Source organism: Eumetopias jubatus, unplaced genomic scaffold, assembly GCF_037043125.1.
Source record: "Eumetopias jubatus isolate StellerSeaLion01/CBP00866 unplaced genomic scaffold, mEumJub1_p1.0 scaffold_1, whole genome shotgun sequence".
Classification (NCBI taxonomy): domain Eukaryota; kingdom Metazoa; phylum Chordata; class Mammalia; order Carnivora; family Otariidae; genus Eumetopias; species Eumetopias jubatus.
In genome coordinates this window covers 158,412,381-158,647,103 of record NW_028274807.1, presented here as the reverse complement: position 1 = coordinate 158,647,103, position 234,723 = coordinate 158,412,381, and the positions used below count along the sequence as shown (strand labels likewise).

The 234,723-nt window shown below is 49.0% G+C and overlaps 1 protein-coding gene and 1 pseudogene across 5 annotated transcripts; both read left to right on the top strand.

The window, feature by feature from the left end:
* The first annotated feature begins 31,142 nt into the window (after positions 1-31,142).
* LOC114207760 (solute carrier family 41 member 3) lies at positions 31,143-125,077 on the top strand. 5 transcript variants are annotated; one of them, XM_028101779.2, is made up of 11 exons: positions 31,143-31,212; positions 41,936-42,222; positions 62,956-63,063; positions 96,166-96,237; positions 101,120-101,264; positions 104,408-104,554; positions 107,197-107,341; positions 108,496-108,575; positions 118,405-118,539; positions 122,842-122,990; positions 124,184-125,077. In XM_028101779.2, the coding sequence occupies exons 2-11, from the start codon at positions 41,968-41,970 to the stop codon at positions 124,391-124,393; spliced, it is 1,446 nt and encodes a 481-aa protein (XP_027957580.2). In that variant the 5' UTR covers positions 31,143-31,212; positions 41,936-41,967; the 3' UTR covers positions 124,394-125,077. The 5 variants fall into 5 exon arrangements, with proteins under 5 accessions (XP_027957580.2, XP_087883004.1, XP_087883005.1 ...); XM_088026877.1 differs by lacking the exon at positions 31,143-31,212 and adding an exon at positions 31,461-31,532; XM_088026878.1 differs by lacking the exon at positions 96,166-96,237.
* An 8,409-nt stretch (positions 125,078-133,486) lies between these two features.
* On the top strand, positions 133,487-134,524 carry LOC114207774 (transcription initiation factor TFIID subunit 12 pseudogene; annotated as a pseudogene).
* Positions 134,525-234,723: the final 100,199 nt, after the last annotated feature.

Here is a 234,723-nt window from a genome sequence, read left to right as displayed (position 1 = left end):
TAGGGCTGTGTATAGATGGGAGGGTGCAGACTAAGGACATGCCCTGGGGCATTGCAGTGTTTTGAGATTGGGGAGATAGGGAGGAACCAGCAAAGGTGAATGAGAAGGATGGCCAGTGAGGTAGGAAGAGAACCAAGTGAGTGATGTCCTGGACTCCAAGCTCGGAAAGGGCATTTAAGGAGGAGGGAGCCATTAATCAATGGTGTCAAATGCTGTATAGGATGAGAACTGAAGACTGACTCCTGGATTTGTCAACAAGGAGGTTATTGGTAACCTTGAGGTGCACCGTTTTGGAGGAGGACTCAGGGCAAAAGCCCAGGGAGAATGAGAGGAGATTCTGGGCAAGCAGGTACATACAGCCCTTTCAGAGTGTTTATAAGAAAGGGCTGACTCTGGAAAACAAATCTGGAAGCTCCTCAAGAAGTTAAAAATAGACCTACCCTATGACCCAGCAATTGCACTACTAGGTATTTATCCAAAGGATAGAAACGTAGTCATATGAGGGGCACCTGCACCCCAATGTTCATAGCAGCCATGTCCACATTAGCCAAACTGTGGAAGAAGTGGAGATGTCCTTCAACAGATGAATGGATAAAGAAGACGTGGTTCATATATACAATGGGATATTACTCAGCCATCAGAAATGATAATTACCATTTACATTGACGTGGATGGAACTGGAGGGTATTATGCTAAGTGAAATAAGTCAATCAGAGAAAGACAATTATCATATGGTTTCACTCATATGTGGAATATAAGAGGATCATAGGGGAAGGGAGGGAAACCTGAATGGGAAGAAATCAGAGAGGGAGAAAAACCATGAGAGACTCTGGACTCTGGGAAACAAACTGAAGGTTGTGGAAAGTGAGGGGGGTAGGGGGATGGGGTAACTGGGTGATGGGCATTAAGGAGAGCACATGATGTGATGAGCACTGGGTGTTATATGCAACCTCTGAATCACTGAACACTACATCTGAAACTAATGATGTACTATATGGTGGGTAATTGAGTTTAAATAAAAGAAAAAGAAAAAAGGAAAGGGCTGGGAAAAGTGGAGTGCAACATGCGGTGCATCTATGGGAACATTCCACTGTAGAGAGAAAGATGTTATCTTGCAGGGGAGAGAGGGGGTGATCATCACAGCGATGCCTGACTAAGTTAAAGAGTATGAAGCTCAGTGCATAAGAGAAAGCCATCCCCTGCTCATTGTTAAGGCTGAATCAGTAGATATATTCTCATTCAAATGAGGAACATCATTGCTTGATATCACCACTGTTTCTTAATTGCATAAAATGTTTTGGGCAATGCACTATAGCAAAGAATAAGTACAAATATTACAAAGGCAAGGAACCTTTTATTCGAATCAATAATCCCATTTCTGAAAATGTATCATAAGGAATTAATTAAGAGTGACTAAGGGGAGGCATCATCACTCTTTGCCCAAATCCAGTTCTCCTTGCCTTTCAGACACATGAGAAACTGCACTTCCTGGCCCTCTTTTGAGGGGATGGAGCCATGTGACTAATTCTGTCCAATGAGGTGTGAAGGGATGTAAGTGTGTCACTTCTGGGCCACATCAATTAGCATCTGGACTGAGACCCTTTCTCCAGTCTGAGGTGGTGACTAGCAACATATGAGAGGGTGCTGTTCTGCCTGCTCAGAGTCCCAAGTGACTTCAGTGGATCTGTGGCAGGAGCAAGAAAGTGGCCTTTGTTGTCATAAACTGCAGGGTTGTTTGTTGACACAGTTTATTCTGACTGCTGCAGTGATAGATGGGTGTTCCTCTGGCCATAATTCTTAATAAAACTCTATTATATCTATTTTAGAGCAACCAAAATATCAAAAGGTAAGGGAAGAGTTAAATCAATGATTCTCAACCCTGCTTGTTCCAATATCTTTATTTTCTATAACAAATATTTTATATCACCCTTTTTATATCCCCAAAGGTTGATAGATCATATTTCCTTTTTTTAGGGGCTTAAACAACAGAAATTTATTTTCTCACAATTCTGGGGGCTAGACTCTGAGATCAAGGTGTTGGCAGTCGTTTTCTTCTGAGGTCTCTTTCCTTCACTTGTAGATGTATGTCTTCTCCTTGTGTCTGATAGATCATATTTCCAATCTATACCTGTAACCTCAATAAAATTACTATATTGCCCTCACTTTAATTCACCTGAGAAATAAAGAAAAGGAATTTTAAGTAAATTACAAGTTCTTCACTGTATAGGTGTTGGGAGAGCTGGGGTTCCACCCACTCTGGAACACTAACCTGAATTCAGATTTTTCTCACAGGAATTGCAGACCAGGATCTGACCTGGGGGGCCCCTTGTGCCTTTGGCCTTGGCCATTCACAGAAGGGTCCAAGCATAGGCTTCTTTTTTTTAAGACTTTATTTATTTGACAGAGAGAGACACAGTGAGAGAGGGAACACAAGCAGGGGGAGTGGGAGAGGGAGAAGCAAGCTTCCTGTGGAGAAGGGAGTCTGATGCGGGGCTTGATCCCAGAACCCTGGGATCATGACCTGAGCCAAAGGCAGACACTTAACGACTGAGCCACCCAGGCGCCCCGAAGCATAGATTTTTAAAAATGTTGTGCTAAGATACACATAACATAAAATTTATCATCTCAACCAATCCCTTTATAAAGATTTATTTATGAGAGAAAGAGAGAGAGAACAGAGGGAAGGGGCAGAGGGAGAGGAAAGAGTGTTTTAAGCAGATTCTGCATTGAGCATGGAGCCCAATGTGGCGCTCAATCTCATGACACTGAGATCAGGACCTGAGCCAAAACCGAGAGTGAAATGGTTTACTGACTGTGCCACCCAGGCACCCCAGCATCTCAACCAATTTGAAGCATCCAGTTCAGTGGCATTAAGTACACTTATATTGTTGTACAACGTTCACCACTATCCAACTCCAGAACTTACTCATCTTCCCAAACTGACTCTCCAAAACATAGACTTTTTATTTTTTAAAGATGTTTATTTATTTGTGATAGAGAGTGAAAGAGAGAGATCATAAGCAGGGGGAAGGGCAGAGGGAGAGGGAGAAGCAGGCTCCCCACTGAGCAGGGAGCCCCAAGCAGGGCTTGATTCCAGGACCCCGAGATCATGACCTGAACTGAAGGCAGACGCTTGACCGGCTGAGCCACCCAGACACCCCTACATAGACTTTTTAATGATCATGGCGAATGAGAGGGCTCAGAGAGCTGAGATATCACTTACAGCCAGAAGAAAATGCACATTATAAAGCTTACATCCATGCCTTTTCACTACATACTATACAATTTAGAATTTTTAATAAATCCTACAGTGACTTAATCCTAGCTCAATTATGTTACATTTTTAAACAGTAATGTGTTCCATGATAATATTTAAAATGCACCACAGGGCAAGATGGCGGCAAAGTAGGGGACCTCATCTCATCTGGTCCCTCTAATTTAGCTGGATATCTATCAAACCATTCTGAATACACACAAATTCAACCTGAGATGTAAGAAGATTGATCTGGATCTCTACAAGCAGAAAAATGACTACTTTACGCAAGGTAGGAGGTGTAGAACCTTGAATCTTCAGGGGAAATATCAGAAGATAAATGGAGGGGATGAGGGAACCTCCATAAGCCAGCCACTGGAAAGTGATATAACACCGGAGCAAAAAATTGGGACCTTTGGAAATCTGCTCTAGTGAGAGACACCCCTTTCTGAAAAGGGCACAGGGGATGAATAGGGCAGAATTATAGGTGGATTATTGTGGGCTCAGGATTCCAGGAGACTCAGAAAAAATGGGGGAGCCTGAACTGATAGAGTGCCCAAGCAGTGGAATGGGGAGACTGGTTATGGTCAGCGAGCCCAGAAGGGACTCTCAGCCCTGGTCACCATAAACCACAAGCAGAGCTGGTTGGGAGACCACTCTCTGCCTGAACAGCCTGAAAAGGACTAGAAAGTGTGGGCTGTTCAACATCCCAGGGGAGCTATAAAACAGCTTGTGCCATGACATGGCAATAGCTCTCAGGGCAGTGTGGCCAACAAAAGGACACTGAGGTGGCACCCAGAGTGACCTGGGAGCTGCGGAAGAGGGTTTATGTGTGAGCCCATCATCGCTAGCAATTGCAAAGTCACAAAGCTCAGAGAGGCTCGCGGGTCCCTGGAACTCCCCCAGGAGAGTTGCAGCGGGCACAAATAGCGCGAGTCTGTGAAGTTTTGACACACACTAGTGGAGATGGTTTGACCTGGAGGGTTTATTGAAGAAAGGGGACCTTGAACTGGCAGCTCTGGGCCGGAGATTCCCACACAGTCATGTTTGCTCTGACTCTCTAAAGAGAAGTGAAAAGCTGCCAGGGAACAAAAGCCACACAGCCCACCAGCTCACATTAAGCCTATTCCCCTGAAAAGGGGTGGAGCAACTCCACCCAGGCAAAGACCCATGAGAAGCCCAGCAGCAGGGCCCTCCCCAGAAGACAGACTGGAAGAACAGGTGAATGATAAGCTTATTTCCCACAGGATTGTAAAACTCCAGCACCAGGGGAAAATAATATAGGGAACTCCAGGTGTTCCCTCACAACTTGTTTATACTTCAGGCTAAAATTTTACATTTCTTTTCTCTTTCTTTCTTTCTTTCTTTCTTTCTTTCTTTCTTTCTTTCTTTCTTTCTTCTTCTTTCTCTTTCTTCTTTCTTCCTCTTTCTCTTTCTTTCTTTCTTTTATTTTTTACCCTGTTCCCATTTCAAATAGATTCTTATTCCCCAATTTATGTTTTTAAGTTGCTTTTTAATTTTTTTTCACATCTACGTTTTATAGATATATGCCCCATACTAGCATGTTTTTCAATCTATTCAATTTTATCTTGATATATATATTCTGATTTCTTTGCAATTTTGGGATATAGTGTCTTCTAACACAGTGACCAAAAATCAATCAGGAACATGCAGATCACCCTGCTCTGTCTACCCTGAGAGATTATAATCTCTATTCCTGCCTCTTTTGTTCTTTCTTTCTTTTTTATTGTTTTGAATCATCTTGATTTTTGTTGCATGTCTGTGATAGCTTTCAACCACTTCGGATTTTTTCTAGGGTGCATTTCACTTGGGTCAAGGTTGATATTTTGGAATCTGTTCATTGGCTCAACAATCACTTGACAGAATGTCTAGGAAGAGGAACTCTCAACAAAGAAAAGAACTTGAGACAATGTCCTCTGCCACAGAACTAATGGATATGGATATAAGCAAGATGTCAGAGATAGAATTCAGGATAGCAATCGTGAAGTCAATAGCTAGGCTTGAAAAAAGCATTAGTGACAATATAGAATCTCTAAGGGCAGAAATGAGATCTAATCGGGCTGAATTTAAAAATTCAATGAATGAGATGGAGTTTAAACTGGATACCCTAACGGCCAGAGTAAATGAGACAGAAGAGTGAATTAGAGATCTAGAAAATAAGCTGATGGAAAGGAAGGAAGCTGAGGAAGATAGGGATAGGTAGCTAGTAGCCTATGAATATAGACTTAGAGAGATCAATGCCTCCATGAAATGTTCCACTGTCAGAATTCTTGGGATCCCTGAGGGGGTGGAGAGAGAGAGGACTAGAAGGTATATTTGAGCAAATCATAGCTGAGCTCTTCCCTAATCTGGGGAAAGAAACAAGCCTTTGTGTCCAAGAGGCAGAGAGGACCCCTCCCAAATAAAATCAATAAAAATAGATCAACACCCCGACATATAATAGTGAAGTTTGCAAATTTTAGAGCCAAGGAAGCTATCCTGAGAGCAGCCAGGGGGAAGATTTTTCTTACGTATGGAGGGAGGAACATCAGAATAACATCAGACCTATACAGAGACCTGGCAAGCCAGAAAAGCTGGCAAGACATATTCAGGGTACTAAGTGAAAAGAACATGAAGTCAAGAATACTTCACCCAGCATGACTGTCATTTAGAATGGGTAGAGAGATAAAGAGCTTCCTGAAAGAAATATTAAGAGGAATTCTATAAACAAAGATCCCAAAAGTAATATAGACCAGAAATTTACAGAGACAATCTATAGAAATGGGGACATTACAGGCAATACAATGGCACTATTTTCATACCTTTCAATAGTTACTCTCAATGTGAATGGGCTGAATACTCCCATCAAAAGAAACAGGGTTGCAGATTGGATAAAAAAGCAGGACCCATCCATATGCTGTCTACAGAGACTCATTTTGAACCTAAAGTCACCTCCAGATTGAAAGTGAGGGGATGGAGAACCATCTACCACTCCAGTGGACTGCAAAAGAAAGCTGGGGTAGCAATTCTCATATTAGATTTTAAACCAAGGACCATAATAAGAGATGTAGAGGGACACTATATCATACTTAAAGGTTTTATCCAACAAGAAGATCTAACAATTGTAATATCTATGTCCCAACATGGGAGCAGCCAAGTCTATAACCAATTAATAACCAAAATAAAGAAACATATTGATAATAATACATTAATAGTAGGAGACTTCCTAACTCACAGCATGAGACAGATCATCTAAGCAAAAGATCAACAAAGAAACAAGAGCTTTGAAAGACACATTGGACCAGATGCATTTTGTAGATATATACAGAACATTCCATGCTAAAACAACAGAATACTCATTCTTCTCAAGTGCACATGGAACTTTCTCCAGAATAGATCACATCCTGGGTCACAAATCAGTTCTCAACTGATACTAAAAGATTGAGATTATTCCCTGCATATTTTCAGGCCACAGTGCCTTGAAACTGGAACTCAGCCACAAGAAGAAATTTAAAAGGAACTGACACACTTGGAGGTTAAAGAGCACGCTGCTCAAGAATTAATAGTTCAACCAGGAAATTAAGGAAGAACTTAAACAATTCATGCAAACCAATGAAAATGGAAATATTGGTCCAAAACCTATGGGATACTGCAAAGGCAGTCCTTAGAGGGAAGTACAGAGCCATCTAAACCTCTCTCAAAAATAAGGAAAATTCCAAATGCACAAGCTAACCTTACACCTAAAGGAACTGGGGAAAGAACAGCAAATAAATCCTAAGCCAAGCAGGAGAAGAGAAATAATAAAGATAAGAACAGAAATCAATGAAATAGAAACTAGAAGAAAAGTAGAACAGACCAATGAAACTAGAAGTTGGTTCTTTGAAAGAATTAAGATCAATAAACCTCTGACCAGACTTATCCAAAAGAAAAGAGAAAGGACCCAAATTAATGAAATCATGAATGAAAGGGGAGAAATTATGACTGAAACCAAGGAAATAGAGACAATTATTAGAATTTATTACCAGCAGCTATATGCCAACAAACTAAGCAATCTGGAAGAAATGGATGCAATCCTGGAAACTTATAAACTACCAAGACTAAAATAGGAAGAAATAGACCATCTGAACAGACCTGTAAAACCAGCAAGAAAATCGAAACAGTAATCAAAAACCTCCCAAAAAACAAGAATCCAGGGCCAGATGGCTTCCCTGGGGAATTCTACCAAACAATCAAAGAAGAAATTATAACTGTTCTATTGAAGCTGTTCCAAAAAATTGAAATGGAAGGAAAACTTCCAAACTTATCCTATGAGACCAGCATTATCCTGATCCCAAAACCAGACAAGGACCTTATCAAAAATAAGAAGTACAGACAAATATCCCTGATGAACATGGATGCCAAAATATTCAACAAGATCCTAGCCAATAGGATCCAATAGTATATTAAAAGGATTATTCACCAGAACCAGGTGGGATTTATTCCTGGGCTGCAAGGGTGGTTCAACATTTGCAAATCAATCAACGTGATAGATCACATTAACAAAAGAAGAGACAAGAACCATATGATCTTCTCAATTGATGCAGCGAAGGATTTGACAAAATACAGCATCCTTCCCTGATTAAAACTCTTCAAAGTGTAGGGATAAAGGGAAGATAGTTCAATATTGTAAAAGTCATCTATGAAAAGCCCACAGTGAATATCATTCTCAATGGGGAAAAACTGAGAACTTTTCTCTTAAGGTCAGGAACACGACAAGGATGCCCACTGTCACCATTACTGTTCAATATAATACTAGAAGTCCTAGCATCAGCAATCAGACAACAAAAGGGAATAAAAGGCATTCAAATTGGCAAAGAAGTCAAACTCTCACTCTTCAAAGATGACATGATACTTCATGTGGAAAACCGAAAGACTCCACCACCACGTTATTAGAACTCATACAGAAAATGAGCAACATGGCAAGATATAAAATCAATGCACAGAAATCAGTTGCATTTCCATACATTAAGAATGTAACTGAAGAAAGAGAAATTAAGGAATTGATTCCATTCACAATAGCATCAAAAACCATAAGATACCTAGGAATAAACCTCACCAAAGAGGTAAAGGATCTGTTCTCTAGAAACTACAGAACACTTATGAAAGAAATTGAGGAAGACACAAAGAGATGGAAAAAAATATCACCCTCATGGTTTGGAAGAATAAACATTGTTAAAATGTCTATGCTTCCTAGAGCAATCTACACTTTCAATGTGATCTATATGAAAATACCATTGGTATTTTTCACAGAGCTGGAACAAACAATCCTAAAATGTGTATGGAACCAGAAAAGACCCTGAATCACCAGGCGAATGTCGAAAAAGAAAACCAAAGCTGGGGGCATCACAATGCCGGACCTCAAACTGTATTACAAAATGTAACCATCAAGACAGCATGTTATTGACACAAAAACAGACACATAGATCAATGGAACAGAATAGAGACCCCAGAAATGGACCCTCAACTCTATGGTCAACTAATCTTCAACATATCAGAAAAAAATATCCAGTGGATAAAAGACAGTCTCTTCAGTAAATGGTGCTGGGAAAATTGGACAGCCACATGCAGAAGAATGAAACAGGACCATTCTCTTACACCATACACAAAAATAGACTGAAAATGGATGAAAGACCTCAATGTGTGAAAGGAATCCATCAAAATCCTAGAGAACTTGGCAGTAACCTCTTCAACATTGGCCACAGAGACTTCTTTCAAGACACATCTCTAAAGCAAGGGAAACAAGAGCAAAAATGAACTTTTGGGACTTCATCAGGATAAAAATCTTCTGCACAGCAAAGGAAACAGTCATCAAAACCAAGAGGCAGATATTTGAAATGAATGGGAGAAGATATTTGCAAATGACATTACAGATAAAGCGCTGGTATCCAAGATAAAGTGCTGGTATCCAACATCTCTAAAGAACTTCTCAAACTCAACACCCAAAACACAAATAATCCAGTCAAGAAATGGGCAGAAAGCATGGACAGACACTTCCCCATAGAAGACATACAAATGGCTAACAGACACATGAAAAAATGTTCAACATCGCTAGCCATCAGGGAAATACAAATCAAAACCACAATGAGGAGGGGGAGGAGCAAGATGGCGGAGGAGTAGGAGACCTAAATTTTGTCTGGTCCCAGGAATTCAGCTAGATAGGGATTAAACCATTCTGAACACCTAGGAACTCAACAAGAGATCGAAGAAAAGAATAACAACAACTCTCTGAACAGACCACTTTCTGGGGTAGGACATGCGGAGAAGTGAATCTGAGGCGATATTCAGGAAGATAGATGGCAAGGGAGGGGGCCTCCGTCAGCCGCTACCAACAAGTGACAGAGCAGCAGAGCACAAAATTGGAACTTTTAGAAGTCGGCTCTGCTGAGGGATGTCGCTCCAGTGGCTAAGCGGGGGGTGGAACCCTCACTGGGACAGTGTGCTCTCAGGACCCTCGGGGTCACAGGAAGACGAGGGGTGCCTGAGTGTGGCAGAACACCCAGGTATTGGAGCGAGGAAGCTGGCTGCAGAGACGGAGCTGAGGTGCGGGGTCTCAGCTCGGAGTTGCCATAAACTGTGATCCACGGCACAGTTGGGCCGCTGCTCCTCCAGCAGGGACCCAACAAGCAGCAGATCCAGGGAGACTCCCCTTCCTCCCCTGGGAGGTGAGGCATGGGAGCGCACCACAGGGATCTGCTGGGTTTGGAGACTCCACACGGGGTTGGGTGCCAGAGATAGAAACACCTGGCCACAAGCTGGGTGAGCACGGAGTGCGGCCAGAGACTGGGGAGATGAGAGTGACTGACTTCTTTTCTTTGGGGGCTCACAGAGGAGTGGAGCCCTGAGTTCTTGGCTCCAGGGCAGAGATTGGGAAGCTGCCATTTTCACTCTCATCCTCCAAAGCTGTACGGAAAGCTTGCAGGGAACAAAAGCTCCCGAGAGCAAACACGAGCAGATTACTTAGCTGGGATCCAGCAAGGGCGGGGCAAATCTGCCTCCGGCAAAGACATTTGGGAACCTCGGCAACAGCCCCCCTACCCCAGAAAATCAGAAAAAACAGCCAGCCAAGACCAAGTTTACCGATCAATGAGAATGGCAGAACTCCAGTGCTAGGGGAATGCAGCACATAGAACTCATGGCTTTTTCCCCATGATGCTTTAGTCTTTCAAAGTTAATTTCTCTTTAACTTTCTTTTTCTTTTTTTTTAATTTTTCTTTTTCCCTTTTTCAACCATCTTGTCAATCCATCTTTTAAAAAAAATTTTTTTTTCATTTTTAGAGTCATATTCTATTGATTCATAGTAGTTAACCTTATTTTTGGTACATATATATAAGTTGTTTTCTCATTAAAATTTTGGGATACACTTTCTTCTAACAGACTAAAATATACCCTAAATCTCTAGTGTATAGCTTTGTTCTAGTTCCCTGCCTGATCACATTCTCTCCCTTTTTCTTTTTCTTTTTCTTTTTTTTTAAATTTGATTTCATATGGATTTTTTTTTAGATTTTATTTATTTATTCATGAGAGACAGAGAGAGAGAGAGAGAGAGAGAGAGGCAGAGGGAGAAGTAGGCTCCCAAGGAGCAGGGAGCCTGATGTGGGACTCAATCCCAAGACCCTGGGATCATGACCTGAGCCGAAGGCAGACGCTTAATCATCTGAGCCACCCAGGTGCCCCTCTCTCCCTTTTTCTACAAAAAAGTCTCTTCATTCTTTTTTCAACCAACTTCTTATCTTATCAATGACTTTTATAAAATCTTTTATAATTTTCATCTTTACACTCATCTTCCATCCTTTCATTGTATTTACCCTTATTTTTGTACATATATGTTTTTTTCTTTAAAATTTTGGGAGGCACTTTCTTCTAAGAGACCAAAATACGCCCAAAATCTAGTGTGTGGCACTGATCTATGCACCTGCCTGATCATATTTGATCATATTCTGTTTTTTGTTTGTTTGTTTTTATCTTTTTCTTTTTTCTTTCTTTCCCATTTTTTCCCCCCAGTTTCAGGTATATTCTGATTTGTTTAGTGTATATTTTTCTGGGGTTGTAGTTACCCTGTTAGCATTTTGCTCTCTCATTCATCTATTCTCCTCTGGACAAAATGACAAGATGGAAAAAATCACCTCAAAAAAAGAACAAGAGGCAGTACCGACTGCCAGGGACCTAATCAATATGAACATTAGTAAAATGTCAGAACTAGACTTCAGAATGACGATTTTAAAGATACTAACTGGGGTTGAAAAAAGCATGGAAGATATTAGAGAAGCCGTTTCTGGAGAAATAAATGAACTAAAATCTAACCAAGTCGAAATCAAAAAGGCTATTGATGAGGTGCAATCAAAAATGGAGGCTCCAACTGCTAGGATAAATGAGGCAAAGAGAGAATTAGTGATATAGAAGACCAAATGATGGAAAATAAAGAAACTGAGAAAAAGAGAGATAAACAACTACTGGATCATGAGGGCAGAATTCTAGAGATAAGCGATACCATAAGATGAAACAATCTCTTTATCAACATAAATTGGGATCCCAGAAGAAGAGGAGAGAGGGGGGCAGAAGGTATATTGGAGCAAATTACAGGAGAGAACTATCTTTAATTTGGGAAAGGAAACAGGCATCAAAATCCAGGAGGCAGAGAGAACCCCCCTCAAAATCAATAAAAATAGGTCAACACCCTGATATCTAATAGGAAAACTTACATGTCTCAGAGACAAAGTGAAAATCCTGAAAGCAGCTCGGGACAAAAGATCTGTAATCTACAATGGTAGAAACATTAGATTGACAAAAGACCTATCCACAGAGACCTGGCAGGCCAGAAAGGACTGGCATGATATATTCAGAGCCCTAAATGAGAAAAATATACAGCCAAGAATACTGTATCCAGCTAGGGTATCATTGAAAATAGAAGGACAGATAAAAAGCTTCCAGGACAAACAAAAACTAAAGGATTTACAGACACCAAACCAGCCCTACAAGAAATATTGAAAGGGGTCCTCTAAGCAAAGGAGAGCCTAGAAGTAACATAGAGAAGAAAGGAACACAGACAATATACAGTGACAGTCACCTTACAGGCAATACAATGGCACTAAATTCATATCTTTCAATAGTTACCCTGAATGTAAATGGGCTACATGCCCCAATCAAAACACAGTGTATCAGAGTGTATTAATAAAGAAGATCCACTGATATGCTCTCTGCAAGAGACTCATTTTAGACCCAAAGACACCTCTAGGGTTTTTTTTAAAGATTTTATTTATGTATTTGAGAGAGAGAGAATGAGAGAGAGAGAGGATGAGAGGGAAGAGGGTCAGAGGGAGAAGCAGACTCCCCGCTGAGCAGGGAGCCTGATGTGGGACTCAATCCCGGGACTCCAGGATCATGACCTGAGCCGAAGGCAGTCGCTCAACCAACTGAGCCACCCAGGCGCCCAAAACACCTCTAGGTTTAAAGTGAGGGGGTGGAAAACCATTTACCATGCTAATGGACACCAAAAGAAAGCTGGGGTGGCAATCCTTATATCAGACAAATTAGATTTTAAACCAAAGACTATAATAAGAGATGAGGAAGGACACTATATCCTACTTAAAGAGTCTATCCAAAAAGAAGATCAAACAATTGTAAAATATTTGCCCCTAACATGGGAGCAGCCAATTATATAACCCAATTAATAACAAAATCAAAGAAACACATTGACAAAAATACAATAATAGTGGGGGACTTTTACATCCCCCTCACTGAAATGGACAGATCATCTAAGCAAAAGATCAACAAGGAAATAAAGACTTTAAATGACACACTGGACCAAATGGACTTCACGGATATATTCAGAACATTCCATCCCAAAGCAATGGAGTACACATTCTTCTCTAGTGCCCACGTAACATTCTCCAGAATAGATCACATCCTAGGTCACAAATCAAGTTTCAACCAGTACCAAAAGATTGGCATTATTCCCTGCATATTTTCAGACCACAGTGCTTTGAAACTAGAACTCAATCACAAGAGGAAAGTCAGAAAGAACTCAAATACATGGAGGCTAAAGAGCATCCTACTACAGAATGTATCGGTCAACCGGGAAATTAAAGAATTAAAAAAATTCATGGAAACCAATGAAAATGAAAACACAACTGTTTAAAATCTTTGGGATGCAGCAAAGGCAGTCCTAAGAGGAAAGTATATAGCAATAAAAGACTTTCTCAAGAAACAAGAAAGGTCTCAAATACACAACCTAACCGAACACCTAAAGGAACTGGAAAAAGAACAGCAAATAAAGTCTAAACCCAGCAGGAGAGGAGAAATAATAAAGATCAGAGCAGAAATCGAAACCATAAGAACAGTAGAACAGGTCAACGAACCTAGGAGATGGTTCTTTGAAAGAATTAACAAGATTGATAAACCCCTGGCCAGACTTATCAAAAAGAAAAGAGAAATGACCCAAATCAATAAAATCATGAATGAAAGAGGAGAGATCACAACCAACACCAGAGAAATACAAGCAATTATAAGAACATATTATGAGCAACTCTATGCCAGCAAATTCGATAATATGGAAGAAATGGATGTATTCCTAGAGATGTATCAACTACCAAAACCGAACCAGGAAGGAATAGAAAACCTGAACAGACCAATAACCCCTAAGGAAATAGAAGCAATCATCGAAAATCTCCCAACAAACAAAAGCCCAGGGTCAGGTGACTTCCCAGGGAAATTCTACCAAACATTTACAGAAGAATTAATACCTATTCTTCCTAAACTGTTCCCAAAAATAGAAATGAAAGGAAAACTTCCAAATTCATTTTATGAGGCCAGCATTACCTTGATCCCAAAACCAGACAAAGACCCCATCAAAAAGGAGAATTACAGACCAATATCTTGATGAACATGGATGCAAAAATTCTCGCCAAAATACTAGCCAACAGGATCCAACAGTATATTAAAAGAATTATTCCCCAAGACCAAGTGGGATTTATCCCTGTGCTGCAAGGTTGGTTCAACATCCACAAATCAATGGGATGCAATACATTAACAAAAGAAAAAATCTTCTCAATTGATGCAGAAAAAGCATTTGACAAAGTACAGCAACCTTTCTTGATCAAAACTCTTCAGAGTATAGGGATAGAGGGTACATACCTCAGTATCATAAAAGCCATCTATGAAAAACCCACAGCGAATATCATTCTCAATGGGGAAAAGGTACCTAGGAATAAATCTAACCAAAGAGGCAAAGAATCTGTACTCAGTATATTATAAATTACTCTTGAAGGAAATTGAGGAAGACAAAAACAAATGTAGAAACGTTCCATGCTCATGGATTGGAAGAACAAATATTGTGAAGATGTCAATGCTACCTGGAGCAATCTACACATTCAATGCAATCCCTATCAAAATACCATCCACTTTTTTCAAAGAAATAGAACAAATAATTCTAAAATTTTTATGGAACCAGAAAAGACCCCAAATAGCCAGAGGAATGTTGGAAAAAAGAAAAGCAAACCTGGTGGCATCACAATTCCAGACTTCTAGCTCTATTACAAAGCTGTCATCATCAAGACAGTACGGTACTGGCACAAAAACAGACACATAGATCAATGGAACCGAAGACAGAACCCAGAAACGGACCCTCAACTCTATGGTCAACTAATCTTCGACAAAGCAGAAAAAAATGTTCATTGGAAAAAAGACAGTCTGTTCAACAAATGGTGTTGGGAAAATTGGACAGCCACATGAAGAAGAATGAAACTGGACCATTTACTTATATCACACACAAAAATAGAGTCAAAATGGTTGAAAGACTTCAATGTGAGACAGGAATCCATCAAAATCCTAAAGGAGAACACAGGCAGCAACCTCTTCGACCTCTGCCACAGCAAACTCTTCGACCTCAGCCACAGCAACTTCTCCTGGAAACATCGCCAAAAGCAAGGGAAGCAAAGGCAAAAATGAACTATTGGGACTTCATCAAGACAAAAAGATTTTGCATAGCAAAAGAAACAGTCAACAAAACCAAAAGACAACCAACAGAATGGGAGAAGATATTTGCAAATGACATATCAGATAAAGGGCTAGTATCCAAAATCTATAAAGAACTTATCAAACTCAACACCCAAAAAACAAATGATCCAATCAAGAAATGGGCAGAAGACATGAACAGACATTTTCCAAAGAAGACATCCAAATGGCCAACAGACACATGAAAAAATGCCCAACATCGCTCAGCATCAGGGAAATCCAAATCAAAACCTCAATGAGATACCACCTCACACCCGTCAGAATGGCTAAAATTAACAAGCCAGGAAACGACAGATGTTGGGGGGGGATGAAGAGAAAGGGGAACCCTCCTACACTGTTGGTGGGAATGGAAGCTGGTGCAGCCACTCTGGAAAACAGTATGGAGGTTCCTCAAAAATTTGAAAACAGAACTACCATATGACACAGCAATTGCAGTACTGGGTATTTACTGCAAAGATACAAATGTAGGGATACGAAGGGGTATGTGCACCCCAATGTTTAGAGCAGCAATGTCCACAATAGTCAAACTATGGAAAGAGCCAAGATGTCCATCGACAGATGAATGGATAAAGATGTGGTATATATATATATAATGGAATATTATGCAGCCATCAAAAGGAATGAAATCTTGCCGTTTGCAATGACGTGCATGGAACCGGACGGTATTATGCTGAGCAAAATAAGTCAATCAGAGAAAGACATATATCATATGACCTCACTGATATGAGGAATTCTTAATCTCAGGAAGCAAACTGAGGGTTACTGGAGTGGTGGGGGATGGGAGAAAAAGGGTGGCTGGGTATAGACATTGGGGAGGGTAGGTGCTATGGTGAGTGCTCTGAATTGTGTAAGACTGTTGAGTCATAGACCTTTACCTCTGAAACAAATCATACATTATATGTTAAAAAAAAGAAGATAGTAGGAAGGGAAAAATGAAGGGGAGGAAATTGGAGGGGGTGAGGAATCATGAGAGACCATGGACACTGAGAACAAAACTGAGGGTTCTAGAGGGGAGGGCGGTGGTGGGATGGGTTAGCCTTGTGATGGGTATTAAAGAGGGCATGTAGTGAATGGAGCACTGTGTGTTAATCACAAACAATGAATCATGGAACCCTACATCAAAAATTAATGAGGTGGTTGGAGCAAGATGGCGGAGGAGTAGGAGACGTAGATTTCGTCTGGTCTCAGGAATTCAGCTGAATAGGGATCAAACCATTCTGAACACCTACAAATTCAACAGGAGATCGAAGAGGAGAGGAGCAACAACTCTCTGAACAGAGAAGCGACCACTTACTGGAAGGTAGGACATGCGGAGAAGTGAATCCGCAGCAATATTCAGGAGGATAGACGATGGGGGAGGGGGCCTCCGTCGGCCGCTTCTGGCAAGTGATAGAGCCGCGGAGCACAAAATCGGACCTTTCAGAAGTTGGCTCAGCTGAGGGACGTCGCTGCAGTGGCTAAGCGGGGGGTGGAATCCTCCCGGGACAGTGTGGTCGCAGGACCCTTGGGGTCACAAAAAGACCAGGGGTGCCTGAGTGCGGCAGAGCTCCCAGGTATCGGAGCGGGGAAGCCGGCTGCAGAGATGGAGCCGAGGCGCGGGCTCTCAGCTTGGGGTTGCCATAAACTGTGATCCATGGCCCAGTTGGGCTACTGCTCCTCCAGCAGGGACCCAACAAGCGGCAGAGCCAGGGAGACTCCCCTTTCTCCCCTGGGAGGAGCGGCGCGGGAACTCACCGCAGGGATCTGCTGGGTTTGGAGACTTCACACGGGGTCGGGTGCCAGAGATACAAATGCTCGGTCACAGGCCGGGTGAGCACGGAGTGCGGCCAGAGACCAGGGAGACGGGAGTGACTGCTTTTCTCTAGGGGCGCACTAAGGAGCGGGGCCCCGAGTTCTCAGCTCCTCTGGGTGGAGATTGGGAGGCCACCATTATTGCCCTCGTCCTCCAAAGCTGTACCAAGAGCTTGCAGGGAACAAAAGCTCCTGAGAGCAAACCCGAGCAGCTTGCTTAGCCCAGACCGACAAGGGCGGGGCAATTCAGCCTCCAGCAAAGATATTTGGAAACCACGGCAACAGACCCCTCCCCCAGAAGATCAGCACGAACAGCTAGCAAGCCAAGACCAAGTTTACCGATCAAGGAAAACAGGAGAACTCCAGCGCGAGGGGAATACTGCACATAGAATTCATGGCTTTTTTTTACCATGATTCATTAGTTCATCAAAGTTAATTTTTTAACGTTTTTTTTTTTTAATTTTTCTTTTTCCCTTTTTCAATCAACATCTTATCAATCCCTTTTTTTAAAAAAACATTTTTTATTTTTCATTTTTAGAGTCATATTTTATCCCTTCATAGTAGTTATCCTTATTTTTGGCATATATATACAAGTTGTTCTCTCTTTAAAATTTTGAGATACAGTTTCTTCTAACAGATCAAAATATACCCTAAATCACTAGTGTATGGCTTTGTTCTAGTCTACTGCCTGATCACATTCTCTCCCTTTTTTCTTTTTTTTTTCTTAAATCTTCTTCTTTCTTTTTTCAAACAACTTATCTTATCAATTCCTTTTATAAAATCTTTTATAATTTTCACCTTTACGGTCATCTTCCAACCCTTCATTGTATCAACCCTTATTTTGTACATATATGTCTTTCTTCCTTTAAAATTTTAGGAGGCACTTTTTTCTAACAGACCAAAATATGCCCAAAATCTAGTGTGTGACACTGATCTATGCACAGGCCTGATCATATTTGATCATATTCTGCTTTTTGTGTATTGTTCTGTTTTTGTTTTTATCCTTTTTTTTTCTCTTTTTTCTTTCTTTCCCTTTCTTTTCCCCTGGTTTCAGGTCTTTTCTGATTTGTATACAATATATTTGTGGGGACGTTGTTAACCTGTTAGCATTATGTTCTCTCATTCATCTATTCTCCAATGGACAAAATGACAAGATGAAAAAAATCACCTCAGCAAAACGAACAAGAGGTAGTACCGTCAGCCAGGGACCTACTCAATACGGACATTAGTACGATGTCGGACCTAGAGTTCAGAATCGTGACTTTAAAGATACTAGCTGGGCTTGAAAAAAGTGTGGAAGTTATTAGAGAAACCTTTCTGGAGAAATAAAAGAACTAAAATCTAACCAAGTCGAAATCAAAAAGGCTATTGATGAGGTGCAATCAAAAATGGGGGCACTAACTGCTAGGATAATTGAGGCAGAAGAGAGAATCAGTGATATAGAAGACCAAATGATGGAACATAAAGAGGCTGAGAAAAAGAGAGAGAAACAACTACAGGATCACGAGAGCAGAATTCGAGAGATAAGCGATACCATAAGACAAAACAACATTAGAATAATTGGGATCCCAGAAGAAGAAGAAAGAGAGAGAGGGGCAGAAGGTATATTGGACCAAATTATAGCAGAGAACTTCCCTAATGTGAGGTAGGAAACAGGCATAAAAATCCAGGAGGCACAGAGAACCCCTCTCAAAATCAATAATAATAGGTCAACACCCCAACATCTAATAGTAAAACTTACGAGTCTCAGAGAAAAAGAGAAAACCCTGAAAGCACCTCGGGAGAAGAGATATATAACCTACAATGGTAGAAACATTAGATTGGCAACAGACTTATCCACAGAGAACTGGCAGGCCAGAAAGGACTGGCAGGATATCTTCAGAGCACTAAACAAGAAAAATATGCAGCCAAGAATACTATATCCAGCTAGGCTGTCATTGAAAATAGAAGGAGAGATCAAAAGCTTCCAGGACAAACAAAAACTAACGGAATTTGCAAACACGAAACCAGCCCTACAAGAAATATTGAAAGGGGTCCTCTAAGCAAAGAGAGAGCCTAAAAGCAGCATAGATCAGAAAGGAACACAGACAATATACAGTAACAGTCACCTTACAGGCAATACAATGGCACTAAATTCATACCTTTCAATAGTTACCTTGAATGTAAATGGGCTAAATGCCCAATCAAAAGACACAGGCTATCAGATTGGATTAAAAAACAAGACTCATCAATATGCTGTCTGCAAGAGACTCATTTTAGACCCAAAGACACTCCCAGATTGAAAGTGAGGGGGTGGAAAACCATTTACCATGCTAATGGACACCCAAAGAAAGCTGGGGTGGCAATCCTTATATCAGACAAATTAGATTTTAAAACAAAGACTGTAATAAGAGATGAGTAAGGACACTATATCCTACTTAAAGGGTCTATCCCAGAAGAAGATCTAACAAGTGTAAATATCTATGCCCCTAACATGGGAGCAGCCAATTATATAAAGCAATTAAGAACAAAAGCAAAGAAACACATTGATAGCAATACAACAATAATGGGGGACTTTAACACCCCTCTGACTGAAATGGACAGATCATCTAAGCAAAAGATCAACAAGGAAATAAAGACTTTAAATGACACACTGGACCAAATGGACTTCACAAACATATTCAAAACATTCCAACCCAAAGCAACGGAATACACATTTTTCTCTACCGCCCATGGAACATTCTCCAGAATTGATCACATCCTAGCTCACAAATCAGGTCTCAACCGGTACCAAAAGATTGGGATTATTCCTTGCATATTTTCAGACCACAATGCTTTGAAACTAGAACTCAATCACAAGAGGAAAGTCAGAAAGAACTCAAATACATGGAGGCTAAAGAGCATCCTACTAAAGAATGAATGTGTCAACCAGGAAATTAAAGAAGAATTAAACAAATTCATGGAAACCAATGAAAATGAAAACACAACTGTTCAAAATCTTTGGTTTACAGCAAAGGCAGTGCTGAGAGTAAAGTATATAGCAATACAAGCCTTTCTCAAGAAACAAGAAAGGTCTCGGGCGCCTGGGTGGCTCAGTCGTTAAGCGTCTGCCTTCAGCTCAGGTCATGATCCCAGGGTCCCGGGATCGAGTCCCACATCGGGCTCCCTGCTCAGTGGGAAGCCTGCTTCTCCCTTTCCCACTCCCCCTGCTTGTGTTCCCTCTCTCACTGTGTCTCTATCTGTCAAATAAATAAATAAAATCTTTAAAAAAAAAAAAAGAAACAAGAAAGGTCTCAAATACACAACCTAACCCTACACCTAAAGGAGTTGGAGAAAGAACAGCAAATAAAGCCTAAACCCAGCAGGAGAAGAGAAATAATAAAGATCAGAGCAGAAATCAATGAACTAGAAACCAAAAGAACAGTAAAACAGATCAACGAAACTAGGAGATGGTTCTTTGAAAGAATTAACAAATTGATAAACCCCTGGCCAGAATTATCAAACAGAAAAGAGAAATGACCCAAATCAACAAAATCATGAATGAAAGAGGAGAGATCACAACCAACACCAAAAATACAAGCAATTATAAGAACATATTATGAGCAACTCTATGCCAGCAAATTAGATAACCTTGAAGAAATGGGTGCATTCCTAGAGATGTATCAACTACCAAAATTGAACCAGGAAGAAATAGAAAACCTGAACAGACCTATAAGCCACTAAGGAAATTGAAGCAGTTATCAAAAATGTCCCAAGAAACAAAAGCCCAGGGCCAGATGGCTTCCCAGGGGAATTCTACCAAACCTTTAAAGAAGAATTAATACCTATTCTCCTGAAACTGTTCCAAAAAGTAGAAATGGAAGGAAAACTTCCAAACTCATTTTATGAGGCCAGCATTACCTTGATCCCAAAACCAGACAAAGACCCCATCAAAAAGGAGAATTACAGACCAATATCCTTGATGAACATGGATGCAAAAATTCTCACCAAAATACTAGCCAATAGGTTCCAACAGTACATTAAAAGGATTATTCACCACGACCAAGTGGGATTTATCCCTGGGCTGCAAGGTTGGTTCAACATCCACAAATCAGTCAACGTGATACAATACATTAACAAAAGAAAGAACAAGAATCATGTGATCCTCTCAATAGATGCAGAAAAAGCATTTGACAAAGTACAGCATCCTTTCCTGATCAAAACTCTTCAGAGTATAGGGATAGACGGTACATACCTCAATATCATAAAAGCCATCTATGAAAAACTTACAGCGAATATCATTCTCAATGGGGAAAAGCTGAGAGCTTTTCCCTAAGGTCAGGAACGCGGCAGGGATGTCCACTCTCACCACTGCTATTCAACATAGTATTAGAAGTCCTAGCCACAGCAATCAGACAACAAAAAGAAATCAAAGGCATCCAAATTGGCAAAGAGGAAGTCAAACTCTCACTCTTTGCAGATGATATGATACTGTATGTGGAAAACCCAAAAGACTCCACCCCAAAACTGTGAGAACTCATACAGGAATTCAGTAAAGTAGCAGGATATAAAATCAGTGCACAGAAATCAGTGGCATTGCTATACACCAACAAGACAGAAGAGAAACAAATCAAGGAGTCTATCCCATTTACAATTGCACCCTAAACCATAAGATGCCTAGGAATAAATTTAACCAAAGAGGCAAAGGATCTGTACTCAGAAAACTATAAAATACTCATGAAAGTAATTGAAGAAGACACAAAGAATTGGGAAACGTTCCATACTCATGGACTGGGAGAACCAACATTGTGAAGATGTCAATGCTACCTAGAGCAATCTACACATTCAATGCAATCCCCATCAAAATACTATCCACTTTTTTCAAAGAAATGGAACAAATAATCCTAAAATTTGTATGGAACCAGAAGAGACCCCGAAGAGCCAGAGGAATCTTGAAAAAGAAAAACAAAGCTGGCGACATCACAATTCCGGACTTCCAGCTCTATTACAAAGCTGTCCTCATCAAGACAGTATGGTACTGGCACAAAATCAGACACATAGATGAATGGAAAATAATCGAGAGCCCAGAAATGGACCCTCAACTCTATGGTCAACTCATCTTTGACAAAGCAGGAAAGAATGTCCAATGGCAAAAAGACAGTCTCTTCAACAAATGGTGTTGGGAAAATTGGACAGCCACATGCAGAAGAATGAAACTGGACCATTTCCTTACACCACACACAAAAACAGACTCCAAACGGTTGAAAGACCTAAACGTGAGACAGGAGTCCATCGAAATCCTAAAGGAGAACACAGGGAGCAACCTCTTCTACCTCAGCCGCAACAACTTCTTCCTAGAAACATCGCCAAAGACAAGGGAAGCAAGGGCAAAAATGAACTATTGGGATTGCATCAAGATAAAAATCTTTTGCACAGCAAAGGAAACAGTCCACAAAACCAAAAGACAACCGACAGATTGGGAGAAGATATTTGCAAATGACATATCAGATAAAGGGCTAGTATCGAAAATCTATAAAGAACTTATCAAACTCAACACCCAAAGAACAAATAATCCAATCAAGAAATGGGCAGAAGACATGAACAGACATTTTTCCAAAGAAGACATCCAAATGGACAACAGACAGATGAAAAAGTGCTCAACATCCCTCTGCATCAGCGAAATCCAATTCAAAACCTCAATGAGATACCACCTCACACCAGTCAGAATGGCTAAAATTAACAAGTCAGGAAACGTCAGATGTTGGCGGGGATGTGGAGAAAGGGGAACCCTCCTACACTCTTGGTGGGATGCAAGCTGGTGCAGCCATTCTGGAAAACAGTATGGAGGTTCCTCAAACAGTTGAAATTAGAGCTACCACCCGATCAAGCAATTGTACTACTGGGTATTTACCACAAAGATACAAATGTAGGGATCTGATGGGGTACGTGCACCCCAATGTTTATAGCAGCAATGTCCACAGCAGCCAAACTGTGGAAAGAGCCAAGATGTCCATCGACAAATGAATGGATAAAGAAGAGGTGGTATATATACAGAATGGAATATTATGCAGCCATCAAAAAGAATGAGATCTTGCCATTTGCAACGATGTGGATGGAACTGGAGGGTGTTATGCTGAGTGAAATAAGTGATCAGAGAACGATATGTATCATATGACCTCACTGATATGAGGAATTCTTAATCTCAGGAAACAAACTGAGTGTTGCTGGAGTGGTCGGGGTGGGAGGGATGGGGTGGCTGGGTGATAGACATTGGTTAGGATATGTGCTATGGTGAGCGCTGTGAATTGTGCAAGACTGTTGAATCACAGATCTGTACTTCTTTTTTTTTATATATATATTTTACTTTTATTTTTATTTAAATTTAATTAGCGAAGGTATAGTACATCATTGGTTTTTGATATACTGTTCAATGATTCATCAGTTCAATATAATACCAGTGCTCATCACATCATGTGCCCTCCTTAAAAATTTTAAATAAAAAAACAAAAAAAACCTAAATGTTCATGTTAATTTTTAGAATGGTCACTGAAAGAATATTTAACATAAATTTAATAGCGAGCAGAAGGAGAAATAGGAAATAAAACAATTCAAATAAGAAAAGAATAAACCCAAGCATATCAGTATTTCTTTGGATACTGCAATTATAAGGCCAGCTTGCTAGCCTGGAAAAAAACTAACACAACTATACACTGTTTAAAAAAAAATTTTTTTTTAAATATGAAGGCCCAGAAAGTCTAAATGCAAAAAGATGAAAAAACATTTACCAAGGAAAGAGTATTCAAAGTACCTATGCTATTTCTAGAAAGAGCATATTTTAAGGCTAGAAGCATCATTAGGGATAAAAGGGAGAAACAACATTGTGATAAAGGGGTCAATCCATCAGAAAAATACAATTATAAATACATATGCACCAAAGAATATATAAACTGTAGGTATAAAGCAAACTATATGAAGCAAAATTTCAAACTATATAAAAATTTCACAGAAAAGAAAACAAATAGGCAACATATCAGTAACAACAGAGATGAGTAGCTCTAAACAAAACTGAGTCTATGACAGATCTGTACTTCTTAAACAAATAATGCAACATATGTTAAGAAAAAAGAGAAAGAAGAAGATAGCAGGAGGGGAAGAATGAAGGGGATTAAGTCAGAGGGGGAGACGAACCATGATAGATGATGGACTCTGAACAACAAACTGAGGGTACTAGAGGGGAGGGGGTGGGGGGATGGGTTAGCCTGGTGCTGGGTATTAAAGAGGGCACATTCTGCATGGAGCACTGGGTGTTATGCACAAACAATGAATCATGGAACACTACATCAAAAACTAATGATGTAATCTATGGTGATTAACATAACAATAAAAAATTTTAAAAAATTAATGATGTAATGTATGGTGATTATCATAACATAAAAAAAATGCCTATTAAAAAAAAACCACAATGAGATACCACCTTACCCTAGTTAGAATGGCTAAAATTAACAAAATAGGGAACAACAAATTTTGGTGAGGTTGTGGAGAAAGGGGATCCCTCCTACATATTGGGTGAGTATGCAAGATGGTACAGTCACTCTGGGAAACAGTGTGGAGTTTCCTCAAAAAATTAAAAACAGAGCTACCCTATGGCCCAGCAATTGCACTGCTGGGTATTTGCCCCAAAGATACAGATGTAGTGAAAAGAAGGGGCATATGTACTCCAAAGTTCATAGCAGTGATGTCCACAATAACCAAACTGTGGAAGGAGTGGAGATATCCTTCAACAGATGAATGGATAAAGAAGATGTGGTTCCTATATACAATGGAATATCACTCAATCATCAGAACAGATTAGTACCCACCATTTGCATCGACATGGTTGGAACTGGAGGGGATTATGCTAAGTGAAAATAGTCAAGCAGAGAAAGACAATTATCATAGGCTTTCACTCATATGTGGAACATAAGGAATAGCACTAAGGACCACAGGGGAAGGCTGGGAATACTGAATGGGAAGAAATCAGAGAGGGAGGCAAACCATGAGAAACTCTGGACTCTGGGAAACAAACTGAAGCTTACATAAGGGAGGGGAGTGGGAATGGGGTAACCGGATGATGGGTATTAAGGAGGGCAGGTGTGCTGATGAACACTGGGTGTTATATGCAACTAATGAATTGTTGAACAGTACCTCAAAAACTAATGATGTTGGCCTATTGAACATAATAATAAGAAAAATGCAGCACAAGTTTTTTAAGCCTGTTTTAACATTCCTTCATTTTTTAATATACTGTTATCCTCCAGGCATGGAAGGGGCCCAGGCCTCTTGGGCCTTTCGGAGGAAATGGTCTGCATCTTATAGGCAAGGAGGTAGGCTTTCCTCAGGCTCTCATGTCTGGTGAGTGGCCGGTCCCTTTGCCAGCTGCTCTTCAAAGTGAAGTCAGCAGAACTTGTGGGACTATTTTTAGTAACCAGCTCAGTAACCTTAGGCCCTCCTTCTGAGGTCTGGGGCCTTGAGGTGTCTTCCCAGCAGCCTGGGTGTTGTTTCTAAGGGTCCTGGGTGTTGTTTCTAAGGGTCCTGTAAGCCCTGAGGTGTCAGCTTCTGAATGTGCTATCCTCCTTTGTGGGGCTGTTCCTTCCTCCATCCCGAGGCTGGCAAGATCCTGGATGTGGGCCTAGTTGCTACCAACATTTCCACCTGGAGATTGAATCAGCAGCTTCACTGAGGTCAACCCTGAGTCCATGCCCCTACCCGGGTGCTGTAAGTCTCCCTGCATGAATCTAACAAAGACAAGAAGTCCGTCCCTGGATGTTAAGTAATTTGGGGGGTGGAGAAGACTCCTAGGTCTGCTGTGGGGATGTTTTCTAACAGAGGCATGATCATCCCTTACATCGTAAAGCCAGCACCGCCAGACACACCCTGGTGGGCAAGCCTCAGTTTCCTCACTGGAAAGTGGGAACGGTAATGCATGTTCTGCCTGCCCTCCAGGTCTGTCACGATGATTCTGTGATATCACAGATGTAAGCATGTGTTGGAAAGTCCCAGTGAAGTGCAAGGTACTCTTTCCATTACAACATGAACAGTTTTGTTCACGGTTACGCTCTTGCAGATTGCAGGAGGGGTCCACGTAGTGGCACTGTCTTCCTTCCTAGCAGCTCTCGGTGCAAGGGCAGTGGTCTGGGCCCAGCGCATAGGGAACTGCTGCATTCTTGTCCCACCTCGAGGCCCATGTTGTTCTTCCTGCTGTGGCTGAGTCTCTATCAGTTCCCTGCAGAGCTCTGGGATGGGGCCACTGATTTGGCAGGACAAACAATAGCAATGGCCCACTTCTCCCCATGTGAGTGAAGCACAGGAATGGCCTTTGGGTGTGGGTGGACCTGCTGGGGTAGTGGGCACCACACCAGCCCTGGATTATTCAGCATGCGAAGTGGGAAACAGAGAGCGGCAGGCCCTGAGTGATTGATCTTGAAATATCTTCATCATCATCACAGACCAAATGTCATTCCTTGGAATTTTACTGTTTCCTGTGTAAATATGACATCATAAATTTAATATCGAAGAGCAGCTAATTCATGGAGCAGTCATCTTTGAACCGGGACACTAGGTGAATCAGAGCATCTCCCTTATAAAGCACTCATTTGTTCATTCATTCATTCACTTGTTCACTTGGTTTGAGAGACGGAATCTGGTTGATGGAATGGAAGGGTCATCTTTAAATTCCTTTGGAACAGAGTTTGAATCCCAGCTCTCTCTCTCAGGGCTGTGACCTTGAGCAAGTGGAGTAACTCTCTGGGAGCCCAGTTTGCTCATCCATAAAGAAGGCAGGTGACATTCCCCTCCCTGGTTTACTCTGAGGGTTAGCACTGATGTGCGGACAGCAATCTGCACCCAGAGTAAGTGGACAAGAATCAGACTTCTGCTCTCCAGCACTGCACCTTTTCATTTATTCTGCAATCAGCAAGTGTCTTTCCAGTGCTGCAGATGTCCCTGCTTCTGCCCTCCCTCAGGTTCCCCCTCCAGTCCCGGGCACACCTGCCTGACTTCTTAATGTTGGCCAGCAGTAGTGCCCAGGAAGGCTTTCTTTGCCTGTGGGCGCCACTTGGCCCACCTTGTCTGACAGTTCATCAGGCCTGAAGGACCAGCACACTATTGTGCCCTGGAAGTAGCCCTCATGTAAAGATTGGGGGGAATTAGGATTTGCACATCCTTCAAGATATGTCTGAGGTTCCCAGAGGTCCAGGCAGGACTGAGCTCCAGATGCTGCAGTGGTAACTTGCTTGGTAATGAAATTTTCTTGGCTGCCCTCCATTCCCTGCCTCATCTCCCCCCTTCTCCCACCAATGTTTTCTGGGATCATCTCCCAGATAAACTCTTGCACTTGAATCCTCATCTCAAGGTCACTTCTGAGCGCTGAGAGGGGGCAATTTAAAGCAAGCGTCTAATAGTACTAGTGGATATGTTCAGAGATGAACAAAGCCTCCTCCCTTGGGGAATTCACAGTCTAAGAAGCAAAAATATCCAACCTGATATAGCACAATGACATAAGTTAAGAGGTGTTGGGGAGTTGGGAGAAAAGAGGTTGAGGGGTGTGTACTTGAATTTCCCAGGGGAGGACAAGCCTGAGCAGAGGCTAAGGGAGCCATCACAGAGGGCAGCCTCTATAGGGACAGGACTGGGCAGGAGGCCGACCCCGCTGCAAGGTGTGGTCTCTGAAGGGAAGACCACGTGGCAGCACAGGGGCAGGTGGGCTTGTTGTGGGAAGAGGGTGAGGGCCCTAAACTCCAAAGTCATTTTGTGGGGTCAGTCTGCATGGCGGGACCACACCCCTCCACTCTGGGCAGAGGGGCAGTCAGGGCTTGGCCAGCCCATCACATGGGCCTCTGAGACTGTGGGGGGCTAGGCAGACCTTGAAATGGGGCTGCTGCCACCAAGATGAAGGCCATTTGGGGAAGACAAGGACTGGCTGGGAACAATGGATGGATGCTGTAGTGGCAGAATGACAGCAGGAAGCTGGGACAGACATGAGGAAAGCTGTGGGTAGGGTAAAGCCCAACTTGTGCCCCAAACCTCCTCCAGTGATCCATCCACATGCCTGGAATCAGCCCCCTTCTTGGGATTTGTCCTGTCAGAACTTCAATAGTAACAATAAACATAGTAGCAGGAAACATGGGTTGAGCCCTCACTATCTGAGGGCTGAGGGCTTTACATGGATGACTTCCTGTCAACCTCAACCCTTTGAGGTAGGCACTAATATTAATATCACTTTGCAGATAAGAAAACTGAGGTTCATATCTTTCCTAAACTCAGGTTGGGCTTCCACAACACAGTACTACAGACCAAGTGGCGTGAAAAACAGAAATTTATTTCTCAGAGGTCTGGGGCTTGAAGTCCAAGCTGAAGATGCCAACAGGATTGGTTTCTGGTGAGACTTCTCTTCCTGGGTTGTAGATGGCCACAGTCTTGCTGGGTCTTCACATGGCTTCTTCTCTGTGGGCATGGAGAGATAGGAAGAGAGAGAGAGAAAGACAGAGATGAGAGATGAAAGACAGAGAGAGAGGAAAAGAGAGATGCGAGATGAAAGACAAACACACACACACACACAGAGATGAGAGATGAAAGACAGACACACACACACACACAGGGTGGGGGAGCTCTTGATTCTCTTCCCCCAGTTGTTGGGACACCAGTCCTATCTGCTCAGGGTCCCACCCATAAGCCCTCATTTAACCTTTATTGCATCCCTATAGGCCCTATCTCCAAGTACAGTCACACTGGGGATTAGGGCTTTAATATACATATTTGTTTTTTGGGGGGGAGACATAATTTAGTCCATAATATCCCCTAACACTATATAAAACTTTATCATTTACAAATGTCATTTTGTAAATGGTGAGGTCTATATATCTTAAATTTCCATCCCAAGACTACAGTTTGGCATAGTAGCTCTTTGCAAAAGCAAAGACAAGCTTAAAATTCAGACAGGCCTGTGGACTCCCAAGGCAGCATTCTGGGTGGGCACTTACAAATGCCGTAAGTGAGGGGAAGAGAATGGGGCATGAGCCAGGACCTAGTGCACACCACCTGCCACTTACCAAGACCCTTAAGAATGGGTCATGTGTCTTAGCATGGCTATTGTCCTTTGGAGCTTAGCTGGGGCTGCCCCCTTCACGAGAGTACTATATTCTCCCCATGGTTTCTTTACTAGAGGTCAGCTGTTAGTTGACATTTATCATTACACTTTTGTTGGTTTATTTTTCTTGCAGTGGAGTTAAGTAGGAAATAAAATGTTTCTTGTACCCATATTGAAACAAGATAAGCCCACTTAAAAAGTTAAAGAACCCACGGCAAGATTACAAGTGGGGGCCTACAAACCGTATGTTTAAGTACATATGCAAATAAAACATGGCTGGGGTGCCTGGGTGGCTCCGTCAGTCAGTTAAGCATCTGCTTTGGCCTCGGGTCATGATCTCAGGGTCCTGGGATTGAGCCCCACATTAGACTCTGCTCACTGGGGAGTCAGCTCCCTCTCCCTCTCCCTCTGCGCGCACTCTCTTTCTCTCTCTCTCTCAAACAAATAAATAAAATCTTAAAACAAAAACAACACACATGGCTGTAAAATAGAGTTCATTCCATTTTCTGGCCTTGACAAATGTACCTCCATAGCAACTTGGGAGGCCGGGTTCAAATGTAGAATTCTTGGACTCCTATGTAAAGATACAGGGCATGCCCCCCAACCTGTTCATTCTCTGGGACACTAATCCAGGTATACATCCTAGAAGTGGGCTTAGGGTCATTCAGAATTCCCAGGTCCTGGGGAGTTGGAGCATGGTCTAGAAAGTTTAGGGCAGGATTACTGGCTACCAGTGGATATAACCCCTCTTTCTGTCGGGAAGGCAGGAGGTGCCAGAGGATGGTTAGTCTCCTGAAGCCTAGGTGCATAAGGAGGTGTGCAGGCAGTACGCAAATGCGGAAGGCTGCACATTTGCTGAAAAACAGGGTGTGCATGTGGGTGTCTGTAAACTTATAGAATATTTTTGTGTTTAATATGCAGAGTTGTCTTTTGCTGAAATAATATCATGTAGTACTAAATCTTGTTAAATATCTAGCTTTCACTTGCCCTTGCATTTCCACCGCTGTTTTGGACTTTCTTCTGGTTGGACTCATGTTGAGCTTTGCCTGAAGCTCTCTCCCTCCAAAATCTCATCCCTCTTTAGATCTTGGTTAGAAGAGGCCGACCATCAAGACATTTTTGAGTCAATCAGGGAAAACAGAACCAGACTGGTTATTGCTAACTTTGTTAGGTGTGTTACTGGTATTATGGGAATGCTTGAAAAAACAAACATTTATAGATTAGATAAGATACTCAAGTATTTAAAGGTGAAATATGTCTGCTGGAATGCTTTAAAATTGCTCCAGGAAAAAAAAAAACAACAGATGTGTGTGTCGGGGGAGGGATATAGATGGGGGGAAAAAAAGGCAAGGTGCAGACCATGATGGAAGCTGGTCTATGGATGTGTGGGACAATTCCACTGTTCTACTTTTGCATGTGTGCACATTTCTACAATAAAGAAGTTAACCACAAGAACAAAACGCTCTTCCTGGAGACTTGACGGAGCACTGGCTGCCAGCGAAGCATCTGTGCGTTAGGAATGGCTCGTCTTCACACCCTCTTTAAAGATGGGATCCTCAAGCCCCCTCTCCTCCCTGGAGGTTTTAGAGCCTGAGATTCGGTTTCCTTTGTAAACCAGGCCTCAGATAGTTCACTACAACACAGGAGGAGGGGAACTTGGAGCGCTCAGGCAACGCTCGGTTTACACAGTCATAGCCTGGTTGAACGCGGCCTGGAGAGGGCTTCTGGCCCCAGGAATCCTCATCACGAACCCCACGCTCCCCGGTCCCGAGGGCGGGGTCTGCGCCGCCCTGCCTTCCTGCGCGCGCTGGGCAGGGCAACGCGCTGGTCAGTCTGGGGCCGCCCCTCCCCGCCTTCGCCCCGCCTCCAGGGCCGGCCCTCGACCCCGGCCCCGCCCCCGCGCGCAGTCTCCGGGTCCCGCCGCGGCCGGGAGGGGTGGCTAGAGGAGCTTGACTTCCCCGTTTCCTCCGTGAGCCCTACCCGCGGCCCGCCCACCTCCTGCCCGCTTGTTGTGTGCCGCCGCCCGGGAGGGTATCCGGTAAGCGCGGCCCTGTGCCCCACGCGGGCTGGGGCGGGGGTGCGCGAAGTCTGGGGTAAACCGGGGGTGGGGTCCCAGGGAGGGCGTTCCGAGGGAGGGTCTGGATGTGTGGGGGTGTCACACTGGAGAGGCCCGGCCCAGGGGAAGCGCCGGGGGGGGGGACCAGGGCGGGGGATGCGTAGAAGAGGGAGTAAACCCAGGGCTGTTCGAGGGTATCTCGGGGCTGGGTGGGGCACACCTGGGAAGCCCAGGGCTTGGGGAACGCGGAAGACGAGGTAAACCGAGAGCCGGGGTGTCCGATGGGAGGCCGGGGCCAGGAGGTACGCGAATGTAAGGTAAAACGGGGGAAGGGAAGGAAAAGTGGTTCCAGGGGGACCTAGGGCGGAGGTGGCGCCTGGGGAGGTAGCCAGGTTAGGAGCCAGGGCAGGGGCAGCTCTGGATGAGGGACCTGGGGTGGAGAGAGACAAACCAGGGCTGGTGCAGTGCCCTTGCGGGTGGGAGGTGGAGAATCCAGACCTTGAGGGGTGGGCAAGTCTTGTTCCTCAGGTATCTCTGAGGCTCCCTCCTCTCCCACACATCCAGTGTCTGGGTTTAACTGGCCTCCTCTACCACACCTACTGATCAGAAACTACCCAGGTGGGTACTCCAGGTGATTTTGATGCAGCTATAGTTTAAGAACCACTGGTCTAAAACATCAGAACTTTGAGGGTTTTGAAGTAGGGGTGGGGACTGTCCAGGTGTCTTGTGACATAAATGTGTTATTACATTTAATCTTCACAACTCTGAAGTCGGTGCTATTGTCCCCATTTAACAGATGAGGCACTGGAAGCACAGAAATTGAACTTTTCCAAGGACCCGCATCTAGGAAGGGGAAGAGCTGGGATTCAGACCCTTTGGGCTGGCTCCAGGGTGCTCCCACTGAACCCCGTCCTCTATGAAGCCCAGAGGCACTTTGACTCACAGCCAGGTAGTGGGCAGCTGAGTGGAGCCGATTGGTTCCAGCATTTCGGCTACCCAGTGAGTGGTTAGGAATGGCCATCCCTCCTGCCTTGGGGTGAGCACTAGTTTGTATGAGGTGCTAGCGACCAGGTCTCAGACCTGATGTGCACTGGGGCTCCCAAAAGGTCTTGGATTCAAGGCCAGCTTCTCCCTGACTCACTGGGAGGCGTCTGGATGATCAGTGACCTTACAGACTCATGTGACTGGCAGCCAGTGTTCGTCTGGGCCCTGGTCCCCTTGCCCAGCCCCTCTCATAGCCTGCGCCAGAGGAAGGGGCTCCCAGCACTCCAGCCCTGCAGGACTCTCGCTCCACACTCTGACGCCTTGGCTGGGTAGTTCTTTGTTGTGGGGGGCTGTCCTGGAGCACTCCCTCCATCTTGTGTCCTCTGGGGGAAAGGCTGGGTGGGCACCGCTGCCCTGGAGTCCGTGACATCTCCCCCCAGGTTTGCCCCTCTCTGTGGCCTACAGGAGAGGGTTTACTGTGTCCACAGCCCACTCTCCCGACAGGAGCCTCCCTTACCAGCAGGCCCGTCCTTCAGGACCTGGCGTGTTCATTCATCCATGCTCATTTCTGTTGATCCAAATGACCCTGGAACCCATTCTCCTGAAACACCCCTGCGTTCTCCAGGAAACAGAGTGCCTCTGACCACCATCCATGGGGATGTGAGGTCCCTGCTGGTGGTCACGGTGTCCCCACACCGTAAGGGGCACAGAGCAGGTGGGAATGCCTGCTGGGTGCTGACCACACTGGGCCTCTGACCCATTTTAGATGATTTTAGAGGACATTCCTCAGTGTGCTTCCCTCACGCAAGTTTCTCTTGGAGCTGTTCCCTGGGGTCCCCCTAGCTCTGCCTTGCCCCTTGAGACGTGGCCTCTTTCTCAGCAGTTGGGGAACCCTTCGGTTTAGCTTGGCTGCTGGCACTTGCCTCCTGATGCCAACCTGGTTTCTCGGCATATTTGGAAACTCATTTGTGTTCTACCTGAATCTCACCACAATGAGTGGGTCATCCAAAGGGTTTTACTCCTTTTGGGAGGAGAGAACAAATCTTCAAGGTTCATGTTTCTCTAATTATCTAGTTTTTGTAAACATTCTTTGGGCCTCTTTTCAGTTGGTTACCTTGTCTGAACATCTGTGCCCTTCAGCTTGTGCACCTTCCTGCTGCCTGGTTATCTTGTGACCACGGGTGCTGGGTGGTTTCTCCTGCTCATCCCAGCATGGTCTGCCTTGTCCACTCCTTCCTGCTCACATGCATGGGTCACGGATGTGTCTTCTCTTCATGAGGTGATGCAGTGGTGATCAAATTGACAAAGGGCCCAGCTTATTAAAAGCAACAAAGGAAGGATTCTCTAATAGGCTGTATTTCATCCTTTCTTGACTTTTTTTGTCTGCAGTTTTATTTTATTCTTTATGGGTTTTATACATTTTGTATTAATTTAACTTTTCTGTTTTGATCTCCTAATGAACTTGTGGCCCTTTGCGGGTTCAGCTTGTGAAGTGGTAATTATACCGTGTTTATTATTATTATTAGATGCTGAAGTTGTCACTGATTGACAGTGGTAGTCTGTTTACATTTTGTTCCTTTGTCATTTTAGTCCCTCCTCAGACACTTCTGAAAGCATCTTATTTTCTAGCAACAACAGAATGTTCCAGAGCTATCTTGATTTTTCTCCTGCCTCAAGTTATGGGATTCATTGTCCTCTAAGAGTCCTGGTTCTGAGTGTTAGAGGTGAATATCTGAGTGTAAGATGTGCGTGGGGGTACCCCCCCAGACTAAGGGAAAGTCCTGTTGCTTTGGACTACTTTAGAAGTGTCAGAGCCAGAAAGTACATCCTTTTAAAGGTTGGTGTTCACATTGACTTTGAGCGTTTTGATGCCATGTACCCAGCTATCTTTGCAGTACACCATGGCTGTTAAGATTTGTCTCCCACACTGGAAGTCCTCAACTCAGCTCTCAACTCTCTCGCCCCCAGAGGAGGGCAGGTGAAGTCACAGAGCCCGAACATGCATAACAAAGCACAGGAAAACCGAGGGACTTAAAGCCAACAGTGATTTATCCTTTCTCAATGTTCTGTACATTGCTGGGGTGTAACTTTGGCTTCACGGGGGTCATCTGGGGTCACTCATGGGCCCTGATTCCTTTTAGTGGGGGAAGCAACAGAGTTGTCTTTTGAAAACAGAAAATCAGTCTGTGGAAGAAACATGAACTCCTTGCTCTGCCTTTAAGGTCCTACAGGACCGGCTGCCCTGCCATCCATCCTCTTGCATCCAGGTACCGCAGACTTGTCGGCCTCTTTGCCGTTTCTTCCTTGGAGGCACCGAGTTTGCCCTACCCCAGTGCCTTTCTACTTGCTGCTGTCTCTGCTTGCAGGGCTCTTTCCCTAGACCTTCACACAGCTGGCATTTAAAAAAAAAGTTTTATTATTTATTTTTTAGTAGTCGCTACACCCAATGTAGCTTGAACTCACAAGAGTCGCATGGTTTTCTGACTGAGCCAACCAGGCGCCCCTGTGCAGTTGGTATTTTTTTTTTTTAATGAATTAGAGCTAAGTAAAATGTCACCCTCTTTTCTAGGGCCTTCCTTGATCCTCCATCTGTACCCTACCCTGCACTTTCCCGGCATGGCCCCTGTCAGTTCACTGTATTTAATTTCTCTTGTTCATTTATTTCTTCTCTTGTTTATTTCTGTCTCTGCCTCTAGAATACAAATTTCCTGAGAGCAGGACCTTTATCTGTCTTGCTTTTCACGTATTCTTGGTGCCTAGAAAATCCCTAGCATAAAAGGAAGGAACAAAATGTTCTTTGTTGAATGGATGATGAATCATTCATGCACTGAGGGGGCGAGAGGGATGAATAGGTGGAGCACAGAGGATTTTTACGGCAGTGAAATTACTCTGTATGATATCATTATGGTGGACACATGTCATTAAACATTTGTCCAGACCCACTGAGTGTACAATGTAGGAGCGAACCCTAATATAAACTGGACTCGGGGTGATTATGATGTGTCAGTGTAGGTTCAGTGTAACATTCTCCTCTCATGCAGGATGTTGGGGGAACTCTCTGTACCTTCCTCTCAATTTTTCTATGAACCTAAGACTGCTCTAAAAAAGAAAAGTGTTTTTTTCCTAATAGTGCACGCCCATTGGGAAGAAGTCTGAACAGTATAGACGTGTATAAAATCCAAAGGATTATATCCACGCCTCCTGAACCCTAGCTCCTTCTGTTTACACCCACGCCTCCTGTGTTGACTGGTTGGGTGGCTGGGGTGCCTTTCATGGGAAGGATGAGATTGAGAGGCAGAGTGGGGCCCTCGAGAGCTCTGTGTTAGACCTAGTGTGCCTGAGACGCTTCTCAGACCACTGAGTAGGAGGTGGGCTCTCTGTGTGTGGATCCTGGCTGAGCTGGAGACCTCTGTCCAGGGGGCAGCGCAGCACATCGTTGTTACTTCACGCACGGGCCTGCGGGAGGTCCGGGCACGGGCTGTGGACAGAAGAGAGGTGAGGAGAGTCTGGTGTGTCAGCGCTGGAGGTCGGGGGGAGAAGCCACAGCAGGAGGAGAGGCAGTAGGACACCAGTGGAGTAGGACCAAGTGAGGCACGCATGGAAACCTGGGAAGGGCCGCCGGGAGAGACGGAGACTTTCACATAAGCAGTGAATCACTTTTCAGCGTAAGTGTGTCCCATTTGATCTGCTGCATCTGGCAGCCCAGAGCTGGGAGGAGAAGGCTGTGATGTCCGTCTAGCCTTTCCACCGCGGTGCTGTAAAGGCCAGGGAAGCCTGTGGGCCTGTACGACTTGTGATGAGCCCCCAGCCAGTTCCCCAGCTGGAACTGCTGTTGAGGCCGGACCAGCCCTTGTGGTTCTTACTATCACAGGAAGTGCCTCAGCAAAAACCATCAGAGAACTTTGAAGAACAAGCTTTCTTACAGGTCCCAGAGGGGACACGGCACGCCTCAGGGCCACACAGCCACACAGTGCAGTCTCAGGTTGGGGAGGGGGCGAGGACATGGTGCTCGGCCTTTCCTGGGGTGAGATAACTAGGGTTTCATGGGTTCACTGTTTATCAGATGATTTAAAACCTAAGAGCAAGAATTAGGATGAGGGAAGGGAGAAGCGGGGTCACTTAGGCAGTCAGTGATCTAGATTACCTAGGATTTGCTAAAGGGGGAGCTCTGTGGGTGCAGTGACCTGGCTCTTGGGTTGGTTTGCCAGTAGCTGTGTCATATAGCTGGGTTCGCAGATGTCTCTGATATGGATGCCTTGGCAATCAAAGGCTTCATGTCAGGCACACACTACAAAGGAGGCTCAAGGAGCCTCAGGAGAAACAAAGTCAGCTCCAGCACCCTTAACGTAGTCTTTATTCTAGAGTGCTGAACACTGGAAGGCTTCCAGAGAGCATTCTGACTTGGGGAAGGAGGGTGGAATGTTTTATGGACTTTAGCAGGAAGGTATTGGTTAGAATTCCCCTAGACTTAGCAGGAAGGGGGCAGCCCCTGTCCAGCCAGTTTCAGAAATGAGAGCAGGGCATTGTTCTTGAGGGTCAGCAGCTCTTTCAGGCAGTTGACTGTATCGGGAGGGATGAAAGGAGCAAGAGCTAAAGGCACGTGCAGGAGGGGTGGGGGCACACTGCGGGGGCAAGGACGTCGGGAGGCCATGGTGCACAGGTCTCGAGTCCTTGAGAGTGTCTCATGCCACGCTGAGGTTTGGGGGAATTGTTGGGCATCGTGCAGGTGACCTCTGGCCTTGGCAAGGGCCACTTGTGCAGAGAGGAGCCAGCTGGGTGTTGAGCACAGAGGCAAGGACACCGGGACAGTGGGGATGTGTCCCTTTCATTGTGTTCTGAAGGGGAGCAAAGAAATGGGGTGCAAGCTAGAGGGTGGCTTGAGGTCAAGGGAGCTTGTTGGAGAGGGAGATTCTAGAACAAGGTCCTGTTGTCATTAGATGATCCTGCAGAGGTAGAGGGAAGAAACTGAAAAGGCAGGAGAGAGGAGACCCTTGTGAACGCTGGTCCTTGAGAGGGCTGAGGTGGATTCTGGGGCACAGGCGAGAGGCTGGCACCCCTCACCCCCTTTACCCTGTGTTCCCTCTGCTCTGTAATAGACCTTCTTGGGACGTGTGAGGCTAAGGGATATGAAGGACCGCTGCATGGGTCATGGGTAGCTGTGTCTATTATTATTATTTTTAAGAAATTATGGATCTGGTACTGCAGGGATGCTGGGATCCCCCCAGCCCTGTTCTACTAATTGTCCTTCCTCCCCATGTGTTCCAAGGGAGCCACATAGAATAGCAGAATGGGGACCTGAGACCCTGTTGACAATTTTGTATGTGGCTCGCAGTGATGGTCGGACTGGGACTCTTCTCTCCATTGTTACCTGCTTCCCTACTATGGCCAGGCCTCCCTTGTGAGCCTGACTCACTTTACCAGCACTGCTGCCCTGAATGGGATGAATTTAAAGAGAATGTTTGGTTTACCTCAAGGGTTCAGGCTTAGAGGGTTTAGAGCAAGAAAGCCACTGGGAAGGTAGAACAAGGGTCTTAGTCCTAACGAATGACCTGGGCCTGGACCAGCCAAGTGAGGGTGGCTCCTGTGGGGGGCAGGACCAGGGCAGGGGGCCAGGGTGGGCCCCTTTGGGCCTGCTGTGGCAAGAGGAACAGACATTTCCTGTCCCACTGCTGGGCTGCTACAAAGCCTTTAGGAGTCATGCAGGAATAAGTAATTCCTATTGTTTGTCCGTTGTGGTTTATTGCCTTTCTGAGCTGAGCAAAGCCTGCCTTGGCCCAAGTTCTGTAGGCTTGTGTGTGCGGACTGTTCCTACCTTCAGAAGTATCCCTGAAGACGTGAGGCCTCCTCTGTGCCCTGTTTACTCATTGCTCACTCAGGCTGTCCTCACAGGCCCAGTGTCTCTGTTGACTTCCATAAACCTGATGCGCACAGTGCAGGGCCCCTGGCCCTCTGCCAGTGGGGAGGTGGGGCTGGTGGCCTTGGGCAGCTTGTGGCTACAAGTTAAAACATGTATCGACTGACTTGTCCCTGCTGAGTTCTTCCCTCTGCTCTTCCTGTCTATAAATCCTGTGGAAAAGAAGGTTTTACCAACACCTGGGTGGACTATCAAGGATGGCATGAGATGCTAAAAACAGAGGTGGACAGGTATATACAAAACAACCCAGGATCTAAAACATTGATTTAAAAAAAAAAATAGCATACATGAGTGTGTCTGTGTGTGTACGTTGGAAGGATATATACTAGATTTAGTGTTATTTGGGGGCAGTAAATTGTTGATGATTTAAACTTCCATATTTACACCTTTTTTGTGTTTTCTAAATTGTATTTCTTATGAACACATTACTTTTATATTAAAAAACAATCGAGTGATTTTTATTTTGGAAAGGATGGTCCCTTGGGAGTAGAATAGGTGGATCATGGCAGGTCATTTGGTTGCATTCGACACAGCAGTAAAATGAGATGGTCCCACAGCGTGGCTGAATGTGAGAAACCTAATGTTGGCCGAAGAGACCAGACAGGAATAGATGGGAGTATGACTTACTGATCTAACCTGCAAAGAAAGCAGACACTATTGTTTAGGACTGCTCTCATAGTTGGTAACACTAAGGAAGGAATGAAACAGCAGCTGAGGAGTGGTTCTTCCCAGAGTGCGGACTGTGGTCCCCTGTGGTAAGGAGTAGGGGCTGTTATTAGACAGGGGCTCAGAGAGTTTAGGAAGCTGGTAGTCTTCTGCTTCTTCCCCTTATTCCATAAATAATTCATGAATATTTTTTATTGACACACAAATCACATACCATAAAATTCACCCCTTCAAAATGTATAATTCAGGAGAACAGAAAATACATGTTCAGACAGAGACTTGCGTACATATGTTCATAGCGGGGTATTATTTGTAATAGCCAAAAAGTCAGAAAAGTTCAAATGTCCGTCACCGAATGAATTGATAAACAAAATGTGGTCTATTCATACAGTGGACTATTCCACTAGTCTATGAAACTTTGTTCCTATGTATAGCTCTATACTCTCCTACTTTGTGCTCCTACTGTCATACAAATTGCATATTTAGTTACTGTGTACCCATATATAGTGATTTGTAATCACCAAATTATGCAGTTGTCTTTGAATTGGATGAGAGAAAGAAGAGTTATTAACAAAAATGCAGTTACACTGTTTTTATACTTTCCTGTGTAGTTACCGTCACTCGCGCTCTTTCTTTCTTTACATGGATGCAAACTACTATCTGGGTCCTTTTGTTTCAGCCTGAAGGACTTTCTTTGGTGTTTCCTATAGGGCAGGTGTGCTAGTGGCAAGTTCTCTTGGTTTTTGTTCATCTGGGAATCTCTTAATTTGTCCTTCATTTTCGAAGGATACCTTTGCTCCTTACAGAACTCTTGGCTGGCAGTCTTATTCTTTAAGCTCTTTTGAATATGTCATCCTGCTGCCTCTGGCCTCCATGATTTCTGATGAGAAATAAGCTGTTAATCTTGAGGAGCTCTGGTCCGTGAAGAGTGACTTCTCCCTGCTTTTAAGATTCTCTGTCTTTGACTGTTTGATAATGGTGTGTCTTGGTGTGGATCTCTAAATTTATTCTGCTTGGAATTTGTTGAGGTTCTTGAATATGGGAATTTTTCTGATCATATTTGGAAAGGTTTTGCCCATTCTGTCTTCAGATATTCTTTTGTACCCCTTTACTCTCTCATTCCTTTCTGAGACTCCTGTTATGCAAATGCTGGCTTGCTTAATGGTGTCCCCCAGACCTCTGAGGGCTTGTTCATTTTTCTTCATCCTGTTCTGTTCTTCAGATAGGATAATCTGTTGATTTATCTTTCAGTTCAGTGGTTCCTTATTCTCCCTGCTCAGGTCAGCTGTTGCAGTCCTCGAGGGAATTTTACACTTTGGCTATTATATTTTACAACTCCAAAATTTCTACTTGGTTCTTTTAAAAGGTTTTTATCTCTTTATTGATATTCTCTGTTTGGTTAGGCTTCATTTTCATACTTTCTTTGGTTCTTCAGGCATGGTTCCTTAAGTTCTTTGAACATATTTAAAATAGCTGATTTAAAGTTTTTGTCTATTAAATCCAGTGTCTGGGCTGCCTCAGGATATTTTTTATTAATTGCTTTCTTCCCTGTGCATAGGTCATAGTATCATGTTTTCTTGCATGTCTCATATTTTTTGTTGAAAACTGGACATTTTAAAATTCTACAACGTGGGGCACCTGGGTGGCTCAGTTGGTTAAGCGTTCCAGCTCTTGGTTTTGGCTCAAGATCATGGTCCCAGGGTCCTGGGATCGAGCCCCGCATCGGGCTCTCTGCTCAGCGGGGAGCCTGCTTCTCCTTCTCCCTCTACCTGCCGCTCTCCCTGCTTGTTTTTTCTCTCTCTCGCTGTCAAATAAATAAAATCTTTTTAAAAATTTTGTAATGTGACAACTCTGGAAATTAGATTCTCCCCTCTTCTCAAGGTTTCTTGTTATTGCTGCTTGCTGGAGTTGTTGTGTCTTTGGTGACTTTTCTGAGTGACCTCTTTAGTTTGTATTCTGTGTTGTATGCGGCCACTGAAGTCTCTGCTCGTGGTCAGGTAACGCTTGGCTAGAGATCTCCTTGAAGGCCCCGTGTGGAACTGCGTGGAACTGCTGAACCATCCCTGTCTGTGCCTGGGGGCTCTGTGTGCGCATTGGGGCACGCCTTCAGCGTAGTCTGGTGGCGGACAGCTCTGCCTCGCCCTCACTTTCTGCTTGTGCAGAGCCTCCAGAGGAGCTGGAGGGTAGAGCTTCGGGCCTTCTCAGCTATTTCGTGAGCAGATGCCCAGCCCAGTATGAGTGGCCTTCTTGATTCCCAGGAATTTTTAGGAACTCTGCAAAATTTGCACATCTCATTCCCCTTTTCCTTTTAGGCTTTTTGGTTAGTGTATTATTTACCCCAGCTATTACCCACTGCCTCAGGCAGCTGTGAAGTGCCTTTAATTGTTTCCAACAAATGTCCCTCAGGGAAAGGCTTTTGTACACTGAGTGAATTAGGAGTCAGGTGAAATACAGATAGTTTGTAAGTGGCAGTTTCCAGTGAACCACCTACTAGGTCAAAGAATGACAAATTTTTTGAAAATGAGGCTTTGAAAGAGCTTGAGCCCATTCTGTTCTCTCTGGGCTCTCTCTCTTTTTTAGGCTGCTGCAGAACCAGAGAGCAGGGGGTAGGACTAAGGCACAGTTAAAATATCAATCACCTATGTTGCTGTTCTTGCTAAAGATTCAGCATTTTTTTCTTGAATAAATACTCTTTGCATTACTGCAAGCCTTTGATTAATTCCCAGAGTTCTGAAAAAGTGGATTCTGACAGTTTTTGCTAGCTTTCTTGTTCTTTTATGGAGAGAATTTTCAGTTCCCTATACCACCAGTTTTGCTAACTCCAATTCCTAAATATTTAGTGCTCTCTTCTATAATGTGTTTTTTCCCCCTCAAATATGTGCATATTAAATAAAAAACTATTTTTTTTTTAATTTTTTTATTGTTATGTTAATCACCATATATTACATCATTAGTTTTTGGTGCAGTGTTCCATGATTCATTGTTTGTTCATAACACCCAGTGCTCCATGCTAAAAAACTATTTAAATTGGGGTTGCAGGAGACCATGTGGAGGCAGTCACTGTGTGAGGGCTTACATGGCATCAGCCCCAGAGGGGTCAGGAACTCTACTGAACAGCCCCTGTTGCTTTGTGTCTCCCAGGTTAAGGCTGCCAGGGGCTCAGCTCTGCTTACATGGATGGGACGGAGACCCGACAGCGGCGGCCAGAGGAACTGGTTCTGCCACACACACTCAGTCCTGGAAGACTCTCTGCAGCCTCAGAAGATGGACCTCTGAGTGAATCTGAGAGCCAAAGGGCGGTCCCTAAACCACTGGGGACTGAACTCAGCAGGGAGACTGCCTTGTCCATTGGCCTTCAGGTGGTAGTGCCCTTCATGTTTGCAGGACTGGGACTCTCCGGGGCTGGTGTACTTTTGAACTATTTCCAGGTAAGAGGGAACTAAATGGTAATAGTGCTGTTGGTAGCATTGTTGAATGTCATCCCTGAAGAGTAGGCAGCTGCACGTTGAGTCCAGCTTGAGGGAAAAGGGACAAGGCCTTCTCTTTCAAATACCATTTTTCTACAAATTGGGCAAGATTCTTTTAGTTACTGGTGATGGAGACTAAATTTAACCCAGGTTAAGCTTAAAAAAGACAATTTATTAACTCATATAATTGAAATATCTAAGGGGTTGGATTTCAGGCATGGCATGATCCAAGTGCTTAAATGATATCATGGTGCTGGCTTTTTCTCTGTCACTCAGCTATGTTTTATTTTCAGGCAGAATTCTGTGCCTAGAGGGGAGGATGGCCCTTGGCAGTTAATCCTTAGTACATGTGTTCTTAGAAAAAAAAGAGACCTCTTTATCAATGTCCACATCAATCTCTAAAAATTGATCCTGATGTCAGGCATCCACTCCTGTTTCCAGTCACTGTTCCCTGAAGGAGGACATTCTCTGCTTGGCTAGCTGACTCACGTTGTTAATCGCTCTTTGAAGGGAGGCAGGGCCTGTTGATTTGCAGCCCTCCTGTAATGCCACATAGTGAGGAACTGGGAGTTACCCATCAGACAAAAATACTACCGATGAACCATGCCTTTCCTGTTCTTCTACTGGCAGAGCCCCGTTCCTTTCATCAGTGTGACCTTCAGAAGTCCTCCCTGGAAAGGCATAATACCTAAGGATATTCTAAGTCATGACTGGCCAGATCTCTCCTATCAGCAACCAGCAGAGAACAAAGATTGTCTAGAGTGGGGCAGGCTGGGAGAAGCAGGGCTGACACATCTGACAGCTCCCAGCCTGTGCCTCACACAGTGCTCTAGGGGCTCTGCACTGGGGGTGGGGGTGGTGGTGGGCTCTCTGTGCCTGGGAACTTGGGCCCTGCCCCTCACTCATTTGAGTCCCAGTTCTGCCATGTAGCTGTAAGGGTGGTAGTTTAAAATTTTTTTTAAACCAACACTAAAATCAGATTTCATGTAAAAGTCTGAATTTCTGTTTTCTCTTGAAAACCTGGCAACTGTTACAACGTTGGACCCACATTCTCTCAGGGCCACAGTCAATGGTTGCTGCCCTCTCTAGGTGGCCATGTTCTCTAGTTTGCCACAGTCCCCACCACTCCCTCTTATTACACCGTCCTCCTTCACTCCATCACCTGCCTGGCCCTGCCCCACTCTGGGGTTCTCAAAGACCCTTCCAACAACCATCTGTCTAGTTTCTCATGACATCACCACACCAGTGAACAGCTCCACTCCGAAGATCCACCTAGACCTCGTCAGGCCCTAGGATGGCTTTCTATTAAACTGGCGTCCCTATCCCGGTTGGATTCAGCCCTAGTCCCCATGTTTGGTCTCTCTCTGACCTCCAGACCCCTCAGCCCTCTCCTTTCTCCCGGTGACCTGGTGGCTTCTGGCCCTTCATCCTTCTTTAAGCCATGGTCAGTCAGCACTGCCCTAACCTCCAGAGCACCTCAGTGCCTGGCTTCCATAACCTGGAGATTCCTCCCCACCCCACTCCCACCTCCTGCCCCTGCCTCCTCACTGCCTTCCTTACTTCAGGTCCTCCTTCCTGCAGTCCATTCTCTGTACCAGCAATTTTCAAAACGTCTGTTTTATTGAGGTCTCCTACCAGTATGATGTCACTGAGCATGTATCCCACACCCTCAAACACACACACACCTCACACATATATATTTATACGTGCATTCATAGACATCAATCCCTTGTATGTACACACATTGGTTTAGAAAGTGTACACACACACATAAGTTTATAAATTACATATGGAGAGGCAGTATAATAGTGAACTGAACTGCTTTAGGGCCCAGACTCTGGAGCTTTTTCTAAGTGGGTTTGAGTCCGACCTTTGTCACTTACACAAGTTGCTCTTTGTTCCCCTATTTTCTCTTCTCTAAATTAGAGTTGACCCCAACAAGGTTGTCAAGAGGACCATGAAGTGCTGGTCACAGTGCTGGGCATTAGAAAGCACCCAGTGAAGGTTAACTGCTGTTGTTCCTGTAGTCACTGATATTCTGTCACGCGCAGTGCTGGGCCAGTTTTCAAACACTTACATAAAATTTCAACTCAAGAGGATAAAGATTAGGCAGAAACATCCATTCTAGAGTTTCTTTCATGTGTTCATTGGACCCACATGAGGGTCATGGCCCAACTGCTGAGTCAGGGGGACCGCCATGATGCAGATCTGAATTTTAAAATCCCTGTTGATTTCTCTATTAACTGTGGAATAAAATCCAGGCTCCACAAACTGGTACCCAAGGGCTCCCCTTGGCTGTATCAATTAGGTTGGTTTCAGCCACAAATATCAGAAAGCACACCTAGAATAGACTAAATAAGAAGGAAATCTGTCATCTCCCAAAATGGAATTTCCAGGATAGGGTAATTCAGGGTTTGGAAAGTGTTATCATCACCAGCCAACGATGCCTCCAAGAAACCAGGACCTTTCCAAGTTCCTGCCAAGTCAGCACCCAAAGTTGGCTTTGTCCTACAGCTACATCACGGTCAGAGGGAGAAGAATGGGTCATGTGTTCTGGCTCCTCCTTCTTAAGCACAGAGAAGCTTTCCTAGGCACTCCCAACAGAATCCCCCCACTTCTTACTGGCAGATTTGAGGTACATTCCACTTTGAAACCAAAAATTGGCAAAGGGATTGGAATGGCCTCGATTGGTTTGGCCTGCTTGAAGTGAGAAGAGGATCCCCTGCCCTGTGGGGCAGGGGTGGGTTCTTGTGTACAGTTGGGTTCCCTGGGGAAGGCTGGAAAGGGGCAGTGGTGCCACACTGGCTCAGGGCTGCTGAGGCTCCAGTTCTGCAGCTCTGTCCAGTGGTGCTGGCTCTAGTCTCAGCAGCATGGTAGCCTCCAGCCTCACTTAGACTGTCCCCTCCCTGTGCCTGCCTTTCCACCAGCCCCAAGTGAAGAGGCCTCCCATCATCCTTCCTGCCCCATTTCACATAGGCAGTCTTTCATGGAGGTGCTGGCCCCACTGATGTTTCACCTTCACAGATGATGGGATATTTGCCATTTCCTTTTATCTTGGGCGTTGATCTGGTGTGTCTTTGGTTTGAATGTGAACTCCCTGAGAATAGAGGCTACACCTTTTTTATTTTATTTTCCTGGAAAAGGTAGAATATCCATGTGGTTCAGGGTTCAAAAGGTTCACCAATGCAGGGACCAGGCTCCCCAGTATACACAGAGGCAGCCAGTGGACCCCAGTTGGTTGTTTTCTCCTAAAGATATTTTATGCACATACAAACAAGTATCTGTATCTGTTCATCTGCTTCTGTATATTTGTCTCTTTTTTCAAGTTTTAGCACATACAGACTGTTGAATGTTTTACTTTTTTCACTTTACAATATAGCTGTACAGTATATTCACTACACAATGTTCCCTTTACAATATTCTTTATAGGTATATTAAGAGTTTCCTTTTTTTAAATGGTTGTTCAGTGTTCCGTTATACAAATATACCAGAATTTATTTAGCCATTTCCCTTCTTATGTGCTTTTAAATTTAATTTAATAGTTTGCTATGGCTGCCATAACAGAGTACCACACCTGGGTGGCTGAAATGTCAGAGACTTCCTTTCTCACAGTTCTGGAGCCTGGAAGTCCAAAATCAAGGTGCCCTCAGCGTCGGTTTCTCTTGAGGCCTCTCTCCTTGGTGTGCAGATGGCCACCTTCTCCCTGGTCATCCGTCTATGCATGTCTGCGTTCAAATTTCCTTTTCTTGTAAGGACACCAGTCATATTGGATTAAGACCTATCCTTATGACCTCATTTTAATTTAATGCCTTTTTAAAGGCCCAATTTGTTGGCACCAGATGCAGTCATATTCTGAGGTATGGGGTGGGTGAGGAGGGTTAGAACTTCATTTTAGGGGAGGGGTTATGATTCCACTCATAACAACAACTTAAAATGGTATTACTAACAAAAGCTGCATTGAATCATCTTGACATTTCATACACACCTGAGTAAATGAGTAGGATAAATTGTTGCAAGTAGAAGTGCTGGGTCAAAAGATGCATGCATTTTCAACTTGGGCAGATATCCCCAAATCACTTGCCCTGGAGGTGGACCAGAGCAACAAAACTAGAAGCTGATTCTTTGAAAGAATTAATAAGATCGATAAACCTCTGGTCAGACTTATCCAGAAGAAAAGGGAAAGGACCCAAATCAATAAAATCATGAAGAAAGGGAAGAGATCATGACGAACACCAAGGAAATAAAAATAATTATTAGAAATTTTTACCAGCAACTATGTACCAACAAATTAAGCAACATGGAAGAAATGGATGCCTTCCCAGAAACTTATAAACTACCAGCTGAAGCAGGAAAAAAATAGACAATCTGAACAGACCAATAACCAGCAAGGAAATTGAAACAGTAATCAAAAACCTCCCAAAATACAAGAGTCCAGGGCCAGATGGCTTGCCAGTGGAATTCTACCAAACATTTAAAGGAGAATTAATACCTATTCTTCTGAAGCTGTTTCAAAGAATAGAAATGGAAGGAAAACTTCTAAACTTGTTCTATGAAGCCAGCATTACCCTGATCCCAAAACCAGGCAAAGGCCCCATCAAAAGGAAGGATTACAGACCAATATCCCTGATGAACATGGATGCAAAAATACTCACCAAGATCCTAGCCAATAGGATCCAACAGTACATTAAAAGAATTATTCACCCCTACCAGGTGCGTTTTATTCCTGGAATGCAAAGGTGGTTCAACATTCGCAAATCAACGTGATAGAGCCTGTCAATAAAAGAAAATTGAAAATATGATCCTCTCAATTGATGCAGAAAAAGCTTATGACAAAATACAACATCTTTCTTGATTAAAACTCTTCAAAGTGTAGGGATAGAAGGAACATACCTCAATATCCCTCCACCACCAAAGGAGAATGCCTGTTTTCCAGCACTTGGCAACATAGTTTATTATCAAATCCTTTGATCTTTAACAATCCGATAGATGGAAAATTGCATTTCATTGTACACTCTATTAGTTTCTATTATATGTAACACATCATCCCAAAATTTAGCAGCTTAAAATAGCACTCACATGTTATCTCCTGGGTGCTGTGGCAAGAATCCAGGTTAGCTGGTTTTCCTGTTTCCCGGCCTCTCAGCAGTCAAGATGTTAGGCCACAGCCGTGGCTTCTTCCCAGTGGGCTCACCCTCCCCCAGTGGAGGGATTCAGCTCCTGGCAGGTTGTCAGACTCAGGGCCTCAGTTCCTCACTGCCTGTTGCCCAGAGGCCACCTTCAGGACTTTCCCTGCTGGACGTGTCCAACATGGCAGCTTCATCAATGCGTGAGGTCCGAGAAGGAAACGGTCTGTTAGCAAGACACAAACCACTGCCTTTTATAAACTCACCACGGAAGAACATTTTTCCTCTTTTGGCTAGAGGCAAGTCACTAAGGTCAGCCTGTGTTCAAGGGGAGGGGATTACACCAAGTGTCTACACAGGGTATCAGGGGCCATTGTCGAGGTCCCTTGTGGTGTAATTTGCATTTCTTACATTAACGAAGTTGAATATCTTTGGATATTTGCTTCTATTTTTTGCCCATATTTTTATGGAGTGGTTATCCTTTTTCTTATTGATACCTAAGCGTTCTTTATATATAGGGAAATTGGCCCTTTAATTGTGATATGGATTACAAATATGTTTCTCATTTTTCTGTTTATCTTTTGACTTTGCTTCTGGCCCTGCATGTATTTTTTTTTTTAATGTAGTGAGATTAATACTGTTTCTTTTAAGGCTCTGAGTCCGTGTCCTCCTTAGAAACAGAAGCTGCCTCTCTTATAGCTTTCCAGCCCCTTGGGTACCCACACAGGGCAGCATATTACAGGGTTTGGGAATATGTTCATATGAAGAAGAAAGAACCCCATTCTTTGTGATGAGTCTGATCTCTTTGCATTACATATAGCAAAAGTTCAAACTGGTGGTCTCTGCAGAGTGGTCAGGAACCTTGGGCCCCATGGAAGTGGGTGGGGGTAAAGAGGAGGGAGGGTCTGGCAGGGATGGTGCCTTAGCAGAGACACTCGGAGCAACCTAGAAAGGCAGGAGGGCAAGGGGCTGGCGGGAAGGGAGAAGCAAGGGGGTGGAGAGTTCTGTGAGGGAAGGGACTGGAGCCTGGACTGAGTGTCACAGGGGCTGAGGCTAGCCTGTTGCCTCCCCTTGGTGAGGGAAGATTCCCATCCTAGGGTTATGGAGGTGGTCGAACATAGGGCACCCAGCCCTGGAATGTTGAGAAATACCACAGGTTATGAATCACAGGGACTCCTAGCCTGAGAGGGGCCAGCAGATGCTGTGCAGGGCCCTCAGTAGGGAGTGCTTAGGAGCAGAGTGAACCTGCAGGGGCTGTGGGAGGCACTGTGTGGTATCAAAAGAGTGGGGGAGCCCCTGGTTTCTGCAGGAGGGTGTGACTGGCATGGTCACAGGACGGCAGGGAAGTAGAGTCCACTACTCAGGGATAAGAAGGCACCATCCCTATGATAAGAAAGGCTGTGAGAATAGCGGGGTGGAACCTGTGGGTAGGCTACTCAGGACCATCCTGCTTTGCCCCCACGTCACAGTAGCACATCATACTGCTAGTTTTAGGCCTCACACCACATTGATCCTGGGATGCCTTGACACCAGCTTAAACCTTGGAGGTGACTGGGACTTCTAGGGAGCAGGCAAAGTGCCTCCCGAGCAAGTGAAGCAGCCTCTTGACCTGAAGGGAGAGGGTGAACTTATAGGGGTTCTCCATTACCGCCCATAAAGGCAATGGAGGGGCCTGTTTTGGGGGTGCAGGGAGCATGTATCCCCAGGAGCATGAATCCAGATTAAAATCAATGCCAGATTAATCAACCTCCCACCCCCAGTGGGGCTCATTTGCTACCTTGTACCTTAAATAGGAGTTTTTTGAAAAGAACAATGTGCCTCTCAATTCCACTGGCTGCAGGGGAGGTGGGAGTTTACTGAGTCCTTCCTGTAGAGCCAGCATTGTGTATCCTATATACCCAGGAGGGCCTGGCCGTGGTCGGTAATGTTGGAACACCAAGGAGGACAAGCAGTGTCCTAGTGAGGCCTTGTATGTGGCCTTACTATATATGGCCTTGTATATGGCCTTGTATGTGGAGACATCTATGACTTTGACCTATACTTGGGGTGTCTCAGAGACAAGAGTGTCCCAAGTTCTTCCTTACCCTGAAAGGAACAAGTTAGGCAGTGGCCCAGGAATTTGTGAAAGGTGCAGATGGAGACATTTGCTGGCCAGGGCACCCAGTGCTAAATGGCAGTCTAAAGTTTCGGACTTCTGCTGACTGTGGGGTGGGTTGTGTCCTTCGTTAAGGACATAAACATTCCACTGAGCCCCGTCACATGGTACAGTGGTCATACCACCCATAAAGTATACAGATGCCATTGCTGTATGTTCAGTTGATGTCGTGGGGGCTCCCTACACAGCCAAGGGGACCAGGGGAGTGGTGACAAGGGACTGAGGCATTCGACAAGGGACTGAGGAAGAACAGGGGAGACCTCTTCCTGGAGGTGGCATATGCCAGGGGTCCCAGGTTTGATTCTATCCTGCATTGAGGAGGCCTCAATAGCTATGCCTCCCAAGGCTCAATGGGCAGCTGAGTATGGAGGGTCACAGGCCAGGGTCTGTGAAAGCCTCTCTTTCCAGGAGAGCCCAGTGTGTGGCCAGCAGTTGCTGCTTGGTTGGTGTATTGTGTAGGCAAGGAAGGTATTTTCTTGCATCTGAAGGCCTTGGGCACTGTGTGTCCATTATGGATATATGGTCTAGAGACCAGGAAGCATAAGAGGTTGCTAAAGCTTTTTCAGTGAAAGAGTATTTGAGGGCACTGATGGGAATGCCTCTTGACTTTATTTTTTTTTAAAGATTTTATTTATTTGAGAGAGAGAGAAAGAGCACAGAGAGAGAGGAAGAAGGAGAAGCAGACTCCCCACTGAGCAGAGAGCCCAATGCAGGGCTCCATCCGAGGACCCCAAGATCATGACCTGAGCCAAAGGCAAACGCTTAACTGACTAAGCCACTCAGGTGCCCCATGCCTGTTGACTTTAATTTGGACAGATTCTAGGGCCTTTTGTTGGAGGTGTCCATTCAAGGCAGGTGTCTTTGCAAGTGACAGCATAAATGGGCATAAGTAAAATGTGTAGATGAGCACTGTGTTGCCTCTGGATCCAAAAAGGATTAAAAGATGTTGGGCTTGGGGCGCCTGGGTGGCTCAGTTGGTTAGGCGACTGCCTTTGGCTCAGGTCATGATCCTGGAGTCCTGGAATCGAGTCCTGCATCAGGCTCCCTGCTCAGCAGGGAGTCTGCTTCTCCCTCTGACCCTCCCCCCTCTCATGCTCTATCTCATTCTCTCTCTCAAATAAATAAATAAAATCTTTAAAAAAAAAAAGATGTTGGGCTTATATTAACAGTGTGTGTGCTGAGAGATCAGTAGCTATTTTCTGACAGTGTCAAGGATGGAGTTGCTCTGGATTTACCAAAATAATTTTCATGAATCTGCCAAGGTGGCTGGCTTTGCCTCCTACATGTGGAGTCATGGCCATTCTCTCTTTATGAACTCCTTTCTGAGTATTTGGATGTCCTTAATGAATGTGTCACTTGAGTCTCCCTGGAGGAAGACATCATAATGTAATATCAGACCTGTGCTCCTCGAGAAGGGTGCAAGCAGTTAAGATGTTGTCTGCAAAGATTGTGCATAACAGAGCTGGCGAGGTACCCTGTGAGTAGCCTGGAAAAGTCTACCGTGTCTATTCTGAGTTGAAGGTTAACTGCACCTAAGAGGCTGTTGAAATAGGCACTGAACAGAACACATTAGCCCAATCTATAGTAGCAAAATACTTAACGGTTGCTGATTGGGTGGAGTCAGTGATCTCAGTAACATTGGACGGGGGTCTCTGGATGGAACCAGAGCATTAAGGTTATGGTCATGCACTCTGAGGCACCTTATATTCTTTCCAGGTTTAAGAACAGGCCAAATTGGACCTTTAAAAGCAGAAGCAATGGGGGTAATCACTCCTTCTCCAAGTAGGTCTTGTATGATCCATTTCAATCCTTGAAGACCCTGTGTTAGTTTACATTGGACTGTGTTAACTATTTTAGCTCAGCAGAGGGGGGTGTTTCATGGGGTCTCATTTTTGCAATTTAATTTATATGTCAGACTAGGTGACAGGAGTGTCATAGAGCACTTGCACCTACCTCCCCCCACCCCCGCCCAAAGGCACCTCCTGCCAGGACATGGCCAGTTGGCAGTAGTCCTTGACTTGGTGACAGGAAGAGACGGCCGTGCCCAGGAGAGACAGTGAGTGGAACACGGAGCAGGCTAACATACAAGCTGGCCAGCAGTTCGCGGGTCCATCCCAGGCAGCCCTGGCCGTGTCAGCAGCTAGTTAGCAAAGAGCAACTGGTGAAAGCTGACCAGGATTGGGCTGTCCTATTTATGATGCCAACTGTTGGAATCACCTCCTCCTCACTCCATTGGTGAGAGAGGGTTTCCCACCCTAGCATTATGGAGATGGCCCAAACACATGGCAACCCCAACACTGAACAAAGGAAATTACTGGGTTTATCAGTCACGTATACTCATAGCCTGGGGGAGGAGGACACTGCCTACCACCCAGAGACACACAGGGTTGCGCTGGGGAGCAGAGTGAACCGCCAGGAGCTTCAGGAGGCAGGCTTTGTAGTAACAATACGATAAGGTGCCCCTGGTTCCCATGGCAAACTGTGGGCTAGCCAGAACTAAAACCCCCTACTCGGGAATAAGCAGGAACTGTGCCTGGTCCCCTTGATAAGGAGAGTTGCTTGACCAGAGGACCTTGTCTGTTGGAGTAGAGTAGGGAAGGGAAGTTACAGTTAGACCATTTGCTGCCCTCCTGGTTTCACCCGATGTCAAGGCAGCAAATCATAATGATTTTAGGCCTTACACCACTCAACCTATAGAAGGCTGATTGGGTTTCTTTTTCTCTTTGTTTCTATGATTGATTTGTTCATTTGTTCACTCATTCATGCAACACGTGTGTGTGTGTGAGAGAGAGACAGACAGACAGACAGACAGAGCAGCACTGTCCTGGACACTATGGAGGACCCAGCAGCCAGGCCCCACTCTCACGGCATCATAGTCAAGCAGGGAGGGACAGACAGCAGATGCCTAAGTCAGTGTTAGACAGCAGAAAGGGCTCTGAAGACAAGCAGGCCAGCTGTGCCTCAGCCTCAGAGGGGGAGGCCGGAAGAGGCTTGAGGACTAGAGGCTGGAGTGAGGCCCGAGTGACATGAGGGAGCTGCCTAGAGAAACCGTGTGTGAGAACGGCTGGCCCTGGGTGGGAGGACGTGCTCTAGATCCACGTGTTCACCTGTGGGTGGGGTTCTGCCAGCCACATAAGAAGCAGGAAATAAAGGAGAACCCCTCCTGTTATTGAAAATGTAATCGGCTTGATCTCTGAGACCTTAACAGGATGGGGAAGAATTCAGGTCTTTTAAGCATGACCCTGTGGCTCAGAACCAGCCCAGGCTCAAGGTGACCGTGAAAGGAGTAAGAGGCCATTTGGAAGGTGTGCTGCAGGGAAGATAACCAGTTCCCACTGAAGAATCAGAAAGGAAAGCTAGGAACGGTGGTGTGCATTCCAAAGCCCTCTGCCACCCTCTGCAGGCCCTCCTAATTGTCCTACAAATACACACCCCCTAAAAATTGAGGGGGTTAGAATAGATGAGGGATTCATGCTGTAGGCCTGGGGAACCTGATTCATTGGTCCGTGCCTGGGTCTGGGCTGCACGTTTCAGGTCATTCTGATGGTAGAATAGACTGAAAACCACTGATGCTGTCCCACCCCTCATGATTAGAAGTTAGAGGCCCACACAGGGGCAGGGACTTATTCAGGGTCACCCCGGAAACCACCTCATCCTTGACCCAGATTCTACCCTGCTGCCCAGCGCAGCCCCAGAATCTAGTTCAAGCTCTCTGAGATTTTCTACTATGCTACTGAACTGTTTTTAAAATCACATTCCTGATTTTCTGGATTATGACCCAATAAACCATGTTGACAGATTTTGTTCTCAAATAGCACAGGAAAGTAATTTTTTTCATGTAATGATATCTTTTATTTATTTTTGGTGACAATTTATGTTTCGATGGTTATGAAAGCAAGTAATCACAGTAGAATATACAGAAAATTATAAAATAAAGCTCACTTTTAATTCTACCATTCAAAAGTAGCCACTTTTAGCATCTTGGTGTATATCCTTCTGACCTTTTACTGCTTGTGTTCACTGCTCTGTGTGTGTGCATTTATGTTAATTTCTCATTTGATTTTTTTAAACAGAAATGAGAAACATTTTTGTAATGATTAAGAACTTGCTTAATTAGGAATCTCTTTCTGTGTGAAATTATGTAAATCATTGTCTGTTTCCATACCTTCTGTACTGATGAGAATGGTTCAGGGGCCCACTGTGTATAATTATACATTGTATTAGGATGTTTGACCAAATTCAGAACTATAAAGAAATCGCAGGGGTTGCTGAAATCAGAAGAAAGTGATCACTTGTTGGGGGCCCCTCCAGCTGGGTGCCGTGGGAGCAGTGTGATCAGTGTCCAGAGAAACCAGGCCAGCTCCAAGTGGTTCTGTTGTAAACCAATTAACTTCCGCAACTTCTTTCTCAAAAACATGCCATTTATTTCTGCCTTCTGCTGGTTTAGACTCTTGTTTGAATACAGGGACTGATGGCGGGCAGCAGTAGATGGGGGAAGGATGAGGAGTGGACTGCAGGGAGGATGGTGGAGGCGGTCTGCACCGGGAGTCAGGGTCTCAATCCCGCCTCTGATACTGACATGTGTGATGATCTTGGGCAAACCCTCTCAGGGCCTTCGATTTCTTTCTTTCTTTCTTTCTTTTTTCTTTCTTTCTTTCTTTCTTTCTTTCTTTCTTTCTTTCTTTCTTTCTTTCTTTCTTTCTTTCTTTCTTCTCTTTCTTTCTTTCTTTCTTTCTTTCTTTCTTTCTTTCTCTCTTTCTCTCTCTCTCTCTCTTTCTTTCTTTCTTCTCTTTCTCTTAATTTAAATTCAATTAGCCAACATACTAGTTTTTGATGTAGTGTTCAATGATTCATTAGTTGCGTATAACACCCAGTGCTCATCACGACACGTGCCCTCCTTAATATTCATCACTCGGGTACCCCATCCCCCAACGCCCCTCCCTTCTGTAACCCTGTTTGGTTCCCGGAGTCCAGAGTCTCTCATGGTTTGTCTCCCTCTTTGATTTCTTCCCATTCAGTTTTCCTTCCCTTTGCCTATGGTCCTCTGCACTATTCCTTATGTTCCACATATGAGTGAAACCATATGATAATTGTCTTTCTCTGACTTATTTCACTTAGCGTTATACCCTCCAGTTCCATCCATGTCGTTGCAAATGTTGGGTATTCATCCTTTCTGACGGCTGAGTAATATTCCATTGTATATAGGAACAACATGTTCTTTATCCATTCATCTGTTGAAGGGCATCTCAGCTCCTTCCACAGTTTGGCTATTGTGGACATTGCTGCTATGAACATTGGGGTGCATGTGCCTCTTCTTTTCACTTCATCTGTATCTTTGGGGTAAATACCCAGTAGTGCAGTTGCTGGGTTGTAGGGTAGCTCTATTTTTAACATCTTGAGGAACCTCCATACTGTTTTCCAGAGTGGCTGCACCAGCTTGCATTCCCACCAACAATGTAAGAGGGTTCCCCTTTCTCTGCATCTTTGCCAACATCTGTTGTTCCCTGTCTTGTTAATTTTAGCCATTCTGACTAGTGTAAGGTGGTATCTCAGTGTGGTTTTGATTTGTATTTCCCTGATGGCTAGTGATGGGGGTGGAGCATTTTTTCATGTGCCTGTTGGGCCTTCGATTTCTCATTTGCAAAAACAGAAGGTTGTACTTCTTGGTGAACATCCTAGAGATATTTTTGCGAGTTTGGTGATGGATTGAACATGAAATGATTCAGCGTGAAAGGGCATTGAGAAGCACAGATGGCTACACAAGGGAGTGAAGCTCTTTCATTTGTTCATTTATTCATTCACTTCCAGGTCTCAGTGCTATGTGTGGTTGGTTGATCCTCATCTCTGCTCCCATTCCTTGGGTTTCCTTCAGAGCACTTATCACAGGTCATAATTACATTTTCATTTTTATGTTTGGCTGCCACACTGGAAGGCATGTGGAAAGCATGTGTCTTTCAGCTAACATGTACCATGACACTTAGACCAAGAGTCTGGCAAATATTAGCCCCTCGGTACTAATTTCTGGAGTAAATGAATGAATGCTTCCCCTGCTCTGAAGTTGCAGCAGTGAGTCAGCCAGATTCCAGTCTCAAGAGGAGCGCACTCCAGGAGGGGAGAGTCAATGTGTGTGCATTTCATGCTGCCCCTGGGCAGATGTGGGCTTGCCTTCAGAGAGGTTCAGAAAAAGAGCTTGGGAATTCTGGGGAAGACGTTAGGCTCTGGCCAGGAAACTGGGATGGCCTCAGAGATGAGAAGATACTTTAGTTGGCCCTGAGGTTTGACAAGAGTTTGGCCTGAGCAGTGTGTAGAACCTGCAGAAGGAGTATTGTGAACATAGGCATGGCCCATGTGAGGGTCCCGGGAAGTTCCTTCTAGGCTGTGCAGTGTATGACCATGTTCTAGAAAGAGAGGGCTCAAATGGATGCTTTTCCCCCCCAAATTGTGAGGGACCTTGAATGTCTGGCCACAGAATCTCAACTTTTTCCGGTAATGAGTTGACAGCTAATGAGGATATTTGGGCAAGCAAGTGACTCGGAGATGTAATATAAAATGTAATGTGAAGAGCATATTACTTCTGGTGGACAGATGGGTTAGGAGGTAGTAAGGGCCCTGGTGAAGGTAGTGTCCATGAGCTGGAGAGGAGGGGACAGACATGGGAGAGACGTGGGGACAAGCAGATTGGATGTGGGGTTGAGGTGGTCAGGGGATGGGTAATCAGAGTGGGTTTTGGGTTTCTGGCAGAACCATTCATTGAAGCAGAAGGCTAGGGAGAGGGGTGGGAAGGAGTGATCATGGAAGACTGATCGAGTTACATGGGGGTTACACGGAGTCTGACAGCTCAGGGGAGGCTTGATAGTTGTTAGTTTATCTGAGATGAGAAAAGTAGAGAGTGGGGATGAGGCTCCCCAGATGTCCCTGTTACCTATTGCTGTGCAGCACACCACACCCAAATTCGGTGACTTGTATCAAGCCAGTCGTTCAGTTTGATCATGAATCTGCAGTTTGGGTAGGGCTCCATGAGAATGGGTGTCTGCTCCATTGCAGCACCTGCTGCTGTGGCTTGCTACACATCATACGCAATGCAGAGTAGCTCACTTACATGACATGACAGTTGCTGCTGGCTGTCGCCTGGAATCACAGCTGGAACACCCATAGGGGGCCTCTCTGTGTGACCACTTGGGCTTCTCACAGTGTGGTATCTGGGTTTCAAGCATGAGCATCTCAGGAGATGGGAAGTGGAGACTTAGTTTCTCAAGAACCAGACTGGCATGGTGTCTCTTCCACTGTGTTCTACTGGGCCAGCAGTCACAGATCAAAGGGATGAATGTCCAAGAAGGGTAGAGCTCATTATATCTGGCTCCAAGGAGAGGCTTAAAAATATCTGTTGAATGAATGAGTAAATGAATTATGTGAGGACAGATGCAGAGAGAGGAATATCTGGGGCTTGAGGGAGATATTTTTTGGAGAAGTTTGGCTGGAGTTGGTGAGGAGGTGGATGGGCTTGAGGAAGTCAGTAGGATCTAGATTGGTGAGGACCATGAACTCCAGGCTAAGGGGATGGGACCTGAGTGTGGGATAGACTGTCCAATAGAGGGGAACCAGCTAAGTTGCCTGAAAGGAACAGGAGCAGAAGTTGAGGCCCAGATTAAGGGCCTGGTCCAGGTTAAGTCCTCTTGGGTCCGTAGGTAAGTGTGCTTCTGACCTTGGGCTTCTTTTGGTTGTGGCCTTGATCCTTGTTCCAGTCAGCCCTCAGGCCTGCCATTCTGTCCCTGGTACCTGTGGAATGCATAGGGCACACCCAACAATAGAATCACAGGCAGTCAAAGGTAACGTCCCAGCCAACTCTCTGGGTTGGGGCAGTCAGCAGGCTATCAGGGTTGGTCTAACCTTTGTAGTGGATGAGAGTGGTGGGGTCCCTTTGGAAACATGTTTATAAGCCTTCTGGGCCCTTGAGAGAGAACAGGGCTGCATTTCCTCTGTGAACACAGCTTCTTCATATGGCCATGAGCCTTTGGACTCTGAAGTCAAGGCAATCATAGGACATGGCTTCTTTCTTGGGTACCTGCAGCCCTCTCAACCTTGAGGAATGAACTCCTCAGGGGCCTGTAGGAGTGGGTCCTTTATGCTGAGATTTCTCCAGGCCCTTCTCTGCCGAGAGTAGAAGCAGCCTGGGGTGCATAAGCAGAGGCGGGCAGGATTCTTTGTAGCCCTCACCAAGGCCAGGCCTCATGCGGCTCTGTCTCCCTGGGTCCAGCCCAAGCCAGTGTGGGCTGGATGCTGTCAAGGTCACTGGGAGAGACTGTGAGTCTCCTCATGACAGTCCCGCTGAGGGAGGTCCCAGCTGACATAGCAGCCACTCTCAGAGGAGAACCTGATCTGCAGGGAGTGGACGGACAGCAGGAGCTCGCCGAGGCCCCAAATGAGGCTCTGAGTCACACTGGCCTTTGTTTCTTGCTTGCTGTCACCCTTGGCTGACGGGCAGTCGGGGAGCCTTCCAGCAGCTCAGGGCACTGGCAACATTACCTGTGTGGACCTCTTAGGAAACGTATCCTGGTGTGGGTGAGGAGGACAGAGGACAGACTTGGACGTCTTGCTCCTGTGCATGTGGTTGGCAGCCTGACCATGGTGGTCACCCAGCTGAATCTGGAGTTTCGCTTCCAGGACAAGAAGCTGCGAGGCTTCAGCTGTGAGCTTACTCAGTCCCCCCACGGGGTCTTCCCTGAGACTGTCTTCACTATCATTTGCCAGATCGTGGTGCCCATTCTACTCTCAGGCTTGGGCATGTTGACAGCCGGCCTGGTGATGAACATCATCCAAGTGCGTACTGGGCATGTGATAACCAGCATGGGGCCCTGGGTGGAGGGAGAGGGGAGCCAGGCTCCCTGGGCATCACAGATAGGTTGGGAGAGCCCTGAGCCTGGCCTGATGCCCAGGAGTCCCGGGCTCAGTGGTGCCAGCCGGAGGTCCCTCCAGAAGCCTCAGGTCTGAGATCCATAGAAGCTTCTGATGACCCTCTCCAAGGTCAGCCTACATGAACCATGTTAGCCTGCTCAAACCATTTTCCTTCCGGGGAATGCAGGCTCATCAGGTAGGATCTGGAGGGGTTCAGACTCTTTGCCATTCGCTCACTACATGAGGGAATTCATTAGCCTCCCCTGCATCAGCTTCCCCACCTACAGACAGGGTTAATGAATGCACCTACCTCACAGGGTTGTGAGGATGGGCGCCTGAGTATGCCTCATGTTGTGGCCCTGAGGGTGATGGGAACTGTTCCCTCCAGTCCCCAGAATCTCTGTCCAGAGCCCGGGCTGGGGTCCAGGCGGCGCGGGATGCAGTGGTCTCTCTTAGGTGGAGGCATTTGCGGGGAGGCCCTTGAGCAAGAGCACACACTCCAGCATTCACTTCTCCTGGTCTGTTTATGCTCAGGTAATGCTGTTTGAATCATTGAGGGTTTGCTTTGTCTGCCTAAACGTTTTTATAGAATTAGTCTGTAATTCTAGACAATATACATAAGTGAAGAAGAGAGGGTGCCCATAATCTCAGTTAACATTGTGGTGTGTATCTGTCAAGAACGTATGGGATCATACTATATGATATGCTTTTTAGTCAGTGAAATTAAATTTAAATTTAGTTTTGCAGCCCATGGGGACATCCTAGCTAGTGTGTGCCTTCCTCAGTTGGACCCCACATCTCCTTCCTGATGGCTGCTCAGCCTTCCCTGTGCACCTGTCTGAGTTGGAGAGGGGTGATCAGCACCCACCCTGTCCCCCAGTCTCTGGATGAGGCTCATGATGTTTCCTAATTGGCTTCTGCTTGCACGGCTCAGTGGATGGCACACTCACCCCTCCTGGGGCTAGAGCAGCCCATTGTGTACTGGCCAGTACTGTTAGAAAGCATCCATTTGTGGGGCTTGCAACCTATATACCCATCTCTCCCACCTCAGAGCTTCACCCCTTGGGCTTTTGTAGTAGTCTCTCACCCCTTCCCTAAGACACTCCTGGGGATACTGGGGAGAAACACTCTGCCCTGGGTCTCTCCTTTTTGACCTTCCATGACCTCCTCATGGAGCATGAGTTTGAGCCCCTCCACTACACTGCATATCCCTTAGGTGCTGCAGCCTGGGAGAGTGTTGATCAATCAGCTGGGGGATCTTGGCAGAGTCCAGAAGATTTGGTGGCATGTGGGGGGAAGACGGGCTCAGGATTGTGCCTGACCATTAGCGGTGGTGGTGCAGAAGACCAGTCCAGGAGGAAGTCTACCAGAGGGCAGAACACCTTTCTGGACCTCTGTGTTAAGGTGCCATCTGGGAGGCTAGCATGCAGCAAAAGGGGTGTCTTGGGAGGCAGGCCCAGAGCATACCGGGGGAAGGCTGTTTGCAAATCCAGGCCTTGAGCCATCCAGCTTTGGCAGGCCTGGCAGCTGGGAGAAACAGAAAACAGCCCTGGAAGATACAACTCATTCCTTCTTCCCATTTGCAAACATGCAGTACCTCCTGGCTGTGGTGAAGTTCAAGGGCACTCAGGTTTGCATGGCTCCTGCGTGTGCACCACTACCTCCCTGCTCACCGCCGCTCAGCGGTGCAGGGGGCAGCCTTGCCAGCACCATTCCACAGGGTAGTCCCACAACACAGGAGGGTGACCTGGCTCCATCTGTTCCCAGGCTGCCTCATGCTGGGGCCTCGGGTCTTATGAGCCTGCAGCAAGGATGACCACCTGGCAGGTGTGCCTCGTGGCTGTGCCTGGCACAGTGGGCTGGCCCCAAGGGCACTGGTCTGGTCCTGGCTTTACCTCCTCTAGATTTGGGGCCAGAGGTATGTTCTCTGTTTATGGGGTCTGGGTTCAGTCTATCGTTGGGCCCAGGGATTGAGGCCCAGTAAGTGGTCAGAGTATCAGTTCGTTGTTTTTGTTTTTGTTTTTCAAAGAATTATCTTTCAGTTACACAAGGAAGGAAGGTATAAATGTTTCTCTTTTTTTATAAAGTAAGTATCGCAGTTGAGGTTAAGCCCTCAATCTCAGTTTATTCGTGGAGGAAGCCTCTATTATCAGGTCACATGTGTTCTTCAGACCTTATTGGGGTGCACCCAGAGGCAATGACAGGGGTTTTAATTGTGTATGTGGTCTTTCTGCACTGAATCAGACATGAATTAGGATGTAGCCGTGCTCAGAGTAGGTGAGATGCATTCATTCATTCATCTGATTCCTCATTTATTCGCTCAGCATATTGTGTTGAAGTCTGTACCAGCTGCTCTGGGGCTCTGGGGGTGCAGCGGTGAGCAGAAGCAGGCCTATCCCTGCCTTCCTGGCATTTGTAGCCTAGCGGGCGAGGCAGGCACTCATCTGATCATCCCACAAACAAGTATCGGAGCGGAGGCAGTGAGCAGACGTTTGTCTGTGAAGAAGTAGGGAACAATTCTTTCTTCCTAGAGGGATCAAAGAATCTGTAGTTAGCAGGACAGCTGGAGTTGGACCTTAAAGGATAATATAATAGCTTCTAGGATGACGTGAGAAATAGCAAACATTCCAAGCAAAGGGATCAGTGTGTGCAGAGATATAGGTGAATGACATTTGCAAGGAGTGAGGAATGGCAAGCGGCCATGGTCATGGGGTCAGGGTGCTGGACAGGCAGTGAGGGGATCTGTCTGCTCTGCTCAAGTTGTATGCTGAGTACAGAGGAGTTGTTTGGGTGTTGGTGAGCCCTCTGTGGCAGGGGATGCTGAGAAAGCCGGGGGTTTACTCTTGAGTCAGTGGGTACTCGGACTTGTGTGTCAGCTGAAAAGAAAGTGCTCGGGAGCAGGCCAGCTTGCTGGGGAGGTGGGAGGAGGTGGCCAGCCTCAGGGGAGGCCAGAGCCCAGGGAGGAGGGCCCTGTCAGGAACTGGATGGCAGACTGACCTCTCTGGATGGGATGTGGTGCACTGATAGGACAGCTGCACAGGGGACTGGGGCTGGGTGCTTCTGGAAGACCAGGAGCTGCAGGAGGCTGCTGATGGTGGGAGCACCTCCTTGCCTGGTGACACAGTTTTCTTCTGAACTTTCAGGGGAGGGCAGACTCCTAACTCCATCAGAGCTGGGAATGGATTCTGAATGCCCCAGCTTTGCAGATAAGGTAAAAGGAAAAAGGGAGCCATCAGCCATGGGTGCTCTTTCTCCATCGAAGACCCTGAAGGAGGCCTGACCCTTTTCACTTCAGGCCCTGTAAGCTGTTTTGTTGGGATGCTTTAGATGACCCTTCTGGGCTCCTACAGTAAGTGGGTTCATACATCTTCAGTTTCAGGGAACAGGGACCAAGACGCCAGGCCTCCTGTCTCTTAGCTGACAAAGTAGGAGGATGTTTTAGGTCTAGAATTTTAAAACCAAGAGGAGCCTTTAGTGTAGGGATCACATGTATCTATAGGGGCCAGAGAGGTAAATTAAGTCAGTGGGAACAGATAGGGTATTGAAAATTGGTGGAGGGGTGCACAGGCAATATAATTGCATATAAACAGGTAGGAATCATTTTCACTTCACAAACAAGTTTTTTCTCTTCCAGTTTTCTTAATGTATGTGCCCCTTTCATTCTTTTTTATTTTATCTTTATTTGAGATAGAGAGAGAGTGAGTGAGAGAGAAGAAGGAGAGAGAGCACGAGGTGGGGAGGGGCGGAGGGAGAAGCAGGCTCCCCGCTGAGCAGGGAGCCCGACTCAGGGCTTGATCCCAGGACCCTGGGATCATGACCTGAGCCAAAGGCAGTTGCTTAACCAACTGAGCCACCCAGGGGCCCTTTTTTTTTATTTTTAATTTTTTACATTTGATAGAGACCTGGATAGAGACATATTCTGTCTGTTTTGACAAATCCAGAGTCCGCATGTGATGCTCTGGGGCCACTTGGCCGTGGTGTCTTGGGGCCACCTGGGAATCACTGTCCCTGGTAGAGCAGTGCCATTCCTCAGTCCCAGCTGGTCTTGCCAGTGCTCCCATTCATGAGGAATCTCCCAGCTTTGAAATCGGTGACTCGTTCCTGTTGCTACAAACACATGGACCACACTGGATACAGCGTGTTTGCAGACTGGACCCAGCCAGTTGGCCTCGGACCCCAGCTTGCCCCCCAGTTTTCCCAGCTGCTGAAGGCCAGAGAAAGAAAGGAATTCTCCTGAGGCCACTAGTGCTGTTCACTGAATAGTATTCAGAAAATTTCATGGCTTCCTTATTCTATGTTTAATTTAAAGCCATTTAAGAAACTACTTAGTCTTACTCATGAGAAGTAACTTGCCACAACTTCTCTTTAAATTTTTTATTGTTATGTTAATCACCATACATTACATCATTACTTTTTGATGTAATGTTCCATGATCCATTGTTTTTGCCACAACTTCTTTCAAGAAGTTTTGAAGATGTGCCAATATGTGTATTTGAATTGATCTCCTTATTCTTTCCTCACCAGCACTGGCCCGTGTTTGTAGAGGTTAAAGACCTATTGACGTTGGTGCCGCCCCTGGTGGGCCTGAAGGGGAACCTGGAAATGACGCTGGCATCACGACTCTCCACAGCTGTAAGTAGATATCTGAGTGTCTGGGCCAGCTGCCCCCCAGGGATGGACCCATGGGCACCTCCCAAGCTCCCCTCATAGCTTGTTAGCCGGTGGGTTGGACTCTGGAAAAATGAGTGTCATGAGGTTCTGTTCTATCACGATGCTCCACCTGGTCACTCCTCCCAGTCTGCCATTCTGTTTTTCCAGACCCAGCTGGACTCTGGCAAGAGCCAGGCCCAGCCCCATGTGCCCTCAGTTTCTCCTCTAACCCAGTGTCAGGTCTGCTCTGTGTCCCCGAGCCTGGCTCCACACATTCACATACAAGTTGTAATAAGCAATGCAGACTCCTAGAGGGTTTGGGAGAGGAGACAGAGGATTTGAATCACAATGGCACCTACCTCTGTTGGAGGACTCTGTTCTCTAGAATGGCTCCTTGAATGCTCCGTCAGCAGAGCAGCTTTTCAGGGCTCTGTAGCTCACACTGTCCTCGCCTTGTTACTTGTGGCACCCGTCCCGACTATCCTGGGAGCTGAAATTCTCCTTCTATTATGCATAGTGGTCTCTCCCCTTTGTGAATCAGTGTGTGAACCAGGCCTGTGGCAAGAGGAGGTGTGGTATGGGCAAGAGACTGAAAGAAGAGCAGTGTAGCTGGCATAGTGCAGGTGGGGTGGGGGGGCTGCCTGGAGAGGTGGGTGAAGGGCAGTCAGCCCGACAGTGGCCCCTGAAGAGCCACATCCTAATCAGTCGGGCCTGTGCATGGTTCCTTATGTGGACAGGGTCTTTGCAGGTGTGGTTAAGTGAAGGACCTGGAAGATTATCCTGGATTAGCCAGGTGGGCCCCAGTGTCATCACAAAGGACAGGGAAGTTTCAGAAGAAAAGGCCGTGTGAGGGAAGCCAAGGCAGAGAAGATGCTATGCCATGGATTTGAAGATGGAGGAAGAGGCAGGAAATGTAGCTCTACCTGCTGGAAAAGGTGAAGAAACAGATTCCTCCCTAGAGCTTCCAGAGGGAGTAAGGCCCTGTTGACACCTTGATTTTTGTCCCAGAAGACTCATTTCAGAGTCGGCCTCCAGAACTGTAGGAGAATGCATTTCTGTTGTTTTAAGCCATGAAATTTGTGATAATTTGTTACAACAGTAATAGGGAATTAACAGGTAGGGCTGGATCATTTACAGACCTGTAAGGACATTGAAATGTTTTAAGCAGCAGATAACATGATACAGACATGCACACGTATGATTACATTGGTCAGTGTTTGAGAGGGAAAAAATGTTGCTTGCAGCCTCTGCTGTGGTGTCATTTCAGGTGTTAGCATTTTTATTTCATAATGTTTAACTACATGTTAAACATTCTCTGCAATGATCAAATCGTCGTTGTAATTTGTTTAAAATACATAAAACATAGAGGGAAAACACACTAGTAGTATAATTCATTACAGCCATCTGTCCAAGGAGAATACCGTCATTATCATCACAGTAGAACCTTTGAAGGCACTCAACACCCATTCTGTATTTTTGTTTAAATCACTGTATTAGGGTATAAATTAATAAAATAAAAACTCACAAATTTTAAGCATATAGGTCAGTTACTTTTGACAGATCTGTGTCCCTGTGTAACTACCATCCCAATTGAGATCTAAAACATTTCCATCTCCCCAGGAGATGTCTCCTCGTGCACTCAGCCCAGCCTCTCCCACCACTCCATCCTGGCAACCCTGATCCAGTTCCAGTCTCTATAGATAAGTTTTGTTTTCAACAGACATTCATGATTTTTAAAAATACTCGTAGTGCAACTTGAAATAGAATAATTTTTCTGTATTGTTTTATATTTATTTTGTTTTATTTACATTGTTTTATTTTAGCTATATTGTTCTGGATGTTTTAGATATTGTAATAAGCCAAGAAAAGGAAGTGAGAGACTTGCATATTGGGAAGGAGAAAAACTCATTATTTGCTATCGATATATTTGCCATCTTGGAAAAATCTAAGCAAATCAGCTAGAAAACTCTGAAACTAATAAGCTCAATAAAGTGACCTGGTTTCAAAATATTTAGATGAAATTAAAAAAATATATGTATTGACATACATAAATGTGTATCTATGTACTCGTGTACACACTAGAAATAATCATTTACAAAATACAGTCAGAAAAGAGATATCTTCTAAAACATAAACTAATTTTAACATATCTTCAGACTGAAGCCATAAATGTTCAGGACCTATACAAATAAAACAATAATACTTTACAAAGGGAAATATAAATTTGGAGAGAGATATGAAGTTCCAGAATGGGGAAAGTCAATGTTATAAAGTTACCAGTTTTCCGTGTTTTAGTTTATAAAGTTAATGCAATTACTATCAGTGTGCCAAAGGAGTTAGGGGAACAGTTGACAGTATTATTTTATTTTATTTTTTATTTATTTCATTTTTATTTTTTAATTTAATTTAATTTTATTATGTTATGTTAGTCACCATACAGTACATCATTAGTTTTTGATGTAGCGTTCCATGATTCTTTGTTTTTGTGTAGCACCCAGTGCTCCATGCAATACGTGCCTTCCTTAATACCCATCACCGGGCTAACCCATCCCCCCACCCCCCTCCCCTCTAAAACCTTGTTTGTTTCTCAGAGTCCATAGTCTCTCATGGTTCATCTCTCCCTCCGATTCCCCTCCTTCATTTTTCCCTTCCTTCTCCTAATGTCCTCCATGTTATTCCTTATGTTCCACAAAGAAGTGAAACCATATGATAATTGACTTTCTCTGCTTGACTTATTTCACTTAGCATAATCTCCTCCAGTCCCATCCATGTTGATGTAAAAGTTGGGTATTCATCCTTTCTGATGGCTGAGTAATATTCCATTGTATATATGGACCACATCTTCTTTATCCATTCATCTGTTGAAGGGCATCTCGGCTCTTTCCATGGTTTGGCTATTGCGGACATTGCTGCAATGAACATTGGGGTGCATATGGCCCTTCTTTTCACTACATCTGTGTCTTTGGGGTAAATACCCCGTAGTGCAAATATTGGGTCATAGGGTAGCTCTATTTTTAATTTTTTGAGAAACCTCCATACTGTTTTCCAAAGTGGCTGTACCAACTTGCATTCCCACCAAGAGTGTAAGAGGGTTCCCCTTTCTCCATAACCTCTCCAACATTTGTTGTTTCTTGCCTTGTCCATTTTTGCCATTCTAACTGGTGTAAGGTGGTATCTCAATGTGGTATTGATTTGAATTTCCCTGATGGCTAATGATGATGATTTTTTCATGTGTCTGTTAGCCATTTGTATGTCTTCTATAGAGAAGTGTCTGTTCATGTCTTCTGCCCATTTCTTGACTGGATTATTTGTTTTTTTTGGCTGTTGAGTTTGAGAAGTTCTTTATACATCTTGGATATCAGCCCTTTTTCTGTGGTGTTTGCAAATATCTTCTCCCATTCTGTGGGTTGCCTTTTTGTTCTGTTGACTGTTTTCTTTGCTGTGTTTCTTGATGAAGTCCCAAAAGTTCGTTTTTGCTTTTGTTTCACTTGCCTTTGGAGATGTATCTTGAAAGAAGTTGCTGTGGCCGATGTCAAAGAGGTTACTGCCTATGTTCTCCTCCAGGATTTTGATGGATTCCTGTCTCACACTGAGGTCTTTCATCCACTTTATCTTTGTGTATGGTGTTAGAGAATGGTCGAGTTTCCTTCTTCTGTATACAGCAATTTTCCCAGCACCATTTGTTAAAGAGACTGTCTTTTTTCCATTGCATATTTTTTCCTGCTTTGTCGAAGATTATTTGACCATAGAGTTGAGGGTCCATATCTGGGCTCTCTATTTTGTTCCATTGATCTATATGTCTGTTTTTGTGCCAGTATCATGCTGTCATGGTGATCATGGCTTTGTAATATAGCTTGAAATGAGGGAGCATGATGTCCCCAGCTTTGTTTTTCTTTTTCAACATTTCCTTGGTGATTCGGGGTCTTTTCTGATTCCATACAAATTTTAGGATTGTTTGTTCCAGCACTTTGAAAAATGTCATTGGAATTTTGATCGGGATGGCATTGAAGGTATAGATTGCTCTGGGTAGCATAGACATTTTAACAATGTTTATTCTTCTGATCCATGAGCATGGAATGTTTTTCCATCTCTTTGTGTCTTCTTCAACTTCTTACATGAGTGTTCTGTAATTCCTAGAGTATAGATCCTTTACCTCTTTGGTTCAGTTTATTCCAAAGTATCTTATGGTTATAGGTGCTATTGTAAATGGAATTGATTCCCTAATTTCCCTTTCTACAGTTACATTGTTAGTGTAGAGGAAAGCAACTGATTTCCGTGCATTGATTTTCTGTCCTGCCACATCACTGAATTGCTGTATGAGTTCTAGTAATTTGGGGGTGGAGTCTTTTGGGTTTTCCACATAAAGTATCATGTCATCTGCGAAAAGAGAGAGTTTGACTTCTTCTTTACCAATTTGAATACCTTTTATTTCTTTTTGTTGTCTGATTGCTGTTGCTAAGACTTCTAGTACTATGTTGAACAGTAGTGGCGAGAGTGGGCATCCTTGACATGTTCCTGATCTTAAGGGAAAGGCTGTCAGCTTTTCCCCATTGAGAATGATATTCGTTGTGGGATTTTCATAGATGGATTTTATGAACTTGAGGAATGTTCCCTCCATCCCTATACTCTGAAGAGTTTTAATCAGGAAAGGATGCTGTATTTTGTCAAATGCTTTTTCTGCATCAATTGAGAGGACCCTATGGTTCTTTTCTCTCCTATTAATGTGTTCTATCACACTGATTGATTTGTGAATGTTGAACCACCCTTGCATCCCAGGGATAGATCCCACTTGGTCGTGGTGGATGATCCTTTTAATATATTGTTGGATCCTATTAGCTAGGATTTTGTTGAGGATTTTGGAATCCATATTCATCAGGGATTTCGGTCTGAAATTCTCCTTTTTGATGGGGTCTTTGCCTGGTTTGGGGATTAAGGTAATGCTGGCCTCATAGAATGAGTCTGGAAGCTTTCCTTCTGTTTCTATTTTTTGAAACAGCTTCGGGAGAATAGGTATTATTTCTTCTTTGAATGTTTGGTAGAATTCCCCAGGGAATCCATCAGGCCCTGGACTCTTGTTTTTTGGGAGGTTTTTTCATAACTGCTTCAATCTTGTTACTGGTTATTGGCCTATTCAGGTTGTCAATTCCTTCCTGTTTCACTCTTGGCAGTTTAGAGGTTTCCAGGAAGGCATCCATTTCTTCCAGGTTGCTTAATTTATCAAAAACTACCAGTTGTTGATAATAATTTCTAATAATTGTTTCTGTTTCCTTGGTGATAGTCATGATCTCTCCCCTTTCATTCATAATTTCATTAATTTGGGTCCTTTCTCTTTTCTTTTGGATAAGTCTGGCCAGTGGTTTATCGATCTTACTAATTCTGTCAAAGAACCACCTTCTAGTTTCATTAATCTGACCTGAGTTTCTGGTTTCTAATTCATTGATCTGTGCTCTGATCTTAATTATTTCTCTTCTAATGCATGGCTTAAGCATCATTTGTTGCTTTTTCTCCAGTTCTTTAAGGTGTGGAGTTAGTTGGTGAATTCGGGATTTTTTTATTTTTTTGAGCGAGGCTTGGATGGCTATGTATTTCCCCCTTGGGACTGCCTTTGCAGTATCCCATAGATTTTGGACCGATGTGTTTTCATTCTCATTGGTTTCCATGAATTGTTTAAGTTCTTCTTTGATTTCCTGGTTGACCCAAACATTCTTGAGCAGAGTGGTCTTTAGCTTCCGAGTGTTTGAATTTCTGCCAAATTTTTCCTGTGATTGAGTTCCAGCTTTAAAGCATTGTGGTCTGAGAATATGCAGGGAATAATCTCAGTCTTTTGGTATCAGTTGAGTCCTGATTTGTGATCCAGTATGTGGTCTATTCTGGAGAAAGTTCAATGTGTGCTAAAGAAGAATGAGTATTCTGTTGTTTTAGGGTGGAATGTTCTGTATATATCTATAAGGTCCATCTGGACCAGTGTGTCATTAAAGGTTTTTTCTTTGTTGATTTTCTGCTTACATGATCTGTCCATTGCTGAGAGTGGAGTATTGAGATCCCTACAATTAATACAATATGACTCTTTATTTTGGTTAACAGTTGGCTTATGTAGTTGGCTGCTCCCATATTGGGGGGCATAGATATTTAAAATTGTTAGATCTTCTTGTTGGATAGACCCTTTAAGAATGATATAGTGTCCTTCTGTGCCTCTAGCTACAGTCTTTAGCTTAAAATCTATTTGTCTGATACAAGAATTGCTACCCCAGCTTTCTTTTGAGGTCCGTTGGCATGGAAGATGGATCTCCATCCCTTCACTTTCAGTCTGGATGTACCTTTAGGTTCAAAATGAGTCTCTTGTAGACAGCATATGGATGGATCCTGTCTTTTTATCCAGTCTGCAACCCTGTGCCATTCTATGCAAGCACTTAGGCTGTTCACGTTGAGAGTGATTATTGAAAGATACAAATTTATTGTCACCGTGTTGCCTGTGAAGTCCTTGTTTCTATAGATTGTCTCTGTAAATTTCTGTTGTATATCACTCTTGGGGTCTTTCTCCTTTTATAGAACCCCCCTTAATATTTCTTGCAGGGCCCACTTAGTGGTCACATATTCTTTCAGTTTCTGCCGGTCTTGGAAGCTCTGCATCTCTCCATCCTTTCTAAATGACAGCCTTGCAGGATAAAGTATTCTTCGCTGCATGTTCTTCTCAGTTAGTACCCTGAATATATCTTGCCAGGCCTTTCTGGCTTGCCAGGTCTCTGTGGATAGGTCTGAAATTATTCTGATGTTCCCCTTTCTGTACATAAGGAATCTCTTCCCCCTAACTACCCTTAAGAGGGTTTCCTTGGTTCTGTGATTTGCGAGTTTTACTATTACATGCTGGGGCGTTGGTCTGTTTTCCTTGATTTGGGGAGGGGTCCTCTCTGCCTCTAGGACACAAATGTTTGTTTCATTCCCCAGATTAGAGAAGTTCTCAGCTATGATTTGCTCAAATACATCTTCTAGTCCTCTCTCTCTCCACCCCTCAGGGATCCCAATAATTCTGACATTGGAACGTTTCATGGTGTCTCTTATTTCTCTAATTCTGTTTTCATGGATTTTGAGCTGTTTCTCCCAAGCCTCCTCTTTTTCCTTCTTTTCGATCAATCGGTCTTCTAGATCACTAATTCATTCTTCTACCTCATTTACCTTAGCTGTTAGAGTATCTAGATTAGATTGGATCTCACTGATAGCATTTTTAAGTTCTGCCAATTCAGCTTTCATATCTGCTCTTACAGACTCTATGTTGCCATTAATCAATTTCTCCATTCTAGCTATCATCTTCATAACTGTTTCCCTGACGTCCCATTTATGACATCTTGGTTACATCTGTATCCATTTGTAAATCTGTGGCAGTAGTCACAGTCTCTGAGTCTTAACTATTTTGGGAGTTCCTCTTTCTTGTCATTTTGTTGAGGGGTGGTTGAGGGAATGTACAGAGTCCAAATTATTGACCGGAACCCAAGCAAGATGCACCTGTTTTCTAGAGACCTTAGGGTTGCTGGCCTCTTGTTCTCCCAGCCTGTCTTCTCGGCGGGGGGGGGGGGGGGGGGGCTGCCACGCTGTTAGTCAGGCAACCCTGTTTTGGCAGAGTTGCCCTGCCCCCTGTGGGGGGATGGGCTCAGTGAAAACTGTTTTTTCAGGGCTTTTGTTCTCTGGCGGCTTTCGCTGGTGGCTTTCTCATCTCTTCAGAGAGTCAGAGCAGAAGCGACTGTTTGCAACCCTGTGCCTCCAAACAGAGAAGTCGCAGTCTGTTCTTCAGTGAGCTCTCCAGGCCACGCTATCTCAATTTCTGTCTATGCTGCTAAAAACTGCAGCATCCTGGGTTGTGCGCCCCTCAGAAGTACTCCCAGTCCTCACCTCCAGGTCAGGGCACAGGGGCACATCTCTGCCCTTTGTGCTTCTAAAACCACCAGCCGCCCCCAGTTTGCACGTGCGGCCCTGCATCTCCAGGTTTCAGTCCGGGGAGCTGCCCTGATATCCTTTCCCCACCACTACCAGTCTGCAAGTCTGTGCCCCATCCACAGCGTGGGAGGCTTTCATGAACCAGCGGTGCAGGATCCCCACTGCTCCCTCCCCCTTCTGTTTATCTTCCAATATCTGCCCGCGGAATCACGACTCCCTGCTTCATACCTCGCAACCAACTGCCTGCAAGATTCTGTTTGTAGAGATCCAGATATATCTTCTTACATCTCCGGCTGATTTCGTGGGTGTTCAGAGTGCTCTGGTGGATATCCAGCTCAATTCAGGAGACTGGTTGGAATAGGGTACTGTACTCCTCCGCCATCTTTTCCCAAGTCCAACAATATTATTTTCAAGTTGATCTAGACAAATAAGTGAGTGAGAATAGCCAAAGAAATATTGATAGGAAAAGGAGTAAGAATACTAATAGTAATGGTGAAATTTGATTTCCACATTTTAAAATGTAATATAATGCTATAGCAATTAAACTATTTTGCAACCAGTGTTAGTTAATGTATCATACAACAAAATAGAACATCCAGGAAAAAAATCAGATGTGTACAAATATAATCTATTGAATACTGGCATTTTAAACCAGTGAAAAGGGTTGAATTTTTAATAAAGATTTATTTATTTATTTGAGAGAGGGAGAGAGAGAATCCTCAAGCAGACTCCTCCTGAGCAAGGAGCCCAATATGGGGCTCAATCCCAGGACCCTGGGATCACGGCCTGAGCTGAAACCAAGAGTCCAACGCTTAACCAGCTGAGCCACCCAGGCTCCCCGAAAAAGGATGAGTTATTAATAAATGGTGCTGAGATCATTGGTTAATTCTTTAGAACTAATTTTTCCTTATGTCCTACATCAATATGTATGTTGAGAGGATTGAATAATTTAAAGTGAAGCGTGATACCAGGAAAACACACCATTATTTTTAAGAATCTGGTAACAGTGTTTTTTAAGTAGCAGAACAATTACAAATTAATTGTTACCCATAAAGGAAAGATGATGGTCTTGTCTTAATTAAATTGGAAACTATGTAATAATTTGTTTTAGTTTTCTAGGGCCACCATAACAATGTACCACAAACTGATTGGCTTAAACAACAGAGAATTGTCTCACAGTTCTCAGGGCTGCAAGTCCAGATGAAGGTGTGGGCAGGGTTGGTTCCTTCTGAGGGCCACGAGGGAAAATCTGTTCCAGGCCTCTCTCCCAGCTTCTGGGGATTTGCCAGAAATTTTTGGTGTTCCTTAGCTTGCAGACACACATGGCATTCTGCCTGTGTTCCTGTCTGTGTTCAAATTGCCCCTTTTTGTAAGGATACCAGTCTTACTGTGTCCATCTTACTCCAGTATGACCTCATCTAAACATCATTGCAACCCTATTTCCAAATGAAATCGCATACTGAGGTACTGGGGTTAGGACCTCAACATCTTTTGGAGAGATACAATTCTACATAACAATTTCCTTGCATAAGTTTAAATGAGGAATAACTAACAAGGGAAGAAGTTATAGTATATAAAATTAACAGTTTGTATCCTCAAGTATGTAAGTAGCTCTTAAGTAGCAATATGAAGACAAACCCATCAAATCAAAATGAACAAAGGACATGAATCATAAATCCATGTTCACAAATAAATAAGATTTTAGCAATAAAGAAAAACGTCTCAATCATACTAGTCACTGGTGGATATTCATTAACCAGTACTATTTTATTGCATATCAACTGGGCTCAGATGAATATGAATGTGATTGTCCACTGTTGGCAATAGTGTGGCATATGAGAATTGTCAGGCACTGATGTCAGCAAGTGTAATTTGGTACAGTCTTTCAGAAGAGCAATTTATCAAACCACTAATATATGTAGACCCTTTACCCCAGAAATTCTGTTCCGGTTGGGTTATCCTAAAGAAGCAGTTAGTTACCCAGAGATATCAGTACAAGGATGTTCTCCCATAGCTTTTTTTTTCTACTTTTTATTTTGAAGTAATTATAGATTCACAGGAAGTTGCTAAGATAGTACAGAGTCGACCTTTGTACCTGTCTCCCACTTTCCCTCAGTGTCTGCATGTTACATAGTTCTACTGCATTACTGAGACTAGGACATTGACATTGGCACAAGCTGTGTGCTGAGTTCCCTGTCATTTTTATCACATGTAGATTCCAGTGATAATCACCACAATCAGGAATCAGAATTGTTCCTCCCCATAGAGACCTCCCTCAGGCTACCCCTCCCCAAACCCTAATCCCTGGCAACCACTTGTCTGTTTTCCACCTTTAAGTTTTTGTCATTTGGGAGGAGCTTAGTGTTTCTAAGCGGTAATGTGGTTTGTTGTGTATATCAGTAGTTCATTGTTTTTATGGCTAAGTAGGATTCCATTCCATGTAAACCACAGTTTGTTTAGCCATTCACGTATTGGAGGACATTTTGGTTGTTTCCAGTTTGGGGCTATCACAAATGAAGCTGTTAGGAAAATTTATGTACAGGATTTTGCGTAGATACAGTTTTCATTTTTCTCACCCTGGGAGTGAGATTGCTGAGCAGTATGGTGTTTTAGTTTTTAAACAAACTGCCAGAAAATTTTGTCCGTTCCCACAAGCAATTAAAAAAAATTTTTTTATTATGTTCAACTAGCCAACATATAGTACATCATTAGTTTTTGATGTAGTGTTCAACAATTCATTAGTTGCATATAACATCCAGTGCTCATCACAACACGTGCCCTCCTTAATACCCACCAGCAATTTTTGACATAACCAGTTTCTCCACATCCTTGCCAGTATTTAGTATTGTCACTATTTTTAATTTTAGCCATTTTATTGAGTGTGCAGTGATAACTCATCTTGGTCTTAATTTGCATTTCCCTGAAGACAGTGCTGTTGAAAATCTTTTCGTATGCTTATCTGCCCTTCACATATCATCTTCAGAGAAGTATTCATTCATATCTTTTCCCATTTCTAATTGGATTTTCTATTTTTGATTCTTAAGAATTCTTTATACATTCTATATGTGAGTTTTTTGTCAGATAGGTGGTTTGTAAACATTTTCTCCTAGTCCATAGCTTTTCTTTTCATCTCCCACCCCAACAGGTTCATTTAAAAAAATTTTTAATTGTGATAAAATACACATAATAGGAAATTGACCATCTTAACCATTTCTGATCATCCAGTTCACTGGCATTAAGTATATTCACATTGTTGTACAACCATCACCACTATCCATGCAAAGACTCTTTCAGTTTTGGAAAACTGAAATATTGTTCCTATCAAACAATGATTCCTCACTCTCCTCCCCTCAGCCCCTAGCAACCACCACTCTACTCTCTGTTACTATGATTTTGGCTACTCTAGGCACCTGATGTAAGTGGAACCATACAGTTTTTGTCTTTTTGTGACTGACTGATTTCACATAGCATAATGTCATCGAGCTTCATTGATGTTTTAGCATGTGTCAGAATTTACTTTCTTATTAACACTAATATTCCATTGTGTATATAGAGCACATTTTGTTTATCCACTCATTCATTAATGGACATTTGAGTTGTTTCCACCTTTGACATATAACAAATAATACTGCTGTGAATGTGGGTATGTAACTATATTTTAACATCCCTGCTTTCAGTTCCTTTGAAGTACAATTTCTAGATCATGTGGTAATTCTATTTTTAATTTTTTGAGGAACTACCATACTGATTTCTTCAGGGACTGCACAATATTAGATTCCCATCAATGGTGCACAAAATCATCTCCAGCACTTGTTACTTTCTATTTCTTTGATAGTGATCACCCTAATGGGTGTGAGTTGGTACCTACTGTATTTTTGATGTACATTTCCCTAATAAATTAGTTATGTTGAACATCTTTTCATGTGCTTGGTAGTCATTCTACTTTGGAGTAATGTCTGTTCAAGTCTTTGCATATTTTTTTAAAGATTTTTATTTATTTGACAGACACAGTGAGAGAAGGAACACAAGCAGGGGGAGTGGGAGAGGGAGAAGCAGGCTTCCTGCAGAGCAGGGAGCCTGATGCAGGGCTCGGTCTCAGGACCCTGGGATCATGACCTGAGCCTAAGGCAGACGCTTAACGGCTGAGCCACCCCAGCACCCCCCTTTGCATATTTTTAATTGGGTTGTTTGTTTTTTGTTGTTGTAGTATAGTTCTTTATATATTTTGGATATTAATTCCTTATCAGGTCTGTGATTTGCAGAGTTCCAAATTCCCAACATTCTATAGGTTGCCTTTACACTCTGTTGATTGTACAACCATCACCGCTATCCATGCAGACTTTGATGCACAGTTTTTCATTTTGATGTAGTCCAGTTTGTCTATTTTTACTTTTATTGTCTGTGCTTTTGGTGTCATATGCAAGAAATCATTGCCAAATCCAATGTCATAAACTTTTCTCCTATGTTTTCTTCTAAGACTTTTGTAGTTTTAACTCTTATGCTTAGGTATTTGGTCCATTTTGAGTTCATTTCTGGGTGTGATATAAGGGTCCAACTTCATTCTTTTGCATGTGGCTATCCAATTTTTCCAGCATGATTTGCTGAAAAGATTGTCCTCTCCTCCATTGAATGCTTGTAGCACCCCTGTTGAGTATCTTTTGACCATATATGTGAAGGTTTATTACTGGGAGCTCTAGTCCATTCCATTGGTCTATATGTCTATCTTTATGCTAATACCACACTGTTTTGATTACTGTAACTTTATAATACATTTTAAAATTATGGAGTATGAAGCCTCCAACTTTGTTTATCCTTTTTCAGGTTGTTTTGGCTATTTGGGGTTCCTTGAAATTTCATATGCATTTTTGAAGGGATTTTTCTGTTTTGCAAAAAAAAAAAAATACCATTGTGATTTTGATAGGGATTGGTAGTAATGTCCCTCTTTCATTTCTAGATTTTGAGTCTTCTATTTTACTTTCCTAGTTAGTGTAGCTAAAGGTTTATGAATTTTGTTGATCTTTTCAAAGAACCAACTCCTGGTTTTATTTTCTTCTTTGTTTTCCTATTCTCTATTTTTCTCTGATTTAATCATTATAGTTCCTCCCTTCTAGTAGCTTTGGGTTTAGTTTATTCTTTCAAATTTCTTATGAAGTCATTTTTGGTGCTTGATTGAGATTCTTTTTTTTAATATAAGTGTTTGTAGCTATACATTTCCCTCTTAGTACTATTTTCACTGTATCTCTTAAGTTTTGGTATGTCATGTTTCCATATTAATTTATCTGAATATATTTTCTAATTTCCCTGTGATTTCTTTTTTGATCCATTGGTTGTTTAAGAATTTTTTTTTAATCTTAATGTATTTGTAGGTTTTCCAGTTGTCCTGCTATTGATTTCTAATTTCATTCTATTGTGATTGGAAAAGATAATTTGGAGGGGAAAAGATGGCAAACAAGTAGGGGACCCTATTCCGATTAGTCCCCGGAGTTGAGCTGGATATCACCAGACCAGTTGAGCACCCACGAAATCAGCCTGAGATGTAAGAAGATCTGGATCTCTACAAACAGAAGATCGCAGGTGGTTGGTTTCGAGGTACGAAGTGGTGAGCCGTGATTCTGCGGGCAGATATTGGAGAATGAACGGCAGCGGGAGGGAGTTGGACCATGGGGATCCTGCACCGCCAATGAGTGAGAGCCTCCGGGGACAGGGCACAGACTTGCAGACCGGTTGTGGCAGGGAAAGGACTTTAGATGGAAACCTGAGTGGCGGGGCCGCACCTGCGAACTGGGAGCTGATGGTGGTTTTAGAAGCACAAAGGGCAGAGATGTGCCCTGACCTGGAGGCAGGACTGGGAGCACTGCGGAGGGGCGCACAACCCAGGATGCTGTAGTTTATAACAGCACAGACGGAAACGGAGAGCGTATGGCCTGGAGAGCTCACTGAAGAACAGACTGCGATCACTCTGCTCTGAGGCAGAGGGTTGGAATTGGTCTCTTCTGCTCTGACTCTCAGAAGAGACATGGAAAGCCACCAGGGCACAAAAGCCCCAAAACACTGGTTCCCACTGAGCCCATCCCCTGCCACAGGGGAGCAGGGCAACTCTGCCCAAACAGGGTTGCCTGACTAACAGCGTGGCAGGCCCCTGCCCCAGAAGACAGACTGGGAAAACAAGAGGCCAGGAACCCTAAAGTCCCTAGAAAACAGGTGTATCTTGCTTGCGTTCTCGTCAATAATTTGGACTCTATACATTCCTTCAACCACCCCTCAACAGAATGACTAGGAGGAGGAACTCCCAAAATAGGAAAGACTCAGAGATTATGACTTCTGCCGCAGATTTACAAATGGATGCAGATATAACCAAGATGTCGGAGATGGAATTCAGGCTAGCAATTGTGAAGACAGTAGCTAGAATGGAGAAATCAATTAATGGCGACAGAGTCTGTAAGGGCAGAAATGAAAGCTGAATTGGCAGAACTTAAAAATGCTATCAGTGAGATCCAATCTAATCTAGATAATCTAACAGCTAGGGTAAGTGAGGCGGAAGAACGAATTAGTAATCTGAAAGACGATTTAATAGATAAAAAGGGAAAAGAGGAGGCCAGGGAAAAACAACTCAGAATCCATGAAAATAGAATCAGAGAAATAAGTGACACCATGAAGCATTCCAAAGTCAGAATAATTGGAATCCGGGAGAGGGTGGAGAGAGAGAGAGAGGACTAGAAGATGTATCTGAGCAAATCATAGCTGAGAACTTCCCTAATCTGGGGAATTAAACAAACATTCGTGTCCTAGAGGCAGAGAGGACCCCTCCCAAGGTCAAGGAAAACAGGCCAACACCCAGGCATGTAATAATAAAATTTGCAAATCATAGAACAGAAACCCTCTTAAGGGCAGTTAGGGGGAAGAGATTCCTTACATACAGAGGGGGGAGCATCAGAATAACGTCAGACCTATCCACAGAGACCTGGCAAGCCAGAAGGGCCTGGCAAGACATATTCAGGGTACTAAATGAGAAGAGCATGGAGCCAAGAATACTTTATCCTGCAAGGCTGTCATTTAGAATGGATGGAGAGATGCAGAGCTTCCAAGACCGGCAGAAACTGAAAGAATATGTGACCACTAAGCCAGCCCTACCAGAAATATTAAGGGGGTTTCTATAAAAGGAGAAAGACCCCAAGAGTGATATACAACAGAAATTTACAGGGACAATCTATAAAAACGTCTTCACAGGCAACATGATGACAATTAATTCATATCTTCTAATAATCACTCTCAACGTGAATGGCCTAAATGCTCCCATAAAATGGCACAGGGTTGCAGATTGGATAAAAACAGAGGACCCAGGAGGAGTAGGAGACTTGGATTTCATCTGGTCTCAGGAATTCAGCTGAATAGGGATCAAATCATTCTGAATACCTACGAACTCAACAGGAGATCGAAGAGAAGAATAGCAACAACTCTCTGAACAGAAAAGCGACCACTTACTGAAAGGTAGGACTTGCGGAGAAGTGAATCCGAGGCGATATTTGGGAGGATAGACGGCGGGGTGGGGGGGGGGCCTCCTTCGGCCGCTTCTGGCAAGTGATAGAGCTGCGGAGCACAAAATCGGAACTTTTAGAAGTCGGCTCCGCTGAGGGATGTCGCTCCAGTGGCTAAGCTGGGGGTGGAACCCTCGCGGGACAGTGTGGTCTCAGGACCCTCGGGGTCACAGAAAGACCGGGGGTGCCTGAGTGCAACAGAGCTCCTAGGTATCGGAGCGGGGAAGCCGGGTGCAGAGACGGAGCCGAGGTGCGGGCTCTCAGCTCAGGGTAGCCATAAACTGTGATCCGCGGCCCAGTCGGGCCACTGCTCCTCCAGCAGGGACCCAACAAGTGGCAGAGCCGGGGAGACTCCCCTTCCTCCCCCGGGAAGAGTGGCGCGGCAGCGCACCGCAGGGATCTGCTGGGTTTGGAGACTCCACACGGGGTCGGGTGCCAGAGATAAAAACACTCGGTCACAGGCCGGGTGAGCACGGAGTGCAGCGGGAGACTGGGAAGACGGGAGTGACTGCTTCTCTCTGGGGGCGAACTGAGGAGGGGCCCCAAGTTCTCGGCTCCTCCAGGCGGACATTGGGAGGCCACCATTTTCACCCTGGTCCTCCAGAGCTGTACTGAGAGCTTGCAGGGAACAAAAGCTCCTGAGAGCAAACCCGAGCAGATTGCTTAGCCCGGACCAAGAAGGGCAGAGCAATTCCGCCTCTGGCAAAGACACTTTGGAACCACAGCAACAGGCGCCTCCACCAGAAGATCAGCACGAACAGCCAGCAAGCCAAGACCAAGTTTACCGATCAAGGAGAATGGGAGAACTCCAGTGCTTAGGGAATACGGCACATAAAATTCATGGCTTTTTAACAATGATTCATTAGTTTTTCAAAGTTAATTTTTTAACTGTTTTTTTTTTAATTTTTCTTTTTCCCTTTTTCAACCAACATCTTATCAATCCCTTTTTTTAAAAAAACATTTTTTTATTTTTCATTTTTAGAGTCATATTTTATCCCTTCATAGTAGTTACCCTTATTTTTGGCATATATATATATATAAGTTGTTCTCGCTTTAAAATTTTGAGATACAGTTTCTTCTAACAGATCAAAATATACCCTAAATTACTAGTGTATGGCTTTGTTCTAGTCTCCTGCCTGACCACATTCTCTCCCTTTTTTTTCTTTTCTTTTTTAAATTTTCTTTCTTTTTTCAAACAAGTTCTTATCTTATCAATTCCTTTTATAAAATCTTTTATAATTTTCATGTTTACAGTCATCTTCCATCCCTTCATTGTATCAACCCTTATTTTGTACATATATAAGTCTTTCTTCCTTTAAAATTTTAGGAGACACTTTCTTCTAACAGACCAAAATACACGCAAAATCTAGTGTGTGGCACTGATCTATGCACTAGCCTGATCATATGTAATCATATTCTGTTTTTTGTTTTGTTTTGTTTTGTTCTGTTTTTGTTTGTTTTTATCTTTTTCTTTCTCTTTTTTTTTCTCTTTCTTTTCTCTTTCTTTCCCTTTCTTTTCCCCTGGTTTCAGGTCTTTTCTGATTTGTATAGAGTATATTTGGTGGGGACGTTGTTAACCTGTTAGCATTTTGTTCTCTCATTCATCTGTTCTCCTCTGGACAAAATGACAAGACGAAAAAAATCACCTCAGTAAAAAGAACAAGAGGTAGTACCATCTGCCAGGGACCTACTCAATACTGACATTAGTACGATGTCGGACCTAGAGTTCAGAATCATGACTTTAAAAATACGAGGTGGGCTTGAAAAAAGCATGGAAGTTATTAGAGAAAGCCTTTCTGGAGAAATAAAAGAACTAAAATCTCACCAAGTCGAAATCAAAAAGGCTATTGATGAGGTGCAATCAAAAATGGGGGCACTAACTGCTAGGATAAATGAGGCAGAAGAGAGAATCAGGGATATTGAAGACCAAATGATGGAAAATAAAGAGGCTGAGAAAAAGAGAGAGAAACAACTACAGGATCACGAGGGCAGAATTCAAGAGATAAGCGATACCATAAGACAAAACATTAGAATAATCGGGATCCCAAAGAAGAAGAAAGAGAGAGAGGGGCAGAAGGTATATTGGAGCAAATTATAGCAGAGAAATTCCCTAATGTGAGGAAGGAAACAGGCATCAAAATCCAGGAGGCACAGAGAACCCCTCTCAAAATCAATAAAAATAGGTCAACACCCCGACATCTAATAGTAAAACTTACGAGTCTCAGAGACAGAGAAAATCCTGAAAGCAGCTCGGGAGAAGAGATATGTAACCTACAATGGTAGAAACATTAGATTGGCAACAGACCTATCCACAGAGACCTGGCAGGCCAGAAAGGACTGGCATGATATCTTCAGAGCACTAAACGAGAAAAATATGCAGCCAAGATTACTATATCCAGCTAGGCTGTCATTGAAAATAGAAAGACAGATAAAAAGCTTCCAGGACAAACAAAAACTAAAGGAATTTGCAAACACGAAACCAGCCCTACAAGAAATATTGAAAGGGGTCCTCTGAGCAAAGAGAGAGCTTAAAAGCAGCATAGATCAGAAAGGAACACAGACAATATACAGTAACAGTCACCTTACAGGCAATACAATGGCACTAAATTCATATCTTTCAATTGTTACCCTGAATGTAAATGGGCTAAATGTCTCAATCAAAAGACACAGACTCTCAGATTGGATTAAAAAACAAGACCCATCGATATGCTGTCTGCAACAGACTCATTTTGACCCAAAGTCACCCCCACATTGAAAGTGAGGGGGTGGAAAACCATTTACCATGCTAATGGACACCAAAAGAAGGCTGGGGTGGCAATCCTTATATCAAACAAATTAGATTTTTAAAACAAAGACTGTAATAAGAATGAAGAAGGTCACTATATCCTACTTAAAGTGTCTATCCAACAAGAAGATCTAACAATTGTAAATATGTATCTCCCTAACATGGGAGCGGCCAATTATATAAGCCAATTAATAACAAAAGCAAAGAAACACATTGACAACAATCCAATAATAGTGGGGGACTTTAACACCCCCCTGACTGAAATGGACAGATCATCTAAACCAAAGATCAACAAGGAAATAAAGACTTTAAATGACACACTGGACCAAATGGATGCCACAGATATATTCAGAACATTCCATCCCAAAGAAACAGAAAACACATTCTTCTCTAGTGCCCATGGAACATTCTCCAGAATTGATCACATCCTAGGTCACAAATCAGGTCTCAACCGGTACCCAAAGATTGGGATTATTCCTTGCATATTTTCAGACCACAATGCTTTGAAACTAGAACTCAGTCACAAGAGGAAAGGTGGAAAGAACTCAAATCCATGGAGGCTAAAGAGCATCCTACTAAAGAATGAATGGGTCAACCAGGAAATTAAAGAAGAATTTAAAAAATTCATGGAAACCAATGAAAATGAAAACACAACTGTTCAAAATCTTTGGGATGCAGCAAAGGCAGTCCTAAGAGGAAAGTATATAGCAATACAAGCCTTTCCCAAGAAACAAGAAAGGTCTGAAATACACAACCACACCCTACACCCAAAGGGGCTAGAGAAAGAAAACAGCAAATAAAGCCTAAACCGAACAGAAGAGAAATCATAAAGATCAGAACAGAAATCACTGAAATAGAAACCAAAAGAACAGTAGAACAGATCAACGAAACTAGGAGATGGTTCTTTGAAAGAATTAACAAGATTGATAAACCCCTGGCCAGACTTATCAAAAAGAAAAGAGAAAGGACCCAAATAAATGAAATCATGAGTGAAGGAGGAGAGATGACAACAAACACCAAATAAGAACATATTATGAGCAACTCTATGCCAGCAAATTAGATAACCTGGAAAAAATGCGTGCATTCCTAGAGATGTATCAAGTACCGAAATTGAACTAGGAAGAAATAGAAAACCTGAGCAGACCTATAACCACTAAGGAAATTGAAGCCATCATCAAAAATCTCCCAACAAACAAAAGTCCAGGGCCAGATGGCTTCCCAGGGGAATTCTACCAAACCTTTAAAGAAGAATTAATACCTATTCTCCTGAAACTGTTCCAAAAAGTAGAAATGGAAGGAAAACTTTCAAACTCATTTTATGAGGCCGCCATTACCTTGATCCCAAAACCAGACAAAGACCCCCGTCCAAAAGGAGAATTACAGACCAATATCCTTGATGTACATGGATGCAAAAATTCTCACCAAATACTAGCCAATAGGATTCCACAGTACATTAAAAGGATTATTCACCACGACCAAGTGGGATTTATCCCTGGGCTGCAAGGTTGGTTCAACATCCGCAAATCAATCAACATGATACAATACATTAAAAAAAGAAAGAACAAGAATCGTATGATCCTCTCAATAGATGCAGAAAAAGCATTTAGCAAAGTACAGCATCCTTTCTTGATCAAAACTCTTCGGAGTATAGGGATAGAGGGTACATACCTCAATATCATAAAAGCCATCTATGAAAAACCTATAGCAAATATCATCCTCAATGGGGAAAAGCTGAGAGCTTTTCCCCTAAGGTCAGGAACGTGGCAGGGATGTCCACTATCACCACTGATATTCAGCATAGTATCAGAAGTCCTAGCCACTGCAATCAGACAACAAAAAGAAATCAAAGTCATCCAAATCAGCAAAGAGGAACTCAAACTCTCACTCTTTGCAGATGATATGATACTGTATGTGGAAAACCCAAAAGACTCCACCCCAAAACTGCTAGAACTCATAGAGGAATTCAGTAAAGTAGCAGGATATAAAATCAATGCCCAGACATCAGTGGCATTCCTATACCAACAACAAGACAGAAGAGAGACAAATCAAGGAGTCGATCCCATTTACAATTGTACTCAAAACCATAAGACACCTAGGAATAAATTTAACCAAAGACGGAAAGGATCTGTACTCAGAAAAGTATAAAATACTCATGAAAGAAATTGAAGAAGACACAAAGAAATGGAAAAACGTTCCATGCTCATGGATTGGAAGAACAAATATTGTGAAGATGTCAATGCTACCTAGAGCAATCTACACATTCAATGCAATCCCGATCAAAATACCATCCACTTTTTTCAAAAAAATGTAACAAATAATCCTAAAATTTGTATGGAACCAGAAGAGACCCCGAATAGCCAGAGGAATATTGGGAAAGGAAAGCAAAGCTGGCGGCATCACAATTCCGGACTTCCAGCTGTATTACAAAGCTGTCATCATCAAGACAGTATGGTACTGGCACAAAAACAGACACATAGATCAATGGAACAGAATGGAGAGCCCAGAAATGGACCCTCAACTCTATGGTCAACTAATCTTTGACAAAGCAGGAATGAATGTCCAATGGAAATAAGACAGTCTCTTCAACAAATGGCGTTGGGAAAATTAGACAGCCACATGCAGAAGAATGAAACTGGACCATTTCTTTACACCACACACAAAAATAGACTCCAAATGGTTGAAAGACCTAAACGTGAGACAGAAGTCCATCAAAATCCTAAAGGAGAACACAGGCAGCAACCTCTTTGAACTCAGCCACAGCAACTTCCTAGAAACATCGCCAAAGGCAAGGGAAGCAAGGGCAAAAATGAACTATTGGGATTTCATCAAGATAAAAAGCTTTTGCACAGCAAAAGAAACAGTCCACAAAACCAAAAGACAACCGACAGATTGGGAGAAAATATTTGCAAATGACATATCATATAAAGGGCTAGTATCCAAAATCTATAAAGAACTAATCAAGCTCAACACCCAAAGAACAAATAATCCAGTCAAGAAATGGGCAGAAGAGATGAACAGACATTTTTCCAAAGAAGACATCGAAATGGCCAACAGACACATGAAAAAGTGCTCAACATCGCTCGGCATCAGGGAAATCCAAATCAAAACCTCAATGAGATACCACCTCACACCCGTCTGAATGGCTAAAATTAACAAGTCAGGAAATGACAGATATTGGCGGGGATGTGGAGAAAGGGGAACCCTCCTACACTGTTGGTGGGAATGCAAGCTGGTGCAGCCACTCTGGAAAACAGTATGGAGTTTCCTCAAAAAGTTGAAAATAGAGCTACCATACGATCCAGCAATTGCACTACTGGGTATTTACCCCAAAGATACTAATGTAGGGATCCAAAGGGGTACCTGCACCCCAATGGTTATAGCAGCAATGTCCGCAATAGCCAAACTGTGGAAAGAGCCAAGATGTCCATTGACAGATGAATGGATAAAGAAGAAGTGGTATATATACACAATGGAATATTATGCAGCCATAAAAATGAATGAGATCTTGCCATTTGCAACGACGTGGATGGAACTGGAGGGTGTTATGCTGAGTGAAATCAGTCAATCAGAGAAAGACATGTATCATATGACCTCATTGATATGAGGATTTCTTAATCTCAGGAAAGAAACTGAGGGTTGCTGGAGTGGTGGGGGTGAAGGGATGGGGTGGTTGGGTGATAGATATTGGGGAGGGTATGTGCTATGGTGAGCCCTGTGAATTGTGCAAGACTGTTGAATCACAGATCTGTACCTCTAAAATAAATAATGTAATATATGTTAAGAAAAAAAAAAGAAGATAGCAGGAGGGGAAGAATGAAAGGTAGTAAGTCAGAGGGGGAGATGAACCATGAGAGACAATGGACTCTGAAAAACAAACTGAGGTTTCTAGAGGGGAGGGGGGTGGGGGGATGGGTTAGCCTGGTGATGGGTATTAAAGAGGGCACACTCTGCGTGAAGCACTGGGTGTTATGCACAAACAATGAATCATGGAACACTACATCAAAAACTAATGATGTAATGTATTGTGATTAATATAACAATAAAAAATTAAAAAAAAAACAGAACCCATCCATATGCTGTCTACAAGAGACTCCTTTTGAACCTAAAGTTACATCCAGACTGAAAGTGAAGGGATGGAGGTCCATCTTCCATGTCAATGGACCTCAAAAGAATGCTGGGGTAGCAATTCTTACATCATACAAATTAGATTTTAAGCTAAAGACTGTAGTTAGAGGCACAGAAGGACACTATATCATTCTTAAGGGGTCTATCCAACAAGAAGATCTAACAATTTTAAATATCTCTGCCCCCCAATATGGGAGCAGCCAACTATGTAAGCCAACTGTTAACCAAAATAAAGAGTCATATTGTATTAATTGTAGGAGACCTCAATACTCCACTCTCAGCAATGGACAGATCATGTAAGCAGAAAATCAACAAAGAAAAAGACCTTTAATGACACACTGGTCCAGATGGACATCATAGATATATATAGAACATTCCACCCTAAAACAACAGAATACTCATTCTTCTTTAGCACACATTGAACTTTCTCCAGAATAGACCACATACTGGATCACAAATCAGGACTCAACTGATACCAAAAGACTGAGATTATTCCCTGCATATTCTCAGACCACAATGCTTTAAAACTAGAACTCAATCACAGGAAAAAATTTGGCAGAAATTCAAACCCTTGGAAGCTAAAGACCACTCTGCTCAAGAATGTTTGGGTCAACCAGGAAATCAAAGAAGAACTTAAACAATTCATGGAAACCAATGAGAATGAAAACACATCAGTCCAAAACCTGTGGGATACTGCAAAGGCAGTCCTAAGGGGGAAATACATAGCCATCCAAGCCTCACTCAAAAAAATAAAAAAATCCCGAATTCACCAACTAACTCCACACCTTAAAGAACTGGAGAAAAAGCAACAAATGATGCCTAAGCCACACATCAGAAGAGAAATAATTAAGATTAGAGCAGAGATCAATGAATTAAGAACCAGAAACACAGATCAGATCAACAAAAGTAGAACCTTGTTCTTTGACAGAATTAATAAGATCGGTAAACCACTGGTCACACTTATCCAAAAGGAAAGAGAAAGGACCGAAATTAATAAAATTATGAATGAAAAGGGAGCGATCATGACTAACACCAAGGAAATAGAAACAACTACTAGAAATTATTATCAACAAATATATGGCAATAAATTGAGCAATCTGGGTGAAATGGATGCCTTCCTGGAAATCTATAAGCTTCCAGACTGAAACAGGAAGAAATTGAGAACCGGAATAGGCCAATAACCAGTAACAAGATTGAAGCAGTGATGAAAAAAACCTCCCAATTAACAAGAGTCCAGGGCTTGATGGATTCCCTGGGGAATTCTACCAAACATTCAAAGAAGAAATAATACCTATTCTACTGAAGCTGTTTCAAAAAATACAAACAAAAGGAAAACTTCCAGACTCATTCTACGAGGCCAACATTACCTTAATCCCCAAACCAGGCCAAGACCCCATCAAAAAGAATTTCAAACTGATATCCCTGATGAATATGGATTCCAAAATCCTCAACAACATCCTATCTAATAGGATCCAACAATACATTAAAAGGATCATCCTCCATGACCAACTGGGATTTATCCCTGTGATGCAAGGGTGGTTCAACTTTCACAAATCAATCAATGTGATAGAACACATTAATAAGAGGAGAGAAAAGAACCATAGGGTTCTTTTCTCTCAATTGATGCAGAAAAAGCATTTGACAAAATGCAGCATCCTTTCCTGTTTAAAACTCTTCAGAGTATAAGGATAGAGGGAACGTTCCTCAAGTTCATAAAATCCATCTATGAAAAACCAACAGCAAATATCGTCCTCAATGGGGAAAAGCTGAGAGTCTTTCCCTTAAGATCAGGAACACGTCAAGGATGCCCACTCTCGCCACTACTGTTCAACATTGTACTAGAAGTCCTAGGAACAGCAATAGGACAACAAAAAGAAATAAAATGTATTCAGACTGGCAAAGAAGAAGTCAAACTCTCTCTTTTCACAGATGACATGATACTTTATGTGGAAAACCCAAAAGACTCCACCCCCAAATTACTAGAACTCATACAGCAATTCAGTAATGTGGTAGGATACCAAATCAATGCACAGAAATCAGTTGCTTTCTTATTCACAAACAATGCAACTGTAGAAAGAGAAAATAGAGAAACAATTCCAATTACAGTAGCACCAAAAACCATAAGATACCTCAATATAAACCTAGCCAAAGAGGTAAAGGATCTATACTCTAGGAATTACAGAACACTCATGAAAGAAATTGAAGAAGACACAAAGAGATGGAAAAACATTCCATGCTCATGGATCGGAAGAATAAACATTGTTAATATATTTATGCTACCAGAGCAATGCCATCGTGATCAAAGTTCCAATGGCAGGTGGGAGGAGCAAGATGGCGGATGGATAGGAGCCTAAATTTCGTCTGGTCCCAGGAATTCAGCTAGATAGGGATCAAACCATTCTGAACACCTATGAACTCAACAGGAGATCAAAGAAAAGAATAGCAGCAACTCTCTGAACAGAAAAGCGACCACTTTCTGGAAGGTAGGACGTGTGGAGAAATGAATCCAAGGCAATATTCGGGAGGATAGACAGCAGGGAGGGGGCCTCTGTCAGCTGCTATTGGCAAGTGGTAGAGCAGCAGAGCACTAAATCGGAACTTTTAGAAGTCGGCTCCTCTGAGCGATGTCGCTCCAGTGGCTAAGCGGGGGGTGGAATCCTCGCTGGGGCAGTGTAGTCTCAGGACCCTCGGTCACAGAAAGACTGGGGGTGCCTGAGTGTGCCAGAGCTCCCAGGTGTCGGAGCGGTGAAGCCGGCTGCAGAGACAGAGCCGAGGAGTGGGCTCTCAGCTTGAGGTTGCCATAAATCGTGATCCACAGCACAGTTGGGCCACTGCTCCTCCAGCAGGGACCCAACAAGCGGGAGATCCGGGGAGACTCCCCTTCCTCCCCTGGAGGAGCAGCGCGGGAGCGCACTGCAGGGATCTGCTGGTTTGGAGACTCCACACGGGGTTGTGTGCCAGAGATAGAAATGCTTGGTCATAGGCCGGGTGAGCACAGAGTGCGGCCGGAGACCAGGGAGACGGGAGTGATTGACTGCTTTTCTCTGGGGGCACAATGAGGAGGGGGCCCAGAGTTCTCGGCTCCCCTGGGGCAAATATTGGGAGGCCACCATTTTCACTCTCGTCCTCCCAAGCTGTGTGGAAAGCCTGCAAGTAACAAAAGCTCCTGAGAGCAAACCTGAGCAGATTACATAGCCTGGACCCGGCAAGGGTGGGGCAATTCCATCTCTGGCAAAGACATTTGGGAACCAAGGCAACAGGCCCCCCGCCAGAAGAGCAGCAAGAACAGCCAGCCAAGACCAAGTTTACAGATCAATGAGAACAGCAGAACTCTAGCGCTAGGGGAATACTGCACATAGAATTCATGGCTTTTTTCCCATAATTCTTTAGTCTTTCAAAATTAATTTTTTTAACTTTCTTTTTCTTTTTTTTTTTGAATTTTTTCCCCTTTTTCAACCAACATCTTATCAATCCCTTTTTTAACAGTAAATAAAATATTTTTTTCTTTAAATTTGTTATTGTTATGTTAATCACTATACATTACATCATTAGTTTTTGATGTACTGTTCCATGATTCATTGTTTGTGCATAACACCCAGTGCTCCACGCAGAACGTGCCCCCTTTAATACCCATCACCAGGCTAACCCATCCCCCCACCCCCCTCCCCTCCAGAACCCTCAGTTTGTTTTTCAGAGTCCATCGTCTATCATGGTTTGTTTCCCCCTCCGACTTACTCCCCTTCATTCTTCCCCCCCTGCTATCTTCTTCTTTTTTTTTTTTCTTAACATATATTGCATTATTTGTTTCAGAGGTACAGGTCTGTGATTCATCAGTCTTGCACAATTCACAGCGCTCACCATAGCACATACCCTCCCCAGTGTCTATCACCCAGCCACCCCATCCCTCCCACCCCCCACCACTCCAGCAACACTCAGATTGTTTCCTGAGATTGAGAATTCCTCATATCAGTGAGGTCATATGATACATGTCTTTCTCTGATTGACTTATTTCACTTAGCATAACACCCTCCAGTTCCATCCACGTTGTTGCAAATGGCAAGATCTCATTCCTTTTGATGGCTGCATAATATTCCATTGTGTATATATACCACATCTTCTTTATCCATTCATCTGTCGATGGACATCTTGGCTCCTTCCACAGTTTGGCTACTGTGGACATTGCTGTTATAAACATTGGGGTGCACGTACCCCTTCAGATCCCTACATTTGTATCTTTGTGGTAAATACCCAGTAGTGCAATTGCTGGATCGTATGGTAGCTCTATTTTCAACTTTTTGAGGAACCTCCATACTGTTTTCCAGAGTGGTTGCACCAGCTTGCATTCCCACCAATAGTGTAGGAGGTTCCCCTTTCTCCGCATCCCTGCCAACATCTGTCGTTTCCTGACTTGTTAATTTTAGCCATTCTGACGGTTGTGAGGTGATATCTCATTGAGGTTTTGATTTGGATTTCCCTGATGTCGAGCGATGTTGATCTCTTATCAATCCCTTTTTTAAAAAATCTTTTTTTTTTTTTCATTTTTAGAGTCATATTCTATCCCTTCATAGTAGTTAACCTTATTTTTGGTATATATATACATATACATGTATATATATATGTTGTTTCTCTTTAAAATTTTGGGGTACAGTTTCTTCTACCAGACCAAAATATACCCTAAATCTCCAGTGTATGGCTTTGTTGTAGTCTCCTGCCTGATCACATTCTCTTCCTTTTTTTTTTTTAAATCCTCTTCTTTCTTTTTTCAACCAACTTCTTATCTTATCAATTCCTTTTATAAAATATTTTATAATTTTCATCTTTACAGTCATATTCCATCCTTTCATCATATTATCCCTTATTTTTGTACATACGTAGGTTTTTTTTTTCCTTGGGCGCCTGGGTGGCTCAGTCATTGAGCGTCCGCCTTCGGCTCAGGTCATGATTCTGGGGTCCTGGGATTGAGCCCCACATTGGGCTCCCTGCTCAGCAGCAGGCCTGCTTCTCCCTCTCCCACTCCCCCTGCTTGTGTTCCCTCTCTCGCTGTTTCTCTCTGTCAAATAAATAAATAAAATCTTTTAAAAAAAATAAGTTTTTCTTTCTTTAACATTTTGGGAGGCACTTTCTTCTAACAGACCAAAATACGCCCAAAATCTAATGTGTCGCACTGATCTATGCACCAGCATGATCATATTTGATCATATTCTGTTTTTTATTTGTTTGTTTTTATCTTTTTCTTTTTTTTTCCTTTATCTTTCTTTCCATTTCTTTTCCCCCAGTTTCAGGTCTCTTCAGATTTGTTTAGTGTATATTTTTCCTGGGAAAGTTTTTGGGGAAAATATTGTTACCCTATTAGCATTTTGTTCTCTCATTCATCTATTCTCCTCTAGACAAAATGACAAGATGGAAAAAATCATCTCAAAAAAAGAGCAAGAGGCAGTACCGACTGCCAGGGACCTAATCAATGCAGACATTAGTAAGATGTCGGAACTAGAGTTCAGAATGATGATTTTAAAGATACTCAGCTGGGCTTGAAAAAAGCATGGAAGATGTTAGAGAAACACTTTCTGGGGAAATAGATGAACTAAAATCTAACCAAGTCGAAATCAAAAAGGCAATTAATGAGGTGCAATCAAAAATGGAGGCTCTAAGTGCTAAGATAAATGAGGCAAAAGAGAATTGGTGATATAGAAGACCAAATGATGGAAAATAAAGAAGCTGAGAAAAAGAGAGATAAACAACTACTGGATCATGAGGGCAGAATTTGAGAGATAAGCGATACCATAAGATGAAACAATATTAGAATAATTGGGATCCCAGAAGAAGCAGAAAGAGAGAGAGAGGGGCAGAAGGTATATTGGAGCAAATTATAGCAGAGAACTTCCCTAATTTGGGGAATGAAACAGGCATCAAAATCCAGGAGGCACAGAGAAGCCCCCTCAAAATCAATAAAAATAGGTCAACACCCCGACATCTAAGAGTAAAACTTACGAGTCTCAGAGACAAAGTGAAAATCCTGAAAGCAGCTCGGGAGAAGAGATATGTAACCTACAATGGTAGAAACATTAGATTGGCAACAGACCTATGCACAGAGACCTGGCAGGCCAGAAAGGACTGGCATGATATCTTCAGAGCACTAAATGAGAATAATATGCAGCCAAGAATACTATATCCAGCTAGGCTGTCATTGAAAATAGAAGGAGCGATCAAAAGCTTCCAGGACAAACAAAAACTAAAGGAATTTGCAAACACGAAACCAGCCCTACAAAAAATATTGAAAGGGGTCCTCTAAGCAAAGAGAGAGCCTAAAAGTAACATAGACCGGAAAGGAACACAGACAATATACAGTAACAGTTGCCTTACGGGCAGTACAATAGGCACTAAATTCATATCTTTCAGTAATTACCCTGAATGTAAATGGGCTAAATGCCCCCAATCAAAAGACACAGGCTATCAGATTGGATAAAAAAAACAAGACCCATCAATATGCTGTCTGCAGGAGACTCATTTTAGACCCAAAGACACCCCCACATTGAAATTGAGGGGGTGGAAACCCATTTACCATGCTAATGGACACCAAAAGAAAGCTGGAGTGGCAATCCTTATATTAGACAAATTAGATTTTAAACCAAAGACTGTCTTAAGAGATGAGGAAGGACACTGTATCCTACTTAAAGGGTCTATCCAGCAAGAAGATCTAACAATTGTAAATATCTATGCCCCTAACATGGGAGCAGCCAATTATATAAGCCAATTAATAACAAAAGCAAAGAAACACATCGACAACAAAACACTAATAGTGGGGGACTTTAACACCCCCCTCACTGAAATGGATAGATCATCTATGCAAAAGATCGACAAGGAAATAAAGACTTTAAATGACACACTGGACCAAATGGACTTCACAGATATATTCAGAACATTCCATCCCAAAGCAACAGAAAACACATTCTTCTCTAGTGCCTATGGAATATTCTCCAGAATAGATCACATCCTAGGTGACAAATCAGGCCTCAACCAGTACCAAAGGATTGGGATTATTCCCTGCATATTTTCAGACCACAATGCTTTGAAACTAGAACTCAATCACAAGAGGAAAGTCGGAAAGAACTCATATACATGGAGGCTAAAGAGCATCCTACTAAAGAATGAATGGGTCAACCGGGAAATTAAAGAAGAATTTAAAAAATTCATGGAAACAAATGAAAATGAAAACACAACTATTCAAAATCTTTGGGATGCAGCAAAGGCAGTCCTAAGAGGAAAGTGTATAGCAATACAAGCCCTTCTCAAGAAACAAGAAAGGTCTCAAATACACAACTTCACCCTACACCTAAAGGAGCTGGAGAAAGAACAGCAAATAAAGCCTAAACCCAGCAGGAGAAGAGAAGTAATAAAGATCAGAGCAGAAATCAATGAAATAGAAACCAAAAGAACAGTAGAACAGATCAATGAAGCTAGGAGCTGGTTCTTTGAACAAATTTACAGGATTCAGAAACCGTTGGCCAGACTTATCAAAAAGAAAAGAGAAAGGACCCAAGTAAATAGAATCATGAATGAAGGAGGAGAGATGACAACCAACACCAAAGTAATACAAACAATTATAAGAACATATTATGAGCAACTCTATGCCAGCAAATTAGATAATCCAGAAGAAATGGATGCATTCCTAGAGATGTGTAATTGCTCTTTGTAGATGTTCTCATTTTGTTCATACGTCTTTTCCTGATTCCCTTTAGATCTCTATCCATGTCCTCCTTTAGTTCATTGAGCATACTTAACACAGTTGTTTTAAAGGCTTTTTCAGGTAAATTCTAATCTTTTGTTTCTTTAGGGTTAGTTTTTGTAGACTTATCTTGTTCTTTTGAATGGACCATGTTTCCCTGTTTCTTTGTCTGCCTTGTCATCTTTGGTCAAAAAAAAAAAAAAATGGCATTTGAGAAAATAGCCACCTCTCCCAGTCTTTGCAGACTTGCTCCATAAAGAGGAAGACCTTCACTAATCAGTCTGGTGTGAAGGCTTAAAGTCTTTTCAGGCTTTTTCTGGGCATGTGTCTTCCCTGGGCCTGTGTATATGCTTTTCTTTCCACCCCAATTCAGCACACAGGGCTGCTATTAAATGTCTTGATTAACCTAAAAAGCCCAGCCCTGCTTCTGCTTGGGGCCTTAGATGTATTATTGTATTCATCTGACCATATTCTTTGCTCGAGGCACACATGGGCCTGCAGTTCCCTGCAGCTGTACTGTATCCAGCACCCACCACTGGTTTTGGTGGCCTGCAAACTGATATCCAAACTATGCCACCTTCCTCCTTCTGATCTCCAAGTCAGGCAAAATAGAAACCAGTCCCTCAGGTAGCCTCCAGGCAAGTCAGGATGGTGCAGACTATTCTACTGTTTCCCTTCTGTCCTGAGAGAGGGACCAAACACTACTACTCTGTACAGAGGAGGGAGTGGGGCAAGGATAAGCAAAAACACTGGAATTGTCTACTGTTGAGTGTGGGTTTTTCTTGGTTGAGCACTCACTTGGTTTTACAGATCCACGACTGGTTTCTAGAGCTCTCACAAAGCTGTTTTGGTCAGTCTGTTGTTTACTTGGTGTTTTCATTGGAGGAAGAGGGCCTGGAGCTTCCTAGTCTTCCATCTTGCTGATAGCACTCTCCCTCAGTTTTCTTTTAAATTTACTTTTCGTTTTACTTTAGTGCGTCTTCTAGTAATTGTTTCAGGTAAGATTTGTTGGAAGTAAACTTTTTGGACAATTGCGGCTTGATGGTGCTTTATTTTATCCTCACATTTGAATGCCAGCCTGGTTGCTTAGAGAATGCATGGTTCATAGTTATTTTTCTTCAGTACTGAGGTATATTTTCAGTGTCTTCTTGTGCTCAGTGTTACTGATGGAAGTCTCATTACCTTTTTTTTTTTAGATTTTATTTATTTGTTTGAGAGGGAGAAAGCAAGAGAGAGAGAGCACAAGCCAGAGGGGGAGGCAGAGGGAGAGGCAGACTCCCGGCTGAGCAGGGAGCCCGATGCGGGACTCCCTAAGTTGGACTCTATAATAGATGCCCCACCTTCCCACTGATTTTCTTTTTGCATTCTTAGCAAAAAGCCACTGAGCCTGTCCTTGGACTGGCTTTGTTGCTCCAGCTCTTATCCTACATCTCTGGGACTGCCATTCCAGAGTAGAGCAGTGTCCATCTACCTTGATGGAGACCTGTCCCCCAGGGCCCCCTCCCCGTGGTTTATCCTGCTGGCCTGGTCTTCACTGTCTTGCCCTGCTTCCTTCCCTACCTTTTACTGGCTTGGTCAGTTCCCCACCGTTCTGGAAAATGGACCATTTAATGATCTTCACACCAGATCCCACCACCATCCTACACTGTCTCAGCATCCACATGGATAACTCATCCCAAACCCAAGCCTCCCAATTTTCGGATGGCTTTATCTCCAGTGACCTTCACCTCCATTCCACCTTAGCTGCCCAGGCCCCTCACCTGGCCTTGAAATGCTTACGCATGCTCCAAAATCCTATTGACTTCACATCCCACCTCTTCTCACAGCTTCCTTCCCTCTGGTGCTCTTCCTTGCTCATCTCTACAAGGTCTTCAAGCTCCCCAGCCCACCACTCCTCCTCCTGCACCTCTTGGCATCACTCCCTTTCCTGTTCAGCCTCAGCTTGGAAAGACAACATCTTGAGGAAGGAATGCCTTTCTAATTCATACTCAGGGGTCATGGGCCAGTAGTATCCCTTATCTGATGAGTACCAGGGTTTGAGTTGGCTGATCGATAGGAAACAGCAAATGGGCACATTGAGTCCAGTGAGGACTGGACTAGTGCATTGAGGAGCAGAGAGGGGCAATGAGCCTGTTGGCCTCACATGTTTAGCACATGGCAGACTGTGTAACTGTGTTCTGCTCCCCCTTAGTTCCTTGTCCCTGTGAGCACCCCTTAGGTGGGTATTAGTCTACCTTTGTGAAGGAGGAGTTACCTGGGGCTCTCTGATTGTTCCATGCTGCATCCAAGGTGTCCATCATGCTGAAAACAAAAGCATCCCCTTATTTGTCCATGAAAAGTAATTCCATTTTTCCCTTCAAGTTCAGGAACTTCATGAACTCAGTGCAAAGGAGCTAGGAAAATACATTTATCTACATCTTGAATTTTGCTGACAAGTACTATGAAGTTAGGAGCTGATTACCATTTTTAAAGGAGAAAATCATATTTCAGATCTTGTTTTTTAATCCTAAGAGAAGGACTTGAGCATTTCTTAAATAGGATGATTTGCAGAGGTCATGTTGGGGTGGTTAGTGGTCATCTGAGATGTGACTTGCTGGAGGGGGGAGTAGGGAATTGTAGGTGTTGGGGACAACATGGCCCAAGACTTGGCTGAGGGCACAAGCCAGCTTTTCCAGCAGGAGTCCTTCCCATGCTGCCTGTGGCTGAGCTTTAGAGTCAGGTGACCCTGAAATTGTTGGTGACACTTATCTCTGTGTCCATGCATACTTGAGCATGGGAGAGATGGTCTATGACACTCTCAAAGGGACTTGGGTCCTTACCTTTCCCACCCCCAAGTCAGTTTTGAAAGCTGGGCAGAATAATTTGTTCTAACATCAATGAAATGATATTTGCTGATTTCTGTCCTGAGAGACTGCCTTTTCCCGGAAGGCTTGGCCTGGCTTTGTGACCACCCAGACTTACCCTCTGTCCTTTTCTCTCCATCCTAGGCCAACACTGGACAAATTGATGATCCCCAGGAGCAGCACAGAGTTATCAGCAGTAACCTTGCCCTCATTCAGGTGACTTTCCCCTTTGTCCGATCGCTGAATCTCCTCCCTGCTTTTGAATCTGCAGCCAGGCCTGCTCCATGTAGGAAGGCTGAAGACTAAGTAAGCCTTTGTCCCTGCACTCCAGACTGAACTTGGGGAATGGGCCACCCATCCACCCTGCACCCACCAGACCACACTCATATGGCAGCTGGAGGCTCAGCCCAACTATAGGGCACTAGCATGTCCAACTGAAAGTAGATGCCTCTTCTGAGAACCCAAGGTCCCTCCAGCGCCCCCAGCCCCTTCTTTTCAAGACAGGCTTATTGAAAGATTCACCTATACTTGCTCGCTCCTCTCTCTTATAGCCTGGACAGAGCTGACAGCTTTCTCTTCCCACTATCTTGACTCAAGCTGTGCTTGCCAAGGTCACTGACATCTTAATTGGTATACCCTCTGATTGCCTCATACATGTGATCCTACTTATTCTCTCTGGAGCATCTGCTATTCTTTCTGCCTGGAGGTTCCTCTGTGGCTGCACTCCTGCCACGTGCAGACTTTGCAGGACACCCTGCCCCCCATGCCTTTGTCCCTTAAATGCTTCATGCTCGTTCAAATTTGTACCTCCTTCTAGCAGACCCTAGTTGGGCTCAATTCTCATCCTAGGAGTCTCAGAGTATTAGAGAGTCAGGAGGCCCAGGGCAGGGGGAGACTGGGAAGAGATTGGCTCAAGGTAAGAGAGGAAGTGGCTTCATCCAGAACCTTCTGGGCTTCTCTGGCTGGGGGCAGCCTATGGCCACACAAAGAACCTGGACTCTGAGATCAGACAGCCCTGGAGTTAAGGCTATCATGTATCAACTGGGTGGCCTTGGGCAGGACACACAAGACTTGCTTAGCTGTATTTCCCTGTCCATCAAATTAGGAGGATACCCACTTTAACTCTTACCTGGGCTCCAGAGCCCCTGTTTCTAGCTCTCCACTGGGTATCTCCATCTTCCTGTACCAGAAGCATCCACAAAACAGCTTAGCCAGATCTGGCCTCATCACTTCCTCTCCTCGCACTCACTTCTGGTGAAGTCCCCAACCCTGAAGAGTTTGATGGTTGAAAGCTCATTCTGGGGGTCGACCAGCTGGAGGCCCTTGGGCAAGTCACCTCACCTTCTCTGCAAGATGGGCCATTGTGAGGTTTCAGTCATGGAAGACTGTGACACCTGGCTAGCACATGGTAATCTCCCAGTCGTGGTCGCTGTGCCCATTAATCAAGCTAGAGACCAAGTCACCCTCAGCGTTTCTCTGCTCCTTACCCTTCTGTCCAGTCCTGAGGAGTCTGCGTCTGAGCTGTGCTTGAATCAGCCCTGCTTCTCCTCCTCCTTGCCTTGGCCTCTTGGTCTCTGGCCTCACTGACGACAGACCTCTTCACTGTTCTCACTGCCCCAAGCTTCTTCCTGTCTGGCTCTCCTCTGCATGGCCACCTGAGCGGCCTTCTCTAAATCCTAAAGCTGATCAGGCGTCCTCCTCCTGAGGTGCCTTTGTTGGTCCTTCTTGTCCAAGTGTGGGCCTAGCCCAGAGGCACTCCTGGCCTGGTCCTGCCCTCCTGCAGTCTCAGTCCCCATCCCTGCTGCCTTTGCATATGTGGTTGTCTCTCCTTGGAATGTCCTTTCTCTTCCTGTTCTCCTGGCAGTGAAGCTCCAGTCAGTTCCAGCCCGATACCGGGTACTCTCTGGGGCCTTGTACAAGCTGCTGGGGCTGCCCTGGTTGCCATTCTGTGTTTAGATGTCTGCCTTCCCCACTTGAGCTGAGTCACATAGGCCAGGACCCCAGCCTGTGGCTGAAGAACTTTGGAGATTAAATGAGATGCTCGTGATGCCCTTAACAGAGGGTCTGACAAGGGGCAGGTTATAAATGCCTCAGCTACAAGTCACCAAGTCCTTACCCATATGCATGCACATTTCCACATGATTGATTCTCAACAAACATTCATTAAGTCCCACTCTGGGCCAGGCACTGGCTTGGCACATTGTCCTGATCATAGCATGGATATAATTTTGTCTCCCCCATTTTTTAAAAAGTTTAACATTGAATCACAAGTGGTACAATAAATTTCATAATTGAACTTTTTAATAACTTTGTATTCTATCACAAATATACCCAAGAGTGATATTTAACAACATTGGCAGGGCCAATGCCAACTGTCCAGACTCAGCCCTGTTCCACTTCTTTCAACTGTCACCACGAGTGTGCACCTGCAATTGTTTGTATGCTTCTACTCGATAAATTATACTGCAATGAAATTATTCTCTTTTGCATGAATTTCTTAAGAGAAGTTCCCACAAGTTCACAAGGTATGAACAATTTGAAGTTCTAGATTTTTTTCCAAAAAGGTTATAAGATATTTGAATTCTTAGTACCAAATAATAGACCAGTATTAATATTTCAGTTATTAATTTCTCCATAACCTCACCAGCATTGAAAGTATTCTTCTGAATGACTTCCTGCATTTGCCATATATATGTATGTGTCCATAGACAATATATGATACAACTTTCTGTGTTTTTTAAGCATTAGAAGTATTGTACTGGACATATAATTCTGTTACTTGTACTTTTAAGAGTGACTTAATGAATGAAAATCACTGAGAATAGCAGATAGTAAGCACTCAGTAAATATCAGCTCCAGTCATCATTATCATTATTTTGTGACTCTTTGTTCACATGTGCAAATGTATTCCTGGGAAAATGCTAGATCATAAAGAGTAACGAAATCCCCTCCCCCCAAATTCTTGTACCAATTATATCACATCTACGTATAAGAGAACCATTTTCCCATATATTTGTCAATGTGTATCTCATTGGCCTTTTAAATTTTAAGTTTACCTAGTCTGATGGATAAAAATAGTATATCCCATCCATTAATTCATTCATTGATTGGATGAGCACAGATGAGGGCTGAGCACCTGCAGAGATGGCACTGACCTTTTAGTAGAGGAAGACCAACGTCAGTTACAAAGAAATGATACCTACTATCAAATTGGGATTTTATTTTAAATTTTCCTGATTATTCAGGAAGTTGGTCACATTTTTGTGTGTTTCTTAGCCATTTGTATTTCCTTTTACGTGAATTGTCTATCCATACCCCTTGTACATTTTTCTTTCAGGTTGTCTTTTTTAAAAATTGCCACTGGTTTGTTATTTTGATCACTAACACTTTATTAGTTGTAAATGCTGGAGATATTTTCTCCAGCTGTCTCTCCATCTTTGAATTTCTGGTATCGCATAGAAGTCATACTTGGAGTTATATACATTTATCTCTATTTTTCTTTATAGATTTTACATGTTATATCTTCAGAAGGAGTCCCTTTCTAATCCAAAATCTGAAACATACTTTTCTATATTTTCTCCTGTTTTACACTTGAGGTTTTATGTTTAGTGGTGTGTGTGTGTGTGTGTGTGTGTGTGTGTGTGTGTGCACACGCACGGTATAAAGTAGAAATATATTTTCTCCCCCCAGACAGATGCCTGCTTTCCCTTTCCCTGTTTATTCAGTATCCACCCATTCCATACTGATTTGAAATGCCACCTTTATCTTTATTAAATTTTTATATATTAAATTTTCATATATTCATGATACTATTCCTGGACACCAGTCTGTCCTGCTGATCTATTTGTCTATTTCTCTGCCAATACCACCATGTTTTAATTACTATAGCCTTAAAACTATGTATTGATAATGAATGTGCCAAAACTCCCTCTTGATCTTTTTTCTCAAATTGTCTTGGCTATTCTTGCACATCTACTCATCTTTGTGAAACTTAAGATAAGTTGTCAAGTGCCATGAAGAAGCTTGTTGGGACTTTGATGGGAATTATATAGGTTAACTTGGGGAGCAATTTTCATCCATGTATATGGTAAAGTTCTCTGTTTATTCAGCCTTCTTTAATAACACAACATGTTTCCATTTCCATTAAGACATTTGAATTGCAGTTGACCCTTGGACAACACAGGTTTGAACTGGGCAGGTCTGCCCCTATGCAGATTTGTTTCAATAAATACAGTACTGTAAGTGTATGATTCCTTATGATTTTCTTAATTTTCTCTTCTCTAGCTTACTGAATTGTAAGGATATGGTATATAATACACATAACATACAAAATATGGTGTTAATCGACTTTATGTTATGGGTAAGACTTCCAGTCAACAGTAAGCTATTAGTAGTTAAGTTCTGGGGGAGTCGCAAGTTATACACAGATTTTCACCTGCATCGGCACACCAATGCCTCTGTTGTTGAAGGGTCAACTGTACTGATAACAGGTGCCAGTATTGATACTCAGACCTGGACACATCATGGTACTGGCCTGAGTGAGCAGCAGAGATGTGTCCCCACCAAGATGAAATGGGAACTGCAGCTGGGATGGGGGAGAATGTAGAGAAAGGGGGCACCAGCATGCAGAGCAAGTGCCAAGGAAGGAAGCCAGGGAGAAAGATGGAAATTGTACACAGAGGCTTCCAAGGTGTAGCTGTGGATCATGGAGTGTTTCCACATTGCAGGGGAGATTGGTTGTCTGTACAGCTGGAGAGCACTTTTGCCTAGAGCCGTGGGAGGAGCCACAGTCAAGAGACTGGTGGCCCTTGGCCAAGGGCCGAGTAGAAGATGAAGATTTCGTGAAGCAAGATGGCATTGAGCTAGTTGCAGAACAGGAAAACAACAGTTTTCAAGGGAGTTGGATTGAAGCAAGGTGTTAGTCTTTGTTTTTCCCAGGTTGGAGGGGCCATTGGCAGACTTTAGGGTAAGGGACGAGAGGTAGTGGTGAGTGACATACTGACCTCTCAAGGTCACAGAGGAGGCAGAGTGAAAGGCAGGGAGGAGTGATGGTGGTCAGTGGCACCTTTCCTCACATTTCTGATTTCTGCCCTGACAGGTGCAGGCCACCGTCGTGGGGCTCCTGGCTGCTGTGGCCGCCCTGCTGCTGGGCGCTGTGTCTAGGGAGGAGTTAGATGTGGCAAAGGTGCAGTTGCTGTGTGCCAGTAGCGTCATCACCGCCTTCCTTGCCGCGTTTGCCCTCGGTGAGCTGTGCGCCCACCCCAGTGACCACCCCCCCCAGCTTGCTCCGCCCCCCTTCCTCAGTGCTCTGCTCTCAGCTCTTTGTGTTGCAATTCCTTGAGATGTGAAAGATGGGAGCACTAATGGTGGAGCCTCATATATCCTGCCAGGGGCTGGGGGAAAGCCTGTTGGGTTACCAAGACGCACCTTAAAGGTGGGCAGGGAAGATGATGAGTCCTACTCTTAGGCAGGGTGTGTGTGCCAGAGCGAGCTGCTGACTCCACATCTCTTCCCTCTGCTTGTTTAAAGAACTGGCCTTTGCTCAGTAGACACATTCATTTCTTCATCCATCCATCCATTCATTCATTCACTTACTCATTCAGTTAGTCTTTAAACATTTCTCAAGCATGGCTTGCATATGGGCTTGTGGTGGGATCTGGAGTCTGCAGTCATGGTGGGGAGCAAGGCTCAGGTTTTAACTTCAGTTTCATCTCTGCAGGTGGCCCTTGCACACGTTCCATCCTCCGCCCTTCTCCCCAGCTGCCACCACGCTCTTCTGCGCCATGCACCTGTTTTCCTTATAGAGCACTTGTGAAAATCTGTAATCATCCACTTTCTTCATTCATTTTCTGTCTCACTTCCTTGCTAAAATGTCAGCACCTCAGACAGGGGCCCTGCTTCTCCAGTTCTGTTCCTATCACACTGCCTGCCACACATCAATTGCTTCCTATGTGTCTGCAGAAGGCGGGAAGACACAAGCATTGACAGACATGAGCTCACGCATGACAGTGGCCAGGCAGTTACTGTAGAATGTCACCCATTCGCTCATTTCCTCAGTACTTACTGAGTGTCTGCTGCGTGCCAGGCACTGTTGCGGTGCTAGGGATGCTCTGGTGAGTGACTACACCGTTCTGTGATGTTGATATTCTGGTGCAGTGAGACATCCATACACGAGCACAAAGGGCCAAGTGTCTAGGGTAGCCCCCCATTCACAGTCATGCTTTCTTTTCATGTCCTGTTTGTTTACTTCAAATTCTTGTTCACTTATTTGTGCACTCTCTGTTCCTCTGCCCAACAAGCATTTACTGTGTGAGTGCAGAGCCTGATGATTATTTTCTTTTCTTTTTTTTTTAATTTTTTTATTGTTATGTTAATCTGATGGTTATTTTCATTACCTAAAATAGGCGTATTTTAGCTCCTAAATGTTTGCTGAATGAATGGGCTTTATTCTGGTTCTCTTCTGGTCTGAGTGTCTCTTGCAAACCATGTGCAAGTACAAGAAGGAATAAGTGAAAACAATAAATTGGATTTGCATTTACACTTCTGTCCTCCATCTGACTGCTCATAAAACCCCTTTGAGCTCAGTGTTCTGTAAGATGATGTGGCGGGCTATGTGGTGAATTCTGTTCCTTCCTGTGCTAGTGTATATAATCAGGAGGGAGGGTACAAGTGCAGAAACCCAGGAGCAGATTCACAAGCTGCGCTTCCCTGGGTAGGAGTGTGCTCCTGGCCAGATACCTGTAGCAGTCTGGCCAACGGAAGAGCAGGGTGAGTACGCCACACCTTCTGGAGAATTAGAGCCCAGGAGATGCTTGACATGAAGTCTCTTCTGAAAACAGCACCATCAGGGTGCCTGGGTGGCTCAGTCGTTAAGCGTCTGCCTTCGGCTCAGGTCATGATCCCAGGGTCCTGGGATCGAGTCCTGCATCGGGCTCCCTGCTCCGTGGAAAGCCTACTTCTCCCTCTGCTTCTCTCTCTCTCTCTCTCTCTCTCTGTCTCTCTCTCTCATGAATGAATAAATAAAATCTTTAAAAAAAATAAAAAATAAAATGAAAACAGCACCATCAGACGATTCAGGAGGCCAGTCCTGTTTCTGTGGGGCCCTGTAGAGAATGCCATTCCTAACTCCCCATTTTACAGATGAGGAAACTAAGGCCCAGAGAGGGGGCGGAGCTCACCAGCATGGACATAGCCGGATTGTCCAGAGATATGTAGAAGTTCAGAAACATTGCTGGTGGCTCCTTGTGTGACCTCGATGTGACTCTGCTGTAAAGCCAGGTGGTGGTGGTGGTGGTGCTGGTGGATTTTAGTAGGTGCTCTCAAACTGGTGGTGTCTGTGTAGTCCCTGTGGGATTGTTACCAGACCACCAGCTGTGCAGACTCAACTTCACTTAGCACTGACATTTCAAAAGAGAAAGCAGCTATGACCTGGTCGTGAAACAGGGCACAAACTGTGGCCAATTAGTATGGCACTGAGGTGAGAATAATAATTTTGTTTAGAGTTATGAATACTGGGTAAAATGTTAAAACATCAATAGCCAAGATACAAAGTGTCTTCTTAAAGATGCACGTGTGACACTGTTGGTTGGTTGAAGTCCTAGGCAGTGGCCGAGGGCTAGAAGATGACACACGACTATCACCTTAGAACACAGGGTCAAGACGGAAAGTAGGCCCTGGGGAGGTCTCCAGTGCAGCACCTGAAACTCTACCCCCAGCCCCACTGGCAGAGGCCACCTGCTGCCTGCACCTAGTGGTGGCCCTGCTGGGCTCCCAACATGGGCCTGTTCCCCAGAGATGTGGCCCCACTGACAGTACTTCAGTGCAGTCTGCACCTGCTTCCCCTTCCTACCCTCCCCCTCTCCCACCCTGGGCGCCCTGTGCGCCATCCTGTGGCTCTCCTGGTTCCCCTGCCCCCAACTCCCCCCTCACAGGCTTTGCCCCTAACAAACCTCTCACGTTGCTAATCCCACCAAGGTACCTGTTTCCCTGGGGACTCCAGTGGACACAAGAGGCCATGCCCTGCCCCTGGGACTCCATCGTTCACAGCAGTTTTGGAGTCCTCTTTCCTGCAGTGAGGGGCTGTGAGCTTCATGTCTGTAGTCCCAGGTGTTGGGGAGCCCGGGAGTCAACTCCCTACTATCTCCCCCATGGGTTTGAGTGTATCATCAAAGCTTTCAGGCTGCTCTTTGCAGCCTGTCACAGGGGTCCACCCCCCCCCAACCTCCCACTGCCACTGCCTGATTCTCAGGCTCCAGCATAGCAGTGAAGCTGAGTGTCAGGGCAGCCTGGCTCCAGGCTCAGGCTATGTGGATCGAGGCATTACTGAGCAGCCTCACGGCCACCTTCTCATCCTGTGCTTTGAGTTTCCTCTGTCTCCTCTCCGCAGGAATGCTGATGGTTTGTATAGTGATTGGCACTCGGAAGCTCGGGCTCAACCCAGACAACATTGCCACGCCTATTGCTGCCAGCCTGGGAGACCTCACTACATTGTCCCTTCTGGCTTTTGTCAGCAGCTTCTTCTACAAACACAAAGGTAGGGGTGCCCCAAGAAGGGGGGGGCCACGAGCAGGTCTGGGTATGACATCCGCACCCAGCCCACAGCATTCAGATCAGGCACCCTCACACAGAAAGGAACCTATGGGGTCTATCATGGGGTCAGAAATCCTACTTTTCCCAAAGCAAAGCCTGAGGTCATTCAGCAGATTTGAGGTGTTCTGTAGCAGGTATCTGAAGCTTTCCCAACCACTCGGGTCAACAGATATGTTGCCTTGTCCCCCTTAGGACGGGTGCACGTGGAGGCCAGGGAGGACTGGAGGGTAACAGAGCTCCATGGGAAGGCAGTTCACGCTGGACACATACAAACCACCCAGGAAGGGACTCCCAAGCAGCAGTGTCACAGCCATGGGCAGCAGCAGCATATGGTCCCTCCAAAGGTGTGAGGAGCCCAGGGCTCCTCAGAAGGTGGTCCGGTGCCCTGGTCAGCAGCTGAGGGAGACAGTCACACATCTTGTATGATGGGCCTTCACGGCTAGAGGCCCTGACTCCACCAGGGGTCTCCCCAGGTGTGTCCTGGGAGTACCGAGGTTTGTTCATGCCCTGGACAGTGTAACCAGGCAGCATCCCCCTTGCCAGATGGTTCTCACCTGCTAGGTTTCCACAGCTGACCACTCCCCTCTGAGTGTCACAGTTGTTACTTTCCACCTAAGCTGGCCACCTGCAGTTGTTTGGATCTAGTAAGTGTGGATTCTGAGCATGGTCACAACCCTGAGTGCTGGGGGGGGAGGGGACAGGTGGCGGATGGTGAAGAGGACAGTGGGGAGCATTGGAGGAAATGCCTGGACAAAGGCACAGCTGCACTGAAGCTCCAGCTTAGCATTGCCCTGTGGGAATGTGGACCCAGGACCATGAGAGATCACCCAGCATCTCCATGATGGCATCTGAAGCATACTGACAGAGTACCTGCCACTTAGAGTATTCAGGCCCTGGAAACCTTTCCCTCTCAGCCTTGGGCCTGGCTCCTTGCCACCCCGGGATATGCTTGCCACCAATGTTTAATGGTTGGGAGATTCTCAAATTTCCTGTAAGTGGCAGTGAAGATCTAATGATAAGATGACCTAATTTTCCTTTTAAACCAAACTGAATTTATAAAATAAGATTTGTGTATGGGTTGGCTAATGGAGTTTTATAGGTGTCCCGAGACCCTTCCTCTCCACCCTGCTGTACCCCTACTGAAATAGTGTGCGTTTCAACACATGACTTACTAGCCGTTGAGTAGTGTTGGGCTGTCCATCTCTCAAATTAGACTGTGACTACACCTTGGGTGTGCTTGGGGGGTTCACTGGGCCTGGCGTGTATCGGATAAATCTTCACTGATGACTGCGTCACCTGTCAGTGCAGTTGGGAAGACAAGCCATATGCGGGGGAATGTACTCATCATGGTGGTGGGAAAATATGAGGTGGAACCTCTGTCAGGGCTTCCAAGTCATTCTAGAACAACTGGCCTGCAAAACTGTCCCACAAGTAGTGCCCCTATAGGCTGCTGCCTTCCAGAGCCTTTGAGACTTGCTTAGAGCTTGCTGGGCTTGTCCCTCATCTCCTGGGATGGTGAAGAGGCTGGCCACTTCTGCCATGGAGCACTTTGTCCGGAGCCCACCATGGGCACCTGTGGCCCACCCTTCCTTGTAGTTGCTCAAGGAAAGGAATGGACCGTAATTGCCTAGTGCAGAGAAAGACAAGTGGGAGATTCTCCTAATGATGCTGCTCAGAGAAAGGGGGTGTGGGGCGCAGACCCACCTGCACACCTCTGAGTGCTGAGGCCCACTCTGCAGAGGGGCATGCACCACCCTGCCTAAGCCTTCCCTTTGGAAACGGGGCTAGGGGGTGAGAAGACAGTTCTAGAGAAAGCTGGTGTCTTGTTCTGTGTGCATTTGGAAGGTGACACACAGAGAATAAGCAGGAAGAGTGTGAGTGGGAATGGTGCTGGTGTGTGTTGGGCCCTGGCCGGACCCGAGGTACAGTCAGGTGTCCCACATTCAGGTGTGTTTTCATGACTCACACCAGTGCAAGAAAAAGACATGGGCATGAGTAGCTGCAAAGCTGGCCATGTTCTGGGCCCTGAGACCCATGGATGCCAAGGAGGTCACCTTGGGCTGGCCTCAGCCAGAAGCAGGATTGGCATCATTAGTTAACTCTGGCATTAGCCCTCATTTCTGCATGCTGGCTCGAGTCCTCGTGGGCCACCTCGTCACACTGTAGTATGCCTATCTGAGGGGTAGTTGAGAATGTGAAATGAGTTTGTGCTTGGGAAGTGCTGAGCACGGTGCTGGCCCATGGTCACAATCCTATAAATGCCACCATTAATAATAATAACTAGGTTGGCATGGGAGGAGATGGAAGAGGGTACTTATGTCAGGAAAATAGCAAAAAAGAAAGGTGAAGGGGACAGTGACAGGAATTGAGGACAAAGAGGAGCTTTTCCAGTTGCTTCATGAGATGGTACAAATTCTTTGAGAGGTATGTTAGGTTGGCCCACTCTAAGCTGCTGGGGACAGAAGTGTCTCCTCAGACCTCTAGTGCTTTTAGCTCTCTGCCCACCCCTCACTTTTGCAACCCAGGCCATGGCCCAGCAGGCCATGCTCATGTGCCCTGGCATGCGTCCCCTCCCTCTCCCCACAGACAATCGATATCTGACGCCGCTGCTGTGTATTGGCTTCATGGCCCTGATCCCCGTCTGGGTCCTCATTGCCAAGCAGAACCCACCCATCATGAAGATCCTGAAGTTTGGGTGGTTCCCAATCATCCTAGCGATGGTCATCAGCAGGTGAGCATGAGCGAGGGCTGCCACCAACTTCTCCCTTCACACAGCACCCGTGGCTTCTGTGGACAGGGAGAGTGGCCTGAGAGCCGCAGAACCTCTGGAGTGAGGGCGGCACTCATGGTTGCTGTGGGCTCCTCCCTTAAGTCCTGGTGCTGGTTGAGTCATACCTCTTTATTCTTCATCTCTTTCCCTCTCACCAGGAACCTTAGGCCTTACTTATTCTGAGAGGCAGCCCTATTTACAATTGCAGGAGCACCAGAGAGCCAGGCAGAGCCAACCTGGGAACATCAGATGGGTGCACTAGTGCTTCCACTCCCTGCCCCCTCATGGCGCTGCAGGACACTGGGTCTCCCACTCCCATGCTGCCAGAGCTCTCACTGGCCTGGACCCCTGCTTAGGCTGTAGGGAGCCCCTTACCTGGCTCTGTGAACACCACTTCTATAGCATGGCTGCTGGTGGGACCTGGGAGGCTGAGGGATTATTGGCCCTGGGCCCTTCAGCTCATCTCAGGTCTTCTACCCTTGAAACCTGATCCTCCAGAGCCCTTTCTGTTAGTAGACCTGGACAGGGGCCACCCCAGTCTTTTCTGAGGTGCTTTCCTAACCTTGAATCTCAGGGAGAAGGAGTTATGGGCTAGGTGTCTTTGCTTCCAGAAAGCTCCTGGGCTCCTTATACAAACTGGTCTAACTTTTCCAGGGCTATAGCGGCAGGGCAGCCTTTGCTAAACTACAGGGGCTGGTGGGAGTGAGGTCTTGTTGTGGCATCTCTGAGAACAAGCAGCATGGGACGATACTCATGCAGGTTCCATTTTCTGCTCAGGAAACTAGCATTTCAGTTACATTTCAGGGCATGGGTCACGTGGCAGAGCCCAGCCAGCTAAGTGGCCTTGGAGGGGAGTTTGTCATTTGTTTTTAATGGGCTGACGTTATCTGATGGGTCTTCTGGAACAGCTGAGGCTCAGAATACAGGTGGAGAAGCAATCACGCATAGTGCAGCGGACACTGGGGAGACCAGCTTGGCTACAACAGATATTTTGTGTAGGGGTCAGGAAAGTGTTTGCTAAGCTAAGAAGGCAGGCTGATAAAACATTTTGTATAGAGGTGTACCAGGTCACCTACAAGGGTAAACTAACCATTTGCCCTTTACTCTCTCCCCAGTTTCGGAGGGCTCATCTTGAACAAAACTATTTCTAAACAGCAGTACAAAGGCATGGCCATATTTACTCCCATCATATGTGGTAGGTATCGGCAGCACCGTCACCTGGGGTCCTCAGTGTGCTGGGCTGTGCTGGCCCCCAGGGCCAGGGCAGTGGGATCTGACAGCAGCAACTTCAGAGATCTGGCCCCAGGCCCTCAGAGCCATGGCCATGCTTCTGCTGGGCAGCAGCTGCTGGACTGGTTTGTCTCAGGTGGAAGGAGATCCTTGGGGAGAAAGCCCTGCCCACTGTTCCACCAGCTCACACCCTTTTCCTCCTAGTCACCACGGAGACTTGAGCCTTCCCGCAGAGCTAAATCCCACCTGTTGAAGGCATACCGTGTCTAAGCCAGGATTTGCTGGCCCCTGCAGACAGAATGTGGCCTTCAGAACTGGGGTGTTGGCTTCTCATGGTTTTGTTTTGTTTTTAAACTTAGATTCATTGATGACATTTAAAACTCAGACATTTGCACATAAAAATCTGGATTTCTGTTTTCTCCTTAAAAAACAAGGCTGTGATAGTACTGAATTTACATTCTCGGTGAGGTGAGAATCAGCTGCCACTGAGATAGGATTTATGCTGTTCTGTTTGCCTGAATCCCCTCCATTCCCCGTTGTCTTTCACCCAACATTTCACTGATTCACCTTTTAGGCTTAGACCCTGTGGGCATTTATGGTGAGGACCCTCTTTTAACCAAAGCTTGGTTCGTGTCCAGCTTCTGATAAGAATCTATAAATGGGACCAGCCAGTCAGGAGAGGAACCAAACGTGATAACTTACTGCACACTTCGCTTGGTCCCAGGCCCTGGTGTTCTGGGTCTGTAGAAACAGGCTTCAGGGACTCCTGGGAGGCTCAGTTGGTTAAGTGTCTGCCTTTGGCTCAGATCATGATCCTGCAGTCTTGGGATCGAGTCCCACATCGGGCTCCCAGCCCAGCAAGGAGCCTGCTTCTCCCTCTGCCTGCTGCTCCCCCTGCTTGTGCTGTCTCTCTGTCAAAAAAAATAAATAAATAAAATCTTTTTTTTTTAATGAACATATAATGTATTATTTCTTTTAGGGGTACAGATCTGTGATTCATCAGTCTTACACAATTCACAGTGCTCACCATAGCACATACCCTCCCCAATGTCCATTACCCAGCCACCCTATCCCTCCCACCCCCCACTCCAGCAACCCTCAGTTTGTTTCCTGAGATTAAGAGTCTTTTATGGTTTGTCTCCCTCTCTGGTTTCATCTTGTTTCATTTTTCCCTCCCTTCCCCTATGATCCTTTGCCTTGTTTCTCAAATTCTTCATATCATTGAGATCATATGATACTTGTCTTTCTCTGATTGACTTATTTCGCTTAGCATGCTACCCTTTAGTTCCATCCATGTCGTTGCCAATGGCAAGCTTTCATTCCTATTGATGGCTGCATAATATTCAATTGTATATATATATATATATATATATATATATATATATATATATATATATATATATATATATATATATATACATCTTCCTTATCCATTCATCTGTCGATGGACATCAGGCTCTTTCCATAGTTTGGCTATTGTGGACATTGCTGCTATAAACATTGGGATGTATGTGTCCCTTCGGATCACTACATTTGTATCTTTGGGGTAAATACCCAGTAGTGCAATTACTGGGTCATAGGGTAGCTCTATTTTCAACTTTTTGAGGAACCTCCATAACTGTTTTCCAGAGAGGCTGCACCAGCTTGCATTCCCACCAACAGTGTAGGAGGGTTCCCCTTTCTCTGCATCCTTGCCAACATCTGTCATTTCCTGACTTGTTAATTTTAGCCATTCTGACTGGTATGAGGTGGTATCTCATTGTGGTTTTGATTTGTATTTCCCTGATACTGAGTGATGTTGAGCACTTTTTCATGTGTCTGTTGGCCATTTGGATGTCTTCTTTGCAGAAATGTGTGTTCATGTCTTCTGCCCCATTTCTTGATTGGATCATTTGTTCTTTAGGTGTTGAGTTTGATAAGTTCTTTATAGATTTTAGATACTAGCCCTTTATCTGATATGTCATTTGCAAATATCTTCTCCCTTTCTGTTTGTTGTTTTTTGGTTTTATTGACTGTTTCCTTTGCTGTGCAAAAGCTTTTTATCTTGATGAAGTCCCAATAGTTCATTTTTGCTTTTCTTTCCCTTGCCTCTGGAGACATGTGTAGCAAGAAGTTGCTGTTTCTGAGGTTGAAGAGGTTGCTGCCTGTGTTATCCTTTAGGATTTTGATGGATTCCTTTCACATTGTGGTCTTTCATCCATTTTGAGACTATTTTTTTAAGTTTAATTTAATTTTATTATGTTAGTCCCCATACAGTGCCTCATTAGTTTTTGTTGTAGTGTTCCATGATTCATTGTTCTCGTATAACACCATTGTTTTGCTCCATGCAATATGTGCCATCTTAATACCCATCACCAGGCTAACCCATCCCTCCACCCCCATCCCCTCTAAAACCCTCTGATTGTCTCTCAGAGTCCGTAGACTCTCATGGTTCATCTGCCCCCTCCAATTTCGCCCCCTTCATTTTTCCCTTCCTTCACCTAATGTCCTCCATGCTATTCCTTATGTTACACAAATAAGTGAAACCATATGATAATTGACTTTCTCTGCTTGACTTATTTCATTTAGAATAATCTTCTCCAGTCCCATCCATGTTGATGCAAAAGTTGGGTATTCATCCTTTCTGATGGCTGAGTAATATTCCATTGCATATATGGACCACGTCTTCTTTATCCATTTGTCTGTTGAAGGGCATCTTGGCTCTTTCCACAGTTTGGCTATTGCGGACATTGCTGCTATGAACATTGGATCCTTCTTCTCACTACATGTGTAGTGACAGGGAAAGCAGCCCTCCAGACTGAAACCCAGAGCAGTGTGGCTGCGCATGCATTTTGAGTCTTATTTTTGTGTGTGGTGTAAGGAAATGGTCCAGTTTCATTCTTCCGCATGTGGCTGTCCAATTTTCCCAACACCATTTGTTGAAGAGACTGTCTTTCTTCCATTGGATATTCTTTCCTGCTTTGTTGAAGACTAGTTGACCATAGAGTTGAGAGTCCATTTCTGGGCTCTCTATTCTTTTCCATTGATCTATGTGTCTGTTTTTATACCGGTACCATACTGTCTTGATGATTATAGTTTTCTAATAGAGCTTGAAGTCCGGAATTGTGACACCACCAGCTTTGCTTTTCTTTCTCAACATTCCTCTAACAATTCGGGGTCTTTTCTGTTCTGTACAAATTTTAGGATTATTTGTTCCATTTCTTTGAAAAAAGTTGATGGTATTTTCATAGGGATTGCCTTAAATGTGTAGATTTGCTCTAGGTAACATAGACATTTTCACAATATTTGTTCTTCCAATCCATGAACATGGAATGTTTTTCCATTTCTTTGTGTCTTCGTCAATTTCTTTCATGAGTATTCTATAGTTTTCTGAGTACGGATTCTTTGCCACTTTGGTTAGATTTATTCCTAGGTATCTTACGGTTTTGGATGCAATTGTAAATGGGACCGACTTCTTAATTTCTCTTTTTTCGGTCTTGTTGTTGGTGTATAGGAAAGCCACTGATTTCTGTGCATTGATTTTATATCCTGCCACTTGACTGAATTCCTGTATGAGTTCTAGCAGTTTTGGGGTGGAGTCTTTTGGGTTTTCCACATAAAGTATCATATCATCTGCAAAGAGTGAGAGTTTGACTTCTTCGTGGCCGATTCGGATGCCTGTTATTTCTTTTTGTTGTCTGATGGCTGAGACCAGGACTTCTAGTACTGTATTGACTAGCAGTGGTGATAGTGGACATCCCTGCCGTGTTCCTGACCTTAGGAGAAAAGCTCTCAGTTTTTCTCCATTGAGCATGATATTTGCTGTGGGTTTTTCATAGATGGCTTTTATGATACTGTGGTATGTACCCTCTATCCCTACACTCTGAAGAGTTTTGATCAAGAAAGGATGCTGTACTTTGTCAAATGCTTTTTCTGCATGTATTGACAGGATCATATGGTTCTTGTTCTTTCTTTTATTAATGTATTGTATCTCATTGATTGATTTGCAGATGTTGAACCAACCGTGCAGCCCAGGAATAAATCCCACTTGGTCGTGGTGAATAATCTTTTTAATGTACTGTTGGATCCTATTGGCTAGTATTTTGGTGAGAATTTTTGCATCCATGTTCATCAGGGATATTGGTCTGTAATTCGCCTTTTTGATGGGGTCTTTGTCTGGTTTTGGGATCAAGGTAATGCTGGCCTCATAAAATGAGTTTGGAAGATTTCCTTCCATTTCTATTTTTTGGAACAGTTTCAGAAGAATAGGTATTAATTCTTCTTTAAATGTATGGTAGAATTCCCCTGGGAAGCCCTCTAGCCATGGGCTCCTGTTTGTTGGGAGATTTTTGATGACTCCTTCAATTTCCTTAGTGGTTATAGGTCTCTTTATGTTTTCTATTTCTGCCTGGTTCAGTTTTGGTAGTTGATACATCTCTAGGAATGCACGCATTTCTTCCAGGTTATCTAATTTGCTGGCATAGAGTTGCTCATAATATGTTCTTATAATTGTTTGTATTTCTTTGGTGTTGGTTGTGATCTCTCCTCTTTCATTCATGATTTTATTTGTTTGGGTCATTTCTCTTTTCTTTTTGCTCAGTCTGGCCAGGGGTTTCTCAATCTTATTAATTCTTTCAAAGATCCAGCTCCTAGTTTTGTTGACCTGTTCTACTGTTCTTTTGGTTTCTAGTTCATTGATTTCTGCTCTGATCTTTATTATTTCTCTTCTCCTGCTGGGTTTAGGCTTTATTTGCTGTTCTTTCTCCAGCTCCTTTAGGTATAGGGTTAAGTTTTGTATTTGAGAACTTTCTTGTTTCTTGAGAAAGGCTTGTGTTGCTATACACTTTCCTCTTGGACTGCCTTTGCTGCATCCCAAAGATTTTGAATAGTTGTGTTTTTATTTTCGTTGGTTTCCATGAATTTTTTTAATTTTTCTTTAATTTCCTGGTTGACCCATTCATTCTTTAGTAGGATGGTCTTTAGCCTCCATGTATTTGAGTTATTTCCGACTTCTCTCTTGTGATTGAGTTCGTTTCAAACCATTGTGGTCCAAAAATATGCAGGGAATGATCCGAGTCTTTTGTTACAGGTTGAGACCGATTTGTGACCTAGGATGTGATCTGTTTTGGGGAATGTTCCGTGGGCACTAGAGAAGAATGTGTATTCTGTTGCTTTGGGGTAGAATGTTCTGAATACATCTGTGAAGTCCATTTGGTGCAGTGTGTCATTTAAAGTCTTTATTTCCTTGTTGATCTTTTGCTTAGATGATCTGTCCATTTCAGTGAGGGGGGTGTAAAGTCTCCCCCACTATTATTGTATTGTTGTCGATGTGTTTCTTTGATTTTATTTTTAACTGGCTTATATAATTGGCTGCTCCCATGTTAGGGGCAAAGATATTTACAATTGTTAGATCTTCTTGTTGGATAGACCCTTTAAGTATGATGTAGTGTCCTTCCTCATCTCTTATTATAGTCTTTGGTTTAAAATCTAATTTGTCTAATATAAGGATTGCCATCCCAGCTTTCTTTTGGTGTCCATAAGCATGTTAATTGGTTTTCCACCCCCTCACTTTCAATCTGGGGGTGTCTTTGGGTCTAAAATGTGTCTCTTGAAGACAGCATATCAATGGGTTTTGTTTTTTTATCCAATCTGATAGCCTGTGTCTTTTGATTGGGACATTTAGCCCATTTACATTCAGGGTAACTATTGAAAGGTATGAATTTAGTGCCATTGTATTGCCTGTAAGTTGACTGTTACTACATATTGTCTTTGTTCCTTTCTGGTCTGTTTGTTTTAGGCTCTTTTTTTGGTTAGGGGACCCCTTTCAATATTTCTTGTAGAGCTGGTTTGGTGTTCACAAATTCTTTCAGCTTTTTTTGTCCTGTAAGCTTTTTATCTCTCCTTCTATTTTCAATGACAGCCTAGCTGGATACAGTATTCTTGGTTGCACATTTTTCTCGTTTAGTGCTCTGAATATATCATGCCAGTTCTTTCTGGCCTGCCAGGTCTCTGTGAATAGGTCTGCTGCCAATCTAATGATTCTACCATTGTAGGTTACAGACCTCTTGTCCCGAGCTGCTTTCAGGAATTTCTCTTTGTTTCTGAGACTTGGGAGTTTTACTATTAGATGTCGGGGTGTTGACCTATTTTTATTGATTTTGAGAGGAGTTCTCTGTGCTTCCTGGATTTTGATGCCTGTTCCAATATACCTTCTGCTCCTCTCTCTCTTCTGGGATCCCAATTATTCTAATATTGTGTCATCTTATGGTATCACTTATCTCTTGAATTCTGCCCTCGTGATCCAGTAGTTTGTCTCTCTTTTTCTCAGCTTCTTTATTTTCCATCATTTGGTCTTCTGTATCACTGATTCTCTCTTCTGCCTCATTTATCCTAGCGGTTGGAGCCTCCATTTTTTATTGTACCTCATTAATAGCCTTTTTGATTTTGACTTGGTTGGATTTTAGTTCTTTTATTTCTCCAGAAAGGGTTTCTCTAATATCCTCCATGCTTTTTTCAAGCCCAGCTAGTATCTTTTTAATCGTCATTGTGAACTCTGGTTCCGACATCTTATTAATGTCCATATTGATTAGGTCCCTGGCAGTCAGTACTGCCTCTTGTTCTTTTTTATGAGGTGATTTTTTTTTCCATCTTGTCATTTTGACTAGAGGAGAATAGCAGAATGAGAGGACAAAATGCTAACAGGATAATAACCATGACCCCAGAAAAATATACACTAAACAAATCAGATGATACCAGAAACTGGGGGGAAATGAAAGGTGGATTAAAAGAATATGATCAGGTTGGTGAAAATAACAGAGCCACACACTAGATTTTGGGTGTATTTTGGTCTGTAGAAGAAATTGTCTCCCAAAATTTTAAAGGAAGAAACACACACACACACACACACACACACACACACACACACACACAAATAAGGGTAAATATGAAGCGATGGAATATGACTTTAAGATGAAAATTAAAAGATTTTAAGAAAGGAAATGATAAGAAGTTGGTTGAAAAAAGAATGAAAAAAATTTTTAAAAAAAGAGAATGTGATCAGGCAGGACACTAGGACAATGTCATACACTAGATTTAGGGTATATTTTGGTCTGTTAGAAGAAACTGTATCCCAAAATTTTAAATACAATGAAGAGAGAATATGAATGTAAAAAATGAAAAATTAAAAAATATTTTAAAAAATGAATTGATAAGATGTTCATTGAAAAAGGAAAGAAGAAAAATTCAACCAAAAAATATAGAAAAAGAAAAAAAGAAAATTTAAAAAATTAACTTTGAAAGACTAAAGAATCATGGGGGGAAAAAACCATGAATTCTTTGTGCTGTATTCCACTAGTGCTGGAGTTCTGCCATTCTCACTGATCAGTAAACTTGGTCTTGGCTGGCTATTCTTGCTGGTCTTCTGGGGGAAGGGACTGTTGCAGTGGTTCCCAAATGTCTTGGCCGGAGGTGGAATTGCCTTGCCCTTGCCTGGTGCGGGCTAAGTAATCTGCTCGGGTTTGCTCTCCAGAGCTTTTGTTCCCTGCGAGCTTTCGGTACAGCTTTGGAGGACGAGAGTGAAAATGGCGGCCTCCCAATCTCCACCCCAGAGGAGCCAAGAACTCGGGGCCCCACTCCTCAGTGCACCCCCAGAGAAAAGCAATCACTCCTGTCTCCCCAGTCTCCGGCCGCACTCTGTGCTCACCCGGCCTGTGACCGAGCGTTTCTATCTCTGGCACCCGACCCCATGTGGAGTCTCCAAACCCAGCAGATCCCTGAGGTGCGCTCCTGCGCCACTCCTCCCTGGGCAGGAAGGGGAGTCTCCCCAGATCTGCCACTTGTTGGGTCCCTGCTGGAAGAGCGCTGGCCTGGCTGTGCCACGGATCATGGTTTACGGCAACGCTGAGCTGAGAGCCCACTCTTTGGCTCCGTCTCTGCAGCTGGCTTCCCTGCTCCAATACCTGGGAGCTCTGCCGCACTCAGGCACCCCCAGTCTTTCTGTGACCCCAAGGGTCCTGAGACCACACTGTCCCAGCGAGGGTTCCACCCCCCGTTTAGCCACTGGAGTGATGTCCCTCAGTGGAGCAGATTCCGATTTTGTGCTCTGTGCTCTATCACTTGCCGGTAGCCAGCTGACGGAGGCTCCCTCCCCGCCGCCATCTATCTTCCAGAATTTCGCCTCAGATTCACTTCTCCACACGTCCTACCTTCCAGAAAGTGCTCGCTTTTCTGTTCAGAGAGTTGCTGCTATTTACTTTGATTTCCTGTTGAGTTTGTAGGTGTTCTGAATGGTTTGATACCTATCTAGCTGAATTCCTGGGACCAGAGGAAATTTAGGTCTCCTACTCCTCTGCCATCTTGCTTCTCCCCTAACAAAATCTTTAAAAAAAGTAAGAAAGAAACAGGCTTCAGAGGCCCTTGGGTACCCCTCCCCCCTACTTCCATGGGAACCCAGGTGATTGTACCTTGCATGTCAGTGAGACCCAGTAGTTCTGCTCCCAACAGAGGCAGGGCTGGCCACTCACACAAGGGGCTGGCCACCTAGCGGACTGCATCACCTGAGTCAGGTCCCGATGTTTAACACTTGGAGAGATTTCCTTGTATGTCACCAACTCAGATGCCTCTGGTGCCACAAAAGCAGTTTGAATGAGTTCAGCAGGTGTGACAGTAACTGGGCTGCAAGGAGTGGCAGGGAACAGTCACGCTGCAGAGCATGTTCTTGGGTTGGAGGGAGTGGGGCCTGCTCAGCTCCAGCCAGTTGCTGCCTGTCAAGATTGGAGGTCTGGAGTTGCCTCAATTGACTTGTTAGGAGAAGCTGGCAATTAATTTGAGTTACTTTTTAAAAGTTTTTTCCTTTTTTTAAAATCATGTGTATAACACCCAGTGCTAAGCAACTATTGAATCATTGAACACTACATCAGAAACTCATGATGTGCTATATGGTGGCTGACTGAACATACATACATACATATATACATACATAAAAAATCATGTGGATCTAGCAAAATAGATCTGCAGCTGTCCTCTGCCCACAGACCATTCTCTGTATCCAGGGTAGTTGGTTTCTCCCTCTGGAGATCACTGGGGCACATCTGGCCCAGTGAGGGATTAATCCCCAGGGGGCTGAGGAAATCAAATGGGGGCAGCCCACCCACCCTCTAAAGGAGATGGCCATGAGTAGGCCCTGTTCTCTGCCAGTCCCAGATCCTGGCCCCGCAGAGGGAGCTTGGCATGACCTTTGTCTCCTGGGCCCTGGGGTCGTGGCAGGGCTGCGCACAGTCCACTCCATGTGGAAGCTGGGGCCTCAGCAGTAAGCCCCAGGCCTGTTGCATATGATAGCTCCTCTTCTCTTGCTGCTGTCCCCAATTTTTCTTCTGTCTCCTTCCCACCTTAGGGGGAAAAAAAACTTTCTTTTTCTCAGATGTTCCAGTCTGGAATCTGATTCCTGTCACATCCTACGACTTTGAATGGCTTATCAAGATACCCTCCCATAGACCTTTCTATCACTGTCTTCCCTCCCTCTCTTCCTATTCCACACCCCCTCCCTCTACCCAACAAATATGTATTAAACACCTACTTTGCCAGTCACACTTCCTTCACCGTAAAAGATAGCTGTCAAGGTGGTACCTCATTCACAAGGTCCAGTTTACCCTTGCTTGGGACCGAACAAGATCTGTGGTAAAGTGGGAGAGAAGGAAGAAAGATCCAGTGCTGAATCAGTCAAGGAAGGCTTCCTGGAGGACATAGACTTAAAATAAGAGATAGAACTTAGAGACTGGCATAAAAAAGGGGAAACCACATTCTTTTTCTCCTCCCAGGTGTTGGTGGCAATCTGGTGGCCATTCAGACCAGCCGGATCTCCACCTACCTGCACATGTGGAGCACGCCTGGTGTTCTCCCCCTCTGGATGAAACAGTTCTGGCCTAACCCATGCTCCACTTTCTGCACCTCAGGTGGGTCTGGCGTCTTCCAGAGGCCATGTGGCCATTTCTTTACACAAGTCAAAATTGCCATCATTGGAATCTGCTCTGTAGCAACAGATGTCTAAGACCAGTGCTGACCTCAGCCCAGATCATCGTCAAGGACACAGCTCCTCCTCCCAGAGACCTGACTCCCTATCTCTGCCTCTAGTTGATTCATCCATTCGTTCAGATATTTAATTCTGCCAGGTGCTAGGTGTCAGGTTGCAGTGATGAGTCAGAGAAAGCTGATTCTTGCCCACATGGATTTACATGATGTAGAAGAGCAGATAAACATACCAAAAAAAGGAGCATTTAACTACGAATTATGGCATGTTTTAAAATAAAAAATACAGGGTTCAGTGGAAGGAATTTCAGGAGATATTGAGATTTGGGTTTGGCAAGTTCCTCTCTGAGGATGATGGGGGGAGCAGGGGAGGGTGTGGGGGGAGGAGGCGTGCTGGAGCAAGAGGAGCGTTTGAGGCAAGGAGGACAGCCTGAGCAAAGGCTCAGAAGCAGGAAGGAGCTTGGTAAGTCTGAAGAACTGAAAGGCCAGGGAGACCTGAGCAAAACGAGCAAGGGAGAGGATGGAGGAAGCTGAGACCAGGGAGGGAGGGGTTTCGTTATAGGTCCTTGAAGCTTGAGGAAGGGAGACTGGATTCTATTCTGAGAACCACTGGAAACCTTTTGAGGTCTTTTCTTTTTGTTACTTTTAAAACTTGGATCTTTTCTCCCACTGCATTTTCTATTAATCATTTCCTTTCTGTTTCAAGAACTACCTTTAGGGCGCCTGGGTGGCTCAGATGGTTAAGCATCTGCCTTCGGCTCAGGTCATGATCCCAGGGTCCTGGGATCCAGTCCCGCATCAGGCTCCCTGCTCAGTGGGGAGCCTGCTTCTCCCTCTGCCTCTCTTTCTCTCTGTCTCTTATGAATAAATAAATAAAAAAAAAAAGAGCTACCTTTAGCCATTCTTTTAGGGTAGATTTGCTGGCACATTCCTGAAGGATATTTTTGCCAGATATAAAATTCAAGGTTGATGGTTCTTTTCAGCACTTGAAAAATGTGCCACTTTCTTCTGAATCCCCTGGTTTCTGATGAGAAATTACTGTCATTAGAATTATTTTTTTGTCTTTTGTTTGTTTCAAGACTTTTTCTTTACCTTTTAGTTTTTGAGCTGTGATGCACATTGGTGTGGATTTCTGAGGGTTTGCCATGTTTGGGGTTTACTGAGCTCCTTGAGTACATGGATTTATCTTTTGCCAAGTTTAGGAAATTTCAAGCCATGATTTCTTTGATACACCTTCAGCCCCACTGTCTTTTTCCTTTCCTTCCTGTATTCTGATGACATGATGGTGGATCTTTTGTTACAGTCCCACAAGCCCTAGAGTCTCTGTTCAGTTTTCCCCCCAGCCTATTTTATTCTCTCTTATTCATATTGGCTAATTTCCATAGTTTTTTTTCAAGTTCATGGATTCTTTCCTCTGCCCTCTTCACTCTGCTAGTCATCCCTTGCATTGAGTTGTTTGGGGTTTTTTTGGCTATTGTATTTTTTCAGTTTTAAAATTTCCACATGGGTCTTCTTTGTATCTTCTGTTTCTTTTCTGAGACTTTCTAATTTTTTTTTACCAAAACTTTCTATTTTTATTATTTGTTTCAAGTATATTTGTAATTGCTGGTTGGAGCACTTCTACAATGGATTCCTTAAAATTGCTTTCAGATAATTCTGCCATCTGTGTCATCTCATTCTTAGTGTCTGTTGGTTGTCTTTTCAAGTTGAATTTTTTTTTCTTTTATAAGAAGTGATTTCAGATTGAATCCCAGGCATTCGGGGTATATATTATGAAACTCTGGATCTCATTTAAGTCTCTTTCAGCTACCTTTTCTGACACTGCACTACTGAAGGAAAGGGAATGCTTTGCTTCCTTACTGCCAGGTGGGGGTAGAAGTCCAGGTTTCCCCCCACCCCTACCAAACCCACCACCTCTGTTCATACACTGGGGGAAGAGGAGCACTTCATTGCTGGTGGGCTGGGGAGGGGTCCACGTTCCTCTGACACCACCCTGGCTGAGAGGGAGAGGAAAGCTTTGTTATTGCTGCCCACATGGCTTTCACAGACATGGTTGAGTGGGGAGCTCATTACCACCAGGCAGAGTACTGCTTACTCTCCACTCAGCCTTCTCTATCCCACCTCAACCAGAGGGGTGAGTGGCACATTCCACCTAGATTTGGTCAGAAGTCCAGGCTCCCCTCTTGGCCTTTGCGGATGGAAGTGGGGCTGCAGTTTTTCCTGTGATGTTTGGCTGAAATAGAGAAGTTGTTGCCTAAAAGTTCTGTGTTTTGCTAGGCTGTCCCTCTTATGGACTTTTGGCTAGACAGAGTGGGCTTTTGTTGAGGTTTTTCTTTTCTTTTTTTTTTTTTTGGTCTATGCCCATTGACATTTCTGGATTGCTGACTTCTCTAGCATCTGGTCTGGGATATATGAGGCAAAACTCCCTCAAAACAACAACTCAGGGAATTCATTTCTGTGTTTGTTGGGTCCCCAGGTCCCTGGCCAGCCCACCTTTTCTCTCCACCTTTTCAAATCTTCTTATGTTTGTTTTATATATAATGTCCAGGGTTTTTAGTTGTATTTAGTGAGAGGAATAGGAAGAAATATGTCTAGCCATCTTGTCTTGAAGTAGAAATTACCATTGAATTTTCTGATTTGTCATTTATATATAGAAAATCTATTTCTAGGGGCGTCTGGGTGGCTCAGATGGTTAAGCGTCTGCCTTCGGCTCAGGTCATGATCCCGGGGTCCTGGGATCGAGTCCTGCATCGGGCTCCCTGCTCCTTGGGAGCCTGCTTCTCCCTCTGCTTCTCTCTGTCTCTCTCTCTCTCTCCCTCTCTCATGAATAAATAAATAAAATCTTTTAAAAAAAGAAAATCTATTTCTATTTCTCTATTATTTCTGTATCTGTCTTAGTTCAGCTGCTATAATGGAAGTATAGAATGGGTGGCTCATAAATACAAGAAGCTTATTTTTTATAGTTGTAGTTTGTGGAAGTTCAAGGTCAAGGCACTAGCAAATTTTGTCTGGTGATGGCCTGCTTCCTAGTTTGTAGACAGCTGTCTTCTCACTGTGTCCTCACATGGTGGTAGGGGTGAAGTGTCCGAGATGTCTTTTATAAGGTTATAAGCACTAATGACATTCATGAGTGCTATACCCTTATGACCTAATCATCTCCAAATACCATCACATTGAGGATTAGATTTACAACATATGGATCTGGGTGGTGAAGGACACCCAGATGCTATAGCAGCATCTAAATATTTTACTGAATTCTTATTTATGTAATGTTTCTATAGATTTTCTTGAGTTTTAGGACCAGCTACCAATAGCAATTATTTATTTTGCTTCTACTTTTTTTTCCAAAGAATCTTTGTCTAATTTTTCATCATGAAGAGATTTTGGAGCTCTTGAGTGTTCTCAGCCTCTCTACATATTATTTTATGGTAGTGTTTTTAGCTTCCAAGCTGTATGATTGTTCCTCCTCTTTCTTGTTAGTTTGATGAAATATATTAACTCAGAGGCAAATGGAGACTTTTTATTGATACTCTATTTCTGTTGAGAAGTCAGTTGCATTCATATGTTACAATTTTTAAGTGTGTGTGGTTGGGGCAAGGAAGTCACACTTCTGCAGAGTCTCAAATTCTCAGAGTACTGAAGCCAAAAGAGAATGTGCCGAATGAGTCCCAGGGGCTTAGCGTGAGGAAGGGGCTGCCTGAGGCCTCCCATGAGTGTGCCACCCTTCCCTGGATTACTAATTCCACATGCTGAGCCTTCATTCGCCCACATTCCAGAGCTCTCTTCCACCTTAAGCCCTTTGCATGTTCCCTTTCCTCTGCCCAGAGTCCTCTCCTCCAGATTCATAACTCAGCCTAGATGTCATCTTCTCTTGAGGGCTTCTAGTCTCCAGTATTCATCCTACTAATATACACTTTGTTCTCTACCACATTATCCTGGTTTATTTTCATCCTCACACTGGTCAGTTTGAAATGACTTTTCTTGTTTGTTTCTGCTACTGATTCTGGTTTTTTTTCCTCTCTCTCTCTTCCCTAAAATGCCAGTTCCATGAGGGAAGGGACAGGAGTATATCCCCATATGCAAGAACGTGCCTGCCACACAGTAGGTGCTCAGTAAACACTCATGTAATAGATAAATGAATGTGGATGCCTCACTGGAGACTGCCACATGCCAAGGTGGCTTCTGCTGCCCAGCACGTCACACAATCTCCTTGGTTTTCTTTTTTCCAGAAATTAATTCCATATCAGCCCGAGTCCTGCTCTTTCTGGTGGTTCCGGGCCATCTGATTTTCTTCTACATCATCTACTTGGTGGAAGGCCATTTGGTCCCAGACAGTAAGATCTTTGTGGTGTTCTATCTGCTAGCAAGCCTGATCCAGGTGAGGATGACTATAGCAGTATCAGAGCAGCATTCAGTGGTTGGTCAGCCGGCAAGATTTGTCTTGGTTGGTGGGGGGGGCTGTTCTAGGACCCCCATCTTACAAGAGTCAACTTGTTCAAGCACAAGGGCATGATCCAGACAGAGAGGCCACTCCACACTCTGTATTGCACACTTCACACTGCACATTCCACACAGCACATGCTACACTGCACATTTAATAGGGTACACCCCCCACAAGGCACGCTCCATACTACGTATAGCACACTGCATACTCCTCAGGACCAAAGGTTCATCCTGAAGTTGCAGCAAGTTGCTGTGAAGCAAGTTGATGACTGGGTCCAGCCGATAAACTGTGCCATGCACACCAACCATCACAGACAAGGTGGGCAGAGACCAGCCCCCTGCTGGAGTGTTGCTGAAAGGCATGCAGGGACTTTAGTCAGGGCTGGATGGTGATAAGGACATGATGAAAGAGACTAAGCTGGTGCCTGCCTCTGGGTAGTACTCAGCAGACTGTCTGCCCAGACTAGCTGACTGATGCCCCTCGTGGGCCCAGGTTGTCTGCAGAGATAACTGTGGACACTGATGGGCAATTCTAGGAGGGCAGTGCTAGAGCTAGGGACTGACGTGCTCAAATCTCCGTGAGTTAGGGCATTTACAATTGCAGCATGTCCCTGACCCTGAATAGTGGGTTGGGGCACTCTGACAAACTGTCTTGAGCAGGAGCACGGAAAGGGCTGGAGTCAGCCTGGACAGGGGACCGAGGAGCCCTGGAATGAAGCCAGGACTGTGCTCACTACTGGCACTTTCAGGAAAGCCTTACTGTCCAAAGCTGCCCATACAAGGGCTTCCAACAAACTCAAATTGAAGTCCCAATAAGGTCTATGTCTTGAGTTTTCAAGGACAGTGAGAGGAGTTGGTGTAGCAGAGATGGTCTCTCTGGCACCTCAGTTTGCCACAAGTAGGACCTGACCACAGGGAGGGAGGCTAGGCAAGTATGGATAAAGGTGGACTTCCTGCCTTTGCATGAGCTCAGAGCTGGGCACTGACCCCAAGAAAAGCTAGAGGAAGGGGGCTCCTTGGAGTGGACATGTCCACCTTGGTATCTGCCTTTGAAATTTGCTAGTGTTTCTTAGTGACACTTGACTCTCTGACTTAGTTATTTTTTGTGTCTGCTTGCTCTTGTGCCAGGTGACGATTCTTCTGTACCTGGCAGAAGTGATGGTTCGGCTGACATGGCACCAGGCCCTGGATCCAGACAACCACTGTATCCCCTATCTCACAGGGTTGGGGGACCTCCTAGGGACTGGCCTTCTGACACTCTGCTTTCTTATCACCTGGTTATTGAGGAGTGATGCAGGGCTGGATGGTTTCTCAGAACCATCATCTGGACCTCCCTAATGAGCCCAGGCAGCCCCAGTTTCTCAGTAGAATTTTCCTTCACACCAGCAGGGTACAGAATACAGTTTCTCCCTGCCTGGGTGCTCAGGAAGGATGGTTGACACCCTGCCTCTGCAGTGGCCCTTTGTCAGTCTGCTAAGGACACTAACACACATCTTGACTCTGGAGTTGGAACCTGAGCCTCTGAGGGTGAGGGAGGCCTGAAATCAGAAGCATTGTTTGTGTATGAATGTGACTGCATGTTCCCAGACATAAGTGCACACTCATGTGCTTGGTGAGTGCAAATGAGTGTGCATGTGTGTGTGGAGACCAGGGGACTCTGGCCTGAAGACGCTGAAGGAAGAGACATGTCCAGTGCACTTGGGAGATATGCTGTCACTGTTCTGTGCCCATGCAGCCTGGATTGGGGAGGAGCAGGAATGAGATGCCTTCTGTGCCCAAGCCTCAGGACTGAGCTGTGGCTTAAGCACAGTCTTCACCAGGTCTGAGCTTCATGGGCCATTTTGCCAGTGTGCCTGCAAATGTGCAGCCCTTCCCAAGACAGCCCTTCCTTGCACACCCTTCATCTGTTCCCAGTATTTAATCCTGTTAATGTTTTTTCTTTTTTTCTTTTTATGTTTAAGCAAAACTTCTGTTTAGATTTTAATGATCAGAGAAGTATAAAATAAAACATAGATTATATTATACTTGGCCTTTGTGTCCTTAAAGATAGTTAATGCCACCATGAGACTTGGGGTCTATAAGTAACAAAAACCTCTGGTGTTTCTCTAGTGTCTGTTTCTCAAACTGTGGTCTCCAGCATAGAAGCATCAACAGCATGGGGAAACTTGTTAGAAATGCAAGTTGTTTACCCTCCCTCCCCTAGGCCTGCCAAATCAGCCTGTCTTGAGTTAGAGCTCAGCAATGTAGGTTTAATAAGCCCTCCATGTTGTTCTGATACACTCTCACATTTGAGAACCACTACTCCAGAATGCCCTCACTTTTTTAAAATATATGTTTACTTCCTGATTTTTTTTAAATTTATTAAGTTTATTTAGAGAGCACACACGAGTTGGGGGAGGGCAGAAGGAGAGAGAGAATCTCAAGCAGACTCCATGCTGAGCATGGAGACCAACACAGGGCACAATCCTATGACCCCAAGATCATGACCGGAGCTGAAATCAAGAGTCAGATGCTCACCTGACTGAATCACCCAGGCGCCTGCTACTTCCTGTTCCTTATTAACTCATCATAACAACTTTAGCCATGGTTTGGACTGAGGATTATTATCTTCATCTGGTAAAAACAGGTATTTACTTATTAATTTAGCACATATGGACATGGGCCATCTTGTATCAGTGCCCCAGAAGGAAAGAGGTGGCATCCTAAGTGGTGTAATTGGGCAGGGCTTGAAGAAGGGACAGTTTACAGATACATGGGGAAGGGGAACAATGGTGAAGCACCCTATGCCTGGTCACAGTTAAGGGGCTGTTACCACCAGAAACTCCCCTGAACTGCGGAGTGAATAGGAGTGGGATTATCTGAGGTTGGGCGAAGGGGCATCTCTATTTAAAAAAACAGCTACCATCAGCTGTGGCCTGACAGAGAGAGATCCATGGGAATAAATACCCCAACCTTATTCTCTGCTTACCCTTTAAACTGCTAGTGTCTCCCATTAGCCAAACCCAGCCAGAAGTTAAATGACTGGCGGTGTCATTTATGGATGGTTCCATAAATATATAGAGGTCTCAGCCCCCCTGGGGCTCAGAGCCAGTTGAGGGTGGAGAGTGGTTCTGGAGAGGCAAGTGGAGAATATCCAGCACACCTAGGTACCAAGTCCTAGGCTAAGTACTGGGGATGCACTTGTGGGCAAAGCATTCATCATCCCTCTCTCAAGGGTCTATAGGGGAGATGGTCAATAATAGACATCATAGGTTTGTGACAACATGGATGGACCTAGAGGGTATTATGCTAAGTGAAATAAGCAGACAGAGAAAGATAAATACCATGTGGTTTCACTCATATGTGAAATCTAAAAAAAAAAATGAATAAACAAAAAGAATCAGACCTATAAATACACTGATGGTTGCCAGAAGGAAGTGGGGTATGGGGATTGGCAAAATGGGTGAAGTGGAGTGGGAGGTACAGTCTTCCAATTATGGAATAAGTCACAGGGATAAAAGGCACAGCATAGAGAATATAGTCAATGATATTATGATAGTGTTGTATGGGGACAGAGAGCAGCTATATTGGTGAGCGAGCATAATGGGAAGAGATGTTGAATCCCTATGATGTATGCCTGAAACTAATAGTGTCAACTATACTCAAAAAATTGCTTAAATAAATAACACTACACCAACAAGTGTTAAAATTTTAGCTCTGATAAATCTTGCAAAAGAGAAGAATATGGTGCTGTAGAAGTATGTAACGAGAGCTAAGACTTATTGAGCACTTATTGTGCCATGTTCTGAGCATTTTAAATGTGTAAACTCAGTGTAATAGCCTCACAGCAAATTTATGTTATAGGTATGATAGATCATCCCCATTTATAGATGAGGAGACAGCCATTTTGAGGTCTCTTCACTTTCCCAAGATCCTTTGGTGAGTGGTGGTAATCTGGCTGAGACCCAAGCTATGCAAGTAGTAAAAGGATTTGACCAAGACAGGAGCTCAGGAAAGATTTTTCTTCAGGAAGTGCCATGTAAGCTGAGATTCAAGAATAAGCAGGAGTAAATCAGCAATGAGCGAAGAGCTTTGGGTGGAAGGTAGAGCATTCAGAAAGATGGATCTTATCATAGGTAAAGGGGGAGCAGAGTAGAGGGGCCACTACTGAAGCTTGAGTTCCTGCAACATTTAATGACCAAGGGAGTATGATCCTGCAATGCAGAGGCAGAGAAGAGACATGGGAGAGGTAAGGAGAAAAAAAAAAAAAAAAACAGGAGAGCATCATGTTTGGAGACCAAAGAAGTGTATTATAGAAAGAGAAAGTGGTCCAATGCTTTGAAACTAGAACTCAATCACAAGAGGAAAGTCAGAAAGAACTCAAATACATGGAGGCTAAAGAGCATCCTACTAAAGAATGAATGGGTCAACCAGGAAATTAAAGAATTTTTAAAAATTCACGGAAACAAAATGAAAACACAACTCTTCAAAATCTTTGGATGCAGCAAAGGCAGTCCTAGAAAGTGTATAGCAATACAAGCCTTTCTCAAGAAACAAGAAATTTCTCAAATACACAACCTAACCCTACACCTAAAGGAGCTGGAGAAAGAACAGCAAATAAAGCCTAAACCCAGCAGGAGAAGAGAAATAATAAAGATCAGAACAGAAATCAATGAACTAGAAACCAAAAAAACAGTAGAACAGATTCAATGAAACTAGGAGCTGGTTCTTTGAAAGAATTAACAAGATTGAGAAACCCCTGGCCAGACTGAGCAAAAAGAAAAGAGAAATGACCCAAGTAAATAAAATCATGAATGAAAGAGGAGAGATGACAACCAACACCAAAGAAATACAAACAATTATAAGAACATATTATGAGCAACTCTATGCCAGCAAATTAGATAATCTTGAAGAAATGGATGCATTCCCAGAAATGTATCAACTACCTAAGCTGAACCAGGAAGAAATAGAAAACCTGAAGAGACCTATAACCACTAAGGAAATTGAAGCAGTCATCAAAAATCTCCCAACAAACAGGAGCCCATGGCCAGATGGCTTCCCAGGGGAATTCTACCAACCATTTAAAGAAGTATTAATACCTATTCTTCTGAAACTGTTCCAAAAAATAGAAATGGAAGGAAAGCATCCAAACTCGTTTTATGAGGCCATTACCTTGATCCCAAAACCGAACAAAGACCCCATCAAACAGGAAAATTACAGGTCAATATCCCTGATGAACATGGATGCAAAAATTCTCACCAAAACGCCAGCCAATAGGATCCAACAGTACATTAAAAGGATTATTCACCACGACCAAGTGGGATTTATGCCTGGGCTGCAAGGTTGGTTCAACATCTGCAAATCAATTAATGTGATACAACACATTAATAAAAAAAAGAAAGAACCATATGATCCTGTGAATAGATGCAGAAAAAGCATTTGACAAAGTACAGCATCCTTTCTTGATCAAAACTCTTCAGAGTGTAGGTATAGAGGGTACATACCACAGTATCATAAAAGCCATCTATGAAAAACCCACAGCGAATAGCATTCTCAATGGGGAAAAACTGAAAGCTTTCCCCCTAAGGTCAGGAACACAGCAGAGATGTCCACCCTCACCACTGCTACTCAACATAGTATTAGAAGTCCTAGCCACAGCAATCAGACAACAAAAAGGAATAAAAGGCATCCAAATTGGCAAAGAAGTCAAACTCTCACTCTTTGCAGATGATATGATACTTTATGTGGAAAACCCAAAAGACTCCACCCCAAAACTGCTAGAACTCATACAGGAATTCAGTCAAGTTGCCGGATATAAAATCAATGCACAGAAATCAGTGGCATTCCTATACACCAACAACAAGACAGAAGAAAGAGAAATTAAGGAGTCGATCCCATTTACAATTGCACCCAAAACCATAAGATACCTAGGAATAAATCTAACCAATGAGGCAAAGAATCTGTACTCAGAACATTATAGAATACTCATGAAAAAAATTGAGGAAGACACAAAGAAATGGAAAAACGTTCCATGCTCATGGATTGGAAGAACAAATATTGTGAAGATGTCAAAGCTACCTAGAGCAATCTACACATTCAATGCAATCCCTATTAAAATACCATCCACTTTTTTCAAAGAAATGGAACAAAAAAATCCTAAAATTTGTATGAAACCAGAAAAGACCCCGAATAGCCAGAGGAATGTTGAAAAAGAAAAGCAAAGCTGGTGGCATCACAATTCTGGACCTCAAGCTCTATTACAAAGCTGTCATCATGAAGACAGTATGGTCTGGCATAAAAACAGACAGAGATCAATGGAACAGAATAGAGAGCCCAGAAATGGACCCTCAACTCTATGGTCGACTAATCTTCGACAAAGCAGGAAAGAATGTCCCATGGAAGAAAGACAGTTTCTTCAACAAATGGTGTTGGGAAAATTTGACAGCCACATGCAGAAGAATGAAACTGGACCATTTCCTTACACCACACACAAAAATAGACTCAAAATGGTTGAAAGGCCTCAATGTAAGACAGGAGTCCATCAAAATCCTAAAGAACAAGGCAGCAACCTTTTCGACCTCAGCCACAGCAAATTCTTCCTAGAAACATCTCCAAAGGCAAGGGAAGCAAGGGCAAAAATAAACTATTGGAACTTCATCAAGATAAAAAGCTTTTGGTGCAGTGTTCCATGATTCATTGTTTGTTCATAACACCCAGTGCTCCATGCAGAACGTGCCCTCCTCAATACCCATCACCAGGCTAACCCATCCCCCTACCCCCTCCCCTCTGGAACCCTCAGTTTGTTTTTCAGAGTCCATCATCTCTCATGGTTCGTCTCCCCCTCTGACATACTCCCCTTTTCTTCCTCTCCTGTTATCTTCTTCTTTTTCTTTTTTCTTAAAATATGTTGTGTTATTTGTTTCAGAAGTACAGATCTGTGATTCAACAGTCTTGCACAATTCACAGCGCTCACCATAGCATATACCCTCCCCAATGTCTATCACCCAGCCACCCCATCCCTCCCACCCCCAACCACTGCAGTAACACTCAGTTTCTCTCCTGAGATTAAGAATTCCTCATATCAGTGAGGTCATGTGATACATGTCTTTCTCTGATTGACTTATTTCACTCAGCATAACACCCTCCAGTTCCATCCACGTCGTTGCAAATGGCAAGATCTCATTCCTTTTGATGGCTGCATAATATTCCATTGTGTATATATACCACACCTTCTTTATCCATTCATCTGTCGATGGGCATCTTGGCTCTTTCCACAGTTTGGCTATCTAATGATGTAATATATGGTGATTAACATAAAAATAAAAAATTTAAAAAAAAGATAAAAAGCTTTTGCACAGCAAAAGAAACAGTCCACAAAACCAAAAGACAACCGACAGAATGGGAGAAAATATTTGCCAATGACATATCAGATAAAGGGCTACTATCCAAAATCTATAAAGAACTTATCAAACTCAACACCCAAAGAACAAATAATCCAATCAAGAAATGGGCAGAGGACATGAACAGGCATTTTTCCAAAGAAGACATCCAAATGGCCAACAGACACATGAAAAAGTGCTCAACATCGCTCGTCATCAGGGAAATCCAAATCAAAACCTCAATGAGATACCACCTCACACCCGTCAGAATGGCTAAAATTAAGAAGTCAGGAAACGACAGATGTTGGAGGGGATGTGGAGAAAGGGGAACCCTCCTACACTGTTGGTGGGAATGCAAGCTGGTGCAACCACTCTGGTAAGCAGTATGGAGGTTCCTCAAACAGTTGAAAATATGGCTACCATACAATCCAGCAATTGCACTACTGGGTATTTACCGCAAAGATACAAATGTAGGGATCCGAAGGGGTACATGCACCCCGATGTTTATAGCAGCAATGTCCACAATAGCCAAACTGTGGAAAGAGCCACGATGTCCATCGACAGATGAATGGATAAAGAAGAGGTGGTATATATACACAATGGAATATTATGCAGCCATCAAAAGGAATGAGATCTTACCATTTGCAACGACGTGGATGGAACTGGAGGGTGTTATTTTGAGTGAAATAAGTCAATCAGAGAAAGACATGTATCATATGACCTCACTGATATGAGGAATTCTTAATCTCAGGAAACAAACTGAGGGTTGCTGGAGTTGTGGGGGGGTCGGAGGGATTGGGTGGCTGGGTGACAGACATTGGGGAGCATATGTGCTATGGTGAGCACTGTGAATTGTACAAGACTGTTGAATCACAGATCTGTACCTCTGAAACAAATAATGCAATATATGTTAAGAAAAAAAAAAGAAGAAGAAGATAGCAGGAGGGGAAGAATGAAGGGGAGTAAGTCGGAGGGGGAGACGAACCATTAGAGACAATACACTCTGAAAAACAAACTGAGGGTTCTAGAGGGGAGGGGGGTGGGGGGATGGGTTAGCCTGGTGATGGGTCTTAAAGAGGGCACATTCTGCATGGAGCACTGGGTGTTATGAACAAACAATGAATCATGGAACACTACATCAAAAACTAATGATGTAATGTATGGTGATTAACATAACAATAAAAATTATTTAAAAAAAGAAATTAAGAAGGTGGAAAAAAAGAGTCAGTCATGGTTTTTCTTCCTCTCTGATTTCTTCCCATTCAATTTTCCCTCCCTTCCCCTATGATCCTCTGTGTTATTTCTTATGTTCCACATGAGTGAAACCATCATATGTGGAATTTAAAAAGGAAAACAGATGAACATGTGGGAAGTGTTTAAAAAGGAAGAGAGGGAAACAAACCATATGAGACTTTTAATGCTAGAGAAAAAAACTGAGGGTTGATGGAGGGAGGTGGGTAGGTGATGGGCTAGATGGGTGATAGGCATTAATGAGAACTCTTTTTTTTATCATTTTTAGTTAGTTACAGTGCAATAGTGGTTTCTGGAGTAGAATTCAGTGAATTCATCACTTACATAAAACACCCAGTGCTCATCACAAGTGTCCTTGTGGGGGTGACTTCATGGTGTCCCACATTGGTTGTCCCTCCAACACCTGCTCCTAGTGGGGCAGCCGCATGGGGCCACTCAGGGGAGACCCAGGACAGGCACACCCTGGCCATCCTGGGGAAGCCACAAGGGGGCGCTCACACCCAGGGAGTGAGAGCACCTCAAATGCGTTGAGTTCACTTACCCTGTCCTCGGCCTCCTTTCTGGCAAAAGCCCTGCCCACCTGACGCATGCTTTCCCACCAGATGCTGCCCTGCCCAACGTACTTACCCTCCTGTTCTGTTGCCTGGCACCAAAATGTTCCATGGGGCCACACAGAGAATGCACAGGACAGGAATGCCTGCTGTATTGCAGGGCAGAGTGGTGGGGAGGTGCTTGCACCAAAAGGATTGTAAGGACCCCTGCAGTGCTGAACCAGCCTGCAAACCCCTTCCCCCATCTCCTCCTTTCTGCCACTTCCTGCCCACCTGCCCCCCTCACCTGTTCAGTGGCCAGACACCAAAAGTTTCCATAGGCCAGTCAGGTAAAGGCATGGGAAAGGCATGAAGGGCAGTCCCAGTGAAGTGGGGAGGGGGGCACTGGGACCTTCCCTGCCTTACCCACTTCCCTGCTGCCCATCCCACCCCTCCCACGTGACCTCCCCAAAGCTAGGTGGCCAGACTCCAGAAGGTTCCACAGGGCCTCTCACTGAGGTGAAGCCCAAGGGTTGTCCCAGGAAAGCCTGGAGAGGGTTGATTGCACCAGCAGCGCATGGGGGACCTGGCCAGCACTAGGCCTGCCAGCCCGGAGTGCCTCAGCATTTGCCCAGGCGCCCTGGGGCTGGGAGTCCTTCTGTCTCCCTTCCCCACCCCTGGCTCCCTTTCTTGGGCTCTCATGAATCTCTGGTGACCCATCCAGTTACTCTGGGCACCATCACTCAGGAGCCACAGGGTGGGAGCACAGCTGCAGCCTGTTGGGGCCTGCCTGTGCCAGGGCAGTAGGGAAGATCAGATAGAGTCATCTCTTCCCCAGGTGACCGTGCTGTGTTGGTGCCCCACCTTTGACCAGCAGTCTACACTTTGGGTTGGAGACCTCACTTTTGACTCCAGTAATGTTTGCTGATCTGGGAGACTCCATCAAAATGGAGCCCAAAATGGTTCTTAAGTCCTCAAGAAGTTGGTTGTAAGAATGCTTACCTTTTGGATCAATATACCATAATTGAAACCTGGTCAGGATTTAAACTCCTTTGAATCTCCTTGGTAAATTTACATTTGCATTTTGCAGTGTTTAGTTCTTGACAGCAGCCCATTGTGAGTAGGCAATTTTTAGCAAGGAAGGACAAGAGCCACATTTCAGCCACATACAGATTTTTGAGATGGCAAAGGCCAAGGGCTTACTTTCAAGATGTGTTAGTGTGATTTCACTGGTGAATGTAACAGAAACCCATTTAAGAATTAAATAAAGCTGGGGAAGTACTCGGGGAGGGCCAAGCAGTTGGACCGGCTGCTGAGACGAACGCTTCACTGGGGCAGTCTCCGCATATCATGGGGAGATAGACGCTGCTGCCTTTGATTGGCCTTGGTCCTCACAGCTCCAAAAAGAAACAGGATCTCGATAAGCTCTATGAACTGAAGTCCAAAGCTCGGCAGATTATGAACCACTTTGGCCCCTCAGCCCTAATCAACCTCTCCAATTTCTCATCCATAAAACCGGAACCAGCCAGCACCCCTCCACAAGGCTCCATGGCCAATAGCACTACAGTGGTAAAGATACCGGGTACTCCTGGGACAGGAGGGTGTCTCAGCCCTGAAAACAATCAGGTACTGACCAAGAAAAAATTACAAGACTTAATAAGAGAAGTGGATCCTAATGAGCAATTGGATGAAGATGTGGAGGAGATGCTGCTGCAGATTGCTGATGATTTTATTGAGAGTGTGGTGACAGCGGCCTGTCAGTTTGGTCAGCATCACAAGTCCAGCACCCTGGAGGTGAAAGATGTCCAGCTGCATCTAGAACGCCAGTGGAACATGTGGATCCCAGGATTTGGCTCTGAAGAAATCCGACCCTACGAAAAGGCGTGCACCACAGAGGCCCACAAACAGAGAATGGCACTGATCCGGAAAACAACCAAGAAATAACACATGGGAAGGTCAGGGAATGGACAACAATGTATTTGGAGATACTTGAGCTGAGACCTCAGCCATCTCATCCTTGGATTTTTTTTTTAATGCTTTACAGAGAAGCATATATTTTTTATTAACAGTGCAGCAATATCTACAATGACTGAGAGGATCTGCCAAAAGAATAAAGCCTCCTACTCCAACTTCCAGTCCCTTTTCCCTGCCATCTCAAAGAGGAACGATGTATCTTCCAGAGAAGATTTTATTTGTGGTTTATTATATAAGTGATTGAATATGGGACAGAGCATTATGGGCTTGTTTGGTGAGACAGTATTAGCAGGATTTGTAGAGGTTTGTGTTTCTTCTCCCTTCCCCTTTTCCCTGTACTTTGTAATGTCAGTGTTTATATGAATGTGACTTTCATTTGCTTTTCCAGAAAAAAGAAGTTATTAATCGAAAAAAAAGAATTAAATAAAGCTGGAGTGGGAGGGGCAAAAATGGTGGAAGAGTAGGGGACTCTATTCCAACCAGTCCCCTGAATTGAGATGGATATCTACCAGACCACTCTGAACACCAGCGAAATCAGTCTGAGATGTAAGAAGATATATCTGGATCTCTACAAACAGAATATCACTGGCAGTTAATTTCAAGATAGGAAGCAGGGAGCCATGATTCTGCAGGCAGATATCGGAAGATAAACAGAAGGCAGAGGAAGCCTCTTGGATCCTGCACCACTGGATGGTTAAAGCCTCCCATGCTGGGAACCAGGCACAGACTCGCAGACTGGTAGCTGTGGGGAAAGGACTTTAGGGCAGTCCCTGGGCTGAAACTGGAGTTGTGGGGCTGCGTGTGCAAACTGGGGGCAGCTGGCGGTTTTAGAAGCACAAAGGGCAGAGACATGCCTGGACCTGGAAGCGAGGGCTGGGAGGCGCACAACCCAGGACTCTGTGGTTTTAGCAGCACAGACAGAAACTGAGACAGTGGGCTGGAGAGCTCACTGAAAAACAGACAAGCATAGGGTTGGAAATGGTCATTTCTGCTCTCTCAGAAGAGATGCAAAAAGCCACCAGGGAAAGCCACCAGGGAAAAAAAGCCCAAATAAAACAGTTTTCACTGAGCCCAACCCCCGCCACAGGGGGCAAGGCAACTCTGCCCAAACAGGGTTGTCTGAGTAATGGTGGGGCAGGCCCCTCCCGCAGAAGATAGGCTGGAAGAACAAGAGGCTGAAAACCCTGAGGTCCCTATAAAACAGGTGCACCTTGCTTGGGTTTTGGTCAATAATTTGGACTCTGTACATTCCCTCAACCACCCCTCAACAGAATGACTAAAAGGAGAAACCCCCCAAATAGGAAAAACTCAGACACTGTGACTTCTGTCACAGATTTACAAATGGGACTTCAGGGTAACAGTTATGAAGATGCTAGAGAAATGGAGAAATCAATTAATGGCAACATGGGGTCTCTAAGGAATAAATGAGAGCAGAACTGGCAGAACTTAAAAATGCTATCAATGAGATCCAATCTAATCTAGATACTCTAACGGCTAGGGTAAATGAGGCAGAAGAACAAAGAGTGATCTAGAAGACCAATTGATCGAAAAGAAGGAGAAAGAGGAGGCTTGGAAGAATCAGCTCAAAATCCATGAAAACAGAATTAAAAAAATAAGTGATGTCATGGAACACTCCAAAGTCAGAATTATCGGGATCCCTGAGGGGTGGAGAGAGAGAGAGGACTAGAAGTTATATTTGAGAGAATAACTGAGAAATTCCCTAATCTGGGGAATGAAACAAACATTCATGGCCTACAGGCAGAGAGGACCCCTCCCAAGATCAAGGAAAACAGACCAACGTCCCAGCATGTAATAGTAAAACTCGCAAATCATAGAACCAAGGAAACCCTCTTAAGGGCAGTTAGGGGGAAGAGATTCCTTACGTACAGAGGGAGGAACATCAAAATAATGTCAGACCTGTCCACAAAGACCTGGCAAGACAGAAAGTCCTGGCAAGACATATTCAGGGTACTAAACGAGAAGAACATGCAGCCAAGGCTGTCATTTAGAATGATAAACCACAAGGCTGTCATTTAGAATGGATGGAGAGATGCAGAGGTTCCAGGAACAGAAGAAACTGAAAGAATATGTGACCACTAAGTGGGTCCTGCAAGAAATATTAGGGGGGGGTTCTATAAAAGGAGGAAGAACCCAAGAGTGATATAGAACAGAAATTTACAGAGACAACCTATAGAAACAAGGACTTCACAGGCATGATGACAATAAATTCATATCTTTCAATAATCACTCTCAACGTGAATGGCCTAAATGCTCCCATAAAATGGCACAGGGTTGCAGATTGGATAAAAAGACAGGACCCATCCATAAGCTGTCTACAAGAGCTTCATTTACCTAAAGATACATCAAGACTGAAAGTGAAGGGATGGAGATCCATCTTCCATGCTAACGGACCTCCAAAGAAAGCTGGGGTAGGAATTCTTATATCAGAAAATTTAGATTTTGAGCTAAAGACTGTAGTTAGAGGCACAGAAGGACACTATATCATTCTTAAGGGGTCTATCCAACAAGAAGATCTAACAATTGGGAGCAGCCAACTACATAAGCCAACTTTTAACCAAAATATACAGTCATGTAGATAACAATGTGTTAATTATAGGAGACCTCAATACTCCACTCTCAGCAGTAGACAGATCATCTAAGCAGAAAATCAACAAAGAAACAAGACCTTTGAATGACACACTGAACCAGATGGACCTCATAGATATATACAGAACATTCCACCCTGAAACAACAGAATACTCATTCTTCTCAAGCGCACACAGAACTTTCTCCAGAATATACCACATACTGGGACACAAATCAGGTCTCAACCAATAGCAAAAGATTGAGATTATTTCCTGCATGTGATCAGACCACTATGCTTTAAAACTGGAACTCAAACACAAGAAAAAATTTGGAAGAAATTCAAAATCTTTGGAGCTAAAGACCACTCTGCTTAAGAATGTTCGGATCAACCAGGAAATCAAAAAAAACCTTAAACAATTCATGGAAACCAATGAGAATGAAAACACACCGGTCTAATGGGCCATAACTAAAATGTAAACATTTGGTGATTCAAGGGACAGTGTTGGAAAATGAAAAGAGAAGTCATAAAATGGAGGAAAATATTGAAACTCATATAACAAATAAGAAACATATCTAGAACATCAAAAGAAGTATTACAACTTAGGAAAAGACAACTCATTAAAAATTAAGCCAATGACCTCAACCGACATGTCTCCAAGGAAGTCATCCAAAGAGCCATGAAGCACATGAACAGAAGTCAAAAATAGTCCGTCATGAAGGAAATCCAAAGCCAAATCAGGGTGACCTAACATTTCATACCCACAGAATATTTATCATCCAAAAGACAGATAAATGTTGGCGAGGATGTGGAGAAATTACAACCCTCACGCACTGTTGGCAGGAATGGAAAAGAGTAAAGTCATTTGGGAAAGAGTCTTGCAAGAATTCAAATAGTATAACACAGATACCATGTGACCCAACAACTCCCCTCCTAAGTATATACCTATAAAAACTGAAAGCATATGGCCCCACAAAAATCTTATCCATGAAGGTCCCTAGCAGCATTATTCTTAATCATCCAAAAGGGAAACCAACACAAATGTTCTTCCACCGAGGAACAAAAAAAACTGTGCAGTATTTATAACAACGGAATATTGTTCAGCCAAAGAAAGACACAAAGAACCCATTCATGCTGCAACATCGATGGACCTTGAAAACATTATGCTAAGTGAAGAAGCCAGGGACAAAGGATCACACCTTGCATTATTCCATTTATACCAAAGGGTCAAAATAAGCAAATCCACTGAAAGACAACGTACATTCCTGTTTTCCTGGGCCTTAGAGGTTAGGGGAAATGGGGATTCTCTGTGGATAAGTAGGGGATTTCTTGTGCAGGGATAATGTAAAACATCTGGAACACATTGTACAATTCTGTGAATATACTAAAAACAAAAACAAAACCATGAAACTGCACACCTTAAAGGGTGACTTGCATTGTCTGTGATTAAGTGTACATCATGATAACAGAAAGTGAACCCCAGAAGGGAGTATGGAATGTTGTCCCCTCACATTGAGGTCTCTGAACTAAGGAAATGAACACCCAGATTAATTCTATTAGTGAACATTCTAAATACAAGATCTATGGAAATAATCATGAGGATTTCTTTGTTTCAATTTCAAAGAAAACAAAACATCTAAATTTTTTAAAAATTCACAATTTCAGGACAAAATCATTATAACTCAGGCAAAGGGTAACCCAGGGAAACCCCAAAACAGCTGTTACTATGAGAGGTTTTGACTGGAGGGATTGAAGCTTTGAATATGAGATCAGACCCACATTTATTATTGTCCCACCCACAAAGATGACATGAAAAGTAAGGCAGCCCAGGTAATGGTGTCTTTTGAAAGCATCAGTTTGTGAGAAGGACAATATTAAGACATAGATCCTGTGCCATCATGAAGAATTGAATTTTCCAGAATCCCAGAGAGAAAACTCAAAACTCAGATTCCATTGCATAAACATTGGACTGAGTCCTCCTTGTGGCAGGAGTGGATTCCAGAAGATGACATGTGGTGAATAGGTCAAAGAAGGCAGTGTTTCACAAGAAACACTGTCATAGAGAACAAACTGGTGGTTACCCAAGGAGAGTTGGGTGGAGGGGTGGGGAAAGTGTGTGAAGGCAATTAAGAGTACACTGATCCTGAGGAGCAAGGAGAAATGCATCGAATTATACTGGAATTAAGAGACTAAAATGAAATTATACTGGAATTAAGAGAATATACTAGAATTAAGAGAAGAAAATGAAATGAAATGAAGTGATATCAAACCAGAGAACATTAAAAAAAAATCTTAAAGGCGATTTGTGGACACTGGATCCATTCTAAAGTTTCCAGGAGGTAGCAGACATCAGTGCGGATGAGGGCAACCAACAGGCAAAGTCACAAAGAATCGTGAAAACTTCAGTACTGTGTGCAGTCCTAGTTCACAGGCATGAGTCTATGAAAATTCAACAGGCGAAAATGTACCTTCCACAAATAATCAAAAACACATACAGAGACTTTGGCCTTTGTCAGAAAGGTGTGTGGCTCTTCTTTACACCAAGTTCTGTACAGTTCCCATGCCTATCACCTCGCCCAATACACTCCCCTTCTCAGGTGGCACTCACCAGGCTGTGGCTGGAACTAGGTGGCCTGTGAGAGGCAGTCAGGTCTTCATTCACTCCCAGTGCGAGGCTCCCGCCCTCCTGCCTTCCCAGGCACTGCCGCTGCTGGCCTTTCCTGCTTCTCACCCAAGTGGCTCCATGGCACTATGTGGTGCCAGCCAAGGAGCAGAGACAGGTGGGCACAGGGCAGGCTGCGTCTGGTGGGAGGACTGTGGCAGGCTGGGAGTTGCTGCTGCGGGTAGGGTGGCGGAGGTGGAGGCAGAGGCTGAGGCAGAGGCTGAGGCAGAGTAGGGTGTGCAGACTCAAAGGCTCATCCTCCCCGGGGTGCGGGTGCGAATGCCCTCTAGCGGCTTTCTGGGAACACGGGGGCGGGCCTGTCCTGCATCTCCCTTGAGTGGCTTTGTGGCCCATTCTGGTGCCCCAAACGGAGTAGTTGTGGGAGGGAGGGTGGCCTGGGGCGGAGAGCCAGGCGCGCGACGCCCCCACGTGCACTCCTCAACCTGCTGGATGCCCTGGCATCAGAAGGCGCTGGGGGTAGTCAGGGGAGGTGCGGCTCAGGCGTGCAGGGTGTTGCACGGCTGTGCTGCGAGGCGGCGCCTGTACCAGTTGGGGCGCGAGCTAGTGAGGACCTGAGGGATGGAGAGTGTGCACGGGGCAGGGGCTGCGGGAGGAAAGGAGGTGGAGGTAGGAAGGAGGCTGAGGGGCAGGCTCAGGGCCCCCAGGGTCCTCATGCTCCTCCTTGTGCTGGCTGCCTTCGTGAATCCGCCCCGCAAAAACCTGTGCTCCCTTGTATGGCCCTCCCCTGAGTGGCCCCGGGGACCCCTCAAGTTGAGGAGGGCGCGCGCGCGCAGGAGCCCCCCGTACCGCTCCTCATCCGCGCCCTCAGGCACCTGCTCAGTGCAGGGCAGCAGAATGTGCTGCAGGGCCACTCAGTGGAGACAGGACAGCAGCGTGCGGGGTCGTTCACACCCTGCGAGGGGGGTGTGGGCACCTCACGCGCGCGCCCTGAGTCCGCCAGCTTGCCCTCTTCCTCCTGCTCCTCCTCTTTCCTGGCACCACCGCACCCACCCTGCCTCCCTCTGTCTGCCCATCAGACCAGAGTGTTCCGTGGGCCGCCAAGAGAAGGTGCAGGCCAGGTACTCCCAGGGCGTCACAGGGCTGAGCCATGAGGGTGCCTTGGCACTGGGGGAGACTGAGGACCCTAACCACACTGAGACAGCCCGCAGAGTCTTTCCCCTGCTTTCTTTTCTTTCTGCCTCTGCCCCGCCCACGTGCCTCTCTGCATGCATTCTGTGGCCAGGGCACAAAATGTTTCCACTGGGGCGATCAAGTAAGACGTGGGAAGGGCCTTGGGAAGGTCCTGGTGAAGCAGGGAGGGGGGCACTCGTACCAGAGGAGCTTGGGGATTCGGCCTGTGCTGAGCCCACCCACCCCGCAGAGACCCCCCCCTCCCCGAACCTACCTTGGTGGCAAGGCGCTCCAAGGTTCTACAGGGCCACTCAGGTGAAGCGCAGAACTGGCGCCCCCAGGCGTTGGAAGGCGGAGCCGCAAGTGGCGGTTAGCTCCTTAGAGAATAGGATGAGAACCCAGATACCACTGAGGCCGCCTGCCCTGGCCCGCTCCTCTATCCAGTGTCCCCCACCTTGCGCCCTCCAGTACTTCCTCAGTGGGCACTAGAGAATTCCACCGAGCCGCTGTGGCGAGGCTCAGGAAGGTGTGGTCCCAGCGAAACTGCCACAGGGCTGCTCGCATAGAGCGGGAGTTTGGGCATGCCACCCCATGCGCCCCCTTCTTCCCAAGTGCCACTGGTCTCCTCCTTTCTCATGCCATCTCCCATTGCTAGGTAGCCAGACTCCAGAAGGTGCCAAAGCACCACTCAGTGAGGCACAGAAAGGGCATGCTTGCACAGAGTGAGGCGGAGCTCCAGGGGGTGCTGGCTCTTTAGGGAGAAGGATCATGAGAACCCCTGTAATAGTGAGACTGCACACCCAACCCTCCTCATCCTCCTTCCAGCCAGCCCCCATTTGGTGCCCTCCGGTACCTGCTCAGCGACCAGACACTATAGAATTCAACCAGGCAGGCAACTTTTATGAGGCCTTGGAGGGCGCAAGTTACAGTCCCAGTGGAGCATGATAGGGGCTCTGAGGCCTGAGGGAGCTTGGCATGCTCTGTCCCCATCTTTCCCTCCACCTTCCACAGCTAGGGAGCCAGGCACCATAAGATTCCATGAAGCCACTCAGGGGAAGCTCCAGGAGGGAACACAGGGCAGTCCTGGTGAAGTCGTGGGGGATGGCGGTTGGGGGCTGCCCCTGGTTCAAGGGGGGTTGGATGGGAGCATGCTGCCCCACCCACCCCATTCTTTCCAGCTTTCTCATCCTTCCCTCCTTAATTCTTTCAAAACAACTTATAAACCTGGGCTTCTGACCTCTACTAAAGCCTGCAATCCAGAGGAAACTTTGAATTTGGGTTGAGTCTGTGTCCCCAGCTTTCCGTTCCTAAGTCCTCAAGTAAATGCTGTGCTTGTTTTAGAGCCTCTTCTTCATGGTCAACGTAACTTGGCCTAGTTGGCAGAATTCATAGCCCCTGACCTTTGTCCTGGGCACCACTGCAGGTTCCAGCAAGGGACCTACCATGATCTAGCATGCACTGTCATCTCCCTCGTGGTAAGTCCTCTTGGTTCCAAACTTCCTGCCATGGTGCAGATTCAGGCCCTTCTTGGGGTATTCTCTTCTGCTGGGTTTTGTACTTGTTTGTTTCACTTCAATTTAACATATAGTGTAGTATTAGTTTCAGAGCTAGAGTTTAGTGATTCATGAGTTGCATAGAACACACAGTGCTCATTGAATCATTGTCCTCCTTAAAACCCATCACCCAGTTACCCCATGCCCCCACCAACCTCCTCTCCAGCAACCCTCAGTTTGTTTCCTACACTTAAAATCCTCTTAGGATTACTCTTCCACTCGGGTTTCATTTCTATGTCTTGCCCCACCCCGATATTCATATGGTTTACTCCTTATTTTCCACCTAGGAGTGGAATATTTCTCTGAGTGACTTATTTCTCTCAGCACACAAAATACTTTCTACTGCCATCCACGTTGTTGCAAATTACAAGATTTCACTCCTTTCATTGGCTGAAAAAATTCCAGTGTTGTGTCTTGGGATTAAGTACAGTCCACTTTCCTGATGCCTCCAACGGATACATTGGAAAACTCTTCTGACTTCCTGGAACAAGATGTGAGGTGGCTGATCCAGTCCGCAGAGCCTTGTTTCTCAGAGTAAAGTGGACGGCACTTTCATTATGCTTCCACACCCACTTTTGGAAATGATTCTCGTTCCAGGATACTTGAAGATGTTAGTGGAAAGTTGCCGGATACGCAGACTTGCTTTTCCAAGGTAAGTACATGGCACTTTCCTTCTTCATGCACACACACACTAACACACACACACACACACACACACGTTGGAACGTGCTCCTCTCTCGTCGGGAAAGATGTTGTTTGTTGAAAGACGGTTTCTCGCCGGTGCTTTTGGTTTTTTGCTCCCCCCCCCCCCCAGAGTTCAGTGTATGCACTTTTCCCCTAGGCTCCCATACACTCCCTTGAGAACCATTCCGGAGGCCAGAAACAAGCCGCGAGTTGAAAGATGCGTTCCACGCGGACCTCTTTCAGAGAGCGAAGCGTATCCGACTCTTCCTTGGGCCTCCACACACACTTTAGAGAAATGTCAGGAAAGCCGTGATTTGAAGGATGGGTTTTCTACAGCGGTGTTTTGTAGGGTAAGTATATGTGGCATTTTCCTTAGGCTTCCACACACACATTTGAAACGGCTTCTCTCTTCGTGAAAAAAGATGTGAGCTCAAAGTTGCGTTCTGCACAGGCTTGCTTTTCACGCTTAAGCATCTGGTACTTTCCCTAGGCTTCCACACGTGCATAAGGTGTCCCTTCCCTAATCATGAAACAAGACGCGAGGGGAAAGGTGCATTCTACACAACCTTGTTTTCAGAGTTCCGTAGAGAACCCTTCCGTTAGGCTTCCACACCCAGCTGCTTTTGCCACTGCTTCCATCCTTGGGAAAGGTGTTCGCTTGAAAGACGTTTTCCCAAAGTCATGCTGTTTCTCAGATTTAAGGAATATGGCACTCTCCTGATGCCTCCGCGCAGGCATTCGGAAACTCTTCTGACTTCATGACCCCGTAGCTAGCTGAAAGATCCATTGCACACGGACTTGTTTCTCGGAGATGAGTACAGGGCCCGGCAGGTTCCTTGTGCTTCCACAAGCACCATTCAAAATGCTCCCGTCGTCAAGGCAAAGGATGTCAGGTGCAAGACGGTTTCGTCAAAGTGAGGTTCTTCTTCGAGGGAGGTATGCGGCGCTTTCCTGACGCATCCACGCATACATACGCAAACGGCTTCTGGGTTCACGAAAGAAGACATCAGTTGAACGCTGCCTTGTACCCCGACACGGTCCTCGGAGTTAGGGCCAGGGAACTCCACCTGTGCGTTCACACGCACAATTGAGGTGGCGCCGCTCTTTTCTATCATCAGGAAGGAAGTGGCACGCTTTCCCTCTGTGTTCCTGCCTGATCATAGGCTGGCCTCCCCCAGGAGAGTGAAGTGTATGCACTTTTACCTTAGGCTTCCGTACACACCCTTGAGAACCCTTCCAAAAGCCACAAACAATTCGTGAGTTGAAACTTGCATTCCACGCAGACCTCCTTCTAAGTGCGAAGCCTGTCAAACTTTTCCTTGGGCCTCCACACACACTTTAGAAAAACTTCCTCACGAAAGCTGTGAGTTGAAGGACAGGTTTTATACAGCGCTTTTTCGTGGGGTAAGTATGTATGGCACTTGGCCTTAGGCTTCCACACACACATTGGAAACGGCCTCTCTCTTCGTGAAACGAGATGTGCGCTGAACGTTGCGTTCTGCACAGCCTTGCTTTCCACACTTCAGCCCATGGTACTATCCCTAGGCTTCCACACGCGCATTAGCTATCCCTTCCATAATCGTGAACCAAGACGCGGGGGGAAAGCGCATTCTACACAACCTTGTTTTCCGAGTTCCGTATGGAACCCTTGCGTTGTGTTCCACACCCACTTTGCAACTGCTTCTAACCTCAGGAGAGGGGTTCGCTTGAAAGACGGTCTCCCTCCGTCAACCTCTTTCTCAGAGTTAAGGATATGGCTCTCTACTTATGCCTGCACAGTTACACTTGGAATCGCTACTGACTTCATGACCCCGGCATATATTAGGCTGAAAGACCTCTTGCACACGGACTTGTTTCTCAGAAATGAGTACAGGGCACGGCATGTTCCTAGTGCTTCCACCACGACAATTCAAAATGCTCCTTTCACCAAGGCAAAGGATGTCAGGTGCAAGACGGTTTCGCAAAAGCGAGGTTGCCTCTCAGAGGGTGGTCTACAGCGCTCTCCTGTCGCTTCCACACCTACATATGCAAACGCTTCTGTGCTCAGAAAAGAAGACGTCAGTTGAAAGCGGCCTTGTACCCTGACGCGTTTCTCGGAGTTATGTCCAGGGAAAGTGCCCTGTGCGATCCCACGAAGCCTGAGATGGCTGAGCTACTTTCAATCGTTAGGGAGGAAGCGGCACGGATTGCCTCTGGGTTGCTGACTGGTCATAGTCTGGACTCGGTCAGGGGAGCCGAATCCACTGTGCCCTCCGGACGAGGGTCCAGGCACAGTAAGTCCCACAGCCCGGGCTAGGGTTTAAGTTTAGGGGTCCGGGAGATGGTAGGAGCTTAACGGATGGCAGCGTAGACGGCTGTCCTGAGGCCTGCGTTGAGGTCGAGCGATAGTGTGAGAGCCAGTGTTGCGGGCTGCATTCTGGGTCTAGGTAGACACACCGTGCTTTCGAGGGCCAGGTTTTCGCTAGAGTCTTGCCATAGTGTTTATCGCGGTGCCTGCTCTGGCACAGCTTGCATCCTTACCCCTGGAGGACGTGCCCCACTTACCGTCGAGCCGCAGACTTAGGCGGCAGGCCCAAATAGGGCCAGAACCGTGCCTCTCGCAAGAGTGAGACTCCGCGATAGGGTAGGCCCCGTAGCCGTTGGTGGTGTGGAGGCACGCCCTGAGGGTTGCGGGGAGGTCAAGTCATAGGGAGAACGTCTGGTTTCCGCGTAGGGCTCGCCGAGATTCTCCTCGTGGTCTTGGGGTGTGGTGGGTTGTTCACGAGGATCGTGGTCTCCCGCTTCATCCCATGGACTGCAAGTCGCAGGGTTTCCTTCTCCGTTCTTGCGTAGCCCCAGTGTCCCAAAACCATCGTCTACCTTCGTGAACCAAGTTGTTAGGGGAGGTTGCCTTCTAGCCGGGCTTGTTTCTCGGAGTTCGGTACAGGGCATCTTCCTGAAGCTCTCACACGCAGGTTTGAAATTGCCTATAGCTTCTGGAGAGAGGTGAGTTGTGAGGATTTTTCTCTAAAGTTTGTGTCTTGGGGTTAAGGCCAGGCCACTTTCCTTATGCCTCCAAACGGATACATTGGAAAACTCTTCGGACTTCCTGGAACAAGACGTGAGTTGGCTGATCCAGTCTACAGAGCCTTGTTGCTCTGAGGAAAGCGTACGGCACTGTCCTGATGCTTCCACACCCACTTTTGGAAACGATTCTCTTTCCGGGATACCTGAAGATGTTAGTGGAGAGTTGCCGAATACGAAGACTTGCTTTTCCGGGTGAGTACATGGCACTTTCCTTATTCATGCACGCACACAGACACACACACGGTTGCACATGCTTCTGTCTGGTCAGGAAAGAAGCTGTTCGTTGAGAGACCATTTTTCACCAATGCTTTTGGTTTTTTGGTTTTTTGCTCCCGGAGAGTGAAGTGTATGCACTTTTTCCTTAGGCTTCCGTACACACCCTTGAGAACCCTTCCGTAAGCCAGAAACAAGCCGTGAGTTGAAAGATGCGTTCTACGCCGACCTCCTTCTAAGAGCGAAGCCTGTCACACATTTCCTTGGGCCTCCACACACACTTTAGAAACATTTCCTCAGAAAAGCTGTGAGTTGAAGGACGGGTTTTCTACAGCGGTTTTGTTGGGGATAATTATGTATGACACTTGGCCTTAGACTTCCGCACACACATTGGAAACGGCTTCTCTCTTCGTGAAACGCGATGCCACTGAACGTTGCGTTCTACACAGTCTTGCTTTCCACACTTAAGCCCAAGGTACTTTCCCTAGACCTCCACAAGCGCATTAGGTATCCCTTCCGTAATCATGAACCGAGACGCGGGGGGAAAGCTGCATTCTACATAACCTTGTTTTCCGAGTTCCGTATTGAACCCTTGTGTTGTGCTTCCAAACCCACTTGTGCAACTGCTTCTATCCTCAGGAGAGGGGTTCGCTTAAAAGACGATCTCTCTCCGTCATGCTCTTTCTCAGAGTTAAGGATATGACACTCCCCTTATCCCTGCACACGTACACTTGGAATCTGTACTGACTTCATGACCCCGTCCATATGCTAGGCTGAAAGACTCCTTGCACACGGACTTGTTTCTCAGAGATGAGTACAGGGCACGGCACGTTCCTTGTGCTTCCACCACGACTATTCAAAATGGTCCCGTCTCCAAGGCAAAGGATGTCAGGTGCAAGACGGTTTCGCAAAAGCGAGTTTGCCTCTCAGACTCCGGTCTACGGTGCTCTCCTGTCGCTTCCACGCCTACACAGGCAAAAGCTTCTGGGCTCACGAAAGAAGGCGTCAGTTGAAAGCGGCCTTGTACCCCGACGCGTTTCTCGGAGTTAGGTCCAGGGCACGTTCCCTGTGAGATCACACGCAGCCTTGAGATGGTTCAGCTCTTTTCTATCATCAGGGAGGAAGCGTCACGGTTTCCGTCTTTGTTGCTGACTGATCATAGTCTGGCCTCGGTCGGCGGACCTGGACCCACAGCGCCCTCCGGACGAGGGTCCGGGCAGAGTAAGTCCCCCAACCGGGGCTAGGGTTTAAGGTTACGGGGTCCCGGAAATGGTAGGAGCCTAATGGATGGCAGCGTGGACGGCTGTCCTGAGGCCTGAGTTGAGGTCGAGCGATAGTGTGAGAGCCAGGGTTGCGGGCTGCATTCCGGGACTAGGTGGGCACACCGTGCTTTTCAGGGCCAGGTTTTCGCTAGAATCCTGCCATCGTGTTCATCGCAGTGCCTGGCAGTGGCACAGCTTGCGTACCTGCCCCTGCAGGACGTGCCCCACTTATCGTAGAACCGCAAACTTAGGCGGCGGGCCCAAGTAGGGCCAGAATTGTGCCTCTCCCAAGGGTGAGACTACGCGATAGGGTAGGCCCCCAAGCCGCTGGTGGTGCGGAGGCACGCCCTGAGGGTTGCGGTGAGGGGAAGCCGTAGGGGGACGTCTGCCTTCCGCTCTGGCCTCGGGGAGCTGCTCCTCGTTGTGCTGGGGTGTGGTGGGTTGTTCACGAGGATCATGGTCTCCGGCACCATCCCAGGGCCTGCAAGTCGCACGGTTTCCTTCTCCGTTCTTGCCTGATCAGCCTGGCGTAGCCCCGGTGTCCTAAACCCAGCGTCTACACTCGTGAACCAAGTTGTTAGGGGAGGTTGCCTTCTAGCTGGGCTTGTTTCTCGGAGTTCGGTGCAGGGCACCTTCCTGAAGCTGTCACATGCAGTTTTGAAGTTGCCTGTAGCTTCCGGAGAGAGGTGAGTTGTGAGGCTGTTTCTCTAACGGGTTGTGTCTTGGGGTTAAAGCCAGGCCACTTTCCTTATGCCTCCAAACGGATACATTGGAAAACTCTTCGGACTTCCTGGAACAAGACGTGAGGTGGCTGATCCAGTCTACAGAGCCTTGTTGCTCCGGGGAAAGCGTACGGCACTTTCATGTTGCTTCCACACCCACTTTGGGAAATGATTCTCTTTCCGAGATACCTGAAGATGTTAGTGGAGAGTTGCCGTATATGCAGACTTGCTTTTTCCAGGTGAGTACATGGAACTTTCTTTATTCACGCACGCAGAAACACACACACACTGTGGAACATGCTTCTGTCTCGTCAGGAAAGTAGTTGTTCCTTGAGAGATGGTTTCTCGCCGATCCTTTTTTTTTTTTTTTTTTTTTTGCTTTTTTCCCCCCAGAGAGTGAAGTGTATGCACTTTTCCCTTAGGCTTCCGAACACACCCTTGAGAACGCTTCCGAAACCCAGAAACAAGCCGTGAGTTGAAAGATGCATTCCACGTAGAGCTAGTTCTAGGAGCGAAGACTGTCACACTTTTCCTTGGGCCTCCGCACACACTTTAGAAACACTTCCTCAGGAAATCTGTGAGTTGAAGGGCGGGTTTTCTACAGCGGTTTTTCGTGGGGGTAAGTATTGATGGCACTAGGCCTTAGGCTTCCACACACACATTGGAAAAGCCTTCTCTCTTCGTGAAACGAGATGTGCGCTGAACGTTGCGTTCTGCACAGGCTTGCTTTCCACACTTCAGCCCATGGTACTTTCCCTAGTCTTCCACACGCGCTTTAGGTATCCCATCCTTAATCATGAACCAAGACGCGGGGGAAAGCTGCATTCTACACAACCTTGTTTTCCGAGTTCCGTATAGAACCCTTGCGTTGTGCTTCCACACGCACTTTTGCAACTGCTTCCATCCTCAGGAGAGGGGTTCGCTTGAAAGACGGTCTCCCTCCGTCATGCTCTTTCTCAGAGTTAAGTATATGGCACTCTCCTTATGTCTGCGCAAGTACACTTGGAATCTCTACTGACTTCATGACCCCGTCCATATGCTAGGCTGGAAGACCCCTTGCACACGGACTTTTTTCTCAGAGATGAGTACAGGGCACGGCACGTTCCTTGTGCTTCCCCCACGACTATTCACAATGCTCCCTTCTCCAAGGCAAAGGATGTCAGGTGTAAGACGGTTTCGCAAAAGCGTGGTTGCCTCTCAGAGGTCGGTCTACGGCACTCTCCTGACGCTTCCACGCCTACATATGGAAACGTTTCTGGGCTCACGGAAGAAGACGTCAGTTGAAAGTGGCCTTGTACCCCCACGCGTTTCTCGGAGTTAGGTCCAGTGAACGTTCCCTGTGCGATCACACGCAGCCTTGAGATGGCTCAGCTCTTTTCTACCATCAGGGAGGAAGCGACACGGTTTCCCTCTGGGTTGCTGACTAATCATAGACTAGTCTCGTTCAGGGCCAGGGATCAACTGCGCCCTCCGGACGAGTGTCCGGGCAGAATAAGTCCTGTAGCCGGGGTTATGGTTTAAGGTTACGGGGTCCGGGAGATGGTAGGAGCCTAACGGATGGCAGCGTGGACGGCTGTCCTGAGGCCTGAGTTGAGGTCGAGCGATAGTGTGAAAGCCAGGGTTGCGGGCTGCATTCCGGGGTTAAGTAGGCACACCGTGCTTCCGAGGGCCAGGTTTTCATTAGAATCGTGCCGTCGTGTTCATCGCGTGGACTGCCGGTGGCACAGCTTGCGTCCCTGCCCCTGGAGGACGTGCCCCACTTACCGTCGAGGCACAGACCAAGGTGACAGGCCTAAGGAGGGCCAGAACCGTGCCTCTTCAACAGTGAGACTCCGCGATAGTCTAGGCCCCCTAGCCGCTGGTGGTGCAGAGGCGCGCCCTGAGGGTTGCAGGGAGGGCAACCCATAGGCGGAACGTCTGGCTTCCACGTTGGCCTCGTGGAGATGCTCCTCGTGGTGCTGGGGTGTGGTGGGTTGTTCACGAGGGTCATGGTCTGCGGCACCATCCTAAGGGCTGCAAGTCACAGGGTTTCCTTCTCCCTTCTTGCCTGCTCAGCCTGCCATAGGCCCTGTGTCCCAAACCCAGCGTCTACCATCGTGAACCAAGTTGTAAGGGGAGGTTGCCTTCTACCCTAGCTTGTTTCTCGGAGTTCGGTACAGGGCACCTTCCTGAAGCTCTCACACGCAGGTTTGAAATTGCCTGTAGCTTCCGGATTCTGGTGAGTTGTGAGGCTGTTTCTCTAATGGGTTGTGTCTTAGGGTTAAGGCCAGGCCACTTTCCTTATGCCTCCAAACGGATACATTGGAAAACTCTTCGGACTTCCTGGAACAAGACGTGAGGTGGCTGATCCAGTCTACAGAGCCTTGTTGCTCCGAGGAAAGCGTACGGCACTTTCATGATGCTTCCACACCCACTTTGGGAAATGATTCTCTTTCCGGGATACCTGAAGATGTTAGTGGAGAGTTGCCCTATACGCAGACTTGCTTTTCCCGGGTGACTACATGGCACTTTCCTTATTCACGGACGGAGACAAACACACACGGTTGAACATGCTTCTGTCTCGTCAGGAAAGAAGTTGTTCGTTGAGAGACAGTTTCTCGCCGATGCTTTTGGTTTTTTGATTTTTTCCCCCCGGAGAGTGAAGTGTATGCACTTTTTCCTTAGGCTTCCTTACACACCCTTGAGGAACCTTCCATAAGCCAGAATCAACCCTTGAGTTGAAAGATGTGTTCCACGCAGACCTCCTTCTAAGAGTGAAGCCTGTCACACTTTTCCTTGGGCCTCCACCCACACTTTAGAAACACTTCCTCAGGAGGCGGAGGAAGATGGCGGAGGAGTAGGAGACCTAGATTTCGTCTTGTCTCAGGAATTCAGCTGAATAGGGATCAAACCATTCTGAACACCTACGAACTCAACAGGAGATCAAAGAGGCGAGTAGCAGCAACTATCTGAACGGAGAAGTGACCACATTCTGGAAGGTAGGACGTGCGGAGAAGTGAATCCGAGGCGATATTCGGGAGGATAGACGGCGGGGGAGGGGCCTCCGCCGACCGCTTCTGGCAAGTGATAGAGCCGCGGAGCACAAAATCGGAACGGTTAGAAGTCGGCTCCGCTGAGGGACGTTGCCCAGTGGCTAAGCAGGGGGTGGAATCCTCCTGGGACAGTGTGGTCTCAGGACCCTCGGGGTCACAGAAAGACCGGGGGTGCCTGAGTGCGCCAGAGCTCCCAGGTATCGGAGCAGGGAACCCGGCTGCAGAGACGGAGCTGAGGCGCGGGCTCTCAGCTTGGGGTTGCCATGAACTGTGATCCGCGGCCCAGTCAGGCCACTGTTCCTCCAGCAGGGACCCAACAGGCGGCAGATGCAGAGAGACTCCCCTTCCTTCCCGGGGATGTGTGGCACGGGAACGCACCGCAGGGATCTGCTGCGTTTGGAGACTCCACATGGGGTCGGGTGCCAGAGATAGCAACGCTCGGTCACAGGCCGGGTGAGCACGGAGAGCGGCTGGAGACCGGGGACAAGGGAGTGACTGCTTTTCTCTGTGGGCGCACTGAGGAGCGGGGCCCCGAGTTCTCAGCTCCTCCGGGTGGAGATTGGGAGGCCACCATTTTTGCCCTGGTCCTCCAAGGCTGTACGGAGAGTTTGCAGGGAACAAAAGCTCCTGAGATCAAACCCGAACAGCTTGCTTAGCCCGGACCAACAAGGGCGGGGCATTTCAGCCTCCGGCAAAGACATTTGGAAACCACAGCAACAGGCGCCTCCACCAGAAGATCAGCACCAACAGCCAGCAAGCCAAGACCAAGTTTACCGATCAAGGAGAACGGGAGAACTCCAGCGCTAGGTGAATACGGCACATAAAATTTATGGCTTTTTTTTTTTTACCATGATTCATTAGTTCATCAAAGTTAATTTTTGTTAACTGTTTTTTTTCTTTTTCCCTTTTTCAACCAACATCTTATCAATCTCCTTTTAAAAAAAAACATTTTTTATTTTTCATTTTTAGAGTCATATTTTATCCCTTCATAGTAGTTACCCTTATTTTTGGCATATATATATAAGTTGTTCTCTCTTTAAAATTTTGAGATACAGTTTCTTCTAACAGATCAAAATATACCCTAAATCACTAGTGTATGGCTCTGTTCTAGTCTCCTGCCTGATCACATTCTCTCCCTTTTTGCTTTTTTTTTAATCTTCTTTCTTTTTTCAAACAACTTCTTATCTTATCAAGTCCTTTTATAAAATCATTTATAATTTTCATCTTTACAGTCATCTTCTATCCATTGTATCAACCCTTATTTTGTACATATATGTCTTTCTTCCTTTAAAATTTTAGGAGGCACTTTTTTCTAACAGACCAAAATACGCCCAAAATCTAGTGTGTGGCACTGATCTAGGCACTAGCCTGATCATATTTGATCACATTCTGCTTTTTTTGTATTGTTCTGGTTTGGTTTTTATCTTTTTTTTTTCTCTTACTTTTTTCTTTCTTTCCCTTTCTCTGCCCTGGTTTCAGGTCTTTTCTGATTTGTATACAGTATATTTGCTGGGGACGTTGTAAACCTGTTAGCATTTTGTTCTCTCATTCATCTATTCTCCTCTAGACAAAATGACAAGATGAAAAAAATCACCTCAGCAAAATGAACAAGAGGTAGTACCGTCAGCCAGGGACCTACTCAATACGGGATATTAGTACGATGTCGGACCTAGAGTTCAGAGTCTTAACTTTAAAGATACTAGCTGGGCTTGAAAAAAACGTGGAAGTTATTAGAGAAACGCTTTCTGGAGAAATAAAAGAACTAAAATCTAACCAAGTCGAAATCAAAAAGGCTATTGATGAGGTGCAATAAAAAATGGGGGCACTAATTGCTAGGATAAATGAGGCAGAAGAGAGAATCAGCGATATAGAAGACTAAATGATGGAAAATAAAGAGGCTGAGAAAAAGAGGGAGAAACAACTACAGGATCACGAGGGCAGAATTCGAGAGATAAGTGATAGGATAAGACGAAACAACATTAGACTAATTGGGATCCCAGAAGAAGAAGAAAGAGAGAGAGGGGCAGAAGGTATATTGGAGCAAATAATAGCAGAGAACTTCCCTAATGTGAGGAAGGAAACAGGCATCAAAATCCAGGAGGCACAGAGAACCCCTCTCAAAATCAATAATAATAGGTCAACACCCCGACATCTAATAGTAAAACTTACGAGTCTCAGAGACAAAGATAAAATCTTGAAAGCGGCTCGGGAGAAGAGATATGTAACCTACAATGGTAGAAATATTAGATTGGCAACACACCTATCCACAGAGACCTGGCAGGCCAGAAAGGACTGGCAAGATATCTTCAGAGCACTAAACGAGAAAAATATGCAGCCAAGAATACTATATCCAGATAGGCTGTCATTGAAAATAGAAGGAGAGATAAAAAGCTTCCAGAATAAACAAAAACTAAAGGAATTTGCAAACACGAAACCAGCCCTCCAAGAAATATTGAAAGGGCTCCTCTAAGGAAAGAGAGAGCCTAAAAGCAGCAAAGATCAGAAAGGAACACAGACAACATACAGTAACAGTCACCTTAGAGGCAATACAATGGCACTAAATTCATACCTTTCAATAGTTACCCTGAATGTAAATGGGCTCAATGCCCCAATTAAAAGACACAGGTTATCATATTGGATTAAAAAACAAGACCCATCCATATGCTGTCTGCAAGAGACTCATTTTAGACCCAAAGACACCCCCAGATTGAAAGTGAGGGGGTGGAAAACAATTTACCATGCTAATGGACACCAAAAGAAAGCTGGGGTGGCAATCCTTATATCAGACAAACTAGATTTTAAAACAAAGACTGTAATAAGAGATGAGGACGGACACTATATCCTACTTAAAGGGTCTATCCAACAAGAAGATCTAACAATTGTAAATATCTATGCCCCGAACATGGGAGCAGCCAATTATATAAGGCAATTAATAACAAAAGCAAAGAAACACATTGACAACAATACAGTAATAGTGGGGGACTTTAACACCCCCCTGACTGAAATGGACAGATCATCTAAGCAAAAGATCAACAAGGAAATAAAGACTTTAAATGACACACTGGACCAAATTGACTTCACAGACATATTCAGAACATTCCATCCCAAAGCAAAGGAATACGCATTCTTCTCTAGTGCCCATGGAACATTCTCCAGAATTGATCACATCCTAGGTCACAAATCAGGTCTCAACCGGTACCAAAAGATTGGGATCATTCCCTGCATATTTTCAGACCACAATGCTTTGAAACTAGAACTCAACCACAAGAGGAAAGTCGGAAAGAACTCAAATACATGGAGGCTAAAGAGCATCCTACTAAAGAATGAATGGGTCAACCAGGAAATTAAAGAAGAATTTAAAAAATTCATGGAAACCAACGAAAATGAAAACACAACTGTCCAAAATCTTTGGGATACAGCAAAGGCAGTCCTGAGAGGAAAGTATATAGCAATACAAGCCTTTCTCAAGAAACAAGAAAGGTCTCAAATACACAACCTAACCCTACACCTAAAGGAGCTGGAGAAAGAACAGCAAATAAAGCCTAAACCCAGCAGGAGAAGAGAAATAATAAAGATCAGAGCAGAAATCAATGAACTAGAAACCAAAAGAACAGTAGAACAGATCAACGAAACTAGGAGCTGGTTCTTTGAAAGAATTAACAAGATTGAGAAACCCCTGGCCAGACTGATCAAAAAGAAAAGAGAAATGACCCAAATCAACAAAATCATGAATGAAAGAGGAGAGATCACAACCAACACCAAAGAAATAGAAACAATTACAAGAACATATTATGAGCAATTCTATGCCAGCAAATTAGATAACCTGGAAGAAATGGGTGCATTCCTAGAGATGTATCATCTAACAAAACTGAACCAGGAAGAAATAGAAAACCTAAACAGACCTATAACCACTAAGGAAATTGAAGCAGTCATCAAAAATCTCCCAAGAAACAAAAGCCCAGGGCCAGATGGCTTCTCAGGGGAATTCTATCAGACATTTCAAGAAGAATTAATACCTATTCTCCTGAAACTGTTCCAAAAAATAGAAATGGAAAGAAAACTTCCAAATTCATTTTATGAGGCCACCGTTACCTTGATCCCAAAACCAGACAAAGACCCCATCAAAAAGGAGAATTACAGACCAATAACCTTGATGAACATGGATGCAAAAATTCTCACCAAAATGCTAGCCAATAGGATCCAACAGTACATTAAAAGGATTATTCACCACGACCAAGTGGGATTTATCCCTGGGCTGCAAGGCTGGTTCAATATCCGCAAATCAATCAACGTGATACAATACATTAACAAAAGAAAGAACAAGAATCATATGATCCTCTCAATAGATGCAGAAAAAGCATTTGACAAAGTACAACATCCTTTCTTGATCAAAACTCTTCAGAGTATAAGGATAGAGGGTACATACCTCAATATCGTAAAAGCCATCTATGAAAAACCTACAGTGAATATCATTCTCAATGGGGAAAGGCTGAGAGCTTTTCCCCTAAGGTCAGGAACGCGGCAGGGATGTCCAATCTCACCACTGCTATTCAACATAGTATTAGAAGTCCTAGCCACAGCAATCAGACAACAAAAAGAAATCAAAGGCATCCAAATCGGCAAAGAGGAAGTCAAACTCTCACTCTTTGCAGATGATATGATACTATATGTGGAAAACCCAAAAGACTCCACCCCAAAACTGCTAGAACTCATACAGGAATTCAGTAAAGTAGCAGGATATAAAATCAATGCACAGAAATCAGTGGCATTCCTATACACCAACAACAAGACAGAAGAGAGACAAATCAAGGAGTCGATCCCATTTACAATTGCACCCAAAACCATAAGATACCTAGGAATAAATCTAACCAAAGAGGCAAAGGATCTGTACTCAGAAAACTATAAAATACTCATGAAAGAAATTGAAGAAGACACAAAGAAATGGAAAAACGTTCCATGCTCATGGATTGGGAGAATCAACATTGTGAAGATGTCAATGCTACCTAGAGCAATCTACACATTCAATGCAATCCCCATCAAAATACCATCCACTTTTTTCACAGACATGGAACAAATAATCCTAAAATTTGTATGGAACCAGAAGAGACCCAGAATAGCCAGAGGAATACTGAAAAAGAAAAGCAAAGCTGGCGGCATCACAATCCCGGACTTCCAGCTCTATTACAAAGCTGTCATCATCAAGACAGTATGGTACAGGCACAAAAACAGACACATCGATCAATGGAACAGAATCGAGAGCCCAGAAATGGACCCTCAACTCTATGGTCAACTTATCTTTGACAAAGCAGGAAAGAATGTCCAATGGAAAAGAGACAGTCTCTTCAACAAATGGTGTTGGGAAAATTGGACAGCCACATGCAGAAGAATGAAACTGGACCATTTCCTTACACCACACACAAAAATAGACTCCAAATGGTTGAAAGACCTAAATGTGAGACAGGAGTCCATAAAAATCCTAAAGGAGAACACAGGTAGCAACCTCTTCGACCTTAGCCGCAGCAACTCTTCCCAGAAACATCGCCAAAGGCACGGGAAGCCAGGGCAAAAATGAACTATTGGGATTTCATCAAGATAAAAAGCTTTTGCACAGCAAAAGAAACAGTCCACAAAACCAAAAGACAACCGACAGAATGGGAGAAAATATTTGCAAATGACATATCAGATAAAGGGCTAGTATCCAAAATCTATAAAGAACTTATCAAACTCAACACCCAAAGAACAAATAATCCAATCAAGAAATGGGCAGAAGACATGAACAGACATTTCTCCAAAGAAGACATCCACATGGCCAACAGGCACATGAAAAAGTGCTCAACATCGCTCGTCATCAGGGAAATCCAAATCAAAACCTCAATGAGATACCACCTCACACCTGTCAGAATGGCTAAAATTAACAAGTCAGGGAACGACAGATGTTGGCGGGGATGTTGAGAAAGGGGAACCCTCCTACACTGTTGGTGGGAATGCAAGCTGGTGCAACCCCTCTGGAAAACAGTATGGAGGTTCCTCAAACAGTTGAAATTAGAGCTACCGTTCGATCCAGCAATTGCACTACTGGGTATTTACCACAAAGATACAAATGTAGGGACCTGAAGGGGTACGTGCACCTCGATGTTTATAGCAGCAATGTCCACAATAGCCCAACTGTGGAAAGAGCCAAGATGCCCATCGACAGATGAATGGATAAAGAAGCAGTGGTATATATACACAATGGAATATTATGCAGCCATCAAAAGGAATGAGATCTTGCCATTTGCAACGACGTGGATGGAACTGGAGGGTGTTATGCTGAGTGAAATAAGTCAATCAGAGAAAGACATGTATCACATGACCTCACTGATATGAGGAATTCTTAATCTCAGGAAAGAAACTGAGTGTTACTGGAGTGGTCGGGGGTGGGAGGGATGGGGTGGCTGGGTGATAGACATTGGGGAGGGTATGTGCTACGGTGAGCGCTGTGAATTGTGCAAGACTGTTGAATCACAGTTCTGTACTTCTGAAACAAATAATGCAACATATTTTAAGAAAAAAGAAAAAGAAGAAGATAACAGGAGAGGAAGAAAAGGGGAGTATGTCAGAGGGGGAGACGAACGATGAGAGATGATGGACTCTGAAAAACAAACTGAGGGTTCTAGAGGGGAGGTGGGTAGGGGGATGGGTTAGCCTGGTGATGGGTATTGAGGAGGGCACGTTCTGCATGGAGCACTGGGTGTTATGAACAAACAATGAATCATGGAACACTGCACCAAAAACTAATGATGTAATATATGGTGATTAACATAACAATAAAAAAATTAAAAAAAAAGAAAGAACAAGAATCATATGATCCTCTCAATAGATGCAGAAAAAGCATTTGACAAAGTACAGCATCCTTTCTTGAACAAAACTCTTCAGAGTATAGGGATAGAGGGTACATACCTCAATATCATAAAAGACATCTACCAAAAACCTACATCGAATATCATTCTCAATGAGGAAAAGCTGAGAGCTTTTCCCCTAAGGTCAGGAACGCGGCAGGGATGTCCACTCTCACCACTGCTATTCAACATAGTATTAGAAGTCCTAGCCACAGCAATCAGACAGCAAAGAGAAATCAAAGGCATCCAAATCGGCAAAGAGGAAGTCAAAGTCTCACTCTTTGCAGATGATATGATAGTGTATGTGGAAAACCCAAAAGACTCCACCCCAAAACTGCTAGAACTCATACAGGAATTCAGTAAAGTAGCAGGATATAAAATCAATGCACAGAAATCAGTGGCATACACCAACACCAAGACAGAAGAGAGACAAATCAAGGAGTCGATCCCATTCACAATTGCACCCAAAACGATAAGATACCTAGGAATAAATTTAACCAAACAGGCAAAGGATCTGTACTCAGAAAACTATAAAATACTCATGAACGAAATTGAAGAAGACACAAAGAAATGGAAAAACGTTCCATGCTCATGGGTTGGGAGAACCAACATCATGAAGATGTCAATGCTACCTAGAGCAATCTACACATTCAATGCAATCCCCATCAAAATACCATCCACTTTTTTCAAAGAAATGGAACAAATAATCCTAAAATTTGTATGGAACCAGAAGAGACCCAGAATAGCCAGAGGAATACTGAAAAAGAAAAGCAAAGCTGGCGGCATCACAATCCCGGACTTCCAGCTCTATTACAAAGCTGTCATCATCAAGACAGTATGGTACTGGCAAAAAACAGACTCATAGATCAATGGAACAGAATCGAGAGCCCAGAAATGGACCCTCAACTCTATGGTCAACTTATCTTTGACAAAGCAGGAAAGAATGTCCAATGGATAAAAGACAGTCTCTTCAACAAATGGTGTTGGGAAAATTGGACAGCCACATGCAGAAGAATGAAACTGGACCATTTCCTTACACCACACACAAAAATAGACTCCAAATGGTTGAAAGACCTAAACGTGAAACATGAGTCCATCCAAATCCTAAAGGAGAACACAGGTAGCAACCTCTTCGACCTCAGCCGCAGCAACACCTTCCTAGAAACATCACCAAAGGTACGGGAAGCCAGGGCAAAAATGAACTACTGGGATTTCATCAAGATAAAAAGCTTTTGCACAGCAAAAGAAACGGTCCACAAAACCAAAAGTCAACCGACAGAATGGGAGAAAATATTTGCAAATGACATATCAGATAAAGGGCTAGTATCCAAAATCTATAAAGAACTGATCAAACTCAACACCCAAAGAACAAATAATCCAATCAAGAAATGGGCAGAAAACATGAACAGACATTTTTCCAAAGAAGACATCCAAATGGCCAATAGACACATGAAAAGGAGCTCAACATCGCTCGTCATCAGGGAAATCCAAATCAAAACCTCAATGAGATACGACCTCACACCCGTTAGAATGGCTAAAATTAACAAGTCAGGGAACGACAGATGTTGGCGGGGATGTGGAGAAAGGGGAACCCTCCTACACTGTTGGTGGGAATGCAAGCTGGTGCAACCCCTCTGGAAAACAGTATGGGGCTTCCTCAAATAGTTGAAATTAGAGCTACCATTCGATCCAGCAATTGCACCACTGGGTATTTACCCCAAAGATACAAATGTAGGGACCCGAAGGGTTACGTGCACCCCAATGTTTATAGCAGCAATGCCCACAATAGCCAAACTGTGGAAAGAGCCAAGATGTCCATCGACAGATGAATGGATAAAGAAGCAGTGGTATATATACACAATGGAATATTATGCAGCCATCAAAAGGAATGAGATCTTGCCATTTGCAACGACGTGGATGGAACTGGAGGGTGTTATGCTTAGTGAAATAAGTCAATCAGAGAAAGACATGTATCATATGACCTCACTGATATGAGGAATTCTTAATCTCAGGAACAAACTGAGGTTTGCTGGAGTGGTCGGGGGTGGGAGGGATGGGGTGGCTGGGTGATAGACATTGGGGAGGGTATGTGCTACGGTGAGCGCTGTGAATTGTGCAAGACTGTTGAATCACAGATCTGAACTTCTGAAACAAATAACGCAACATATTTTAAGAAAAAAGAAAAAGAAGAAGATAGCAGGAGAGGAAGAATGAAGGGGAGTAAGTCAGAGGGGGAGAAGAACCAGGAGAGAGGATGGACTCTGAAAAACAAACTGAGGGTTCCAGAGGGGAGGAGTGTAGGGGGAAGGGTTAGCCTGGTGATGGGTATTAAAGAGGGCACATTCTGCATGGAGCACTGGGTGTTATGAACAAACAATGAATCATGGAACACTACATCAAAACAAGTGATGTAATATATGGTGATTAACATAACAATAAAAAATTTTTAAAAAAAGAAAGAAACTCTTCCTCAGGAAAGCTGTGAGTTGCAGGGCGGGTTTTCTACAGCGGTTTTTCGTGGGGGTAAGTATGTATGGCACATGGCCTTAGGCTTCCACACACACATTGGAAACAGCTTCTCTCTTCGTGAAACAAGAGATGCGCTGAACGTTGCGTTCTGCACAGGTTTACTTTCCACACTTCAGCCCATGGTACTTTCCCTAGGCTTCCACATGCGCATTAGGTATCCCTTCCCTAATCATGAACCGAGACGCGGGGGGAAAGCTGCATTCAACACAACCTTGTTTTCCAAGTTCCGTATACAACCTTTGCGTTGGGCATCCACACCCACTTTTGCAACTGTTTCTAACCTGAGGAGAGGGGTTCACATGAAAGACGGTCTCCCTCCGTCATGCTCTTTTCGAAAGAAGTTTTCGCAAAAGCGAGGTTGCCTCTCAGAGGGGGGTCCACGGCGCTCTCCTGACGCTTCCACGCCTACATATGCAAACGGTTCTGGGCTCACTAAAGAAGACGTCAGTTGAAAGCGGCCTTGTAGCCCGATGCGTTTCTCGGAGTTAGGTCCAGGGAAAGTCCCCTGTGCGATCACACGCAGCCTTGAGATGGCTCAGCTCTTTTCTATCATCAGCGAGGAAGCGGCACAGTTTCCCTCTGGTTTCCTGACTGATCATAGTCTGGCCTCGGTCAGGGGACCCGGATCCACTGCGCCCTCTAGACGAGGGTCCGGACAGAGTAAGTCCCGCAGCCGGGGCTAGGGTTTAAGGTTACGGGGTCCGGGAGTTGGTAGGAGCCTAACGGATGGCAGCGTGGACGGCTGTCCTGAGGTCTGAGTTGAGGACAAGCGATAGTGTGAGAGCCAGGGTTGCAGGCTGCCTTCCAGGACTAGGTAGGCACACCGTGCTTTCGAGGGCCAGGTTTTCGCTAGAATCCTGCCATCGTGTTCATAGCGGTGCCTGCCGGTGCACAGCCTGCGTCCGTGACCCTGGAGGACGTGCCCCACTTACCGTCGAGCCGCAGACTTAGGCGGCAGGCCCAAGTAGGGCCAGAACCGTGCCTCTCGCAAGGGTGAGACTCCGCGACACGGTAGGCCCCCTACCGCTGGTGGTACGGAGGCGCGCCGTGAGGGTTGCGGGGAAGGCAAGCCGTAGGGGAACATCTGGCTTCCGCGATGGCCTCGGGGACATGCTCCTCGTGGTGCTGGGGTCTGGTGGGTTGTTCACGATGATCATGGTCTCCGGCACCATCCCAGGGGCTGCAAGTCGCAGGGTTTCCTTCTCCGTTCTTGCCTGATCAGCCTGGCATAACCCTGGTGTCCCAAACAAAGCCCCTACCTTCATGAACCAAGTTTTATGGGAGGTTGCCTTCTAGCCGGGCTTGTTTCTAGGAGTTCGGTACAGGGCACCTTCCTGAAGCTCTCACACGCAGTTTTGAAATTGCCTGTAGCTTCTGGAGAGAGGTGAGTTGTGAGTCTGCTTCTATAAAGGGTTGTGTCTTGGGGTTAAGGCCAGGCCACTTTCCTTATGCCTCCAAACGGATACATTGGAAAACTCTTCGGACTTCCTGGAACAAGACGTGAGGTGGCTGATCCAGTCTACAGAGCCTTGTTGTTCCGAGGAAAGCGTACGGCACTTTCATGATGCTTCCACACCCACTTTTGGAAATGATTCTCTTTCCGGGATACCTGAAGATGTTAGTGGAGAGTGCCGTACACGCAGACGTGCTTTTCCCGGGTGACTACATGGCACTTTCCTTATTCACGCACGCATACACACAAGTTGTTCGTTGAGAGACGGTTTCTCGCCGATGCTTTTGGTTTTTTACTTTTTTCCCCACGGAGAGTGAAGTGTATGCACTTTTTCCTTAGACTTCCGTACACACCCTTGAGAACCCTTCCCTAAGCCAGAAATAAGCCGTGAGTTGAAAGATGCGTTCCACGCAGACCTCCTCCTAAGAGCGAAGCCTGTCACACTTTTCCTTGGGCCTCCACACACACTTTAGAAACACTTCCTCAGGAAAGCTGTGAGTTGAAGGACGGGTTTTCTACAGCGGTTTTTCGTGGGGGTAAGTATGTATGGCACTTGGCCTTAGGCTTCTACACACACTTTGGAAACGGCTTCTCTCTTCGTGAAACGAGATGTGCGATGAACGTTGCTTTCTGCACAGGCTTGGTTTCAACACTTCAGCCCATGGTACTTTCCCTAGGCTTCCAGACGCGCATAAGGTATCCCTTCCCTAATCATGGACCAAGACGCGGGGGGAGAGATGCATTCTACACAACCTTGTTTCCCGAGTTCCGTATAGATCCCTTGCGTTGTGTTTCCACACCCACTTTTGCAACTGCTTCTATCCTCAGGAGTGGGGTAGGCTTGAAAGACGGTCTCCCTCCGTCATGCTCTTTCTCAGAGTTCAGGATATGGCACTCTACTTATGCCTGCACACGTACACTTGGAATCTCTACTAACTCAGGACCCCGTCTGTATGCAAGGCTGAAAGGCGCCTTGCACACGGACTTGTTTCTCAGAGAGGAGTACAGGGCACGGCACGTTCCTTGTGCTTCCACCACGACTATTCAAAATGCTCCCGTCTCCAAGGCAAAGGATGTCAGGTGCAAGACGGTTTCGCAAAAGCGAGGTTGCCTCTCAGAGGGCGGTCTACGCCGCTCTCCTGACGCTTCCACGCCTACATATGCAAACGCTTCTGGGCTCACGAAAGAAGACGTCAGTTGAAAGCGGCCTTGTAGCCCGACGCGTTTCTCGGAGTTAGGTCCAGGGAACGTTCCCTGTGCGATCACTCGCAGCCTTGAGATGGCTCAGCTCTTTTCTATCGTCATGGAGGAAGCGGCAAGTTTTCCTTCTGGGTTGCTGACTGATCATAGTCTGGCCTCAGCCAGGGGACCAGGATTCACTGCGCCCTCCGGAAGAGGGTCCGGGCAGAGTAAGTCCCGCAGCCGGGGCTAGGGTTTAAGGTTACGTGGTCCGGGAAATGGTAGGAGCCTAACGGATGGCAGCATGGACGCCTTTCTTGAGGCCTGAGTGGAGGTCGATTGATAGTGTGAAAGCAGGGGTTGCGGACTGCAATCCGGGACTAAGTAGGCACAAAGTGATATGGAGGGCCAGGTTTTTGCTAGAATCCTGCCATCGTGTTCATCGCGGTGGCTGCCCGTGGCACAGCTTGCCTCCCTGGACCTGGAGTAGGTGCCCCAATATTCAGGACAGTCCCTCTCCACTGCTGTTAGCTAGTGTTTGGTCACTCTACAGCCTGGCCTCTCCGTGCTAGTGGTTAAGTACCTAGGTCTCCAGGAAGGCGCACAGGGTAGAGCAGTGGTAACAATCTCACACAAGAGAGGGGTCGAGAGAGCAACCTTCCTTACAGGACTCTTTTCTCAGTCAGAGTAAAGTTTAGTTCCCATTGCTCGTGCTTTCACACAAACATCCCACAGGTGAAGTGTGCGCTCAAGAATGGCGTTCTTGGCGGTGGATTGGGTCCTCTTGCGTATGGTTCCTTGGCTTTAAGCGGATGGCAGTTCAGACTAAACGCACACAGGGCAGGAAGACCTAGCTTCAGGAAAGAGGTGTTGCGTCGAGAGGCGACTTGGGCCCCGGCATCTTTCTCCCTTTGAATTGTGCTGGGACCCACTCATCAGGTGAGCACACAAACACAGTTGAACGTGTGGCCGCCCCCTGTTGAGAGGGGATGGGAGCTACACCTGTGCTTGTTTCCAGGCTGCATTCATCCAAGTAAGGGTTGAGCCCCGACAGTGCCAGAGCCACGGGGAGCAGTGTAGAGTTAGCAGCTGCAGGTAGCAAGGGCTGAGCCGAGAGGTGCCTTCCGCAACCGCCTGTTTCTAACCTCGCTTTGGCGTATGGAACCCGTGCGCCAGGCTTTCGCGCCCGGACAACGGACACTGCTTCTTCCCGAAGAGAGGTCGGCTGTACCTATAGCACACACTCTCCACAGTTTTGGCTTCTCATTCGTCCTATAGCAATGAGGCTTGCCTCCCCAAGCGGGGCCGCAGGCCCGGCTTCATGAAACAAGCGGGGAGTCGTGCTCTGCCTTCTGCCGCCACCTGACTCTCACTCCGAAAACGGTTTTGGAGTCGCTGGCAGCGCACGCCCGCAGGCACACAGCAAGATGCTTCCACCCTCAGCAACGGCTACCCTGGCTGAAGAATGGGTGCTCTCCAGTGTGATTCCCTGGAGTCAGGTGTTGGTGTTGCGGCCTGCACTCACACACGGGGCAATGGGACTAGACCCAGAAACAAGAGCCGAGCCAAGAGGTGTGTCTTCGGCACCGGCTGTTTTCTTGCTCGGGTTGACTTTAGGGAGGCCGTTCCCAGAGCTCTCAGCGACACTATAAAGTATACAACGTCCTCTCACCCAGGGACCGGCGGGAGCTTAAGGCATGGTATCTACCCAGATTTCTGTTTCGAAGGAGGTGCCGGGAACTCAGGGCTCCACGCACCCATGCCGGAGGAGTGCTAGCTTCGTGACCCTGGAGCTGGTGCGAGAGGTGCCTCTGAGCGAAGCCGAAACGGCTTCTCGCCCTGTGATGTAGGGGAATCGTTTCCTAGGCTCTCATGCAGACACCCTGAAAGTGTTGCCACCCTCCATAAGCGTGATGCTGTCTACAACACGGACCCTCTCCACTGCAGTTAGGCAGTGTTTGGTCACTCTACAGCCCGGTTTCTCCGTGCTAGTAAACACTAGCTATACATGGTACACATGTCTCCAGGAAGGCCCACAGCGTACAGCAGTGCTATCCTCCTCACACAAGAGAGAGGTCCAGAGAGCAGCCTTCCTCACAGGCCTGTTTTCTCGGTCAGAGTAACGTTTAGGTTCCATTACTCGTGGTTTCACACAAACACCCCACAGCTGAAGTGTGCGCTCAGGAAGGGCGTTCTTGGTGGAGGCTCGGGGCCTCTGGCGTTTCGTTCCTTGGCTTTAGGCGGATGGCAGTTCGGACTAAACGCACACAGGGCAGACGATCTAGCTTCAGGAAAGAGCTGTTTGCGTCGAGAGGCGCCTTGGAGCCCTGCCTCTTTCTCCCTTGGAATTCTGCTGGGACCCACTCCCCAGGTGGGCACACAAGCACGGTTGAAAGTTTGGCCGCACCATATGGAGAGGGGACGGAGCTAGAGCTGTGCTTTTTCCCATGCTGCATTCTTCCAAGTCCGTGTTGAGCACCGAGAGTGCCAGAGCCATGGGGAGCAGTGTAGAGTTAGCAGCTCCAGGTAGGAAACGCTGAGCCGAGAGGTGCTTTCCGCAACAGCCTGTGTCTAAACTAGCTTTGGCGTATCGATCCCGTGCCCCAGGCTTTCGTGCCCAGGCACCGTACACTGCTTCTTCTCGCAGAGAGGTCGGCGGTAGCTACAACAGGCATTCTCCACACTATTTGTGCTTCACGTTCGTCTCCTAGCAATGAGGCTTGCCTGCCCAAGCGGGGCTGCAGGCCCGACTTCATGAAACAAATGGAGAGTCGCACTCTGCGTGTAAAGAAGGCTGCTCTCTCGACCACTCTCTCGTGTGAGGAGGTAAGCACTGCTCTACCCTGTGGGCTTGCCTGGAGACCTAGGTACCCAACCACTAGCATGGAGAAGCCAGGCTGTAGAGTGATTGAACACTAGCTAACAGCAGTGTAGAGGGACGGTGCTGTAGACATCATGACGGTTCCGGAGGGTGGCAACACCTTCAGGGTCTCTGCATGAGAGCCTAGGAAACGATTCCCCTACATCACAGGGCGAGAGAAACGACTTCGCGCAGAGACACTTGTCGCACCAGCTCCAGGGTCACGAACCTAAACTCCTCCGGCAAAGGTGTGTGGAGCCCTGAGTTAGAGGCACATCCTTTGAAGCCAGAAATCTGGGCAGATAACGTGCCTTAAGCTCCCGCCGGTCCCTGGGTGAGAGGACACGGTATACTGTGTACTGTGGCTGAGAGCTCTGGGAACAGCCTCCCTAAAGTCAACCCGAGCGAGAAAACGGCCGGGGCCGGAGACACACCTCTGGGCTCGGCTCTTGTTTCTGGGCCTAGTCCCGCTGCCCCGTGTGAGTGCAGGCCGCAACACCACCACCTGACTCCAAGGAACCACACTGGAGAGCACGCTTGCCTCAGCCAGGGCAACCGTTGCTGATTGTGGAAACATTCTGCTGTGTGCCTGCGGGCGTGCAGTGCCAGCGAATCCAAAACTGTTTTCAGAGTGAGACTTAGGCGGCAGCAGAAGGCAAGCACGACTCGACTCTCCACTTGTTTCATGAAGCCGGGCCTGCGGTCCCGCTTGGGCAGGCAACCCTAATTGCGAGCAGAGGAACGCGAAGCAAAAACAAGGGGGAGAATCCCTGCTATACCTACGGCCGACCTCTCTGCGGGAGGAAGCAGAATACGGTGTCCAGGCGCGAAAGCCTGGGGAACGGGTCCCGTACGCGAAAGCGGGGTAAGATGCAGGCCGTTGCGAAACGTACATCTCGGCTCAGGCCTTGCTACCTTGAGCTGCTAAATCTACACTGCTCCCCATCGCTCTGGCAGTCTCGGTGCTCAACCCTGACTTGGAAGAAAGCAGCCTGGAAACAAGCACAGCTGTAGCTCCCGTCCCCTCACCACAGGGGGCGGCCACACGATCAACCATGCTTGTGTGCCAACCTGAGGAGTGGTCCCAGCAGAATTCCAAGGGAGAAAGAGGCAGGGACCCAAGGCGCCTCTCGACGCAAACACCTCTTTCCTGAAGCTAGGTCGTCTGCCCTGTGTGCGTTTAGTCCGAACTGCCATCTGCCTAAAGCCAAGGAACGAAACGCCAGAGGTCCCGAGCCTCCGCCAAGAACGCCCTTGCTGAACGTGCACTTCAGCTGTGGGGTGTTTGTGTGAAACCACGAGGAGTGGAAACAATACTTTCCTCTGACCGAGAAAACAGGCCTGTAGGGAAGGCCGCTCTCTCGACCCCCCGCTCGTGTGAGGAGGTTAGCACTGCTCTACCATGTGGGCCTGCCTGGAGACCTAGGAACCCAACCACTAGCACGGAGAAGACAGGCTGTAGAGTAAGCGAACACTAGCTAAGAGCAGTGGAGAGGGACCGTGCTGGAGACAGCGTCACGGTTCCGGAGGGTGGTACCACTTTCAGTGTGTCTGCGTGAGAGCCTGGATAACGATTTCCTACATCACAGGACGAGAGAAACGGCTTCGCGGTGAGGCACCTCTCGCCCCAGCTCCAGGGTCACGAAGCTAGCCCTCCCCCGGCATGGGTGCGTGGAGCCCTGAGTTCCAGGCATCTTCTTCGAAGGCAGAAATCTGGGCAGATACCGTGTCTTAAGGTCCCGCCGGTCCCTGGGTGAGAGGACGCGGTATACTCTGTACTGTGGCTTGGAGCTCTGGCAACGGCCTCCCTAAAGTTAACCCGAGCGAGAAAACGGCCGGTGCCGAAGACACACCTCTGGGCTCGGCTCTTGTTTCTGGTCCTAGTCCCGTTGCCCCCTGTGTGAGTGCAGGCCGCAACACCACCACCTGACTCCAAGGAACAACACTGCTGAGCACCCTTGCCTCAGCCAGGGAGCCGTTGCTGACGGTGGAAGCATTCTGCTGTGTGCCTGCGGGCCTGCGCTGCCAGCGAGTCCAAAACCATTTTCGGAGTGAGACTGAGGCGGCGGCAGAAGGCAGAGCACGACTCCCCCACTCGTTTCATGAAGCCGGGCCTGCGGCCCCGCTTGGGCAGGCAAGCCTCATTGCTAGCGGACGAACGTGAAGCGAAAACAGCGTGGAGAATGCGTGCTGTAGCTCCCGCCGACCTCTCTGCGGGAGGAAGCAGTGTTCGGTGTCCGTGCGCGAAAGCCAGCGGCACGGGTTCCGAAAGCCAAAGCGAGGTTAGACGCAGGGCTTTGCGGAAGGCCCCTCTCGGCTCAGCCCTTGCTACCTGGAGCTGCTAACTCTACACTGCTCCCCGTGGTTCTGGCACTCTCGGTGCTCAAACCTGACTTGGAAGAAAGTAGCCTGGAAACAAGCACAGCTGTAGCTCCGGTCCCCTCTCCACAGGGGACGGCCCCAACTTCCACCGTGCTTGTGTGCCCACCTGGGGAGTGGGACCCAGCAGAGTTCCAAGAGAGAAAGAGGCAGGGGCCCAAGGCGCCTCTCCACGCAAACACCTCTTTCCTGAAGCTAGGTCGTCTGGCTGGTGTGCGTTTATTCGAACTGCCATCCACCTAACGCCAAGAAAGCACACGCCAGAGGCCCCGAGCCTCCGCCAAGAACGCCCTTCCTGAGCGCGCACTTCACCTGTGGGGTGTTTGTGTGAGAGCACGAGCAGTAGAATCTAAACATTCCTCTGACCGATAAAACAGGCCTGTACGGAAGGACGCTCTCTCGACCCCTCTCTCCTGTGAGGAGGTTAGCACTGCTCTACCATGTGGGCTTGCCTGGAGACCTAGAAACCCAACCACTAGCACGGAGAAGCCAGGCTGTAGAGTAAGCGAACACTAGCTAAGAGCAGTGGAGAGGGACCGTGCTGGAGACAGCGTCACGGTTCCGGAGGGTGGTACCAATTTCAGTGTGTCTGCGTGAGAGCCTGGAAAACGATTCCCCTAAATCACAGGACGAGAGAAACGGCTTCGCGGTGAGGCACCTCTCGCACCAGCTCCAGGGTCACGAAGCTAGCCCTCCCCCGGTATGGGTGCGTGGAGCCCTGAGGTCCAGGCACCTCCTTCGAAGGCAGAAATCTGGGCAGATACCGTGCCTTAAGCTCCCGCCGGTCCCTGGGTGAGAGGACGCGGTATATTGTGTATAGTGGCTCAGGACTCTGGGAACGGCCTCCCAAATGTCAACCCGAGGGAGAAAACGGCCCTGCCGAAGGTTTAGAAACCTCTGGGCTCGGCTCTTGTTTCTGGGCCTAGTCCCGTTGCCCCCTGTGTGAGTGCAAGCCGCAACACCACCCCCTGACTCCAAGGAACCACACTGGAGAGCACCCTTGCCTCAGCCAGGGAGCCGTTGCTGACGGTGGAAGCATTCTGCTGTGTGCCTGCGGGCGTGCGCTGCCAGCGAGTCCAAAACCATTTTCGGAGTGAGACTCAGGCGGAGGCAGAAGGCAGAGCACGACTCCCCACTCGTTTCATGAAGCCGGGCCTGCGGCCCCGCTTGGGCAGGCAAGCCTCATTGCTAGCGGACGAACGAGAAGCAAAAACAGCCTGGAGAATGCGTGCTGTAGCTGCCGCCGACCTCTCTGCGGGATGAAGCAGTGTTCGGTGTCCGTGCGCGAAAGACAGCGCCACGGGTTCCGAAAGCCAAAGCGAGCTTAGACGCAGGGCTTTGCGGAAGGCAGCTCTCGGCTCACCCTTGCTACCTGGAGCTGCTAACTCTACACTGCTCCCCGTGGTTCTGGCACTCTCGGTGCTCAAACCTGACTTGGAAGAAAGTAGCCTGGAAACAAGCACAGCTGTAGCTCCGGTCCCCTCTCCACAGGGGGCGGCCCCAACTCCCAACGTGCTTCTGTGCCCACCTGGGGAGTGGGACCCAGCAGAGTTCCAAGAGAGAAAGAGGCAGGGGCCCATGGCGCCTCTCGACGCAAACACCTCTTTCCTGAAGCTAGGTGGTCGGGCCTTGTCTGCGTTTATTCGAACTGCCATCCACCTAACGCCAAGAAAGCACACGCCAGAGGCCCCGAGCCTCCGCCAAGTATGTCCTTCCTGAGCGCGCACTTCACCTGTGGGGTGTTTGTGTGAAAGCACGAGCAGTGGAAACAAAACGTTCCTCTGACCGAGAAAACAGGCTTGTAAGGAAGGCCGCTCTCTCGACCCCTCTCTCCTGTGAGGAGGTTAGCACTGCTCTACCATGTGGGCTTGCCTGGAGACCTAGGAACCCAACCACTAGCACGGAGAAGCCAGGCTGTAGAGTAAGCGAACACTAGCTAAGAGCAGGGGAGAGGGACCGTGCTGGAGACAGGGTCACGGTTCCGGAGGGTGATACCACTTTCAGTGTGTCTGCGTGAGAGCCTGGATAACGATTTCCTACATCACAGGACGAGAGAAACGGCTTCGCGTTGAGGCACCTCTCGCCCCAGCTCCAGGGTCACGAAGCTAGCCCTCCCCCGGCATGGGTGCGTGGAGCCCTGAGTTCCAGGCATCTTCTTCGAAGGCGGAAATCTGGGCAGATACCGTGTCTTAAGGTCCCGCCGGTCCCTGGGTGAGAGGACGTGGTATACTGGGTACTGTGGCTTGGAGCTCTGGCAACGGCCTCCCTAAAGTTAACCCGAGCGAGAAAACGGCCGGTGCCGAAGACACACCTCTGGGCTCGGCTCTTGTTTCTGGTCCTAGTCCCGTTGCCCCCTGTGTGAGTGCAGGCCGCAACACCACCACCTGACCCCAAGGAACAACACTGCTGAGCACCCTTGCCTCAGCCAGGGAGCCGTTGCTGACGGTGGAAGCATTCTGCTGTGTGCCTGCGGGCCTTCGCTGCCAGCGAGTCCAAAACCATTTCCGGAGTGGGACTTAGGCGGCGGCAGAAAGCAGAGCACGACTCCCCCACTCGTTTCATGAAGCCGGGCCTGCGGCCCCGCTTGGGCAGGCAAGCCTCATTGCTAGTGGACGAACGTGAAGCGAAAACAGCGTGGAGAATGCGTGCTGTAGCTGCCGCCGACCTCTCTGCGGGAGGAAGCAGTGTTCGGTGTCCGTGCGCGAAATCCGTCGGCACGGGTTCTGAAAGCCAAAGCGAGGTTAGACGCAGGGCTTTGCGGAAGGCCCCTCTCGGCTCAGCCCTTCCTACCTGGAGCTGCTAACTCTACACTGCTCCCCGTGGTTCTGGCTCTCTCGGTGCTCAAACCTGACTTGGAAGAAAGTAGCCTGGAAACAAGCACAGCTGTAGCTCCGGTCCCCTCTCCACAGGGGGCGGCCCCACCTTCCACCGTGCTTGTATGCCCACCTGGGGAGTGGGACCCAGCAGAGTTCCAAGAGAGAAAGAGGCAGGGGCCCAAGGCGCCTCTCCACGCAAACACCTCTTTCCTGAAGCTAGGTGGTCGGGCCTTGTCTGCGTTTATTCGAACTGCCATCCACCTAACGCCAAGAAAGCACACGCCAGAGGCCCCGAGCCTCCGCCAAGTATGCCCTTCCTGAGCGCGCACTTCACCTGTGGGGTGTTTGTGTGAGAGCACGAGCAGTGGAAACTAAACGTTCCTCTGACCGAGAAAACAGGCCTGTAAGGAAGGCCGCTCTCTCGACCCCTCTCTCCTGTGAGGAGGTTAGCACTGCTCTACCATGTGGGCTTGCCTGGAGACCTAGGAACCCAACCACTAGCACGGAGAAGCCAGGCTGTAGAGTAAGCGAACACTAGCTAAGAGCAGTGGAGAGGGACCGTGCTGGAGACAGCGTCACGGTTCCGGAGGGTGGTACCACTTTCAGTGTGTCTGCGTGAGAGCCTGGATAACGATTTCCTACATCACAGGACGAGAGAAACGGCTTCGCGGTGAGGCACCTCTCGCCCCAGCTCCAGGGTCACGAAGCTAGCCCTCCCCCGGCATGGGTGCGTGGAGCCCTGAGTTCCAGGCATCTTCTTCGAAGGCAGAAATCTGGGCAGATACCGTGTCTTAAGGTCCCGCCGGTCCCTGGGTGAGAGGACGCGGTATACTCTGTACTGTGGCTTGGAGCTCTGGCAACGGCCTCCCTAAAGTTAACCCGAGCGAGAAAACGGCCGGTGCCGAAGACACACCTCTGGGCTCGGCTCTTGTTTCTGGTCCTAGTCCCGTTGCCCCCTGTGTGAGTGCAGGCCGCAACACCACCACCTGACTCCAAGGAACCACACTGGAGAGCACCCTTGCCACAGCCACGGAGCCGTTGCTGACGGTGGGGGCATTCTGCTGTGTGCCTGCGGGCCTGCGCTGCCAGCGCGTCCAAAACCATTTTCAGAGTGAGACTCAGGCGGCTGCATAAAGCAGAGCGCGACTCCCAACTCGTTTCATGAAGCCGGGCCTGCGGCCCCGCTTGGACGGGCAAGACTCATTGCTAGTGGACGAACGTGAAGCGAAAACAGCGTGGAGAATGCATGCTGTAGCTACCGCCGACCTCTCTGCGGGAGGAAGCAGTGTTCGGTGTCCGTGCGCGAAAGCCAGCGCACGGGTTCCGAAAGCCAAAGCGTGGTTAGACGCAGGGCTTTGCGAAAGGCACCTCTAGGCTCAGCCCTTGCTCCCTAGAGCTGCTAATTCTACACTGCCCCCCGTGGTTCAGGCACTCTCGGTGCTCAAACCTGACTTGGAAGAAAGTAGCCTGGAAACAAGCACAGCTGTAGCTCCGGTCACCTCTCCACAGGTGGCGACCCCACCTTCCACCGTGCTTGTATGCCCACCTAGGGAGTGGGACCAAGCAGAGTTCCAAGAGAGAAAGAGGCAGGGCCCCGAGGCGCCTCTCGACGCAAACACCTCTTTCCTGAAGCTAGGTCGTCTGGCCTTGTGTGCGTTTATTCGAAATGCCAACCACCAAACGCCAAGAAAACACACGCCAGAGGCCCCGAGCCTCCGCCAAGAACGCCCTTCCTGAGCGCGCACTTCACCTGTGGGGTGTTTGTGTGAGAGCACGAGCAGTGGAAACTAAACGTTCCTCTGACCGAGAAAACACGCCTGTAGGGAAGGCCGCTCTCTCGACCCCTCTCTCCTGTGAGGAGGTTAGCACTGCTCTACCATGTGGGCTTGCCTGGTGACCTAGGAACCCAACCACTAGCATGGAGAAGCCAGGCTGTAGAGTAAGCGAACACTAGCTAAGAGCAGTGGAGAGGGACCGTGCTGGAGACAGCGTCACGGTTCCGGAGGGTGGCAACACTTTCAGTGTTTCTGCGTGAGAGCGTGGAAAACGATAACCTACATGACAGGACGAGAGAAACGGCTTCGCGGTGAGGCACCTCTCGCCCCAGCTCCAGGGTCACGAAGCTAGCCCTCCCCCGGCATGGGTGCGTGGAGCCCTGAGTTCCAGGCATCTTCTTCGAAGGCAGAAATCTGGGCAGATACCGTGCCTTAAGCTCCCGCCGGTCCCTGGGTGAGAGGACGCGGTATACTGTGTATAGTGGCTCAGGACTCTGGGAACGGCCTCCCAAATGTCAACCCGAGGGAGAAAACGGCCTGCCGAATGTTTAGAAACCTCTGGGCTCGGCTCTTGTTTCTGGGCCTAGTCCCGTTGCCCCGTGTGTGAGTGCAGGCCGCAACACCACCACCTGACTCCAAGGAACCACACTGGAGAGCAACCTTGCCTCAGCCAGGGATCCGATGCTGACGGTGGAAGCATTCTGCTGTGTGTCTGCGGGCCTGCGCTGCCAGCGAGTCCAGGACCATTTTCGGAGTGAGACTCAGGCGGCGGCAGAAAGCAGAGCACGACTCCCCACTCGTTTCATGAAGCCGGGCCTGCGGCCCCGCTTGGGCAGGCAAGCCTCATTGCTAGCGGAGGAACGTGAAGCAAAAACAGCGTGGAGAATGCGTGCTGTAGCTACCGCCGACCTCTCTGCGGGAGGAAGCAGTGTTCGGTGTCCGTGCACGAAAGCCAGCGGCACGGGTTCCGAAAGCCAAAGCGAGGTTAGACGCAGGGCTTTGCGGAAGGCAGCTCTCGGCTCAGCCCTTGCTACCTGGAGCTGCTAACTCTACACTGCTCCCCGTTGTTCTGGCACTCTCGGTGCTCAAACCTGACTTGGAAGAAAGTAGCCTGGAAACAAGCACAGCTGTAGCTCCGGTCCCCTCTCCACAGGGGACGGCCCCAACTTCCACCGTGCTTGTGTGACCACCTGGGGAGTGGGACCCAGCAGAGTTCCAAGAGAGAAAGAGGCAGGGGCCCAAGGCGCCTCTCGACGCAAACACCTCTTTCCTGAAGCTAGGTCGTCTGGCTGGTGTGCGTTTATTCGAACTGCCATCCACCTAACGCCAAGAAAGCACACGCCAGAGGCCCCGAGCCTCCGCCAAGAACGCCCTTCCTGAGCGCGCACGTCACCTGTGGGGTGTTTGTGTGAGAGCACGAGCAGTAGAATCTAAACGTTCCTCTGACCGATAAAACAGGCCTGTACGGAAGGACGCTCTCTCAACCCCTCTCTCCTGTAAGGAGGTTAGCACTGCTCTACCATGTGGGCTTGCCTGGAGACCTAGGAACCCAACCACAAGCACGGAGAGGCCAGGCTGTAGAGTAAGCGAACACTAGCTAAGAGCAGTGGAGAGGGACCGTGCTGGAGACAGCGTCACGGTTCCGGAGGGTGGTACCACTTTCTGTGTGTCTGCGTGAGAGCCTGGATAACGATTTCCTACATCACAGGACGAGAGAAACGGCTTCGCGGTGAGGCACCTCTCGCCCCAGCTCCAGGGTCACGAAGCTAGCCCTCCCCCGGCATGGGTGCGTGGAGCCCTGAGTTCCAGGCATCTTCTTCGAAGGCAGAAATCTGGGCAGATACCGTGTCTTAAGGTCCCGCCGGTCCCTGGGTGAGAGGACGCGGTATACTGTGTACTGTGGCTTGGAGCTCTGGCAACGGCCTCCCTAAAGTTAACCCGAGCAAGAAAATGGCCGGTGCCGAAGACACACCTCTGGGCTCGGCTCTTGTTTCTGGTCCTAGTCCCGTTGCCCCCTGTGTGAGTGCAGGCCGCAACACCACCACCTGACTCCAAGGAACAACACTGCTGAGCACCCTTGCCTCAGCCAGGGAGCCGTTGCTGACGGTGGAAGCATTCTGCTGTGTGCCTGCGGGCCTGCGCTGCCAGCGAGTCCAAAACCATTTTCGGAGTGAAACTCAGGCGGCGGCAGAAGGCAGAGCACGACTCCCCACTTGTTTCATGAAGCCGCGCCTGCGGCCCCGCTTGGGCAGGCAAGCCTCATTGCTAGTGGACGAACGTGAAGCGAAAACAGCGTGGAGAATGCGTGCTATAGCTGCCGCCGAACTCTCTGCGGGAGGAAGCAGTGTTCGGTGTCCGTGCGCGAAAGCCAGCGGCACGGGTTCCGAAAGCCAAAGCGAGGTAGGACGCAGGGCTTTGCGGAAGGCCCCTCTCGGCTCAGCCCTTGCTACATGGAGCTGCTAACTTTACAATGCTCCCCGTGGTTCTGGCACTCTCGGTGCTCAAACCTGACTTGGAAGAAAGTAGCCTGGAAACAAGCACAGCTGTAGCTCCGGTCCCCTCTCCACAGGGGGCGGCCCCACCTTCCACCGTGCTTGTATGCCCACCTGGGGAGTGGGACCCAGCAGAGTTCCAAGAGAGAAAGAGGCAGGGGCCCAAGGCGCCTCTCCACGCAAACACCTCTTTCCTGAAGCTAGGTGGTCGGGCCTTGTCTGCGTTTATTCGAACTGCCATCCACCTAACGCCAAGAAAGCACACGCCAGAGGCCCCGAGCCTCCGCCAAGTATGCCCTTCCTGAGCGCGCACTTCACCTGTGGGGTGTTTGTGTGAGAGCACGAGCAGTGGAAACTAAACGTTCCTCTGACCGAGAAAACAGGCCTGTAAGGAAGGCCGCTCTCTCGACCCCTCTCTCCTGTGAGGAGGTTAGCACTGCTCTACCATGTGGGCTTGCCTGGAGACCTAGGAACCCAACCACTAGCACGGAGAAGCCAGGCTGTAGAGTAAGCGAACACTAGCTAAGAGCAGTGGAGAGGGACCGTGCTGGAGACAGCGTCACGGTTCCGGAGGGTGGTACCACTTTCAGTGTGTCTGCGTGAGAGCCTGGATAACGATTTCCTACATCACAGGACGAGAGAAACGGCTTCGCGGTGAGGCACCTCTCGCCCCAGCTCCAGGGTCACGAAGCTAGCCCTCCCCCGGCATGGGTGCGTGGAGCCCTGAGTTCCAGGCATCTTCTTCGAAGGCAGAAATCTGGGCAGATACCGTGTCTTAAGGTCCCGCCGGTCCCTGGGTGAGAGGACGCGGTATACTCTGTACTGTGGCTTGGAGCTCTGGCAACGGCCTCCCTAAAGTTAACCCGAGCGAGAAAACGGCCGGTGCCGAAGACACACCTCTGGGCTCGGCTCTTGTTTCTGGTCCTAGTCCCGTTGCCCCCTGTGTGAGTGCAGGCCGCAACACCACCACCTGACTCCAAGGAACCACACTGGAGAGCACCCTTGCCACAGCCACGGAGCCGTTGCTGACGGTGGGGGCATTCTGCTGTGTGCCTGCGGGCCTGCGCTGCCAGCGCGTCCAAAACCATTTTCAGAGTGAGACTCAGGCGGCTGCATAAAGCAGAGCGCGACTCCCAACTCGTTTCATGAAGCCGGGCCTGCGGCCCCGCTTGGACGGGCAAGACTCATTGCTAGTGGACGAACGTGAAGCGAAAACAGCGTGGAGAATGCATGCTGTAGCTACCGCCGACCTCTCTGCGGGAGGAAGCAGTGTTCGGTGTCCGTGCGCGAAAGCCAGCGCACGGGTTCCGAAAGCCAAAGCGTGGTTAGACGCAGGGCTTTGCGAAAGGCACCTCTAGGCTCAGCCCTTGCTCCCTAGAGCTGCTAATTCTACACTGCCCCCCGTGGTTCAGGCACTCTCGGTGCTCAAACCTGACTTGGAAGAAAGTAGCCTGGAAACAAGCACAGCTGTAGCTCCGGTCACCTCTCCACAGGTGGCGACCCCACCTTCCACCGTGCTTGTATGCCCACCTAGGGAGTGGGACCAAGCAGAGTTCCAAGAGAGAAAGAGGCAGGGCCCCGAGGCGCCTCTCGACGCAAACACCTCTTTCCTGAAGCTAGGTCGTCTGGCCTTGTGTGCGTTTATTCGAAATGCCAACCACCAAACGCCAAGAAAACACACGCCAGAGGCCCCGAGCCTCCGCCAAGAACGCCCTTCCTGAGCGCGCACTTCACCTGTGGGGTGTTTGTGTGAGAGCACGAGCAGTGGAAACTAAACGTTCCTCTGACCGAGAAAACACGCCTGTAGGGAAGGCCGCTCTCTCGACCCCTCTCTCCTGTGAGGAGGTTAGCACTGCTCTACCATGTGGGCTTGCCTGGTGACCTAGGAACCCAACCACTAGCATGGAGAAGCCAGGCTGTAGAGTAAGCGAACACTAGCTAAGAGCAGTGGAGAGGGACCGTGCTGGAGACAGCGTCACGGTTCCGGAGGGTGGCAACACTTTCAGTGTTTCTGCGTGAGAGCGTGGAAAACGATAACCTACATGACAGGACGAGAGAAACGGCTTCGCGGTGAGGCACCTCTCGCCCCAGCTCCAGGGTCACGAAGCTAGCCCTCCCCCGGCATGGGTGCGTGGAGCCCTGAGTTCCAGGCATCTTCTTCGAAGGCAGAAATCTGGGCAGATACCGTGCCTTAAGCTCCCGCCGGTCCCTGGGTGAGAGGACGCGGTATACTGTGTATAGTGGCTCAGGACTCTGGGAACGGCCTCCCAAACGTCAACCCGAGGGAGAAAACGGCCTGCCGAATGTTTAGAAACCTCTGGGCTCGGCTCTTGTTTCTGGGCCTAGTCCCGTTGCCCCGTGTGTGAGTGCAGGCCGCAACACCACCACCTGACTCCAAGGAACCACACTGGAGAGCAACCTTGCCTCAGCCAGGGATCCGATGCTGACGGTGGAAGCATTCTGCTGTGTGTCTGCGGGCCTGCGCTGCCAGCGAGTCCAGGACCATTTTCGGAGTGAGACTCAGGCGGCGGCAGAAAGCAGAGCACGACTCCCCACTCGTTTCATGAAGCCGGGCCTGCGGCCCCGCTTGGGCAGGCAAGCCTCATTGCTAGCGGAGGAACGTGAAGCAAAAACAGCGTGGAGAATGCGTGCTGTAGCTACCGCCGACCTCTCTGCGGGAGGAAGCAGTGTTCGGTGTCCGTGCACGAAAGCCAGCGGCACGGGTTCCGAAAGCCAAAGCGAGGTTAGACGCAGGGCTTTGCGGAAGGCAGCTCTCGGCTCAGCCCTTGCTACCTGGAGCTGCTAACTCTACACTGCTCCCCGTTGTTCTGGCACTCTCGGTGCTCAAACCTGACTTGGAAGAAAGTAGCCTGGAAACAAGCACAGCTGTAGCTCCGGTCCCCTCTCCACAGGGGACGGCCCCAACTTCCACCGTGCTTGTGTGACCACCTGGGGAGTGGGACCCAGCAGAGTTCCAAGAGAGAAAGAGGCAGGGGCCCAAGGCGCCTCTCGACGCAAACACCTCTTTCCTGAAGCTAGGTCGTCTGGCTGGTGTGCGTTTATTCGAACTGCCATCCACCTAACGCCAAGAAAGCACACGCCAGAGGCCCCGAGCCTCCGCCAAGAACGCCCTTCCTGAGCGCGCACGTCACCTGTGGGGTGTTTGTGTGAGAGCACGAGCAGTAGAATCTAAACGTTCCTCTGACCGATAAAACAGGCCTGTACGGAAGGACGCTCTCTCAACCCCTCTCTCCTGTAAGGAGGTTAGCACTGCTCTACCATGTGGGCTTGCCTGGAGACCTAGGAACCCAACCACAAGCACGGAGAGGCCAGGCTGTAGAGTAAGCGAACACTAGCTAAGAGCAGTGGAGAGGGACCGTGCTGGAGACAGCGTCACGGTTCCGGAGGGTGGTACCACTTTCTGTGTGTCTGCGTGAGAGCCTGGATAACGATTTCCTACATCACAGGACGAGAGAAACGGCTTCGCGGTGAGGCACCTCTCGCCCCAGCTCCAGGGTCACGAAGCTAGCCCTCCCCCGGCATGGGTGCGTGGAGCCCTGAGTTCCAGGCATCTTCTTCGAAGGCAGAAATCTGGGCAGATACCGTGTCTTAAGGTCCCGCCGGTCCCTGGGTGAGAGGACGCGGTATACTGTGTACTGTGGCTTGGAGCTCTGGCAACGGCCTCCCTAAAGTTAACCCGAGCAAGAAAATGGCCGGTGCCGAAGACACACCTCTGGGCTCGGCTCTTGTTTCTGGTCCTAGTCCCGTTGCCCCCTGTGTGAGTGCAGGCCGCAACACCACCACCTGACTCCAAGGAACAACACTGCTGAGCACCCTTGCCTCAGCCAGGGAGCCGTTGCTGACGGTGGAAGCATTCTGCTGTGTGCCTGCGGGCCTGCGCTGCCAGCGAGTCCAAAACCATTTTCGGAGTGAAACTCAGGCGGCGGCAGAAGGCAGAGCACGACTCCCCACTTGTTTCATGAAGCCGCGCCTGCGGCCCCGCTTGGGCAGGCAAGCCTCATTGCTAGTGGACGAACGTGAAGCGAAAACAGCGTGGAGAATGCGTGCTATAGCTGCCGCCGAACTCTCTGCGGGAGGAAGCAGTGTTCGGTGTCCGTGCGCGAAAGCCAGCGGCACGGGTTCCGAAAGCCAAAGCGAGGTAGGACGCAGGGCTTTGCGGAAGGCCCCTCTCGGCTCAGCCCTTGCTACATGGAGCTGCTAACTTTACAATGCTCCCCGTGGTTCTGGCACTCTCGGTGCTCAAACCTGACTTGGAAGAAAGTAGCCTGGAAACAAGCACAGCTGTAGCTCCGGTCCCCTCTCCACAGGGGGCGGCCCCACCTTCCACCGTGCTTGTATGCCCACCTAGGGAGTGGGACCCAGCAGAGTTCCAAGAGAGAAAGAGGCAGGGGCCCAAGGCGCCTCTCCACGCAAACACCTCTTTCCTGAAGCTAGGTGGTCGGGCCTTGTGTGCGTTTATTCGAACTGCCATCCACCTAACGCCAAGAAAGCACACGCCAGAGGCCCCGAGCCTCCGCCAAGTATGCCCTTCCTGAGCGCGCACTTCACCTGTGGGGTGTTTGTGTGAGAGCACGAGCAGTGGAAACTAAACGTTCCTCTGACCGAGAAAACAGGCCTGTAAGGAAGGCCGCTCTCTCGACCCCTCTCTCCTGTGAGGAGGTTAGCACTGCTCTACCATGTGGGCTTGCCTGGAGACCTAGGAACCCAACCACTAGCACGGAGAAGCCAGGCTGTAGAGTAAGCGAACACTAGCTAAGAGCAGTGGAGAGGGACCGTGCTGGAGACAGCGTCACGGTTCCGGAGGGTGGTACCACTTTCAGTGTGTCTGCGTGAGAGCCTGGATAACGATTTCCTACATCACAGGACGAGAGAAACGGCTTCGCGGTGAGGCACCTCTCGCCCCAGCTCCAGGGTCACGAAGCTAGCCCTCCCCCGGCATGGGTGCGTGGAGCCCTGAGTTCCAGGCATCTTCTTCGAAGGCAGAAATCTGGGCAGATACCGTGTCTTAAGGTCCCGCCGGTCCCTGGGTGAGAGGACGCGGTATACTCTGTACTGTGGCTTGGAGCTCTGGCAACGGCCTCCCTAAAGTTAACCCGAGCGAGAAAACGGCCGGTGCCGAAGACACACCTCTGGGCTCGGCTCTTGTTTCTGGTCCTAGTCCCGTTGCCCCCTGTGTGAGTGCAGGCCGCAACACCACCACCTGACTCCAAGGAACAACACTGCTGAGCACCCTTGCCTCAGCCAGGGAGCCGTTGCTGACGGTGGAAGCATTCTGCTGTGTGCCTGCGGGCCTGCGCTGCCAGCGAGTCCAAAACCATTTTCGGAGTGAGACTGAGGCGGCGGCAGAAGGCAGAGCACGACTCCCCCACTCGTTTCATGAAGCCGGGCCTGCGGCCCCGCTTGGGCAGGCAAGCCTCATTGCTAGCGGACGAACGTGAAGCGAAAACAGCGTGGAGAATGCGTGCTGTAGCTCCCGCCGACCTCTCTGCGGGAGGAAGCAGTGTTCGGTGTCCGTGCGCGAAAGCCAGCGGCACGGGTTCCGAAAGCCAAAGCGAGGTTAGACGCAGGGCTTTGCGGAAGGCCCCTCTCGGCTCAGCCCTTGCTACCTGGAGCTGCTAACTCTACACTGCTCCCCGTGGTTCTGGCACTCTCGGTGCTCAAACCTGACTTGGAAGAAAGTAGCCTGGAAACAAGCACAGCTGTAGCTCCGGTCCCCTCTCCACAGGGGACGGCCCCAACTTCCACCGTGCTTGTGTGCCCACCTGGGGAGTGGGACCCAGCAGAGTTCCAAGAGAGAAAGAGGCAGGGGCCCAAGGCGCCTCTCCACGCAAACACCTCTTTCCTGAAGCTAGGTCGTCTGGCTGGTGTGCGTTTATTCGAACTGCCATCCACCTAACGCCAAGAAAGCACACGCCAGAGGCCCCGAGCCTCCGCCAAGAACGCCCTTCCTGAGCGCGCACTTCACCTGTGGGGTGTTTGTGTGAGAGCACGAGCAGTAGAATCTAAACGTTCCTCTGACCGATAAAACAGGCCTGTACGGAAGGACGCTCTCTCGACCCCTCTCTCCTGTGAGGAGGTTAGCACTGCTCTACCATGTGGGCTTGCCTGGAGACCTAGAAACCCAACCACTAGCACGGAGAAGCCAGGCTGTAGAGTAAGCGAACACTAGCTAAGAGCAGTGGAGAGGGACCGTGCTGGAGACAGCGTCACGGTTCCGGAGGGTGGTACCAATTTCAGTGTGTCTGCGTGAGAGCCTGGAAAACGATTCCCCTAAATCACAGGACGAGAGAAACGGCTTCGCGGTGAGGCACCTCTCGCACCAGCTCCAGGGTCACGAAGCTAGCCCTCCCCCGGTATGGGTGCGTGGAGCCCTGAGGTCCAGGCACCTCCTTCGAAGGCAGAAATCTGGGCAGATACCGTGCCTTAAGCTCCCGCCGGTCCCTGGGTGAGAGGACGCGGTATATTGTGTATAGTGGCTCAGGACTCTGGGAACGGCCTCCCAAATGTCAACCCGAGGGAGAAAACGGCCCTGCCGAAGGTTTAGAAACCTCTGGGCTCGGCTCTTGTTTCTGGGCCTAGTCCCGTTGCCCCCTGTGTGAGTGCAAGCCGCAACACCACCCCCTGACTCCAAGGAACCACACTGGAGAGCACCCTTGCCTCAGCCAGGGAGCCGTTGCTGACGGTGGAAGCATTCTGCTGTGTGCCTGCGGGCGTGCGCTGCCAGCGAGTCCAAAACCATTTTCGGAGTGAGACTCAGGCGGAGGCAGAAGGCAGAGCACGACTCCCCACTCGTTTCATGAAGCCGGGCCTGCGGCCCCGCTTGGGCAGGCAAGCCTCATTGCTAGCGGACGAACGAGAAGCAAAAACAGCCTGGAGAATGCGTGCTGTAGCTGCCGCCGACCTCTCTGCGGGATGAAGCAGTGTTCGGTGTCCGTGCGCGAAAGACAGCGCCACGGGTTCCGAAAGCCAAAGCGAGCTTAGACGGAGGGCTTTGCGGAAGGCAGCTCTCGGCTCACCCTTGCTACCTGGAGCTGCTAACTCTACACTGCTCCCCGTGGTTCTGGCACTCTCGGTGCTCAAACCTGACTTGGAAGAAAGTAGCCTGGAAACAAGCACAGCTGTAGCTCCGGTCCCCTCTCCACAGGGGGCGGCCCCAACTCCCAACGTGCTTCTGTGCCCACCTGGGGAGTGGGACCCAGCAGAGTTCCAAGAGAGAAAGAGGCAGGGGCCCATGGCGCCTCTCGACGCAAACACCTCTTTCCTGAAGCTAGGTGGTCGGGCCTTGTCTGCGTTTATTCGAACTGCCATCCACCTAACGCCAAGAAAGCACACGCCAGAGGCCCCGAGCCTCCGCCAAGTATGTCCTTCCTGAGCGCGCACTTCACCTGTGGGGTGTTTGTGTGAAAGCACGAGCAGTGGAAACAAAACGTTCCTCTGACCGAGAAAACAGGCTTGTAAGGAAGGCCGCTCTCTCGACCCCTCTCTCCTGTGAGGAGGTTAGCACTGCTCTACCATGTGGGCTTGCCTGGAGACCTAGGAACCCAACCACTAGCACGGAGAAGCCAGGCTGTAGAGTAAGCGAACACTAGCTAAGAGCAGGGGAGAGGGACCCTGCTGGAGACAGCGTCAGGGTTCCGGAGGGTGATACCACTTTCAGTGTGTCTGCGTGAGAGCCTGGATAACGATTTCCTACATCACAGGACGAGAGAAACGGCTTCGCGTTGAGGCACCTCTCGCCCCAGCTCCAGGGTCACGAAGCTAGCCCTCCCCCGGCATGGGTGCGTGGAGCCCTGAGTTCCAGGCATCTTCTTCGAAGGCGGAAATCTGGGCAGATACCGTGTCTTAAGGTCCCGCCGGTCCCTGGGTGAGAGGACGCGGTATAATGTGTACTGTGGCTTGGAGCTCTGGCAACGGCCTCCCTAAAGTTAACCCGAGCGAGAAAACGGCCGGTGCCGAAGACAAACCTCTGGGCTCGGCTCTTGTTTCTGGTCCTAGTCCCGTTGCCCCCTGTGTGAGTGCAGGCCGCAACACCACCACCTGACTCCAAGGAACCACACTGGAGAGCACCCTTGCCACAGCCACGGAGCCGTTGCTGACGGTGGGGGCATTCTGCTGTGTGCCTGCGGGCCTGCGCTGCCAGCGCGTCCAAAACCATTTTCAGAGTGAGACTCAGGCGGCTGCATAAAGCAGAGCGCGACTCCCAACTCGTTTCATGAAGCCGGGCCTGCGGCCCCGCTTGGACGGGCAAGACTCATTGCTAGTGGACGAACGTGAAGCGAAAACAGCGTGGAGAATGCATGCTGTAGCTACCGCCGACCTCTCTGCGGGAGGAAGCAGTGTTCGGTGTCCGTGCGCGAAAGCCAGCGCACGGGTTCCGAAAGCCAAAGCGAGGTTAGACGCAGGGCTTTGCGAAAGGCACCTCTAGGCTCAGCCCTTGCTCCCTAGAGCTGCTAATTCTACACTGCCCCCCGTGGTTCAGGCACTCTCGGTGCTCAAACCTGACTTGGAAGAAAGTAGCCTGGAAACAAGCACAGCTGTAGCTCCGGTCACCTCTCCACAGGTGGCGACCCCACCTTCCACCGTGCTTGTATGCCCACCTAGGGAGTGGGACCAAGCAGAGTTCCAAGAGAGAAAGAGGCAGGGCCCCGAGGCGCCTCTCGACGCAAACACCTCTTTCCTGAAGCTAGGTCGTCTGGCCTTGTGTGCGTTTATACGAAATGCCAACCACCAAACGCCAAGAAAACACACGCCAGAGGCCCCGAGCCTCCGCCAAGAACGCCCTTCCTGAGCGCGCACTTCACCTGTGGGCTGTTTGTGTGAGAGCACGAGCAGTGGAAACTAAACGTTCCTCTGACCGAGAAAACACGCCTGTAGGGAAGGCCGCTCTCTCGACCCCTCTCTCCTGTGAGGAGGTTAGCACTGCTCTACCATGTGGGCTTGCCTGGTGACCTAGGAACCCAACCACTAGCATGGAGAAGCCAGGCTGTAGAGTAAGCGAACACTAGCTAAGAGCAGTGGAGAGGGACCGTGCTGGAGACAGCGTCACGGTTCCGGAGGGTGGCAACACTTTCAGTGTTTCTGCGTGAGAGCGTGGAAAACGATAACCTACATGACAGGACGAGAGAAACGGCTTCGCGGTGAGGCACCTCTCGCCCCAGCTCCAGGGTCACGAAGCTAGCCCTCCCCCGGCATGGGTGCGTGGAGCCCTGAGTTCCAGGCATCTTCTTCGAAGGCAGAAATCTGGGCAGATACCGTGCCTTAAGCTCCCGCCGGTCCCTGGGTGAGAGGACGCGGTATACTGTGTATAGTGGCTCAGGACTCTGGGAACGGCCTCCCAAATGTCAACCCGAGGGAGAAAACGGCCTGCCGAATGTTCAGAAACCTCTGGGCTCGGCTCTTGTTTCTGGGCCTAGTCCCGTTGCCCCGTGTGTGAGTGCAGGCCGCAACACCACCACCTGACTCCAAGGAACCACACTGGAGAGCAACCTTGCCTCAGCCAGGGATCCGATGCTGACGGTGGAAGCATTCTGCTGTGTGTCTGCGGGCCTGCGCTGCCAGCGAGTCCAGGACCATTTTCGGAGTGAGACTCAGGCGGCGGCAGAAAGCAGAGCACGACTCCCCACTCGTTTCATGAAGCCGGGCCTGCGGCCCCGCTTGGGCAGGCAAGCCTCATTGCTAGCGGAAGAACGAGAAGCAAAAACAGCCTGGAGAATGCGTGCTGTCGCTACCGCCGACCTCTCTGCGGGAGGAAGCAGTGTTCGGTGTCCGTGCGCGAAAGCCAGCGGCACGGGTTCCGAAAGCCAAAGCGAGGTTAGACGCAGGGCTTTGCGGAAGGCAGCTCTCGGCTCAGCCCTTGCTACCTGGAGCTGCTAACTCTACACTGCTCCCCGTTGTTCTGGCACTCTCGGTGCTCAAACCTGACTTGGAAGAAAGTAGCCTGGAAACAAGCACAGCTGTAGCTCCAGTCCCCTCTCCACAGGGGACGGCCCCAACTTCCACCGTGCTTGTGTGACCACCTGGGGAGTGGGACCCAGCAGAGTTCCAAGAGAGAAAGAGGCAGGGGCCCAAGGCGCCTCTCGACGCAAACACCTCTTTCCTGAAGCTAAGTCGTCTGGCTGGTGTGCGTTTATTCGAACTGCCATCCACCTAACGCCAAGAAAGCACACGCCAGAGGCCCCGAGCCTCCGCCAAGAACGCCCTTCCTGAGCGCGCACGTCACCTGTGGGGTGTTTGTGTGAGAGCACGAGCAGTAGAATCTAAACGTATCTCTGACGATAAAACAGGCCTGTACGGAAGGACGCTCTCTCAACCCCTCTCTCCTGTGAGGAGGTTAGCACTGCTCTACCATGTGGGCTTGCCTGGAGACCTAGGAACCCAACCACAAGCACGGAGAGGCCAGGCTGTAGAGTAAGCGAACACTAGCTAAGAGCAGTGGAGAGGGACCGTGCTGGAGACAGCGTCACGGTTCCGGAAGGTGGTACCACTTTCAGTGTGTCTGCGTGAGAGCCTGGATAACGATTTCTTACATCACAGGACGAGAGAAACGGCTTCGCGGTGAGGCACCTCTCGCCCCAGCTCCAGGGTCACGAAGCTAGCCCTCCCCCGGCATGGGTGCGTGGAGCCCTGAGTTCCAGGCATCTTCTTCGAAGGCAGAAATCTGGGCAGATACCGTGTCTTAAGGTCCCGCCGGTCCCTGGGTGAGAGGACGCGGTATACTGTGTACTGTGGCTTGGAGCTCTGGCAACGGCCTCCCTAAAGTTAACCCGAGCAAGAAAATGGCCGGTGCCGAAGACACACCTCTGGGCTCGGCTCTTGTTTCTGGTCCTAGTCCCGTTGCCCCCTGTGTGAGTGCAGGCCGCAACACCACCACCTGACTCCAAGGAACAACACTGCTGAGCACCCTTGCCTCAGCCAGGGAGCCGTTGCTGACGGTGGAAGCATTCTGCTGTGTGCCTGCGGGCCTGCGCTGCCAGCGAGTCCAAAACCATTTTCGGAGTGAGACTCAGGCGGCGGCAGAAGGCAGAGCACGACTCCCCACTCGTTTCATGAAGCCGCGCCTGCGGCCCCGCTTGGGCAGGCAAGCCTCATTGCTAGTGGAAGAACGTGAAGCGAAAACAGCGTGGAGAATGCGTGCTATAGCTGCCGCCGACCTCTCTGCGGGAGGAAGCAGTGTTCGGTGTCCGTGCGCGAAAGCCAGCGGCACGGGTTCCGAAAGCCAAAGCGAGGTAGGACGCAGGGCTTTGCGGAAGGCCCCTCTCGGCTCAGCCCTTGCTACATGGAGCTGCTAACTCTACACTGCTCCCCGTGGTTCTGGCACTCTCGGTGCTCAAACCTGACTTGGAAGAAAGTAGCCTGGAAACAAGCACAGCTGTAGCTCCGGTCACCTCTCCACAGGTGGCGACCCCACCTTCCACCGTGCTTGTATGCCCACCTAGGGAGTGGGACCAAGCAGAGTTCCAAGAGAGAAAGAGGCAGGGCCCCGAGGCGCCTCTCGACGCAAACACCTCTTTCCTGAAGCTAGGTCGTCTGGCCTTGTGTGCGTTTATTCGAAATGCCAACCACCAAACGCCAAGAAAACACACGCCAGAGGCCCCGAGCCTCCGCCAAGAACGCCCTTCCTGAGCGCGCACTTCACCTGTGGGGTGTTTGTGTGAGAGCACGAGCAGTGGAAACTAAACGTTCCTCTGACCGAGAAAACACGCCTGTAGGGAAGGCCGCTCTCTCGACCCCTCTCTCCTGTGAGGAGGTTAGCACTGCTCTACCATGTGGGCTTGCCTGGTGACCTAAGAACCCAACCACTAGCATGGAGAAGCCAGGCTGTAGAGTAAGCGAACACTAGCTAAGAGCAGTGGAGAGGGACCGTGCTGGAGACAGCGTCACGGTTCCGGAGGGTGGCAACACTTTCAGTGTTTCTGCGTGAGAGCGTGGAAAACGATAACCTACATGACAGGACGAGAGAAACGGCTTCGCGGTGAGGCACCTCTCGCCCCAGCTCCAGGGTCACGAAGCTAGCCCTCCCCCGGCATGGGTGCGTGGAGCCCTGAGTTCCAGGCATCTTCTTCGAAGGCAGAAATCTGGGCAGATACCGTGCCTTAAGCTCCCGCCGGTCCCTGGGTGAGAGGACGCGGTATACTGTGTATAGTGGCTCCGGACTCTGGGAACGGCCTCCCAAATGTCAACCCGAGGGAGAAAACGGCCTGCCGAATGTTTAGAAACCTCTGGGCTCGGCTCTTGTTTCTGGGCCTAGTCCCGTTGCCCCGTGTGTGAGTGCAGGCCGCAACACCACCACCTGACTCCAAGGAACCACACTGGAGAGCACCCTTGGTCAGCCACGGCAGCCGGTGCTGAGGGTGGAAGCATTTTGCTGTGTGCCTGCGGGCGTGCGCTGCCAGCGAGTCCAAAATCATTTTCGGAGTGGGACTCAGGCGGCGGTAGAAGGCAGAACACGACTCCAAAATTGTTTCATGAAGCCGGGCCTGCGGCTCCGCTTGGGAAGGCAAACCTCATTGCTAGCGGGTGAACTCGAAGCAAAAACAGCGTGGAGCATGAGTACTGTAGCTACCGCCGAACTCTCTGCGGGAGGAAGCAGTGTACAGTGTCCGGGCGCGAAAGCCTGGGGCACGGGTTCCGTACGCCTAAGCGAAGTTAGACGGAGGCCGTTGCGAAAGGCACTCTCGGCTCAGCCCTTGCTACCTGGCGCTGCTACCTCTACACTTCTCCCCGTGGCTCTGACACTCTCGGTGCTCGACCCTGACTTGTAAAATAGCAGCTTGGAAACAAGCACAGCTGTAGCTCCCGTCCCCTCTCCACAGGGGGCGGCCACACGTTCACCCGTGCTTGTGTGCCCACCTTGGGCGTGCGTCCCAGCAGAACTCCAAGGGATAAAGAGGCAAGGGCCCAAGGCACCTCTAGACGCAAACACCTCTTTCCTGAAGCTAGGTGGTCTGCCCTGTGTGCGTTTAGTCCGAACTGTCATCCGCCTCACGCCAACGAACCAAACGCCAGAGGCCCCGACCCTCCGCCAAGAACGCCCTTCCTGAACGCAAATATCACGTGTGGGGTGTTTGTGTGAAAGCCCGAGCAATGGAACCTAAATGTTCCTCTGACCGAGAAAACAGGCCTGGAAGGAAGGCTGCTCTCTCGACCCCTTTCTGGTGTGAGGAAGTGAGCACTGCTCTACCCTGTGGGCCTGCCAGCAGACCTAGGTACCTAACCACTAGCACGGAGAAGCCAGGGTGTAGAGGGACCGAACACTAGCTAACAGCAGTGGAGAGGGACCGTGCTGTAGACAGCATCACGGTTCGGGAGGGTGGGAACACTTTCAGTGTGTCTGCGTGAGAACCTAGGAAACGATTCCCCTACATCACAGGGCGAGAGAAACGGCTTCGCGGTGAGGCACCTCTCGCAGCAGCTCCAGGGCTACGAAGCCGGCACTCCTCCGGCATGGGTGCGTGGAGCCCTGAGTTCCAGGCACCTCCTTCGAAGGCAGAAATCTGGACATATACCGTGCCTTAAGCTCACGCCGGTCCCTGGGCGAGATGACGGGGTATACGGTGTAGTGTGGCTGAGAGCTCTGGGAACGACCTCCCTCATCTCCACCCGGGTGAGAAAATGGCCTGTGCCGAAGACACACCTCTTGGCTCTGCTCTCGTTTCTGGGCCTAGACCCGTTGCACCGTGTGTGAGTGCAGGCCACAATACCACCACCTGACTCCAAGGAACCACACTGGAGAGCACCCTTGGTCAGCCAAGGCATCCGGTGCTGAGGGTGGAAGCATTCTGCTGTGTGCCTGCGAGCGTGCGCTGCCAGCGAGTCCAAAATCATTTTCGGAGTGGGACTCAGGCGGCGGTAGAAGGCAGAGCACGCCTCCCCACTTGTTTCATGAAGCCGGGCCTGCGGCCCCGCTTGGGCAGGCAAGCCTCATTGCTGGCGAAAGAACGCAAAGGAAAAACAGTGTGGAGTATGCGTGCTGTAGCTACCGCCGACCTCTCTGCGGGAGGAAGCAGTGTATGTTGTCCGGGCCCGAAAGCCTGGGGCACGGGTTCCGTTCGCCAAAGCAAGGTTAGACGCAGGCCGTTGCGGAAGGCACCTCATGGCTCAGCCCTTGCTACCTGGGGCTGCTAACTCTACACTGCTCCCCGTGGCTCTGGCACTCTCGGTGCTTAAACCTGACTTGTAAGAAAGCACCCTGGAAACAAGCACAGCTGTAGCACCCGTCCCCTCTCCACGGGGGGGGGGGGGCACACGTTTAACCGTGCTTATGTGCCAACCTGGGGCGTGGGTCCCAGCAGAATTCCAAGGGAGAAAGAGGCAGGGGCCCAAGGCGCCTCTCGAGGCAAACACCTCTTTCCTGAAGCTAGGTCGTCTGGCCCTGTGTGTGTTTAGTCCGAACTGTCATCCGCCTCACGCCAAGAACCAAACACCAGAGGTCCCGACCCTCGGCCAAGAACGCCCTTCCTGAGCGCACATATCACCTCTGGGGTGTTTGTGTGAAACCACGAGCAATGGAAACTAAATGTTCCTCTGACCGAGAAAACAGGCCTGTAAGCAAGGCGGCTCCCTCGACCCCTCTCTTGTGTGAGGAAGTGAGCACTGCCCTACCCTGTGGGCCTGCCAGCAGACCTAGGTAACTAACCACTAGCATGGAGAAGCCAGGCTGTTTAGGGACGGAACACTAGCTAACAGCAGAGGAAGGGACGGTGCTGTAGACAGCATCACGGTTCGGGAGGGTGGAAACACTTTCAGTGTGTCTGCGTGAGAGCCTAGGAAACGATTCCCCTACATCACAGGGTGAGAGAAACGGCTTCGCGCAGAGGCACCTCTCCTAGCAGCTCCAGGGTCACGAAGCTGGCGCTCTTCCGGCATGGGTGCGTGGAGCCCTGAGATCCAGGCACCTCCTTCAAAGGCAGAAGTCTGGGCAGATACCATTCCTTAAACTCCCGCCGGTCCCTCGGTGAGAGGACGCGGTATACGGTGTAGTGTGGCTGAGAGCTCTGGGAACGGCCTCCCTAATGTCAACCCGAGTGAGAAAACGGCCGGTGCCGAAGACACACCTCTTGGCTCAGCTCTCGTTTCTGGGCCTAGTCCCGTTCCCCCTTGTGTGAGTGCAGGCCACAACACCACCACCTAACTCCAGGGAACCACACTGGAGAGCACCCTTGCTTTCGCCAGGGCAGCCGGTGCTGAGAGTGGAAGCATTCTGCTCTCTGCCTGCGGTCGGGCTCTGCCAGCGAGTGCAAAAATTATTTTCGGAGTGGGACTCAGGCGGCGGTAGAAGGCAGAACACGACTCCCCACTTGTTTCATGAAGCCGGGCCTGCGGCTCCGCTTGGGAAGGCAAGCCTCATTGCTAGCGGACGAACGCGAAGCAAAAACAGTGTGGAGTATGCGTACTGTAGCTACCGCCGAACTCTCTGCGGGAGGAAGCAGTGTACGGTGTCCGGGCGCGAAAGCCTGGGGCACGGGTTCCGTACGCCTAAGCGAAGTTAGAGGCAGGCCGTTGCGAAAGGCACTCTCGACTCAGCCATTGCTACCTGGCGCTGCTAACTCTACACTTCTCCCCGTGGCTTTGGCACTCTCGGTGCTCAACCCTGACTTGTAAGAAAGCAGCTTCCAAATTAGCACAACTGTAGCTCCCGTACCATCTCCACAGGGGGCGGCCACACGTTCACCCGTGCTTGTGTGCCCACCTTGGGCGTGCGTCCCAGCTGAACTCCAAGGCATAAAGAGGCAGGGGCCCAAGGCACCTCTCGACGCAAATACCTCTTTCCTGAAGCTAAGTCGTCTGGCCCTGTGTGCGTTTAGTCCGAACTGTCATCCGCCTCACGCCAAGGAACCAAACGCCAGAGGCCCCGACCCTCCGCCAAGAACGCCCTTCCTGAACGCAAATATCACCTGTGGGGTGTTTGTGTGAAAGCACGAGTAATGGAACCTAAATGTTCCTCTGACCGAGAAAACAGGCCTGGAAAGAAGGCTGCTCGCTCGACCCATCTCTGGTGTGAGGAAGTGAGCACTGCTCTACCCTGTGGGCCTGCCAGCGACCTAGGTACCTAACAACTAGCACGGAGAAGCCAGGGTGTAGAGGGACCGAACACTAGCTAACAGCAGTGGAGAGGGACCGTGCTGTAGACAGCATCACGGTTCGGGAGGGTGGGAACAGTTTCAGGGTGTCTGCGTGAGAACCTAGGAAACGATTCCCCTACATTACAGGGCGAGAGAAACGGCTTCGCGGTGAGGCACCTCTCGCAGCAGCTCCAGGGTCACGAACTGGCACTGCTCCGGCATGGTTGCGTTGGAGCCCTGAGTTCCAGGCACCTCCTTCGAAGGCAGAAATCTGGACATATACCGTGCGTTAAGCTCACGCCGGTCCCTGGGTGAGATGACGGGTTATAAGGTGTAGTGTGGCTGAGAGCTCTGGGAACGACCTCCCTAATCTCAACCAGAGTGAGAAAACGGCCTGTGCCGAAGACACATCTCTCGGCTCAGCTCTCGTTTCTGGGCCTACACCCGTTGCCCCGAGGGTGAGTGCAGGCCGCAATACCACCACCTGATTCCAAGGAACTACACTGGAGAGCACCCTTGGTCAGCCAGGGCAGCCGGTGCTGAGGGTGGAAGCATTCTGCTGTGTGCCTGCGTTCGGGCTCTGCCAGCGAGTCCAAAATCATATTCGGAGTGGGACTTAGGCGGCGGTAGAAGGCAGAACACGCCTCCCCACTTGTTTCATGAAGCCGGGCCTGCGGCTCCGCTTGGGCAGGCAAGCCTCATTGCTAGCGGACGAAGGCGAAGCAAAAACAGTGTGGAGTATTCGTAATGTAGCTACCGCCGACCTCTCTGCCGGAGGGAGCAGTGTACGGTGTCCGGGCGCGAAAGCCTGGGGCACGGGTACCGTACGCCGAAGTGAGGTTAGACGCAGGCCGTTGCGAAAGGCACTCTCGCCTAAGCCCTTGCTACCTGGCGCTGCTACCTCTACACTGCTCCCCGTGACTCTGGCACTCTCGGTGCTCAAACCTGACTTGTAAGAAAGCAGCCTGGAAACAAGCACAGTTGTAGCTCCGGTCCCCTCTCCACAGGGGGCGGCCACACGTTCACCCGTGCTTGTGTGCCCACCTTGGGCGTGCGTCCCAGCTGAACTCCAAGGGATAAAGAGGCAGGGGCCCAAGGCGCCTCTCGACGCAAACACCCCTTTCCTGAAGCTAGGTCGTCTGGCCCTGTGTGCGTTTAGTCCGAACTGTCATCCGCCTCACGCCAAGGAACCAAACGCCAGAGGCCCCGACCCTCCGCCAAGAACGCCCTTCCTGAACGCAAATATCACCTGTGGGGTGTTTGTGTGAAAGCACGAGTAATGGAGCTAAATGTACCTCTGACCGAGAAAACAGGCCTGGAAGGAAGGCTGTTCTCTCGACCCCTCTCTGGTGTGAGGAAGTGAGCACTGCTCTACCCTGTGGGCCTGCCAGCAGACCTAGGTACCTAACAACTAGCACGGAGAAGCCAGGGTGTAGAGGGACCGAACACTAGCTAACAGCAGTGGAGAGGGACCGTGCTGTAGACAGCATCACGGTTCGGGAGGGTGGGAACACTTTCAGTGTGTCTGCGTGAGAACCTAGGAAACGATTCCCCTACATCACAGGGCGAGAGAAACGGCTTCGCGGTGAGGCACCTCTCGCAGCAGCTCCAGGGCTACGAAGCCGGCACTCCTCCGGCATGGGTGCGTGGAGCCCTGAGTTCCAGGCACCTCCTTCGAAGGCAGAAATCTGGACATATACCGTGCCTTAAGCTCACGCCGGTCCCTGGGCGAGATGACGGGGTATACGGTGTAGTGTGGCTGAGAGCTCTGGGAACGACCTCCCTCATCTCCACCCGGGTGAGAAAATGGCCTGTGCCGAAGACACACCTCTTGGCTCTGCTCTCGTTTCTGGGCCTAGACCCGTTGCACCGTGTGTGAGTGCAGGCCACAATACCACCACCTGACTCCAAGGAACCACACTGGAGAGCACCCTTGGTCAGCCAAGGCATCCGGTGCTGAGGGTGGAAGCATTCTGCTGTGTGCCTGCGAGCGTGCGCTGCCAGCGAGTCCAAAATCATTTTCGGAGTGGGACTCAGGCGGCGGTAGAAGGCAGAGCACGCCTCCCCACTTGTTTCATGAAGCCGGGCCTGCGGCCCCGCTTGGGCAGGCAAGCCTCATTGCTGGCGAAAGAACGCAAAGGAAAAACAGTGTGGAGTATGCGTGCTGTAGCTACCGCCGACCTCTCTGCGGGAGGAAGCAGTGTATGTTGTCCGGGCGCGAAAGCCTGGGGCACGGGTTCCGTTCGCCAAAGCAAGGTTAGACGCAGGCCGTTGCGGAAGGCACCTCATGGCTCAGCCCTTGCTACCTGGGGCTGCTAACTCTACACTGCTCCCCGTGGCTCTGGCACTCTCGGTGCTTAAACCTGACTTGTAAGAAAGCACCCTGGAAACAAGCACAGCTGTAGCACCCGTCCCCTCTCCACGGGGGGGGGGGGGCACACGTTTAACCGTGCTTATGTGCCAACCTGGGGCGTGGGTCCCAGCAGAATTCCAAGGGAGAAAGAGGCAGGGGCCCAAGGCGCCTCTCGAGGCAAACACCTCTTTCCTGAAGCTAGGTCGTCTGGCCCTGTGTGTGTTTAGTCCGAACTGTCATCCGCCTCACGCCAAGAACCAAACACCAGAGGTCCCGACCCTCGGCCAAGAACGCCCTTCCTGAGCGCACATATCACCTCTGGGGTGTTTGTGTGAAACCACGAGCAATGGAAACTAAATGTTCCTCTGACCGAGAAAACAGGCCTGTAAGCAAGGCGGCTCCCTCGACCCCTCTCTTGTGTGAGGAAGTGAGCACTGCCCTACCCTGTGGGCCTGCCAGCAGACCTAGGTAACTAACCACTAGCATGGAGAAGCCAGGCTGTTTAGGGACGGAACACTAGCTAACAGCAGAGGAAGGGACGGTGCTGTAGACAGCATCACGGTTCGGGAGGGTGGAAACACTTTCAGTGTGTCTGCGTGAGAGCCTAGGAAACGATTCCCCTACATCACAGGGTGAGAGAAACGGCTTCGCGCAGAGGCACCTCTCCTAGCAGCTCCAGGGTCACGAAGCTGGCGCTCTTCCGGCATGGGTGCGTGGAGCCCTGAGATCCAGGCACCTCCTTCAAAGGCAGAAGTCTGGGCAGATACCATTCCTTAAACTCCCGCCGGTCCCTCGGTGAGAGGACGCGGTATACGGTGTAGTGTGGCTGAGAGCTCTGGGAACGGCCTCCCTAATGTCAACCCGAGTGAGAAAACGGCCGGTGCCGAAGACACACCTCTTGGCTCAGCTCTCGTTTCTGGGCCTAGTCCCGTTCCCCCTTGTGTGAGTGCAGGCCACAACACCACCACCTAACTCCAGGGAACCACACTGGAGAGCACCCTTGCTTTCGCCAGGGCAGCCGGTGCTGAGAGTGGAAGCATTCTGCTCTCTGCCTGCGGTCGGGCTCTGCCAGCGAGTGCAAAAATTATTTTCGGAGTGGGACTCAGGCGGCGGTAGAAGGCAGAACACGACTCCCCACTTGTTTCATGAAGCCGGGCCTGCGGCTCCGCTTGGGAAGGCAAGCCTCATTGCTAGCGGACGAACGCGAAGCAAAAACAGTGTGGAGTATGCGTACTGTAGCTACCGCCGAACTCTCTGCGGGAGGAAGCAGTGTACGGTGTCCGGGCGCGAAAGCCTGGGGCACGGGTTCCGTACGCCTAAGCGAAGTTAGAGGCAGGCCGTTGCGAAAGGCACTCTCGACTCAGCCATTGCTACCTGGCGCTGCTAACTCTACACTTCTCCCCGTGGCTTTGGCACTCTCGGTGCTCAACCCTGACTTGTAAGAAAGCAGCTTCCAAATTAGCACAACTGTAGCTCCCGTACCATCTCCACAGGGGGCGGCCACACGTTCACCCGTGCTTGTGTGCCCACCTTGGGCGTGCGTCCCAGCTGAACTCCAAGGCATAAAGAGGCAGGGGCCCAAGGCACCTCTCGACGCAAATACCTCTTTCCTGAAGCTAAGTCGTCTGGCCCTGTGTGCGTTTAGTCCGAACTGTCATCCGCCTCACGCCAAGGAACCAAACGCCAGAGGCCCCGACCCTCCGCCAAGAACGCCCTTCCTGAACGCAAATATCACCTGTGGGGTGTTTGTGTGAAAGCACGAGTAATGGAACCTAAATGTTCCTCTGACCGAGAAAACAGGCCTGGAAAGAAGGCTGCTCGCTCGACCCATCTCTGGTGTGAGGAAGTGAGCACTGCTCTACCCTGTGGGCCTGCCAGCGACCTAGGTACCTAACAACTAGCACGGAGAAGCCAGGGTGTAGAGGGACCGAACACTAGCTAACAGCAGTGGAGAGGGACCGTGCTGTAGACAGCATCACGGTTCGGGAGGGTGGGAACAGTTTCAGGGTGTCTGCGTGAGAACCTAGGAAACGATTCCCCTACATTACAGGGCGAGAGAAACGGCTTCGCGGTGAGGCACCTCTCGCAGCAGCTCCAGGGTCACGAACTGGCACTGCTCCGGCATGGTTGCGTTGGAGCCCTGAGTTCCAGGCACCTCCTTCGAAGGCAGAAATCTGGACATATACCGTGCGTTAAGCTCACGCCGGTCCCTGGGTGAGATGACGGGTTATAAGGTGTAGTGTGGCTGAGAGCTCTGGGAACGACCTCCCTAATCTCAACCAGAGTGAGAAAACGGCCTGTGCCGAAGACACATCTCTCGGCTCAGCTCTCGTTTCTGGGCCTACACCCGTTGCCCCGAGGGTGAGTGCAGGCCGCAATACCACCACCTGATTCCAAGGAACTACACTGGAGAGCACCCTTGGTCAGCCAGGGCAGCCGGTGCTGAGGGTGGAAGCATTCTGCTGTGTGCCTGCGTTCGGGCTCTGCCAGCGAGTCCAAAATCATATTCGGAGTGGGACTTAGGCGGCGGTAGAAGGCAGAACACGCCTCCCCACTTGTTTCATGAAGCCGGGCCTGCGGCTCCGCTTGGGCAGGCAAGCCTCATTGCTAGCGGACGAAGGCGAAGCAAAAACAGTGTGGAGTATTCGTAATGTAGCTACCGCCGACCTCTCTGCCGGAGGGAGCAGTGTACGGTGTCCGGGCGCGAAAGCCTGGGGCACGGGTACCGTACGCCGAAGTGAGGTTAGACGCAGGCCGTTGCGAAAGGCACTCTCGCCTAAGCCCTTGCTACCTGGCGCTGCTACCTCTACACTGCTCCCCGTGACTCTGGCACTCTCGGTGCTCAAACCTGACTTGTAAGAAAGCAGCCTGGAAACAAGCACAGTTGTAGCTCCGGTCCCCTCTCCACAGGGGGCGGCCACACGTTCACCCGTGCTTGTGTGCCCACCTTGGGCGTGCGTCCCAGCTGAACTCCAAGGGATAAAGAGGCAGGGGCCCAAGGCGCCTCTCGACGCAAACACCCCTTTCCTGAAGCTAGGTCGTCTGGCCCTGTGTGCGTTTAGTCCGAACTGTCATCCGCCTCACGCCAAGGAACCAAACGCCAGAGGCCCCGACCCTCCGCCAAGAACGCCCTTCCTGAACGCAAATATCACCTGTGGGGTGTTTGTGTGAAAGCACGAGTAATGGAGCTAAATGTACCTCTGACCGAGAAAACAGGCCTGGAAGGAAGGCTGTTCTCTCGACCCCTCTCTGGTGTGAGGAAGTGAGCACTGCTCTACCCTGTGGGCCTGCCAGCAGACCTAGGTACCTAACAACTAGCACGGAGAAGCCAGGGTGTAGAGGGACCGAACACTAGCTAACAGCAGTGGAGAGGGACCGTGCTGTAGACAGCATCACGGTTCGGGAGGGTGGGAACACTTTCAGTGTGTCTGCGTGAGAACCTAGGAAACGATTCCCCTACATCACAGGGCGAGAGAAACGGCTTCGCGGTGAGGCACCTCTCGCAGCAGCTCCAGGGCTACGAAGCCGGCACTCCTCCGGCATGGGTGCGTGGAGCCCTGAGTTCCAGGCACCTCCTTCGAAGGCAGAAATCTGGACATATACCGTGCCTTAAGCTCACGCCGGTCCCTGGGCGAGATGACGGGGTATACGGTGTAGTGTGGCTGAGAGCTCTGGGAACGACCTCCCTCATCTCCACCCGGGTGAGAAAATGGCCTGTGCCGAAGACACACCTCTTGGCTCTGCTCTCGTTTCTGGGCCTAGACCCGTTGCACCGTGTGTGAGTGCAGGCCACAATACCACCACCTGACTCCAAGGAACCACACTGGAGAGCACCCTTGGTCAGCCAAGGCATCCGGTGCTGAGGGTGGAAGCATTCTGCTGTGTGCCTGCGAGCGTGCGCTGCCAGCGAGTCCAAAATCATTTTCGGAGTGGGACTCAGGCGGCGGTAGAAGGCAGAGCACGCCTCCCCACTTGTTTCATGAAGCCGGGCCTGCGGCCCCGCTTGGGCAGGCAAGCCTCATTGCTGGCGAAAGAACGCAAAGGAAAAACAGTGTGGAGTATGCGTGCTGTAGCTACCGCCGACCTCTCTGCGGGAGGAAGCAGTGTATGTTGTCCGGGCGCGAAAGCCTGGGGCACGGGTTCCGTTCGCCAAAGCAAGGTTAGACGCAGGCCGTTGCGGAAGGCACCTCATGGCTCAGCCCTTGCTACCTGGGGCTGCTAACTCTACACTGCTCCCCGTGGCTCTGGCACTCTCGGTGCTTAAACCTGACTTGTAAGAAAGCACCCTGGAAACAAGCACAGCTGTAGCACCCGTCCCCTCTCCACGGGGGGGGGGGGGGCACACGTTTAACCGTGCTTATGTGCCAACCTGGGGCGTGGGTCCCAGCAGAATTCCAAGGGAGAAAGAGGCAGGGGCCCAAGGCGCCTCTCGAGGCAAACACCTCTTTCCTGAAGCTAGGTCGTCTGGCCCTGTGTGTGTTTAGTCCGAACTGTCATCCGCCTCACGCCAAGAACCAAACACCAGAGGTCCCGACCCTCGGCCAAGAACGCCCTTCCTGAGCGCACATATCACCTCTGGGGTGTTTGTGTGAAACCACGAGCAATGGAAACTAAATGTTCCTCTGACCGAGAAAACAGGCCTGTAAGCAAGGCGGCTCCCTCGACCCCTCTCTTGTGTGAGGAAGTGAGCACTGCCCTACCCTGTGGGCCTGCCAGCAGACCTAGGTAACTAACCACTAGCATGGAGAAGCCAGGCTGTTTAGGGACGGAACACTAGCTAACAGCAGAGGAAGGGACGGTGCTGTAGACAGCATCACGGTTCGGGAGGGTGGAAACACTTTCAGTGTGTCTGCGTGAGAGCCTAGGAAACGATTCCCCTACATCACAGGGTGAGAGAAACGGCTTCGCGCAGAGGCACCTCTCCTAGCAGCTCCAGGGTCACGAAGCTGGCGCTCTTCCGGCATGGGTGCGTGGAGCCCTGAGATCCAGGCACCTCCTTCAAAGGCAGAAGTCTGGGCAGATACCATTCCTTAAACTCCCGCCGGTCCCTCGGTGAGAGGACGCGGTATACGGTGTAGTGTGGCTGAGAGCTCTGGGAACGGCCTCCCTAATGTCAACCCGAGTGAGAAAACGGCCGGTGCCGAAGACACACCTCTTGGCTCAGCTCTCGTTTCTGGGCCTAGTCCCGTTCCCCCTTGTGTGAGTGCAGGCCACAACACCACCACCTAACTCCAGGGAACCACACTGGAGAGCACCCTTGCTTTCGCCAGGGCAGCCGGTGCTGAGAGTGGAAGCATTCTGCTCTCTGCCTGCGGTCGGGCTCTGCCAGCGAGTGCAAAAATTATTTTCGGAGTGGGACTCAGGCGGCGGTAGAAGGCAGAACACGACTCCCCACTTGTTTCATGAAGCCGGGCCTGCGGCTCCGCTTGGGAAGGCAAGCCTCATTGCTAGCGGACGAACGCGAAGCAAAAACAGTGTGGAGTATGCGTACTGTAGCTACCGCCGAACTCTCTGCGGGAGGAAGCAGTGTACGGTGTCCGGGCGCGAAAGCCTGGGGCACGGGTTCCGTACGCCTAAGCGAAGTTAGAGGCAGGCCGTTGCGAAAGGCACTCTCGACTCAGCCATTGCTACCTGGCGCTGCTAACTCTACACTTCTCCCCGTGGCTTTGGCACTCTCGGTGCTCAACCCTGACTTGTAAGAAAGCAGCTTCCAAATTAGCACAACTGTAGCTCCCGTACCATCTCCACAGGGGGCGGCCACACGTTCACCCGTGCTTGTGTGCCCACCTTGGGCGTGCGTCCCAGCTGAACTCCAAGGCATAAAGAGGCAGGGGCCCAAGGCACCTCTCGACGCAAATACCTCTTTCCTGAAGCTAAGTCGTCTGGTCCTGTGTGCGTTTAGTCCGAACTGTCATCCGCCTCACGCCAAGGAACCAAACGCCAGAGGCCCCGACCCTCCGCCAAGAACGCCCTTCCTGAACGCAAATATCACCTGTGGGGTGTTTGTGTGAAAGCACGAGTAATGGAACCTAAATGTTCCTCTGACCGAGAAAACAGGCCTGGAAAGAAGGCTGCTCGCTCGACCCATCTCTGGTGTGAGGAAGTGAGCACTGCTCTACCCTGTGGGCCTGCCAGCGACCTAGGTACCTAACAACTAGCACGGAGAAGCCAGGGTGTAGAGGGACCGAACACTAGCTAACAGCAGTGGAGAGGGACCGTGCTGTAGACAGCATCACGGTTCGGGAGGGTGGGAACAGTTTCAGGGTGTCTGCGTGAGAACCTAGGAAACGATTCCCCTACATTACAGGGCGAGAGAAACGGCTTCGCGGTGAGGCACCTCTCGCAGCAGCTCCAGGGTCACGAACTGGCACTGCTCCGGCATGGTTGCGTTGGAGCCCTGAGTTCCAGGCACCTCCTTCGAAGGCAGAAATCTGGACATATACCGTGCGTTAAGCTCACGCCGGTCCCTGGGTGAGATGACGGGTTATAAGGTGTAGTGTGGCTGAGAGCTCTGGGAACGACCTCCCTAATCTCAACCAGAGTGAGAAAACGGCCTGTGCCGAAGACACATCTCTCGGCTCAGCTCTCGTTTCTGGGCCTACACCCGTTGCCCCGAGGGTGAGTGCAGGCCGCAATACCACCACCTGATTCCAAGGAACTACACTGGAGAGCACCCTTGGTCAGCCAGGGCAGCCGGTGCTGAGGGTGGAAGCATTCTGCTGTGTGCCTGCGTTCGGGCTCTGCCAGCGAGTCCAAAATCATATTCGGAGTGGGACTTAGGCGGCGGTAGAAGGCAGAACACGCCTCCCCACTTGTTTCATGAAGCCGGGCCTGCGGCTCCGCTTGGGCAGGCAAGCCTCATTGCTAGCGGACGAAGGCGAAGCAAAAACAGTGTGGAGTATTCGTAATGTAGCTACCGCCGACCTCTCTGCCGGAGGGAGCAGTGTACGGTGTCCGGGCGCGAAAGCCTGGGGCACGGGTACCGTACGCCGAAGTGAGGTTAGACGCAGGCCGTTGCGAAAGGCACTCTCGCCTAAGCCCTTGCTACCTGGCGCTGCTACCTCTACACTGCTCCCCGTGACTCTGGCACTCTCGGTGCTCAAACCTGACTTGTAAGAAAGCAGCCTGGAAACAAGCACAGTTGTAGCTCCGGTCCCCTCTCCACAGGGGGCGGCCACACGTTCACCCGTGCTTGTGTGCCCACCTTGGGCGTGCGTCCCAGCTGAACTCCAAGGGATAAAGAGGCAGGGGCCCAAGGCGCCTCTCGACGCAAACACCCCTTTCCTGAAGCTAGGTCGTCTGGCCCTGTGTGCGTTTAGTCCGAACTGTCATCCGCCTCACGCCAAGGAACCAAACGCCAGAGGCCCCGACCCTCCGCCAAGAACGCCCTTCCTGAACGCAAATATCACCTGTGGGGTGTTTGTGTGAAAGCACGAGTAATGGAGCTAAATGTACCTCTGACCGAGAAAACAGGCCTGGAAGGAAGGCTGTTCTCTCGACCCCTCTCTGGTGTGAGGAAGTGAGCACTGCTCTACCCTGTGGGCCTGCCAGCAGACCTAGGTACCTAACAACTAGCACGGAGAAGCCAGGGTGTAGAGGGACCGAACACTAGCTAACAGCAGTGGAGAGGGACCGTGCTGTAGACAGCATCACGGTTCGGGAGGGTGGGAACACTTTCAGTGTGTCTGCGTGAGAACCTAGGAAACGATTCCCCTACATCACAGGGCGAGAGAAACGGCTTCGCGGTGAGGCACCTCTCGCAGCAGCTCCAGGGCTACGAAGCCGGCACTCCTCCGGCATGGGTGCGTGGAGCCCTGAGTTCCAGGCACCTCCTTCGAAGGCAGAAATCTGGACATATACCGTGCCTTAAGCTCACGCCGGTCCCTGGGCGAGATGACGGGGTATACGGTGTAGTGTGGCTGAGAGCTCTGGGAACGACCTCCCTCATCTCCACCCGGGTGAGAAAATGGCCTGTGCCGAAGACACACCTCTTGGCTCTGCTCTCGTTTCTGGGCCTAGACCCGTTGCACCGTGTGTGAGTGCAGGCCACAATACCACCACCTGACTCCAAGGAACCACACTGGAGAGCACCCTTGGTCAGCCAAGGCATCCGGTGCTGAGGGTGGAAGCATTCTGCTGTGTGCCTGCGAGCGTGCGCTGCCAGCGAGTCCAAAATCATTTTCGGAGTGGGACTCAGGCGGCGGTAGAAGGCAGAGCACGCCTCCCCACTTGTTTCATGAAGCCGGGCCTGCGGCCCCGCTTGGGCAGGCAAGCCTCATTGCTGGCGAAAGAACGCAAAGGAAAAACAGTGTGGAGTATGCGTGCTGTAGCTACCGCCGACCTCTCTGCGGGAGGAAGCAGTGTATGTTGTCCGGGCCCGAAAGCCTGGGGCACGGGTTCCGTTCGCCAAAGCAAGGTTAGACGCAGGCCGTTGCGGAAGGCACCTCATGGCTCAGCCCTTGCTACCTGGGGCTGCTAACTCTACACTGCTCCCCGTGGCTCTGGCACTCTCGGTGCTTAAACCTGACTTGTAAGAAAGCACCCTGGAAACAAGCACAGCTGTAGCACCCGTCCCCTCTCCACGGGGGGGGGGGGGCACACGTTTAACCGTGCTTATGTGCCAACCTGGGGCGTGGGTCCCAGCAGAATTCCAAGGGAGAAAGAGGCAGGGGCCCAAGGCGCCTCTCGAGGCAAACACCTCTTTCCTGAAGCTAGGTCGTCTGGCCCTGTGTGTGTTTAGTCCGAACTGTCATCCGCCTCACGCCAAGAACCAAACACCAGAGGTCCCGACCCTCGGCCAAGAACGCCCTTCCTGAGCGCACATATCACCTCTGGGGTGTTTGTGTGAAACCACGAGCAATGGAAACTAAATGTTCCTCTGACCGAGAAAACAGGCCTGTAAGCAAGGCGGCTCCCTCGACCCCTCTCTTGTGTGAGGAAGTGAGCACTGCCCTACCCTGTGGGCCTGCCAGCAGACCTAGGTAACTAACCACTAGCATGGAGAAGCCAGGCTGTTTAGGGACGGAACACTAGCTAACAGCAGAGGAAGGGACGGTGCTGTAGACAGCATCACGGTTCGGGAGGGTGGAAACACTTTCAGTGTGTCTGCGTGAGAGCCTAGGAAACGATTCCCCTACATCACAGGGTGAGAGAAACGGCTTCGCGCAGAGGCACCTCTCCTAGCAGCTCCAGGGTCACGAAGCTGGCGCTCTTCCGGCATGGGTGCGTGGAGCCCTGAGATCCAGGCACCTCCTTCAAAGGCAGAAGTCTGGGCAGATACCATTCCTTAAACTCCCGCCGGTCCCTCGGTGAGAGGACGCGGTATACGGTGTAGTGTGGCTGAGAGCTCTGGGAACGGCCTCCCTAATGTCAACCCGAGTGAGAAAACGGCCGGTGCCGAAGACACACCTCTTGGCTCAGCTCTCGTTTCTGGGCCTAGTCCCGTTCCCCCTTGTGTGAGTGCAGGCCACAACACCACCACCTAACTCCAGGGAACCACACTGGAGAGCACCCTTGCTTTCGCCAGGGCAGCCGGTGCTGAGAGTGGAAGCATTCTGCTCTCTGCCTGCGGTCGGGCTCTGCCAGCGAGTGCAAAAATTATTTTCGGAGTGGGACTCAGGCGGCGGTAGAAGGCAGAACACGACTCCCCACTTGTTTCATGAAGCCGGGCCTGCGGCTCCGCTTGGGAAGGCAAGCCTCATTGCTAGCGGACGAACGCGAAGCAAAAACAGTGTGGAGTATGCGTACTGTAGCTACCGCCGAACTCTCTGCGGGAGGAAGCAGTGTACGGTGTCCGGGCGCGAAAGCCTGGGGCACGGGTTCCGTACGCCTAAGCGAAGTTAGAGGCAGGCCGTTGCGAAAGGCACTCTCGACTCAGCCATTGCTACCTGGCGCTGCTAACTCTACACTTCTCCCCGTGGCTTTGGCACTCTCGGTGCTCAACCCTGACTTGTAAGAAAGCAGCTTCCAAATTAGCACAACTGTAGCTCCCGTACCATCTCCACAGGGGGCGGCCACACGTTCACCCGTGCTTGTGTGCCCACCTTGGGCGTGCGTCCCAGCTGAACTCCAAGGCATAAAGAGGCAGGGGCCCAAGGCACCTCTCGACGCAAATACCTCTTTCCTGAAGCTAAGTCGTCTGGCCCTGTGTGCGTTTAGTCCGAACTGTCATCCGCCTCACGCCAAGGAACCAAACGCCAGAGGCCCCGACCCTCCGCCAAGAACGCCCTTCCTGAACGCAAATATCACCTGTGGGGTGTTTGTGTGAAAGCACGAGTAATGGAACCTAAATGTTCCTCTGACCGAGAAAACAGGCCTGGAAAGAAGGCTGCTCGCTCGACCCATCTCTGGTGTGAGGAAGTGAGCACTGCTCTACCCTGTGGGCCTGCCAGCGACCTAGGTACCTAACAACTAGCACGGAGAAGCCAGGGTGTAGAGGGACCGAACACTAGCTAACAGCAGTGGAGAGGGACCGTGCTGTAGACAGCATCACGGTTCGGGAGGGTGGGAACAGTTTCAGGGTGTCTGCGTGAGAACCTAGGAAACGATTCCCCTACATTACAGGGCGAGAGAAACGGCTTCGCGGTGAGGCACCTCTCGCAGCAGCTCCAGGGTCACGAACTGGCACTGCTCCGGCATGGTTGCGTTGGAGCCCTGAGTTCCAGGCACCTCCTTCGAAGGCAGAAATCTGGACATATACCGTGCGTTAAGCTCACGCCGGTCCCTGGGTGAGATGACGGGTTATAAGGTGTAGTGTGGCTGAGAGCTCTGGGAACGACCTCCTTAATCTCAACCAGAGTGAGAAAACGGCCTGTGCCGAAGACACATCTCTCGGCTCAGCTCTCGTTTCTGGGCCTACACCCGTTGCCCCGAGGGTGAGTGCAGGCCGCAATACCACCACCTGATTCCAAGGAACTACACTGGAGAGCACCCTTGGTCAGCCAGGGCAGCCGGTGCTGAGGGTGGAAGCATTCTGCTGTGTGCCTGCGTTCGGGCTCTGCCAGCGAGTCCAAAATCATATTCGGAGTGGGACTTAGGCGGCGGTAGAAGGCAGAACACGCCTCCCCACTTGTTTCATGAAGCCGGGCCTGCGGCTCCGCTTGGGCAGGCAAGCCTCATTGCTAGCGGACGAAGGCGAAGCAAAAACAGTGTGGAGTATTCGTAATGTAGCTACCGCCGACCTCTCTGCCGGAGGGAGCAGTGTACGGTGTCCGGGCGCGAAAGCCTGGGGCACGGGTACCGTACGCCGAAGTGAGGTTAGACGCAGGCCGTTGCGAAAGGCACTCTCGCCTAAGCCCTTGCTACCTGGCGCTGCTACCTCTACACTGCTCCCCGTGACTCTGGCACTCTCGGTGCTCAAACCTGACTTGTAAGAAAGCAGCCTGGAAACAAGCACAGTTGTAGCTCCGGTCCCCTCTCCACAGGGGGCGGCCACACGTTCACCCGTGCTTGTGTGCCCACCTTGGGCGTGCGTCCCAGCTGAACTCCAAGGGATAAAGAGGCAGGGGCCCAAGGCGCCTCTCGACGCAAACACCCCTTTCCTGAAGCTAGGTCGTCTGGCCCTGTGTGCGTTTAGTCCGAACTGTCATCCGCCTCACGCCAAGGAACCAAACGCCAGAGGCCCCGACCCTCCGCCAAGAACGCCCTTCCTGAACGCAAATATCACCTGTGGGGTGTTTGTGTGAAAGCACGAGTAATGGAGCTAAATGTACCTCTGACCGAGAAAACAGGCCTGGAAGGAAGGCTGTTCTCTCGACCCCTCTCTGGTGTGAGGAAGTGAGCACTGCTCTACCCTGTGGGCCTGCCAGCAGACCTAGGTACCTAACAACTAGCACGGAGAAGCCAGGGTGTAGAGGGACCGAACACTAGCTAACAGCAGTGGAGAGGGACCGTGCTGTAGACAGCATCACGGTTCGGGAGGGTGGGAACACTTTCAGTGTGTCTGCGTGAGAACCTAGGAAACGATTCCCCTACATTACAGGGCGAGAGAAACGGCTTCGCGGTGAGGCACCTCTCGCAGCAGCTCCAGCGTCACGAACTGGCACTGCTCCGGCATGGGTGCGTGGAGCCCTGAGTTCCAGGCACCTCCTTCGAATGCAGAAATCTGGACATATACCGTGCCTTAAGCTCACGCCGGTCCCTGGGTGAGATGACGGGTTTTAAGGTGTAGTGTGCTGAGAGCTCTGGGAACGACCTCCCTAATCTCAACCCGAGTGAGAAAACGGCCTGTGCCGAAGACACACCTCTTGGCTCAGCTCTCGTTTCTGGGCCTAGACCCGTTGCTCTGTGTGTAAAGGCAGGCCGCTATACCACGATCTGACTCCAAGGAACCACACTGGAGAGCAACCTTGGTCAGCCAGGGCAGCAGGAGCTGAGGGTGGAAGCATTCTGCTGTGTGCCTGTGGGCGTGTGCAGCCAGCGAGTCCAAAATCATTTTCGGAGTGGGACTCGGGGCGGCAGAAGGCAGAGCACGACTCCCCACTTGTTTCATGAAGCTGGGCCTGCGGCCCCGCTTGGGCAGGCAAGCCTCATTGCTAGCGGACGAACGCGAAGCAAAAACAGTGTGGAGTATGCGTGCTGTGGCTACCGCGGACCTCTCTGCGGGAGGAAGCAGTGTACGGTGTCCGGGCGCGAAAGGCTGAGGCACGGGTTCCGTACGCCTACGCGAGGTTAGACGCAGGCCGCTGCGAAAGGCACTCTCGGCTCAGCCCTTGCTACCTGGCGCTGCTAACTCTACACTGCTCCCCTTGGCTCTGGCACTCTCGGTGATCAACCCTGACTTATAAAAATGCAGCTTGGAAACAAGCACAACTGTAGCTCCCGTCCCCTCTCCACAGGGGGCGGCCACAGGTTCACCCGTGCTTGTGTGCCCACCTGGGGCGTGCGTCCCAGCAGAACTCCAAGGGATAAAGAGGCAGGGGCCCAAGGCACCTCTCGACGCAAACACCTCTTTCCTGAAGCTAGGTCGTCTGACCCTGTGTGCGTTTAGTCCGAACTGTCATCAGCCTCACGCCAAGGAACCAAACGCCAGAGGCCCCGACCCTCCGCCAAGAACGCCCTTCCTGAACGCAAATATCACCTGTGGGGTGTTTGTGGGAAAGCACGAGCAATGGAACCTAAATGTTCCTCTGACCGAGGAAAGAGGCCTGTAAGGAAGGCTGCTCCCTCGACCCCTCTCCTGTGTGAGGAAGTGAGCACTGCGCTACCCTGTGGGCCTGCCAGCAGACCTAGGTACCTAACCACTAGCACGAAGAACCCAGGGTGTAGAGGGACCGAACACTAGCTAAGAGCAGTGGAGAGGGACCGTGCTGTATACAGCATCACGTTTCCGCAGGGTGGCAACACTTTCAGTGTGTCTGCGTGAGAGCCTAGGAAACGATTCCCCTACATCACAGGGCGAGAGAAATAGCTTCGCGGTGAGGCACCTCTCGCAGCAGCTCCAGGGTCACGAAGCCGGCACTCCTCCGGCATGGGTGCGTGGAACCCTGAGTTCCAGGCACCTCCTTCGAAGGCAGAAATCTGGGCATATACCGTGCCTTAAGCTAACGCCGGTCCCTGCGTGAGCTGACGCGGTATACGGTGTACTGTGGCTGAGAGCTCTGGGAACGGCCTCCCTAAAGTCAACCGGAGTGAGAAAATGGCCGGTGCCGAAGACACACCTCTTGGCTCAGCTCTCGTTTCTGGGCCTAGACCCGTTGCTCCGTGTGTGAGTGCAGGCCGCAATAACACCACCTGACTCCAAGGAACCACACTGGAGAGCACCCTTGGTCAGCCACGGCAGCCGGTGCTGAGGGTGGAAGCATTTTGCTGTGTGCCTGCGGGCGTGCGCTGCCAGCGAGTCCAAAATCATTTTCGGAGTGGGACTCAGGCGGCGGTAGAAGGCAGAACACGACTCCAAAATTGTTTCATGAAGCCGGGCCTGCGGCTCCGCTTGGGAAGGCAAACCTCATTGCTAGCGGGTGAACTCGAAGCAAAAACAGCGTGGAGCATGAGTACTGTAGCTACCGCCGAACTCTCTGCGGGAGGAAGCAGTGTACAGTGTCCGGGCGCGAAAGCCTGGGGCACGGGTTCCGTACGCCTAAGCGAAGTTAGACGGAGGCCGTTGCGAAAGGCACTCTCGGCTCAGCCCTTGCTACCTGGCGCTGCTACCTCTACACTTCTCCCCGTGGCTCTGACACTCTCGGTGCTCGACCCTGACTTGTAAAATAGCAGCTTGGAAACAAGCACAGCTGTAGCTCCCGTCCCCTCTCCACAGGGGGCGGCCACACGTTCACCCGTGCTTGTGTGCCCACCTTGGGCGTGCGTCCCAGCAGAACTCCAAGGGATAAAGAGGCAAGGGCCCAAGGCACCTCTAGACGCAAACACCTCTTTCCTGAAGCTAGGTGGTCTGCCCTGTGTGCGTTTAGTCCGAACTGTCATCCGCCTCACGCCAACGAACCAAACGCCAGAGGCCCCGACCCTCCGCCAAGAACGCCCTTCCTGAACGCAAATATCACGTGTGGGGTGTTTGTGTGAAAGCCCGAGCAATGGAACCTAAATGTTCCTCTGACCGAGAAAACAGGCCTGGAAGGAAGGCTGCTCTCTCGACCCCTTTCTGGTGTGAGGAAGTGAGCACTGCTCTACCCTGTGGGCCTGCCAGCAGACCTAGGTACCTAACCACTAGCACGGAGAAGCCAGGGTGTAGAGGGACCGAACACTAGCTAACAGCAGTGGAGAGGGACCGTGCTGTAGACAGCATCACGGTTCGGGAGGGTGGGAACACTTTCAGTGTGTCTGCGTGAGAACCTAGGAAACGATTCCCCTACATCACAGGGCGAGAGAAACGGCTTCGCGGTGAGGCACCTCTCGCAGCAGCTCCAGGGCTACGAAGCCGGCACTCCTCCGGCATGGGTGCGTGGAGCCCTGAGTTCCAGGCACCTCCTTCGAAGGCAGAAATCTGGACATATACCGTGCCTTAAGCTCACGCCGGTCCCTGGGCGAGATGACGGGGTATACGGTGTAGTGTGGCTGAGAGCTCTGGGAACGACCTCCCTCATCTCCACCCGGGTGAGAAAATGGCCTGTGCCGAAGACACACCTCTTGGCTCTGCTCTCGTTTCTGGGCCTAGACCCGTTGCACCGTGTGTGAGTGCAGGCCACAATACCACCACCTGACTCCAAGGAACCACACTGGAGAGCACCCTTGGTCAGCCAAGGCATCCGGTGCTGAGGGTGGAAGCATTCTGCTGTGTGCCTGCGAGCGTGCGCTGCCAGCGAGTCCAAAATCATTTTCGGAGTGGGACTCAGGCGGCGGTAGAAGGCAGAGCACGCCTCCCCACTTGTTTCATGAAGCCGGGCCTGCGGCCCCGCTTGGGCAGGCAAGCCTCATTGCTGGCGAAAGAACGCAAAGGAAAAACAGTGTGGAGTATGCGTGCTGTAGCTACCGCCGACCTCTCTGCGGGAGGAAGCAGTGTATGTTGTCCGGGCGCGAAAGCCTGGGGCACGGGTTCCGTTCGCCAAAGCAAGGTTAGACGCAGGCCGTTGCGGAAGGCACCTCATGGCTCAGCCCTTGCTACCTGGGGCTGCTAACTCTACACTGCTCCCCGTGGCTCTGGCACTCTCGGTGCTTAAACCTGACTTGTAAGAAAGCACCCTGGAAACAAGCACAGCTGTAGCACCCGTCCCCTCTCCACGGGGGGGGGGGGCACACGTTTAACCGTGCTTATGTGCCAACCTGGGGCGTGGGTCCCAGCAGAATTCCAAGGGAGAAAGAGGCAGGGGCCCAAGGCGCCTCTCGAGGCAAACACCTCTTTCCTGAAGCTAGGTCGTCTGGCCCTGTGTGTGTTTAGTCCGAACTGTCATCCGCCTCACGCCAAGAACCAAACACCAGAGGTCCCGACCCTCGGCCAAGAACGCCCTTCCTGAGCGCACATATCACCTCTGGGGTGTTTGTGTGAAACCACGAGCAATGGAAACTAAATGTTCCTCTGACCGAGAAAACAGGCCTGTAAGCAAGGCGGCTCCCTCGACCCCTCTCTTGTGTGAGGAAGTGAGCACTGCCCTACCCTGTGGGCCTGCCAGCAGACCTAGGTAACTAACCACTAGCATGGAGAAGCCAGGCTGTTTAGGGACGGAACACTAGCTAACAGCAGAGGAAGGGACGGTGCTGTAGACAGCATCACGGTTCGGGAGGGTGGAAACACTTTCAGTGTGTCTGCGTGAGAGCCTAGGAAACGATTCCCCTACATCACAGGGTGAGAGAAACGGCTTCGCGCAGAGGCACCTCTCCTAGCAGCTCCAGGGTCACGAAGCTGGCGCTCTTCCGGCATGGGTGCGTGGAGCCCTGAGATCCAGGCACCTCCTTCAAAGGCAGAAGTCTGGGCAGATACCATTCCTTAAACTCCCGCCGGTCCCTCGGTGAGAGGACGCGGTATACGGTGTAGTGTGGCTGAGAGCTCTGGGAACGGCCTCCCTAATGTCAACCCGAGTGAGAAAACGGCCGGTGCCGAAGACACACCTCTTGGCTCAGCTCTCGTTTCTGGGCCTAGTCCCGTTCCCCCTTGTGTGAGTGCAGGCCACAACACCACCACCTAACTCCAGGGAACCACACTGGAGAGCACCCTTGCTTTCGCCAGGGCAGCCGGTGCTGAGAGTGGAAGCATTCTGCTCTCTGCCTGCGGTCGGGCTCTGCCAGCGAGTGCAAAAATTATTTTCGGAGTGGGACTCAGGCGGCGGTAGAAGGCAGAACACGACTCCCCACTTGTTTCATGAAGCCGGGCCTGCGGCTCCGCTTGGGAAGGCAAGCCTCATTGCTAGCGGACGAACGCGAAGCAAAAACAGTGTGGAGTATGCGTACTGTAGCTACCGCCGAACTCTCTGCGGGAGGAAGCAGTGTACGGTGTCCGGGCGCGAAAGCCTGGGGCACGGGTTCCGTACGCCTAAGCGAAGTTAGAGGCAGGCCGTTGCGAAAGGCACTCTCGACTCAGCCATTGCTACCTGGCGCTGCTAACTCTACACTTCTCCCCGTGGCTTTGGCACTCTCGGTGCTCAACCCTGACTTGTAAGAAAGCAGCTTCCAAATTAGCACAACTGTAGCTCCCGTACCATCTCCACAGGGGGCGGCCACACGTTCACCCGTGCTTGTGTGCCCACCTTGGGCGTGCGTCCCAGCTGAACTCCAAGGCATAAAGAGGCAGGGGCCCAAGGCACCTCTCGACGCAAATACCTCTTTCCTGAAGCTAAGTCGTCTGGCCCTGTGTGCGTTTAGTCCGAACTGTCATCCGCCTCACGCCAAGGAACCAAACGCCAGAGGCCCCGACCCTCCGCCAAGAACGCCCTTCCTGAACGCAAATATCACCTGTGGGGTGTTTGTGTGAAAGCACGAGTAATGGAACCTAAATGTTCCTCTGACCGAGAAAACAGGCCTGGAAAGAAGGCTGCTCGCTCGACCCATCTCTGGTGTGAGGAAGTGAGCACTGCTCTACCCTGTGGGCCTGCCAGCGACCTAGGTACCTAACAACTAGCACGGAGAAGCCAGGGTGTAGAGGGACCGAACACTAGCTAACAGCAGTGGAGAGGGACCGTGCTGTAGACAGCATCACGGTTCGGGAGGGTGGGAACAGTTTCAGGGTGTCTGCGTGAGAACCTAGGAAACGATTCCCCTACATTACAGGGCGAGAGAAACGGCTTCGCGGTGAGGCACCTCTCGCAGCAGCTCCAGGGTCACGAACTGGCACTGCTCCGGCATGGTTGCGTTGGAGCCCTGAGTTCCAGGCACCTCCTTCGAAGGCAGAAATCTGGACATATACCGTGCGTTAAGCTCACGCCGGTCCCTGGGTGAGATGACGGGTTATAAGGTGTAGTGTGGCTGAGAGCTCTGGGAACGACCTCCCTAATCTCAACCAGAGTGAGAAAACGGCCTGTGCCGAAGACACATCTCTCGGCTCAGCTCTCGTTTCTGGGCCTACACCCGTTGCCCCGAGGGTGAGTGCAGGCCGCAATACCACCACCTGATTCCAAGGAACTACACTGGAGAGCACCCTTGGTCAGCCAGGGCAGCCGGTGCTGAGGGTGGAAGCATTCTGCTGTGTGCCTGCGTTCGGGCTCTGCCAGCGAGTCCAAAATCATTTTCGGAGTGGGACTCAGGCGGCGGTAGAAGGCAGAGCACGCCTCCCCACTTGTTTCATGAAGCCGGGCCTGCGGCCCCGCTTGGGCAGGCAAGCCTCATTGCTGGCGAAAGAACGCAAAGGAAAAACAGTGTGGAGTATGCGTGCTGTAGCTACCGCCGACCTCTCTGCGGGAGGAAGCAGTGTATGTTGTCCGGGCCCGAAAGCCTGGGGCACGGGTTCCGTTCGCCAAAGCGAGGTTAGACGCAGGCCGTTGCGGAAGGCACCTCATGGCTCAGCCCTTGCTACCTGGGGCTGCTAACTCTACACTGCTCCCCGTGGCTCTGGCACTCTCGGTGCTTAAACCTGACTTGTAAGAAAGCACCCTGGAAACAAGCACAGCTGTAGCACCCGTCCCCTCTCCACGGGGGGGGGGGGGGCACACGTTTAACCGTGCTTATGTGCCAACCTGGGGCGTGGGTCCCAGCAGAATTCCAAGGGAGAAAGAGGCAGGGGCCCAAGGCGCCTCTCGAGGCAAACACCTCTTTCCTGAAGCTAGGTCGTCTGGCCCTGTGTGTGTTTAGTCCGAACTGTCATCCGCCTCACGCCAAGAACCAAACACCAGAGGTCCCGACCCTCGGCCAAGAACGCCCTTCCTGAGCGCACATATCACCTCTGGGGTGTTTGTGTGAAACCACGAGCAATGGAAACTAAATGTTCCTCTGACCGAGAAAACAGGCCTGTAAGCAAGGCGGCTCCCTCGACCCCTCTCTTGTGTGAGGAAGTGAGCACTGCCCTACCCTGTGGGCCTGCCAGCAGACCTAGGTAACTAACCACTAGCATGGAGAAGCCAGGCTGTTTAGGGACGGAACACTAGCTAACAGCAGAGGAAGGGACGGTGCTGTAGACAGCATCACGGTTCGGGAGGGTGGAAACACTTTCAGTGTGTCTGCGTGAGAGCCTAGGAAACGATTCCCCTACATCACAGGGTGAGAGAAACGGCTTCGCGCAGAGGCACCTCTCCTAGCAGCTCCAGGGTCACGAAGCTGGCGCTCTTCCGGCATGGGTGCGTGGAGCCCTGAGATCCAGGCACCTCCTTCAAAGGCAGAAGTCTGGGCAGATACCATTCTTTAAAGTCCCGCCGGTCCCTCGGTGAGAGGACGCGGTATACGGTGTAGTGTGGCTGAGAGCTCTGGGAACGGCCTCCCTAATGTCAACCCGAGTGAGAAAACGGCCGGTGCCGAAGACACACCTCTTGGCTCAGCTCTCGTTTCTGGGCCTAGTCCCGTTCCCCCTTGTGTGAGTGCAGGCCACAACACCACCACCTAACTCCAGGGAACCACACTGGAGAGCACCCTTGCTTTCGCCAGGGCAGCCGGTGCTGAGAGTGGAAGCATTCTGCTCTCTGCCTGCGGTCGGGCTCTGCCAGCGAGTGCAAAAATTATTTTCGGAGTGGGACTCAGGCGGCGGTAGAAGGCAGAACACGACTCCCCACTTGTTTCATGAAGCCGGGCCTGCGGCTCCGCTTGGGAAGGCAAGCCTCATTGCTAGCGGACGAACGCGAAGCAAAAACAGTGTGGAGTATGCGTACTGTAGCTACCGCCGAACTCTCTGCGGGAGGAAGCAGTGTACGGTGTCCGGGCGCGAAAGCCTGGGGCACGGGTTCCGTACGCCTAAGCGAAGTTAGAGGCAGGCCGTTGCGAAAGGCACTCTCGACTCAGCCATTGCTACCTGGCGCTGCTAACTCTACACTTCTCCCCGTGGCTTTGGCACTCTCGGTGCTCAACCCTGACTTGTAAGAAAGCAGCTTCCAAATTAGCACAACTGTAGCTCCCGTACCATCTCCACAGGGGGCGGCCACACGTTCACCCGTGCTTGTGTGCCCACCTTGGGCGTGCGTCCCAGCTGAACTCCAAGGCATAAAGAGGCAGGGGCCCAAGGCACCTCTCGACGCAAATACCTCTTTCCTGAAGCTAAGTCGTCTGGCCCTGTGTGCGTTTAGTCCGAACTGTCATCCGCCTCACGCCAAGGAACCAAACGCCAGAGGCCCCGACCCTCCGCCAAGAACGCCCTTCCTGAACGCAAATATCACCTGTGGGGTGTTTGTGTGAAAGCACGAGTAATGGAACCTAAATGTTCCTCTGACCGAGAAAACAGGCCTGGAAAGAAGGCTGCTCGCTCGACCCATCTCTGGTGTGAGGAAGTGAGCACTGCTCTACCCTGTGGGCCTGCCAGCGACCTAGGTACCTAACAACTAGCACGGAGAAGCCAGGGTGTAGAGGGACCGAACACTAGCTAACAGCAGTGGAGAGGGACCGTGCTGTAGACAGCATCACGGTTCGGGAGGGTGGGAACAGTTTCAGGGTGTCTGCGTGAGAACCTAGGAAACGATTCCCCTACATTACAGGGCGAGAGAAACGGCTTCGCGGTGAGGCACCTCTCGCAGCAGCTCCAGGGTCACGAACTGGCACTGCTCCGGCATGGTTGCGTTGGAGCCCTGAGTTCCAGGCACCTCCTTCGAAGGCAGAAATCTGGACATATACCGTGCGTTAAGCTCACGCCGGTCCCTGGGTGAGATGACGGGTTATAAGGTGTAGTGTGGCTGAGAGCTCTGGGAACGACCTCCCTAATCTCAACCAGAGTGAGAAAACGGCCTGTGCCGAAGACACATCTCTCGGCTCAGCTCTCGTTTCTGGGCCTACACCCGTTGCCCCGAGGGTGAGTGCAGGCCGCAATACCACCACCTGATTCCAAGGAACTACACTGGAGAGCACCCTTGGTCAGCCAGGGCAGCCGGTGCTGAGGGTGGAAGCATTCTGCTGTGTGCCTGCGTTCGGGCTCTGCCAGCGAGTCCAAAATCATATTCGGAGTGGGACTTAGGCGGCGGTAGAAGGCAGAACACGCCTCCCCACTTGTTTCATGAAGCCGGGCCTGCGGCTCCGCTTGGGCAGGCAAGCCTCATTGCTAGCGGACGAAGGCGAAGCAAAAACAGTGTGGAGTATTCGTAATGTAGCTACCGCCGACCTCTCTGCCGGAGGGAGCAGTGTACGGTGTCCGGGCGCGAAAGCCTGGGGCACGGGTACCGTACGCCGAAGTGAGGTTAGACGCAGGCCGTTGCGAAAGGCACTCTCGCCTAAGCCCTTGCTACCTGGCGCTGCTACCTCTACACTGCTCCCCGTGACTCTGGCACTCTCGGTGCTCAAACCTGACTTGTAAGAAAGCAGCCTGGAAACAAGCACAGTTGTAGCTCCGGTCCCCTCTCCACAGGGGGCGGCCACACGTTCACCCGTGCTTGTGTGCCCACCTTGGGCGTGCGTCCCAGCTGAACTCCAAGGGATAAAGAGGCAGGGGCCCAAGGCGCCTCTCGACGCAAACACCCCTTTCCTGAAGCTAGGTCGTCTGGCCCTGTGTGCGTTTAGTCCGAACTGTCATCCGCCTCACGCCAAGGAACCAAACGCCAGAGGCCCCGACCCTCCGCCAAGAACGCCCTTCCTGAACGCAAATATCACCTGTGGGGTGTTTGTGTGAAAGCACGAGTAATGGAGCTAAATGTACCTCTGACCGAGAAAACAGGCCTGGAAGGAAGGCTGTTCTCTCGACCCCTCTCTGGTGTGAGGAAGTGAGCACTGCTCTACCCTGTGGGCCTGCCAGCAGACCTAGGTACCTAACAACTAGCACGGAGAAGCCAGGGTGTAGAGGGACCGAACACTAGCTAACAGCAGTGGAGAGGGACCGTGCTGTAGACAGCATCACGGTTCGGGAGGGTGGGAACACTTTCAGTGTGTCTGCGTGAGAACCTAGGAAACGATTCCCCTACATTACAGGGCGAGAGAAACGGCTTCGCGGTGAGGCACCTCTCGCAGCAGCTCCAGCGTCACGAACTGGCACTGCTCCGGCATGGGTGCGTGGAGCCCTGAGTTCCAGGCACCTCCTTCGAATGCAGAAATCTGGACATATACCGTGCCTTAAGCTCACGCCGGTCCCTGGGTGAGATGACGGGTTTTAAGGTGTAGTGTGCTGAGAGCTCTGGGAACGACCTCCCTAATCTCAACCCGAGTGAGAAAACGGCCTGTGCCGAAGACACACCTCTTGGCTCAGCTCTCGTTTCTGGGCCTAGACCCGTTGCTCTGTGTGTAAAGGCAGGCCGCTATACCACGATCTGACTCCAAGGAACCACACTGGAGAGCAACCTTGGTCAGCCAGGGCAGCAGGAGCTGAGGGTGGAAGCATTCTGCTGTGTGCCTGTGGGCGTGTGCAGCCAGCGAGTCCAAAATCATTTTCGGAGTGGGACTCGGGGCGGCAGAAGGCAGAGCACGACTCCCCACTTGTTTCATGAAGCTGGGCCTGCGGCCCCGCTTGGGCAGGCAAGCCTCATTGCTAGCGGACGAACGCGAAGCAAAAACAGTGTGGAGTATGCGTGCTGTGGCTACCGCGGACCTCTCTGCGGGAGGAAGCAGTGTACGGTGTCCGGGCGCGAAAGGCTGAGGCACGGGTTCCGTACGCCTACGCGAGGTTAGACGCAGGCCGCTGCGAAAGGCACTCTCGGCTCAGCCCTTGCTACCTGGCGCTGCTAACTCTACACTGCTCCCCTTGGCTCTGGCACTCTCGGTGATCAACCCTGACTTATAAAAATGCAGCTTGGAAACAAGCACAACTGTAGCTCCCGTCCCCTCTCCACAGGGGGCGGCCACAGGTTCACCCGTGCTTGTGTGCCCACCTGGGGCGTGCGTCCCAGCAGAACTCCAAGGGATAAAGAGGCAGGGGCCCAAGGCACCTCTCGACGCAAACACCTCTTTCCTGAAGCTAGGTCGTCTGACCCTGTGTGCGTTTAGTCCGAACTATCATCAGCCTCACGCCAAGGAACCAAACGCTAGAGGCCCCGACCCTCCGCCAAGAACGCCCTTCCTGAACGCAAATATCACCTGTGGGGTGTTTGTGGGAAAGCACGAGCAATGGAACCTAAATGTTCCTCTGACCGAGGAAAGAGGCCTGTAAGGAAGGCTGCTCCCTCGACCCCTCTCCTGTGTGAGGAAGTGAGCACTGCGCTACCCTGTGGGCCTGCCAGCAGACCTAGGTACCTAACCACTAGCACGAAGAACCCAGGGTGTAGAGGGACCGAACACTAGCTAAGAGCAGTGGAGAGGGACCGTGCTGTATACAGCATCACGTTTCCGCAGGGTGGCAACACTTTCAGTGTGTCTGCGTGAGAGCCTAGGAAACGATTCCCCTACATCACAGGGCGAGAGAAATAGCTTCGCGGTGAGGCACCTCTCGCAGCAGCTCCAGGGTCACGAAGCCGGCACTCCTCCGGCATGGGTGCGTGGAACCCTGAGTTCCAGGCACCTCCTTCGAAGGCAGAAATCTGGGCATATACCGTGCCTTAAGCTAACGCCGGTCCCTGCGTGAGCTGACGCGGTATACGGTGTACTGTGGCTGAGAGCTCTGGGAACGGCCTCCCTAAAGTCAACCGGAGTGAGAAAATGGCCGGTGCCGAAGACACACCTCTTGGCTCAGCTCTCGTTTCTGGGCCTAGACCCGTTGCTCCGTGTGTGAGTGCAGGCCGCAATAACACCACCTGACTCCAAGGAACCACACTGGAGAGCACCCTTGGTCAGCCACGGCAGCCGGTGCTGAGGGTGGAAGCATTTTGCTGTGTGCCTGCGGGCGTGCGCTGCCAGCGAGTCCAAAATCATTTTCGGAGTGGGACTCAGGCGGCGGTAGAAGGCAGAACACGACTCCAAAATTGTTTCATGAAGCCGGGCCTGCGGCTCCGCTTGGGAAGGCAAACCTCATTGCTAGCGGGTGAACTCGAAGCAAAAACAGCGTGGAGCATGAGTACTGTAGCTACCGCCGAACTCTCTGCGGGAGGAAGCAGTGTACAGTGTCCGGGCGCGAAAGCCTGGGGCACGGGTTCCGTACGCCTAAGCGAAGTTAGACGGAGGCCGTTGCGAAAGGCACTCTCGGCTCAGCCCTTGCTACCTGGCGCTGCTACCTCTACACTTCTCCCCGTGGCTCTGACACTCTCGGTGCTCGACCCTGACTTGTAAAATAGCAGCTTGGAAACAAGCACAGCTGTAGCTCCCGTCCCCTCTCCACAGGGGGCGGCCACACGTTCACCCGTGCTTGTGTGCCCACCTTGGGCGTGCGTCCCAGCAGAACTCCAAGGGATAAAGAGGCAAGGGCCCAAGGCACCTCTAGACGCAAACACCTCTTTCCTGAAGCTAGGTGGTCTGCCCTGTGTGCGTTTAGTCCGAACTGTCATCCGCCTCACGCCAACGAACCAAACGCCAGAGGCCCCGACCCTCCGCCAAGAACGCCCTTCCTGAACGCAAATATCACGTGTGGGGTGTTTGTGTGAAAGCCCGAGCAATGGAACCTAAATGTTCCTCTGACCGAGAAAACAGGCCTGGAAGGAAGGCTGCTCTCTCGACCCCTTTCTGGTGTGAGGAAGTGAGCACTGCTCTACCCTGTGGGCCTGCCAGCAGACCTAGGTACCTAACCACTAGCACGGAGAAGCCAGGGTGTAGAGGGACCGAACACTAGCTAACAGCAGTGGAGAGGGACCGTGCTGTAGACAGCATCACGGTTCGGGAGGGTGGGAACACTTTCAGTGTGTCTGCGTGAGAACCTAGGAAACGATTCCCCTACATCACAGGGCGAGAGAAACGGCTTCGCGGTGAGGCACCTCTCGCAGCAGCTCCAGGGCTACGAAGCCGGCACTCCTCCGGCATGGGTGCGTGGCGCCCTGAGTTCCAGGCACCTCCTTCGAAGGCAGAAATCTGGACATATACCGTGCCTTAAGCTCACGCCGGTCCCTGGGCGAGATGACGGGGTATACGGTGTAGTGTGGCTGAGAGCTCTGGGAACGACCTCCCTCATCTCCACCCGGGTGAGAAAATGGCCTGTGCCGAAGACACACCTCTTGGCTCTGCTCTCGTTTCTGGGCCTAGACCCGTTGCACCGTGTGTGAGTGCAGGCCACAATACCACCACCTGACTCCAAGGAACCACACTGGAGAGCACCCTTGGTCAGCCAAGGCATCCGGTGCTGAGGGTGGAAGCATTCTGCTGTGTGCCTGCGAGCGTGCGCTGCCAGCGAGTCCAAAATCATTTTCGGAGTGGGACTCAGGCGGCGGTAGAAGGCAGAGCACGCCTCCCCACTTGTTTCATGAAGCCGGGCCTGCGGCCCCGCTTGGGCAGGCAAGCCTCATTGCTGGCGAAAGAACGCAAAGGAAAAACAGTGTGGAGTATGCGTGCTGTAGCTACCGCCGACCTCTCTGCGGGAGGAAGCAGTGTATGTTGTCCGGGCCCGAAAGCCTGGGGCACGGGTTCCGTTCGCCAAAGCAAGGTTAGACGCAGGCCGTTGCGGAAGGCACCTCATGGCTCAGCCCTTGCTACCTGGGGCTGCTAACTCTACACTGCTCCCCGTGGCTCTGGCACTCTCGGTGCTTAAACCTGACTTGTAAGAAAGCACCCTGGAAACAAGCACAGCTGTAGCACCCGTCCCCTCTCCACGGGGGGGGGGGGGGGGCACACGTTTAACCGTGCTTATGTGCCAACCTGGGGCGTGGGTCCCAGCAGAATTCCAAGGGAGAAAGAGGCAGGGGCCCAAGGCGCCTCTCGAGGCAAACACCTCTTTCCTGAAGCTAGGTCGTCTGGCCCTGTGTGTGTTTAGTCCGAACTGTCATCCGCCTCACGCCAAGAACCAAACACCAGAGGTCCCGACCCTCGGCCAAGAACGCCCTTCCTGAGCGCACATATCACCTCTGGGGTGTTTGTGTGAAACCACGAGCAATGGAAACTAAATGTTCCTCTGACCGAGAAAACAGGCCTGTAAGCAAGGCGGCTCCCTCGACCCCTCTCTTGTGTGAGGAAGTGAGCACTGCCCTACCCTGTGGGCCTGCCAGCAGACCTAGGTAACTAACCACTAGCATGGAGAAGCCAGGCTGTTTAGGGACGGAACACTAGCTAACAGCAGAGGAAGGGACGGTGCTGTAGACAGCATCACGGTTCGGGAGGGTGGAAACACTTTCAGTGTGTCTGCGTGAGAGCCTAGGAAACGATTCCCCTACATCACAGGGTGAGAGAAACGGCTTCGCGCAGAGGCACCTCTCCTAGCAGCTCCAGGGTCACGAAGCTGGCGCTCTTCCGGCATGGGTGCGTGGAGCCCTGAGATCCAGGCACCTCCTTCAAAGGCAGAAGTCTGGGCAGATACCATTCCTTAAAGTCCCGCCGGTCCCTCGGTGAGAGGACGCGGTATACGGTGTAGTGTGGCTGAGAGCTCTGGGAACGGCCTCCCTAATGTCAACCCGAGTGAGAAAACGGCCGGTGCCGAAGACACACCTCTTGGCTCAGCTCTCGTTTCTGGGCCTAGTCCCGTTCCCCCTTGTGTGAGTGCAGGCCACAACACCACCACCTAACTCCAGGGAACCACACTGGAGAGCACCCTTGCTTTCGCCAGGGCAGCCGGTGCTGAGAGTGGAAGCATTCTGCTCTCTGCCTGCGGTCGGGCTCTGCCAGCGAGTGCAAAAATTATTTTCGGAGTGGGACTCAGGCGGCGGTAGAAGGCAGAACACGACTCCCCACTTGTTTCATGAAGCCGGGCCTGCGGCTCCGCTTGGGAAGGCAAGCCTCATTGCTAGCGGACGAACGCGAAGCAAAAACAGTGTGGAGTATGCGTACTGTAGCTACCGCCGAACTCTCTGCGGGAGGAAGCAGTGTACGGTGTCCGGGCGCGAAAGCCTGGGGCACGGGTTCCGTACGCCTAAGCGAAGTTAGAGGCAGGCCGTTGCGAAAGGCACTCTCGACTCAGCCATTGCTACCTGGCGCTGCTAACTCTACACTTCTCCCCGTGGCTTTGGCACTCTCGGTGCTCAACCCTGACTTGTAAGAAAGCAGCTTCCAAATTAGCACAACTGTAGCTCCCGTACCATCTCCACAGGGGGCGGCCACACGTTCACCCGTGCTTGTGTGCCCACCTTGGGCGTGCGTCCCAGCTGAACTCCAAGGCATAAAGAGGCAGGGGCCCAAGGCACCTCTCGACGCAAATACCTCTTTCCTGAAGCTAAGTCGTCTGGCCCTGTGTGCGTTTAGTCCGAACTGTCATCCGCCTCACGCCAAGGAACCAAACGCCAGAGGCCCCGACCCTCCGCCAAGAACGCCCTTCCTGAACGCAAATATCACCTGTGGGGTGTTTGTGTGAAAGCACGAGTAATGGAACCTAAATGTTCCTCTGACCGAGAAAACAGGCCTGGAAAGAAGGCTGCTCGCTCGACCCATCTCTGGTGTGAGGAAGTGAGCACTGCTCTACCCTGTGGGCCTGCCAGCGACCTAGGTACCTAACAACTAGCACGGAGAAGCCAGGGTGTAGAGGGACCGAACACTAGCTAACAGCAGTGGAGAGGGACCGTGCTGTAGACAGCATCACGGTTCGGGAGGGTGGGAACAGTTTCAGGGTGTCTGCGTGAGAACCTAGGAAACGATTCCCCTACATTACAGGGCGAGAGAAACGGCTTCGCGGTGAGGCACCTCTCGCAGCAGCTCCAGGGTCACGAACTGGCACTGCTCCGGCATGGTTGCGTTGGAGCCCTGAGTTCCAGGCACCTCCTTCGAAGGCAGAAATCTGGACATATACCGTGCGTTAAGCTCACGCCGGTCCCTGGGTGAGATGACGGGTTATAAGGTGTAGTGTGGCTGAGAGCTCTGGGAACGACCTCCCTAATCTCAACCAGAGTGAGAAAACGGCCTGTGCCGAAGACACATCTCTCGGCTCAGCTCTCGTTTCTGGGCCTACACCCGTTGCCCCGAGGGTGAGTGCAGGCCGCAATACCACCACCTGATTCCAAGGAACTACACTGGAGAGCACCCTTGGTCAGCCAGGGCAGCCGGTGCTGAGGGTGGAAGCATTCTGCTGTGTGCCTGCGTTCGGGCTCTGCCAGCGAGTCCAAAATCATATTCGGAGTGGGACTTAGGCGGCGGTAGAAGGCAGAACACGCCTCCCCACTTGTTTCATGAAGCCGGGCCTGCGGCTCCGCTTGGGCAGGCAAGCCTCATTGCTAGCGGACGAAGGCGAAGCAAAAACAGTGTGGAGTATTCGTAATGTAGCTACCGCCGACCTCTCTGCCGGAGGGAGCAGTGTACGGTGTCCGGGCGCGAAAGCCTGGGGCACGGGTACCGTACGCCGAAGTGAGGTTAGACGCAGGCCGTTGCGAAAGGCACTCTCGCCTAAGCCCTTGCTACCTGGCGCTGCTACCTCTACACTGCTCCCCGTGACTCTGGCACTCTCGGTGCTCAAACCTGACTTGTAAGAAAGCAGCCTGGAAACAAGCACAGTTGTAGCTCCGGTCCCCTCTCCACAGGGGGCGGCCACACGTTCACCCGTGCTTGTGTGCCCACCTTGGGCGTGCGTCCCAGCTGAACTCCAAGGGATAAAGAGGCAGGGGCCCAAGGCGCCTCTCGACGCAAACACCCCTTTCCTGAAGCTAGGTCGTCTGGCCCTGTGTGCGTTTAGTCCGAACTGTCATCCGCCTCACGCCAAGGAACCAAACGCCAGAGGCCCCGACCGGTCCTCCGCCAAGAACGCCCTTCCTGAACGCAAATATCACCTGTGGGGTGTTTGTGTGAAAGCACGAGTAATGGAGCTAAATGTACCTCTGACCGAGAAAACAGGCCTGGAAGGAAGGCTGTTCTCTCGACCCCTCTCTGGTGTGAGGAAGTGAGCACTGCTCTACCCTGTGGGCCTGCCAGCAGACCTAGGTACCTAACAACTAGCACGGAGAAGCCAGGGTGTAGAGGGACCGAACACTAGCTAACAGCAGTGGAGAGGGACCGTGCTGTAGACAGCATCACGGTTCGGGAGGGTGGGAACACTTTCAGTGTGTCTGCGTGAGAACCTAGGAAACGATTCCCCTACATCACAGGGCGAGAGAAACGGCTTCGCGGTGAGGCACCTCTCGCAGCAGCTCCAGGGCTACGAAGCCGGCACTCCTCCGGCATGGGTGCGTGGAGCCCTGAGTTCCAGGCACCTCCTTCGAAGGCAGAAATCTGGACATATACCGTGCCTTAAGCTCACGCCGGTCCCTGGGCGAGATGACGGGGTATACGGTGTAGTGTGGCTGAGAGCTCTGGGAACGACCTCCCTCATCTCCACCCGGGTGAGAAAATGGCCTGTGCCGAAGACACACCTCTTGGCTCTGCTCTCGTTTCTGGGCCTAGACCCGTTGCACCGTGTGTGAGTGCAGGCCACAATACCACCACCTGACTCCAAGGAACCACACTGGAGAGCACCCTTGGTCAGCCAAGGCATCCGGTGCTGAGGGTGGAAGCATTCTGCTGTGTGCCTGCGAGCGTGCGCTGCCAGCGAGTCCAAAATCATTTTCGGAGTGGGACTCAGGCGGCGGTAGAAGGCAGAGCACGCCTCCCCACTTGTTTCATGAAGCCGGGCCTGCGGCCCCGCTTGGGCAGGCAAGCCTCATTGCTGGCGAAAGAACGCAAAGGAAAAACAGTGTGGAGTATGCGTGCTGTAGCTACCGCCGACCTCTCTGCGGGAGGAAGCAGTGTATGTTGTCCGGGCGCGAAAGCCTGGGGCACGGGTTCCGTTCGCCAAAGCAAGGTTAGACGCAGGCCGTTGCGGAAGGCACCTCATGGCTCAGCCCTTGCTACCTGGGGCTGCTAACTCTACACTGCTCCCCGTGGCTCTGGCACTCTCGGTGCTTAAACCTGACTTGTAAGAAAGCACCCTGGAAACAAGCACAGCTGTAGCACCCGTCCCCTCTCCACGGGGGGGGGGGGGGCACACGTTTAACCGTGCTTATGTGCCAACCTGGGGCGTGGGTCCCAGCAGAATTCCAAGGGAGAAAGAGGCAGGGGCCCAAGGCGCCTCTCGAGGCAAACACCTCTTTCCTGAAGCTAGGTCGTCTGGCCCTGTGTGTGTTTAGTCCGAACTGTCATCCGCCTCACGCCAAGAACCAAACACCAGAGGTCCCGACCCTCGGCCAAGAACGCCCTTCCTGAGCGCACATATCACCTCTGGGGTGTTTGTGTGAAACCACGAGCAATGGAAACTAAATGTTCCTCTGACCGAGAAAACAGGCCTGTAAGCAAGGCGGCTCCCTCGACCCCTCTCTTGTGTGAGGAAGTGAGCACTGCCCTACCCTGTGGGCCTGCCAGCAGACCTAGGTAACTAACCACTAGCATGGAGAAGCCAGGCTGTTTAGGGACGGAACACTAGCTAACAGCAGAGGAAGGGACGGTGCTGTAGACAGCATCACGGTTCGGGAGGGTGGAAACACTTTCAGTGTGTCTGCGTGAGAGCCTAGGAAACGATTCCCCTACATCACAGGGTGAGAGAAACGGCTTCGCGCAGAGGCACCTCTCCTAGCAGCTCCAGGGTCACGAAGCTGGCGCTCTTCCGGCATGGGTGCGTGGAGCCCTGAGATCCAGGCACCTCCTTCAAAGGCAGAAGTCTGGGCAGATACCATTCCTTAAACTCCCGCCGGTCCCTCGGTGAGAGGACGCGGTATACGGTGTAGTGTGGCTGAGAGCTCTGGGAACGGCCTCCCTAATGTCAACCCGAGTGAGAAAACGGCCGGTGCCGAAGACACACCTCTTGGCTCAGCTCTCGTTTCTGGGCCTAGTCCCGTTCCCCCTTGTGTGAGTGCAGGCCACAACACCACCACCTAACTCCAGGGAACCACACTGGAGAGCACCCTTGCTTTCGCCAGGGCAGCCGGTGCTGAGAGTGGAAGCATTCTGCTCTCTGCCTGCGGTCGGGCTCTGCCAGCGAGTGCAAAAATTATTTTCGGAGTGGGACTCAGGCGGCGGTAGAAGGCAGAACACGACTCCCCACTTGTTTCATGAAGCCGGGCCTGCGGCTCCGCTTGGGAAGGCAAGCCTCATTGCTAGCGGACGAACGCGAAGCAAAAACAGTGTGGAGTATGCGTACTGTAGCTACCGCCGAACTCTCTGCGGGAGGAAGCAGTGTACGGTGTCCGGGCGCGAAAGCCTGGGGCACGGGTTCCGTACGCCTAAGCGAAGTTAGAGGCAGGCCGTTGCGAAAGGCACTCTCGACTCAGCCATTGCTACCTGGCGCTGCTAACTCTACACTTCTCCCCGTGGCTTTGGCACTCTCGGTGCTCAACCCTGACTTGTAAGAAAGCAGCTTCCAAATTAGCACAACTGTAGCTCCCGTACCATCTCCACAGGGGGCGGCCACACGTTCACCCGTGCTTGTGTGCCCACCTTGGGCGTGCGTCCCAGCTGAACTCCAAGGCATAAAGAGGCAGGGGCCCAAGGCACCTCTCGACGCAAATACCTCTTTCCTGAAGCTAAGTCGTCTGGCCCTGTGTGCGTTTAGTCCGAACTGTCATCCGCCTCACGCCAAGGAACCAAACGCCAGAGGCCCCGACCCTCCGCCAAGAACGCCCTTCCTGAACGCAAATATCACCTGTGGGGTGTTTGTGTGAAAGCACGAGTAATGGAACCTAAATGTTCCTCTGACCGAGAAAACAGGCCTGGAAAGAAGGCTGCTCGCTCGACCCATCTCTGGTGTGAGGAAGTGAGCACTGCTCTACCCTGTGGGCCTGCCAGCGACCTAGGTACCTAACAACTAGCACGGAGAAGCCAGGGTGTAGAGGGACCGAACACTAGCTAACAGCAGTGGAGAGGGACCGTGCTGTAGACAGCATCACGGTTCGGGAGGGTGGGAACAGTTTCAGGGTGTCTGCGTGAGAACCTAGGAAACGATTCCCCTACATTACAGGGCGAGAGAAACGGCTTCGCGGTGAGGCACCTCTCGCAGCAGCTCCAGGGTCACGAACTGGCACTGCTCCGGCATGGTTGCGTTGGAGCCCTGAGTTCCAGGCACCTCCTTCGAAGGCAGAAATCTGGACATATACCGTGCGTTAAGCTCACGCCGGTCCCTGGGTGAGATGACGGGTTATAAGGTGTAGTGTGGCTGAGAGCTCTGGGAACGACCTCCCTAATCTCAACCAGAGTGAGAAAACGGCCTGTGCCGAAGACACATCTCTCGGCTCAGCTCTCGTTTCTGGGCCTACACCCGTTGCCCCGAGGGTGAGTGCAGGCCGCAATACCACCACCTGATTCCAAGGAACTACACTGGAGAGCACCCTTGGTCAGCCAGGGCAGCCGGTGCTGAGGGTGGAAGCATTCTGCTGTGTGCCTGCGTTCGGGCTCTGCCAGCGAGTCCAAAATCATATTCGGAGTGGGACTTAGGCGGCGGTAGAAGGCAGAACACGCCTCCCCACTTGTTTCATGAAGCCGGGCCTGCGGCTCCGCTTGGGCAGGCAAGCCTCATTGCTAGCGGACGAAGGCGAAGCAAAAACAGTGTGGAGTATTCGTAATGTAGCTACCGCCGACCTCTCTGCCGGAGGGAGCAGTGTACGGTGTCCGGGCGCGAAAGCCTGGGGCACGGGTACCGTACGCCGAAGTGAGGTTAGACGCAGGCCGTTGCGAAAGGCACTCTCGCCTAAGCCCTTGCTACCTGGCGCTGCTACCTCTACACTGCTCCCCGTGACTCTGGCACTCTCGGTGCTCAAACCTGACTTGTAAGAAAGCAGCCTGGAAACAAGCACAGTTGTAGCTCCGGTCCCCTCTCCACAGGGGGCGGCCACACGTTCACCCGTGCTTGTGTGCCCACCTTGGGCGTGCGTCCCAGCTGAACTCCAAGGGATAAAGAGGCAGGGGCCCAAGGCGCCTCTCGACGCAAACACCCCTTTCCTGAAGCTAGGTCGTCTGGCCCTGTGTGCGTTTAGTCCGAACTGTCATCCGCCTCACGCCAAGGAACCAAACGCCAGAGGCCCCGACCCTCCGCCAAGAACGCCCTTCCTGAACGCAAATATCACCTGTGGGGTGTTTGTGTGAAAGCACGAGTAATGGAGCTAAATGTACCTCTGACCGAGAAAACAGGCCTGGAAGGAAGGCTGTTCTCTCGACCCCTCTCTGGTGTGAGGAAGTGAGCACTGCTCTACCCTGTGGGCCTGCCAGCAGACCTAGGTACCTAACAACTAGCACGGAGAAGCCAGGGTGTAGAGGGACCGAACACTAGCTAACAGCAGTGGAGAGGGACCGTGCTGTAGACAGCATCACGGTTCGGGAGGGTGGGAACACTTTCAGTGTGTCTGCGTGAGAACCTAGGAAACGATTCCCCTACATCACAGGGCGAGAGAAACGGCTTCGCGGTGAGGCACCTCTCGCAGCAGCTCCAGCGTCACGAACTGGCACTGCTCCGGCATGGGTGCGTGGAGCCCTGAGTTCCAGGCACCTCCTTCGAATGCAGAAATCTGGACATATACCGTGCCTTAAGCTCACGCCGGTCCCTGGGTGAGATGACGGGTTTTAAGGTGTAGTGTGCTGAGAGCTCTGGGAACGACCTCCCTAATCTCAACCCGAGTGAGAAAACGGCCTGTGCCGAAGACACACCTCTTGGCTCAGCTCTCGTTTCTGGGCCTAGACCCGTTGCTCTGTGTGTAAAGGCAGGCCGCTATACCACGATCTGACTCCAAGGAACCACACTGGAGAGCAACCTTGGTCAGCCAGGGCAGCAGGAGCTGAGGGTGGAAGCATTCTGCTGTGTGCCTGTGGGCGTGTGCAGCCAGCGAGTCCAAAATCATTTTCGGAGTGGGACTCGGGGCGGCAGAAGGCAGAGCACGACTCCCCACTTGTTTCATGAAGCTGGGCCTGCGGCCCCGCTTGGGCAGGCAAGCCTCATTGCTAGCGGACGAACGCGAAGCAAAAACAGTGTGGAGTATGCGTGCTGTGGCTACCGCGGACCTCTCTGCGGGAGGAAGCAGTGTACGGTGTCCGGGCGCGAAAGGCTGAGGCACGGGTTCCGTACGCCTACGCGAGGTTAGACGCAGGCCGCTGCGAAAGGCACTCTCGGCTCAGCCCTTGCTACCTGGCGCTGCTAACTCTACACTGCTCCCCTTGGCTCTGGCACTCTCGGTGATCAACCCTGACTTATAAAAATGCAGCTTGGAAACAAGCACAACTGTAGCTCCCGTCCCCTCTCCACAGGGGGCGGCCACAGGTTCACCCGTGCTTGTGTGCCCACCTGGGGCGTGCGTCCCAGCAGAACTCCAAGGGATAAAGAGGCAGGGGCCCAAGGCACCTCTCGACGCAAACACCTCTTTCCTGAAGCTAGGTCGTCTGACCCTGTGTGCGTTTAGTCCGAACTGTCATCAGCCTCACGCCAAGGAACCAAACGCCAGAGGCCCCGACCCTCCGCCAAGAACGCCCTTCCTGAACGCAAATATCACCTGTGGGGTGTTTGTGGGAAAGCACGAGCAATGGAACCTAAATGTTCCTCTGACCGAGGAAAGAGGCCTGTAAGGAAGGCTGCTCCCTCGACCCCTCTCCTGTGTGAGGAAGTGAGCACTGCGCTACCCTGTGGGCCTGCCAGCAGACCTAGGTACCTAACCACTAGCACGAAGAACCCAGGGTGTAGAGGGACCGAACACTAGCTAAGAGCAGTGGAGAGGGACCGTGCTGTATACAGCATCACGTTTCCGCAGGGTGGCAACACTTTCAGTGTGTCTGCGTGAGAGCCTAGGAAACGATTCCCCTACATCACAGGGCGAGAGAAATAGCTTCGCGGTGAGGCACCTCTCGCAGCAGCTCCAGGGTCACGAAGCCGGCACTCCTCCGGCATGGGTGCGTGGAACCCTGAGTTCCAGGCACCTCCTTCGAAGGCAGAAATCTGGGCATATACCGTGCCTTAAGCTAACGCCGGTCCCTGCGTGAGCTGACGCGGTATACGGTGTACTGTGGCTGAGAGCTCTGGGAACGGCCTCCCTAAAGTCAACCGGAGTGAGAAAATGGCCGGTGCCGAAGACACACCTCTTGGCTCAGCTCTCGTTTCTGGGCCTAGACCCGTTGCTCCGTGTGTGAGTGCAGGCCGCAATAACACCACCTGACTCCAAGGAACCACACTGGAGAGCACCCTTGGTCAGCCACGGCAGCCGGTGCTGAGGGTGGAAGCATTTTGCTGTGTGCCTGCGGGCGTGCGCTGCCAGCGAGTCCAAAATCATTTTCGGAGTGGGACTCAGGCGGCGGTAGAAGGCAGAACACGACTCCAAAATTGTTTCATGAAGCCGGGCCTGCGGCTCCGCTTGGGAAGGCAAACCTCATTGCTAGCGGGTGAACTCGAAGCAAAAACAGCGTGGAGCATGAGTACTGTAGCTACCGCCGAACTCTCTGCGGGAGGAAGCAGTGTACAGTGTCCGGGCGCGAAAGCCTGGGGCACGGGTTCCGTACGCCTAAGCGAAGTTAGACGGAGGCCGTTGCGAAAGGCACTCTCGGCTCAGCCCTTGCTACCTGGCGCTGCTACCTCTACACTTCTCCCCGTGGCTCTGACACTCTCGGTGCTCGACCCTGACTTGTAAAATAGCAGCTTGGAAACAAGCACAGCTGTAGCTCCCGTCCCCTCTCCACAGGGGGCGGCCACACGTTCACCCGTGCTTGTGTGCCCACCTTGGGCGTGCGTCCCAGCAGAACTCCAAGGGATAAAGAGGCAAGGGCCCAAGGCACCTCTAGACGCAAACACCTCTTTCCTGAAGCTAGGTGGTCTGCCCTGTGTGCGTTTAGTCCGAACTGTCATCCGCCTCACGCCAACGAACCAAACGCCAGAGGCCCCGACCCTCCGCCAAGAACGCCCTTCCTGAACGCAAATATCACGTGTGGGGTGTTTGTGTGAAAGCCCGAGCAATGGAACCTAAATGTTCCTCTGACCGAGAAAACAGGCCTGGAAGGAAGGCTGCTCTCTCGACCCCTTTCTGGTGTGAGGAAGTGAGCACTGCTCTACCCTGTGGGCCTGCCAGCAGACCTAGGTACCTAACCACTAGCACGGAGAAGCCAGGGTGTAGAGGGACCGAACACTAGCTAACAGCAGTGGAGAGGGACCGTGCTGTAGACAGCATCACGGTTCGGGAGGGTGGCAACACTTTCAGTGTGTCTGCGTGAGAACCTAGGAAACGATTCCCCTACATCACAGGGCGAGAGAAACGGCTTCGCGGTGAGGCACCTCTCGCAGCAGCTCCAGGGCTACGAAGCCGGCACTCCTCCGGCATGGGTGCGTGGAGCCCTGAGTTCCAGGCACCTCCTTCGAAGGCAGAAATCTGGACATATACCGTGCCTTAAGCTCACGCCGGTCCCTGGGCGAGATGACGGGGTATACGGTGTAGTGTGGCTGAGAGCTCTGGGAACGACCTCCCTCATCTCCACCCGGGTGAGAAAATGGCCTGTGCCGAAGACACACCTCTTGGCTCTGCTCTCGTTTCTGGGCCTAGACCCGTTGCACCGTGTGTGAGTGCAGGCCACAATACCACCACCTGACTCCAAGGAACCACACTGGAGAGCACCCTTGGTCAGCCAAGGCATCCGGTGCTGAGGGTGGAAGCATTCTGCTGTGTGCCTGCGAGCGTGCGCTGCCAGCGAGTCCAAAATCATTTTCGGAGTGGGACTCAGGCGGCGGTAGAAGGCAGAGCACGCCTCCCCACTTGTTTCATGAAGCCGGGCCTGCGGCCCTGCTTGGGCAGGCAAGCCTCATTGCTGGCGAAAGAACGCAAAGGAAAAACAGTGTGGAGTATGCGTGCTGTAGCTACCGCCGACCTCTCTGCGGGAGGAAGCAGTGTATGTTGTCCGGGCCCGAAAGCCTGGGGCACGGGTTCCGTTCGCCAAAGCAAGGTTAGACGCAGGCCGTTGCGGAAGGCACCTCATGGCTCAGCCCTTGCTACCTGGGGCTGCTAACTCTACACTGCTCCCCGTGGCTCTGGCACTCTCGGTGCTTAAACCTGACTTGTAAGAAAGCACCCTGGAAACAAGCACAGCTGTAGCACCCGTCCCCTCTCCACGGGGGGGGGGGGGCACACGTTTAACCGTGCTTATGTGCCAACCTGGGGCGTGGGTCCCAGCAGAATTCCAAGGGAGAAAGAGGCAGGGGCCCAAGGCGCCTCTCGAGGCAAACACCTCTTTCCTGAAGCTAGGTCGTCTGGCCCTGTGTGTGTTTAGTCCGAACTGTCATCCGCCTCACGCCAAGAACCAAACACCAGAGGTCCCGACCCTCGGCCAAGAACGCCCTTCCTGAGCGCACATATCACCTCTGGGGTGTTTGTGTGAAACCACGAGCAATGGAAACTAAATGTTCCTCTGACCGAGAAAACAGGCCTGTAAGCAAGGCGGCTCCCTCGACCCCTCTCTTGTGTGAGGAAGTGAGCACTGCCCTACCCTGTGGGCCTGCCAGCAGACCTAGGTAACTAACCACTAGCATGGAGAAGCCAGGCTGTTTAGGGACGGAACACTAGCTAACAGCAGAGGAAGGGACGGTGCTGTAGACAGCATCACGGTTCGGGAGGGTGGAAACACTTTCAGTGTGTCTGCGTGAGAGCCTAGGAAACGATTCCCCTACATCACAGGGTGAGAGAAACGGCTTCGCGCAGAGGCACCTCTCCTAGCAGCTCCAGGGTCACGAAGCTGGCGCTCTTCCGGCATGGGTGCGTGGAGCCCTGAGATCCAGGCACCTCCTTCAAAGGCAGAAGTCTGGGCAGATACCATTCCTTAAACTCCCGCCGGTCCCTCGGTGAGAGGACGCGGTATACGGTGTAGTGTGGCTGAGAGCTCTGGGAACGGCCTCCCTAATGTCAACCCGAGTGAGAAAACGGCCGGTGCCGAAGACACACCTCTTGGCTCAGCTCTCGTTTCTGGGCCTAGTCCCGTTCCCCCTTGTGTGAGTGCAGGCCACAACACCACCACCTAACTCCAGGGAACCACACTGGAGAGCACCCTTGCTTTCGCCAGGGCAGCCGGTGCTGAGAGTGGAAGCATTCTGCTCTCTGCCTGCGGTCGGGCTCTGCCAGCGAGTGCAAAAATTATTTTCGGAGTGGGACTCAGGCGGCGGTAGAAGGCAGAACACGACTCCCCACTTGTTTCATGAAGCCGGGCCTGCGGCTCCGCTTGGGAAGGCAAGCCTCATTGCTAGCGGACGAACGCGAAGCAAAAACAGTGTGGAGTATGCGTACTGTAGCTACCGCCGAACTCTCTGCGGGAGGAAGCAGTGTACGGTGTCCGGGCGCGAAAGCCTGGGGCACGGGTTCCGTACGCCTAAGCGAAGTTAGAGGCAGGCCGTTGCGAAAGGCACTCTCGACTCAGCCATTGCTACCTGGCGCTGCTAACTCTACACTTCTCCCCGTGGCTTTGGCACTCTCGGTGCTCAACCCTGACTTGTAAGAAAGCAGCTTCCAAATTAGCACAACTGTAGCTCCCGTACCATCTCCACAGGGGGCGGCCACACGTTCACCCGTGCTTGTGTGCCCACCTTGGGCGTGCGTCCCAGCTGAACTCCAAGGCATAAAGAGGCAGGGGCCCAAGGCACCTCTCGACGCAAATACCTCTTTCCTGAAGCTAAGTCGTCTGGCCCTGTGTGCGTTTAGTCCGAACTGTCATCCGCCTCACGCCAAGGAACCAAACGCCAGAGGCCCCGACCCTCCGCCAAGAACGCCCTTCCTGAACGCAAATATCACCTGTGGGGTGTTTGTGTGAAAGCACGAGTAATGGAACCTAAATGTTCCTCTGACCGAGAAAACAGGCCTGGAAAGAAGGCTGCTCGCTCGACCCATCTCTGGTGTGAGGAAGTGAGCACTGCTCTACCCTGTGGGCCTGCCAGCGACCTAGGTACCTAACAACTAGCACGGAGAAGCCAGGGTGTAGAGGGACCGAACACTAGCTAACAGCAGTGGAGAGGGACCGTGCTGTAGACAGCATCACGGTTCGGGAGGGTGGGAACAGTTTCAGGGTGTCTGCGTGAGAACCTAGGAAACGATTCCCCTACATTACAGGGCGAGAGAAACGGCTTCGCGGTGAGGCACCTCTCGCAGCAGCTCCAGGGTCACGAACTGGCACTGCTCCGGCATGGTTGCGTTGGAGCCCTGAGTTCCAGGCACCTCCTTCGAAGGCAGAAATCTGGACATATACCGTGCGTTAAGCTCACGCCGGTCCCTGGGTGAGATGACGGGTTATAAGGTGTAGTGTGGCTGAGAGCTCTGGGAACGACCTCCCTAATCTCAACCAGAGTGAGAAAACGGCCTGTGCCGAAGACACATCTCTCGGCTCAGCTCTCGTTTCTGGGCCTACACCCGTTGCCCCGAGGGTGAGTGCAGGCCGCAATACCACCACCTGATTCCAAGGAACTACACTGGAGAGCACCCTTGGTCAGCCAGGGCAGCCGGTGCTGAGGGTGGAAGCATTCTGCTGTGTGCCTGCGTTCGGGCTCTGCCAGCGAGTCCAAAATCATATTCGGAGTGGGACTTAGGCGGCGGTAGAAGGCAGAACACGCCTCCCCACTTGTTTCATGAAGCCGGGCCTGCGGCTCCGCTTGGGCAGGCAAGCCTCATTGCTAGCGGACGAAGGCGAAGCAAAAACAGTGTGGAGTATTCGTAATGTAGCTACCGCCGACCTCTCTGCCGGAGGGAGCAGTGTACGGTGTCCGGGCGCGAAAGCCTGGGGCACGGGTACCGTACGCCGAAGTGAGGTTAGACGCAGGCCGTTGCGAAAGGCACTCTCGCCTAAGCCCTTGCTACCTGGCGCTGCTACCTCTACACTGCTCCCCGTGACTCTGGCACTCTCGGTGCTCAAACCTGACTTGTAAGAAAGCAGCCTGGAAACAAGCACAGTTGTAGCTCCGGTCCCCTCTCCACAGGGGGCGGCCACACGTTCACCCGTGCTTGTGTGCCCACCTTGGGCGTGCGTCCCAGCTGAACTCCAAGGGATAAAGAGGCAGGGGCCCAAGGCGCCTCTCGACGCAAACACCCCTTTCCTGAAGCTAGGTCGTCTGGCCCTGTGTGCGTTTAGTCCGAACTGTCATCCGCCTCACGCCAAGGAACCAAACGCCAGAGGCCCCGACCCTCCGCCAAGAACGCCCTTCCTGAACGCAAATATCACCTGTGGGGTGTTTGTGTGAAAGCACGAGTAATGGAGCTAAATGTACCTCTGACCGAGAAAACAGGCCTGGAAGGAAGGCTGTTCTCTCGACCCCTCTCTGGTGTGAGGAAGTGAGCACTGCTCTACCCTGTGGGCCTGCCAGCAGACCTAGGTACCTAACAACTAGCACGGAGAAGCCAGGGTGTAGAGGGACCGAACACTAGCTAACAGCAGTGGAGAGGGACCGTGCTGTAGACAGCATCACGGTTCGGGAGGGTGGGAACACTTTCAGTGTGTCTGCGTGAGAACCTAGGAAACGATTCCCCTACATTACAGGGCGAGAGAAACGGCTTCGCGGTGAGGCACCTCTCGCAGCAGCTCCAGCGTCACGAACTGGCACTGCTCCGGCATGGGTGCGTGGAGCCCTGAGTTCCAGGCACCTCCTTCGAATGCAGAAATCTGGACATATACCGTGCCTTAAGCTCACGCCGGTCCCTGGGTGAGATGACGGGTTTTAAGGTGTAGTGTGCTGAGAGCTCTGGGAACGACCTCCCTAATCTCAACCCGAGTGAGAAAACGGCCTGTGCCGAAGACACACCTCTTGGCTCAGCTCTCGTTTCTGGGCCTAGACCCGTTGCTCTGTGTGTAAAGGCAGGCCGCTATACCACGATCTGACTCCAAGGAACCACACTGGAGAGCAACCTTGGTCAGCCAGGGCAGCAGGAGCTGAGGGTGGAAGCATTCTGCTGTGTGCCTGTGGGCGTGTGCAGCCAGCGAGTCCAAAATCATTTTCGGAGTGGGACTCGGGGCGGCAGAAGGCAGAGCACGACTCCCCACTTGTT

What these genes read in the sequence shown, in the direction of transcription:
- LOC114207760 (XM_028101779.2), top strand. Translation starts at nt 41,968, where the DNA reads ATGGATGGGACGGAGACCCGACAGCGGCGGCCAGAGGAACTGGTTCTG. An exon ending in CCTTGCCGCGTTTGCCCTCG is followed by an intron (nt 101,265 to 104,407) that starts GTGAGCTGTGCG and finishes TCCTCTCCGCAG; the next exon opens with GAATGCTGATGGTTTGTATA. An exon ending in CTCCACTTTCTGCACCTCAG is followed by an intron (nt 118,540 to 122,841) that starts GTGGGTCTGGCG and finishes TCTTTTTTCCAG; the next exon opens with AAATTAATTCCATATCAGCC.